We start from the raw sequence: 202,296 nt of genomic DNA, 5'->3' as shown, positions 1-202,296 counted from the left end.
TTGCCATTATATAACAACATGGGAACTGGACACACACAACACCCGTGAAACCTCTTCAGTCGTGCTTGTTCGGTCTCACTCGCTTATCCCTTCAGATATTATCATAAAACACGTCTTTCATTACGACAATGAGCATATACTTGCTAGTCTGATGCCTCGCAAAGCGTGTTCGTGGAGTGTCCATACTATTGTGGACTCATAGATTAATATCAATGGGATCGAAAATCAACTCAGTAAAACTCAGGACGGTCCCAGGACTCGATATAGCGTCTGCAATGTTTTGTACAAGAATTTGCTAATGAATCAGATTTAGAGCATAATGATTTGGTCAGTGTTTACACAAACCACAACCACAAAAGGAATCGAGGAGCGGGTACTACCGATGCCTGCTATAGGATATACGTTTTTACGGAAAACCTATCGAAGTTAGTGTACTGTGGCCAGCTTATTCGACAGAACGTTGCACGTTATACTGAACATAGAAGTAGTTTGAATGCTGGCGAAGACGCTGTGACATGGCCATTTCTGTTCGTATTAAATATTTACTTAATGGATAACGTTATTTGTAAAGACTTTTCATAAAAACGCTTTAGACTTTAGTGAGATATCTGATAGTTGACCAGCCGCACCGATAGTTACCCACGGTTGGTACGTATTGAAGAAGAGCAGATATGAAGTGGAATATCATGTAATCACCTTCGCGTCAGGTACCTGTGTCACACACGGTAGAAACACAAGACCAGATTTACGTGTGTGGAAAAGGGAATGGCGTACTTTTATTACTTGGTGGGGTACTGAGAAACAGCAGCAGTTCTACTGCAGAAAACGGCTCGTGGACAATGTCACCTATAAAAGGCGCGGGGGGGGGGGGGGGGGGGGAGTTACGGTATAATCTTCCGTCGACGTAGAGGGAACGAGGGGACAAGCTGTACTAAAACAAGAACAGGGATGTAAATCGGTCGTGTGCTTTTCAAAGGCATCGAGGCGGCTTTAGACTGTGTGGTCAACGGTGGTGGATGCTCAAACTCTCTTCCCGAATGCCTAGGTCAACGAATGCAATAAGATTCTAAAGTCATGGAAGAGTGGCGTGTCTGCGGATGATATTTACATGTCAGCTGTTGGTTAGTTTGTCATAGCAGACAACATTTCTTCTTCGAACTTCAAGTATAATTTCTTTTGTAAATATGTTTATGGTCACTGATTTATTCCTGTGTGAAGTCATTTTCGGATGTAACCTTTGGGATTCGTCTTCCTTGTATTTAACTCTTGTCGCAGCTCTATTGCCATAACCTGCACTATAATATTCACCCATAGGATTTCAGTTGACGCGATGATGAAAGCTGTGGCGACATGTGCACGGTGCCAATACCGAAAGCCACCATTAGCTGTAGCGTGAAGTTAGTTGCGTATGTGAACTCGGCTTAAAACAACAGCAACTGAAATTTAATGAACGACTGTTGTTCTATACAAAACCAGTTTTACTGGTAAGGTTCGATCGAAATTGATTACAGAGGAACAATTGTCAGCTTGTGTAGTTCGCTGTCTCCATAGATGATACGTGATACAAAGATGTTTATGTTTCCTTGAAGAATGGTGGTTTTATATGAAAGGATGATGCTATTGTGTATACACAAATTGATATAACACCAATAAATTTTTGGCGCGAAACCACGTGTTTTGTGACCAAGCTACTTAAATTCAGGTTATCACTCTTTTTAGAAGACATGTAGCCGTAGCGCATAAACATTTAATCTAGGTATGCATCTACGATCGGTTTAACGCGCTACACGTAGTCGGAGCTTTCTGATTTTTCTTGATTTTGTGTTAGCCTTTGTGTTTGTTTAATAAATGGCCGAAAACGTTACGGCCAATGAACTTTCATCGACAATGAAAGAAAACAACCCTGAAAATACCGATTGCCAGGCTAATAAGCCGACAAGCAGTTCAGATGTGACGGTATGTATAAAGAGAGTAACAAAATTTACAAGTCGTAAATTCGTAAATTTATGAGTTTATTCCATTCTATAGCCTCCAAATGGGGGTGCAGGAGAGGCATCAAATGCAGCGTCGCCCTCAGATTTGTCGACTAAAGCCCGTGAAGCAGATGACAAGGGACATGGTTCTGTTGTAGCAGCTCATTACAATACACTTGAAGACAAGGGGCTTGAGGCTCGCTGCAAGAGCCGTATTTTCTACCTGCGTAACTTTAACAACTGGATCAAGAGCATGCTTATAAGTACGTACTCAGAAAGAAAATAAATGTATTTATCTACAAATGATTTAATTGGATAGTACATAGTCCATGTAAGTGCATTTATTAAGCATCTTATGGAATGGTGCCTCCAGATTTTACTGTGTTCGCGTCGGCTTGCGTTTCGTTTATTCCCACTTGTAAGAAATTTGTTTTTTTTTCTGGTAACATATGGGAGAAATAACCCAGCAATATGCTGACCGCTATAGCACCTTGCGTTGTCATCTTTTTGTTGTTGTTGTTGTTGTTGTTGTTGTCTTCAGTCCTGAGACTGGTTTGATGCAGCTCTCCATGCTAATCTATCCTGTGCAAGCTCCTTCATCTCCCAGTACCTATTGCAACCTACATCCTTCTGAATCTGCTTAGTGTATTCATCTCTTGGCCTCCCTCTACGATTTTTACCCTCCACACTGCCCTCCAATGCTAAATTTGTGATCCCTTGATGCCTCAGGACATGTCCTACCAACCGATCCCTTCTTCTAGTCAAGTTGTGCCACAAACTTCTCTTCTCCCCAATCCTATTCAATACCTCCTCACTAGTTACGTGATCTACCCACCTAATCTTCAACGTTCTTCTGTAGCACCACATTTCGAAAGCTTCTATTCTCTTCTTGTCCAAACTATTTATTGTCCATGTTTCACTTCCATACATGGCTACACTCCATACAAATACTTTCAGAAATGACTTCCTGACACTTAAATCTGTACTCGATGTTAACAAATTTCTCTTCTTCAGAAATGCTTTCCTTGCCATTGCCAGTCTACATTTTATATCCTCTCTACTTCGACCATCATCAGTTATTTTGCTCCCCAAATAGCAAAACTCCTTTACTGCTTTAAGTGTCTCATTTCCTAATCTAATTCCCTCAGCATCACCCGACTTAATTCGACTACATTCCATTATCTTTGTTTTGCTTTTGTTGATGTTCATCTTATATCCTCCTTTCAAGACACTGTCCATTCCATTCAACTGCTCTTCCAAGTCCTTTGCTGTCTCTTACAGAATTACAATGTCATCGGCGAACCTCAAAGTTTATATTTCTTCTCCCTGGATTTTAATACCTACTCCAAATTTTTCTTTTGTTTCCTTTACTGCTTGCTCAATATACAGATTGAATAACATCGGGGAGAGGCTACAACCCTGTCTCACTCCCTTCCCAACCACTGCTTCCCTTTCATGTCCCTCGACTCTTTTAACTGCCATCTGGTTTCTTTACAAATTGAAAATAGCCTTTCGCTCCCTGTATTTTACCCCAGCCACGTTTAGAATTTGAAAGAGAGTATTCCAGTCAACATTGTCAAAAGCTTTCTCTAAGTCTACAAATGCTAGAAACGTAGGTTTGCCTTTCCTTAATCTTTCTTCTAAGATAAGCCATAAGGTCAGTATTGCCTCACGTGTTCCAACATTTCTACGGAATCCAATCTGATCTTCCCCGAGGTCGGCTTCTACCAGTTTTTCCATTCGTCTGTAAATAATTCGTGTTAGTATTTTGCAGCTGTGACTTATTAAACTGATATTTTGGTAATTTTCACATCTGTCAACACCTACTTTCTTTGGGATTGGAATTATATTCTTCTTGAAGTCTGAGGGTATTTCGCCTGTCTCGTACATCTTGCTCACCAGATGGTAGAGTTTTGTCAGGACTGGCTCTCCCAAGGCCGTCAGTAGTTCTAATGGAATGTTGTCTACTCACGGGGCCTTATTTCGACTTAGGTCTTTCAGTGCTCTGTCAAACTCTTCACGTTGTATCGTATCTCCCATTTCATCTTCATCTACATCCTCTTCCATTTCCATAATATTGTCCTCAAGTACATCGCCCTTGTATATACCCTCTATATACTCCTTCCACCTTTCTGCTTTCCCCTCTTTGCTTAGAACTGGGTTTCCATCTGAGCTCTTGATATTCATACAGGTGGCTCTCTTTTCTCCAAAGGTCTCTTTAATTTTCCTGTAGGCAGTATCTATCTTACCCCTAGTGAGATAAGCCTCCACATCCTTTTTACCTACTTGATCCTCTGCTGCCTTCACTACTTCATCCCTCAGAGCTACCCATTCGTCTTCTACTGTATTTCTTTCCCCCATTCCTGTCAATTGTTCCCTTATGCTCTCCCTGAAACTCTGTACAACCTCTGGTTTAGTCAGTTTATCCAGGTCCCATCTCCTTAAATTCCCACCTTTTTGCAATTTCTTCAGTTTTAATCTACAGTTCATAACCAATAGATTGTGGTCAGAGCCCACATCTGCCCCTGGAAATGTCCTACATTTTAACACCTGGTTCCTAAATCTCTGTCTTACCATTATATAATCTATGTGATACCTTTTAGTATCTCCAGGATTCTTCCATGTATACAACCTTCTTTTATGATTCTTGAACCAAGTGTTAGCTATGATTAAGTTATGCTCTGTGCAAAATTCTAACAGACGGCTTCCTCTTTCATTTCTTAGCCCCAATCCATATTCACCTACTATGTTTCCTTCTCTCCCTTTTCCTACTGTCGAATTCCAGTCACCCATGACTATTAAATTTTCGTCTCCCTTCATTACCTGAATAATTTCTTTTATTTTATCATACATTTCTTCAATTTCTTCGTTATCTGCAGAGCTAGTTGGCATATAAACTTATACTACTGTAGTAGACATGGGCTTCGTGTCTATCTTGGCCACTATAATACATTCACTATGGTGTTTGTAGTAGCTTACCCGCATTCCTATTTTCCTATTCATTATTAAACCTACTCCTGCATTACCCCTATTTGAGTTTGTGTTTATAACCCTGTAGTCAACTGACCAGAAGTCTTGTTCCTCCTGCCACCGAACTTCACTAATTCCCACTATATCTAACTTTAACCTATCCATTTCCCTTTTTAAATTTTCTAACCAACCTGCCCAATTAAGGGATCTGACATTCCACACTCCAATCCGTAGAATGCCAGTTTTCTTTCTCCTGATAACGACATCCTCTTGAGTAGTCCCTGCCTGGAGATCCGAATGGGGGACTATTTTACCTCCAGAATATTTTACCCAAGCGGACGCCATCATCATTTAATCATACAGTAAAGCTGCATGCCCTCGGGAAAAATTACTGCTGTAGTTTCCCCTTGCTTTCAGCCGTTCACAGTACCACAACAGCAAGACCGTTTTGGTTAATGTTACAAGGCCAGGTCAGTCAATCATCCAGACTGTTGCCCCTGCAACTACTGAAAAGGCTGCTGCCCCTCTTCAGGAACCACACGTTTGTCTGGCCTCTCAACAGATACCCCTCCGTTGTGGTTGCACCTACGGTACGGCTATCTGTATCGTTGAGGCACACAAGCCTCCCAACCAACGGCAAGGTCCATGGTTCATGGGGGAGGTTGAAGTGTATGTGAACATAATAATTAGATAGATTTTCTGCTATTGGTGCTATGTTAGAATAGAACATAGAAATGTATAGTCTACTGCACTTCTACCTGCTGTTAAATGTAAATTTTAATCACGAATGAATGATTTATATTTTGCTTTGTTGCTATTAGTATTTTTACTGGCATCTCAAAGAATGAGACATGTGATCCTGCAAGGAAATATTAATTTCACTGGTACAGCTAAAGGAAAACAGTCAAAAACAGTTATCTGGATGCATTCCATTTTATGTGTGTGTCACTAAATATACTGTTGTTCACTCTGCATTTGTTTTTTATGTCGTGTACACAACTTCCAGTATTCTGTGCTCATGTGTAAGATTTGAGATAAAGAGGAATATTAGATACTAGTCGTTGGCTTTGACCAGTGATGTGGGAAACATATGAAAAACTTCGTAAACAACGTGGCAGTTATAGTGACATATCAGCACCAATTTTTTTTCAAATGGGCTGAGCTAGGGGCCTACACTTCAGTCTGTCATGAGAACTAGGTTTGTTGCTTTCACACCTAGTGGCATTGCCAACTAACATCCAAATTGGAAAAATGTTCACCAAAGGAGGAGATTACAGCAGCCATTAACATTACATCACTGGTCAAAGCTACAACTGGTATCAAACATTCCCCTTGATGCATTTAATGTAACACACTTACATTTTAATGTGATTGTAAGATATTTAGTTATGTATTCAAGATATCAATTTCATGTATGATTGTTATAGTGGTTCAGAGGAATGCTTTCATTGTGACTTATGCAAATGGGTGACCATAGCCGTATAATAAGTATGTATTTAATATGGAGCTGTTTTGTGCATAAGCCACCATACTACAATAATCCATACACACTGTCATCACATTGTTTAGTTCTACCAGCAGTTAGAAAAGCTGCTTGTTTTAAACTTTTTTGGAAATGATCCTATAGAATCATTTTTACAAATTTCCTACCCCCTGCCCCTCTTGAAGCTATTGGTTCATTTGCATAGGACATTTATTAAATACACTAGCCACAGTCATTCATGAGCTTTTAAGTCTTTTAAGTGTTTTAAGCCAATATTCAATACCTTGCAGGAATACAGCTGTGTAAATTGGTGTAAAGGAGCAGGTATTTCAACAGGTAACCCTTCTCATTTTGAAAAAGCCCAAACCAGTGTGGAAGCAATGCATTTAGATAAACTATATATAATTGACACTAGAACCATTGTCTGCCAGAGGTAACTGCCACAAATAAGTGTTTATACTAAATCCTAGTGGATAGATGAAGGCATGGTGCTGACTTTCTCCCTTTGCTGTTTCAGTAGGGAAGGAGCAGGATCCCATGTAAAATTCACACAAAACACCATCCTTATTATTGAAATATAGCAGTTTTAGATGAATTTCCCCAGCCATTTTTGGATAAGTTATTCAAACATGTTGCATTGGTTGACAAGAAATTAATAAGGTGATGTTGGCAGTGATAAAGACTGTAACACTGGAAACAGTATCTGAGGGATTTTATTCTTTGGCTCACAACAGTTTGACATTATCTCCACTTGAAGCAGTAATGAATAAAGAATTTTGTGGGATGGTTTGAGGATTCTATTTCTCTGCAAACATTTTAGCTGCTTTCAAAAATAAGAAAGAAACACTCATTTTGTGCCCTTTTGTATCTTTTAACTTCTGTAGAACCATAGATTCGGTAATCCATTCCCCTCCCCCAGCTACATTTTCCCCCCAAAACAAACACTGTGAAGAATTATGATTGAGGAATAATCACATTTGAGACATAGTATTTCACTCATTCTGCACATTCTGTAGATTTCATCAAGATTTCAACCTTCTGGACAAAATAAGTGTGTATGTTAACAAAAGACAACAAACCCATAGAAATTTAATCTGTACACTATGTTAACGATAAACTACCACTGTACTGCTTAGTAACAATAATTGTGCATATGCCAGAAAATCTAACATATTAAATAAGAATGAAAGCTGCTACTTCAAGAAAAAAGAGCTTCGTGCTGTTTCTTTTGTATTGGTAAATTAAGATTTGATTGGGCATTTAGGTGTATTTCAAAGAAAGTAGTCACCTACATCTGAAAAACACAAAATTGTTAAGCAGGAATGGCTAGAAAAGAAATACAAGACTGTACAAACATCCATGGTCAAGGCAAATATAGACAACACGTATAGGAAAATTAGAGACCTTGGAAGAAAAGAAAAGCAACTGTATGAATATCAAGAGCTAAAACAGCGGGTTAATACTAAACAAAGAAGGTGGAAGGAATATATAGTGGGTCTGTCTATGGGAAGCAAACTTAAGGCCGTTATTATAGAAAGAGAAGAGTAAGTAGATGAGATGAGAGGTATGCCACTGAAAGAAGAATTTGACAGAGCATTGAAACACCTAAGCGGAAACAAGATTTGTGGAATAGATGACACTTCCTCAGAATTACTGAGTTCCTTGGGGGGAGCCAATTTTGGCAAAACTTTTCCACCTAGTGTGGAAGAGACAGGTGAAATACCCCAATATTGATGCCAGGAAGGGCACCAGGCCACCCTACCACTAACATTGTAAAATGCAGATTAATGTGCTAACCTTATTAATGTGCTAACCTCATGAAGACGTGGGACAAGGCCAGGAAACAAAACAAATACCGTCATACTCCTAGAAGAATGTAATAACTCCAATTTCAAAGAAGCTTATGATGTGTATACTATGTAACCATCACTTTAATAAGTCATGGTTGTGAGATATTGACAAATTATTTGTAGATGAAAGTATAAACTGGTAGAAGCCAACCTTGGAGCAGATCGGTTTGGATCCGGAGAAATGTAGGAACGTGGGGCAATACTGACGTAACGAAGTACCTTAGAAGATAGGTTGAAGAAAGGTAAACCTACATTTATAGCGTTTCCAGATTTATAGTAAGTTTTTCGCATTGTTGACTGAAATACAATCGTTGAAATTTTGAAGGTACCAGCAACAAAAGTACAGGGAGTGAAAGGTTATTTACAACTCGTACAGAAACCAGACTGCAGTTATAGGAGTCGAAACACATAAAAGGGAAGCCACAATTAGAAGGGAGTGAGACATGGCTGTGGCCTATCCCTAACGTTATTTAATCTGTACATTGAGCTAGCGTATAGGAAACTGAGGAGACATTTTGAAAGGAAATTAAAGTTCAGGGAGAAGAAATAAGAACTTTGAGGTTTGCTGATGCTATTGTAATGTGGAAGAACAAGTGAATGAAATGGGTATTGTCATGAAAGGAGATTATAAAATGAATAGTAACAAGATGCGTTTTGCTATTTATGATGGCCAAAGTAGATAGGAAATAAAAGAGAAGCATTGCTGGGAAACAAAAAAGACAAAAAATTGCTAACACCTACCTTATTGGCCCAATAATAGGCCACCACTACATATAAGCTGCACCTCTAAATTTGATGAAGAAATAGAAAAAAAATATTCTATGCAAAAATAGACCACACACTGATTTAGAGGTGAAAAATTACCAGAAATTTACTTTTAGTTACATATAAGACATAGGTATGTACTGCAAACATTTGTTCTGACATATAATACAACACATTGTCATCTAATGTACTGGTACCATAATCTGAGTTTGTCTTATTCACCTTCATTACTATCAGTACTGGTCTTCACTGCATATCTCTCTCTCTCTCTCTCTCTCTCTCTCTCTCTCTCTCTCTCTCTCTCTGCCTCTCTGCCCCCCCCCCCCTCCCCCCCCCCGCGCGCCCAGTAGATCATTCATGCTGCCCTCTAATGCATTCAATACAGAGCATTTCTTAAACCTCTTGATGATGGTCTCTGATAATATAGAGGCCCATGAAGCAAGAATCCACTCACACACAAGGGTGGCTGATGGTTTCTTAATTTTACCAAACATGTAAGAACATGGTCTACTTCCAGGAGCCGATCTGAATACAGTTTTAGGAGATTGTCCTCGAAAAGCTTGTTTTTTCCACATCTGGCACCCATAGTTTTAAAATCATTCATCTGGGTATTATGACAAGGTCTGTCTTTTGTGCAGCAAGTTTATCTTTTACTTCAGCAGTTAGATGTCCCTTAAAAGAATCCAAAATTAGCATGGCTCCATAGCAATTAGTGCCCCTGGTCTTCAATTCCAAACAGTAAACAGCCAGCCAACAACCAATTGCATTGTCATCCAGCTTTATTCTTATCCAGTTGCAATCCCATTGTTTTTTATTAGTCTTGCATATCCAGATTTCAGCTATAAATAGCCATCTTCAGTGCATTTGTAATCCAACAAATTCCCATATGATCTTACTGGTTTACAGGCAGAAGGAAACTGCCTTCCACTTAAACATCAGTAAAGTCATATAATGATATGTACTGCTGGGAGTTTGTTGGATTATAACTCACTCTAATGCACTGTAGATTTATAACTGAAATCTGGATAGGCAAAAATAATAAAAGCCTACTGGGATTGTGATTGATTGCTGTGTTCCTGTCCTTATTTCTAAATAAGTTAATCAGTTTTTCCTCGAAACCTGCTTGAGTTCTCTGTGATCTACTGGCATTCTCCATGTTAGTGTAGTACTTTGTCATAGAATAAGGCCCTTTCTCTGTGTAAACCAACAACACAAACCAATACTCACACAGAATTCTCCTTGTGAGCCTTTTTAAGACAGTTGCAATTTCCAAGGCCTTCAGTTTCATTATTTCTTGTGAGATAGGCAACCCATCTGTCATCTTTATCTTGCACATAGGAAGTAGCCTTTGCTTCAAGTTCAATACGTTTGCCTTTTCTCATTGAAACTGCCTAATTCCACTTTTTTTCTTGAAGCGACCCAACATCACACATTAGATGCATCTAGTCCGTACTTCTTTGCGGCCTTGTGGTCTTGTCGTCACACACAACCATAAGTTTTAGGAAGTATTTACCAAAGTTATTTGTTTGGAGTGTAGCTATGTATGAAAGTGAAATGTGGTGATAATCAGCTCAGACAAGAGGTGAATGGAAGTTTTTATAATGTGGTCTTGTAGTCGATTGCTGAAGATTAGATGGGTAGATTAACAAATGAGGAGGTACTGAATGAATGAAATTTGGCAAAATAAGAAATGTGTGGCACAACTTCACTAAAAGAAGGAATCAGGTGATAGGATGTGTCCTGAGGTATCAATGAATAGTCAGTTTGGTAATGGTAATGAAGGGAAGAGAGTGTGTGCGGGAGGGGGGGGGGGGGGATAAAATAAAAATTGTTGAGGGAGACCTTTGTTCGGCCATGAGAAGTTGAGGATTCATGCAGTGGCAGTCGGGAATGTTAGGAGCTGTCCCTTGCCCTGCGGCAGAAGTGCCGAAGGTGTATGTATTTAATTCTCTATTTTATAAAGATTTTTAATATTGCTCTAAATGCCATTATTGGGGCTAGAGTGTCTTCAGAAATTTGCAAATGTAGAGTGTCAGACTGGATTACTAAATATAAAGTTGTTGATGACTGGTCAGATATCCAATTCATCCAAAACATCTCGGTGGGTATGAAGAACAGCCAAGTTGTTCAATTGTTTCTGTTCCATTGTTGATCGGAGAAATGACTTAAGACATCTAAGGGCGCTAAATGACACTTCTGCTGTTGGTGTTGTGATTGGAGAAGCTTAATTCACTTCGCTACTTCATGTAACTTTTCTTCAACTGCAGGTTCTTGTGTAATGTACTTTCTTACAACACACATGGTGTTTAAGACTAGTTGTTTTTTATTAGTGATATCGTAACATATTCAAGTGTAAGCGCAGTCTCTCAATGTCTAGGTCATTTTTTAAAAAAAACTCTGTTGATTTTTCGAAATTTGTTTCACCTCTGTTTACTAAAAGCAAGCACTCTTGTTCAACTGCAATGACCTGTGTGAGTCCAGTTGAAATGAACCACTCAGTAATGTAAGATTTCACTGTTTCACAAACTTCAATGTAAATAGCTGTGTAGTAGTCCTTTAGAGTTTTGAAAGTGTGCGGTGAGCTGAGTTCATTGTTTTAATACTTTTTGGTATACTTAAATTCCAAGCAAGTGAAGGATCATCAGCTTGTGGTTTTTCTTTTAAACGCAATTCTCAAAAGTGTTCAAAACTATCGCTCCTTCCATTCGGTATACAAATCAAGCCCTCAAAAATTTTTTCCAGATCAGCAACACTTAGATGAGGACATTGAATTTTTTTCATTGACATCCTCTACTCGGTTCATTGCATGACAAAAAAGATGTAAAAAGAAATGTCTTGGATTGTAACATTGACTCAAGGTAGCCTGCAAATTTGTAACCTGTCTCGGTTTTGTCCTCTGCAGAAAATATTTCAAAAAACTCTAGGAGTTCTTCAAAGTTTTTCAATATTCTCAAGATACTAGAAGCTTGAATAGTCCATCGAGCTGGGCAAAGGGGTCGTAGACCAGCTCGGTTTTTGGCGCTCTCACAGCATGTGCTTCTGAAAAGTCCCATCCTTTTGTTGGATTCCCTTACAGTGTTCATTAAGTCCTTGGCTAAAGACATAATATCCCTCATAGATGTAAGATGGCGGAGACTGTCTGCAACTGCCAAGTCTAAACTGTGGGCAGAGCAGTGCAAATAACGTGCTTTTGGATGTATATCCAAAACTAACTTTTTTAGTCCTTTGAACTTACCTCTCATATTTGAGGCACCATCATAGATAGCACTGTTCTCTTAAGTTATCCATTGACAAATCAAGATGAGCAAAAACATCTTTTAAAATACTAAACAGAGTTTGTGATTAAGTGCTGGGGGTCTCGTATAAGCCAATAAAGTCTTCGTGATGATTAAGGCATCATCGACAGTACGAATACAAAATGACACTTGTTCAAGAATCGAAGAATCACTTGTTTCATCAGCCATAATAGAAAAATGTCCAGTCTTTTTGATTGAAGCCAATACCTTTCTCAACACAGACTTTCCTAGTAGATCAATGATCTTATTTTGAATATTGTGGGGTGTCCACTTGTACCCCGAACGCCCTAACCAATCTTTAAACTCGGGTATGTCATTCTTTAGGAGTTCCAACTGTTGAAAAATATTTCAGTTTACATCTTCATGCCTCTAATTGCTAGTCCTTGTCGGCATAGAAATTGCACTGTAGTAAAAATTGTCTCAAGAGCTAAACAGCCTTTCTTCATATCACTATGTAACTGTTCACTCAATTGGGAGGCCGCAATTTGGTTAGTGATAGAATTTAGTTTCAGAACACCTTCTTTATGCATAAATGTATTTTCATGAAGACAGAACTTTTCCAAAGCCTTTTTCCGGTTAGAAAACCCTACGAAGCAAATGCATCTTCTTTTTTTTTTTTTTTTTTTTTTTGAAGAAAATTGTAATAGAATTTTAACATCTGCCTCTTTGCAGGTTTTGCAAAAAACTTTTTCGGTAGACGCTTAATATTCTAGCCATGTATATTTGATCAACCAAGACTTCTGAAATGATCTTCCCTTACTGGATTGTCCAGGTTTCAAGTGAACATTGTGAACAGTTCTTGCCTGAAGACGAAGAAGCAATTGACGACACAATAATTGTTGGAGGTTGACTTACAGTATCATCAACTTACAAGTGTGCCTTTTTGGTAACAAATTTATCCATTGCAAACGTAATTCACAATACCCTAAGAGACTAAAGTAAATGAATAAAATATAGTCATATAAAATATTACACTAAACACGCCTGCAGCATGCCCTGAATGAAACTATTCACACTGAACGACTGCGACAGGAGGGTGGGCTATATATAGCCGCGGCTTCGTAATGTCTCGAAGCGTCAAGACAACGTGAGGTGGAGGGTTCCAGGTACTTCTGCTCCAGTCCTTTTGATGTCGCTGCGGCCGCAGCGCTGGCCTGCCGACACCAGACTTTAACTGAAGGTTCGCGCACTGGGACAAATTCTAAGTGTGCCTGCAGCACCATAACACAATCATGATTCGTACCACTCGTTTTCAGTTAACCTGCTTACTACCATAATAATTATTTGTTTTAACTCATTACTGAATGTATTTTAAAAGGTAGCATTCATCAAACAAGGAAAATTAAAAAAAAAATCCAACATAATTTTGTGATTTTACTAATCATAATGTAACGAATAATTTTCTTAAATTAATGGGGGGGGGGGGCTAAGCCCCGCAAACGAATTTTTGAGGGGGCTCGGGCCCCTTCAGGCCCCATGGAGTCGGCGCCTGTGTAGATTTAGCATACAACATTATCCTAACCCAATGCCATGCCACTCTCCTCCCTCCCACCCCCCATGGATCTGTTTACACTAGGCACATATAAATATAGGTAACAACCCACACCCATCATTGTATTTCCTTCTCCACCAGTATACTAAGTTGAAGCTACCATCCACATGAAGATGCTATAAGTGCTTTACTAGGCATGGCTGGATTGGAGTTGGTTTGCTGCTGCCTTCCTCTGATGTTTGAACTGAATTACCCAGCCAGTTATAGAGTGAAAGAAGTGATACGTGAGAGGTAAAATCCTAGGGCTGGACAGGTATTGAATGTGTTACCTTTTGGTCTATAATGTGGCTGTTTTATCACTGAGAGTGTCGAGCCACAGTATGGTAAAATGAAATTAATTCCATTCATGATTAAATCAGCCAGCACTTTCTTGAGGAAAAGTACACAGAAGAAGAGAGACTCATAATAGAAGAAATAATAATCATAATAAAGCGACATTTTAAATTCATGTTTAATTATTTTTTAAAAATCTGAAAAGGAAAAGTAGATGAGATCCAAAAAGTAAAAAAATCACAGATGCCTGCCTAGACTCATAACAGAAGAAATAATAATCATAATAAAGAAACATTTTAAATTTGTGTTTAATTATTTTAAAAAAATCAGAAAAGGAAAAGTAGATAAGATCCAAAAAGTAACAAATCACAGATGCTTCTCTCTCTCTCATGCATCAAGTAGGCCTGATCTCCTCATTGCCAGTAAAATAAACCACAAGAACTAAAAACAATGAAATATTAAGATTCCTCACAATAAATGTAACAGAAAACACATCATTCAAAAATAATTAAGAAAAACGTTCATTCACACATGCATTCCCCTCCCCTCCCCTCGCCCTCCCGTACACACACACACACACACACACACACATATATTTGCAGAGTAGCTTTTGATTTATACCACTGTTAACAGCTCCATTGGTATCAAATAACCCTCTTTTTGTATTGGTACATGCTCCAGTTGTAACATTTTTAAATTCCACATGGTTGTTAACATCAACGTGCTCATTATTTAAAGCGGTCCATCCATCAGAATAAGTAATACTTTCCTCCTCTATATTTTCTTTAGTAATATTGACTGGAGTTTGAGCAAAATAGCCAAGCCCCCCTAATTCTTACCGAAAACAACAGCTCCAAAAATTCAAACCACAGCTGTACGCTTACCTGGGTGATACCTTTCCAAAGCAAGCCCTTCTCTGCAGTTTTTCCCCTCACTGATTACAGCACTAGAAACTTCCCAAGAAAAAGAAAACCAGTCAGTCACAGACATCCCATTGGCGCTCACCTCATGACATGCAAATACATGGCCCTGTCACAATAACGTAGCCACCTGTCAAAACCCTGAATTACAGAGCACAGCAGCATAGAGTTAGTCAGATTCTGGACGATACCAACAGGTATGTGGAGACATGGCGACTCCAGTGTTGTGGCCAGCTGCGCCATGTTTCTCAGTAAAGACTCCATGGCATGAACAGCCCAATCGAGGTGGTCACACAGGTTCTCGATTGAATTTAAATCCGGGGAGTTTGGCAGTCAGGGGAGTATGGTAAACTCATTCTGCTGCTCTTTCGAACCATACACATACAAAGCAAGCTGTGTGACACATTGCATTAGCCTGCTGGTAGATGCTATTACGCCAAGGAAAAAACAAACTGCAGATAGGGAGGGACATGGTCCCCAAGGACAGATATATACTTATGTTGATCCATTGTGCCTTCCTGAATGACGAGATCACCCATGGAATGCCATAAAAACATTCCCCAGATCATAACACTCCCTCCTCCGGCCTGAATCCTCCGAATTCTTGCGGGGCCTTACACGCCAATGGCCAGCTGTCCGAGGGAGTATAAAGCGTGAGTCATCTGAAAAGGCCACCTTGTACTACTCACAGAATGTTTGGTTGCAGTAGAGGCATGCAAATTCTAGCCTTCGTCGCTGACAAAGAACAGTCTGAATGGGTGTATGAACCAGGCGCCTGCTGCAGTGGCCCATACGCAGCAACAGTCGCTTAACAGTCATTGAGGTGACACTGTTGGTAGCCCCTTGGCTCGTCTGGGCAATTAGTTGCTCAGCAGTTGCACATAAATTAGCCCGTACACATCACCATAGCCATTTTAGGCCTTATCATGTATGGCCCATGGTGCACCATTGTTGCCTCGGCGATGGTTTTGGATAGCACCATTTTGCCATGCACAGTATACTTCAGCCTCGGCAGCACACAAACAGTTCGTAAACTTAACCATTCCAGAAATACTTTCCACCTTGGCTCAAAAGTCAATGATATGCCCTTTTGGAAATCAAATAAATAGCTTCACTTCTGCCTTTTGACAATGACTGCACTGTTTTCCATGTCTCCCACCTCTCCTCCCCTGACACGCTTTACATATCGTCCATTGCTAGTGCTGCCACCTGCTGTCTGTGAATGGTTATTGCTTGTTGACATCGAACATAGGCAGTGATCACATTAATGTGATTGGATCATGTAATACTCAGCCTTAAAGAAGATAAACAGCATAAATGAAGAATTTTATCAAAACAAATTTTGGATCTTTCAAACAACATACATACCTTTCAGAGTTGACTCCCACATGATATCATGCCAGTAATGCATCATAAACATTTCCCTTGTCCTAGTGGTAGATACATATGTTAGGTCAATTGAATTACCACTTTTAACACATCTCATCTTTACCCGATGAGCCTGTGTTGTTAAAAAGAAAAAAATCTTTCTTGTCATTAAATGGACTCTTCAGGGAGACACTGTTTATTGAAATGTGGAAGTCAATAGGGAACCAGCATGAGGATCTCCACTAGTACTAGCAATAGGCACCATAACAATAGTAACTCCAACAAATTTTACATGCCACCATATATGAAACTAACACACATGACAAATCAAATATAAGCCAAACACACAAATCAAATGCACACAAATGTGGCTCACATGCAAGAATTAGACATATTGTAAATGAAACACACAAATGTTAATTATGATGTTTCACCTACTGTTCCAAATGGTGCCAAACATTTCCTGTGAGAATGATGTTGGTGAATGACCTGGCCAGTTGGGGTGTGATAGATGCTGAGTGATTTTTAAATCAGGGACATACATGTAAAGCCCTGTGGACATGTCTGTCATCATCATGTAAGGTGGGATTTTCCGAAGGATACTCACTATGCAAAGTAGAAGAAAGGAAAACACTTGGTCACTGAGAATATTAAAATAAACATTCCACCAAGGATGTTGAAATAAATGTCCTGATTCATGTTCAGAGTTACTAAATGAGTGGATCCAAGTCATGATACAAAAAACACGCCCCACCCCCCAAAAAAAACATCGCAGATCCAACTCCCTTCAGGCACTACAGGTGCCTCATTGAGCCATTGGCGGACTCTTACATGTTACATCATTTGAAAGGAGGAAAAACCGCAAGTACTCTTGCTACACTACTTGCTCCCAGTCAGCTGCTTCAGCCATGGCAGCGCACAAACAGTTTATAAACTTAACCATTTATTTCTGTGTTGTGTGGCTCACTGAAGATATGCCACCGTGGGCACATGCATAGTTGCAATCTCCAGCGCGATAGCAGCGTATTTACTATAAACAACAACTCTTGTACATCATAAACATCATTTTTGTAAGCTGTTATGTTGTGATGTAAAGAGAATGCGTGTTTGCTGCTTATGATTTACTCCAATTCTTGAATACTACTTTTTTTCCACAGCGTATACATACAGTCATTAAAGTATCTATGGGTTAACTACAAACATTTTAAGCATTTTAGTCTGAGTATTTTGCCTTTTCTGTGAATCCTATGGCATATTTGAACAGGAAAATATTTTTACTGTAGCCTCGTATATAGTGAGGATACAGTAAAAATATTTTTCTGTTCATTTACGCATTCCTTATTGTGTACAATTCGAAATAATCCTCCATATTATTGTGTAAGAAAGGCCTACTGGATGTTTAATCATTGTCTTTCTCAGTCTCTTGTACATCAATCCTCTGCCAGCTGAAACAGGACAATAATGTTTCTACAGAAACATGGCTGGGAACATTGACAGCAGTAGAAAGTGTACATAATATGCCTGAGAGAACAGCAGGTGAATTCAGAGCGAAACAGCTTGCCACCTAAATTTTTATACATATTATGACTATACTGTGTAATAAAATTCTGTTTACATTGATCATACAGGGCAGCATTTTACAGCCATTATTTACATCCTTGGTGATTTCTGGTTTATGGTTATTCAGACATTGTCTAATGACCATCCAAATGCTGGAGATATCCTCAGAAGATATAAAGATGTAGTTACTTGATTTTCAGACTTAAACAAGTTTAGCAACAGCAAACAGTTTACCTTTATGTGCCTTTTTTAATTTTGAAAATCAGCTAACTATGCATTTATAGCTTCTGAGGATGTCTCTAGCATTAGGAGATGAGACATTAGTTCCTGAAACATGCTTTAGACCATGGCCTAATGCCCACTAAATAGAAATCACCAATCCATCAATTTAAAATTGTGTTACATCAGGATGAAGGAATGATGTCTGAACCACCAACATTGAAGCCGATAACTATTTTGTGTTTCAGATGAGTATCTAAGCAAAATATGGCAAAAAAACCAACGCGGTTCACCATTGCGGGTGCTTGATATGTGCTGTGGGAAAGGTGGTGATCTGCTTAAATGGAGAAGAGGCAATATTACACATTTAATTTGTGCGGACATAGCTTCGACATCTGTTGAGCAATGCGAAAACCGATACAAGGAGCTACAGAACCGCAATCGCTCGGATCTAGGTTTTGGACCTGTATTCACTGCTGAATTTATTTCAGCAGATTGTACTAAGGTAATAGTTTGTCATTATCTCTTAAAGGAAATGAACACAGAAACAAAGAAATTTTTTATCTTACTTTCCCTGGTAGCCTCTGCTTCTTCCTGTTTCTCTCTCTCTCTCTCTCTCTCTCTCTCTCTCTCTCTCTCTCTCTCTGTCTCCCTCCTTCCCTCCCTCTCCCTCTTCTTTCTCGCCTCACTCTCTCCACCCACCTATTCTATCCCCTCTTCAGCCTCCCCCCAATCTATCCTTTTCAGAATTTATGATGCTAATTGCTTTCATTTTTCTGCATGTGTGCCTATTTTGATTTTGTACCTCATACCACAATTTACTTTGTCATTGTTTTTTAGTTCACTGTTGCTTTACAGAGGATGATAATTGTCACATCCTAGCATTAAAGGAAGCTACAGCTGCACTTGGATGGTGTCAGATGGTTAGCAACTAAGGAAGTTCAGTCAACGATAGTTGGGTTTGGAGTCATCAAACCTGGGGCTCCAATGTGGTACTTGATTTACCATCATCAGTCATCTTTTTACCTTAAGCTTTAGACCTAATTAGGGGGAATCATTGGGTGTGATTGTGGAATGTGTATTTCAGAAAGTAGGGATTTAGCCTAACTGTGTAGATCAGGAAGATGATAGAAATGTTAGGGAAAGAAAAAAAGATGTTGCTGCCTGCCATAATGTTTTTGGTCAACAAAACAATCTGTGACATGTAATCTTAGAGGCATCTGCTGCAGTAAATTTGTATTAGATTACGGATGTATGCTGTGTTGGGCAGTATAGTTCCCGCCGTTTGTGTATCATCTAAATTAATAATTTTGTCTTTAATTTCTTAAGATTCGTGAGTGCCAATGTATGTTTAGTTGGTCGAGTCGCCCTCTGTATTTTCTTTGGCGGATACCCATTTATTGTGGTCACAACTTTGAAAATAAGATCATCCAGCAAGGGGGATTGAGCTGGTAATGTTGGCATTCCAGTTTTTGACCACACTTCGATGAATCATGAATCCCTGTTTTAGAGTATGAGATAGTGATGGGAACAACCAAATGAAAGTGATCGATTTATTTGATTGTTGGAAGACAGTTGACTCATTCAGTTTTAGTTTCATGTGTGGTTGAATTCATTCTTTTGAGTGAAAACAATCATCTCAGTTGGTTGGTGGTTTTTTGTCATTTGGGTGTCAGGTCACTTTCCCGACTTGTGGCGCGAGGCAATTTTAATTCCTCTTTTAAAACCTTGGGGTGACCATACCTGCTTGAGTAGTTATTGTAATGTTGCCCTTAATAGCTGCTTGGGAAAGACATTGGAGCTCATGGTTAAGTGCCGCCTTGTCTGGATCTTAGAATCCAGGCAGCTCCTTAGTCGTTTTCAGTGTGGGTTCAGGTGGTGTCGCTCCACCTTTGATAAATTGGTCCTGTTAGAGGCAAATATACAGCAGGCTTTCCTGTGCTGGCATCACCTTCTATATTTTGACATCAAGAAGGCCTACAGTACTGCTTGGAGGCATCTTACTCTCGAGCAGCTTCATGAATGGGGCTTCCATGGTTGTCTTCCCATTTTTATTTGGTCCTTTCTCTCGCCATGGTATTTTCGATACCAAATCAGTGATATCCTGTCTGATCGCTTTGAGCTGGAGAACGGTTTCCTGCAGGATAGTGTTTTAAGTGTGCCTCACATCAGTCACATCAGTAGTGAAAAGCCCTGTCCAGTGTTCTTTGTTTGTGGATGACTTCTCTGTGTTTTGCTCTTCTTTAAGCCTCACAACAACATGTCAGTTGCAACTAACTCTTCAATGGATGCAGAAGAGTAGTTTTAAGTTTTCAACTGGGAAGTCTATGTGTGTTCTTTTTAACCATTCTCGTTCTTGTTTTAAACTTTCCTGAATTGAGGATGAATGACACTGTTCTTAATTTTAAAGACACAGTGAGGTTTCTGTGCCTCACATTTGACTGTAAACTTCCGTGGTTGCCGCATCTTAAGGAACTGGAAAGACAGTCCCATAAGGCTCTAAGATTTTAAAATGTCAGCCAGAGTACATGGGGAGCAGACAGGACTTGTCTGCTCCAGTTTTACAGGGCATTTGTGTAATCTCGGCTGGGGGAGCATGATGTATGGGTCTGTGAGACACTCGTATTTAAAGGTGTTGGATTTGGTGTAGCACGAAGGGATTCAGATTGGCACTGGTGCGTTCAGAACAAGCTCCATACCAAGCCTCTGTGCAGAGGCTGGCAAACTGTCACTTCCCATGAGGCGATGGCTACTTATGGTATACCAGGCATATAAAACACTGTCTATCATACACGCCCACATACCATACTGTTGCCTGGCCTCCAGTGGAAAAACTTTTCCGTAACCAGCAACGGACAATGAGTCCTATGGGATTCGTGCACAGGATTGCCCTTCAGGGATGGGTGTGACCAGTCTTAATGTTTTACATTGTTGTTGGCACAACTTTCCACCTTGGCTCCTCTGGAGGCCCAGATTTATTTTAGACTTGACCAGTTTTAAGAAAGATAGTATGCCAGATTTTACATTTCAGTCTCTGTTTTTTAACATTTTAGATGCGCATCGCGGTTTCACAGTAGTGTACAGTGATGGCTCCAAACAAGGGAATTCCATTGGCTGCTTGGTCATGTTCCCTGACCATGTCACCAGGGCTCACTTTCGAGGCAAGTGTACTGTTTTCTCAGAGAAGCTCCCCGCGATCCTGAAGGCACTGGAGCTGATGCGATGTATTCAGGTCAAACTGTTTCTCACGTGCAACAATTCCGTTAGTGCCTTACAATTGTTACAGAATGTGTACCCAGCTGAGAAGTTGACCCAGCCGATATATGACAACTATACTTGCTCCAGTGGCAGGGAAAGAAGGTGTCATTCTGCTAGGTGCCAGGTCATTTAGGGATATGGGGCAGTGAACAGGCTGATCGGGCTTCTGAGGCAGCTTGCGGATCGGGCTGCCAGGAAGGCAGGAGACAAGATGTTGCACAATGGCTTGGGCTTGGCTTGTAAAAGACCAATACTGGTCACCAAATTAAATAAAAAAACATTCTTGTGATCAAGATTGTTTTGTTGAAATAATTTTAATGTAAGTGTACTGATCACTGTTTTTCCGTAGGATAATGTCCCAAAAAATTTTTAAGGGTAGCACTCGGCCTATCATTTCTAAAAATCACACATACTCACACTTTGTGGTTCACAAATTATCCCTAATTTCCAACATTGTTTTTAGCAAAACAGGGCGCCACTGTGCTGGAATGCTGCATACTCACCATTTATTGTAGTTGTATTACATCAACCATCGCCGGAGATTGCGATTAAAGTTCTTGTCCATCTCGCACATTGCCAGTTTTAAAGGTCCTGCCACATTGCTTCATTTAGTTGCTAACTACCCATCTTTGTATTGATGACAGATTGTTTCATCGCTATTATTATTGAAAGATTGGATGAATGAAGTCCATTAATCACAGTGGATTGATCTGTCGCTATGAATTTATCATACTCTTTATTGAAAGTTGTTATTGAATCATAGTAATAAAAGCACTCCAAGAGATTCAATAAAACATCAACTTTCATGAATGACTCAATCTTGAACAGTATTCACTATATGCAAATTAATGTTCCGTAGTCTTACAACATGTGACAATGAAATATAGTGCACTACTTGGCTTTCTCCAAACAGGAATTTGCAACCAATTACTCCTGAAGACTCCTCATTAATGATTGCCATACCAACATGTACTAAAAAATGAGCTACTGTAAGACTCATTGATGAGCCCAGAGATGCTTAGTCTCATGTTGTCGTACTTCACAGAGGTTGCATTTGCTATTATATCAATCGAGATTTGACAGTGATATCCTCACAACAGTAAATCCTGCCAATGCTGAAATGATATCAGCAGCTGGACAGCTGATCACCTGATAAGTGGTTTGGTGTAGGACTGCAAACAAAAGAGTACATTTGGTATGCTTTGCAGTTACCCAATAAACTTTTTTTACACTTCTTGATTCTTCTTTAAAATGTTGACATATGTGAGCCACTTGGTACTGTTCAGAGTGTTTAAGTGGTTATCTTCATTCACCTTGGAACTAATTGTCTGCATCAAATCTATGGATCTTCCTTTGACAGTGCATTGTGATGGTTCCTACGGGTCGTTCCACGTCAAATCAACAAATGAAACCATCGTTTTCAACCTTAATGTCTTGGATTTAAATGAAATTAAGTATGCATATAGTACTCATAAATAGTACCACAAATTAATTTTTCACATTTTTCTGATAAAAAGTTACCGAGTAACGGGCTTTCAAAAATTGGAAAAATGACAAATTTTTGACTCACGGAACAATGTTGTTTTCTTTATAACCCGTGTTCTAATTAAGCTAGAACAATAAAATTTATTTCATTGGAAAGCTCTTTTAAAGAGCTTTTATATGATACCAAACATCATTATATATATATATATATATATATATATATATGGTTATAATAGAAGGAAAAATTCCACGAAGGAAAAATATACCTAAAAACAAAGATGATGTGACTTACCAAATGAAAGTGCTGGCAGGTCGACAGACACACAAACGAACACAAACATACACACAAAATTCAAGCTTTCGCAACAAACTGTTGCCTCATCAGGAAAGAGGGAAGGAGAGGGAAAGACGAAAGGATGTGGGTTTTAAGGGAGAGGGTAAGGAGTCATTCCAGTCCCGGGAGCGGAAAGACTTACCTTAGGGGGAAAAAAGGACGGGTATACACTCGCACACACACACATATCCATCCACACATATACAGACACAAGCAGACATATTTAAACACAAAGAGTTTGGGCAGAGATGTCAGTCGAGGCAGAAGTGCAGAGGCAAAGATGTTGATGAATGACAGGTGAGGTATGAGTGGCGGAAATTTGAAATTAGCGGAGATTGAGGCCTGGTGGATAACGGGAAGAGAGGATATATTGAAGAGCAAGTTCCCATCTCCGGAGTTCGGATAGGTTGGTGTTAGTAGGAAGTATCCAGATAACCCGGACGGTGTAACACTGCGCCAAGATGTGCTGGTCGTGCACCAAGGCATTTTTAGCCACAGGGTGATCCTCATTACCAACGAACACTGTCTGCCTGTGTCCATTCATGCGAATGGACAGTTTGTTGCTGGTCATTCCCACATAGAATGCATCACAGTGTAGGCAGGTCAGTTGGTAGATCTCGTGGGTGCTTTCACACGTGGCTCTGCCTTTGATTGTGTACACCTTCCGGGTTACAGGACTGGAGTAGGTGGTGGTGGGAGGGTGCATGGGACAGGTTTTACACCGGGGGCGGTTACAAGGGTAGGAGCCAGAGGGTAGGGAAGGTGGTTTGGGGATTTCATAGGGATGAACTAAGAGGTTACGAAGGTTAGGTGGTCGGCGGAAAGACACTCTTGGTGGAGTGGGGAGGATTTCATGAAGGATGGATCTCATTTCAGGGCAGGATTTGAGGAAGTCGTATCCCTGCTGGAGAGCCACATTCAGAATCTGATCCAGTCCCGGAAAGTATCCTGTCACAAGTGGGGCACTTTTGTGGTTCTTCTGTGAGAGGTTCTCGGTTTGAGAGGATGAGGAAGTGGCTCTGGTTATTTGCTTCTGTACCAGGTCGGGAGGATAGTTGCGGGATGCGAAAGCTGTTGTCAGGTTGTTGGTGTAATGCTTCAGGGATTCCGGACTGGAGCAGATTCGTTTGCCACGAAGACCTAGGCTATAGGGAAAAATCCGTTACCCCCAGAAACCATCCTTGTAACCATTGATGCCACTTCCTTATACACAAATATCCCGCACGTCCAGGGCCTCGCTGCGATGGAGCACTTCCTTTCACGCCGATCACCTGCCACCCTACCTAAAACATCTTTCCTCATGACCTTCATCCTGACCCACAACTTCTTCACTTTTGAAAACCAGACATACCAACAATTAAAGGGAACAGCCATGGGTACCAGGATGGCCCCCTCGTACGCCAACCTATTCATGGGTCGCTTAGAGGAAGCCTTCTTGGTTACCCAGGCCTGCCAACCCAAAGATTGGTACAGATTTATTGATGACATCTTCATGATCTGGACTCACAGTGAAGAAGAACTCCAGAATTTCCTCTCCAACCTCAACTCCTTTGGTTCCATCAGATTCACCTGGTCCTACTCCAAATCCCATGCCACTTTCCTTGATGTTGACCTTCACCTGTCCAATGGCCAGCTTCACACGTCCGTCCACATCAAACCCACCAACAAGCAACAGTACCTCCATTACGACAGCTGCCACCCATTCCACATCAAACGGTCCCTTCCCTACAGCCTAGGTCTTCGTGGCAAACGAATCTGCTCCAGTCTGGAATCCCTGAAGCATTACACCAACAACCTGACAACAGCTTTCGCATCCGGCAACTACCCTCCCGACCTGGTACAGAAGCAAATAACCAGAGCCACTTCCTCATCCTCTCAAACCCAGAACCTCTCACAGAAGAACCACAGAAGTGCCCCACTTGTGACAGGATACTTTCCGGGACTGGATCAGATTCTGAATGTGGCTCTCCAGCAGGGATACGACTTCCTCAAATCCTGCCCTGAAATGAGATCCATCCTTCATGAAATCCTCCCCACTCCACCAAGAGTGTCTTTCCGCCGTCCACCTAACCTTCGTAACCTCTTAGTTCATCCCTATGAAATCCCCAAACCACCTTCCCTACCCTCTGGCTCCTACCCTTGTAACCGCCCCCGGTGTAAAACCTGTCCCATGCACCCTCCCACCACCACCTACTCCAGTCCTGTAACCCGGAAGGTGTACACAATCAAAGGCAGAGCCACGTGTGAAAGCACCCACGTGATCTACCAACTGACCTGCCTACACTGTGATGCATTCTATGTGGAAATGACCTGCAACAAACTGTCCATTCGCATGAATGGACACAGGCAGACAGTGTTTGTTGGTAATGAGGATCACCCTGTGGCTAAACATGCCTTGGTGCACGGCCAGCACATCTTGGCGCGGTGTTACACCGTCCGGGTTATCTGGATACTTCCTACTAACACCAACCTATCCGAACTCCGGAGATGGGAACTTGCTCTTCAATATATCCTCTCTTCCCGTTATCCACCAGGCCTCAATCTCCGCTAATTTCAAATTTCCGCCACTCATACCTCACCTGTCATTCATCAACATCTTTGCCTCTGCACTTCTGCCTCGACTGACATCTCTGCCCAAACTCTTTGTCTTTAAATATGTCTGCTTGTGTCTGTATATGTGTGGATGGATATGTGTGTGTGTGCGAGTGTATACCCGTCCTTTTTTTCCCCCTAAGGTAAGTCTTTCCGCTCCCGGGACTGGAATGACTCCTTACCCTCTCCCTTAAAACCCACATCCTTTCGTCTTTCCCTCTCCTTCCCTCTTTCCTGATGAGGCAACAGTTTGTTGCGAAAGCTTGAATTTTGTGTGTATGTTTGTGTTCGTTTGTGTGTCTGTCGACCTGCCAGCACTTTCATTTGGTAAGTCACATCATCTTTGTTTTTAGGTATATTTTTCCATCGTGGAATGTTTCCTTCTATTATAACTATATATATATATATATATATATATATATATATATATATATATATATATATATATATATATATATATCCAACAAAAGCGCTGGCAGGTCGATAGACACACAAATAAACACAGACATACACACAAAACTCTAGCTTTCGCAACCAACGGTTGCCTCGTCAGGAAAGAGGGAAGGAGAAGGAAAGACAAAAGGATAAGGAAACATTCTACGTAGGAAAAATATATCTATAATAGAAGGAAACATTCTACGTAGGAAAAATATATCTAAAAACAAAGATGATGTGACTTACCAAATGAAAGTGCTGGCAGGTCGACAGACACACAAACGAACACAAACATACACACAAAATTCAAGCTTTCGCAACAAACTGTTGCCTCATCAGGAAAGAGGGAAGTAGAGGGAAAGACGAAAGGATGTGGGTTTTAAGGGAGAGGGTAAGGAGTCATTCCAGTCCCGGGAGCGGAAAGACTTACCTTAGGGGGAAAAAAGGACGGGTATACACTCGCACACACACACACATATCCATCCACACATATACAGACACAAGCAGACATATTTAAAGACAAAGAGTTTGGGCAGAGATGTCAGTCGAGGCAGAAGTGCAGAGGCAAAGATGTTGATGAATGACAGGTGAGGTATGAGTGGCGGAAATTTGAAATTAGCGGAGATTGAGGCCTGGTGGATAACGGGAAGAGAGGATATATTGAAGAGCAAGTTCGCATCTCCGGAGTTCGGATAGGTTGGTGTTAGTAGGAAGTATCCAGATAACCCGGACGGTGTAACACTGCGCCAAGATGTGCTGGTCGTGCACCAAGGCATGTTTAGCCACAGGGTGATCCTCATTACCAACGAACACTGTCTGCCTGTGTCCATTCATGCGAATGGACAGTTTGTTGCTGGTCATTCCCACATAGAATGCATCACAGTGTAGGCAGGTCAGTTGGTAGATCTCGTGGGTGCTTTCACACGTGGCTCTGCCTTTGATCGTGTACACCTTCCGGGTTACAGGACTGGAGTAGGTGTCCCATGCACCCTCCCACCACCACCTACTCCAGTCCTGTAACCCGGAAGGTGTACATGATCAAAGGCAGAGCCACGTGTGAAAGCACCCACGTGATCTACCAACTGACCTGCCTACACTGTGATGCATTCTATGTGGGAATGACCAGCAACAAATTGTCCATTCGCGTGAATGCACACAGGCAGATAGTGTTTGTTGGTAATGAGGATCACCCTGTGGCTAAACATGCCTTGGTGCACGGCCAGCACATCTTGGCGCAGTGTTACACCGTCCGGGTTATCTGGATACTTCCCACTAACACCAACCTATCCGAACTCCGGAGATGGGAACTTGCTCTTCAATATATCCTCTCTTCCCGTTATCCACCAGGCCTCAATCTCCGCTAATTTCAAGTTGCCGCCACTCGTACCTCACCTGTCATTCCTGTCATTCAACAACATCTTTGCCTCTGCACTTCTGCTTCGACTGACATCTCTGCCCAAACTCTTTGTGTTTAAATATGTCTGCTTGTGTCTGTATATGTGTGGATGGATATGTGTGTGTGTGCGCGAGTGTATGCCCGTCCTTTTTTCCCCCTAAGGTAAGTCTTTCTGCTCCGGGACTGGAATGACTCCTTACCCTCTCCCTTAAAACCCACATCCTTTCGTCTTTCCCTCTCCTTCCCTCTTTCCTGATGAGGCAACAGTTTGTTGCGAAAGCTTGAATTTCGTGTGTATGTTTGTGTTTGTTAGTGTGTCTATCAACCTGCCAGCGCTTTTGTTTGGTAAGTCTCATCATCTTTCTTTTTAAATATATTTTTCCTACGTGGAATGTTTCCCTCTATTATATATATATATATAAAGAAAGATGATGAGACTTACCAAACAAAAGTGCTGGCAGGTCGATAGACCTATCGACCTGCCAGCGCTTTTGTTTGGTAAGTCTCATCATCTTTCTTTTTAGATGTATTTTTTCCACGTGGAGTGTTTCCTAAAAACAAAGATGATGTGACTTACCAAATGAAAGTACTGGCAGGTCGACAGACACACAAACAAACACAAACATACACACAAAATTCAAGCTTTCGCAACAAACTGTTGCCTCATCAGGAAAGAGGGAAGGAGAGGGAAAGACGAAAGAATGTGGGTTTTAAGGGAGAGGGTAAGGAGCCATTCCAGTCCCGGGACCGGAAAGACTGGACTGGACTGGAGTGGACTGGAATGACTCCTTACCCTCTCCCTTAAAACCCACATCCTTTCGTCTTTCCCTCTCCTTCCCTCTTTCCTGATGAGGCAACAGTTTGTTGCGAAAGCTTGAATTTTGTGTGTATGTTTGTGTTTGTTTGTGTGTCTGTCGACCTGCCAGTACTTTCATTTGGTAAGTCACATCATCTTTGTTTTTAGGTATATTTTTCCTTCGTGGAATGTTTCCTTCTATTATAACCATATATATATATATATATATATGAGAGAGAGAGAGAGAGAGAGAGAGAGAGAGAGAGAGAGATTGTTTATAAAAACAACATTGTTGAATTTATCGAATTTTGAAAAACTGTATTTTTAAAATTCTCAAAAAAAGATATGTGAAAGGTACACTTTACATCTACATATTCTGAAAGTTTCAACTTGGGATGAGCATGGGATCACTATCAAAAGCAATTTTATGTTTACCATGATTCTCCAAAATCACATTCAGATAGGTGAATTTCTATTATTTTGCTACACATGAAAATATTACAGTGTTAAATTTTGTTACATGGTCCACAAATTGTACTTCAAACGAATAACTGCTTATTAAACTTTAGTGCTAACTATTTATTAATAGCTGTAGATCCACGGAAAGAAAGAAAAAAAGGAAGCTATCTCTCATTTTAAAGATTATATATAATATGATTCTTTGGTGTTACTATCTGCAATCTATTCAGTATTTTATCTCTGGTTAATATTGTCAGCAATTTTCACCTATTGTTGAAAGTGACCCACACATTCTTGTGTTGTGAAATTATGTGATTAACTCTGAAATGTGTTTTGAATTTAGCTTAAAGTGAAATGTGTTTTGAATTTAGCTTAAAGGTACTTCTGTACAAACCTCACAAGAGTCTGTAAGTTTGTATGCCTACAACCAGTTAATGTTTGCATACTATTAACATAATGAAATATTTTTTACAGGAAGTGAAAGAATAAAAAAGTAATATTGTGTAGTATTGAATATAGAAAGCTGGGGCATTGAACTTCAAAAACATTTTTTTTAAATTAGTTTGTTCACTTGAGTAATGTAAAATGCCTAAAATTTCAGCTTTGTGCTGTAATCCATTTAATGAAAAGGCCACAATAACCACAAGAAAAACTTGCGGCCTGTTTCACAATGGATGATAGCAAGAAAACCTTTCTTAACTTTAAATCAAAAAGTGTGTGACAACTGCCGTAAAAAAATTGCACGAGTTTAAATTTGTGATACGTCTAGCACAGAAAATGATGATGATCTACTGTATTCTGTGGTGAAACAAGAAAGTGAAAAGGTTTTATGTGATAGTGACGTAAAAGACATTGCAGCAAGTGAGGCCTTAGAAAGGTTGAATGCTTCTGGGCAGTCCATTGGTGAATAGCCAATTAAGAAGAAACGACTGTGTGAAGCAAAATATCCTAAGGAATATTATTGCTTCCTTCCGGAAAAGAAGAAGAGGTACATGATCATGCAGAATCTGAGAGGATCAGTCAGCTAAAAGATAAATTTCGTTCATGTACATCTTGAAGTAAACAGGTGGAAATTCTTACCATTTTACCTAAAAGCTGGAGTGTTAAGAAGCTTCAAGATGAATTTAACGTAACAAATTACATGGCTCAAAGAGTAAAAGATTTGGTAAAGGCCAGGGGAATTTTGTCTTCACCAAACCCAAAACCTGGCAAGACTCTTGATCAAACAACTGCTGATTTTTTAGAGACTTTTATTGTTCTAATGAGATAAGCAGGGCAATGCATAGGAAAAAAGATTTTGTGCTTGTGAGAGATAACGGAGAAAAATTGCAAGTACAAAAACGGCTAGTTTTAAGTAATTTGAAAGAATTTAAAGACAACCATCCAGAGCTCCACATTGGATTTTCGAAGTTTGCAGACCTACGTCCCAAAAATTGTGTTTAGCTGGAAGTAGTGGTACACATAGTGTCTGTGTGTGTACTACCCATCAAAACTTCAAACTCATGCTGACTGGATGTAACATTCCTCAGCTGACAAAGGATGAAGATAATCCAATAAAAACTTACTAAGACTGCATTGCAAGAGTTGTATGTAATCCGTCATTACCTGCTTGTCATTTTTGGTGAATGTAAATTCTGCCCGGCCCAGAAACATTTAAGACATATTTACAAGATTTGTTGAGTACTAATGATATTGATAATATAACTTATCAGTAATGGGTTTCCGTTGATCACACATCTCTAGAAACAACCATAAAATCATCTGACAACTTTATTGATTGTTTTTTTTGTTTTTGTTTTTATAAATTAAAATCGCTTACACGACATTCATTTGTTGCTAGTCAACAATCAACCTTCCAAAAGAGACTGAGAAATGAACTTAAAGAAGGCAAGGTCTTAGCGATCTGTGACTTTTCTGAGAATTACTCCTTTGTCACCCAGGACGAAGTTCAAGGCTGTCACTGGACAAACATGCAAGCAACGATTCATCCCATTGTTGCTTATTACAAGGATGGGAACAAACTTGAGCATACAAGTCTTGTAAACATATCAGAATGCCTAACACATGACACTTTTGCCGTGCATTTGATCCAATCATACTTGATGGACTTCCTGACTGTTAAATTCGGTAGGAAACCAAGAAAAATATATTATTTCTCTGATGGAGCAGCAGCTCAGTATAAAAATAGGAAGAACTTTATCAACCTGTGCCATCATGAAGAAGATTTCCAAACTGAAGCTGAATGGCATTTTTCAGCCACCTCGCATGGGAAGGGAGCTAGTGATGGTGTTGGTGGAACAGTTAAACGACTTGCAGCTCGAGCAAGTCTGCAATGGCCGTACAGTGATCAAATAATGACACCAAAACAACTTTTTATGTTTGCCAAGGATAACATAGAAGCAACGAACTTCAAGTATGCTATAAAGAAGATCACAAAAATGAAGAAATGAAACTTATGGAGAGATTTGAGAAATGCTGCAAAATTGTAGGGACACGAGAACTTCACACTTTTATTCCTTTTAGCAAGGACAAAATAATAACAAAAGTGTGTTCAAACTCTGATGGCGCTAAAAGTGAACTGGTGACAGTTTCTGACAGTGATACAATGCCATCCAAAGACATAAAAGGATATGTTGCTTGTGGGCTCATTCATCTTTCTGTGTTTTTTTATTTATTTATTTTTTTAAGTTTTCATTTTGTATTTATTAATTACAGAAGCATAAAACATATGTTCTTTTGTCAATTATAAGTTATATTTAATTTCCACATTTTACAACAACATACAGCTGGTGAGAAGTAGGCCTAATATCTAAAATAAATTAGTGTTTACGAATTTTTAAAGCATCACCCTTAACGTAAAATTGCTTTTGATAGTGATCCCATGCTCATACCAAGTTGAAACTTTCAGAATATGTAGATGTAAAGTGTATCTTTCACATATCATTTTTTGAGAATTTTAAAAATACAGTTTTTCAAAATTCGATAAATTCAACAATTTTTTAAACAATTTGTGTATATATGTATAGTACGACTCCAATCCTTCTAGAGGCTTTTCACTGCCCCTTACTACAGCAATTGTCAACCAGGAATTCCCTGTTACTACCTCATTTGTTGTACAAGAAAAATTCATCTTACAACCAACAAATGTAATTGGCCCAGTCAGTAGCTCCTGTTGAGACACTTAGTTAGGTGTAAAATTAAAGCTGTCAACAGTCTTGTACACTGGCATTCTCAAACGTTGATATACTCTTCTCCTCCTGCAACGCATGGCTGTGTGCTCCATGCGGCTGCTACGAGTCGAAGGAGCGTGCAGCTGCCTCTACGCACAGTTATCAAGCGATATGACATCACGACTTCCGGTCCCAGCGCCATCAGCGCACTTATCAGTGTTGCGCAACCGACCGGAAGCGACTTTTCCAGCAACACGGGCCTAGTAAAACTAGGGCCCGTGTTGCGCCCGGCAGCATATATATATATATATAAATAATAGAGGGAAACATTCCACGTTGGAAAAATATATCTAAAAAGAAAGATGATGAGACTTACCAAACAAAAGCGCTGGCAGGTCGATAGACACACAAACAAACACAAAATTCTAGCTTTCGCAACCAACGGTTGCCTCGTCAGGAAAGAGGGGAGGAGAGGGAAAGACAAAAGGATTTGGGTTTTAAGGGAGAGGGTAAGGAGTCATTCCAATCCCGGGAGCGGAATGACTTACCTTAGGGGGAAAAAAGGACAGGTATACACTCACACACACACACACACACACACACACACACACACACACACACACACACACACACATATCCATCCACACATATACAGACACAAGCAGACATATTTAAAGACAAAGAGTTTGGGCAGAGATGTCAGTCGAGGCAGAAGTGCAGAGGCAAAGATGTTGTTGAATGACAGGTGAGGTATGAGTGGCGGCTACTTGAAATTAGCGGAGATTGAGGCCTGGTGGATAACGGGAAGAGAGGATATATTGAAGAGCAAGTTCCCATCATTTCATGAAATGAGATCCATCCTTCATGAAATCCTCCCCACTCCACCAAGAGTGTCTTTCCGCCGTCCACCTAACCTTCGTAACCTCTTAGTTCATCCCTATGAAATCCCCAAACCACCTTCCCTACCCTCTGGCTCCTACCCTTGTAACCGCCCCTGGTGTAAAACCTGTCCCATGCACCCTCCCACCACCACCACCTACTCCAGTCCTGTAACCCGAAAGGTGTACACAATCAAAGGCAGAGCCACGTGTGAAAGCACCCATGTGATCTACCAACTGACCTGCCTACACTGTGATGCATTCTATGTGGGAATGACCAGCAACAAACTGTCCATTCGCATGAATGGACACAGGCAGACAGTGTTTGTTGGTAATGAGGATCACCCTGTGGCTAAACATGCCTTGGTGCATGACCAGCACATCTTGGCGCAGTGTTACACCGTCCGGGTTATCTGGATACTTCCTACTAACACCAACCTATCCGAACTCCGGAGATGGGAACTTGCTCTTCAATATATCCTCTCTTCCCATTATCCACCAGGCCTCAATCTCCGCTAATTTCAAGTTGCCGCCACTCATACCTCACCTGTCATTCAACAACATCTTTGCCTCTGCACTTCTGCCTCGACTGACATCTCTGCCCAAACTCTTTGTCTTTAAATATGTCTGCTTGTGTCTGTATATGTGTGTGTGTGCGAGTGTATACCCGTCCTTTTTTCCCCCTAAGGTAAGTCTTTCCGCTCCCGGGACTGGAATGACTCCTTACCCTCTCCCTTAAAACCCACATCCTTTCGTCTTTCCCTCTCCTTCCCTCTTTCCTGATGAGGCAACAGTTTGTTGCGAAAGCTTGAATTTTGTGTGTATGTTTGTGTTCGTTTGTGTGTCTGTCGACCTGCCAGCACTTTCATTCGGTAAGTCACATCATCTTTGTTTTTAGGTATATATATATATATAAAGAAAGATGATGAGACTTACCAAACAAAAGCGCTGGCAGGTCGATAGACACACAAACAAACACAAACATACACACAAAAATCTAGCTTTCGCAACCAACGGTTGCCTCGTCAGGAAAGAGGGAAGGAGAAGGAAAGACAAAAGGATCTTTCCTGACGAGGCAACCGTTGGTTGCGAAAGCTAGATTTTTGTGTGTATGTTTGTGTTTGTTTGTGTGTCTATCGACCTGCCAGCGCTTTTGTTTGGTAAGTCTCATCATCTTTCTTTTTAAATATATTTTTCCCACGTGGAATGTTTCCCTCTATTATATATATATATAATGATGTTTGATGTTTGGTATCATATAAAAGCTCTTTAAAAGAGCTTTCCAATTAAGTAAATTTTATTGTTCTAGCTTAATTAGAACACGAGCTGTAAAGAAAACAACATTGTTCCGCTAGTCAAAAATTTGTCATCTTTTTCAATTTTTGAAGGTCCATTACTCGGTAACTTTTCATCAGAAAAATGTGAATTGATTTATGAGTAATATATGCATACTTAATTTCAAAAAAAATTGAGAGCATCAGGTTGCAGCACTTGTTGATTTGACATGGAATTGCCCCTACTCTATATCTGCCTCAAGCTGTTGGACTTGCATATAAATTTTATTGTGACTTGAAGATGGCCCTGTACACAGATTATAAACTTGCCTCTGAATAAATGCAGCCGTATTCCTTTTCCCCCAAAACATCACTCCCTGAAATACAATCTACCCCAATCCAGGCACTAGAAGAAAAGCTTTTTCTACTGTAGTACTGCATATCCCTATATCTAAACAAACCTGAGCTTTTACAGGCTTCTTCCACACTCCAATTATGCCTACCACCTTTATACCGCATACCATACGTTAAAACTTTCTGATGTTTCTTGATTTTGCCACAGCCCCAGAGAAAAAGACACCAAGGTGTGTACCCATATCAGCTACTGCTTCCATTAAGATCCCTCCAACAAGAATAGAAACTGATGATCGATATACAACTGCTTCAGTTCCTCTTTAGGTTTGCAAACCAGTTGGTTGACAAGCTTGTCACCATGTTGGTAGTGCATTAATGGCACATATTCGCTATTGCATCTTGCCATGCCACCTACCAGCCATTTAGGATGCTTATTAGCCATCTTTAATTTTCCTAGTTCATTCTTACTCGGCCAGATCAGAGCCTGTTTCCATCCTCCATGTTCTGTCTATGTGTGTTTTCCAGTCCAGATCATTGTCATGTCTATCATCACTTGCAGCTCGATAGGTTGTGTCATAATGGTTATTCCACTTTTGCTGCCTGTGACTATATTGCGTTTGAACTTGGGCAGTATTATGTCTCCAGTTTATGGGACCACATTTCATCTTGGCTATGCAACTTGGTGTCCATCGTATGTGTGTTTTTTGGTTGCCGATCGATCATTTGTCTTCCTGTACAAAGTCCCGCTTGCTGATTGCAGCAAGAAACTCTTTGAAATCGTGGTCACATATAGTCAAAAGCTTTTCTCAGAATTCTATTGCTAGGTTATTCCACAGTGTGTTGCCAGTGTCTCTGTCTCAGTACTACGCTATGTTTAATCACTTTTCAGAGTACCAGCACATGCTAGTGATCCTGCAGAAATAAATATCTGAGTTGAAACCTTCATTACATTACTGCATCTGAATGTGAGTGACCATATTTTGTGAGGATGTTGCACTCCGAACTCACATAATCCATATACTTTCCAGCAGTGTATGCCACTCGTAATGTGGTGTTTGTGGGTAAGTGATCAGCAGTTTGGTGTCACTGGGTGGATTTCTCTGAGCACAATTGATAAATTTTGTACTTCACTTTTTCACCTTCCTGAACACGTAGTTTCGGAGTGTTAACTTCTATCTGAATAGCTTGAAGCTCACTCTATACCTTGGCTTGGGTCTTTGGAGCTTCAGATTTTTCTAGCTCTAAATTTACCAATGTGGCTGTCAACTTCCTTTCAGTCAAATTATGCATTTTGTCATGCTGTTCAAAGAATGTATCAAATGGCTTAAAAAATCTTGTTGATTTTTACATCAATTGTCAAATTTTCTACTCTTTTTCTCTATTCATTGGATTTTGTTTTTAAAATGTTTGCAGTATTTTTATCTCATTGCTCACTCCATTTAACAAGTTATTATACTGTCTTTTCCCTTATTCTTGAACTTTAAGTTTTAGTGGTTCTGCCTGATTAACAGATAAGGTTGTTCTTTGTGCTAATACTGTTTGCACAGCTGCGATAGTCTCTACAGCTGCCATCTTCTCCTCAGATGTAGAGATTTTTTTTACTTATGGCCCTTTGTGAAGCTATAATTTCATTTATTGTCATGATTTTTTCACTTATGCCGGAAATAATCTTGAGACAACCTCTAAAGCTCACTACCTTAGTACTGTGGTCTCATTGTCTTCAATTTCTTAGCTTGGTGGAAATGTACGTAAATAATTTTTTTATTATCTTACATTGTTGATGTTTTGTGTTTTGAGTAACATCTGCAGTCTGCCTTTGAGTAGATGAAGATGATCTTAAGAAGCTAAGATCCATAAAAGTGAAGATGTAATGGACATTTTTTCTCACTTTAGGTACGTTTAAGAGAACGGTACAAAGATCCATCAATTGAATTGGACGTGGTAAACTGCCAGTTTGCATTCCACTATTGCTTTGAAAGTTTACCACAAGCAGAGTGCATGATACGCAATGCTGCAGAGTGTTTAAGAATAGGTGGCTTCTTCATAGGTACTATACCAGATGCATATGAAGTCATGTGAGTACATTTTGTGTAATGATGTATGCAGGTAGTTGTAGTTTTGGACTTGAATTAAAAATGTATTATACTTAAAAATATTTTATAGTTTTAATATAGTACAATATTAAGTAAAAACACAGTAAAATACGACAAACAACTGTGGTCAGTGGAATCATTGGATATAGATGAACTATTTAAGAAAGCTGGTGCTGAAGAGGTTCCAATGGAAAGAATAACTCTCTAAATACCATGGGTGTAGGAAATAAAAGTGTAAGAGGAATGTTTCCAATTCTTTTCTTGATGATTGTGTAAAATTGAAAAGAGGTTGTAGGGAAGCTCATCTGGATTCTTACATTTGTTGCTTATGGCCACACTTTTTGATTGCGATCAGTACGCGTAGACACATTCAGAGTATCAGGTAGAGGGACTGGTGGCACGTGTAAACACGTTCAGACCACCCAGGGGCAGGTATAATGGCATGCGCGTTAATGGATCCAGAGCAGTTAAAGGGTTAATGAAGTGGATAAGTTGAAGGTAGCTCGCATATTATGTGTACTGAACACGTTGATGAGAGTGAACAAAAAATTAATTATGATGTACAGTGTTCTTTTGTGTGTGGGAGGGGAGGAGGGAATGTACCAAAATTAAAGCTAATGTAAGAAGCATTGGATGGGTCGCAGTAAACGGTTTATTTGATCTTGCTATGACTTTCTTTAATAAATAAAAACATTTCTGGGTAATTATGTTTCGATTGTAGGTTGTACAATTCAATTAACCCAAATAAGTTCTGACAGATGTTTCTCTGTGTCATTTCCATTATAAATTCAATAGTTGGTATTGTTGGTGTAGTTTGAAGAGAGGCGAGGCGCTATTAATAAAAACGTATTCATTCTGGATGTCAGTGAAACATCACGTAAAAGATTGAGAGATGGTGAAGTTTTCACGCTAGGCAGAATTTCTACAAAACACCACCTCGCCCATCTGCCAAAAAGTCTAAATATATTGCTAGCATTATGCAGCTATAAAGGGTAGTAGCATTTATCAACGGTCAAAACAAAATTTGTAATGGAATTTCTTATCAAAGGTCATATGGTGGATTCAGCATAGTGCTCAGAACTGAAAGAATAAGGAAAATAATAAATTATGAAAAGAATTGCTGGCCAATAAGTACCTTCGGGAAACAAAAAGTGTAGTACTACTGATACTGTTATAGAAGTAAAAGAGATGCCACTATTCCAGCTTCCACAATATTTAGCTTGTTTCTAAGGGAGGAAAGAGTAATGGGTTGGGGAGGGTTGGAAAGGAAGGGCATGTCATCCAGGCCTCAGGATGAGTAGAATTTGCCTGTCTTGAGAACATGGTTAAAATATTGTACTCTTTTTGTGACAACAACATTTATTCACCCTGGAGCAAATACAAATAAACAGAACAATGATATTTAGAAAGCAGTAAGCATTGCCATTTTGCCTCATTCGTGCATCTTGTCTCCTTTCTAATTGTCAAAAAACATAATTTCCATTAGTGGCCAAAACTGTATCGTTGTTGAGACAATTTTCATAATAAAAAGCTTTGTAGCACTTCTATTTATCTCATTTATGCTGAGTGTAAACTTTTTTGTTATCTGTGTATTGTTAAACATAAACAATTTTTCACTGTCAAGAGAAAGCAAACTTCAATGTATTAAGGGGGGTAGGACGTCAAACGGGCCACTTGGAGCAGGAGAGGCACCACAGGACATTTTATTTTCTACTGTCTATACTTTTACAAATAAATTCATAAAACTTTGTCAGCATGACCAGGAAGGATTCAGGATTCACACTCATTGCAGTGGAAGTGCAAAAACATAACAAAAAAATTTTTTTAGGTATGAAATTTCATCATTTTTTCACTTGCTGTTGGCTGCATTTGTCCCTATTGGTACATTTTTCTTCACAAGTAAGACAGACTGTTCGATGAATTTTGCACAGCATACAAACCATACTTATAAGTGTATGAAACTCTAGAATTTTCCAAATCTATTAAAAACTGTGGTAAAAATTGAGATAATTAACTACAAAATTTGATTTTTTTTTCTAAACATAAAGTTTAAAACGTAACAGCTCATTCATTTTTTCATAAATTAAATAGATTCTAGAGTTTCAGACACCTGTAAGAATGGTTTGTATGCTGTGCAAAATTCATCAATTCTTACTGATGAAGAAAAGTGTACCTATAGCGACAAATGCAGCCAATAGTAAGTGAAAAAATTATGAATTTCACATGTAAAAAAAATATTTTGTTATGTTTTTGAACTTCCGCTGCTATGAGTGTGAATTCTGAATCCTTCCTGGTCATGCTGACAAAGTTTTATGAATTTACTTGTAAAAGTATGTCCGCAGCTCGTGGTCGTGCGGTAGCGTTCTCGCTTCCCGCGCCCGGGTTCGATTCCCGGCGGGGTCAGGGATTTTCTCTGCCTCGTGATGACTGGGTGTTGTGTGGTGTCCTTAGGTTAGTTAGGTTTAAGTAGTTCTAAGTTCTAGGGGACTGATGACCATAGATGTTAAGTCCCATAGTGCTCAGAGCCATTTGAACCATTTTTTTTTTGTAAAAGTGTAGACAGTGGAAATTAAAATGTCCTGTTGTGCCTCTCCTGCTCCAAGTCGGCCCGTTTGACGTCCTACCCCCCTTAAGACCACAGATGGGTTATGTCAAAAAACAAAACATTATTATAAAATAGTAAATTTTCCAGTGTGTCAGGGTGGACTGAAGGACTGAGGATGGGTTGGAATAGCAGGAGGGAGAGGGGGCACCAAGGACAGGGTATGGGGCAGAAAAACAGATGTGAATTAGATTGGGGGGAGGGGGAGGAAGAGAGTAGGAAAATAGGCAGAGGATGGCAAATGTGTGGGGGGGGGGGGGGGAGAGCTGAGGAACTGGAAAGAAGAGAAGGCTGAAGGGAAGGAGGGGAACGAAGAAGGAAAGGGGGGGATTGATGTTATTTCAATGGTACGTTTTCACTAAATTTCATATAATAAACATAATGATATTTATTTATTTTTTCAGTAGATTAATCTCATTTAAAGTAGATCATTAAGCTGAAATCTCATGAATATGTTTGTAAAATGTAACAGTGTCACAGAGCATATTGCGGGAGGGGAAGGGGGGAGAAGAGGAAGGGAGAATGGAAAATGCAATATGTGACTATGAAATATTATTCAAATACATGTGATAGAAAGAGAAAACATTGTGTGCATAATCCACATATAATAGAAAAGAAATGTACGCCTCTTTCAGTTTGGAATAAAATTTAAAATTAATTACGAAGGTGAAACCTTTTGAGACCACAGACAGGCCTTGTCTAAAAGAGAAAACGTCTTGAATAAGAAATTTTCTTAACATCTTAGGGTGAACTGGGATAGACAGACATAGGAGGAGGGGAGGGCACTAAGGGCAGGAAATGGGGTAGATGAGATAGATGTTGAATTAGTTGATTGTGGGGGGGAGTAGGAAAGTAGGCAAGAGAGGGGTAAATGTGTAAATTTTGCCACAGGTATCTGATGACTATTACTCGAAACGTGTCGTATATGAAGTATTTAGCGACAAAGACGTTCCCATGGAATTAGTACATGCCAGCTCAACAATCATAGTTGCTGGTTAGCGGTGGCATGCCAATCTCTCAGCAACCCACAGGATGATGTTTTCAGTGTTTGAAAGATATGGAAAACATCCCAGTCAGGGCAATAGTTGGAACACCCTCCATATTGAGATAGGTCAGGACAGCACAGGCAATGTGTTTTCTTGTATTATCTCATTGAAAGATACTGTCATGGAGACTTTGAAGATACAGAACTGGCACTGGTCTTAAAACACTGGAAGTATAAAGATTGCTGTTGAAGTTACTGGCTACTAGAAACAGAGTGGATCATATTGTATATCAAATGGCATACTATTACTTTAGGTGCTGAGCCCATATGGTGATGAGAATTAAAATTGCTACACCAAGAAGGAATGCAGATGATAAACGGGCATTCATTGGACGAATATATTATACTAGAACTGACATGTGATTACATTTTCACGCAATTTGGGTGCATAGATTCTGAGAAATCAGTGCCCAGAACAACCATCTCTGGCCGTAATAACGGCGTTGATACGCCTGGGCATTGAGTCAAACAGAGCTTGGATGGTGTGTACAGGTACAGCTGCCCATGCAGCTTCAACACGATACCACAGTTCATCAAGAGTAGTGACTGGCGTATTGTGACGAGCCAGTTGCTCGCCCACCATTGACCAGACTTTTTAGTTGGTGAGAGATCTGGAGAATGTGCTGGCCAGGGCAGCAGTCGAACATTTTGTGTATTCAGAAAGGCTCGTACAGGACCTGCAACATGCGGTCATGCATTGTCCTGCTGAAATGTAGGGTTTCGCAGGGATCAACTGAAGGGTAGAGCCACGGGTTGTAACACATCTGAAATGTGACATCCACTGTTCAAATTGCCGTCAATGTGAACAAGAGGTGACTGAGACGTGTAACCAATGGCAACCAATACCATCACACCTGGTGATACGCCAGTATGGCGATGATGAATACACTCTTCCAATGTGCGTTCACCGCGTTGTCGCCAAACACAGATGCGACAGTCATGATGCTGTAAACAGAACCTGGATTCATCTGAAAAAATTACGTTTTGCCATTCATGCACCTAGGTTTGTCGTTCAGTACACCATCGCAAACACTCCTGTCTGTGATTCAGCGTCAAGGGTAACCGCAGCCATGGTCTCCGAGCTGATAGTCCATGCTGCTGCAAACGTCATCGAACTGTTCGTGCAAATGGTTGTTGTCTTGCAAACGTCCCCATCTGTTGACTCAGGGATTGAGACATGGCTGCACGATCCATTACAGCCATGCGGATAAGGTGCCTGTCATCTTGACTGCTAGTGATACGAAGGCGTTGGGATCCAGCATGGCGTTCCATACTACCCTCTTGAACCCACCGATTCCATGTTCTGCTAACAGTCATTGGATCTCGACCAACGCGAGCAGCAGTGTCGCGATACGATAAACCACAATCGCGATAGGCTACAATCCGACCTTTATCAAAGTCGGAAACGTGATGGTACGCATTTCTCCTCCTTACACGACGCATGACAACAACGTTTCACCAGGCAATGCCGGTCAACTGCTATTTGTGTATGAAAAATTGGTTGGAAACTTTCCTCATGTCAGCACATTGTAGGTGTTAGCACCGGCGCCAACCTTGTGTGAATGCTCTGAAAAGATAATCATTTGCATATCACAGCATCTTGTTCCTGTCGGTTAAATTTCACGTCTGTAGCATGTCATCTTCGTGGTGTAGCAATTTTAATGGCCAGTAGTGTACATTCTGACAAAGTTTGTTCTGCTTGGAGCCTCCTCACATGGATATGTTTATTGTGATGCTGCATGCAGAACCGGAACTGATGTTAAGGGAGACTTGGTACTACTATTATGTCTAGTGTTGTCGTTGCTCGTACCACTGTCATTGTGCCTATCTCTGCTGCCATGTCCAGGGAAGCCACAACAAAGTTAATTTTGTTGACAGTCTGTGGTACTCCAAACATCATCACACTCTCCGTGTGGATACTTGTCTTGCTGTAAACGAGCACATTTACTGACTCAAGGTATGTGACATCACTGTAGAATCCTACATGGCTGAACAAGCAACATGCCTGTCTTCTCTGACACTAAGTGTGTGAGTCTATTGAGTATAGTCTTCCTGAATCCATTGATTTCTTATTCACATGTCAGTTGTGGTATCCCAGCCGACAAATCGGCAGTATCGCTGAACGATAAAACTGCAGTCTTGGTAGACTAAGATACTGCTGATGTCGAATTACAACACTTGCTGGTAGACTTTTCTTCTTCTTGCAAAAAACCTTAATTCAAATGCAGTTTTTGAATGAAATTACCACTGTGCATGTATCCTTATATACAGAACGTACATGATGATACAACTACCCACTTTGTGCTTTTGTGCTGAAATGCTTCTCATTTGCATACACAAGCATCTTAAACACTTCACGCCAATTTGACATTTGTTGCCTGCTGCATTTATGATTTGGCAATTTTAACCATCAGCAGTATACATTATAGAATGTTCTTCTGTTGTGACATTTCATTTGAATTAAGCATAAGGCAGTTACTGAGGAGAATTATTGCAAAATGTTAATTCCAATGTGTTAGTGTGTTTAATGACGACTCTCACCATGTTCCTACTTACTCAACTTCTTAAGCATTCCTAATAGAGGAATGGTTCTATCATTTATTGTACAGCCTGAACATGTGTCAACTACCACCTTGTTCTGTTATAACAAGTTTTCTCAAGTTTAGTTGGATGGGTAGCTAAAACTAGTGTTTAAGAATAATTACAGTTTCAGATAGAGCTGTGCTCAGTGCCAGTTTCAGCCCACTCAGCATGTGTCTTGCAGATTGGCCTGCCACATCTTTGATCTCAGTGCAGCTTGCCACACCACAAATACCAGATATCCACTCCCCAGCACACTACACTGTCCACACTACTTGCACGTTCACCACTTCAGCCCACTGCCTGTGCTGTGGTGCACCTTATATCTGTTTGCTACCTTTTATAACTGATGGGGAAAAAATATTACTTTGACGGCGTGTATTGATTGAGTTCTGCTGTGTGCCCGCATCTCGTGGTCGTGCGGTAGCGTTCTCGCTTCCCACGCCCGGGTTCGATTCCCGGCGGGGTCAGGGATTTTCTCTGCCTCGTGATGGCTGGGTGTTGTGTGCTGTCCGTAGGTTAGTTAGGTTTAAGTAGTTCTAAGTTCTAGGGGACTGATGACCGTAGATGTTAAGTCCCATAGTGCTCAGAGCCAGTTCTGCTGTGTGTCAGTATACTATTACGTATTATTATCAGCAAAGCCACTGCAAGAGTGCAATGCCTTCAGTTCTGTTAGATATATGCTTGATTTACACTATTTGGAAATTAAGATTCGATCGAGAGGAAAGATATTCTGAAATTGTCATTGTTGTCACATAAACTTTTCCAGTAATAATAATTGAACACCTTTGTGCATTTTGTAACTGGATGGAGGTGAAAAATAAACTGGCACCACTGTGAAGTATGCATGGTCAAACTTTTGTTGAAACCACCGCTAATTTGCCCCTGAAAATGTAATTGAGAAAATAATAAATGAAAATTAGCAGAGGGCTTTGCTAATACCGTATTTACTCGAATCTAAGCCGCACCTGAAAAATGAGACTCGAAATAAAGGGGAAAAAAATTTCCCGAATCTAAGCCGCACCTGAAATTTGAGACTCGAAATTCAAGGGGAGAGAAAAGTTGTAGGCCGCACCTTCAAATCGAAACAAAGTTGGTCCATTGTAATATGAGACACAATTTAGGTCGAATGAATGACGATACAGCTACAGTAGTTTGGTTCGAGTCGTAAGCTTAGCAATTAGGCTTTACCACATAGCTATTGCTATGCGTCAGGCGCTCCGTCCGTATTTATACGGGTGCCCTTCCTTTTTCACGTGCTTCGTCTGGTTTGAATCGATTGCTTATTTTGCTTTGATCTGATAAGTGCAGTTTTCTTTGTTATAGGTGTTTGCGTCACTCTTAAGCTGAAAATGCATTACTGCACTGTGTCATGCATTGTTTGTCGCATTCTGATAGTGCGTGTTTACTTCCTGTCGCGGCTTGCGGCATGGCTTGCTTTTGTGTGCGCTACCGCCGCGTACAATTAAAAAAAGAGAGAGAAGAATCGTCTCATTAGCGAAACAATGGCAAGAGACTGCTATTTGTTGTTACTTACACTGCTGCTTTCTTTGATAATGATCAACATGAATCAAATAATAGACTGTGTATGATAGAACATGTTCTGAATGAGAGTTGGGCGAAAATTTTTCTCCGTTTGAAAAGCTTTGCGGCCGCTTCTTTATTACATCAAATTCTGCACAGAAATTAGAGTCATCTTAGATTTAAAAATCTAGTCACTTGCCGTGCTTCATTTCTGACTGTATCACTATTAGGCATAAGAATAATACGAATATAAACATGACACGATACGTATATTCTTCCACGTTTGCTGTTGTCTCACTCCAGTTTCGTAGTTTATTTGGCAGACAGGATTTAAATGAGATAGCAGCAAACACGAAAGAATACATGGCAAAATGTTTATATTCGTATTATTCTTATGGTGAAGAGAATACTGTATGTGATTCAAATTTCATCAGGTTCCTATTAGCAACCATCTCTTCTTACACATAGGAAAAAATTCAGAACGTAGAGTTGGCCATATTGACAAACATCCCAAACAGTCTTGCCAGTCAGATCTTCGTAGTACACTGAAGTTGTGCTACATTCGAAGATGAACAATACGGAATTTGTATTTACTTCGTTGGATAATGTATGAAAATGCAGTGGTCGAAACTCGCGGCGGAGGAAAAAAGCTCGTCTTCAACTTTTTTTTTTAATTTATTTACTGACGCAGAGGTTTTGGCGCCAGTATTTATCTTTGTGCCTACAGAGAGCATGCCTGCGTAGCGCTACATATATTCGACGGCAGAAGTTAGTTGTGGCGGCATGTACCAACATTTTTCATAACTTCCGCTTGCTTTGCACTCGATTCTAAGCCGCAGGCGGTTTTTTGGATTACGAAAACCGGAAAAAAAGTGCGGCTTAGATTCGAGTAAATACGGTAGATGCAGAACATAATGCAGCAGAGGCAACAGGCTGGTCTGGTGGGCAGCCTCACCGAGCAAAATGAGGACCGCCGAGGCTCGTCAGCACGGTCTGATTAGCTTTACAAGTCGTGTTTTGCTGCAGAGTCTCATGAGCCGGACGGGCTAGCCTGTGATCCATATAAGTTAGGCAATGAGACGCCCGTTAAGCGGCCTAAAACTGGTCTAGTCCTGGGTGCCACAACTTTCTGAAGGGACTTCAAGCATCTGTTTAGGCAGTATGATACACTACATAGTCTAACAGTATGCTCTCAGCATACAACTGTCTTATTCAGTTATCCAAGAAACTTAATAAGTTTTGTGTAAGTGTATCTGTTCATTGAATAAATGGGAAGTCAATAGGTTTCACTGGTTTTCTTGTGGTTTTTGCATTTGCTAGTTAGCTGCATCAGTCCAGAGGCTCAATGAAACACAACAAATCTTAATTTCTTTCTTTTTCATATTAGCATCTTTCTTTTAGTTTTAAAGTATTTTTGTCAGTAATTGAAGGTTCTTTTAACAATTCTGAGTAGAAAACAGGATTCTGTTTCAAGATTAATTATTAACATATCGATGACATTTGTTGTTGTAAAGGCAGAGATGGCTTTCATTCATTAATAATATACTTGAAAGTAGTCCATATCATTGAATAGTATTTCTGTTCAGTACATTAAATATTTTTCACTTAAATGTCAATCCAGTAATTTCAAGTTCAGTGGTGGAAGTTATTTAATGCACTTAATTGCCTGACATTTTTTGTCCAGTAAATGTTCTTGTTTCACTTTTTGTTGAATGCTTGATACATTAATAGACTTTACTTTGACTATATACAATATAAATAATATAATTATGAACAGATTGTGCCTGTCTTCAATCATATTCAAGAATAAACTGCCCATGTGCATATCATTAATTATGTGGTGTGATTGTATGTTTCTATATTTCATTTATTATTATTATTTATATTATTTATTAATATCATTTAGTGCAATGAGGCACTTAACAGGGCCTATCACTAGCAGTTGGCTAAAACGTTGCAGCAACCAACACTGACACTGCAAAATTTTGCATCAGTAGAGATGTATGATGCCACTTTGTCATGATCTTGTAAACTCCATACAACACAAAAAAGAAATTGAATTGCATAAGTATTTTTAAATAAAGCTTCTATGAATACATTGATTTATAAATGTTTACCTCACACTGCTCAGGCTAGAAAGATGTAAGTGCTTTCATCAATATCTGTGACTCTAAAAGTTAATGAATGACATGAATACAACTAAATAAAAATTTCAGTTACAAAGCTTGAATTGTTGATGGGAGAACAACACTTTCTTTGAAAATGGCAGCAAAAAGATTGCAGGGATATCAGTAATATGACAAGAAGTAAGTCTTTGGGATATGAGCTGGTGCTGTTCAGTTTGGGTGAGTAACAGGAAGTAACATTGGGTAGCCATGGTTGAGTTTTGGGGAACACTATTCATTCAGAAAGATACGGAGTGTGACATACAAAACACACAGTTTTGAAATATGCACAACTTAGTTTACTTAGTATACTACATACACAGAAAACAAGGTATGCCAATACAATTGAACTCGGGAATACTCAAAGTTGTGTATTGAAGACAGTATCCAGAGGGTGCTATCCATCAGTTTGGACACAAGTCCTTGACAAATTGCATCATTTAAGTCCTGTATTGTATGTTGTTTCTCTGCATACACCCTGGCTTCAGTTATTATAATAAGACAAAATCACAGTATGATAAACTGGTAATTCTTGGGGTAACACATCCTCACAGTTCTGTATATTCATTGCTCCAGTTGAACAGAAATATTATTTTTCACTCACCATTGCTAACGGTATTGGCATACTCGATGAAATTGATGGGAATTTCCTGCAGAGGGTTCCATATTGCATGAAATCTGTGCCTTTCAGCTTATGCAAAATCACATTTTATTTGTTCACTTTGATGTGAAGAATATATATTAGGGATTTGCTCAACACCATTTACATAGGATGTAGGTGCATAAGTAAGGCTTTGGACATGTAGTCATATTAAGAACTTGAAATAAGTGAGCACACATTTTCATCCCACCCCCACCCGTTCCTCGTCTCTCTCTCTCTCACATGGGGGCGCATGCGCGCGCGCGCACACACACGCTAAGGGATGTTTTAGAATAAAAAAAGTAGGAATAATTCTGCCATTAAATATTTCAGGGTCTCGTGACTGTATTGAATGTGCTGAGAGATGTTTTTGCAGTACTTGATTTCAGCATTCTTCTTATGTTGTGTAACTTACATTTACTTGTATGTTGCTTCAGAGGAATAGTTTTATATATCTGATCAAATTTATTTTCAGGTGTACCGTCTACAGAAATCGGGAAAGACGTCTTTTGGTAATGAAATATATTTTGTAGATTTTGAAGGACGTGTGCCCCCATACCCATTGTTTGGTACAAAATACAATTTTCACCTGGAAGGTGTAGTTGACTGTCCAGAATTTTTGGTTCATTTTCCAACATTTGTCAAGTAAGTATTATTTGGTGGTATTTTCTCTCCCTTTTTCTAGTGGAAGGGATGACTGATCTACTGATGACAAGAGTATGGTATACACTTCACTGTGGAACACAATATTAATGTGCAAAGGTTCACTTGCAGGGATAAATCTCAAACTGTTTTTATTTTAAAAGTTTTCCTGTTTTCAGATATTATATGCCATTGATTCCATCCTCTATCAAAATTTTTCATTATTGAAAATATTAAAGATCAAAAGGAAAATTCATAAGAGGAAACTACAAAATTACAAGGAGACGAATGCTGGGCCAATCCTCATCTTCAGGAAATGAAGTTTCAGTACTGCCAATGTTGTTGTTATTGTCATTGTTGTTGTTGGTGGCGGTGGCGGTAGATGTCGGCGTTGTCGTCTTCCGTCGGAAGATTCGTTTGATACAGCTTTCCATGCTAATCTATCTTATGCAAGACTCTTTATCTCAGCGTAACTATTGTAACCTACATACACTTGAACCTGCCTACAATAATCAAGCCTTTCTATCTCTACAATTTTAACCTCCATAGTTATCTCAATTACCTTGTTCCTTGAAGCCGCAGAATGTGCCTTATCAGTGATTCCTCCTTTTAGTGCCCCCACCACCACCACCACCACCACCACCACCACCACACCCCACCCCCCTTTTCCCCACCCTCAGGGGACTTGTGGCTCTTTCATAAGTTGGTGCATGGCGCACATAAGGCGCTGAGCTATTGTGGCCTTTGCTTCCTTCTTGGGCTGTGTTCCCTTACCCATGACCCTCCCTCCCTCCCTCCCTCCCTCCCTCCCTCCCTCCCTCCCTCCCTCCCTCCCTCCCTGTCCTCACTCCTTCCCTCTGCCCACGTTTCTTCCCCTCTTGGGTTTTAGCTCCCCTTTTAAATTTTGTCACCACAGTGCAAGTCAACTGGGGAAGTACACCTTACTTAGTCATTGGCGTGTGGCCTTACCATATCTTTCATTCTTTCCTTGTCATCATCCTTTTAACATTCTATAGCCAGCAGGGTAACCAGTTCTTGCAGTGGGGTCATTATGTACTCTTTTAGTTGAGCCCCCTGACAACCACTTCTGATACCTGAGCTGCTACCTGCCCATGTAATCCTAGGAGTGGTTACTTGTCATCCTGGAACAAAAGAACTACTTGCAATGGACACCATGCCAGATGGCCCTTCCTGTGATTGGCTGATGCCCATGAGGAGAGCCCCTGATAGAAGTGGAGGGTATCGGGGTGGACACTTTGCTTGTGAAACATATTGATCCCCCAAAAAAGAAACTAGCTGTTGTTCTACAGCCATCTCTTTAGTTGTTCATGGATCCTTTAATGCTCATTCTTATGTCTCTGCAGCCTTCCCTTCCCTCACTATCTGCTAGAAGGAGGGCCAAGCTCACCGGCTTGGGGTGGAAGCCTTTCCCTGCCGTCTGGTCTGCACCAGGTCTGACGGGGATACTTTCACCACCATCAAGCTGTTATTTTTTGTGGAAGCTATCAAAGACAAGTTTTGCGAAGTATGCTCTCTGAGTGAGATACGGTTAACTTTGCTGTGGGTCAGAACTACTTCTGTGGCCCTTTGTGCCCATGACCATCTTGGTCACAACCCAATGTCAGTTACTTCTCTCCAGTCTTTGAATATTGTTCAGGGTGTCATTTATCAAAGGGAAAGCATCCTTCAAACTGATAAGGAACTTCAGACTAATCTGGAACGGCAGGGCATTAATTTTGTTCAGAAAGGCCGTAAGGCCACTTGCAATGATGCCTGTGCCTTTGGCATTTGAGGTGGTTACCATACTGGAGAAGGTCAAGGTTGTGGTTTATCAGATGCTTACAGTGTTTGCAGACCTCTGTGTGGTGAATGTGGATGCCCACACCAGGAAGAGAGCTCCTGTGTTCTGCCACCTATGCATGTTAATTATCATGACCATAAATCTCCACACTCCCTGGATTGCTCGTTTTATAAGAAGAGAAATAAGATACAGGAGTGTAAGTCCTTGATCTTACACTAATGCTCATCAGAAATACGAACATTGTCACCATGTGTGTATGACAGCTAATTTTGCCTCTGTTGCATCTCTTGCCCCTCCTCCTTCCTTCTTATCCCAGTCTCACCCCATTTCCTCTCCTCCTCCCATCTCCCTCAGGTGTCGCTCCCCCACCCCAGCTGGAGAAGTGTGCCCCTTCTTCAGCATCTGCTGTTGATTGGGACTCCAGCATCTGCCCGGACTGGAGACTTACTGGCAAATGTCAGCTGCGCAACCCTCAGCTTGTGCGCTCCAAGGTCACCCGCTAACTCTCAGTTCCAGATCTCACTGGAGTCTGCTTGCTGTCTGCCCTGCTTTCCTTGACCTGCAAAAGAGAATAAGAAGAAACATAGGTCCCAGAACAAGTCCCCTCAGGTGCCTCCCGAGAGTGCTGACTGCCCCCTCGCAACCTGAGTTGGACTTCTCATTTTTTGTTTATTCGTGTCACCCCGTCCTTGTTTGTGGAGGATGGTGACCCAGTGGTGTGACCAGCTTTGGGCCATTTGCCTCCCAATTGGATTCCTGTTCCATGCTTATTCAAAGGATTTATACTGGATACTACCATCACCTTCCGGAATTGCAATCCCTTATTTCGTTCCACTCTGCAGCTTTTGTTACTCTCCAGGAATCTCATTTTACTGATGCTCACTCACCACCCTTCATGGATTCTGCGCATTCTTTTGAAATCAGGTAAGTCGATCGTGTTTGCAAGTTGGTCCATATGGACGTTGTTAGTATGTGGATCCCCGCTTTGTACCATAATGGAAGCAGTTGCTGTCTGAATCCACCTGGACTCTGCAGTGATGTCTCCCCCTCCTTACAGGCCACCTTCATCCGCTGTCCTAACTGCCCTCCCTCCCTCCCTTCCTCCTCATTGTGGATTTTAATGCTCATTACCCTTTGTGGGGCAGTGATTTTTCCTCTAGTCGGAGTCTCCTCATAGACCAGTTTCTTGCAGATCACAACCTGTGCCTTCTTAACAATAGTTTCACCTACTACCCAGTTTAGTAGTGCTTATTGCACTTTATCTGCCATTGATCTTTCACTCCCTTCTCCTTCCCTTCTTCCTTCATTACGCTAGTCCATGCGTGATTACCTCTGTGATACGGACCACTTCCCGTTGACACTCTTGTTCCCTTCCCGCCTTTCAGTGGCCAGTTTGCCCTGCTGGGCTTTCCATCGTCCTGATTGGCATGTGTATACTGTCCAGGTCATGTTTATCCCTCCTTTTATAAGGTTGTATCAAAGATGTCCCTGATATGATCATTCGCGCTACCAGCATTGCCATATCGCTTTGGATGGGCCCCTTTCACTGCCAGATGGTCCGGTGGAGGAGCACAGCATTGTCATTCACGATCACCATTGAGCTTTGCAATGCTTTAAACAGCATTTATTCTCCACCAGTCTTATTGCCTTTAAACACCTTCCTACCAAAACCTGACACTTATAACACAGAGCAAGCGGGTGAGTTGGGAATGCTTTGTCTCCTCCCACGTTTATCTTCCCTCTGTCACAGGTGTGGGCTATGCTCCTCACCCTCCAAGGTTGCCTTGTCCTCCTGGGTGGCCTTTGTACAGGTCCGTTGGTTCTCACGGAATGCCTTGTGACCCATTTTGCAGTGGCACTGGTGTCAGCCTCCTATCTGGACTCCTCCCTCCTCCAGAAACTGCGGGTTGAAGCTTCCCACTTACGTTTTACCACATTTGTGGTGGATTGATACAATGAACCTTTTATTAAATACTTTTGGCACTCTTCTCTTCCAACAATTCAGTCATTGGTTCCAATTCTGTTTACAACCAATTGGTTCAACACCTCAGTCCTCCACAATGACAATATCTTCTCTGGACTGTTGTCCACATTTGCCTTCAAGGTGTTTTCCACTCTCAATAGGAGATAGTATTGTGTCTCTGTCCTTAAGCACGGTAAGGATCCATCATACCTCGATAGTTATTAGATGATCAGTTTGACCATGCAAGTTACTTGAATGGATGGTAGCTTGTTGGCTCTGTTGGGTCTTTGAATCTCGGGACCCTTTGTCGTCTTAAGTGCAGCTTTCAGGAAGGAGAACCCCCAATCAATCATACGCTTTGGTTGGACACCAAAGTTCAGCAGACCTTTCCTCAGTGCTGCCATCTTTTTGCAGTTTTCTTCAATCTTCAGAAGGCCTGCTACGCAGCTTTGTGCTCTTTCATCTTATTTACACTCGATAAGTGGGGTTTTTGGGGACTCCTCCCAATCTTTATTCACCAGTTCCTGTACCAACAGTCGTTTAATTTCAGTTTGGCACCATTCTCAGCTATCATTGGATCCAGGAGAATCGTGTTCCACAGGGTTCTGTATTAAGTGTCCTTTTCCTGTCACTGTTAATGGTCTCATGGTCCCTGCATACCAACGGTCACCCCTGCACTGTATGTGGATGATTTTTGTACCTGGGCTTGTTCCTACTTGGTAGCTTCTGTGGAGGGACAGCTCCAGGGTGTCATCTGGTGCATTTCTGCTCTCTCACATTTGTCAGCTGTTCTCTCCCATTAGATCATGTTTGGTATACTTTCTGTTGCCATATGACAGTTCATCCTGACCCTGAGCTCTACTTCGATGCCCAACACCTGACAGTGGTCTCCAGTTCTGTTTCTTGGTCTTCTTCTTGATAGCAAGCTTTCTTGGTTGACCCATATCTGCCTTCTGAAGTCTGACTCTTTCTGTAACCTCACTCTCCTTGGCTTCCATGCACATAAGTCTTGGGGTGCGGATTATTCTCCTCTTGTCTGCCTTTATTGGGCTTTGGTTCTGCAACATCTGGACTATGGGTGTCAAGCCTATGACTCAGCTGCCCCCTTCCGTTCTGCACCTCTTGGACCCAGTCCATTTGGTCACCAGCGCCTTTCAAACTAGTCCTGTCGGTAGCCTTCTGGTTGATACTGGGATCCCATGGTTTGGTGGCCTCAGCTCCTGGTTTCCTATGTCATTGCTATCCACTCATTTCCTGCTCACCACTCCTATTCTGTTATTTATTACGTTTATAGCTTTAGGATGTCACCTGCTCGCTGCCCATTCTTGGGTGGGTTTCCAGTTGGGCTCCGCCTCGGTTCTCTCCACCACAGTTTCCATCTTCCATCTTTGTTTTTTCTGACACTTTAGTCTCTACCATCCACAATCTTCTCGCTTATCTTGACCGTGCAGCTAGTTCGGTTGATTTCCTTTGCGTCTCCGCCCATGTAGGTATCCCGGGTAGTGAACTTGCCGATCTTGGTCCTTGTGACCCTTCCAGGCACAGATTTGTGGCTTCATATTGAATTCATTTTTGCTCAGTCGTGGGCTGGTGATTAAGAGGCCCCCTGGGCATGTGTCGTTCTTTCTTGCACCTGTCCTAGTGGGAATCTAGCATTCTCTCCCAACTTCCTATCGGCCATGCCAAGTTGACCGATGGCTTTTTACTCTGTAATGAACCGTAACTCCCCCTCCCCTTTTGTAGTTGCGGGCCCCCATTATGGTGGTCTATATTTTACTGGGCAGCCTTGTCTTTCAGCCCTTTGCACTAAGTGCACTCTCCTTGCCACACGTGTTAGAGGATGGTTACATCCAATCTGTATTCTTGTCCTGTATTTAAGTACCTGAATTTCCTTCCAGAATTTGAGTCCCTTGGTTAGTGTTGGTTTTGGTTTGGGAGCGGTTCGGCTGTGCCTCCATGCTGGCAAGGTTTTCCTTTTCCCTATGTTTTCTCTGGTCTTTTGTGCTGTTTTGTTTCCTTCTTATCTTGTGTGTTCTTTCCCTGGAGTTGTCCCCATTGTCACGACCATGGTATGGTGTGGTGATCAGGATGAGTTGGTGGCAGTGCTGACACTACATTGCATGCAGTGTTCTGGGATGTCCCCTGCGTTCGCAGCTCTCTCTCTTCTATTCCTTACGCTTCCTCCCACCTCGACATTCCTTCTGCATCTTTATTTGCCCATTTTCAGTTCGCATTGACTGGATTGTGCTGTTCGTGTTTTTCCTCCTTCAGTTTCTGCTATCTTAGACCATGGGACTGATGACCTCGCTGTTTTGTCCCCCCACTCTGCCATCCCCTTCAGTCAACCAACCAATCAACTGAGTGAAGTGGCGCAATAAGTGCACTGGACTCACATTTGGGATGATGGCAGTTTATATGTGCTTTCAGCCATCCTGGTTTAGGTTTTTCGTGATTTTCCTAAATTGCTTCAGGCATGTGCCAGGATGGTTCCTTTGAAACGGCTTGGCCGACTTCCTTCGCTGTTGTTCCCTAATCTGATGTGACCGATGACCTCCTGTTTGAACCCCACCCACCAAATCAACCAACCAATCAACCGTCTTCTAGTCAAGTTGTGAAATAAACCTCTTTCCTCCCCATTTTGATTCTGTACCTTTTTATTAGTTATCTGCTCAGCCAATCTAATCTACAACATTCTCCTTAGAAATACATTTCAAAAGCTTACATTCTCTTCTTTTATTAACTGCTTGTCGTCACCGTTCACTTCTGTATCCAATACTTTCAGAGAAGACATCCTTACACTTAAATTTAACATCCACAGATTTTTTTTCCAGAAGAATTATTCAGTGTTTACAGTTCCCTCTCCCTCTCCCTCTCCCTCTCCCTCTCCCTCTCCCTCTCCCTCTCCCTCTCCCTCTCCCTCTCCCTCTCCCTCTCCCTCTCCCTCTCCCTCTCCCTCTCCCTCTCCCTCTCCCTCTCCCTCTCCCTCTCCCTCTCCCTCTCCCTCTCCCTCTCCCTCTCCCTCTCCCTCTCCCTCTCCCTCTCCCTCTCCCTCTCCCTCTCCCCCTCCCTCTCCCCCTCCCTCCCCCTCCCTCTCCCCCTCCCCCTCCCCCTCCCTCTCCCCCTCCCCCTCCCTCTCCCCCTCCCCCTCCCCCTCCCCCTCCCCTCTCTCTCTCTCTCTCTCTCTCTCTCTCTCTCTCTCTCTCTCTCTCTCTCTCTCCAGAAACACCTACTTAGATGTTGCAAGTATGCATTTTATTACTGTTTATTTCAATCATTGTCACTTGCTGCCCAAAAAAACAAATCTCATCTACTACTTCTAGTGTCTTATTTACTAATCTATGCTCCCTCAACATCGCCAGATTTAATCTGACTACATTCCATTACGCTTATTTTACTTTTGTTGATATTCGTCTTATTATTTATTTTCAAAACACTGTCCATTCCATTCAACTGCTTTTCCTAGTCCTTTGCGTCTGTGAGAGAATTATGTCATTGTCAGACGCTAACATTTTTATTTCTTCTCCCTGAACTTAAATTACCTTCCCTATTTTCTTCATGGTTCCCTTCCATGCTTGCTTAATTGTGCAAGTTGTAGATAACATTTTGCACTCTGTATTTTGTCCCTGCTACCTTCAGAATTTCAAACAGTGCATTCATCGGCATTCTCAAAAGCCTCCTACAAATGTCAGAAATATAGGCTTGCCCTTTTTCAGCCCATCTTCTGGGATAATTCAGAGGGTCAGTATTGCCTTACTTGTTCCTCCATTCCTCCTGGACCCAAAGTGATTACCCTGAGCTTGGCCTTCTGGTAGTTTCTCCATTTTTCCGTAAATAATTGATGACAGTCCAGTCACATTAATGTGAGCACCTGTCAGAAGCCTGAATAACCACCTTTTGCAGCACGAACATGCAGGAAGAGTGTCAGTGAGGTTCTGGAAGGTATTCAAGAGATGTAGAACCATGCCAACTGTGCTAAGTTTCTTGGTTGAGGCATGAACAGTCTGATGGAGGTAGTCATATAGATTCTCAGTTGGTTTTAAATCTGGGTGTTTGGTGGCCATAGGAGGAAACTCATCCTGTTGCTCTTCAGACATTGCAAGGACACTGTGAGCTGTGTGACGTGTTGCATTCTCCTGCTTGTAGATGCCGTTTTGCTGAGGAAAACATAAACTTCATGTAAGGGTAGACATAGTCCCCAAGGATAGATGCATACGTGAGTCGATCCTTTGTGCCTTACAGATGACGATATCACCCAGGGAATTCCACGAAAACATTCCCCAGGCTATAACCCTCCTTTCTCTGCCGTGGACCATTCCTAAGTTTGTGTTGCAGGGCCTTACACACGACCAGCCGTCTATTGGATGGAGCATAAAACGTGATTAATGTGAAAAGGTCACCTGATGCCACTCATTGGATGTGCAGGTGTGGTATTGGCATGCAGATTCCAGCCTTCGTCATCAATGAACAGCAGTCAGCAGGGTTGCATGAACCAGGTGCCTTCTGTGGAGACCAATACACAGCAACGTTCGCTGAACAGTTGTCGATGAGATACTGTTGGTAGTCCCTTGGGTCACCTGACTGGTCAGTTATTCCATAGTTGCAATTATATTTGCCCTTATACATCTCCATAGCAGTTGTTCACCTCTTTCATCTGTGGCCTGTGGTGCACCATAGTTGCATCAACAGCTGTTTTGGATTCTACCATTTTCCAACGCTCGGTATACTTTAATCATGGAGGCACACAAACAGTTTACAAACTAAGCCGTTTCAGAAATGCTTTCATCGTTGGCACTAAAGCCAGTGATTGTGCCCTTTTGGATGCGAGACAAATCGTTCTGCACATTACGATGAAAACTCCACTGTTTTCTGCACCCCACCCACCCATATGCCCTATACACCCCTATTGTTTTTAGTGCTGTCACTTGCTGTTTTTGAGGTGTTATTGCACGTTGATGTCAAACGTAAGCAGTGATCACAGTAATGTGATAGGACTACTAATCTATAATAGTTTTATTATAACTAGCTCTCCCGAGAATCTCAATAATTCCAAGGGTATGTTGGGTATTCCAGGTGCCTAATTTCAGCTTAGATCTTTCATTGATTTGTAAAATTTTTTTTTACTATCACAACTTCCATTTTGTTGTCTGCTGCCTATTCCTTTTCAAACATATTGTCCTGAAGTTCATTTCTCTTGTATAGCCCTTCTATATATTACTCCCACATCTCTGCTTTCCCTTGATTTGTTAGTGCTGGCTTGTCATCCAAGCTCTTGAAATAATCGTTCAATTGCTTTTCTTTTCTCCAAAGGTCTCTCTACTTTTCCTATAGATGGCACCTGTCTGTTTTCTAGCCGTGGTTGCTTCTACAGCTTGTATTGATGGTATAGACATCCCTATTTAGCCATTTTGCACTTTCTACCAATATCATTTTTTAGATGCATGTATTCAGTTTTGTCTACTACTTCCCCCCCCCCCCCCCCTCCCGGGGGGGGGGGGGGGCTTACGGGTATTTCGTGAGTTTGTGCGACGTGCCCATGAGGCCAGAGCCATTGCAACCCATTCTTCCTTCACAGGCTGCGTTTCCTACCCCGTGCTCATCTCCCCATCATCTCTCCTTCCCCGTTGCCTCCTTCTTCCCCTCTCTTTGTGTTCTTACTTGCGTCGACCTGGCTATCCACCTGATTTCCTGTATTCCTTAGGTTTGTTGTTGTCTTCAGGCCTGAGACTGGTTTGATGCAGCTCTCCATGCTACTCTATCCTGTGCAAGCTTCATCATCTCCCAGTACCTACTGCAACCTACATCCTTTTGAATTGGCTTGGTGTATTCATCTCTTGGTCTCCCTCTACGATTTTTACCCTCCACGCTGCCCTCCAATACTAAATTGGCGATCCCTTGATGCCTCAGAACATGTCCTACCAACCGGTCCCTTCTTCTTGCCAAGTTGTGCCACAAACTCCTCTTCTCCCCGATTCTGTTTAATACCTCTTCATTAGTTATGTGATCTACCCATCTAATCTTCAGCATTCTTCTGTAGCACCACATTTCGAAAGCTTCTATTCTCTTCTTGTCCAAACTATTTACCGTCCATGTTTCACTTCCATACATGGCCACACTCCATACAAATACTTTCAGAAGCGACTTCCTGACACTTAAATCTATACTCGATGTTAACAAATTCCTCTTCTTGAGAAACGCTTTCCTTGCCATTGCCAGTCTACATTTTATATCCTCTCTACTTCGACCATCATCAGTTATTTTGCTCCCCAAATAGCAAAACTCCTTTACTACTTTAATTGTCTCATTTCCTAATCTAATTTCCACAGCATCACCCGACTTAATTCGACTACATTCCATTATCCTCGTTTTGCGTTTGTTGATGTTCATCTTATATCCTCCTTTCAAGACACTATCCATTCCATTCAACTGCTCTTCCAAGTCCTTTGCTGTCTCTGACAGAATTACAATGTCATCGCGGAACCTCAAAGTTTTTATTTCTTCTCCATGGATTTTAATACGTATTCCGAATTTTTCTTTTGTTTCCTTTACTGCTTGCTCAATATACAGATTCAATAACATTGGGGAAAGGCTACAACCCTGTCTCACTCTCTTTCCAACCACTACTTCCCTTTCATGTCCCTCAACTCTTATAACTGCCATCTGGTTTCTGCACAAATTGTAAATAGCCTTTCGCTCCCTGTATTTTACCCCTGCCACCTTCAGAATTTGAAAAGAGTATTCCAGTCAACATTGTCAAAGGCGTTCTCTAAGTCTACAATTGCTAGAAACGTAGGTTTGCCTTTTCTTAATCTAGCTTCTAAGATAAGTCATAGGGTCAGTATTGCCTCACATGTTACAACATTTCTACGGAATCCAACCTGATCTTCCCAGAGGTCAGCTTCTACCAGTTTTTCCATTCGTCTGTAAAGAATTCGTGTTAGTATTTTGCAGCTGTGACTTATTAAACTGATAGTTCGGTAATTTTCACATCTGTCGACACCTACTTTCTTTGGGATTGGAATTATTATATTCTTCTTGAAGTCTGAGGGTATTACGCCTGTCTCGTACATTTTGCTCACCAGATGGTAGTGTTTTGTCAGGACTGGTTCTCCCAAGGCTGTCAGTAGTTCTAATGGAATGTTGTCTACTCACGGGGCCTTGTTTCGACTCAGGTCCTTCACTGCTCTGTCAAACTCGTAGCACTGTATCATATCTCCCAATTCATCTTCATCTACATCCTCTTCCATTACCATAATATTGCCCTCAAGTACATTGCCCTTGTATAGACCCTCTATATACTCCTTCCACCTTTCTGCTTTCCCTACTTTGTTTAAAACTGGGTTTCCATCTGAGCTCTTGATATTCATACAAGTGGTTCTCTTTTCTCCAAAGGTCTCTTTAATTTTCCTGTAGGCAGTATCTATGTTACCCCTAGTGATATGCGCCTCTACATCCTTACATTTGTCCTTTAGCCATTTTGCACTTCCTGTCAATCTCATTTTTGAGACGTTTGTATTCCTTTTTGCCTGCTTCATTTACTGCATTTTTATATTTTCTCCTTTCATCAATAAAATTCAATATTTCTTCTGTTACCCAAGGATTTCTACTAGCCCTCGTCTTTTTACCTACTTGATCCTCTGCTGCCTTCACTACTTCGTCCATCAGAGCTACCCATTCTTCTTCTACGGTATTTCTTTCCCCCATTCTTGTCAATTGTTCCCTTATGCTCTCCCTGAAACTCTGTACAACCTCTGGTTGATTCAGTTTATCCAGGTCCCATCTTCTCAAATTCCCACCTTTTTGCAGTTTCTTCAGTTTTAACCTACAGTTCATAACCAATAGATTGTGGTCAGAGTCCACATCTGCCCCTGGAAATGTCTTACAATTTAAAACCTGGTTTCTAAATCTCTGTCTTACCATTATATAATCTATCTGAAACCTGTCAGTATCTCCAGGGTTCTTCCATGTATACAATCTTCTTTTATGATTCTTGAACCAAGTGTTAGCTATGATTAATTTATGCTCTGTGCAAAATTCTACCAAGTGGCTTCCTCTTTCATTTTTTACCCCCAATCCACATTCAACTACTACATTTCCTTCTCTTCCTTTTCCTACTATCGAATTCCAGTCACCCATTACTATTGAATTTTCATCTCCCTTCACTATCTGAATAATTTCTTTTATCTCATCATACATTTCTTCAATTTCTTCGTCATCTGCAGAGCTAGTTGGCATATAAACTTGTACTACTGTAGTAGGTGTGGGCTTCGTGTCTGTCTTGGCCACAATAAGGCATTCACTATGCAGTTTGTAGTAGCTTACCCACACTCCTATTTTTTTATTGATTATTAAACCTTCTCCTGCTTTACCCCTATTTGATTTTGTATTTATAACCCTGTATTCACCTGACCAAATGTCTTGTTCCTCCTGCCCCCAAACTTCGCTAATTCCCACTATATCTAACTTTAACCTATCCATTTCCCTTTTTAAATTTTCTAACCTACCTGCCCGATTAAGGGATCTGACATTCCACGCTCCGATCCGTAGAATGCCAGTTTTTCTTTCTCCTTATAACGACGTTCTCTTGAGTAGTCCCCGCCCGGAGATCCGAATGGGGGACTATTTTACCTCCGGAATATTTTACCCAAGAGGACACCATTATCATTTAACCATACAGTAAAGCTGCATGCCCTCAGGAAAATTATGGCTGTAGTTTCCCCTTGCTTTCAGCCGTTTGCAGTATGAGCACAGCAAGGTCGTTTTGGTTAGTGTTACAAGGCCAGATCAGTCAATCATCCAGACTGTTTCCCCTGCAATTACTGAAAAGGCTGCTGCCCCTCTTCAGGAGCCACACGTTTGTCTGGCCTCTCAACAGATACCCCTCCGTTGTGGTTGCACCTATGGTACGGCCATCTGTATCGCTGAGGCACGCAAGCCTCCCCACCAATGGCAAGGTCTATGGTTCATGGGGGGGGGGGGGGGGGGGGGGGGGGGCTATAAAACCTATCAAGGTCCAAATCTCTGGCTGTTATTCTATGGCCATCTCTTTGAGTGGTAACAGATCACTGAATGCTACTTCTTATGATGCTGCAGCCTTCCTTTCTCTGCTACTTCCTGGGAGGAAGGTTAGGCTCACTGGCTTGTGGCGCAACACTTTCTGCACTACCAGGTCTGGACTAGGATGGACAGGGACACATTCACTGTCACAAAGCCATTATTTTCAGTGGAATATATCAAACATAAGTTTAGCGAAGTGGAATTTCTCAGTGAGATGTGGTCGGGTTCCCTACTGATTACAAAACTACTTCTGTCCCCCAGTCTGCAGATCTTCATGCATGTGATCATCTTGACAACATCCCAGCATCCATTGCATCTCACCAGTGTCAGATTATGGTCCTGGTAGTCATTTTTCATAGAGACCTCATCCTTCAAACTGATGAGGAACTCTCTGGGCCAATCTGGAATGATGGGGGATATATTTTGTTTGACGTGTGCCAATCACACTGATACCGGCGCCTTTATTCTGGCATTTGAGGCAGATACCCTCCCAGAGGTGGTTAAGGTTATTTGTTATCAATGTGACATGAAGCCGTACATTCCACCATCCATGAGGTGCTTGCAGAACTTACGTTTTGGGTACATCTTTTCACTGTATGGCAGACCCTCTGTGGTGACTGTGGACACCCTCTCCATGAGGAGAGGCCCTGTGTTCTGCCATCTGTGATTGTTAATTGTCACTACCATCACTCTGCGTGCTCACCAGATTTCCCAGCTTATAAGAAAGAAAAGAAGATACAAGAGTATAAGGCCCTGAATTGTTTGTCTCACACTGGGGATCGTCAGAAATTTGACTGACTTCATCCTGTGTCAGTGACTTCTGCTTTTGCCTCTGTTAAATCCATTTCCCCTCCTCCCCCTTCCTTACCCCAGTCCCAACCCCTCTCTCCTTTCCCCGTCCCCTGTGGTTCCCATGCCCTTCCCTCCAGGTGCCGCCCCTCCTTGACTGAACGGTGCCCCCATTCTTCGGCACCCGCCAGTGATGGAGCTCCCTTCCAGGGCTCCTCCTCTCGGCGTCTCTCTGGCCGGAAGCCTGCTACCACAACTTGACCATGGGACACACTGTCTGTGTGCCCCAAGGTGGGCCACCTTCTGGTTTCAGAACTTGTGGAAGCCTGCTCTTCCTCTGTACCCTGCCCTCCTCGATCTGTGAAAGAGGAGGAGGAGAAGGAGAAGAAGAAGAAGAAGAAGAAGAAGAAGAAACATGAGTCCTAGGAGAAGTGCCCCCAGCCTCCTACACCCTACCCCCATGCCTCCAGAGGTGCTATCTCCCCTCTTGCAGCAAGAGTCGGACTTTTTATTTAAGTACCCCGTTCTCTTTAGTGATGGATGGTGACCCAGCAGCGTGATTGGCCCCAGCTTGTTTGCCTCCAACTTGGATATCCACTCCGTGCTTGTTAAGTAGAACTGTAATGAATACTGCCATCACCTACCAGAGTTGCATTTTACTTGGCTGCTTTTGTTGTTCTCCAGAAATATTTTACTGACACTCACTCATCAACTCTTTGTTGATTCTGTGCTTGCTGTCGGAACCTGGCCAGTCCTTTGAGGGCTTCTGGTATTGTCTGCACGTTGGTCTGTTTGGATATTGTTAGTACATGGATCGAATCTTGTTCCTCATTGAAAGCAGTTGCCGTCTGTGTCCACTTCGACTCTGCAGTCACAGTTTGCTATATCTCCCTCCTGACAGGCCACCTACATCTGCTGCCCTAACTGCCCTCTTACAGCAACTGCCCCCCACCCTCCCTCCTCCTTCAGGATTTTAATGCCCATCACCCTTGGTGGGGCAATGCTTTTTCATCCAGTTGGGAGCTGTTCATTGACCAATTTCGTGTGGACCATGATCTGTGCCTTATTAATGATGGTTCTCCTACTCATTTTAGTGTCGCATATGACACTTTCTCTGCCATTGATCTTTTTGCTTTCTTTCTGTCCCCTTCTTCCTTCCATACACTGGTCGCCACACGATGACCTTTATGATAGTGACCATGTCCCATTGATGATCTCGTCAACATTTCTTTTGGGAATGGGCACTGATAACCTCGTTGTTGTGCGCCCTAAAACACTAATCAACAACACCATTGATGATCTCATTCCCTTCCCTCCTCCTGATGACAAGGTTATCTCACTGGGCTTACCATCATGCTGATTGGCCTCTATATACCTTCCAGGTTGTTTTTCCACCTTCTTTGTCAAGTTGTATTCAAGTCATTTGTGATCTGTCTGATTAGGTAATTCACACTGCTGGCGTTGCTGTTCCCCGCTTGACAGGTACCACTCGCTGTCAGCAATTTCCATGCTGGAGCACGGGCAGTTGCTGTTATCTGTGATTGTCTTCGCACTCTGCAACATTTTAAGCAGCACCTACCTGCTGCCTGTCTTGTTACCTTTAAACGTCTTGGTGCCAAAGCCCACTACTTAATCAAACAGAGCAAACGGATGTGTTGGAATGCTTTGTCTCCTCTCTAGGTTCTTGTGTCCCCATTGTCATGGGTGTGGGGTACACTCCGCATCCTCCAAGGTGGTCAGCAGCAGTCTTCCATTCCAGGACTTGCCTTTTCAGGTGGCCCTCGTACAGATCCATCAGTTCTTGCAGAACACCTCGCAACCGATTTTGCGATGGCAACAGCTTCAGCCTCATGTCCAGCTGCCTGTTGTCTGGAAACAATGAGCTGAAGCTTCCTGCTTATGTTTTACCCCTTGTCAGGCGGAATCCTACAATGAACCTGTTACTGAATAGGAGCTGCTTCTGGCCCTTTCTTCTTCCCACAATTTAGCTACGGGCCTTGATCACAACCATAACCAATTGCTTCAACACCTCATCCTTCACAATGACAATATCTCATCCAGGTGTTCAACCATATCACTTGTTTCAATTTGGTGGTCCCAGCATGTGGTTTCCTATGCCATTACCATCCTCTCTTTCCCTGCTGACCACTCCTATTCTCTTCTTTTTGCAACTTTGGGCCATCTCCCGCCCACTGCCCACCCTCGGTTGGGTCTACTGGTTTTGCTTTGCTTTGCTTTGCTTCTCTCTGCCATGACTTTCTCTCCCCTCCTTTTCTTCCCCATGTTCTTTCCTGACCACCCTCCCCATGGTTAGTTCGTCAGCCCCAGATTCAGATGGATCTCTTCGACAGGGTCCGAAAGCTTCGTCGCTTCAATGGTCTTGTGTTGTGTGTTCCAAATGCTCTTATGGGAGTTTCAGGATGCCATTGTTTTTGACACAGATGGCTCTAAATCTGCCAATCATGTGGGACATGCCTTCACGTCTTCTGTTGGCATGGAACACCATCTCTTGTGTGTCACATGTGGGGTGTTTACTGCAGAATTAATAGTCATGTGTCAGTGTCTCTGCTTCATTAAACAGTTCTCTGTCACCTGAGTTTTGTTATCTATGGACTCAGTGAGTGGCCTTCAGGCTATCACTCGAAGTTTTTCCCTGCCACTCCTGGGTCTCTGCCATTCAGGACTTTCTTACTGATCTTGGTGGTGCTACTGCTTGTTTGGTGGATTTAATTTGGGGTCCTGATCATGTAGGTATACCAGGTAATGAATTTACTGATCATCTGGCTGGGGTTCAGACCCCTCCAGGGGTGGATTCATGACTTTACATCAAATCCCTTTTTACTCAGTTGCATGCCAGCTGTTGAGAGGCTACTCCCCTGTCCTATAAACTCTGCACAGTCAAGACTTCCACTACATGACGTTCTTCCCTCTGCCTCTCTCAGCAGGACTCTTCAATCCTCAGCCGTCTTCATATTGGCCATACTAGGTTGACCTACTTTTTTACTGCGCAGTGAGCCGCCGCCCCCCCCCCCCCCCTCCTTCATAGTTGCTGGGCTCCCCTCACAGTGATCAGTGATCCTTATTTTGCTGGACTACCCCCACCTTGTGGTCCTTCATACTAAATATCCCCTTCCACCTTCCTTGTTTCGGCTATTATCAGACAGCCCCCGCATGGTTACGTCTGTCCTCAGTTTTCTTCATGAAAGTGCTTTGACATCTCAGGTGTAGCTCCTTGAATTTTCCTCTGGGATTTGAGTCCCTCAGTGTAGGCATTGGTTATGGAGGCCTTGACCTTACCTCCACACTGGCCAGATTCTCCCCGACGTTTTCCAACATTTTGTGTGATCTATTGTGCTGTTTTGTTTCCCCTTTTCTTTTCCTGGTGTTGTCATCTTTTATCATGATAATGGTATAGTGTTGGTGTCAGGATGTGTTGGTGGCGGACGTGGCGCCACACCACGTACATTATTTCTGGGGCACCCCTGCTCTCACCGTTTCCACCCACCCCCTCTTGTTCTTCCTTCTTCCTGCTGCCCTGTCATTCCTTTTTTCTTTTTGTTTGCGTTGTATCCGTTTTAACTTGACAGGTCTGTGCTGTTTGTGTTGTTCCTCCATTGATTAGACGATGGCAGCGATAACCTCGCTGTTTGTTCCCCTCCCCTCCCCTCCTCCCTCCCAAATTCAAAACAACCACCAACCAACCATCAAGTACCTCCTCGATTTGCCTCACAAGGGCTGAGTGTACTCTGCTTGCCAACAGCACTCGGCAGACTGGACGGTATGAAGGAAACCAGCATTACCACTGTGGCAGGGCCATTGGCTTCGTGTGCCATTACTTGGTTATAATTAAACTGACAGTGTTGATATTGCTGCAGTGTGGGCTGTATTCAAGACCGATTGCTGAAACATCGTAGGTATGTTCATTAATTGGTGCACATGCATTTCCTGACACCAGGTAAAAGTAAGTCACTGTAACCAGTCGGAATGTGGTGTGGATGCAAGAAAAGGGCAGGAACGATCAAACACACAATAATAATGGTTCTGGCCTGTTTATTAGGATATGGTCACAAGTTAAAACATGTTCAGTATGGTCTCCTGACTCAGCAACATTTTGCATCTGTAACACGGTATGAACGACAGTTGCTCACAGCATGTCCAGTGTAACCAGAGCTAAATGTTATCACATGCTGTCTGTGAGGTTAGGAAAAGTCTAGAGACATCCCTGATAGACACAACTTTTTAGATATTGGCACAACCAGAAGTCACTTGGATTTACATACTGGGATCTGAAAGGCACACGTCTTGAAATTATGTAGAGATGATGCGGTTGTTAACGCAGGTTTCTCGAAACAAAACTTTCACAAGGCAAGCAAAATGTGGTGTCATCCCATCTTGCATGAAACTAGTGGTGTGGACACAGTAACATTCCTGCAAAGCATGAACCACGTGCTGCACAAAGATGTGCTTATGATGTGCAGATGTAACTGTCCACTTAACAGACCTTCAAGGTGCCATCTCCTCGAAGAAAAACAGACTGTGAAGGAGCTTATGAAGCCACACCACACAGTCACATAAGCTGAGTGCAGTGGATGTGCCTGCACAATATTTGGTGGAGTAGAGCCTCATATGTGACAGTTCCGGCATCTATAGAGCGATACAGAGTAAGAAGTGTGTCATCCATCCAAAGAAGGTTCCCCAGCAGCATGTCATCATCCGTTTCCATGCGAACAAAAAACTGAAGAGCAAAACCATGGCATTGTAACATCTTGGGTTGTCAGGTGTTCTGCCGGATATCAGCGTCGTACTTGCACGATATTTCGGTCATGTAGCTCGTGACCTTCATCAGGTGCAACCTGAGACTGCTCCTCGAGTGGACCTGGTCCAGGAGTATTAAGATTTGGTTATGAAATCCCTGTCTTATTATATAATCAATCAGAAGCTTTTCAGAGTCGTGAGGTCTTTTTTACATAGGCAGTATTTCTGTTGTTCATACACCTCTAATGGTTTCTAATCATGCCTCCTTGTCCAGCTTTCCATTTCTCGTGTAGCTGTTTCTGCTTTGCCAATCGACACAGTAGAAGTACGAAACGCCTGTACTACCTTCCATTCACCAAAAAGCAGAAGTGTTGCATTGTCAATAGGCATACACAAAAGAAATAAAACTTGTTAGCACTCAAGAGTTATCCTTTGATGAGCTACAGTAAAACACACACACACACACACACACACACACACACACACACACACACACACACACACACACGCGCGTGTGCACATTATTGTCCCTACATGGTGCAGGCTGGACAGACGATACCATTTAGGGGCGTAAGTGTGTGCTTCTGCTTTTTGGTGAGTGGTCTCTAATCCAAAAGTATTTACATTATACAAGAATTGTATGGCATTTGGACTGCTTTTCAAAATGATATCTGCTTTCTCAGCGAGGATAGGTTGAGAAAAGTGGAAAGGAGGATCCGCCTGTTGTGGGGATGAGGGGAGACAACCCATGCATCTTTCATACCTGAGAAAAGAACTAACAGTTTTTAAAAAATAAAAAAAAATAAAAAATAAAAAAAAAAGGATAGTTGTCTACTTTTAGAGTGTCTGTCAGCAGTACTGCAATTTCACCTCCTGAAAATGAGTACTGACTATGTTTATAGAAATATATCTGGATTTTTTTCTTAATTTGATTTACAGTTACAGTTTATTGTGCATTTCAAGTTCGATTACATGTGAAAAAAAGTGTTAAATATAGACATTCAATTTTGATTCCTTGAACTTGTAGAAGGAGTACACTTCAAAGCATGTGTGTGAGACCAGTAGAAATATTGTTACAGCCAAGTAGAAACATACATACAGACATTTTAATTTTCCATCTTGATCCCTGAATGTTGTTAATGCCCATAAATAACAATTTAGCCATGTGTATGTAAAGTAAAGTATGCAATGGCTGTTTCACAAGGTCCTGCAAAAGTGATGCTGGTTGGTTTTTTCATGTCCTGTTGATTTTTCCCTGTACCTTTTCTTGTAAAAACAGTACAGCTATGAAATTTTGATAGTTGATGTTAATATGGGGGCTAAAATTACCTCTGTTTTTTTTCTGTTATCTGTGTTACAAGGTCCATTCAAGTTCTAAGGCCTCCGATTTTTTTTCTCCGGACTGGGAAGAGATAGAAACATGCGCATTGTTTTAAAATGAGGCCGCGTTCGTTGTCAATACGTCCCAGAGATGGCAGCACCGTACGGCAGCCAGCGGTGAGAATGAGAACTGTTTTAAATACTTAAAATTGCGATGTTTTCCTTACTTGAACAGCCTGCAATTATTCGTTTTCTGAATTTGCGTGGTGTGAAACCAATTGAAATTCATCGACAGTTGAAGGAGACATGTGGTGATGGAGTTATGGATGTGTCGAAAGTGCGTTCGTGGGTGCGACAGTTTAATGAAGGCAGAACATCGTGTGACAACAAACCGAAACAACCTCGGGCTCGCACAAGCCGGTCTGACGACATGATCGAGAAAGTGGAGAGAATTGTTTTGGGGGATCGCCGAATGACTGTTGAACAGATCGCCTCCAGAGTTGGCATTTCTGTGGGTTCTGTGCACACAATCCTGCATGATGACCTGAAAGTGCGAAAAGTGTCATCCAGGTGGGTGCCACGAATGCTGACGGACGACCCCATGGCTGCCCGTGTGGCATGTTGCCAAGCAATGTTGACCCGCAACGACAGCATGAATGGGACTTTCTTTTCGTCGGTTGTGACAATGGATGAGACGTGGATGCCATTTTTCAATCCAGAAACAAAGCGCCAGTCAGCTCAATGGAAGCACACAGATTCACCGCCACCAAAAAAATTTCAGGTAACCGCCAGTGCTGAAAAATTGATGGTGTCCATGTTCTGGGACAGCGAGGGCGTAATCCTTACCCATTGCGTTCCAAAGGGCACTACGGTAACAGGTGCATCCTACGAAAATGTTTTGAAGAAGAAATTCCTTCCTGCACTGCAACAAAAACGTCCGGGAAGGGCTGCGCAAGTGCTGTTTCACCAAGACAACACACCCGCACATCGAGCTAACGTTACGCAACAGTTTCTTTGTGATAACAACTTTGAAGTGATTCGTCATGCTTCCTATTCACCTGACCTGGCTCCTAGTGACTTTTGGCTTTTTCCAACAATGAAAGACACTCTCCGAGGCCGCACATTCACCAGCCGTGCTATTGCCTCAGCGATTTTCCAGTGGTCAAAACAGACTCCTAAAGAAGCCTTCGCCGCTGCCATGGAATCATGGCGTCAGCATTGTGAAAAATGTGTAGGCCTGCAGGGCAATTACTTCGTAAAGTAACGCCAGTTTCATCGATTTCGGGTGAGTAGTTAATTAGAAAAAAAAAATCAGAGGCCTTAGAACTTGAATGCACCTCGTACTTTGTAATTTAGTTATCACAGTGATATATTTGTTGCTGATAATTTGCATATTTTGACTAGGCTTGCTGAAAAATATGGTCTGCAGTTAGTAGCCAAGGAAAGGTTTGGTGAATTTTACAGCCGGCATAAACCAGAAGGGAAATCATTACTTCAAAAGATGCAAGCCCTTGAGGTAATCAAAAGTGTACAACTACTTCATAAAATGTTCTTATTTAGTACTTTTACAAACTGATAAAATTATTCATACTGAATGATGGACAGCTTCACCAACTGTGAATAGTGATCAATGCTGACAGGGTATAGGAAATCCATGCATTCTTTTCAATGTGTAGAGAACACACCTTCAGGTATGAGGAACAACTGAGGACATAAATTATCAAAGTGAAGCGGCTGTTAGAAACTGTAGTAATTAAGCTCTTGTGAAGTATTTGTACATTGCAAAGCTAAGTATTATGTAAGAAAATCAGCAGGGAAATTGTACTTCACTGAAAACAAAACAGATACAGTTTATCTCATGTCACTAGTTTATTATGCGCGTTACAACATTGATCTTTATCTTAGAATCATTGTTATCTTTGTGTATCATAGAAATAATAACATTGCTACTTACAATGCAGCCAACAGGAATCTTCAGTTCTTGAATATATGTAATCATATAATTTACAGAAGGAAAGAGCAGCAAGATACTTTTTTTAATTTATAGAAACTTTCAGTGTCTTGCTTTGTCAGATGGGAGCATGTTGAAAAACAGTTGGAGCAGTATACTGTGCCACACTGAACCATAGAGGAGGACATAAAATCGAAATGGAAATCATTTTTCGTATTGTGTTGTTACAAATCTCAATGCAATTGGAACTGATTTTTATTATTAGCAGTAAATACCAATAAGGAGTAAATATTCTGCAAAGTGTGGGTACGAATAACAGTAACATTCATAGGTCTCTGCTAGATGTACAGTAGTCTGTTTTGCTTAGTATCCGTACTTCTATCTATTGCTGAATCGAGCTTAGTTTCATTTCTCTGGAAGATAATTCCATAAGATAAAGCGTATTGAAAGTATGGAAAATAAGTTAGCATTTTATCTCAGTCATCACAGTGGGAGGAGCAACGCATGTTGAGCTGAGCTTCTTAATTAATTTATCTAGGTGTGTTGACAGCAATTGAGGTATCAAAAGTTTAAGAGATGTGACACTTTTTAAATTCTGAAAAAAATTAAAGTCAAAGTTTACAGGTTATAATGGGTTCTGGATAAATGTTTCGTTCTACAACTTTGTTTCTTTTATCACTAAGGTGGTTCAGCTCTTTGCAAAAATGTATCAGTATTCAACCAATAATATTGTTATTTTTGCCACATTTTTGATAAGGTGTTGCACTTACCTCCATTGGCCTCCAAGTAAAGAGTTGAATTGAAAAAGGAAATATTCAGCTCATAAATCTGTTTTAGAAAATTCTTACTATATTATTAAAATAATAATACAAGAACGGAAAGGCAATGCCACAGCAATATATTTTTAAAAATATCTAAAATTTTAGTATATCATAAACAAAAATGGTTATTTTGCTACTTATCAGAAAGTATTTTATTCGTGATCACAGTCCGTAAAATAAATTTGACCAAATTATGCATTAAATTTCAGAGAACCCTCAAAGTACAATATTAATTTCCTTTATTACTTGATGACTGGTTTCGAGCCTAAGTTAATTAACAAATCATGTAGTCCCCCCCCCATGAACCATGGACCTTGCGTTGGTGGGGAGGCTTGCGTGCCTCAGCGATACAGATAGCCGTACCGTAGGTACAACCACAATGGCGGGCTATCTGTTGAGAGACCAGACAAACGTGTGGTTCCTGAAGAGGGGCAGCAGCCTTTTCAGTAGTTGCAAGAGCAACAGTCTGGATGATTGACTGATCTGGCCTTGTAACAATAACCAAAATGGCCTTGCTGTGCTGGTACTAGCGAACGGCTGAAAGCAAGGGGAAACTACTGCCATAATTTTTCCCGAGGGGCACTGCAGCTTTACTGTATGATTAAATGATGATGGCGTCCTCTGGGTAAAATATTCCGAGGTAAAATAGTCCTCCATTCGGATCTCCGGGCGGGGACTACTCAAGAGGATGTCGTTATCAGCAGAAAGACAACTGGCGTTCTACGAATCGGAGCGTGGAATGTCAGATCCCTTAATCGGCAGGTAGGTTAGAAAATTTAAAAAAGGGAAATGGATAGGTTAAAGTTAGATATAGTGGGAATTAGTGAAGTTCGGTGGCAGGAGGAACAAGACATTTGGTCAGGTGAATACAGGGTTATAAATACAAAGTCAAATAGGGGTAATGCAGGAGTAGGTTTAATAATGAATAGGAAAATAGGAATGCGGGTAAGCTACTACAAACAGCATAGTGAACGCATTATTGTGGCCAAGATAGTACGAAGCCCACACCTACTACAGTAGTACAAGTTTATATAACTAGTTCTGCAGATGATGAAGAAATTGAAGAAATGTATGATGAAATAAAAGAAATTATTCAGACAGTGAAGAGAGACGAAAATTTAATAGTCATTGGTGACTGGAATTCGAGTGTAGGAAAAGGGAGAGAAGGAAACATAGTAGGTGAATATGGATTGGGGCTAAGAAATGAAAGAGGAAGCCGCCTGGTAGAATTTTGCACAGAGCACAACTTAATCATAGCTAACACTTGGTTTAAGAATCATGATAGAAGGTTGTATACATGGAAGAACCCTGGAGACACTAAAAGGTATCAGATAGATTATTAATGGTAAGACAGAGATTTAGGAACCAGGTTTTAAATTGTAAGACATTTCCAGGGGCAGATGTGGACTCTGACCACAATCTATTGGTTACGACCTGTAGATTAAAACTGAAGAAACTGCAAAAAGGTGGGAACTTAAGGAGATGGGATCTGGATAAACTGAAAGAACCAGAGGTTGTACAGAGTTTCAGGGAGAGGATAAGGGAACAATTGACAGGAATGGGGGAAAGAAATACAGTAGAAGAAGAATGGGTAGCTTTGAGGGATGAAGTAGTGAAGGCAGCAGAGGATCAAGTAGGTAAAAAGACGAGGGCTAGTAGAATCCTTGGGTAACAGAAGAAATATTGAATTTAATTGATGAAAGAGAAAATATAAAAATTCAGTAAATGAAGCAGGCAAAAAGGAATACAAACGTCTCAAAAATGAGATCGACAGGAAGTGCAGAATGCTAAGCAGGGATGGCTAGAGGACAAATGTAAGGATGTGAGGCGTATCTCACTAGGGCTAAGATAGATACTGCCTACAGGAAAATTAAAGAGACTTTTGGAGATAAGAGAACAACTTGTATGAACATCAAGAGCTCTGATGGAAACCCAGTTCTAAGCAAAGAAGGGAAAGCAGAAAGGTGGAAGGAGTATATAGAGGGTCTATACAAGGGCGATGCACTTGAGGACAATATTATGGAAATGGGAAGAGGATGTAGATGAAGATGAAATGGGAGATACGATACTGCGTGAAGAGTTTGACAGAGCACTGAAAGCCCTGAGTCGAAACAAAGCCCCCGGATTAGACAAACATTCCATTAGAACTACTGACGGCCTTGGGAGAACCAGTCCTGACAAAACTCTACCATCTGGTGAGCAAGATGTATGAAACAGGCGAAATACCCTCAGACTTCAAGAAGAATACTAATAATTCCAGTCCCAAAGAAGCAGGTGTTGACAGATGTGAAAATTATCGAACAATCAGTTTAATAAGCCACAGCTGCAAAATACTAACACGAATTCTTTACAGACGAATGGAAAAACTAGTAGAAGCCGACTTCGGGGAAGATCAGTTTGGATTCCGTAGAAATACTGGAAAACGTGAGGCAATACTGGACCCTACGACTTATCTTAGAAGCTAGATTAAGAAAAGGCAAACCTATGTTTCTAGCAATTGTAGACTTAGAGAAAGGCTTTTGACAATGTTGATTGGAATACTCTCTTTCAAATTCTAAAGGTGGCAGGGGTAAAATACAGGGAGTGAAAGGCTATTTACAATTTGTACAGAAACCAGATGGCAGTTATAAGAGTCGACGAGGGACATGATAGAGAAGCAGTGGTTGGGAAGGGAGTAAGACAGGGTTGTAGCCTCTCCCAGATGTTATTCAATCTGTATATTGAGTAAGCAGTAAAGGAAACAAAAGAAAAATTCGGGGTAGGTATTAAAATCCATGGAGAAGAAAATAAAAACTTTGAGGTTCGCCGATGACATTGTAATTCTGTCAGAGACAGCAAAGGACTTGGAAGAGCATTGAATGGATGGATGGTGTCTTGAAGGGAGGATATAAGATGAACATCAACAAAAACAAAATGAGAATAATGGAATGTAGTCGAATTAAGTCGGGTGATGTTGAGGGTATTAGATTAGGAAATGAGACACTTAAAGTAGTAAAGGAGTTTTGCTATTTGGGGAGCAAAATAACTGATGATGGTCGAAGTAGAGAGGATATAAAATGTAGGCTGGCAATGGCAAGGAAAGCGTTTCTGAAGAAGATAAATTTGTTAACATCGAGTATAGATTTAAGTGTCAGGAAGTCGTTTCTGAAAGTATTTGTATGGAGTGTAGCCATGTATGGAAGTGAAACATGGACGGTAAATAGTTTGGACAAGAAGAGAATAGAAGCTTTCGAAATGTGGTGCTACAGAAGAATGCTGAAGATTAGATGGGTAGATCACATAACTAATGAGGAAGTATTGAATAGGATTGGGGAGAAGAGAAGTTTGTGGCACAACTTGACCAGAAGAAGGGATCGGTTGGTAGGACATGTTCTGAGGCATCAAGGGATCACCAATTTAGTATTGGAGGGCAGCGTGGAGGGTAAAAATCGTAGGGGGAGACCAAGAGATGAATACACTAAGCAGATTCAGAAGGATGTAGGTTGCAGTAGGTACTGGGAGATGAAGAAGCTTGCACAGGATAGAGTAGCATGGAGAGCTGCATCAAACCAGTCTCAGGACTGAAGACCACAACTAGTAAGCTATGCAGTAGCATACATTATGACAGCCACATGAATTTTCATTGTAGTTACCCATATCTTTAGTATAACTACAATGAAAATTAATGAGGCTGCCGTAATGTATGTTACTGTATAGCTTATTGCATGAATTGGTAATGAACTTAGGCTCAAAACTAATCATCAAGTAACAAAGTAAATTAATATAGCAACTTCAATGGTTCACTGCAATTTTATTACATAATTTGGTTAACCAGAATAACTTACTGATGTCGTGCCTTTCATAATTCTGGAAATTAGTGAAAATAAATTTGATCTGGTTCTTCTTCATTACCATTGTCATGCTTTTCTTTCTCTTCTTTTCCTTTTTTCATGTGTCTGCTACATATTTAAGGTCATTGTAAAATTTGTTGTGAATGGGTGGGATGCAATCCATAATCTTTTGAAGATCACTGTATTCTGCTAATTTGGTAGAATTCAAAAGCCAAGGTTGCACAGAAAGTCTTTAAAAAGTAAAGTAAAAGGGTCTTTGTTTTCCAGTTGAAACCTTGTCATCTTTTTTATTCCTGGTACCTTTGATACAAGATACTTGTCTAAAGAGGGACAGCTCTTTGCCAGTGTTCTGGGACAAACACCTTCTTTTGACGTGTTTCTTTGCATTTTCAGTGACAGCAAAATCCTGAGCGCATTCCATAAACAAATGACATGGGGGGGGGGGGGGGGGGGGAACAACACTTATCATCTCACTCAATGTGGGCTTTGGCTACAACATAAGATGAAAACCTAATGATTATAACATTCTTATTGTGTCCTCCTCAGTATGCAATTTCATAGCTGCCTTGCCCCGTGTGACCTTCATGCCACATGAACATTGTGCCAGTAGAACTTTTTAAATCATGGATGCAAAAATTGTATGTCCACAACTGTCTGCAATAAAACGCTTGAGTGCTATAGTTGGGAGAGTCTTATATAAATCAAAACATATAACTGCAGTGGCCTCATAATCTCTAAAATGATCAACAACATTAGCTTTTGTCTGCTTTCCTCAGATGAGTCTCCTTTTGAGTGCATTAACATTTTCACTGCTACCCTTTTATCAGGTTTTCCAGTCTGTCAAAAGACATACATGTATCAGTGTGAGGTGGTTTTCGAACTTGAGGTTAAAATATTTTGCAAATATCTATAAGTTTTCTAATATTTACATTTGAAGAAAGAAACTTCGTGGTTGGATTCCTTGCTCTGGTATAGTGATCATATACTTAGGGAAACTGTTGATGTGTTCTTTTAGTAAATCATTTCTTTTGTTGGTTGGCTCTTTCTTCAATCTCTAATCTTTAGGTGAAACACTGGTTTATGTCTTTGACTTTTTTCAGTAAAACATTGTCAATTCTCTTGTTAGGTTCAGCAAAGTTAAGCAAAACAATTCCCTTCAAACTCTTGCACTACATAGGCTGTACTCTGAACTTAATTTTCTGTCTTTTACTTTGTCTCCTTTTTTAATGCTCTTTGGATCTTTCAGTGTGACTGAAGAATATATAAAAGAAGTTTGTAAATTATGATTGCCCAATTTTCGGTAATCACCAGAAATCTCTTGCTGGTTCATTTGAGGTACTTTTATGGTGCACGTGAATCTACATTCACGAGGATGACTTTTCGCTGTTTTGGCTGCATGAAACTTTCCTTTCCTGGCAGTATGCTCTTTCTAAAGTTTCTATTTACTTGTGCTTTTCTTCCTTCCACAAGTGTTCTCTTTTGAACTTTTCCCTGGAGTCTCTTATCCTGGAAAAGTGATCTATTTTGGATTTGGAAGAATAATTATAGTCTGACACTTACGTTTTCTCATTGATTATCTCTTCACCCGCAATAAAACAAACCAGATAGGCTAAGGTCACTCTTGTTACATTAAGTCACTATTACATTAGGTCCTAATAGCTAGTTTGGTACTTTAGACTAAAAGTTCTTATTGTCATCCAAAACAGTTGGAGCTGCCAACCAAAACCCAATTGTTTTTGTTTAATTCTTTATTCATTCAATACCTCATCACCAGGTACATGTGCTTTATCATTGTAAATGTCTGGATATAACAAAAATCTTAAGTAAAATAGCAAATTTTTGTATTTATTAAATGACATTAAATTTGTATGTCCGCTTAAAAAGACCATTATCACTTACAATCAAAGTACAGGTTACATTTACTGGAAAAATTATTCATTACTTCCATTTTAAACTTCTTGTTACTCATCCCAGTACCTTTTTTTTTTTCTAAAAAACAGCAATAAAAATGCTTTGTGTTCCCTTCTGTTCATTTGTAGTTCAGTGAGCTAAACAGACATGAAACTTTTTTTAAAGTGAATACCACAACATTGACGAAATATCACTACAACACTTCATGAAACAAGTGTTTTGTTAGAAGCCAATGGAATTAAATGGTGTACATATCCCTGTTTGCTTCCAAATGAAGCTTTGCACCTTTTGGCTTCCAAGGATATCATGCATCCCCCTCCCCAACACATCACCTTGCTGCCATTAGATATCAGCACCTGTCAAGCTCTCACTTATATTCCTTGGCCACAACATGTTTATGTACTTTAACTATAGTTTCTATGCCTAACTCACATTTTTAAAAAAGTGCGCTTATCCCACGTTGGCTACTCAGTACCTCAAATGTTACAGATGGTGTTTTATTTAGTGAACCACCGTTAATCTTTCTTTTCTGAAATCAGGAGGTAATCTTTATTTGAAATGAAATGACAGCAGTTTCACCAAAAGATTTAAGGGGTGTACTGTCCAAATTGAAAGTAACGTTTATTTCTTGAAAATTGCATAATATGAGTCTTTAAGATTAAAACTTTCTCTACTGAGAGTAGTGAATGAGGGTTGCCCAGAAAGCAATGCACAGTTAGTTCCCCCCCCCCCCCCCCCCTCCCCCCTCAACCAAAAACAATGCTACAAATGCAGAACATTACGTACTTGTTATTTGAAGTCTCCTTAGTGAGCACCCCAAGTTTCCATCACTTCAGTCAGATAGCGTAGCTGCAGGACAGTTTCAAAATGGCGTATGTAGGTGATGTACATTACAAGCAACGTGCCGTCATTGACTTTCTCACTGCAGAGAACAGCCCTTATCTAGCCCCCTTGGACTTTCACTTGTTTGGGCCATTAAAGGATGCCATTTGTGGAAGACATTTTGAGGATGATGAGGTGGTGGTTCACACAGTGAAGTACTGACTCCACCACCAGAACAAGGATTGACACAGACAGGACATACATGCCCTTGTTTTGCACTGGAGGAAGGCCGTAGAATGGGACGGAGATTATGTAGAAAAATAGGGTGTGTAGATAAAACACCATTATTTCGTATGTGTAATTCTCATTATGTTCAACAAAGAATTGTTGAAGAAATTGAAAATTGATTCATATAGGTTATGAATATAAGTAAACCAACTACAGGATCTTGTGGTACTCAGTATTTATGCTCCGCCATTTGACTTTATTTTTATTCCTGTAGTGTAACTTATCAGTGTGATGCATAACTTAAAATGTGTCTAAGGAAACCGTGCTATCCGTTGGTATAATGAATGAAAAACCCTGCCTAGATCGCTTCCTTATAATAACAATATTAATAATAATAATAATAATTGTTGTTGTTGTTGTTGTTGTTGTTGTTGTTGTTATTTTAATGTAATACATTTCAGTACAAGATAAAAGTAAAAATATAAATTTAGTAACCAACCTTCCATCAGGGGCTCAGCATTAATTGGCTTGGCAAGCCCAGGGTTCCTGAACTGGGGACTGGTAAGCACTGCCAGTCTTCTGTCACTATAAGCTCTGAGCATGCTTCAGTGGCTACCGTGTGGCGGTGGAATGTTGTGCCACAGGCAACGGATCATGAGGATGGTAAAAACCTCTTTTTTAAAAAAAAAAAAAAAACTCAATCTTAAGGTGTGCTGCGCGCCAAGATGCCTGGCTGTTGAGGTGGAATAGTCATTCGCGGTCAGCCTCTGTGGAACCTGCCGCACCTCAGTTATATAAGGTTTACCTAGGCGTGTGGGGCTCGTGTCTCGATGGACTTTCATTTCCCTAGCTACTTGTGGTACTGGTATGGAACCTTTGAAGTTCTCTCTGCCTTCTCCCAGTGGAAAGGTTGGATTGCTGGTAGGTAAAAACACCCACTCAAACAAGGGGATTTGTGTAGCCAGTCCTCCTGATTCTGGACTTATTCAGAGTGGTGGTGTTTATAGTAACAGAACACATACTGCTGGTTAGAACACGTTTTTCATCTTCAAGTGGAAAGAGGGTAGTTCTGAAAAGATTTTGCCTTTCTCCTTTCTATATCCAAAAGGGCTTAGAGAAAATCTGTGGTTCTTTAAAGTTGGTGAAGCACTTGTGAAATGGAGCATCATTAGTGGAAACTTCTAATTCCCAGTAAGCAGTTAACCTCCAAAAAGCAAAATGTCTTAGGGAGTAAGCAATAGAGACAGAACTGCACAACATGTTGAACTACAGAAAATGTGTTGTGACTTCTAGTCATCTCTTTGACATTCCCAAAGAAGAATTGAAAAATGAGTGTGCCCAAGAAGGCATTTTTGATGTACAAAATATAATGAAAAGGGTGTATGGCGATCTAGTGAAATCGGACCCTCAAGGCACATTTCCTTCACCTCAGTGTGTGACCTTGTTTCCCGAAGCCAATGTGCTGTTCTAAGTGCCAGTACTTCGGGCACACTGCTGTCAGATAAGGGAGAAGCCACTGGGGCATATGTGGGAAGGCTGTTCATGAAGGAGTCAGTTGCTCATCTGCTGTGTAGTGTGTCAACTGCTATGGTGATCACCCTGCCTGGAGTAGGGACTGCAGTGTCTTCCTTGAAGAAACAAAGAAACAGGAAATAAAACCAACAAAACATATATTGTATGGAGAAACCAAAAAGATCTATAAGGCCGTGCAGCCCCTGACATTTGCTACCTCCTTTGCATCTGTTCTTAAACAGCCAGTCCCTCATACTGATGCTGCTATACAAATGGAAGTTGCCATTGTCAGCACTAGTATCTGCATCTGCCAATGCACTTGTTCTGCTGCAGTTATTTTGATGTTGCAGCTATTTTGAAGCCCATACCTTCATCCAGGACTTCCGACAAGGCTGTGGTTGCTGCTGTTGGGGAGCTCCCTGCTCAGACTGGGGCATGCATCTTGCACCAGAGCTGAGCCTCTTCATACGGTGGCTCCTCTCCTAGGCTGAAAGACAGGGTCAAAGTGAAACCCCCTTGATAAATGGCTCATGTCCTCCAGTGGAATGTTAATGTGTTGAGGACACATAGGAGGAACTGAAGCTCCTAGCACAGTGTGCTTTTGTATGCAGGAAACACATTTTAAAGCGTCTGATGCCCCTGTCCTATGGGGCTATACAATCTATTGCAAGGATGACCTGTCTGGGGAAAGAGCCAAGGGAGATGATGTGCTGTATTTGTAAATAAAGTGCACACCTCCTCTGCTCTTCCCTTGGCTACTGACCCGCAAGCAGTTGCAGTTGAAATTCACACGTGTCAGAGAATCACAGTTGGCTCACTTTGTTTACCTCCTTCTGATGCATTAGACTGTGAGACTAATCTTGTGGAACAACTCCCCTGCCTGTTTCTCCTCTTGGGAGACTTCAGTGCTCATCATTTCTTGTGGGGCTCGGTCTCCACTTGCCCTAGGGGTCGGGTTTGGGAGGGCTTCATGACATTCCAAAAGCTGTGCATCCTAAACACTGGTACTCCCACTCATTTCTGTGCTGCTATCGGTTTATTCTAAGCCATCAAACTCTCTGTGTGCCCATTAACCTACTGGATGGAGGATTGCTTCAACAGAACCCACCAAAGTGGATGGTCAGCAGGGTTAACTGGATGCAGTTTAGAGAGCTGGCTGTGTTTAACAGCATCCAGAAATCGGTGGACCACATCACATGAGTGATCCATAATGTTGCTGACTTATCCATCCCAGAGTCCTCAGATCATCTTAGGAGATGACCTGTATCTTGGTGGACAGATGAGTGCAGTTCAGCAATCTGGGACAGGCATGCAGCTCTATGACGATTTAAATACTGACTGACAGCAGACAATCTCATCCTTCAGTCTCAAGACCCAAGGCTTGATGCATAATTAAGGAGAACAAGAAAAGGTCATGGCAAGCTTTCCTGGACTCTAAACCATTCCACTTGGTTTACGAAAATATGGAAGCCATCTGAAGGATTTCCAGTAAACACAGTTGTCTACCAATAACAGCAGTACTGAAAGGGGTTTCTCCAAACAATGTCGGTGATATTACTCAAATGCTGGCAGAGCATTTTGCAAAAACTACTGCCAATGCAAGCCAGGATCCAGCATTTCATCGCTACCATGCGACAGTAGAGGGGGCCAAGTTGGACTTCAAATCCAACAGTTCTGAGTCCTGGGAGCTGGAATTGGCACTATCAGAGGATCTTGATACTGCATCTGGTCATGACCAAGTCTGGTACAGCATGCTGTGACATTTGCCAGTGACGTCAAAGGAAATCCCTCTCGAATGTTTTAATCTTATATTGCAAACAGGCAACTTCCCAACTCATGATACTTCTCAAACCAGGGAAAGACCGCACGTCTCCCAGAAGTTACAAGAGTATTACCTTGACAAGCTGTATAGGAAAGGCCTTGGAGCGCATGGTTAACCATCATCTGGTCTGGTTGTTAGAGACCAGGCAACTCCTTGGCCATTCTGAGTGTGGATTCCGGAGATTTTGGTCCACTGTCAACAACCTGACCCTGCTACAGGTGGCTATTTAGCAGTCTGTCCTATGTAAACATCACTGTATGGGCATCTTCTTTGATATCAGTAAGACATATAACACTACTTGCAGGCACAGTATTCTCAAGCAACTGCATTAATGGAGCGTTTGTGGTCACCTCCTCATCTCCTTAAAGTATTTCCTGTCTCAGCAGTTGATTAAGACTCGATTTGGTGACACGCTGTCAGGTCAATTTGAGCAGGAGAATGGTGTTGCTCAGGGCAATGTTGTAAGTGTTACCCTCTTTGCCAAAGCCATAAATGGCATCGTGTCTATGGTAAAGAATTCTGTACAGCACTCCCTTTTTGTGCAGTGTTGCAACAGCGAGCTGTTTGTTGCAGCTTGCATTTCAGAAGTTAGAGGAGTGGGCTGCAAAGATGGGATTTCAGTTTTCTGCAGATAAGTTGTGTGTTTGTGTGTGTGTGTGTGTGTGTGTGTGTGTGTGTTCATTCATTCATTCATTCATTTTAATTGTCCTCGCCATATATTTAATTTACCTGACTTGTGTATGAGGCACACTATCCTATATTTTAGAGACTTGTTTGAGGTTTCTGAGTCTCATTTTTGACTCCAAATTGTCGTGGTTGCCACACCTGAGGGATCTGAAAGCCAGCCACATGGTTTCTTGCTGTGGCGAGAGAACCATCCAGCATGTGGTGCTTGTGGCATTTTCTGAAACATTTTGACATAGCAGATAAGGTAGTCAAGAATATCCAGGATGCCCTCCTCCAACTATGACGACTGGGGAAGGAGGTGTCTTTGTGGTGGTTTCCAGGGCACATGGGACTGGCAGGGAACGAAAGGGTGGATATCGTGCAAAGGAGGGGTGTCCTCAGGTATTTCAGTGTGCCATCCCTTACGTGCAATAACCTTGCTGTTGAGCTAAAGTGCCTTGCGTCGGTGGGAGGAAGAGCGGCTGGAAATGACAGACAATAAGCTTCATCTAGTAAAGCCATAATGTGGCTGTGGCATACCTCCTTCCAGTGATGTCGATGGGACGAGGTCCTCTGTACTTGTCTTCGCATAGGCCACAGCCCTATGACACGTGGTTTCTTGCTGCGGCAAGAGGACCCTCCAGTATGTGGTGCTTGTGGCATGCCAATCACTGTGAGCCACATTTTATTGGATTGTGTTGTATTGTCCAACCAGCAGGCCGCGTTGGATTTGCGGACGGACCTGCCCTCTCTTTTAAGTAAGTGTTAACAGGGTATGTGGCTCACCCATATTCCTTGTAAGTAGTCAGCCAGTGACATTTGCCTGTGCCTTTCTTTTACCTCCATTGTTGTTTTATTTGTGTTTTAATCACATACAGCTACTTTCACTCTTTCTCAGTTGTTTTAGAACATGTAAGAGAGAGTGATGGTGTGATTGATTAGAGTGCATGAGTGTATGAGTGTAAGGGCTCTGATGAAATTGCCATTGAGCCCCCACAAACTCCAAACATAATCATGAGCAGGTGCCAACCTCACTGTAAATTATACATTATACATTTTCATGTGTGTTTATAAATTTCCTAAGACAGAAAGTGTGAAATAAACACACACATCTCAATTCATTGTTTAACTCCTCCATCTGTTAATACACCATTATCAGTAATTTTTATAGTGTTACACGTAGGTAATAGTTACACTGTCTTGCCACGTTCTTCCTTTTTCTCAACTATGATGTGCTAGTCAGATCGAAATTGGTCATCATTAATAAAAAAAAATAATGACCCAGTTGGTGTTTTTCATTTATTATACCATGCTAGATGCAATTCAATTAAAATTCATTGCCAAAAATTATGGACCTATTATCTAGAAACACACTAACAGGTTGCATATATTCAATAACAGTACTTTCTCTATAACGCTATATTAAGACAAGTCATAGTTTAACACTGTTATGAGAAATTTTAAGACGTTAATGACCGATTTACTTCAGACTTTTACATAATTTTCTCATAAATGTTCTGATAGATGTAGTCTACACTTTTTAAATACAATGCTGGCAAAAAAATTGCGACACCAAGGAGGAGTTGTACAGTTTAAGCAAAAGTTGTTAGGTATGTTTCTACATGTGAAAGATAATGTCTATTTAAATTTCATACCTTTTGCATAAGAGTAGTTGCAGTAGCACCACTATGGGGATGCAAATCAGCTTTACTTTAATACTCGCTGTAATAGTTGTGAGCATTAGTTACCTTTGAGATCTGATGTGGCAAGCTGATGTTGGTCAAGAATGTCTAGAAGGTGACAAAGACGCCATTATCAGCACCTCACTGAGTTTCAGCGATGTCATGTAATAGGACTACAAGAAGCTGGCTGTTCCTTCTGCGATACTGAAGAAAGACTTGGCAGTAATGTAGACACTGTACACAATTGCTGGCAGCAGTGGTCACGAGAATGTCCAGTTGCAAGAAGACAGGGTTCCTGGCAGCCAGGTGGCTCTACTGAGAGGGGAGACCATGTTCGACATGTGGATCTGCCTATCATACTGCATCCTCAGCAGCAATTTTAGCACCAGTTGGCACCACACATGACAAACTGTTACAAATCGGTTACTTCAAGGACTGCTCTGAACCAGATGCCCTGTTGCGTGCATTCCACTGATCCTAAAGCACCGCCATTTGCGACTTCTGTGATGTCAAGAGAAAGTTCAGTGGAGGGTGGGGTGGAGATCTGTTGTGTTTTCTGATGAGAGCTGGTTCTGCATTGGTGCCAATAATGGCTATGTGTTGTTTAGGAGGCCAGTTCAGGGCCTGCAACCAACCTGTCTGTGTGCTAGACACGCTGGACCTGCACCTGGAGTTATGGTCTGGGGTGCAATTGCATATGACGGCAGGAGTGATCCATGGATATCCCATGCACCCAAACTGCAGATTTTAACATCATTCTGATGGTTCAGTCTCTTGTGCTGCCATTTGTGAATGGCATTCCAGGGGTGTTTTGCAACAGGATAGCACTCACCCTCGCGCTGTTGTTGTAACTCAATGATGTCCCAACATGTCTCCAATCAAGCACAAGGGACATAATTGGATGAGAACTTCAGAGTCATCCATAAACAGCTTTAACTGTCCCTGTATTGACCGACCAAGTGTAGCAGGGATGGAACTTAATTCTCACAAACTGACATCTGGCACCTGTACAAAATATTGCATGCACATTTGCGTGCTTATATTCAACATTCTTGCAATTGCACTGATCATTAAGATACCAGCATTTCACATTTACAACAGTTTATCTCGCACTCACTGTAAACTAATCTTGCAATATTAATCACTTATGTATGATACCTAGACAAATGTATTCCCAATGTTTTGGTATTCTACATTAATTATGTCTTGGTGTTGATTTTTTCCCCCATCAGTGTATTGTCGCTAGAGGGCAAATGGGCATGTCACGTGACTATACAGAGCTAGCAGAAGCATGCATCAATCGTCCAGTGCTGCCAGTCACATTGCAAACAGTGACATGGGAGTGTCAAAAGAAGAGCAAAGAGGTGGTGTTCATTTTCTGACAGTGGAAGAAGGAGGAGGAACAAACATTCATCAACGAATGTTCCCCAAGTGTATGGTGAACTCTGCATGTCCTTTGCAAGGGTCAAAGCATGGCACAAGCGCTTCAAGGAAGAACGGGAGTCGTTATCTGATGATGCACGGCCTGGAGCACCACACTGCATTACCGATGACATTGTCCAGCTGGTGGATGCACTCATTACCTAGGACCACTAAGTGACAGTGAAAGCCATAGCCGCCGCAGCCAGATTGAGCATCAGAAGTGTTCTCACTGTTATGAAGGAACGACTGCACATGTGCAAAGTGTGTGCCCAGTGGGTGCCCCACAGTCTTCAACCACACCAGGAAGCATGTTGAATGGCCCACTGTCTTGCTCATATGCAACGCTATACTCTGGAAGGGAATGCGTTCCTGGCCCGAGTGGTGTCATGACTTCAAACCAGAATCATAATGACAAAGTCTCCAGCAGAAGCATCCAGGGTCACCACCGCCAAAAAAAGCCAAGGCTATTCACATGAGTGCAGGAAAGGTTATGCTGACATTCTTCTTTGACCAAGATGGCCCCCTTCTGATTCACTTCCTTCAGCAGGGGACAACAGTGAATGCCCAGCGTTACTCGCAAACCATGACCACCCTTTGCCAAGCAATCAAATCAAAATGACCAGGCAATCTCACCAATGGGGTCATTCTGCTCTACGACAACACAAAGCCTCATACAGCCACCAAAGTCGCGGCACTCCTGCATAAATTCAAATGGGAGGTTCTTGGCCACCCTCCATACAGTCCGGACCTCTCTACCTGTGATTACACCATTTTTGGTCCCCTTAAAAAGGCACTGAAGGGCAAACGATTCACCTAGATGATGACGTCCAGCCGTATATGCGGAACTGGTTAACATCGCAGGCCCGGGAATTTTATGAGACAGCCGTTCACCACCCTGTGTCACAGAGGGACGAGTGTCTCAACAGCCAGGGTCGGTACTTCTAACATACAGGTACTGGTTTCTGTAATAATGCCTCTGGCTAGTTTATTTTCGAATGCCCCTTGTACTATACAAATGAGAAAGGTTGCTAGCAAAAATCTCAAAGTTCTTCACTGATTTATTTCATTTTTTATGTTTAGATGTAGCTAGGCTTCAATTTTGTAAATATATATACCATAAAAAGGGGAGAGATTTTTCCCAAAAGTCTCAGAAAGTTCTTGATCGATTTACTTCAAACTTTTGTCAGATACTCTCATAAATATTTGGACAGATAAAACATTGTTAGCAAAAGTCTCAAAAAGTTCTTGATTGATTTACTTCAGATTTTGTAACGATAGTCTAATAAACGTAGGGATGAGCATAGGTTACATACTTTCTAATATATATCTGCTTGATTTGTGACCGCACACACCAGTATGCCGTACTGGTACCTCTGGGGGGGGGGGGGGGGGGAATTATAACTGCAAATTCTGGGGTGTAGCACGATAAAACTTTTTCTGAAGTTAAAGTGATATAAAACAAATGTTGTATTCACTCTTTTAAAATGCTCAGAAAAGTGTCAAAACGACATTTTAACAAGTCTAATTTTCAAAAACATCCTCTGGAAGACCACAGCACTGGGACCTATTTTTTTTACAAATCAAGCACTTTGTGTGTGTGTGTGTGTGTGTGTGTGTGTGTGTGTGTGTGTTTTTTTTTTTTTTTTTTTTTTTTTTTGGCTGGCTTAGTTCAGTTTTTTGTACAACACTCTAGTAAACTTTCAGATGAAGCTACTATCTCAGGTCCAGCAGCAGAAGAGCTCTCTCTCATACCTTGTATATCAGTGATCCCAGCCAATTTACCTAGGAAGGTGAATGACCATAGAGGGGGGAAGCTGCAGATGGACAGAGAGAAGAGGGGGTGGAGAGAGAGAGAGAGATGGAGGAGGAGGGATAAACAAAGATAGGGGAGAGGAGGAGATGGACAGAGAGATCAGGAAGGAGTATTTTAGGATAGAGGGGGGGGGGGGTTTATGATAATAGCTACTATCTCTTTATATATATATATATAAAAGGAAATGTCCTGTCTGCTTCACTCATCAACGCTCAGTCCAAACTGTTAAGGATAGAAACTTGAAATTTGGTGAAGGTGTTGGCCTGATACTGTAAGCATCTTTTAAGAAGAGATTTTTCGGAATTCCATACCTAAGGAGGTGAAAGAGTGCATGAAAGATTTTTTTTCCCCTTCCTTCTTTTTTAATATATCGTTATTAAAGAACTACCAAAGCATTTTTAAAGCTGCTTGTATGAAAATTGGTGTTTGACTTCTCAGTTGGCAGGGAATATGTGTTTTAGCAAATTCAGCCAGTAAAGGGATGAAATAGGATGAAAATTTTATGAAAATATTTATTATGAAAATGTTGAGTCACAGGCAGGCATAACGAAAAGACTACTAAACAAGTAAGCTCATACACTCATCTACTGTCTCTGGCTGCAGAGGCCAGCCAGAGGTAGTGGTTATGTGATCAGTTGCGTTTGCTTGTGTGTTTAGACTGAAAGGTTACATGTTTAGCCATCTTTTTGTTGTGTCTATCTGCGACTCAATATCTCCACTATATGGTGAGTAGCAGTCTATCCTTTTCGTAATATTGTCATTATTCCATGCAGTATATTCTGTTGTTTTATTACGAAAGCATTTTTAGAGTTAAATCTATGAAAATTTTTATTTGGCTTCTCAGTTATAAATAAAAAGAAGTACCTGTTTCAGTGTTTTTGAAAATTCAGCCCCTGTGGGTGTGAAATTGGATGAAAATTTTCATGAAAATATTTCATTATATTATAATATTTTCAAGCTAAACCTATAAAAATTGGTGTTCATCTTCTTGGTTAGAAATAAAGAAATGTGTGTTAGGGTATGAAAGTTTCTATGAAATCACACCAAAAACTCAAAAGGCGGAATTAACAATAACCTACTCCTTCTTCAGCTACCAGAAATGTTCTTTGGTCCAAAGTAAATTTGGAAAAGATCATGGTTCTGTGGCCTTAATTTGCGTGAAAAGCTTAGAAGGTGTTGCAATTTGTGAATTAAACCAAAGAAAGCTATATAGCAGTCACAGCGACAAGTCCTTTGTCAGAATTGCTTAGAAAAAGAGACAGAACTTTAATTCATTAATTTTCCAGTAGGCCTAATATGTGGTTATAAAATAATTTTTGTTGTAATTACTACGCAAATTAATCATTACTGATGATGAAATACACTCCTGGAAATTGAAATAAGAACACCGTGAATTCATTGCCCCAGGAAGGGGAAACTTTATTGACACATTCCTGGGGTCAGATACATCACATGATCACACTGACAGAACCACAGGCACATAGACACAGGCAACAGAGCATGCACAATGTCGGCACTAGTACAGTGTATATCCACCTTTCGCAGCAATGCAGGCTGCTGTTCTCCCATGGAGACGATCGTAGAGATGCTGGATGTAGTCCTGTGGAACGGCTTGCCATGCCATTTCCACCTGGCGCCTCAGTTGGACCAGCGTTCGTGCTGGACGTGCAGACCGCGTGAGACGACGCTTCATCCAGTCCCAAACATGCTCAATGGGGGACAGATCCGGAGATCTTGCTGGCCAGGGTAGTTGACTTACACCTTCTAGAGCACGTTGGGTGGCACGGGATACATGCGGACGTGCATTGTCCTGTTGGAACAGCAAGTTCCCTTGCCGGTCTAGGAATGGTAGATCGATGGGTTCGATGACGGTTTGGATGTACCGTGCACTATTCAGTGTCCCCTCGACGATCACCAGTGGTGTACGGCCAGTGTAGGAGATCGCTCCCCACACCATGATGCCGGGTGTTGGCCCTGTGTGCCTCGGTCGTATGCAGTCCTGATTGTGGCGCTCACCTGCACGGCGCCAAACACGCATACGACCATCATTGGCACCAAGGCAGAAGCGACTCTCATCGCTGAAGACGACACGTCTCCATTCGTCCCTCCATTCACGCCTGTCGCGACACCACTGGAGGCGGGCTGCACGATGTTGGGGCTTGAGCGGAAGACGGCCTAACGGTGTGCGGGACCGTAGCCCAGCTTCATGGAGACGGTTGCGAATGGTCCTCGCCGATACCCCAGGAGCAACAGTGTCCCTAATTTGCTGGGAAGTGGCGGTGCGGTCCCCTACGGCACTGCGTAGGATCCTACGGTCTTGGCGTGCATCCGTGCGTCGCTGCGGTCCGGTCCCAGGTCGACGGGCACGTGCACCTTCCGCCGACCACTGGCGACAACATCGATGTACTGTGGAGACCTCACGCCCCACGTGTTGAGCAATTCGGCGGTACGTCCACCCGGCCTCCCGCATGCCCACTATACGCCCTCGCTCAAAGTCCGTCAACTGCACATACGGTTCACGTCCACGCTGTCGCGGCATGCTACCAGTGTTAAAGACTGCGATGGAGCTCCGTATGCCACGGCAAACTGGCTGACACTGACGGCGGCGGTGCACAAATGCTGCGCAGCTAGCGCCATTCGACGGCCTACACTGCGGTTCCTGGTGTGTCCGCTGTGCCGTGCGTGTGATCATTGCTTGTACAGCCCTCTCGCAGTGTCCGGAGCAAGTATGGTGGTCTGACACACCGGTGTCAATGTGTTCTTTTTTCCATTTCCAGGAGTGTAGATACAGTCATCAAATGGGATTCCGTGTACTGAAATATCCGCTTGAGATAGCCAGATACACTGTATCTAGATGGTCGGATTTGCACATGAACAATGTGTGTAAGAATATATAAATTCTGTTAAATTCATAAAAAGTTTGCAAATCATATATGAAGAATTAAACAATGGAAAATCCAGGATGGAATGTAACAATACCAGAGAAGGAAAGTTACTACTCACCATATAGTGGAGATGCTGAGTCACGATAGGCACAACAAAAAGATTCACACAATTGTAGCTTTCAGCCATAAAAGCCTTTGTCAGCAGTAGACACACACATAGTCATCACCTACTTTGCTCTTCAGAAACATAGACACTAGTCTGACGTTCAGGGTGTCCACTTGGTCTTCGAGAGTAAAAGTTGATGTGCAATTAAATTAACATGTAGCCCATAGGTTTCAGTCTTTTAAAATTGTTTTGCAAATGACAGTCTGTCTGCATTTCATCTCTGCCTTTGAATGGGGCAACTGAAAAGACATGTTGCGTGGAATCTTGCTCTCCACATCCACACATAGAGTGTTACACTATTGGAAATGGGCTGTACACATACCTTAAATGGCTGCTAGTGTTCCAATCACATTGTCATTTCTCTAATTTCCAAGCTCTAAGGTGCCTATAATTAAAAAATGTGAGATCTTGTGATCTATCAGTCACTGCCCTGTAATGTACATTGATAACTAGAAACCGGATTATATGCATCATAGAAACCTTAAAATATGCATGAAAAGTGTCGAAATATGCAACATCAAATAATAAAAAAAAACATGGCAGTTACTGCATGCATTATGTCTGTCGAACCTGTGGGTATCAATTACGAGGAAGAGCACCGGCCATGCGAAAAATTGGTACATTTAGAATGTTGATATCATTTTCGGAATACTTTCTGGAGAGGTTAGGAAGGGGGCCTTTCTGGGATTATTTTCTAAAAGTTTTCAAAATGGGGACACATACCGTGTTCAAGAATTGTTCCTTCTTTGCTATTGTTGTCGGTAACAAGCAGATTCAATGCGAGTGAGATCCAGCGATACAATCAATATATACAGGACCAACTTAAAGATATATTGCACACAGAGGCACGCTCAAAAAATCCATATTATTTTATTTAAAAAACAATGTACAATCATGAATTTTTTTGAACAGCATTAATTTTTATTATTACTATTGGACCAAAGCATCATTTACAATTTATTTTACATTTTTCTACTGTTGTAAACATAAACGACCAAGTGCTGTTTCAAATTTTCAGTAGTAAGATTCTGTCTTTGATCGCTCAAAACATTTTTGTAAGCAGAAAAGGACTGTTCTACAAGAACTGAGGTAACTGGACAGTATTTGAATTTGGATGCTATGTTGGCACGTATTGCTTCTGGTAAAAGTTCATGTGTCCCACTAATAAAACTATCAATTTGGCACAAGGGTTCAAAGCCTGGGTTATTGTTTAAAATGTTTTCAAACTTTTCATTAAGTTTTATTTGGAATACGTCCAGCAATGAGGAGTTCATTAGAATAATTTTATTCATTAACTGAATAGATTCATTCAACACAAAACCTTTAGTTTCAAGCTATTTAATACTTGCAGTTATATGGCAAAAATGAGTGCTAATCACAGCAATGTCTTTTTTATACTGGAATCATTGAAAGCGTCCTTGCAGCGGTAAACTGCCAAAGTCTCTACACTATCGAAGTCATTTACTACCCCACCAATCATTGTAAAACAACACAGCTTCAACCCACGTACCACAGTGAGTTACCACTGGTTCGGTTCATAAAGGCACATATGGTAGTTTTCTTTGTAGGTCTTGATGTGAGCAGGAGCCTTTAGAAACACTTCTTTTGTGGATGAAATCAGTTTATTTACATTCACAAACATGGAACATACTTCTTCAGCAAGGTGATGGACTCCATGAGCAAAGCATGTCACATGAATCAAATTGGAATAAACTACTCTGAGGGCTTTTCCTGCTTTGACTATATAGGGAGCAGCATCTGAAGTAAACACAATCACCCTTTCATCTGCAGAAGATTCTGGACATATTTTTCTAATACCCTCACTCACAAATCTGACGATTGCAGAATGATTTACTTGTTCCAGTTCTTTTCAGGATGCTAAATAGGAAGAAGTCTATTCTTTTAAAGCACCAACAATTAAATTTGCAATGTAACAGCCACAAGTGTCTGCAGTTTCATCAACTGAAATCCAGATAATGCTGTCCTTGAGTTCATTGCGTATTTCTTCCACAACATTTACGTGAACTATCGGTATGTAATTTTTACACGGTGTTGTTTCATCTGGTATATTTTGATTTAAGCAATATTTGCACAGGAAGCCTTTGAGGATAGGGTTTGTAAGTTTGTGAAGAGTAATGTTAAACCACCTTTTTTTGTCACATTTGGACAATCCCTGCTACTGGAACTTTCTGTTGTCAGAAGTTCTTGATGTGGTCGTGGTCCTTTCTTCTGCATTCCTGCGATATGAAGATTTCTCTTGACTTGCTGGTGCATTTGATTCCTGCGATATGAAGATTTCTCTTGACTTGCTGGTGCATTTGAAACTCAAACTCTCTCTCTCTCTCTCTCTCTCTCTCTCTCTCTCTCTCTCTCTCTCTCCTCTTCCACCCCCCCCCCCCCCCTCTTGCTGAAGATGGATGGCACCTGTGGGGAGGGCCCCTGGTTGGATTAGGTGGCATCAGAGCGAATGACACGCCATGAAGCGCACTACATCATCTCTTGCTGGTGGTCCAACACCAACAGTCTTGAAGCAGTCGAGGTCTAACTTTCATGCAAAGAAGTATGACCCCAAATCATTACCTTCCCTGGCCACACCATGGGAGGAACGCCAGGCTAAGGATAGCAGTGAACCTTATTTGACCAGGTACCTACCTCATATGTACAAGAGCTGATGGGGAATCTTTCATGTCAAGAAGCCTCAGTTTTTTGTGGAGTATTTAGAGGACAAGTTTGGGGAGATGGAGGGATTGTCCAAAATGCAATCTGGGTCACTCTCGATAAAAACAGCATCCTCTGCCCAGTCACGGGCATCACTCACCTGTGACAAGCTGGGGGAGGTTTCTGTTTCCATCACACCCCATAACAGCTTAAATATGGTCTAGGGTATTATATTCCACAGGGACCTTCTTTTGCAGTCTGATGATGATCTGCACACCAACATAGAGTGACAAAGTGTTCATTTTGTCCGGCGCATCCATCAGGGTCCGAGGGATAATCAGGTTGCCACCGGTGCCTTCACCTTGGCCTTCTAGGGTGACACATTACCTGAAAGGTGATGGTCTACTGCTGTGATGTAAAACTATATATCCCTCCCTGATGCGGTGTTTTAAGTGCTGGAAGTTCAGGCATATGTCTTTCTGCTGTACTTCCAGTGTCACCTGCTGAGATTGTGGATGTCCTTCACATTCCAGTACTCCATGTGCCCCGCCTTCCATCTGTGTCAACTACGGAGAGCACCATTCCCCTTGCTCACCAGACTGCAGGATTCTACAGAAAGAAAGGAAAATTATGAAATACAAGACCCTGGACTGACTAACTTACACTGAGGCTAAGAGGAAATTTGAACAGGCTACATCCTGTGCGTATGACATCCACAAATGCCACCGCTATGACAATGGTTCTAGCTCTTTCAGCTCAATCATTTACAGTTGGCTCTCAGAGCTGTAAGACTCCACCTGCCCTCTTGATGGAGGGAGGCACTTCTATCCCTGTTGCTCCTTCACCACCTACTTCGGGAGCAACGCCCCCCAACCATGGGGACATCATTCTCCACTTCTCAGGCTTGCTAGGAAGGGTTCCCTTGGGTCACTACCTTCCCAGGTTTCTAAGAGTGGCAAAGCAGACACCTGCCAGTGGCTGAAGCACCCACAGGTAGCTGCAAACCTAGGCTGAAGCTTTGTCTGGACCTTTCACATGGCTCTAAGGACTCGGTTAACCCTGCGGCTCTCCACTGTCACTTCCTCTTGATTCTTGACATGTCCCAGAACTCTGAAGTGGTATACACCAACGGCTCGATAGCTGATGGTCACATTGGCTTTGCCTGTGTTCACAGAGAACATATTGAACAGCACTCCTTGCCAGATGGCTGCAGTGTTTTCACTGCAGAGCTGGCGGTCATATCTTGTGCTCTTGAGCACATCCGCTCATGCCCTGGCAAGTCATTTCTTCTTTGTACTGACTCCTTGAGCAGCCTACAAGCTATCGACCAGTGCTACTTGCACATCCTTTGGTAGCGATGATCCAGGAGTCCATCTATGCCCTGGAACGGCCCAGTCATTCAGTGGTGTTTGTCCGGACCCCAGGACACATCAGCATTCCAGGCAGTGAACAGGCCGACCAAACAGGCTACATGGAAACCGCTAATGGAGATCAGCATCCCTGTAACTGTCCTGCGTTCATTATTACACTGCAAGGTTTTTCGAATTTGGGAGACGGAATGGCATAACCTCAGTACACACAGCAAACTGCGTGTCATTAAGGAGACTACGAATGTGTGGAAGTCTTCCATGTGGGTCTCTCACAGGGACTATGTGGTTCTCTGCTGGCTCCACATTGGCCACGCTTGGGTGACCCACGGCTATCTCCTGCGCCGTACAGACTCACCTCAGTGTCGATGCAGCGCCCGGTTGACAGCACCCATATTCTGTTGTGCTGTAGTGCTTCAACTGCCCTGCAACATCATCATCGGTTACCGGACTGGTTACTGTTAATTTTAGCAGACCACACCTCATTGGCTGATTTGGTTTTACATTTTAAATGTGAGTGTGGGTTTTATCATTCTATTTGAGTTTTAGCGCGTGTCCTTTGTCCCTCCGTGTCCTCCACCCTAGTGCTTTTAGGCTGGAGGTTTTAATGTGTTGCAGAGTGTCTGCCTTATCCTTTTTATTCTCGTGATCAGCCAGCTATGGTCATCTTATCTCTTGTTTTAATCCCTTCTCCTGTTTATGGCATGTCTCTGTGGTTTTCTTATCCTGTTTTTTCCATTATAGTGTTTGTTGCCCGTCTGTTACTCTTGTGGTTTTTTTCCTTTCTCCCTGTTTTGTGTTGTAAGTCTTGTGTGTTTTATTCTCACCCTTGTGGAATTATTTTAATAGGAACAAGGGACCGATGACCTAGCGTTTTGGTCCCTCCCTCCCTCTTTAAACCAAATAACCATCCAACCAACTAGAACATCACCTACATACGCAACACCACCTTCAACAGTATCTACCATGTCTGTCAGATGTAAGAGGGTTTTAGTACTAAGATCCCAGAGCTACAGGACATTTATGGAGCCTTGAGGACAGTCCTTGGTAATATTTTTGATTACCTTTTTCCACCTCCATGTCAATATACAACACATCCACTACAGTAATTGGCCAGTCTCTATTTCAGACATTTGGGGGTTCTGAGATCTCAGAAGTGTGAGAACATTGCAGGCTGCCATAACTTGTCGAGTCCACCTTTGATGCCAATCATGAGTGGAGTTGCATATTTAGAAGTCAAATTTTCTACATTTGGAAGACCTCTATTAACTGCATTATCTATAGCATCCCTGAATATGGAAGTTAATAGGAATATAAAAAAAGGGAGGAAGGTTTATCTGTTTAGCAAGAGTAATAGAAGGCAGATTTCAGACTACCTAACAGATCAAAACGAAAATTTCTATTCCGACACTGACAATGTTGAGTGTTTATGGAAAAAGTTCAAGGCAATCGTAAAATGCGTTTTAGACAGGTACGTGCCGAGTAAAACTGTGGGGGACGGGAAAAAACCACCGTGGTACAACAACAAAGTTAGGAAACTACTGCGAAAGCAAAGAGAGCTTCACTCCAAGTTTAAACACAGCCAAAACCTCTCAGACAAACAGAAGCTAAACGATGTCAAAGTTAGTGTAAGGAGGGCTATGCGTGAAGCGTTCAGTGAATTCGAAAGTAAAATACTAGGTACCGACTTGACAGAAAATCCTAGGAAGTTCTGGTCTTACGTTAAATCAGTAAGTGGCTCGAAACAGCATGTCCAGACACTCCGGGATGATGATGGCATTGAAACAGAGGATGACAAGCGTAAAGCTGAAATACTAAACACCTTTTTCCAAAGCTGTTTCACAGAGGAAGACCGCACTGCAGTTCCTTCTCTAAATCCTCGCACAAACGAAAAAATGCCTGACATTGAAATAAGTATCCAAGGAATAGAAAAGCAACTGGAATCACTCAACAGAGGAAAGTCCACTGGACCTGACGGGATACCAATTCGATTCTACACAGAGTACGCGAAAGAACTTGCCCCCCTTCTAACAGCCGTGTACCGCAAGTCTCTAGAGGAACGGAAGGTTCCAAATGATTGGAAAAGAGCACAGGTAGTCCCAGTCTTCAAGAAGGGTCGTCGAGCAGATGCGCAAAACTATAGACCTATATCTCTGACGTCGATCTGTTGTAGAATTTTATAACATGTTTGTTGCTCGAGTATCATGTCGTTTTTGGAAACTCAGAATCTACTATGTAAGAATCAACATGGATTCCGGAAACAGCGATCATGTGAGACCCAACTCGCTTTATTTGTTCATGAGACCCAGAAAATATTAGATACAGGCTCCCAGGTAGATGCTATTTTTCTTGACTTCCGGAAGGCGTTCGGTACAGTTCCACACTGTCGCCTGATAAACAAAGTAAGAGCCTACGAAATATCAGACCAGCTGTGTGGCTGGATTGAAGAGTTTTTAGCAAACAGAACACAGCATGTTGTTATCAATGGAGAGACGTCTACAGACGTTAAAGTAACCTCTGGCGTGCCACAGGGGAGTGTTATGGGACCATTGCTTTTCACAATATATATAAATGACCTAGTAGATAGGGGGAAGTTCCATGCGGCTTTTCGCGGATGATGCTGTAGTATACAGAGAAGTTGCAGCATTAGAAAATTGTAGCGAAATGCAGGAAGATCTGCAGCGGATAGGCACTTGGTGCAGGGAGTGGCAACTGACCCTTAACATAGACAAATGTAATGTATTGCGAATACATAGAAAGAAGGATCCTTTATTGTATGATTATATGATAGCGGAACAAACACTGGTAGCAGTTACTTCTGTAAAATATCTGGGAGTATGCGTGCGGAACGATTTGAAGTGGAATGATCATATAAAATTAATTGTTGGTAAGGCGGGTACCAGGTTGAGATTCATTGGGAGAGTCCTTAGAAAATGTAGTCCATCAACAAAGGAGGTGGCTTACAAAACACTCGTTCGACCTATACTTGAGTATTGCTCATCAGTGTGGGATCCGTACCAGATCGGGTTGACGGAGGAGATAGAGAAGATTCAAAGAAGAGCAGCGCGTTTCGTCACAGGGTTATTTGGTAACCGTGATAGCGTTACGGAGATGTTTAACAAACTCAAGTGGCAGACTCTGCAAGAGAGGCGCTCTGCATCGCGGTGTAGCTTGCTCACCAGGTTTCGAGAGGGTGCGTTTCTGGATGAGGTATCGAATATATTGCTTCCCCCTACTTATACCTCCCAAGGAGATCACGAATGTAAAATTAGAGAGATTAGAGCGCGCACAGAGGCTTTCAGACAGTCGTTCTTCCCGCGAACCATACGCGACTGGAACAGGAAAGGGAGGTAATGACAGTGGCACGTAAAGTGCCCTCTGCCACACACCGTTGGGTGGCTTCCGGAGTATAAATGTAGATGAAAATGTAGATGTAGATATAGACTCCTTTTTCTGAATCAATATTGGCGCTTATTTAAACCCAAGAGGCCCCTGTGCACTTGCGCTTGCAACTGGTTATGATGCATATGCTCCTGGACCATGTCGTGTCCCCCCACCCTTTTGTGGATACTTGCTTGGCCACTAGAGGGCCCCAGCCCTTGCATTGCTACTTCCCTTTGTGCCGCAAGTCTATTCTTGTACTATTCTTATTTCCTCTCTTCTATTCTATTGGTCGGTATTCTTGGTACCATTTGTCCTTGGACCTAGTCTGTGATTTTGGACACTCGTTTTCTTCCTTTCAGCATTCTACAACTTTTCATTCTTAACTATATGGCCCACTTGTTGGATTTTATGTGCTACTCTGTCTCCAAATTTTACGGAAGTGCATATCATGCAGGGAAGGTAACCCAGCGCGACATTTATTCCATCTCTTGTGCCTTCTTCTTGTGTACTGTTCCTTTCTTGCAAAGTTACTATGCCCAAAACACAATACGGTAGCCATTCTGTTGCGGAGGGCTCATCAAGTACCTGGATGCCAATATCCCTCCGTGTGCATACTGGGGGGAGTCATCCAAGGTGTGGAAAGGGTCCTTCTGGATATCATGAAGGGTACAGGGTGCAGCCAACTGCAGGTGGTGGCTCATGTCGGCACTAATGATGTGTGTCGCTAAAGATCGGAAGAGATTCTCTCTGGTTTCCGGCGGCTATCTGAGTTGGTGAAGACTGCCAGTCTTGCTAGTGAGATGAAGGCAGAGCTCTCCATCTGCAGCATCGTCGACAGGACCAATTTCAGACCTTCGGTACAAAGCCGAGTGGAGGGTCTGAATCAGAGGCTCAGATGGTTCTGCGACTGTGTAGGCTGCGGATTCCTTGACTTGACGCCATAGGGTGGTGGGGTTTCGGTTTCCACTAAATAGGTCAGGTGTCCACTACACACAGGAGGCAGCTACACGGGTAGCAGGAGTTGTGTGGCGTGGAGTGGGCGGTTTTTTAGGTTAGACAGTCTTGGGGGAGATCAAAAAGGGCTCTAGTCCCAAAGATTACAGGGTAAAGAAACGACGAGAATCGACCAAGCAACAATCAGTATTGTAGTTGTAAATTGTCGTAGCTGTGTTGGAAAAGTACCAGAGCTTCGAGTGCTGATAGAAAGCACTGAAGCTGAAATAATTATAGGAACAGAAAGCTGGCTAAAGCCGGAGATAAATTCTGCTGAAATTTTTACAGAGGCGCAAACTGTGTTCAGAAAGGATAGATTAAATAAAGTAGGTGGTGGTGTGTTTGTGTCTGTTGGTAGTAGTTTATCTTGTAGTGAAGTTGAAATAGATAGTTCCTGCGAATTACTATGGGTGGAGGTTATACTCAACAGATGTACCAAAATAATAATTGGCTCCTACTACCGACCCCCCGACTCAGATGATATAATAGCTGAACACTTCGAAGAAAACTTGAATCTCATTACAAATAAGTACCCCACTCATACAGTTATAATTGGGGGAGACTTCAATCTACCTCGATTTGTTGACGAAAATACCTGTTCAAAGCCGGTGGTAGATGGAAAACATCTTCCGAAATTGTACTGAATGCTTTCCCTGAGAATTAATTTGAACAATTGGTTCATGAGCCCACATGAATTGTAAATGGTTGTGAAAATACACTTGACCTCTTAGCCACAAATTATCCCGATCTAATAGAGCACATCATGACAGATACAGGGATTAGTGAACACAAGGTCATTGTAGCGAGGCTGAAAACCATATCAACCAAAACCACTAAAAATAAATGCAAAATATATCTATTTAAAATAGCAGATAAAAATTCGCTTGATGCCTTCCTAAGAGTGAGTCTCCATCCTTCCAAGCTAATTATGTAAGTGTAGACCAGATATGGCTTGAATTCAAAGATACAATATCGACAGCAATAGATAGATTCATTCCACATAAGTTAATAAGAGACGAGACTGATCCACCATGGTACACAAAACACGTCAGAACACTTGCAGAACAACGAAAAAAGCATGCCAAATTCAGAAGAACGCAAAATCCCCAAGACTGGCCAAGTTTCACAGAAGCTTGAAATTTAGTGTGGACGTCAATGCGAGATGCTTTTAATAGTTTCCACAATGAAATATTGTCTCAAAATATGGCAGAAAATCCAAAGAGATTCTGGTCGTATGTAAAGTACACCAATGGCAAAAAAAACAGTCAAATACTGTCACTGCGTGATATCGATGGAAATGTTACCGATGATGGTGCCACTAAAGCAGAGTTACTAAATACAGTTTTCCGTAATTCCTTCACGAAAGAAGACGAAGTAAATATTCCAGAATTCGAAACCAGAACAGCTGTTAGCATGAGTGACATAAAAGTAGATATCTTAGGTGTTGCGAAACAACTCAAATCACTTAAGAAAGGCAAGTCTTCTGATCCAGATGGTATACCAGTCAGGTTCCTCTCAGAGTATGCACACACAATAGCGCCTTTCTTAGCAATCATATACAACCACTCACTTGACGAAAGGTCTGTTCCTACAGACTGGAAAATAGCACAGGTTACACCAATATTCAAGAAAGGAAATAGGAGTAACACATTGAATTACAGGCCCCTATCACTGACCTCAATTTGCAGTGGGATTGTGGAGCATATACTGTACTTGAACATTATGAATCACCTTGAAGAAAATGACTTATTGATACATAACCAACACAGATTCAGAAAATATCGTTCTTGTGCAACACAGCCAGCTCTTTATTCTCATGAATTAATGAGTGTTGTCGACAAGGGATCTCAGATCGATTCCATATTCCTAGATTTCCAGAAGGCTTTTGATACCGTTCCTCACAAGCGACTATTAATCAAATTGAATATAATAGAGGGAAACATTCCACGTGGGAAAAATATATCTAAAAACAAAGATGATGTGACTTACCAAAAGAAAGCGCTGGAAGGCGATAGACACACAAACAAACACAAACATACCCACAAAATTCTAGCTTTCACAACCAACGGCTGCTTCATCAGGAAAGAGGGAAGGAGAGGGAAAGACGAAAGGATGTGGGTTTTAAGGGAGAGGGTAAGGAGTCATTCCAATCCCGGGAGCGGAAAGACTTACCTTAGGGGGAAAAAAGGACGGGTATACACTCGCGCGCGCACACACACACACACACACACACACATATCCATCCACACATATACAGACACAAGCAGACATATTCAAAGGACGATCAATTCCAGTTACAAAATGATCTAGAGAGAATTTCTGTATGGTGCAAAAAGTGGCAATTAGCACTAAACAAAGAAAAGTGCGAGGTCATCCACATGGGTACTAAAAGAAATCCGATAAATTTTGGGTATACAATAAATAGCACAAATCTAAGGGCTGTAAATTCAACTAAATACCTAGCAATTACAATTACAAGCAACTTAAATTGGAAAGACCACATAGATAACATTGTGGGGAAGGTGAAACAAAGACTGCGCTTTGTTGACAGAACACTTAGAAGATGTGACAAACCCCCTAAAGAGACAGCCTACATTACACTTGCCTGTCCTCTGCAGGAATAGTGCTGCACAGTATGGGATCTTTACCAAGTAGGATTGACAGAGGACGTAGAAAAAGTGCAAGGAAGGGCAGCTCGTTCCATGTTATCGCGCAATAGGGGTGAGAGTGTCACTGATATGACACGCGAGTTGCAGTGGCAGTCACTGAAACAAAGGCGGTTTTCTTTGCTGCAAGATCTGTTTATGAAATTTCAATCAATCTTTCTCTTCCGAATGCGTAAATATTTTGTTGACACCCACCTACATAGGGGGAAGTGATCATCATAATAAAATAAGAGAAATCAGAGTTCGAACAGAAAGATTTAGGTGTTCCTTTTTCCCCCACACGCCATTCGAGAGGGGAATGGTAGAGAAAGAGTATGAAAATGGTTCGATGAACCCTTAAGTGTGAATTGCAGAGTAACCATGTAGATGTAGATGATGGGAACCCCCTTACCATGCAGGGGTTGGTGCCTGAGCTGGAAACTCCCCACACAAGCCAAGAAGTATGTGCCCATCATGGCTGGGGCATAGTGATTCTAGGCAGTGCTGTACTGGCCAGATAACCATTGCTGTGGTTGGTTGGCTCCCTTGAGGAGAGCCGCTGTTCTGATTGGGTGGTGCTGTGGCAGAAGATTCGTATGTGAAGTGAATTAAACTTTCATCTACAGGTGTCTGCAATGCCCCAGCCGTCTCTTCAGGTGGGAAAGATTATAATAATGCAGAGAGATATGACCACACTGTTTCCTTCCATGGCTATACTGTGGGAAGAGGGACAAGCTAGGTGTCTGGAAGTGAAATACTTCACCCGCCACTTGTTCTGTAACCGAACTAATGGGGATACTTTTACTGCAACAAAATCATTATTTTTTGTCAAAATCGTTGAAGACCAATTTGGGAAAGTTGAGTCTCTGGGGAGAATGTGAAATGTTATTAATTAAAACTTCCTCTGCCCCCAGTCTATGGCTTTTTAGACACCCGATCGTCTAGGTGACATAGCTGTGACCATTGTCTCACACAAAACTTTCAACATGGTACAAGGAATCCTATTCCACAGGGATCTTATGCTGCAAACAGATGAGAAACTCTGGTTTGATCTTCAGTGATGAGGCATACATTTTATCACACGTGTACAAAAAGGGCCCAATGATAATCGTATGGATATAGGTGCCTTTGTCTTAGCCTTTGATGGAAGTGTCCTTCCAGATAAATTTATGGTCATGATATATAGGTCTGATGTCTAACTGTATGTCCCACTACCTATTATGAGGTGCTTCAGATATTTATGCTTTAGGTGTACATCATCCCGCTGCACGGCAGATCATAATGTGTAGGATCACCCCATGAAGGTAGTTCTTGTGAACATCACCTTTTTGTGTCAACTGTGGAGAACATCAGCCTCCACATTCACCAGTTTGGCCTTCAGGAAAGAACGGAATATCCAGCAATACAAATCTATTGACCGACTCTCATTTAGTGAGGCACAGAAGGAATGTGTACACTTACACCCTGACGATATGACGATCAATAAGTTACGCTAAGATCATGACCATCCTTCATAGCACCTTTTCAGCTGTTGATCTAGCAGTTTCTTCCCCTCATCATGTAGCTTCACTACATTAGTCGCTACACGATGACCTTTGTGACAGTGACTACTTTCCGGTGATCATGTTGTTTCCTTACCACTGCCAGACAGACTGACTACCACGTGGGGCACTTTTTATGCCTCTGTTGTTACATTTGCCATCCCTCTGTCAGATTTTATTGATGAGATTGTGCAAAGAATCCCAGGCGTGAACATCCACACTGCTGGAACTGCTATTCCCCTTTCCAAAGGTCCCTCCCACCCTCTCCCATGCCCTCTTGAAGCTTAATGTTCTCAGCTTCCTTGCCCATACACCTTGGAGTGTGGATCGTGCTACTATTTATCTGTATTTACCAGACCTTGGTTTTGTCCTGACTGCACTACGGTTGCCAGGCTTGTGGCTTGGCAGCTCCCTCCACTTTAAAGTCCCAGTCCACCATCATGGTGTGCATCTGGTCACTCGTGCCTTTTGGACTAGTCCCTTAGACACTATCCTTGCCAAAACAAGGCTCCTCCCCCCTTCAGATTCAGTGATACCAGCTCTTGGTCTCCTTCACAATTGCCATTTGACAATTACCTGTTCATCTCATGTATCCATTCTCTTTACACGTGGGGTGTCATCCTCCTGACACCTGCCCATGGGTGAACCTACCAGTTGGAATACACCTTTCTTCCCTCTGCCAAAGCTTTCATCTCCTCCCTGGATTTTGCTCCATGTGTTTTCTCCTACACTCCTCCTCGGATGGTTCCCTGACCACGGAGTAGGACTGATCTCTCCCAAGATCCTAAAATCTTGTTTGTCTCCATGATCTTGTGGCATCTGTCACACCCAGTTCTCCAAGAGTTCCAGGATGCTACCATCTTTTACACTGACGGCTCTAAAACTATTGATCAGACAGGATATGCTTTTACATTGTGCTGGTATGGAATGCCATTCCCTGACAGGAACGTATAGTGTGTTTATGGCAGAGATGACAGCCGTTAGCAGAGCCCTCCATTTTATTAAATGGCCTCCCTTGACTGGGTTTTAATATGTACTGACTCAGTGAGCAGTCACCAAGCTATTGTCTGATACTTTTCTTGCCACACTTTGATCTCCACTATTCATGACATTCTCACTGACCTTTGTTGTGCTGCCTGCTTAGTTGTCTTTCTTTGCATCCTAAGTCATGGGGGTATCTCGGGAAATAAGCTGGCCGACTGTTTGGTGAGAGAAGCATTTACTTGCTCCCTGTTCACATTGCCGACTGGAGGTGTGGATGTGAGGGTGTACACAAGATCTCTGCTTGGTCGGAAATGGAACATCATCTGGTGTCCTACTGCCCCATCTAGTCGAACTCCACATTATCAAGGAGACCACTCCAGTACAATATTCTTCCTTCTGCTTCTCCTAGAAGGAATCCATAGTCCTATGTTGTCTCCTCATCAGTCATATGAGATTAATCCAAAGTTTTCTTTTGTGTAGTGAGCCGCCCTCACTTTGTGGTTATAGAACCATACAGACTAGCTCATATCTTGGTGGAATGAACTCTCCTTTTCCCCTCCATGTTAAGTATGGACTTTTGGAAGCATTGTTTCTAATATTGGCAGATGATTCGTGATGGTTGAACTGGTTCTCTATTTTTTCCACAAAAGTTGTTTTTATTCTCAGTTATAAGGTTTTACTCTACCTCCAGAACAGGGTGGGGGTGGTTGGGGTTGGGGTTGGGGTGTCTCCCTCTGTTTGCTGGGTCTGGGGGATCCCCGGCCATACCTCCTTGATCAGGCTATTCTTTCATCCCTCTTTTACTCTGTTTTAATTGCTTTTAGTTTTGGTTTGCCGCCTTTCTTCTGTGCCCAGTTTTCTGTTTTGGGTATTGCTCTTTGTTGAATAGTGGGCGCTCTTGACCTTAATGGGTCAGGAGTGCAACAGCTATGGATGGGACATTTCCTGTTGGGTGCAGAGCTCCAAGGATACACACCTTCTTCTTGGTTTTATTGTTGATGATCAAAAAATATTCATTAATTTTTCAGCCTTCTCGCTTTTACTGTTATCAATCTCTCTGTTGAATAGTGGGTGCTCTTGACCTTAATGGGTCAGTGGTGCAACAGCTATGGGTGGGACATTTCCTGTTGGGTGCAGAGCTCCAAGGATACACACCTTCTTCTTGGTTTTATTATTGATAGTCAAAAAATATTCATTAATTTTTCAGCCTTCTCACTTTTACTGTTATCAATCTCCAGACTAGATCAGAAAACATTCTCGGTGGAAGTTATACTTCTGGATGCACCTCTCTTGTATCAGTGGACTGATTACTTTGTTGTTTGGTCCGTTACCCCCAACCTCCGCAATCACCAACCAGTCCTGGGCATTGGCCAAGGTACTTAATGGGCAAGTGAGTAAGAATTTGTCCGTGATGCCAGAACTTTATCCTTTCCTTTCATAATTATTACTGCCCAAGCTGTTTTCCAAATCACTGATATCCTACTTTAGCACACTCATTGCAGGGGGAGGGGGGGGGGGGGGGGGGAGCTGTGAGAAAGGATAGTATGAGTGGGTGGTGAAGGCCGAATGGGAGCCGAGGAGACTACAGAGAAAGGCAGTTGCAAAGGTAACAAGTTGTTCTTGCTATGTAGTATACTGGATCAATGGCTAGTGCCTGGTTGGGCTCTGAACTGTGCTGCTGGGTTGTTTGCTTGCTTGGCCTGCAGTGCTGTCACAGAGTCTCTGCTGTGCATCAGTGGCCTCATTATGTAAGCTGTAGTGCATGTGTGCATGGGGAACAATCACTGTCTGCTGGATAGGAGTTGACAGTGCTGCTTAAGTATACCTTGAATGGCCTGCTATGCTGTGACACTAAGTTTAGGAGGGACTTAATGCGTAGAGCTGTTGTCTTGCCATGGCCTTCAATAGTAATTTCTGCTGGCAGATCCATGTGACAACCTCATCCAGTACAACCTGTTTGTCCTGGTAGAGCTGCAGGCCAGAGAATCATTATTAAATCTGTTACAAAATGTCCAGTATAGTCAGCAGTGGCGTGCTTGTTGTGCATATAATGTAAAACACCACTGTTAATGTAGAAATTTGCCTCATATCTTGCTGCACGAATTTGTGTATTACCACTAAGCCCACTGTTGCAGCAAGATAGCCTGCCTCACAACGTTGCTTTGGCCTTATTGAATTATTTCAGTTACAACATCCTGCACACACCTACTGTCAGTGTTGCTGCAATACACTGCTCAGGCTCACACTGTTATGTCCATATGTGGTTGGTATGCTACACTACGTATTTGCAATCCCTTGTTTAGTAATTGTGTCTAATAAGGTACTACCAAAGGGCCAACCATCTTTCACATCCTGAGAGTAGACACCACATGCGCATGGTGTCTTTCTAGTTTTGAGCTTGGAAATTTTGATAAAACTTGTTCCTGAGCAAAAGTTAACACCAAAATCCAGTTGTCATACTTGTTATGTAGTTTGCTTCAAAAATGTGCATGTGTTTCAATATCTGTCTTCATGTTCTCATCAGGGAGAAGCGCTGTTAGTAGGTATTCTATTGACTCCCTCGTCTAACCATCATTGAGCCATCCTATCTACGAATTGCGGACAAGACAGTGGCCCCCTTAACCTTCACTGTCAATGAATTACATGGTCTTCCCCCATTCGTCAGATAACTTTTGCCTTGAAAGATATTACTGGAGTGTATTTGTTTGTTTTCCTGAAGTATGTTTTATAATAGAGGCATCACCTTAACCAGAAGACTCACCAGTTCTTTATGCTGTTATATTTTTTCTGCAGCTAATGTCTCACTAATGCCTTCAGTGTCAGCCAGACTATAAATCAATGCAGGGGTCCTCAGCATTATGCCACTGTATACCACAGTTTAAAACAAAAAGTTATTTGAGGAAGTTTAATCAAGAGTACACATCATCTAAGAGCATGAACACCGAGTTTCTCTGTGTTGACAGCACACGGCAGGACACACACATTGAGTAAGTAACTACCATACTTTATGGACTGTAAGATGCACTTTTATCTGTGGAAAATTACCTCCAGAATTCAGGTGCATCTTATACTTGAAATTAATGTAAAAATGTCCAGTATTTGATTTTAAATTCCCGCCAGTCTTAAAAATGGCCATATGTTCGATGCCATGGGATACCTATCTCTACCTGGCAACATTGGAGTCAGCTGACAGCAGCAATGCACCAATGTGACAAACATGAGTTGTGGGGATTCACAAGCTTGCTAACACTGCCCCCCCCCCCCCCCCCAAAAAAAAAAAAAAAAATAAAAAAAAAATAAATCCAGAATACTGTGTAGCCTATGACACGTCGTTGCAGTTTACAGTGCCAGTAACCTTTGATTGAAAGTGATTTGTGTTATTGGTAAAAGTACAGTATTTTTGTTAGTAGCTGGTTTTGTAATGGAAAAAAATAAAAGGTTTTGATGTGGGCTATAAATTGAAAGTAATAGCTGATGCAGAACAACATGGAAACAGAGCAGTTGAGTGGCATTTCGGCCCTCCACCAACAGGAAAAGCCATTCATGATTGGTGGGCTAGTAATGAAGAACTGAAAACACAATAAAGACTAAATGTGCAAATAGAGGACTTGAATGCAAAATGGCCCAAACTAGATGACGGTGTATTGAAATAGATTCAAGGACACTGTCAAAATGGCATTGGAATTAATACAAAAATGATTCAAATACACACTCTTAAGTTAGCGCTGTGGTGGAACTTAACAGACCTTAAGGGTGGAGTGGGTTGGTGCCGCAGGTTTATGAAGCATCATGGACTTAGCTTGTGAAGCAGAACCAAAACATCTCAGAAAATGCCACAAGAGTATGAAGAAAGAATATTATCTTTCCAACACTTTATTACTCTGCATCAAAAGAAAACCAGTGTGAAACTAAGCCAAATAGCGAATGTGGACAAAACTCCTCTGACATTTGGCATACTAAGTAACAGAACTGTTGCTATAATAGGTGCTAAAACTGTGACTACATGAAAAAATGAACTATGCTGTCGTGCCGACGGTACTAAACTTAATCCAATGATCATTTTCAAACACAAAACAATGCTAAAACCTTCTGAAATATTGCCAAGTGTTGTTGTTCACATACGTGACAAGGGTTGAATGGATGAGGCTGGTATGAAATTATGGATTAACAGAATGTGGGAGAGAATAAAAGGTGCTTTATTGAAGAAGCTATTCTGCTAGATCAGTTTAGTAGTCATTTGAAAAATTCTGTGAAAGAGAAATAGAAACATGGAAATACAAAGCTTGCTGTTATTCCGGGAAGACTTATTTCACAATTGCAACCTCTTTATGTCTCAATAAATAAAACATTTAAAGTGCATATGCGAGAGGAATGGAACAAATTGATGATGAATGGAACTCAACATGAATACATGCAGAAGGGTGCTTTAAAATGAGCTACAATCAAACAAGTGTGTCAGTGGATAAAACAGTTGTGGTCTAGAGTGAGAGAAGACATTATTGTTACTCCTTTCAAGAAGTGGGTCATAAGTAACACACTCAATGGCAGTGAAGACTATCTTATACATGAAGAGGAAAATGATGATGATGAAGAGGGAGAAGAAGAAGAAGAAGAAGAATGTTCAGATGACTATTTTCATCGATATTAAAGGTCAGTTGGTTTTATAAACTAACCATCTTTTTAGTCTGGCTTTGCAATTTAATAATAAAAATGTTATTTTTTTAAAAAATAACTTCAAAATTGGGGTGCATCTTATAGTCTGTAAAATATGGTACTGAAATTGATGGCAGATAATTAATTTCATTGTGTTATTTCTGGAATAGATATTATGTAGCACAACAATTTCATTTGCATAATGCTTTATGTGTTTAGGTGTAAAGGTAACAAATCACTGAATAGTAACTTTGTTTAGTTGTCTATAGACATATAAACAAGACTGAAACCTTCACTAACTTTCAGATGAATGTTTTTTGAGCAAAACTGCCTGCCCCTCTACACACACACACACACACACACACACACACACACACACACACACACAGTTTACTGTGCTGGCATGAATACACAGTGCTGGAACTTTGTGTGTTCAGTTGGCTCAATGTAGGTAGGCATGCATGCGTGTGTGGACTATCTCAAAAAAGGATTTGTCTGAAAGCTAGTGAAGGTTTCATACTCCGGTAACATTACATTGCGCTGCCCCATGTGTTCCTGACGTACAAGGGCCTTCGTACTGGCTTTCTGTACCAGCTTTCACATCTTGTAACGTCCTTGTGAAATTTTGCATTTCCATTCTTCCGACCTTAAATTTTATTTCAAGTGGTGATGGTGTTTTCCAGCCATTTACTGCTTCATATGGTGAAGGCTGTGTACTTTTGTGGATCTTAGAACTATAAGCTGGGACTGCACATGGCAACAGTGTATCCCAATCATTGTAATGGCTATTTGCATTTGTCCTATTGTCTGGTGCATCCTCTCTGTTCTTCCGTAAGCCTGCAGATGCAACACGTTCATCCTTAACTTATGAATATGCGATGGATGTCACAACTGTTTTGTTAATTATGACACCAAATTGATGCCCCGATCTATAAATAACGCCACAGTCTCACCCTACTGACTCATAGTGTGAACAATTAACTCTTATGGTCAGAATGTAGCAGTTCCTAACCTGCTTTTTCTAAAAAGGTCCTAAAATGTCCATCCCAGTCCTTTGAAAAGGTTTACCAGTTGCTGGTAATCTTTGCAGTGGAAAATGCTGATGGCTCAACTTGCTCTGTGTGTACATAGTTCACAGTTTTTCAAATATTGCTCCATATCCTTTTTATGTGTATGACAAGAGTAAGCTTCATGCCATTCTGTGGTTCTTTGACCCCCCCCCCCACAATCACCAGATAACACATATTTATGTGCTTCTTTTAATTGTTTAAATACTTGCTCCCATAACAATGAAACATTGTACCAATTTCATATCTTCTTTATTCTGAGCTCAACGCTTTTTGAGAATTTGTTGTCATTATCTAGTACAATATTCACATAAGTATTTTGTACGATGTTTGCATGTGTGTTGTTCTGCCTCTTTTGCAATGCTGTCGGAAAATAGGGCAATTTTTTTTTTTTTTAATTTTATGTATTTATTACGTGGTAATGTGAGAAACGGATTTTTTGAGTTTCTGCTTACAAAAATCTGCACAGAAATCCATGCACTTGCAAACCATCACTCAAATTGTTTGTTTTTGAAATCAAAATGTGTTAAAAAAAATATTATGACAGTATGGCCTCACAAAGTGTTTGGACACAGTGATAGGTTGTCACTTATAAATATTACCTTGGCATAACTGAATTTTAAATTATTGATTATCCTTTACATTCTATTTTGTTGCAGATATTGCTTAGAGTGTATGAAGAGGCGAAGATATTTATGGAATTTGCTATAGTTATTATTTATTGAAGAAATGTTTGAAAAAATTGACTTGATTCACTCTCTAATTTGGCATAAAGAATTTTTCCCCCATTGTTTTTTGTGATGATCAAAAATTTCCAGCTCCTCAATTAAATTCATCATATGTACATCATTTAGTGTCTTAAGATCTTCTTATATGTTTTAAATGTGTGTCCAGTGTTGGTTTGTTCGTGTGTGTATGTGTTAACACATCAATCGGTAATCTCCACAAAAATGCATCTGACTACCTTTGCTTCTTGTGAAGGACCCAACTTGTATCACCACTTTAGTACAGTATGTGCACAAATGTGATAACACTGCAGAATCATCCTGTTGGCACAAAAATAACTATACTAGCTGACATTGGGTGAGCTACAAGCTGGGAAGAGGAAACGAGCTGCATCCATCTCAGTGTCCACTGGTGGGGATATTAAAACAACTCTCCATTAATTTGACATTGAGTTTACTTATGCTGTCTATGAAACTTCTAATGAAATTGCCCTGTGTTTGTGACACCTTTTAATTGCTCCCAATAATACCCACAACTTTTTGCCTTCTATATCACTGCTCTAAGCCTTTCCTCAGAACTTGAAATGTTCGAGCCTCTTTCAGAGGCCTTTGCAAGTCTATATTATGTGCCCTCATCTGAACTACTTGGTCCAGCAAAGACTTAACCGTTTCCAAAATAGCAACCATGTGTTTCTCTGATTTACTCATTGTAAAGCCTGTATCTATACTAGTAGGACAAAATATAATAGCAAAACAATATGGAAATACTTAATATTATCAACATTACTTACTCTCTGCACCTGAGGACCATCCACATGCACTCATTGCATTCTCTGACATAATGCACAGATCTTCTATATTGGAAACAAATTACAGATGACAGTTGAGTGCAGGGCGCACTATGCACCCAGGAGGTAACATAGTATACACCTAACTGGGCACATGATGGCACAGGTCTCTGGTGTTCCCTCTGAATTTGCTGAGATCTGTACCTGAGTCAACTCAGGGAACCACACTTTAAAGTCAGCTCTCCAGTCTGTGTTTTCTGCCATTGAAACCCACATGGGTGGAAAGCAGGGGAAAAAAGGTCTTCACTCGTCATGCAGCAATGATGATGGTGTATGCTGAGCCTTGATGGTGCTGAATATCAGTGGCTACTTATGACACCAGTTTTTATGGCACCAGACTGTTCCATTAGCCATTGACACTGTTCAGTGCCAGGATGCTGACTCAGGATGATGAGCAGGGCATTGGGTGCAAATAACCAATTCCCTGGCAGCTGTGGAATCAGAAATATGTCGATATCAGCCTCATCTTTATTTAGGATGAACTCGTACAGTCTCCACAGGTGACATTCAGTGGCATGTAAGGACCCCAGGTGGCAGATACTGCCTCAGCAAAACTCAAGGCAGCGTGTTTGGCAGTTGGTGCAGGAACACAGGCAGTCATGTCGTTGCAGCATGTGGCTGTGTAAGATGTTCCTCCAGTAACAACACAGGACCCCTTGGAGATGCCCAGTGTCCAGTTGACAACTTGGTAGAGACCACAGCTAGTGCCTATTCAGACACTGGCAGAATCAGGTCTAGAAGCTGCCCATAAACCAGCAGCTATCTGTGGCAGAGGCTAGTTGTAGTGACACACATCGGGGTGACAGCTAGCGTGGAGTAGTTCTCGCCATAGGCAGCAGTCAAAGACTGATACTGCTAGGTCCAAGCAGTGAGCATTTATAGCAGATTTTCTCAGGTTTGTTGTGACTGTGACATGCCTCTGGACACACAGGGGGCTGAGAGGGTGCAGCGTGAGGCAACTAGCACTCGCCATTGCTATAGGTTGGTATCTTGCACCATGCCGCCTCAGCATTATTGCGGCCCTGACAACAGAATTTCACAGGCAGCATGCTGGCTTGCAAGGCAGCGGGGGTGTGGACTCGGCTAGGAAGACTGCTGGTGCAACAGTGTCTTTTAAAGACCCTAGACTGATGATCGGTATTAAAGAATTGAGTGAACGAGGGTTTTGTAAGTAGTGCCTCTTGCTGTTGCATTATACAAGGCGGTCCATTGATCGTGACCGGGCCAAATAGCTTACGAAATAAGCGTCAAACGAAAAAACTACAAAGAACGAAACCAGTCTAACTTGACGGGGGAAACCAGATGGCACTATGCTTGGCCCGCTAGATGGTGCTGCCATAGGTCAAATGGACATCAACTGTATTTTTTTTTTAAATAGGAACCCCCATTTTTTATTACATATTTGTGTAGTACATAAAGAAATATGAATGTTTTACGTAGACCACTTTTTTCGCTTTGTGATTGATGGCGCTGTAATAGTCACAAACATATGGCTCCCAATTTTAGACGAACAGTTGGTAACAGGTGGTTTTTTAAATTAAAATACAGAACGTAGGTACGTTTGAACATTTTATTTTAGTTGTTCCAATGTGATACTTGTACCTTTGTGAACTTATCATTTCTGAGAACGTATATGATTACCTGTAAATACCACATTATTGCAATAAATGCTCAAAATAATGTCCGTCAACCTCAATGCATTTGGCAATACGTGTAACGACATTCCTCTCAACAGCGAGTAGTTCGCCTTCCGTAATGTTCGCACATGCATTGACAATGCGCTGACGCATGTTGTCAGGCGTTGTCGGTGGATCACGATAGCAAATATCTTTCCACTTTCTCCGCAGAAAGAAGTCAGAGGACGTCAGATCTGGTGAACGTGCGAGCCATGGTATGGTGCTTTTGTTATGGTTGGCAGGAGAGCCAACACCGTGTTACTAGAGGAGGCCGAAATGCACACGTTTTAGCTAACGCAGGCTGGCGTGAGGTCTGGAACAGGACAAGGAAATTAGAATTTAGAAAAACGGACGTAGCTGGTGGAATACTTAACTTTAATCCATTAATGATGAACATCGGTCTTGACGGTGCATGATCCACAATATCAATAGTAACTGATAATGGCGCCTTGCTAGGTCGTAGCAAATGACGTAGCTGAAGGCTATGCTAAACTATCGTCTTGACAAATGAGAACGTAAGTAGTCAGTGAACCATCGCTAGCAAAGTCAGCTGTACAACTGGGGCGAGTGCTAGGAAGTCTCTCTAGACCTGACGTGTGGTGGCGCTCGGTCTGCAATCACTGATAGTGGCGACACGCAGGTCCGATGTATACTAACGGACCGCGGCCGATTTAAAGGCTACCACCTAGCAAGTGTGGTGTCTGGCGGTGACACCACAGCTTCAACAACCAATCCACCTGTCATGAAATATGCTATCAGTACCGCTTCAACCACACGTGAGCTATGTGCCGGACATCCATCATGTTGGAAGTACATCACCATTCTGCCATGCAGTGAAACATCTTGTAGTAACATTGATAGAACATTACGTAGGGAATCAGCATACATTGTACCATTTAGATTGCCATCGATAGAATGGGGGCCAATTATCCTACCTCCCATAATGCCGCACCATACATTACCCCGCCAAGGTCGCTGATGTTCCACTTGTCACAACCATCGTGGATTTTCCGTTTCCCAGTAGTGCATATTATGCCGGTTCATGTTACCGCTGTTGGTGAATGACGCTTCATCACTAAATAGAACACGTGCAAAAAAATCTGTCGTCGTCCCGTAATTTCTCTTTTCCCCAGTAGCAGAACTGTACATGACATTCAAAGTCATCGCCATGCAATTCCTGGTGCATAGAAGTATGGTATGGGTGCAATCGGTGTTCATGTAGCATTCTCAACACCGACGTTTTTGAGATTCCCGATTCTCGCGCAATTTGTCTGCTACTGGTGTGCAGATTAGCCGCGACAGCAACTAAAACACCTACTTGGGCATCATCATTTGTTGCAGGTCATGGTTGACATTTCACATGTGGCTGAACACTTCCTGTTTCCTTAAATGCTGTAACTATCTGGCGAACGGTCCGGACAGTTGGATGATGTCATCCAGGATACCGAGCAGCATACATAGCACACGCCTGTTGGGCATTTTGATCACAATAGCCATACGTCAACACGATATCGACTTTTCCGGCAATTGTTAAACGGTCCATTTTAACATGGGTAATGTATCACGAAGCAAATACCGTCCGCACTGGCGGAATGTTATGTGATACCACATACTGATACGTTTGTGACTATTACAGCGCCATCTATCACAAAGTGAAAAAAGTGGTCCAACTAAAACATTCATATGTCTTTACATACTACACGAATATGTAATAAAAATGGGGTTCATATTTAAAAAATGCAACTGATATCCTTTTGACCTATGGCAGCGCCATCTAGTGGTCCAACCATAGCACCATTTGGTTTCCCCCTTCAATCTAGAAGAGTTTTGTTCTTTGTAGTTTTTTTTTGTGCTTATCTCATGAGATATTTGGCCCGGTTTCTATCAATGGACCACCCTGTATATTCTTTCTTTGAATCTCTGTCTGGTGTGATTTCCTGCAACTAGTTTTCTTTAGGTGTTACATACTGCATGGACACTCCTAGGTATTTTATAACTGACTGTTTACAGTAACTGATTTTCAGTAATGTAAATTTACACTGTTAGGTCTTTCTACCTATTTATGAACAGCACCTTAAATTCCCTTTATATTGAGAATCAGCTGTCAGTCCCTGCACCAAGTATCAGTCACTGCAGATCTTCCACATATAGCTACAATTTTCTGTTATTTGCTTGCGTATTAACTGCCATGTCTATGCACAGTTGCCGAGTTTGCATTTGCAGATGGTGACGATGATGACCGTGCATTTTGCCTTGGTACATATCATCCTGGACCTATCTCTGATGGTGATTCTGAACTTTAGTCTGCTGCATATGATGCTTGTGGCCACCTCAGCAATATCCGTGACTTTCTTTATTGTAAGGCATCCTGATGGCCTTCCCTGTCCTGAGTGTAGTAGCTACCGACATTTTGTATGAGATTGTTTATGTATGACTTTTGGAAGATTGTTTATGTATGACTTTTGGAAATCAGGATTAGCGCATTTTAAATTTGCACTTTGGCTTCACCTTTGTAGATCAGTGACGTGAATTTCCTGGCTGCTTAAGTAAATGGCGTTTCTCACAATAATACAAAGTGAGTTACATATGAAATTTCATTGAAATGCGAGTCACCTGGGTCTGTACAGACATAACTTTGGGAGGAAGATTCTCCATGATTTTTTGGTTTAGAAGTACTATTTTCATGTGACATTTCTCTTACGCAAAGACTTTTTGTGATGATGTACACTGCCATGCTGAATCATGAGGAGAGTGTGAAATTTACGTATTATCAAAGTTAATTACTCAGCGGATCCGAGAGTACAATTGGTCGAACTCATTTATAAAGTCGGTACCAAGTGTTTGTACCCTTACAAGTTCAACAGCTAGTATGTTTTGAAGCCTATATACTACAGGAAAAAAATTGTGCACACCTAAATAATGCAGCACCCCGTGAAACGAGGACCTTGCGAATGTGGCGTGGCTTGCATTTATCAACTATACAGATAGCTGTACCAAAGGTGCAATCACAACAAAAGGTTATCATTGAAGATACCAGACTAACCTGTGGTTCCTGAAGAGATGCAGCAGCCTTATCAGTAATTGAAGGGTCAGCAGTCTGGATGATTGATTGTTCTTGCCTTGTAGCATTACGAACATCGCAGGTAAACAGTATTTTTGCAGAGAAAGTGGAAAATCTGTGTAGTTACTGTCTCACAGCAAGTTACACTACCAGAATACAGGTTTCAATCAAGAAAAGGAAACACTGTCTGATTTTATCTTTGGACATCCAATTATTTAGGAGAACTAACAAAACTTTAGGAGAAAACATTTACAAAAGACTCACACAGATAGACACATGCTCAAAACTCCAGGAATTGCAAGAAGGGAGAATCAGTGGCCTTCAGCCACAGTTGGAGCAACTGTAATTGATAGAGTGAACAGTTGGCAGAAATAATGTTACTTATGATCCATCTTGATTGCAAAATTTTTTTTATTCATATGACTGGTTTCGGTTCATTCAGAACCATCTTCAGATCTGTAACGATAATGATACTAATTTACGATTTCACGAAAGCAAATCTTTTTCATCCTATCTAATCAATATCAAATGTACCAGAACATACCTGATATTTCAGTTACAGGAGTAACCAGTCCAAATCCAGCAACTTTCACATGCTGCGTCACATAAAATTGGTTGGCAGAATGCAAGTCATTTATATTAATTATAACACTATCACCGACAGGTGGCGTCTGGTACATTGTTACATTCCATTTGCACATATTGTATTCAGTAGATTTTTTTTATTAACTTTTATCTCCAAAAATACTTAATTAAAATCTGTAGATGTCAAGGTTAAAATCTGTACTTATCAAAATTAAAAAAAAAAAAAAAAAAAAAAAAAAAAAAAAAAAAAAAAAAAAAAAAAAGTAAAATTATCGTTTTTATACGATCTAAAAAACATAGGGCGATTTCTATATTTATGGCGCTGGTGTAGACTTGTTTTCCTCTACAGTCTGCTTCCGTGGCTCCCACCATTTCGGTGTTGTGCCGCGATCCGCTCAGTTGTCTGATGTCCATTGCCGTGGGCAAAAGGGCCGTGCAGGAGGGCCCCGGCAATGACGCCAGACGCTGCACGCATCTTCCAGCTTCCCCATCACGCACCATCTCTCACCCCTCGGCCTGGACTTCCACATGCAACAGTTGTCATCTTAGTAAGTCGTCATAAATGCTAAAATAGGCGTTATGATTGAACTCGCTTTGCTCATTGAGGATTAAATCCGTATCTTTATTTTTGTGGGTGTATATTTCAATTTCTTCGAAAATGTTAAGAAACCATCCCTTATGAGCTCTATGCAGGATGTCTAAATTGTGTTCAGTCTTCGTGACTGAGTGCTTTGAGACAGCCATATGCGCCCCAAAAGCTGTTTTGTTTTGAGAGTAGGTGTGCTCCCTGAATCTGGTCTCTAAGTTCCTACCAGTCTGTCCTATATATTGTTTACAGCAGTCATATCATTTGATCTTATATACACCTGAATCCTGAAATTTATTCCTACTATTACATATTTTGTGCCGGAGCTTCAATTTTATCGTGTTATTTGTTTGGAACCCTATTTTAATGTCGGATTTACGAAATCATCTTTCAATTTTATCTATAATTCTTCCACTATAAGTGAGAGCCACATATTTTTTCTTGTTCCTCTTAACTGTGACTTGACTTCCTTCTATTTGTTTCATTTGCCTCTTCTTTATCTTCCTATAGATATTCATCACCTCCTTACACATATATCCATTCGCTAATGCCACTTGTTTTAAAATACTTAGCTCCTTTTCTATTTCCTGTTGGCTTAGTGGCAATCTTAGTAGCCTGAGGAAAAAGTTCATTACTTCCAGTTTAAACTTTTACCTCTGTGAATAGAAACACATTGTTATCTATTTGTTTCCTTATGTCTATTTGAAATTTCCTGGTTGGATCTTTCTTGACTTGTACTATTCCGTTCTCCATAAAGAACTTTTCAGTTTTCTCTATATAGTCTGTATCATGTATTAAAACTATAGTGCTGCCCTGAAAGTAATGAATTCGCGAATCCCCGAATTACGGTCACAAATAAAGCTCCATAAGGTTGAAAAATCGATTCTCGCAATCGTTAATAATACCAGTAGCCCAAGTTATAAATTAAATAAAGAGCTAAATAACAGATTGAAGGCGGCATATACATATCATCGGACTTCCAGCATTAGGAACAGCTACGAATTTGCCGAGCAAATTAAAGACGTACTTATACCTCAGAATGCTCACTAGTTTCATTGGATATCACCAATCTGTGCACAAACATTCCCGTAAAAGAAACTATTTAGATCATTGAAAACAATCTCCTCACTCATGGTAAATTGGCATGGGGGGGGGGAGTGATTGAACTAGTGGAAATGTTGGAACAAGTCTTGTCGTTCCATTACTTTACTTTCAGTGGTAAAATTTAACAACAGAAAGACGGGTTGGCAATGGGGAACAGTTTACCTGGGACGCTGGCTGACATTTTTGTAAATCACTTAGAAAACGAATTCTTTGATGAAAATCCTAATATTGCTGAGAAAATTGTATATTACAGGAGATATGTTGACGACTCTATCTTATTATACAAAGGAGATAAAAATGATATCGAAAACTTGGCACAAAAAATGAGCTCCCAACACTCGAAAATTAGATTCACCATGGAATTTGAAGAAGACAACTGTATAGATTACTTAGGTTTAACACTAATAAAGAAATATGGGAAGCATTAATTTAGCATATTCAGAAAACCTACATGTACAGATTTAGTTATCAATGAGCGCTAGTCACCCACCACGATACAAATGGGCATATTTTACTTCGATGGTATACAGGTTAACAAGATTGCCACTAAGCCAACAGGAAGCAGAAAAGGAGCTAAGTATTTTAAAACAAGTGGCATTAGCGAACGGATATATGTGTAAGCAGGTGATGAATATTTACAGGAAGATAAAGAAGAGGCAAATGAAATAAATAGAAGGAAGTCAAGTCACAGTTAAGAGGAACAAGAAAAAATATGTGGCTCTCACTTACAGTGGAAGAATTACAGATAAGATTGAAAGATGCTTTCGTAAATCCGATGTTAAAATAGGGTTCCAAACAAATAACACGCTAAAATTGAAGCTCCGGCACAAAATATGTAATAGCAGGAATAAATTTCAGGATTCAGGTGTATATAAGATCAAATGATATGACTGCTGTAAACAATATATAGGACAGACTGGTAGGAACTTAAAGACCAGATTCGGGGAGCACACCTACTCTCAAAACAAAACAGATTTTGGGGTGCATATGGCTGTCTCAAAGCACTCAGTCACGAACATTGAACACAATTTAGACATCCTACATAGAGCTCATAAGGGACGGTTTCTTAACATTTTCGAAGAAATTAAAATATACACTCACAAAAATAAAGATACGGATTTAATCCTCAACGAGCAAAGCGAGTTCAATCATAATGCCTATTTTAACATTTATGACGACTTACTAAGATGGCAACTGTTGCATGTGCATGTCCAGGCCGAAGGATGAAAGATGGTGCGTGATGGAGAAATTGGAAGATGCGTGCAGCGCCTGTCATCGTTCATGGGGCCCTCCTGCGCCGCCCTCTTGCCCACGGCGATGGACATCAGACAACTGAGTGGATCAGAGCACAACACCAAAATGGCGGGAACCACGGAAGCAGACTGTAGAGGAAAACAAGTCTACACTAGCGCCATAGATATAGAAATTGCCCTATGTTTTTTAGATCATATAAAAATGATAATTTTACTATTTTTTAATTTTGATAAGTACAGATTTTAACCTTGACATCTACAGATTTTAATTAAGTATTTTTGGAGATAAAAGTTAATAAAAAAAAAATCTACTGAATACAATATGTGCAAATGGAATGTAACAATGTACCAGACGCCACCTGTCGGTGATAGTGTTATAATTAATATAAATGACGTGCATTCTGCCAACCAATTTTATGTGACGCAGCATGTGAAAGTTGCTGGATTTGGACGGGTTACTCCTGTAACTGAAATATCAGGTATGTTCTGGTACATTTGATATTGATTAGATAGGATGAAAAAGATTTGCTTTTGTGAAATAGTAAATTATTATCATTATCGTTACAGATCTGAAGATGGTTGTGAATGAACCAAAACCGGTCATATGAATAAAAAAAAAATTTTGCAATCAAGACAGATCATAAGTAACATTATACAATCACTAATTGCTTCTATCCCATTTTTGCAAAATTGGCAGAAAGGCCACTAAGAAGATGCATACTCAAATAGTTTTATTTTGTGAATAATATGTTTAGTCAGTAGTGTGCTTCCAGGTGCTCTGCCAAGTTGTTTCCACATTATGCACAGTATTTCGTTGACTGATCCAGCCATCTTTTTTAGATGCTGAGAGTTTTGCTGTTTGTGTACTCACTGCCTGGAACCTAATAGACTATGAACTACTGTTGGTCTCACATCACTATTTGTAGCTGGTTTTCATTCTCGGCACCCACTATGTCCTTTGATGCTCTTGTTTTCAGAGCTCACACTGATATTCCGTGAAATGCAAATTCCCTATGCATTTCCCAACTTGAATAGATGTAATGGCTGGTGACATTTTAATCAGTTAAGTGCCGGATCTTCATTTCTCTTCATTAGGTTTCCTGACATTTTTATTTTGATAGGCTCCTTAAATATGATACACCAGAAACTTCACATTTGCACCACAATACTGGTCACATTGCATTTCATTTCAAGATTATATTTGAGGCAGTGCTTGGTGTCAGCTGGCTTGCTTGATTGTTTTAATCAGGTGAGTCACCGATGTTCGTCTCATCTCTCCTTGACGTTCTGATAGTCTGCCCCACATAATGCATGCCACATTTGTGTTGAAATGCAATACACACCGCCGGCCGCGGTGGTCTTGTGGTTCTAGGCATGCAGTCCGGAACCGCGCGACTGCTACGGTCGCAGGATCGAATCCTGCCTCAGGCATGGATGTGTGTGATGTCCTTAGGTTAGTTAGGTTTAAGTAGTTCTAAGTTCTAGGGGACTGATGACCACAGCTGTTAAGTCCCATAGTGCTCAGAGCCATTTGAACCATTTTTGAGCAATACACACCTGTCTTTGGAGACCTAGGTAGTCTTTAAAATCAAAAAGAATATTTCTTATCTTTGTTGAAGGATATTAAATATACTGGATGCCATGTTTCTGTAGGAGCCTACCTGTCTTTCCGGATACCAGATCAACCTAAGGTAGATAAGTGATTTTTTGCTTCTCTTCCTTGGTCTCTGTTTCAACCGTTCTCAGGCGTTTATGAACACTTCCGACCAAGGACAGCCTCACCAAGGAATTGCGAACCTACCAATAGTGTTCTGAAGAAATGGGTACGCAGATCATCAAATTAAATGGTCATTGCAGTCAAAATCAAGAACACCTGAGAAAGAGGGTGAGACAGACCTAGAAGGAAAAGCCAAAAATTGCTTATCTACCTTATGCTGGCCCAGTATCCAGAAAGGTCAGTAGACTCCTACGGAAATATCACATCCACTGTATTTCATTTCCTTCAACTAAGATAAAAAATATTCTTTGTAATGTTAAGGATGATCTAGGTCCCCGAAAGCCCAAATGTGGCATGTCTTACATTGAGAAGGCTATCAGAACAGTCAGGGAGAGATGATGGGAACGTCATCAACATATCTGACCATAACAACTAAGCAAATCAGCTGTTGCTGAACACTATCTGAAGTATAATCATGAAACGAAATAGGATGAGACTAGTATCATGGTGCAAATACAAAGTTTCTGGGTTAGTATAATTAAGGGGGTCTATCAAAATAAAGATATCAGAAAACCTAATAAATACTCGTGTCTGTTTCACTATAAATAATGTTGCGGGTCCAGCACTCCATTTATTAAAATCTCGTTGGTCACGACATCCACCTGAGTCGGAAGACGTTGAGAGAAATTATGTTTTATAAAATATCAGTGCGCACTACTTATTGATAACAGCACCATCTGATCACCCCCATATCCTTTCTGTGCATCCTTGATCTCCTGGAGTGTCTGGACTACATTTCCACTATTTGATTTACAGCTGTCATAGATAAAAAGTTTTATGTGCACCTTGTCTTACAGCCAACAGATGTGAAGCTGCCATTCGAAGTTGATGAAAAGCTTTCTTGGAAGTTATCACATTGAGGATGTTACTAAGAAACTGATTGTTGCCGTTTTCACTGTAAGGATTGTCTCCACTGTCAATGACACTGAATTTTGTTTTAAGCTGTGGTATTATATAGAAACTCTATGCATTAGTAAAGAATATTCCCAGCTCAGAGAAAAGTGGTTAAATCAGTATGTAATGTCAGTTCAAGAACTTTGTCAAGTCTTCCTCCACTCCCTTCCTCCAAGCATTTCAAAATTGCGGTTCTGCTACTCACATACATGTGGGATTTTTTATTAATAACATGTACTCATTCAAAGGAGCTGAAGCATACAGGCTGTTGTACAGAAAGGGGGTGACACCTAATCTGCAAGTTCTGTTTTTAATAGGCTACCATTAAGAACTGAAAAATTTGAGTGATAAACTCCAGATACTCAAATCCAAGGTGCAAGGCTTCCTTGTACAGCACCTTCCTTGTTACATAAGAGTTTCTAGTAGTAGTTTGGTGTCTTTCTCTGTTATGTAGTTCTTATTTGAATATGCTGTCACAGATATCTTCTTACAGTGGTTTTTTAAATTAGGTTTTGTAGGTTTTTTTAACCACAATTTTATGAATTATAAAGTAACGCATTTTCATGATCATTTCATTTTGGTTTACAAAGTTCCAAGTAATCTGAAAAAAAGTTTAAAAAAAGCTACATGACTGCTGATGGAAGTCCACAAAGATCTGCATTCTCCATTAGCCACAATAGCATGCAGAATGTTTCATACATACTACCTGCTGTAGATTGAAACATGAAAAACAGCGTTAATATGTGGCTTAGGGAACACAATCACAGAAGTTATTTAGGCAAGATAGGTAAATTCACAGTAAATAAATATTATTCTCTGACACTAGCTTTTACTGGTATCACTCTATAATCACATGAGAATTTACTGAGGACATAGAAATATTATAAAAATATGTAGAAAAAAATACAAAGATTAGAGTTCACTTTCAAAACAGGAAGTTGCAGGCTTGGTGCTAAATAAAGCAGGTAACACTGTTGCAACTATAAGAGGAGCTCCAGGGCCTACTTCTTCAAAACTTTCCTATATGTAACTGGAGCTGTATAATGTAGGAAGGGACCTCTTCTTGGAGCATTAATTGTTGAAGTTTGAGGTATATCTCTGTAGCATGTAGACCACTTCTGCAACAGGCCTAGAAAATGATGCATCTGCCTCAACCTAAATCTCTGAAAGTTGATGATCACACAAAAGCAGTAGTAGTTTTAGGGCAGCTTATGTTGGCAATACTGACACATTAAATGAGACTATTAACATTCTCGAAAACCCAAAAATCTTCAGAAATATGTGTAGCTCAGATGCCAGTGTTCAATGCAAAAATTATTTTGTGTTGTAGAAATCAATCAATAAGTATACTTTATATCTAAAAACAAAGATGCTGTGACTTACCAAACGAAATCGTTGGTACGTTGATAGAGACAATAACAAACACAAACACAAACACACACACAAATTTCAAGCTTTCGCAACCCACGGTTGCTTCATCAGGAAAGAGGGAAGGAGAGGGAAAGACGAAAGGATGTGGGTTTTAAGGGAGAGGGTACGGAGTCATTCCAATCCCGGGAGCGGAAAGACTTACCTTGGGGGGAATGTGTGTGTGTGTGTGTGTGTGTGTGTGTGTGTGTGTGTGTGTGTATGTGTGTGTGTGGGCGTGCGCGCACACACACACACACACACACACACACACACACACACACACACGCACGCACGCAAAAGCAGCGAGAGTGTATACCTCGAGGTAAGTCTTTCCGCTCCCGGGATTGGAATGACTCCTTACCCTCTCCCTTAAAACCCACATCATTTCGACTTTCCCTCTCCTTCCCTCCTTCCTGATGGAGCAACTGTGGGTTGCAAAAGCTTGAAATTTGTGTGTGTGTGTTTGTGTTTGTTATTGTCTCTATCAACGTACCAACGATTTCGTTTGGTAAGTTACAGCATCTTTGTTTTTAGATGTATTTTCCCCATGTGGAATGTTTCCCTCTATTATATTTGTAATAAGTGTACTTTCCATTTTTGCAATATTTCTTCTAATATTTCAGTACCTTTTATTACATTGTCTTGATTTATCAGTTATTTCGTATGCTGTGATGAACTTCCATTTTCTTGTTCCAGACATATCCACCCTTCCATGATGCACCTTTGTTAGGTAATGATCCAGATGATTATGAACATGTCCAGCAATATATGCAGAAATCAACAGGACACAGGAAAGTTGGTACACTTTCAAAGTCAGAATGGGAAGCTGCTTGTAAGTAATCAGTAAAATTTGGCTACTAATCCTGTGTTGCTTTTCGTTTTTGTGTGGGAGGAAAGGTGTGGGGAAGGTTGCACACATGTGGGTGGGTGCGTTCGAATCTCCATGGGGGAGCGAGGAGGGGAGCACGGGGGCCACTAAAGTTAGAATATATGTTGTATATTGTGAACTGATATTTTAATCAAAATACTGACTTTACTGTTAGTTGATATTGGAAGAAATCTGCTGGGAAATAACCATTTCTTCAATACAAGTTTTATTTGTCTTCATCACAAAGTATAGTACAGATTATCAGTTTCAGTTGTTACACAATCATCTTCAGCTCTAGAAAGGATAGGAGATGTGTACAATATATAAAAGAATTAAAAGTGAACATGTCATTAAAAAAACTTTGTTACTATAGACAACTCATCTTGTGCATTGTATGCACATGCTACGTCACAGCAGCAGCTTGCATACCTATCCTCTATCATTAAAAGAAGCCAGCTAGCCATCTTCTTGAGTATGCAAAGACTCTAGCAGAGTTACATCATGGAATTAATTGTGTAATAGAATTGTGTGTGTGTCACTTTGGAATAGAATGATGAAAAATTAGTTGAAGGCGATGAAAGGAATCAAATTCTTCTCATATAAGACAAGAGTTTCAAGGAAAGTAAGATAGAGTAAGACGTAATCTAAGTCACCAAGCGGACACATTTGTTTGATATGTTAACAGCATGCAATTGAAGATGGAAATCAGTAATAAGCAAAACAATATCAAAATAAGAGGTGTGTGATACAGGGTTACTATAAATGATTCATTCATTTTCAGAGCTCTATATTTTCAAGAGTACTACATTTACAAATATGAGTGATGGAGGAATAGAACCATAAATTCATAAAGTTTACATTTTGCACTATGCAAATGTTGTACAAGTACAACTCTGATCCCATGAGACACATCCAAGTGGTCATCAGGTTTGTTCCATACAGCATCCTGTCAGTGGTCATTGAGCATCATTGATGCATTCTCTGAGCTGTTCCAGTGTTTTTGGCATTGGGTGTACACAAACATGGCTCTTAATGTACTCCCAAGTGATGTGGAAGTGCATCATGTTGGTATTAATGAACATAGGGCCTCTACTAAAGGGGGGTGTCCTGTCTTCTTAGAAGATAAAATTCTCGAAAGCAGTAGTCGGTTGTGCAAACAACCACAGCTGCAGCATATCACAAGGTAAGAGGTAGCCATAACGGTCTTCTCACAGAAGGAAAACAGCTCATACAGCTTTGTCTGTGATACAGCACAGAAAACATTAACCTTTGGTGAATCTCATTGCACCACAGTTCCATGAAGGTTTTCAGTGTCCCACACTCTCACATTGCGGCTGAAATTTCCGATTTACGTCAAGTTAACAGTGTTTTTGTAGATGTTACAATTTGTTCGAAAGACTCATCTTCATTTTTGGCAAACTCCGACGCTGCAGTGGCTGTAAAAGAATTGTGAGTATCTGCTCCACCAAATCTGCTGCAACTTCCTGAGCTCTTAACGAGGTAGCTAATGATTTGTTATGCCAGGAGATATTTCAAGTAATCAGATTGGCACAGAGTTTCACTTTTAAAAATGCACATCTATTGCTTTGACTGGTGCAGGTTTTACACCAAAAAAACTGTCACAAAACTGGCTCTCTAATAACTTATTCACCGCTGCTTATATATCTTTTCAGTAATTACAGGTGATGTCATCCATTATTAAAGACTGAAAATTTGAGGATTTGCAATGAAAATCATGTTCGCATTCACATTTGAGTTTTGGTTGGTTCTTAGTACTGAAATTTGACAATATGTGTCTGCAAACAGTGCCTATTATATAACCACTTATATCATGAAAATTATTGGTTGGAAAATGTTCCTAACATGTGAATAAGTTCTTTATGTAAATACTAATTAAAAGCTAGTTTCACTTATTGTGAAAAGTATTCTAGGATTACAAAATGAATATTTTTTATGGTGTATTTTTAAGTATCAAATAGTAGCAGTCAAACCAGAGCAGAGATGTTTTTGCACTCGATAAAATTGAAATGAAATTAATGAAAATATGAAGCAGTATAATAAATTGAGTACAAGATATATGAAATACGAATATTCTAAAATTTATCTAAGCCTGTAAATGTTCATACTTATCCTAAAGATAGTATGTTGGTGTGCTTCGTGATTATTAATCTTTCCAGGTAAACTGAAGTTTGCTTCGGCACTGAATATTACCTTGAAGGCCAAATGTTCATACTCAAGTGCTTCCCGTATTGTGAAGCAAAATTGATGGTGCCAGCAATAATGTACTGGTTTCAATTGTTGCATGACCCGCAGACAGTTGGGTTTGAAACATATCTGCTATCACAAAATCTTCTATACAGTTTGCTGCGTTATCCCAAGTTAGTGGCTTGCACAGACTGTTGAGTTCTTTGGACTGCATACAAAACTTTCCCTCATTCTCTCCGTGGTTGTCTTTTACACACTTGGTCAGTGGGTTCTTTCCTGTTTACAGAGACAACCAGAGTCCATAAATTGTCAATACCAACACACACGGCAACTGTCTTCCATAATACCTTCTGAGTGCACGCTGCACTGTTGTAACAGGTACTCCATCACACAAAAATTCTTTTCCTTCTGTCGCCATTGTCTCAGGGCACTGCACTCGTAACGCAAACTTGTGAGCACAGTGCAAACTCGGTGAGTTTCACATATCAGTCATATTTGTACATGTAATACTTCGGAAAGTATTTTGTTGTTGTTGTTGTGGTCTTCAGTCCAGAGACTGGTTTGATGCAGCTCTCCACGTTACTCTATTCTGTGTAAGCTTCATCATCTCCCAGTACCTACTGCAACTTACATCCTTCTGAGTCTGCTTAGTGTAGTCATCTCTTGGTCTCCCTCTATGATTTTTACTCTCCACACTGCCCTCCAGTACTAAATTGGTGATCCCTTGATGCCTCAGAACATGTCCTACCAACCAATCCCTTCTTCTAGTCAAGTTGTGCAACAAATTTCTCTTCTCTCCAGTTCTATTCAGTACCTCCTCATTAGTTATGTGATCTACCCATATAATCTTCAGCATTCTTCTGTAGCACCACATTTGGAAAGCGTCTATTCTCTTCTTTTCTAAATCTGTACTCGATGTTAACAAATTTCTCTTCTTTAGAAACGCTTTCCTTGCCATTGCCAGTCTACATTTTATATCCTCTGTGCTTCAACCATCATCAGTTATTTTACTCCCCAAATAGCAAAACTCATCTCCTACTTTAAGTGTCTCGTTTCCTAATCTTAATTCCCTCAGCATCACCCGACTTAATTCGAGTACATTCCATTATCCTTGTTTTGCTTTTGTTGATGTTCATCTTGTTTCCTCCTTTCAAGACACTGTCCATTCCGTCCAACTGCTCTTCCAGGTCCTTTACTGTCTCTGACAGAATTACAATGTCATCGGCAAACCCAAAAGTTCATATTTCTTCTTCATGTATTTTAATTCCTATTCCGAATTTTTCTTTTGTTTCCTGTACTGCTTGCTCAATATACAGATTGAATAACATCGGGGATAGGCTACAAGCCTGTCTCACTCCCTTCCCAACCACTGCTTCCTTTTCATACTCCTCAACTCTTATAACTGCGATCTGGTTCGGAAAGTATAGACCGTGAAATTGAATAAATCATTTATAGTACCCCTGTATAACAGAAAACAATCTGTGGAATTGCAGCATACACCGAAAGGTTTGTTAGTCATCAGGAGTCACTTTGGTAAAGCATGCTCTAATTTCTTGTTGTCTTGTTCAGTTGATGCAGTCATTATTGAGTGTAAATGGGCCATGAGCAAACCGTCCCACTGTCTATTCCATGAGTGTGAGGAACTGCAATCATGTCTGAATCAGAAAGCAGTAGCATTGATGAAATAAAACACTTAGCACTGAAAATACTTTTATTACAGACACCAACATAGACAAATAGAACTGAATTCCTGGGCAGAGAATGCTGCTATTTCTATAAATGCAGAGATTTCAGAAAGGATAAATACTAAATGTGAGGTTTGAACTGGCAACCTGCAGCAAGTTGGCCAGCAATGCTGACCACTACGCCACACTACATGCAGCACATGTTGTGGCATTTCTCCCACTCGTGGAGAAACAGTGACCTACTGTTCAAGAGTTCTCATTGGAGCTGACTACAGCACCCTGGTTTAGATCTAGTTAGTGATCCTCTGTATGGCAGCGCTGGTAGATCCTCGCACATATCATCTTCACTTTGATGAACATTGGAGGTAGCCCCGGCCGTCAAGGCTCTGCTATCTTTGAGCGGGTCTAAAGTTTCTTTGAACAGGAATTCCCCAAATTCATCTGTATATCAGCACTGCAGTAGGGCTTCATAAGGAGGACATGGAGGCTATGTCTATGCTTTTGTCTTGTCGATGGAGGATCACAAAACTCTTGACTTCATATGTGACATCTGACAGTGAACAAATGATATAATGTAGCCCAAAGTAGTGCTTTAGTAATTTCTGCAGTAGTCCTACTTTCCACACCAGTGTAAAAATCTCCCAGATTGTATCTGATTGGCCAGTGCTTGGGATTATAGCGGTTCCACATCATCAGCCTGAGTATTGTCCAGTTGAAATGGGAACAATGTATCCATTGTCATTTAAGCCTTGCGCTCATGGAGCAGAACAAATGGTGTGAAGTCTTTAGTGTCTTACTTCGCTGTGTTATATACAGGGGTCACGACAGTCGGTATTGAATCTTAATCTCTCTGTTCGACATCAATATAGATAGAGAGCATATCTGCATTGCATTCAGTGAGGTCATTCATCTATGGTGATAGGCAGTTGTTATTGTAGTGTGTAATTGTCTACAATACTTGCCTTGGCTGGAAAACTTGTCTATGATAAGAGATCATTACTTGGGGTGCTCTGTCCTTCAAAATGATGTCTTCTTTAGCTGGCAACAATAATCATTCGACATTATAGAAAAGGGAGCCCCTGAGTTGACTAGTGGCCAGACATTTCCTGATATCTGGGTAATTGTTGTTCATGAAAGATTTTCATCGTGGCAGCTCACTTCTCCAGATAGTCACCTCGCTGAGTTTCCCAAATTCAGTGGCAAGTGCTTCTGTACAGCATCAGGTCATGCGATGGCATTTTGAGGAACAGCCATTGTCCAGGGCATGGTTCCAAGCTTTGAACCACAGGTGGACTATAGTCGTCTGTGGTTGTCTGCCATAAATAGAACTGCTGTGAAGATTGAAGTCTGGCATCATAACACTCATCTTCTTCTCTGCAGTGGCGTACTATGTGTCCAGGGCATCCACAGTGGAAACATGCCAGCGTTTTATCCCCTGTCCTCCTAATATCTGTCCTTCTGCAGAGCATTACACTTGGCAGGGGAGTTGTTTGTACCTGTTTTGGTCAGATGCTGGGTTATTGTTGGACAGCTGTGGAGTCCATTCCTTCTGGCATGTTTGACTGGTGATGGAGATTGGTGCTAAAGATACACACACCTCCTATTTAATGTTCCCTATTACTTCCTGATGTATGGGGTTGACATTTGTGGCCATCATCTACTAATTGCTTTGTCCATCAGTTCTGGGTGTCATAAACAGCTGTATCTCATTATATAGGGAGGCAGTACCGGATACAAAGCTACTTTCATTACAAGTAATGCGATTCGTATGGTGTTCAGGCTGTCACGGATTTGTTACTCACCTCTTTTTAATAATGTTTTGTACTTACTAGCAGTTCTCCACCTTTTGTTCCAATCTTAACATCTGGATAAAAAAATCTGGGGAAGCCTTAGCCAGGCAAAATGCGTTATTTGTAATAAAAATAAACTTGTAGCTGAGACTGTCTCTTTATATAATTATGAAAACCAGTTGCTGTACCAATCAGCCTATCATGGAATGGAATAAGCTCAGTAAGCTGTATCTCTTCTCTTACAACCTGAGAGGCAGGGTCATGATAGTCTTCTGTATCTGTCATAGTGGCCACATTCGGTAGCCAGTCGTACTTCTTTCATCCAACTTGTTTCTCTTGCATTTACCTGATGTGCTAGCATCACTTCATGAATTCTTTGGTTGTCCTTTACTAGAAGAATAGTAATGAATTAAGTATGGGTGCATCTTTTTTCAAGTACAGAACTTACTGTTTTCTTTTAACATCCACACATGGACTGAAGAGAGGAAGAAGAAACACAATGAATTAATGAGAGGTTTTGAAGAAGAAGGAGGTAGAAAAAAACACCGTGAAAATTTATTCAGACCCCTCCTTAAGGGGGAATTATTGGTGGTGGTGGTGGTGGTGGTGAGGATAATAATTAGGTGGTCAGATTTCACCTGGTGACCTGTAGCACGCAGGTCAGCAACACTAATTGGTGTGCCGCACTTCATCCAGCACAGGACATGGCAATATGCACTATAATCTCTTTTGTTTCTGTATATTAATGCACTAAATTTCATTAATTAGTAAAAACGTCCCAGCATGAAAGCAACTCTTGCAAACTCATTATTACTTTCATATTTCCAAACTTGTACTGTTCATTTAATGTCTGATTTGAAATACTTTATCAGAAAAATGTTCCATTTTTTGAAGCAAGTCAAGTAATCTTCCTCCAGGTGCTAGGTGTAACACTTTCATGTTCTATTGTAAGTTTGTCGCAAAATGTTTACTTTAACATCGAGCTTATCAAAGTCTGTTTTAATTTGATAATATGTATGCTCTTTAAATTGTGTTTCAAATGAACACACTATCTGACCTTTATAGTACTGAACACAGTTTTGTTTTGGAAACATAGATACACTTTCTTTTTATTCTATTTATGTAGATTTGTTTGTTTCCTCAGACAGAGTACTTCAAGTAATGTCTGGGTTGCAGACCCATTCTCATGCACTCATTCATGTATACAGCCAAGCTGTTGAGCTGGATTCAAAGAAAACTAGTTGGCAAACATGAAATATAAATGTATAATAGAGGCCATCGTGGATGCTTGGTTTTTCACCCCTTCTATTCTGGAAAGTTTTGCCTACTTTAGTGTGCTATAACTCATTTTGTTTTTAACTTTTTGTGTAAATGTTAATGACATTGGAAGCTGTTTGCTACAGCAGTTTGTTTCAGTTTATCAAGCTCTCTATTTATTTCATTTTGTTGCAATGGCAGGCGTATTAAAAGACTAGCTGACCCGGCGAACTTCGTAACGCCTAACAGTCAATGAATGTCGTGTTACCTTTTAGCTGAACTAATTTAGGCTTTGATGAACGTAATACAATGATACAAAATAATATTAATATACACTCCTGGAAATGGAAAAAAGAACACATTGACACCGGTGTGTCAGACCCACCATACTTGCTCCGGACACTGCGAGAGGGCTGTACAAGCAATGATCACGCGCACGGCACAGCGGACACACCAGGAACCGCGGTGTTGGCCGTCGAATGGCGCTAGCTGCGCAGCATTTGTGCACCGCCGCCGTCAGTGTCAGTTAGTTTGCCGTGGCATACGGAGCTCCATCGCAGTCTTTAACACTGGTAGCATGCCGCGACAGTGTAGACGTGAACCGTACGTGCAGTTGACGGACTTTGAGCGAGGGCGTATAGTGGGCATGCGGGAGGCCGGGTGGACGTACCGCCGAATTGCTCAACACGTGGGGCGTGAGGTCTCCACAGTACATCGATGTTGTCGCCAGTGGTCGGCGGAAGGTGCACGTGCCCGTCGACCTGGGACCGGACCGCAGCGACGCACGGATGCACGCCAAGACCGTAGGATCGTACGCAGTGCCGTAGGGGACCGCACCGCCACTTCCCAGCAAATTAGGGACACTGTTGCTCCTGGGGTATCGGCGAGGACCATTCGCAACCGTCTCCATGAAGCTGGGCTACGGTCCCGCACACCGTTAGGCCATCTTCCGCTCACGCCCCAACATCGTGCAGCCCGCCTCCAGTGGTGTGGCGACAGGCGTGAGTGGAGGGACGAATGGAGACGTGTCGTCTTCAGCGATGAGAGTCGCTTCTGCCTTGGTGCCAATGATGGTCGTATGCGTGTTTGGCACCGTGCAGGTGAGCGCCACAATCAGGACTGCATACGACCGAGGCACACAGGGCCAACACCCGGCATCATGGTGTGGGGAGCGATCTCCTACACTGGCCGTACACCACTGGTGATCGTCGAGGGGACACTGAATAGTGCACGGTACATCCAAACCGTCATCGAACCCATCGATCTACCATTCCTAGACCGGCAAGGGAACTTGCTGTTCCAACAGGACAATGCACGTCCGCATGTATCCCGTGCCACCCAACGTGCTCTAGAAGGTGTAAGTGAACTACCCTGGCCAGCAAGATCTCCGGATCTGCCCCCCATTGAGCATGTTTGGGACTGGATGAAGCGTCGTCTCACGCGGTCTGCACGTCCAGCACGAACGCTGGTCCAACTGAGGCGCCAGGTGGAAATGGCATGGCAAGCCGTTCTACAGGACTACATCCAGCATCTCTACGATCGTCTTCATGGGAGAATAGCAGCCTGCATTGCTGCGAAAGGTGGATATACACTGTACTAGTGCCGACATTGTGCATGCTCTGTTGCCTGTGTCTATGTGTCTGTGGTTCTGTCAGTGTGATCATGTGATGTATCTGACCCCAGGAATGTGTCAATAAAGTTTCCCCTTCCTGGGACAATGAATTCACGGTGTTCTTATTTCAATTTCCAGGAGTGTAGATAGAAATAGATAAGTATTTTATTTTGATGAATGATGATGAATACATACAGAATGAGAACAAAAATTAAAAAAATAATAATAATTAAGTATTTCAAACACATGTCAGAAAAAAATCATTGAAAACTATGTTGTGCAGGTTGGGATACACTCTGATTAATTCATTAATCGGATTTTCATTCAAGCACCTTGTGGTAAACGACATTCTTTGTTTTTTGGTCAGGCGCAAGAACAAATAATGCGGATGGTTTGCCGACACGTGAGCATGCCACGTACAATTGACCATGAGAAAAACACGCATTTTCTAGAATGAGGCCACAAATAGTCAAGGATTGTCCCTGTGATTTGTTGATCGTCATGGCGAAGGCAAGACGAATCGGGAATTGAATTCGTTTAAACTCAAAGGGCATATCTGTTGGGATCATCGGAATCCTTGGAATAAGAACTTCCTCATCTTTAAATTTTCCTTTAAGTATCGACGTGTGAATCACATTGCTCATCAGTTTTCTTATCACCAAACGCGTTCATTGCACAGTTTTGGTTTGTTTAAATTCCTAAGCATGATGACTACCGAGCCAACCTTCAGTTGTAAATTGGCGGTGGTAAACCAGGCACATCCAAGGAGTTCAAAAATTCAGTTGGATAATTAGTGGCTTCTTCTTCGTTTGTTAGACAGTCGATAGATTTTAATGAATACAGAGTACCTACGATTTGATTTTGAATTATAAAATTGAGGTCATCTACATCTTTATTTTTAGCCACCAAAATTGCTCGCTCACTTAACCATTTAGTATTTTTGTGGTTCTCGTCAGATAATTGACTCGCGATATTCCGTTGCCTAATTGCATTACGGCTCCGCTGGGAAAGATTAGATCTTCTAGGACGCGGCATTTTTATTAATAGTAATACTGAATATGCACTCGCACAAAACCACATAAAACAATCGAGACATAGACAATAGCTTATCAAGAAAAATCATAGACAACCTATGAAAAGACATTTACACTTTTGTTAACCTGTAGAATAAATCTTTAATTAATTTAATAAATAATTTACACAAATTAATGTCTAAAACAAACAAATATAACAGTACCTACCTGAACTTTCGAGACATTTTACACAAAATAAATTTCTGAACGCACACACAAATAGTTGTTACAGTATTTGACAGGATTGGACAACAGATGTTTGACATGTAATAAACAAATGAGCACTTATTGAAATGATTAAGTATTCATTACACATTTCTGAACGCACGCGTAATATTTTTCAATCTTTTTTTTAAAAAAATACACACAATAGTTTATTCATCCATTTTAAATAGTTTATGAACGCATGCATAAATGTCAATCATTACTTACAGATTTTGACAAAAAAATTTGACAGCTCCGAAACTAAAGAACTTTTAGGGAAAATAACGCATTTTTCAAGTATTCGTCAATTTTTCATTATTTTTAAGATGTATTCTGCTATTCGGGGCGGAGACAAATCCAACAAATCAAAAACCATGAAAATTTTTATTCGTCAATTTTTCATTATTTTTAAGATGTATTCTGCTATTTGGGGCGGAGACAAATCCAACAAATCAAAAACCATGAAAATTGGTTGAGCAGATCTCGAGTTATAAGTGTTGTAACAAACCCGACTTTGTTTTATATATATAGATAAACCATAGAGTAAAAAATAACTTCTCACTGCAGATGACATGAATGGGCATTTAATATCTGTGCATATCAGTTTTCTGTAAATTCTAAATACATACTTATTTTATTTTCCTGCAATCATTAAGTACATGTATTTTATATTTTAATTTTTTGAAAAGGGAAGTTGCTACTCACTATATAGCGGAGATGCTGAGTCACAGATAGGCACAACAAAAAGACTGTCTCTGCTATCTGATGAGTAGCAACTATCCTTTCCATAATATTGTTATATTCCATTCTTGATTTTCCATTGTTTTATATTTTAATGTTTAGCCTTTTTACAGATTTATGCCTGAAATGTATGTTTTACATGTCAAACAATTGTATGAGCTCAGTTCAAAACATTCTGAAACTTTAAATTTTTCTACTCTCACCTTTTGCATATTGTGCAGGATTTCTTTCAAAATACTCTCCTCCACAATTGATACACTACTCCCAACCTCATTTCCACTTGCGGAAGCAGTCTTAGTACACCTCTTGGTGGATTGTGCAAAGTGACGTGCAAATTTTTCTTTTATCTTGTCTATTGTTGCAAGTCTTTATCCTTCCAACGTGGTTTTCAACCTTATAAATGAAAAAATGTATGGAGAGTAAGGAGGACAAGGCAGCAAAGTGATTTCATTTTTTGTGCAATAGTCACACACCAACAGGGGTGACTGTGTGGGGGCGTTATCATGACGCAAGAGCCATGAATTGTCTCAACGCATTTCAGGACATTTTCTTCTCACATTTCTTGTAAGCATCTCATCACCAGTTATGATTCTCTTAACCCTTTGACTGCTGGAGACCCACCATCTGCTTGGTGCGCAGAGGTGCTGCGGTCTGCGGCGTAATCCAGCTACTTGCGCTAGGTGCCTGTTCCTCGAGCCACCTGAGGGGCCAGAGCGGCCCACAGTGCCTCACCTGCCCTGTTCTGAATATTTCTGGAGTGACTACAACTCCAGGCAAAGCACTGTGCCCTCTCACGGCTGATGCAGAATAAATGCTCTCACTACATAGCTTCTCTGCAGATGAATTACTGCAGAATCAAACTATTTTCCATCACTAAGAATTATATCTTGCTTGTAGTTTTTTTATAAGCTGAAAGTGATGTGATTCATTAGATTTACCTCAATAGTTTCCTGTTCTTTCTTGCATAGCCATCTACAACATCTGCATTTCTCTGTGGGTTCCCCACCGTGATAACTCGAGAACAAATGAAATAATAGATTACAGATAGTTATACGTTGTTTCTGTACTTCAAAATGTCATATTACATCGTTTCTAGGGGAAAGATCATCATTCACATTGCTCTATGACATCGGAATTTACTGTGAGCAATGATAAGAACAGTTTTACTTCACTTTGGTAAGTTCATTTTGTAATGTGTTTGGAAATTTCACATGGCCTGCTATTTGTTCCTGAGAGTACAACAGAGTGCTTTGACGTCCGCCGTCAGATTCCTTACCTGTGATAGGCACACTGTGTAAAGTGTTCCATCCAGGCACAGATGCAGCCGTCCTTTGCAGATGGTAATCAATGCTGTTATAATTTGAAATCGCCGGAAATGACTGATTGTCTGGTACAGATATTTTTTCTTGTGCTATACTTTTAATTGTTGCACATAAGTAATCAACAGATTTTCCAGTATTTGAAAGCTGTGAAAGTCATGAACTGTAAACTTAGGATTCCCTTTACACTTTGTGAATGTATATTCCATCCTTCTTTTTGATCCGAGCTTTGAACCAGCATATATATATATACAGGGAAACATTCCACGTGGGAAAAATATATCTAAAAACAAAGATGATGTGACTTACCAAACGAAAGTGCTGGCAGGTCGATAGACACACAAACACAAACATACACACAAAATTCAAGCTTTCGCAACCAACGGTTGCTTCGTCAGGAAAGAGGGAAGGAGAGGGAAAGACGAAAGGATGTGGGTCTTAATGGAGAGGGTAAGGAGTCATTCCAATCCCGGGAGCGGAAAGACTTACCTTAGGGGGAAAAAAGGACAGGTATACACTCGCGCGCGCGCACACACACACACACACACACACACACACACACACACACACACATCCATCCATCCGCACAGACACAAGCAGACATTTTCAAATGGAAAATAAGTCTGGGCTTGAGTACCAGTTATCAAGGCAGAGTGTATGTCCAGGTTCTAAATAGTGCTTTATTAGTGTAGCCCATACGTCACCACTTTTCCCCAAATTGCAAAACTTGATTACTGTTGATGTCCCTGTATAAACAATGAAATCTAAGACACAGCCATTCACAAAAATGGTTTTATTCTGAATTAATTCCATTTTGATGGAATTAATTGTCTGAAAGATAGCGTCCTTTGAATAATAACAAACTTTCATCAATGCAGAGTTTCTGATGTGGATTAAATGCACAACGTAAAGATGTACAAAGTTTATTGACAATATTCCTAATTTTGAATAATGTGTCTCCTCCAGTATTGGCAGAGCTGTCACTGAATGTAACATTCTCATAAGTAACAAAAAGCAGTATCTTGACATCAGTTCACTAAAAATTGGAGTATTTAGAACAACATCTTTGGTCCAGTATTCGGAAATGCGAATCTTCAGAAGACAAACAGCTATGAAACAACACATTTCTTCAAATTCAGTATCTTTCCACTTTGATATTTGAGAATGCACTGATTCTGTAGTATTCTCTTTCGTGAACAAATAAAACCGATTCGTTTTGTCAGTTCTATATTTCATCAGTTCTTCTGTAGAGAATAACATGAAAACTGACAGAATACTTGCCTCATTCTCTATTTGATATGCATGTCCTGATACTTATCATCAAATGCGTGATTGACTGGCCGAAAATCATTTTCTTTCCAGTCAAATTTATCACTAAGACGTGATTTCTTTGTAGGCGCTTCACTATCATTTTGAGTCTTCAGATTCAAAACAACTAACATCTCTTTTTGAAAGACAAGACTGCATTGACACCCCTGCTGATGTGGACAGTGTATGACTACAGCTTTCCGATTCTGTGGAAGAGCTATCACTTCCGTCAAGATCAAGCAATTCATCCTCACAGTTGCTCCTAGTAAGAATCTCCATGATTTCTTCCTCAATGCTACCACAACATCTTGCCATTTTCTTTGTAAAATGCAAGACGCGAAGAACACTGAAGTACATTCTGATCAACAGTGAACTGTAGTGTGAAGGCTAGGCACACAACAGACAGAGAATCAGACGACAAGCTTTCGGCAGAACTGCGAAATGCTACTGAGACATGGTGCGTGAATTCCGCTGTGCAAGTTATCTTGTCATCAGCACTCAGAGGGTGGCAACAGGTGCGACTTAACTCTTCAACAGCACTCAGTGGAAAACCAGCTGACATGACTATAATTGTCATCAGCACCCAGGGAGCAGCAACCAGCATGATGAGTAAACTCGTCAACAGCAGTAAAATGGTTAAGGAACATCTCGTTCTCATTTGATTGATCCAAAAGCTCTTCAAAGATTGTGAGGCGAAGGTCTTTGTGGTCTTGACTCATGAGCCATGGGATAAACTTGGTGGCAACAACATGCATTCCAAGATGCTGTGTCAGGATTTCATGACATGATCCATCTGAAATGTTACATTTTTCTGCAATCTCTCAGGCAGTCAGCATTTGATTACCACGCATGATTTCATTGACATTCCTGACAATCTTGTCGGTAGACGTTGAAGGGCGTCCTCAGTGAGGGTCCTCTTTAACTTATGCCCGGCCATTTTTAAACCATGTGAACCATTTGAAACACCGAGTACGGGTTGTGCACTTATCATCGTAGGCTTCCTGCATCATTTGGTGTGCCTCTGTAAAGGTTTCCTTGAGTTTCACACAAAATTTATTGTCAATGCATTGCTCCTCTAACTGCCATCTCAAAATTCACAAACTGTGTGACACAATGTTCTACTCAGTGCAGCACTGAACAGTAACTAATGGACATACAACAATGAAACTTGCAGCAGTTACACATTAAACACAGTGTGTGCAGGGATGCCAACTATATATCGCCCCAACACACCATTGGCGTGAAAGTAAGAATGTTCCTGAATTTTTTGAATGGGCGTCATATTAGTTTGGTTATTAGATTATCTTGTATCGTATCTACTTTCCCGGACACTCTTGTCTTATTTTTTAATTGTGTAGAATTTGATTAATTTAATCACCTGTATTTCGCTTTTTTACCATACTATTCGTAAGCCACACACACAACTTTACCTCAGATTTTATGCTATCTTATAGTTGGTTGGTTTCCTTCTTCTAAAGATAGTTTAGAGGCATGCACAGCAATTGTAATGACTTCATGTATTGATACACTGCTTAAGGTGTGTTATGTATTGCTAACAAATTTTTTCTGGTGTTTTGGAAGTTGCAGGAGATTAGCGGTTTTCTTTTTATAGTAGCCTTAATGGCTGTAGAAATATGAAGAAGTTACTAATGTAAAAACAGCAGTATTTACCTTTGAATTTGCTTGTCTACATTCACATACATTTGATGAATGTACTTATATTTTTATGTTTTTATCAAATATTTTCCAATCTAATTTTCTTCAGCATTCACATAGTCCACAAATTTTATTGAAAAATTATGTTTAAATGTACAAAGTTCTATAGCTGTAATTTATAAAATTCTGTTTGAATTAAGTAGGCAACAGATTTGAAGATTTCAGCAAAAAATTTAATGTTGTGCATCAATATTGACTAAGCTTCTGAATTAAAGTGAACTCGTGCAGTTACACAGAAGTAACTGTTCCAACCTATACTTGCTGGCATCCATAATGAAACTTTTAAGAATTACATTAGCTAATGAATTTTGACCATTATTAATTATTTGAAGTTATATGCATTTACTGTCTTCTGTTTCAGCTCTCTACCTGGTCTTCGCCTTTGAAAAGGTTAAGAAAATATAATAATATATCAAGTGCTTACAATCATTTTATGGAAAAAAGAATGGACCATGGACTCTGCTGTGTGTAAAATCACTGGGAATAGTGATTAACTAAATCACTAAAATGTCATATATGTTGTGTGTCACAAATTGTGAAAGGATCTCAGTAGATTCAGTTTTTAATTTCAGGACTAATGATTTTTATACCTTTTGTAATATATTTATATGTTTCCAGAACACACTAGGTTTTTTTCTAGTGACGCAAAAAATCTCAATATAAATAATATATATTAGTTGGCAAACTTTTGTGGTGAAATGCACTAAGAAGCAAATCGTGAAGTTTACAGGTATCTTATGATTTTACAAGTTAGACTTTAGCAATGATTAGTATGTTTTGAAACAGATGTGAAAGAATATGTCAGTATTATTCATTTTCACCAGAATTTGTTTTATTGTAAAAGTAAACTGAATTGAGTCAAATAATAATTCCATTAAATATCCTACAAAAGTTATTTTAAAGATACATTATATTTTTGATGATTCATGTACTCCATCTTATAGTTAGAATCTGATTGTAAGTTAATGTAAAGCAGCCAAGAAATTGTGGTATGAACTTTCCTGTACTATTGCATAAGAACATGATAAGTAGTTGTAATTTGATGGTGTATTGCATATTTGCCTCCATATAATCTTTCTTACTGCTAGCCATTGTTCTACTGAAGTACTGGATATTACATACAGTAAAAAGAGAAAAATGATGTATACATAATTGAGAGTAAGGTTTTTATTAAAAGGGAGCTTTTATATAACATTAGGTAAACACAGGAAGGTAAAATGGATATTCTATATGGCAGCTACTGTGCTACTGTTGATGAGAGGTAATTTCAGTCACAGTATTTTCTATGCAACACGATCACGGATACTGCAGCATCTGCATTTCTTCATGTAAAAGTGAAAACACAGCAAAAAATTGTACTCTGCTAATGGACTGGAATAAAATGTCTTTGAGGAAAGGAAGATTGTTTCTTTCCATTCTACAATAAACTACACAAAGTTTAGTGCATCTGGAAGGACAGACAGACACACAGTGAGTCTGCTTTAATCATCTACTGGTCACCCTGTAGAACTGTCTTCAGAGACAGCTGAAGACAAATATGTAAGCGACTTTAGAAAAGAAATGAAATGTGTACACAGTGTAGTAAGCATTCAGAATTAATAACACCAGCAATAATACAAATTGATGTACAGTGTGAAGTAAAGATCAACTTGCTTTTTATAATATCAATTAACTTCTTGTAAAATGGGACCACAGCACTGAATGAATTGTACAATGGGGCTTCAAGGAGTAAGTTAACATTATTATGACTTACCAAATAACTTTCATTGAATGCTTCACTGCTCTTCAAAGTGACACAGATAGGGCATTACTTTTTCAACAAACTTACTAAGTCTATGGAAACACCCGTCAGAACATTCTACCAATCTTTCAATTCCTCAATGACAGAAGTCCATTCGGTCACAGAGCTATTCGCAAACTGCTGTGTGAACATCCTTATTGCTGGAAAACCTGTAACTGCTACAAATCATTTCCTCGATTGCCCAGACTCTGTTGTTTGTGGTGGATGTCAGTGGCCTTCCTTCCCAATTAGCATCAACCACATCTGTGCGGCCTTGGTCAAATTGTTCACATCATCTCACTGTGTCTGAAAATGACACTATATTTGGTCCATCTACCAGCAGAATTGACAGCGAATCTGCGTGCAATTTAGACTTCCTGCCTGTCACTCATACTGCCCAACATACTCAACTGTAGAGTACATTTCCAGTTGCTGCACCATTTCATTCACTCTCTGTGCTGTACCTGTCAGCTGTACTGCAGCAGAACTGTGGCTGCAGGGAACTCAGAATATGAACTCTCTTTTGACAATGTGCTGCTCATGTTGCACAATTGTCTTATAGTGGGACAACCTGTACAACTTACTTTTTAAAGTCCTGTTTTGTAACAGGATTTGGCTGTAACCAAGGAAACAAGGAATTTGTCATTTTTAGTCTAGGTGTTAATATGTTGAAGAAAATGGTTGCATTAGATGTCTTTCAGCTCCATTCAAAGTACCCAGATATTCATGCCCTTTTTTCCATTTTTGACTTGGTGCATTTCTATTTGTGGGTACAAGAAAAAGGAATGTAATATTTCACAAGCTTTAGATATAGTATCTGTAACACATTTTTTCGTTCTGTTTGTCCAGTTTCACTACTGGTTCATGTTAATAATCAGTGGAAGTGTGCAGATAAAAATATTTAGGATGGATGCTAGAACACTACTACTCAGTAACTGAAACCCCTCCAGAAATTCTGTACAAGCTTGCTATGCATAATAGAGTTTCATGTGAGAAAAATACAAAGTTTCATTGAAACCTACATGCTCAGGTGGGCAATTGTGTAATATGTTTGAGTGAAAAATGTCAACGGTAAAAAGTTTAAGGAAATATGCGTGTTGTGAAGGTGTATTTTTTATGCCCTTACAAAGTAGAAATAACTACTGATCAAATATAGCTCACTTCATATATCCAGGTCGTATGTAGGTTTGAATGCTCTTTTGTAAATTTCACATCTTTCATAATTTCCTCCTATACCAATCTCTACCTTCAATTACATAAAATAAGTGAAAGACAACCACTTACTTACAGGGAGAGAGACATATTGATGATTAGTTTATCCCCACAAAGTAAGATTCTGGTTCAGTATGTAACTTGAGAGCTTGTGTTGCAGCAAAAAACTCTACTTTCTACATTAAGTGCTTTTTTCCTTCAGTAACTTCATGGATTATATACTGTTGTTCCGCAACTCCTCCAGGGAACCCCTCAGTTGTGTGTACTCCGTGATGCACCATAGAGTGCTGCAAACTCCAAGCAAAAAACTTGCATTGATGTCAGAAAGCTGAATGGAGGTACCCAACTGCCACACGACACCCCAGGAGGACCTCAAGCATCACAAAACCGAAAAATCTACAGAATTGATTAAATAACCTTAACATATAAATTAACAATTTTTTAAAATAGTTTATTGTTGAATCTTAACATGCTTGCTCATTTGTGCCCAATTTTGAGGGTACTCCTGTATCCTCACATATGCTGTCCCCATAAGTGAGGAAGCATGGGAACTATTTACCTTCTTAACTATTTGTCACCTGGTTTATACCAAGTTACAACATAACTTACTGAACACTAAATATACATAATACCTTGTCAGTCAGTGAACTGCAATAGTGATCTTAAAACAGCACAAATTCCCAAGCATTCTTGATTATCCGTACTATAACAGGAATCTATTTAAAAAGTACTTTGTAGTGTTTCTCTTCTTTGATATTTTAGGCATCCATAACATAATATAGTTGAAGAGCAGTTGTTCAGTCTCATTCAAACTGCAGTTTTTGGAATGCAACAAGGTTGGCACAGCTGCCAGAATAGATATAAAGAAGTGAGCATTACAATCATCCACTAGCATGAGAATAGCTCTTTACTTACTGATCAATGAAAATAATCAATTTTTGAAAATATACTGTAGTTGGATAGGTAAAAAAGCTACTCACCAAGTGGCAGCAGGAGAAAACACATACAAATGTATCGAAATTTGCAAACTTAGGAGCCAGTGGCTCCTCTTCCTGGTTGGGATTGAAAGGGGCGGGTGAAGGAAAAGGACTGATGAGGTGTAGGAAATGGAGAGAGTTTGGAAAAGTTGCCAAGAACCCCAGGTCAGGGGAGACTTACCAGATGGGATGAGAAGGTAAAGAAACTGATAAGGTTTTAAGAAGAGAGAAAAATTAAGCCTGGGTGGGGCCCCCAGGTGAAGGGAAACTTACTGTATATGGAATAACAGGGAATAATTAAATAGTAACCTTGTCTCATTTCGTTTAACCCTTTTTACTCTTCTACCAGCAGATGTCCCTGGTTTCCAAAAACTAGCAATTGTATGTCTTTCAACCTGCCACCATTCGGTGAGTTGATTTTCTCTATCCATATAACAGGTATTTTCTGTTAATTCATCACTGTCATAGCTTATAAACAATCCTACATAAAATTGCATACTGTAGGAGAAAACCGACATTTGGTTTGAAGTAGGTTCCCTGAACAATTAATGCTGTACACACAAAGAAACCTCTACAATACCTTTTTAGCCCATTTCAAATACTGTTCCTGTGAATAAGGTAAGTCAAAAGCAGTGACCATGAAATGAATAGTAATAAGAGAATAGAAATAATTCTATGAAGTAGATGGTATCAAACATATGTGATTTCAGTTTGTATTTGACATTAATATTATCTACTAGCCTTTCCCCTGCAGTATCCACATCCTACTCACCACTTCCTTCCTGCCCCTCCTGCCCCCTCTCTCGATACACATGCCTTCCTGCCCCTCTCTAGTCCATCTCAACCTTTGCCCAGCTGTGCCCAACCACACATTTAGCCCCTGAAAAACAGGTAAATAAAGCAGGCCGATACTACTCCCACAACATGTTTCTCTTGCTTGGTAGCCTAAATTTCAGGAGTCTGAAAACTATCTTTCCCCCTGACATATAGGTTGTCAATCAGAGCAGGCTGATTGAACTCAACACAGCACACCTGTCATGCAGAGCAACCTATATGTCAGATGCTGGAAAACCAATTCTTGCCGCTGATGTGAAGGCTGCCCTGCAAAGCAGTTTGATAAGATAGGCCAATAGTTCTCCAACAAATCACACCTGTCATGCAGGGGAGCCTTTTAATACAGCTTTGCTCATTTACACATTCAACATTTATATTGGTCACATCTCCTCCTCTCCCTCCTTCTGTCTGCATCCTCTCCCCATCCCTCTCTGTCCATTTTCTACTGCCCCTAACCCTCTTTCCAGTGCCTCTTCCCCCCCCCCCTCCCCAAATTCCCTCACTCTGTCCAGTCCACCTACTACTCCCCACCTCTCATTCATCTCCTCCTGCCCATTACCCAACCGTCTCCTCCTCCACCCCCTCTCAATTCCTCTTCTCCTTCCCCTCTGCCCTGCCCTTCCCTTCCCTTCCAATCCCCTCTAACCATCTCCTCTCCTCCCCTGTCTGTCCATATTCTTCTGCCCCATCTCTCACTGTCCGTCTGCTCCTCAGTATCCACCACATCCTTTCCCCTCTAATCTATTTGTTCATCTCCTACTCCCCCTCTCTCCCTATCCATTCTCTTGTGCCCCCTCTTTCACTGTCCATCCCATCCTCAATCCATCTCAACTTGTTCCCAGTCATGGCCATCAGCACACATAGCTCCAGCATAACTCAATAAAGCAGGCCAATGCTATCCAACACAACATGCCTATCAGTCAGGGCAGCCTACACCTCGGGAGTCGGAAAAACATTTCTCGCTCCTGATATGTAGACTGCCCTACAAAGCAGATTGATAAAGCAGGCTGATACTATTCCCACACAACACACCTGTTGTCCAGGGCAGCATATGTGGCAGGGGCTGGGGGGGGGGGGGGGAGGGGAACAAGGTTTGCCTTATTTGCTCCTACTGCAGATAGGAGGTTGTAAACCCCACAGTGCTGATGCTCATGAAATTTGCTGTTGGTCTACAAAATTTGACTGAAATCTATCCAGTGGTTTGTGAGGAGATCACACACACACACACACACACACACACACTCTTTAGCATTTTCTCCACGGCATCACCTGTGTGTGTGTTCCATACGTATACTGAACTCATCTCCTCCTCCCCTTCTCTGTGTCCACTTCATCCTCCGTTTCTCTCTATATTGTCCACCCCCCCAATCTCTGACCACATCCTCCTTCCCCTCTCTCTGTCAATCACCACCTCCCCCACTATCCCTCTCCACCTTCAACTTGTCTCTTGCATCTCCCCCTCCTCCCTCTCTCTGTCCATTCGCACCTCTATCCATCTCCAACTGTCTCCTGCCATGCTCATCAGCCTCTGCAATACAGTTCAATAAAGCAGGCTGATACTGCTCCCACGACATGCCTGTCATGCAGAGCAAGCTACACATTAGGGACTTGATAATCTTTTATTTGCCCATGACATACAGGCTGTCACAAAGGCAGGTTAATAAAGCAGACCAGTACTACAACAACAGATCATGCTTGTCAAGTGGGGTAGCCTATATGCCAGGGGTGGAAAAAACAGCTTTTTGCCTTTATCTCTGTTCCTATTGAAGTTAGGAGGCTATAGACCCCACAGTGCTGATACTCCTGAGGCCTGACGTTTCTTTGCCAAATTTGGATGAAATCGATCCAGATGCTTTCTCTCTCTCTCCCTCCCCCTCTCTCTCTCTCTCTCTCTCTCTCTCTCTCTCTCTCTCTCTCACGCTGATTACTCAGTGGTTCTCAGTTACTTCCTTTTTATGTCATCCTATTCCCTGCCAGTAGAAGTGAAACGTCGTCAGGATGTTACCAGTCATCCAAGAATGCTGAATACAGCACTAATATCAGTTATTTTCCATCCAATCACCTCAAACCTAGGCATGTATTACCCCAGTGTTTTTTTTCCAGATAATAAGTGATAGGTGTACCAAGTTTGCTTGAAATTGCTCCACACTCTGCCCTTAAGCTGACAATTCAGGTATTTCGCCATTTTCATGTCACATACTCATGGCTGAAACAAACCTGTGACCATTTGTGCTGCTGTTTGTTGCATGTGTTCAGTATCTCACATTAGTCCTATTTGGTATTGGTTCCACACACATCAGTGCCCCTTCACACCAAATTGAAAATTACAGTTTCAACACTAATATTGGACATTTTTGTTATTTTTGCATGCCACCTACTTCACATTTCTATCCCCCATCCTCAGCTTTACTGTATGGATAAATGATGATGGCGTCCTCTTGGGTAAAATATTCCGGAGGTAAAATAGTCCCCCCATTCGGATCTCCGGGCAGGGACTACTCAAGAGGACGTTGTTATCAGGAAAAAGAAAACTGGCTTCTACGGATCGGAGCGTGGAATGTCAGATCCCTTAACCGGGCAGGTAGATTAGAAAATTTAAAAAGGGAAATGGATAGGTTAAAGTTAGATACAGTGGGAATTAGTGAAGTTCGGTGGCAGGAGGAACAAGACTTTTGGTCAGGTGACTACAGGGTTATAAACACAAAGTCAAATAGGGGTAATGCAGGAGTAGGATTAATAATTAATAAAAAAATAGGTTTGCGGGTAAGCTACTACAAACAGCATAGTGAACGCATTATTGTGGCCAAGATAGACACGAAGCCCACGCCTACTACAGTAGTAGAAGTTTATATGCCAACTAGCACTGCAGATGATAAAGAAATTAAAGAAATGTACGATGAGATAAAAGAAATTATTCAGGTAGTGAAGGAAGACAAAAATTTAATAGTCATGGGTGACTGGAATTCGAGAGTAGGAAAAGGGAGAGAAGGAAACATAGTAGGTGAATATGGATTGGGGCTAAGAAATAAAAGAGGAAGCCGCCTGGTAGAGTTTTGCACAGAGCATAACTTAATCATAGCTAACACTTGGTTCAAGAATCATGAAAGAAGGTTGTATACATGGAAGAATCCTGGAGATACTAGAAGGTATCAGATAGATTATACAATGGTAAGACAGAGATTTAGGAACCAGGTTTTAAACTGTAAGACATTTCCAGGGGCAGATGTGGACTCTGTCCACAATCTATTGGTTATGAACTGTAGATTAAAACTGAAGAAACTGCAAAAAGGTGGGAATTTAAGGAGATGGGACCTGGATAAACGGAAAGGACCAGATGTTGTACAGAGTTTCAGGGAGAGCATAAGGGAACAATTAACAGGAATGGGGGAAAGAAGTACAGTAGAAAAAGAATGGGTAGCTTTGAGGGATGGAGAAGTGAAGGCAGCAGAGGATCAAGTAGGTAAAAAGACAAGGGCTAGTAGAACTCCTTGGGTAACAGAAGAAATATTGAACTTAATTGACGAAAGGAGAAAATATAAAAATGCAGTAAATGAAGCAGGCAAAAAGGAATACAGACGTCTCAAAAATGAGATCGACAGGAAGTGCAAAATGGCTAAGCAGGGATGGCTAGAGGACAAATGTAAGGATGTAGAGGCTTATCTCACTAGGGGTAAGATAGATACTGCCTGCAGGAAAATTAAAGAGACCTTTGGAGATAAGAGAGCCCCTTGTATGAATATCAAGAGCTCAGATGGAAACCCAGTTCTAAGCAAAGAATGGAAAGCAGAAAGGTGGAAGGAGTATATAGAGGGTCTATACAGGGGCAATGTTCTTGAGGACAATATTATGGAAATGGAAGAGGATGTAGATGAAGATGAAATGGGAGATACGATACTGCGTGAAGACTTTGACAGAGCACTGAAAGACCTGAGCCGAAACAAGGCCCCGGGAGTAGACAACATTCCATTAGAACTACTGACGGCCTTGGGAGAGCCAGTCCTGACAAAACTCTACCATCTGGTAAGCAAGATGTATGAGACAGGCGAAATACCCTCAGACTTCAAGAAGAATATAATAATTCCAATCCCAAAGAAAGCAGGTGTTGACAGATGTGAAAATTACCAAACTATCAGTTTAATAAGTCACAGCTGCAAAATTCTAACGCGAATTCTTTACAGAAGAATGGAAAAACTGGTAGAAGCTGACCGCGGGGAAGATCAGTTTGGATTCCGTAGAAATATTGGAACACGTGAGGCAATACTGACCCTACGACTTATCTTAGAGGAAAGATTAAGGAAAGGCAAACCTACGTTTCTAGCATTTGTGGACTTAGAGAAAGCTTTTGACAATGTTGACTGGAATACTCTTTCAAATTCTAAAGGTGGCAGGGGTAAAATACAGGGAGCGAAAGGCTATTTACAATTTGTACAGAAAGCAGATGGCAGTTATAAGAGTCGAGGGACATGAAAGGGAAGCAGAGGTTGGGAAGGGAGTGAGACAGGGTTGTAGCCTCTCCCCGATGTTATGCAATCTGTATATTGAGCAAGCAGTAAAGGAAACAAGAGAAAAATTCGGAGTAGGTATTAAAATCCATGGAGAAGAAATAAAAACTTTGAGGTTCGCCAATGACATTGTAATTCTATCAGAGACAGCAAAGGACTTGGAAGAGCAGTTGAACGGAATGGACAGTGTCTTGAAAGGAGAATATAAGATGAACATCAACAAAAGCAAAACAAGGATAATGGAATGTAGTCGAATTAAGTCGGGTGATGCTGAGGGAATTAGATTAGGAAATGAGACACTTAAAGTAGTAAAGGATTTTTGCTATTTGCGGAGCAAAATAACTGATGATGGTTGAAGTAGAGAAGATATAAAATGTAGACTGGCAAAGGCAAGGAAAGCGTTTCTGAAGAAGAGAAATTTGTTAACATCGAGTATAGATTTAAGTGTCAGGAAGTCATTTTTGAAAGTATTTGTATGGAGTGTACCCATGTATGGAAGTGAAACATGGACGATAAATAGTTTGGACAAGAAGAGAGCAGATGCTTTCGAAATGTGGTGCTACAGAAGAATGCTGAAGATTAGATGGGTAGATCACATAACTAATGAGGAGGTATTGAATAGAATTGGGGAGAAGAGGAGTTTGTGGCACAACTTGGCAAGAAGAAGGGACTGGTTGGTAGGACATGTTCTGAGGCATCAAGGGTTCACAAATTTAGCATTGGAGGGCAGTGTGGAGGGTAAAAATCATAGAGGGAGACCGAGTGACGAATACACTAAGCAGATCCAGAAGGATGTGGGTTGCAGTAAGTACTGGGAGATGAAGAAGCTTGGACAGGATAGGGTAGCATGGAGGGCTGCATCAAACCAGTCTCAGGACTGAAGACCACAACAACAACATCCTCAGTTGTTTTTTTCCCAGATAGTAAATCATATTCACACCAAGTCTGGTTTGTTGTTGACTCTTGCTGTGTCATTCTCACATACACTCCTGGAAATTGAAATAAGAACACCGTGAATTCATTGTCCCAGGAAGGGGAAACTTTATTGACACATTCCTGGGGTCAGATACATCACATGATCACACTGACAGAACCACAGGCACATAGACACAGGCAACAGAGCATGCACAATGTCGGCACTAGTACAGTGTATATCCACCTTTCGCAGCAATGCAGGCTGCTATTCTCCCATGGAGACGATCGTAGAGATGCTGGATGTAGTCCTGTGGAACGGCTTGCCATGCCATTTCCACCTGGCGCCTCAGTTGGACCAGCGTTCGTGCTGGACGTGCAGACCGCGTGAGACGACGCTTCATCCAGTCCCAAACATGCTCAATGGGGAACAGATCCGGAGATCTTGCTGGCCAGGGTAGTTGACTTACACCTTCTAGAGCACGTTGGGTGGCACGGGATACATGCGGACGTGCATTGTCCTGTTGGAACAGCAAGTTCCCTTGCCGGTCTAGGAATGGTAGATTGATGGGTTCGATGACGGTTTGGATGTACCGTGCACTATTCAGTGTCCCCTCGACGATCACCAGTGGTGTACGGCCAGTGTAGGAGATCGCTCCCCACACCATGATGCCGGGTGTTGGCCCTGTGTGCCTCGGTCGTATGCAGTCCTGTTTGTGGCGCTCGCCTGCATGGCGCCAAACACACATACGACCATCATTGGCACCAAGGCAGAAGCGACTCTCATCGCTGAAGACGACACGTCTCCATTCGTCCCTCCATTCACGCCTGTCGTGAAACCACTGGAGGCGGGCTGCACGATGTTGGGGTGTGAGCGGAAGACGGCCTAACGGTGTGCGGGACCGTAGCCCAGCTTCATGGAGACGGTTGCGAATGGTCCTCGCCGATACCCCAGGAGCAACAGTGTCCCTAATTTGCTGGGAAGTGGCGGTGCGGTCCCCTACGGCACTGCGTAGGATCCTACGGTCTTGGCGTGCATCCGTGCGTCGCTGCGGTCCGGTCCCAGGTCGACGGGCACGTGCACCTTCCGCCGACCACTGGCGACAACATCGATGTACTGTGGAGACCTCACGCCCCACGTGTTGAGCAATTCGGCGGTACGTCCACCCGGCCTCCCGCATGCCCACTATACGCCCTCCCTCAAAGTCCGTCAACTGCACATACGGTTCACGTCCACGCTGTCGCGGCATGCTACCAGTGTTTGCGATGGAGCTCCGTATGCCACGGCAAACTGGCTGACACTGACGGCGGCGGTGCACAAATGCTGCGCAGCTAGCGCCATTCGACGGCCAACACCGCGGTTCCTGGTGTGTCCGCTGTGCCGTGCGTGTGATCATTGCTTGTGCAGCCCTCTCGCAGTGTCCGGAGCAAGTATGGTGGGTCTGACACACCGGTGTCAATGTGTTCTTCTTTCCATTTCCAGGAGTGTATTTTCGTTTGTATATCCCATACCTTTCTTGTGCCACACAAACTGGTATTCTGTCGTACCAACCCCACCCCACCCCTTATTCCTTCGCCTCTCTGTTCCAGTTCACACCAATTAACTTTACCTAATCTAGTCACATCTGTCATCCCTCTTCTTCACACATATCCACCCACAGACATGCAACCCACATTACATTATTTAGTTTTTCTTTTGATCTCAGTGTCTTCAAGCCAATTTCAGTTAGTTTTCACCTTTCACTATCAGCCAATTCCCCAGATTTGATCTTGTTTCCCCTTATGTCACCCATTTCATTCTTTTTGTGAGATTTTCCCATGTTTGGGTGTATTTTTGCACATTGTTTTGGGTGTAATTATAAGTTATTTACATTTTTTACATGGTTTTATCCACCACCATGTATCCTTCTGTGTGCATCAAAAGGTTCCTTATCCCTAGCCAGAAACCAGTCCCACGTACTGTTCCTGTATTGTCGCTTGCCTCTCGGAAGCCCCCCAAATGGCCTTGCCATCAGATTACCAATCTCCTTCCACAATCTGTTCAGATTCTACCAGTGCTTAACCCTCACCAACATAATCCTGAAAAACCATATCAGTCAAGCCCAAACCACCTTGCAATACCTTATCTCCATTTGCAAAATTCTCCTGCTATACAATCCCAAATTTCTATACCCCATAACACACAGTGAAACTCTTGCCCTCCAGGCACTAGAGCAACATGTGCCACACTACATCAAAAAGCTCTCCACCCTGTTCACTTCTTACTCCAACCTTGGACTGCAATTATCCACCACAGCTACAACAACCTCCAAACCTCGCCCATATCCCCTCATAGCTGACAAACTCTGTCTTGCAAACCTACTGCATCAAAAACTCAGTCCCACCATCACACGGAATCCAGAATCTAAACAGACATGAAACACAGTCGTGAACCTTTCGTTCAAGGCAGAAATTGAGTCCTTTCCAAAGGCCTCACCGTTTGCCCCCACACCTAAATTAAATCATGGGGACTTGTTAAAGACCTTTTCTCCTTCTGCTGGTCCGTACAGTGTGAAGATTTTTGCACCACCAATTTACCAATCACTCTACCAAAGACCAATGGTGAACCCTGCCCGACTCAGTTCACTCCTCCATCCAACCTTGATCCACCGCTACTGCCCTCAAATCACTCCTGTTAACTTTCCAGAATTTCTTAACTGCGAACCTTGCCTCACCTTCATTCCCCAAATCCTTCAACATGCAAACTAACCTTACATCAGCAGAAAGGACTGCAATCCACCACCTAAAAACAGATCCCAACCTTATAATCGTACATGCTGACAAAGGCTCCGCAAAAGGTTATATGACAGAAGGACCCTGCCAGCTGTCAGATTCATACACCTATAAACCTTTCCACAGTGACCCCATTCCAGAAATTCAACAGGATCTCCAATCTCTCCTCATACTCCTACCTTCTACGTGCTTCTTAAAGTCCATAAACCCAACCATGCAAGATGCCTTATTATGGCTGGTTACTGTGCCCCCACAGTGAGAATCTCTGCTGTAATAGATCAACACCATAAAAGATACAAAAATTTCTTCCACTGACTCTCCACAGTCCATGTCCCTTTACCATATCCCCATGGTGCCTCACTCGTCACTATTGATGCCACCTCTCTCTACACTAATATCCCTAATGCCCATTACCTTACCGCAATGGAACACTACCTTTCCCAGCACTCAATGGATTCCAAACCAACCACCTCATTCCTAGTCACTTCAACCAACTACGTCCTCACCCGTAAGTTCCTCACATTTGAAGGCATTACGTACAAATTAATCTGGGGTATGGCTATGGGCACCCACATGGCACCATCCTATACCAACTTATTCACGTTCCATCTAGAGGAATCCTTCCTAAGCACCCAGAATCCTGAACCCCTCACTTAGTTCAGAATAATTGATGACATCTTCATGACCTGGATTGAGAATGAGGACAACCTACCCACAGTCCTCCAGAACCTCACGACCTTGTCCCCCATTTGCTTTACCTCGTGCTACTAAACACAACAAACCATCTTCCTCAATGTTGACCTCCACCTCAAAGATGGCTACATAAGTAGTTCTGCCCATATCAAATCTACCAACCACCAGCTATACTTCTACTTCGATAGTAGTTCTGCCCAAAGCAAATCTACCAACCACCAGAAATACTTCTACTTCGATAGCTGCCACCCATTCCATACCAAGAAGTTCCTTCAATACAGCCTAGCCATCTGTGGCCATCGCATCTACAGTGACGAGCACTCCCTCTTGAAATATACCGAGTGTCTCACTGAGGCCTTCACAGACCGTAATTACCCTGCCACCCTTGTACAAAAACAGATCTCCCGTGTCTTATATTTCGTCACCCACCGCTTCCCAAAGTCCCACCATCTGGCCACAGAGGAGCATTCGCCTCGTACTCAGTACCACCCAGGATTGGAGCAACTGAATCACATCTCCGCAAGGCTTCTGACTACCACTCGCCGTATTCTGAGATGAGAATTGTCCTGCCCACTATCCTTCCCACCTCTCCCACAGTGGTATTCCTCGGTACACCGAACCTACATGATAAACTCATCCATATCTACACAACCCCTGCTTGCAACCCCTTACCTCATGGCTCATATCCCTGTAATACACCTAGATGCAAGAAGTGTCCCATACATTCTCCCACCACCGCCTACTCCAGCCTGGTCACAAACATCATCTGCCCCATCAAAGGTGTGGCTACCTGTGAAACCAGTTGTGTGATCTACAAGCTAAGCTGCAAGATCTGTGCTGCATTCTACTTGGGCATGACAACCAATAAGCTGTCTGTCTGCGTGAATGGCCATCGACAAACTTTGGCCAAAAAACAGCTGGACCACCCCATTGCTGAGCATGTTGCCCAACACGATTTTCTTCATTTCAATGACTGCTTCACAGCCTGTGCCATATGGATCCTGCCTACCAACACCAGCCTTTCTGAAATGTGCAGGTGGGGACTCTCCCTGCAAAGTATCCTATATTCCCGTAACCCTCTTGGCCTCAATCTTTGTGAGTCATTGTCCTTACCCACCTAGTCATTTCTTTGCTCCCATTCCAGCCTTACACAGCCCTCTATTCCACCAAAGCTCCCTATCTCTCTTTATCTCTTTTCTGCTCCTCTACACCCCCCCCCCCCCCTCCATCTAACCTTCCAACTGCATCTAGCTGCCCTACCCACTCTCCATTTCATCGCTGTACTTTCCCACAAGCAGCCCTTTACTGTCCCTCACTCCTACCCTGCTATCCCTCCCCTTCCCGCCCCAGCCTGCTCTTTACTCCCACAACCCTTGGTTGTGTTTCCCATCATGCGCTGCTGCTCGCAATCTGGCTTCAGCTACCAGATACTTGGTTGTGTGTGCGTCTGGGTGGTGGGGGCTGTCTATTTTTTGATGAAGGCCTTGTTCACCGAAAGCTCACTGTCCAGCAGTCTTTTTGTTGTGCCTATCTGCAACTCAGCACCTCCGCTATATGTTGAGTAGCAACTATCCTTTTCATAATATTATTACAGTCCATTCTAGATTTTCCGTTGCGCTCATATTTAGTGTAAATTGCTCATAGATTCCAGATATATACTTAACACTTCAGGCCTTTTACCGCCATTCCCACCCAACCCTTTGGGGTTAAAAGTCTTTGGGACTGTCACCAGTCTGCCCAGCAACCACAAAAAAATTTGATCTGACACATGTAGTTCATTTTCTATTAATTTTACATGTCCTCCCTTTCACAACCCCACCCCACCCCACCCTTACAGGTGCCAGGCATGTTTCATCACATTATAGTGTATTTTTACGGGTAATAAGTCATATATGTTTAAGTTTGGTTGAAATCACTCCAGGCATTACAGAGTTATGTTTACCTGCCAACACTTTCTTCTCCCCCACATTAATGCTCTCTTTTTACAAGTCATATGTGGACCAGTTTTGACCCATGTGTTTCAGCACTGTTCTGAAATACACACACACACACACACACACACACACAGTTTGTATCTTCAGGTAATTTTACTCCTACTAGATCCCTTACATCAAAGGGGCTGATGACACCGTAGTATGGTCCGTTTACTCCTCAAACCAGCCAAACAACCTGGCTCAATATCTCTCTCCATTTCTGCCCCATACTAAAGCTGAGCGATGGTCAGTGTAAATCATTTCTCCTTCTGGTATTATATTTATGAATTTTACTGTTTTCAAACAGTGATCAGTTGCTAACAAACTTCATATGGGAGTAAATGTACTACGATGTTGTTCTCAATATGCATAATTCTTTAGTGTGTCTGCAGCTTGTGGTTAGAATTGTTGCCTCTATATTGCAGGATCCCAGGTACAATTCCCAACCAAGTCGGAGATTTTCTTCATTCAGGTACTAGGTGTTCGAATTGTCTGAATCATTTCATTTTATTTGTGTCACAAAGATGAAAGTTACTGAAGTGGGATCAAATACAAAGACTTAAACAAGCAGCAAAACAACCCCAGCCGAGGTCTCCTCGCCAATAATGTCATACGATAATTTCATTTCATTGGTTGAGGTTCTAGAGTAGGGACCACACGTTGTCATCGTTACACGCTTTGTGCAACAGTACTAACTTCCTTGATCACAAGTTCCACAAAATGTGATGCTCTAAGACTAGTGAGAGCAAAAAGAAAATGAAATTTTAACATTTTCATCTTCACAGTCTAATATTATCCGTAAAATAATAGTCACAGAGCTAAGACATTTACGATGATTTGTAAAATAATTCCCAATTCAGATTCTTATCAATGTAAATACCTAAGAATTTAGAATATTCTGTTCCATTAATTCCTACATTACTCTCTAAAAGATCTTTATCAAATATATATTTATAAATCTTTGAAGGTGTGCTTAGGTACATTAACCCTTTCGCAGGCCACTGGGGATATACTTCCCACTAAATATGTTTCTTTACAGCGTTTAAGGGAATGTGTAACAATCAGTTTCTGTTTGTCGTGGGATCGCTACTGTTATAGAACATATTGTTTTATTTCTGCAATACACATTATTGCAACCTGTATCAGCTCATACCTTTATTGTGTGAGAAAGTTTCAAGGGTTGTTTTAACATTGTGGTAAGTAAACTTTAATATTGAGAACAAATATTTTTTAAATGAAGTAAAAGAAAATGCAAAATAAAAATAGGAAACACTGTTCATTATTTTCTTACATGCAATGGCAACACACAACAGCTCACTGAAGGGAAGCAGGAAATCCATTTACCACAATAGTTTTAATACCTCACAAAGGAGCGAGGGTGATATACATATCTCCATAGTTTTTGGTCCTAAATCACAGAAATAAAATCATCAAAAAATAAATATAGTCAGTTGGTCACATTTCTAATAGGGTAGCAAAAAAATTATCACTGCTGAGTTGCTGCATAAAATGCGCCCGTGAAATGGTTAATCGTATCATTAGTAAAAGTTAGAGTGGGATCCTAGCTTCCATAAAAGATCTGCCAAAGACCAAGACAGTGTACTATGGACCTAATTGAGTTATCCTTGTGCATTATTTCTAATGGCCTGGTCAGGCCTTTAGCAGTACTGAGTTGCATGTATTTTGTTTGAGCTAAATTCAGTGACAGTCACTTTGCAAAGAACCAGTTATTAATTTTCAAAAAAATATTATTTACATTTTCAGGTGTTAAAGTTTCCTCTCCATTATGCTTGATTATAACATTTGCATCACCAGCAAATGGGCCGTCACTGAATTTAGTTAAAACACAATACATTAAATTCAGAACTGCACAAGGCATGACCAGACTGTTTGAAATAATGCCTTAAATCAATCTGTATTCAGACAATTGTTTGACACTTGTCACTTCCAATGTAGTCTCCTTCAGCTTCTACATGCCTCTCTCAACACTGGAGGGATCTCTGGAAAGCCTCTTTTGGTATGGTGTGCAATGGCTCCACCGAATTCTGCATAATGTCTTGCCTGTTTTGAAATGTGTTTGCTTACAGAGTCTCTCTCAGTTTAGGGAAAGGCCAGAAGTCTCTCAGTGCTAGGTCAGGGGAATAGGGAGCCTGACTAATCACAGCCATGTTGTGTTTGGCCAAAAAAATTCTGAATTAACTGAGATCAAAGAGCAGATGTGTTATCACGGTGAAGGTGCCCACTGACCACAAGTCCAGCTGTTTGCATCTAACTGCTTTATGAAGGTAATGCAGAACATCTTGGTAGTACTTCTTATTGACATTAGTAGCTTCTGGTGTGTACTTTTGATTAACTGTGCTATTAGCGTCCAAAAAGATGGTCAGCACAACTTTCACATTCTGCGTACCTGTCTCACTTTTCAGGGTAATAGGACTTTCTTCTGGGTCATATCGATAAACCCAGGACTCGTCACCAGTGATCACTGTGTTGAGAAAGTAGGGATTACTGTTCAGTGTCTGGCATGACCTGTGCAATCTCTGACTGAAGTTGCATGCACTCAGTTGTTAACATCCATGGCACAAATTTTGTGGAGATCCTTCTGAGGTCCAAAATTTCTGTTAAAATGGGATGAATAGATCCAACTCTTAATTTTAAGCCCATCTGCAATCTCTGATTGAAGCTGCTTCTGCTGAGTTGTTAACAACTTTGACACAGATTTTGCTGAGATCCTCCTGATGTCAGAATGTTCCTTTAAAAATGGAATGAATTGATCCAAGACTAATTTTAACCACATCTGCAAGTTCTCTGATCATCATTCTTCTATCCTGTATATCACAATGGTCCTTATCTGATCAGACTGTTCTAATTTGAAAATTGCCAAGCTTAAGAAAAAATCTGATGCATCAATGTTTCACCACTTTTTCTGTCATTTTGCCGACACCATAATATCCAGCAACTACTACTTATAAGTGTTCACTTGTCAATGGCTAGCCAGCAACTGGTTGCTTCCACAATCATGGAGAAAAAAAAAATCACGCATGCACACTATATGTGCCTACAAACATAGAGTGTGTGTGCCACCCAATGTCATTGTTGGTTTCAACAATAAAAAATAAACTGATACTTTTTCAACAGCCCTCAAATAACTGAAGCAGTCGCACACACGTGACTACTGTCACTGGAGTGCCCAGAGACATTAGCCATGTGTGTGTCAGTCATTCTGAGGAAGGACTTTGGCTGAAAATTTAAAATGTTTCTGGTATTCTTTTTCATTGTGCCTGTCTGCGACTCAGTGCCTCCTGTGTATGGTGAGAAGTGAGCTATCCTTACCATATTACTGTTATTCCACCCTGGAGTGTCCATTGTTTAAGTTTTTATTTTAAATATATGTGCTGCTGCTCCTTTTCCTTCTCCAATCATGTGGTAAGTTTTGCACATACATTGTGTTCCATAAAGCCCAAAAATGGAGAGCCCTCAGGGATGTGGAATAACTAAGTTACACAATAACAGCAGAAACAACCACTGCAGTCAATTTCTGTAAAGTAAACTAAAAGAAAATTATGGCTATACTCCATACGGTGAGAGAAGAGCTCCAACAGTTGATGTGGCCTCGTTGCACATGCTTCACACATCCATGACAGCCAATCAGATCGTGAGCTTTGTTTACATTACCGTGGCAATGCCCTAGTGTTGCCATAGTGCTGTACGACCACTGCTTTCAGTCAGTTGCACCACGTGCTATGCTGGCCCTCTTCCCATCCATGTCAAATACTGCCAACTGCGCTGCCAGCTGTCAGAGCTCTTCTCTCGACCTACGGAGTGTAGTGCTGATGTATTCACATTGACAATTAGAGGAATGATGTCTAGTTCACTTCATATAGACCTATGAGCTAACATTATGACCACTTGATTAATAATATGTTGGTTCACCTTTTGAACACAATACAGCAACATTTCTGTGTGGCACGGATTGGACTGGGTCTTTAGTAGGATTCCAGAGGTATATGGCACCAGATCTCTGTGCTGCACACAGATCACGTTGTAATATACATATACTCTATGGTGTATGTAAAGTTTTAACGTGACATGTACCTAATGTTCCAGTGTTAGTGGAAACAAAGCGTTGAATCCAAAAATCAATGCTTACTGATAGAATATACAGCATGAATAACCTAAAACTTGCACCACAAATGTTGTGCAAATGGAAAGTGCTATCGACGTACGGTTTTCGCGGAATGGATTGGTAGTCAGGGGCTCACATTTCTAGCCAATAAACAGATTTTAATAATACTTATAGTGTATTTCTTGTGCAAACGTACACTTCTTTAAATGGAGCAATGTCTGTTGATATTAACAAACTAAAAGTTGGGTAAATTAGAATGTCAGTCGTGTTTGTTGCAGGAGTCTAGTGTGAGTGGTTCACAAGATATCGTATTTTGAAAAGTGCCATTCAACCTGTGTAGTAGTCACGTACGATGTTACATTTGCTTACAGTGTACTTGTGTGGTCATCGAGTTCATTGTGACTTTCAAGGTTGTGTGTGACACTTGAAGCAGTAGGACATGAGTGAATGATGATATTTACCAATGCAGAAGAAGCCGGCATGCTCATGGTATTTGGAGAGTGTAGGGAGAATGCAGTTCATTCTTGTACAGTGTAAGCGGCAAAATATCCCAATAAAAGTCAACCATCTCAACAATTATTTACAGCCTCTTCAACCAGTTACATGGAAATGTTAGCGTAACACCTAGATAACATAACAGAAGGAAACAAATGACAACAGAAAAGAGGAAAATTAATGTTCTTGCTGCTGTTGCAGTTGATCCACACATTAGATCCAGAGCAATCGCACGAGGAAGTGGTACGAGCCGGGCAAGTGTGCTCTACGCGTTCTCCGTTGACATAGGTTCCGTCCCTACCACATCTCTTCCTACCGAGAGCTGCAAGGAAACAGTTATGAGAATTGTGGTAACTTCTGTACCTGCAGATTAAGACAGGATACTCCAGCAGTATCACAATTTTGTTTAGTGATGAGGCCACTGTTACCAGTCATGGGCAGGTAAGCAGCTGAAACATGCACTATTGGTCTGATGACAGTCCCTGTTGGCCTCATTGGGTGGAGCGTCAGCATCCGTGGAGTGTTAACGTGTAGTGTGATATAGTGAACCGTCAGTCATAGGTCCTTTTTTCATACCAGCAACACTGAACATGCACAAGTATGGCAGCCTCGTAACAGACCATCTTCCACAGATGCTAGAAGACATTTCTCTGCAGACTACAAGGAACCTGTGGTACCGACATGATGGCTGTCCAGCCCCGAGTGAAGTACTACAGCATGTCCTCATGAATTGTTTCCAAATTGTTGGACTGGATGCAAACGGCCTGTACCTTGGGCAGCCCATTCCCACAGTTGGAGCCTGTAGACTTTTTTCTGGGGGAGAAAACTAAAAGACACTCTACAAGGACATAACTGGCTGTTGTGGCCGAGCGGTTCTAGGCGCTTCAGTCTGGAACCGCGCAACCACTACAGTCGCAGGCTGAAATCCTGCCTTGGGCATGGATGTGTGTGATAACCTTAGGTTAGTTAGGTTTAAGTAGTTCTAAGTTCAGGGGACTGATGACCTCAGATGTTAAGTCCCATAGTGCTCAGAGCCATTTGAACCATTTCTACAAGGACATACCAACTACACCCAACAATATGTTACTGCTGGCTTGTTGGATGATTAAAGGAACCAAAATACTGGGCCATCAGTCCTTTTTTTTCCTCAAACAGACTGGTCCACATGACTTTAGAACAGAAAAAGCTTTCCACACAAAACCCAGGGTAAGAATACCTAAAGGTCAAGGAAGGTGAGATAAAGGACAAGAAGAAGAAGAAAGGGAGACAGAGGAAGAGAGGCAGGTACGGTGTCCCATCTAGGGAGCAGTCAGAAACTCCTGAAAGCAGAGTGCAATGATGGGACATACATCTCCCAGCCCTTACCATTTACCAAAGGTGCCCCGCCCAGAAGTCGCTGAGGAAAGACTAGCAACATGGACAGGGAAAGAGAAGCACAGAGAGACAAACAATAAAGAAGTTGCAAAGACCACATGAGAGGGAGGAAGAAGAGTAAAAGAGCAGGTAGGATGAGGATTGGGCTGGACCACTAAAAGCCCAGACAGCTGCAATCCAGTCTGGGCAGAGTTGCCAACAGTGTGTTCTGCCAATCCCTCAATGGGCTGATAAGGTTAAGTGGCCCTTCCTTAAAGAGAGTGATAAAAGCCCCCCCCCCCCTTCCTTGAATAAAACAAAACTGACCGTTTCGTGGTGAATGTCAAAAATAAGTTTGACCTGTTGCTTCAGTTAGAAACTGATGAGCCTCAAGCAGAGGTAGGTGTAGACAGGACACAACAAACTTTCAATAGGAAATTGAAAAAGAATGTAGGAAAGTCATCGAAAAGGAAGAAAGTTTTGTTGTTAGGCAGTTCTCATGCCAGAGGTGTAGGCCAATTTCTGCAGGAGGAATTAGGACCAGAATACCAGGTCACAAATTTTTTCAAACCAAGTGCTAGTCTGGATCAGGTGACAGAGGATTTAGGTTCACTCTGTAAAGGATTTACCAGAGAAGACACCGTGGTTATTGTGAGAGGGCCAGGGAACAGTATCGACAGAGATCCTGGGTACAGTATAGTGTGTGACCTGGTAAAGATTGCTTCGGCATCGAGACACACCAATGTTGAATTTGTATCTGTCCTGAGACGCCATGACCGGCCTCATTTGAACTCTTCTGTTGGGAGAGTTAATTTGGAGTTGGAATGGCTGCTTGGATCAGGTGCGGGGACTCATATTGCTGTGGTTCCTGTTGATTCTCTCAGTAGGTGGGACTATACCAGGCACGGCCTACATCTCAACAGGAAGGGGAAGGGTAAACTGGCTGGGGTAATAGCAGGAAATGTAAGGGGGGGGAGGCACTACCATGAATGGTAAAATACCAGTGGTTACAGGTGTTGGAGCAGTACCTTTTTTAGGATAGATAAGACAGAAAGATGTCAAGTTCTACGAGAGGTCAGGATTGAAACAAATCTTCAGTTTAGGAAAGAAATTAAACAGCACAATTCTAGCACATTGGATCACCAATCACAGCTGTCAATTATAAATTTTCACCAATCACCAGAAATTTTGTCTCCACCAAGTTGTATCTCAGTCCTAGGTAATTGCATTGATGAATTAAAGTCACCCAACCCAGTTGACATAATCTGCCTCTCTGAACACCATGTGACCACTGGTATAGGGATTAGGCCTAAGCACAATGAGAAACTCAGACAGTTGAGTACTGCAAATGTTAGAATAAGGAAAGGTTCTCATAAAAGTATAATTAAAAATAATGTAAGTATATTTCATCAAAATATTGGGAGTTTAAAGAATAAAATAGATGAGCTTCTGGTTTGTTTAGAAGATTAGAAGTTGAGGATGAAATAGATATACTATGCCTGTCTGAGCATCACATTGTTACTGATATGGATAAGGTAAATATAAGTGGATATAAGCTCTCTGCACATGTAATTAGAGAAAATATGGAGAAAGGAGGAGTTGCCATATATGTCAAAAGTTATCATTGTGCAAAAAGTATAGAAACAAAAAAGTTTTGTGTAGAGAAACATACAGAAGCATGTGCCTGTGAGTTTAAATTAAATAAAGGCACATTTATAATTGTAACTGTATACAGGTCCCCATCGTGAAATTTTCATCTATTTATGAAAAATTTGGACTCCTTGTTGTGCTATCTGTCAGACGGGGGAAAGCAAATTATTATTTGTGGGGACTTCAATGTAGATTCTCTGAAAGAGGGTAATAGGAAAAATGACCTTGAAGTATTACTCGGTTCTTTCAATTTGACACCCATTATCGATTTTCCTACTCGAGTGGTAAAGGATAGCAGCTCACTGATAGATAACTTCTTTATAGACAAAGATAAGTTTAACCAGATAAATGCTCAGCCTGTTGAGAATGGTCTTTCTGATCATGGTGCACAGTTAGTTACAATATATGACATAGCTCCATTCAGCAGTACTAAACAGTCCTCCAAAGTAGTACGTTCAGTCAACGATTTAACAATTGCAAATTTCAGGGAAAGCCTACAGCAGTTAGACTGGGATGAGGTGTACCGTGAACCTGATGCCAATTTAAAATATAATTTATTTCATGACACTTTTGTAAATGCATTTGAAAACTGCTTCCCCAAGAAAATAGTTAAATATACTCCAAGAAAATAGTTAAATATACTCATAAGAAACCATGTAACAAACCATGGCTTACTAAGGGTATAAAAATATCTTGTAACCGGAAAAGGGAAATGTATCTGACAGCAAGAAAGAGTAGTGACCCAGAAACTATCAAACATTATAAAAACTACTGTGCTATATTAAGAAAAGTTATTAAAAAATCCAGAAGTATGTGTATCATGTCTGAAATCAGCAACTCTGATAATAAAATTAAAACAATTTGGGATATTATTAAAAGAGAAACAGGTCAACCAAGAGCACAGGAAGACAGTATTACCATCAAATTGAATGAAAACTTTACGAACAAAAAGTCAGAACTTGAAAATATTTTTAATAATTATTTTCTAAATGTTGTGGATATAGTAGGATCCAGGTGTTCATTAGAAGATGCAAGGCTGTTAATGGAAAAGGCCATACCTATGCAATTTGATACAATTGAAATCTCACCCACTTCTCCCTCTGAAATTAGGAAAATAATAAACATGCTTAAAAGCAAAAACTCAATGGAATTTATGGCATTTCCAGCAAAATACTAAAAGCTTGTTCTCAACAGATAAGTAAGATTCTCAGCCACCTGTGTAATGGCTCTCTGGAACAGGGCATTTTCCCTGATAGACTGAAATATGCTATTGTTATACCTTTGCATAAAAAGGGGGATAGATCTGATGTCAACAATTACCATCCAATCTCCCTTCTAACAGCTTTATCCAAAATTTTTGAGAAAGTAATGTATTCAAGAGTAGCTTCACATATCTGTAACAATGAAGTACTAACAAAATGTCAGTTTGGTTTCCAGAAAGGTTTTTCAACAGAAAATGCCATATATGCTTTCACCAATCAAATTTTGAATGATCTGAATAACCGAACACCACCCATTGGGATTTTTTGTGATCTCTCAAAGGCTTTTGATTGTGTAAATCATGAAATTCTGCTAGACAAGCTCAAGTATTGTGGCATGAGTGGGACAGTGCACAAATGGTTTAATTCGTACCTAACTGGAAGAGTGCAGAAAGTTGAAACAAGCAGGTCTCATAATATGCAAAGATCAGCACATTCCTCAAACTGGGGAACTATCAAGAATGGGGTTCCACAAGGGTCGGTCTTGGGTCCTTTGTTGTTCTTAATATATATTAATGACTTGCCATTCTATATTCATGAAGAGGCAAAGTTAGTTCTCTTTGCTGATCATACAAGTATAGTAATCACACCTGACAAAGAAGAATTAACTGATGAAATTGTCAATAATGTCTTTCAGAAAATTACTAAGTGGTTCCTTGTAAACGGACTCTCACTGAATTTTGATAAGACATAGTACATACAGTTCCGTACAGTAAATGGTATGATGCCACTAATAAATATAGACCTTAATCAGAAGCATATAGCTAAGGTAGAATATTCAAAAATTTTAGGTGTGTTCATTGATGAGAGATTAAATTGGAAGAAACACATTGATGATATGCTGAAACGTTTGAGTTCAGCTACTTATGCAATAAGAGTTATTGCAAATTTTGGTGATAAACATCTTAGTAAATTAGCTTACTACGCCTATTTTCACTCATTGCTTGCATATGGCATCATATTTTGGTGTAATTCATCACTGAGGAATAAAGTATTTATTGCACAAAAGCGTGTAATCAGAACAATAGCTGGAGTCCACCCAAGATCATCCTGCAGACATTTATTTAAGGATCTAGGGATATTCACAGTAGCTTCTCAGTATATATACTCTCTTATGAAATTTGTTATTAACAACCAAACCCAATTCAAAAGTAATAGCAGTGTGCATAACTACAATACTAGGAGAAAGGATGATCTTCACTATTCAAGATTAAATCTAACTTTGGTACAGAAAGGGGTGAATTATACTGCCACTAAAGTCTTTGGTCACTTACCAAATAGTATCAAAAGTCTGAATAACCAACAAGTATTTAAGAAGAAATTAAAAGAATTTCTGAATGACAACTCCTTCTACTCCATACAGGAATTTTTAGATATAAATTAAGAAAAAAAAGAAAAAAAAACAAAAAATTATAAAAAAATAAAAAAGTTGTTATATTAACTTGATTATGTTGTTAAATTAACTTAATTATGTCATGTATTGGAAAATTTGACTCGTTCCACGTCATTACGAAATATCGTATTCATGATCCATGGAACTAGTATTAATCTAATCTAATCCAATCAGCCATTGAGGCATCACATCCTAACACCGGGGGTAGTCAGTCAAGGAAGAGTCCGCCACAGAGTGGCTAGGCTGGGACATTCCAGCAAAATGGGAACCATAACAGCAGGGGGTGGGTCCTCACGATGGAAGAAATGGCCATGAGTCAGCCAAGTATGGCCGATGTGGAGACAGGAAAGGACAGAAGAGTCCTTTTGAGAGGCTTGCATGGAGGACCTCCACAGATTTGTAGTCTCCTTTATCACCTATAGTTTGTTTGGTTAAGTCAGAGTGAGCTATTCCATATACCAGACCCTAAAACTCGACAGCATAATACCAATCTGAGGTCTGTTTCCAGAATACTGATCTCAAAAGTCAGTGTATTGGTAGTGAGTTCATTCCCCAGCATATCAACATGGCCCTGTGACCAGACGAAGGTCACTGAGCATCCACACTTTTCAAGGGCATACAGGAAATCCTGGATAAAAATTACCAAGGGATGGCAAAGGTAACAGTGATCAAGGGCTTGCAAATTGCTCAAGGAGTCACTGAAGATGACCCATTGCTGCAGGAACGGCCTCCACGAGTAAGCTGTTCAAAGGGCTAGTTCAAAAAGCTCCCATCGCAAGTTGAACCCCGCAGTGGTGTATTGGATCCAGTATCTCCAGTGCCGAGGGTGATGCTGAACTGTATGTCAGACTCTCGTAATCAAGACAGGGATTGTATCGGGGTTTTGTAAAGCTGCAGAAGGGTAGTGCGATCTGTACCCCAACTGGTGCAGCAAAGCTTATTTAGATGCAGCTAGTACCTTTACATCAGCTGACGAAATGGTCAGTCCACATCAACTGAGGAACAAAGACAAATTCTAAAAAGTTATAAGTCTTGACCAGATTGAGTACTTGGTGGCTGAGGTGAAGTTCTGGTTGTCAATAAATGCCACTACACCAACAGAAATGCAAGATGCGTGTCTTGGTGGCTGAAAACTGAAAGCCATGGTTGAGGACCCATGGCCGCACCTGTCATATGGTGCCTTGCAGTCAACGTTCAGCAACATCCACACTAGAGGAGCAATAGAAGAGGAAAAAGTCATCAGCATACAAGGAGGGTGATACTGAGGACCCCACAGCTGCTGCTAGACCACTGGTGGCTACTAGAAAGAGAGGGACAGTCAGTACAGAGCCCTGCAGGATCCCATTCTCTCGGATATGGGGAGTGGGTACTGTGGGAAGCGCAAACACGAATCTGGAATGTACAGTGTGACAGAAAGTTCTGGATAAAGATCAGGAGTGGTTCCTGGATTCCCCCACCCGTGTAAGGCAGCAAGGATGTGGAGCTGCCATTTGGTGTATATGCCATTTTCAGGTTGAGATGATAGCCATAAGATGTTGATGTTGGGCAGAAGCTGTTCGCATGGCAGATTCCAGGTCAACGAGATTATTGGTAGTGGAACAGCTTTGGTGGTAACCACCCTGGGGCAGAGCGAGAAGACCCTGAACTCTAAAGAGTCAACACAGCTGCTGGCTCACCATGCATTCAAACAACTCACACAAAATACTGATGAGACTTATTGGTTGATAACTGTCCATCTCTAGAGGGTGCTTATGTGGTTTCAGTACTGGGACAATGATGCTTTCTCGCCATTGTGAAGGCAACTCACCCTCGTTCCACATATGGTTAAAGAAGGCAAGGTTATGACACTAACCATCCACCAGGAAGTGCTTGATCATTTGGTTGTGGATGCAGTCTGGCCCTGTGGCTGCATCAGGGCAGTGGGCTAGGAAACTGACGAATTCCCATTCACTGAATGGAACATTTAATGGCTCCAGGTGATGTGTAGTAAAAGATGATTGCTTTTGCACCACCCAAAGTTTTAAAGACCAAAGGCAGGTTGATAATTCTCAGACACTGAGGCTTGAGCATAATGCAGAGAAAAATGTTTGGTGACAGCATCTGGGTCAGTGTAGATAGTACCATTCTAGGTAATACTATGTACACCTGAAGGGGTCTTGTATCCATAGAGGCGTCTGAGCTTAGGCCAAACCTGTGAAGGAGAGGTATGTGGTCCAATGGTTGAAACATACCGTTCCCAGAATTCTCGCTTCTGTCTTTTTATTAGGTGGCCCACCCGGACATGGAGCCTTTTAAAGGCAATGATGTGCTCAATTGGTGGGTGCCACTTATGGCATTGAAGAGCCCACTTATGATCTCTAATGGCCTCTGTGATTTCTGATGACCACCAAGGTACTGTCTTCCATCGGGACAGGCCCAAGGAACAGGATCGCTAAATCAGTTACTGAAATAATGGCTGTAGTTGTATTCTGGACTGCCTCATTGATATCTCCATGCAGCAGGGAGCCAAGGTTGACGGCAGAGGCGAAAGCGTCCCAGTCAGCACTGTAGAGAGCCCATTTGGCCAGCAGGCATCTGGGAGAGTGATGCTGAGGAAGGGACAGGAAGATCAGGAAGTGGTCACTACCACACAGGTCATTGTGGACTCTCCAGTGGATGGATGGGAGAAGACAAGGGCTGCAAATGGAAACATTAATGAAAGTGCCATGCGCCACGCTGAAGTGCGTGGGGGTACCAGTATTCAAGTGGCAAAGGTCAAGCTGTGCCAGTAAATTTTCAAGGTCTTTACCACAGTCAGTGACAGGGGTACACCCCACATAGGCTTACAGGCAATGAAATCACCCCAGATTAGGAAAGGTGGGCGGGGTGAGAGCTGAGAAACCCATGTTAATAATATGTTCTGAGACACGTTACCAGTGGGAGGGCGGTAACCACTACAAATGGTAATATCACAAAATGCCCTTACCTGAACAGCCATAGCCTCCAAAGGTGTACTAAGATACCCTAGTTAGCTGTATAGAGTGTCTATACCATATGTGCAAACTCCACCCAACTATTCTTATAAGATTGCCAGTATCCATAAAGGGCTGGGGTCCATGCTGCTGGAAACCAAGTCTCCTGAAGGGCAATGCAGAAGCCAGGGGAACTGTTTAAAACATGACGTACCTCAGCCAGTTGGTGGAAAAAAAAAAACTACAATTCCACTGGGTGATAATGTTGATGTACATTGAAGCCATGAGGGGACCAAGAAGGCAGTGTCACCTACCTTATGGTCACCTGCTGTCACTGGTTGAGGGGTTGTACCATCAATATACATAGGTTCCAGGTTGCATTGTGTGGTGCAAACTGGGTTCTCAGTGGTCATCAGAATCTCCACCTCAGCCACAGGACTGAAACAGGCAGGATCTGGGGACATGGGACACACCGAACTTCCTCCTCCTTGGAGTACTTTTTCTTGTCTTTGTTTTCCTTAGAAGATTTCAATAATTGTGAGGGCTTCTCTGAATCAGTTTCTGATAAAGATGATAATCACTAGCACTGCAACCAGCAATCTGTGGGTCCTTTAGCCACTGGGTGGTGTCCAGTTGTAGAACGATGGAAAGCTTGGAAGGAAGTGACCTGAGGGACCTATTCCTGGTGAGAGAAGCTGGAGGATGTCTCTGGCTGGGAGGTGGGGGACCAGTGCCCCTGCTGGTGGGAAGCCATTGATCCAAAAGGAAGTGTGGGAAGCACCAAGAGGGGAGCACTCAACCATCAGGGGTGCAAGCACGGTTGAGCAGCCCTAGGACCCATTGTAAGAGGTGTAACAGATGGAAGTACTGTCGCCAAAGGGGGCAGTGGCATCATAGCTGTAGCGTATGACATTGTTTGTCACGGTGGATGCAGCTGCTTGTACTTCTTCTTGGTAAGTGAGTTGGTCCAGGGCCTTGGTACTTTCTTCTCTCTCTGGAAAATAGAGTGCAATCTGGTAAGCAGGAAGAATTGTACTTTACACAGCTGACACAAGTGGGGGAGGGGGGGGGGGGAGATACAAGGAGCATTCACATGGAGCTCTCATCTACAGTCTCGGGAGATGGGACTAGCATTGCAATTCAAAGGCTTGCATGAATTTCTGACACTTGAAGGAGCGCATGTGGAGGAGGGAACATACAGTTTCACATCGCATCAGTATGCCATCACCTTGACCTTTCTAGGCAATGAATTGCCCTCAAAGACCAAGATGAAAGCACTGGAAGCAAATGTATTGTCCTATGTACACAACGGTCAAACTGTAAACTCCATCTCTCCAAGCTGGCACATAGCCCATTATCAGATTGTAAGAGCAGGTCTCTGTGGAAGATGATGGCCTAAACCAAATTTAGTCTGTTACAGGGAGTGACAGTCGCTGGTATGGCACACAGCTTGTTACAAGTGAGCAGTGCCCATGACTGGGCACGGGATGCTGTTTCAATCAAAACTGACAGACTTTTCATTTTAGAGATGGCACACACTTCCCCAAACTTGTCTTCCAAGTTCTCCACAAACAACAAAAAGCTTTGTGGCCAAGAAGGAATCACCACCAGTGCTTGCACAAACCAAGTATTGCAGGAAGTATTGCTCTGCTTTCTGCTTAGCCCTACACTTCTCCCATTGCACAGCCAGAGAAGGGAATATTTTAGGGTCGTATTGCTCTGCATTAAAAGAGGACTGTCCTTTCATAGAGACTGCTGGGATCATATTGGCCACTTCATCTGCTTCAAATGCAGCTCATCCATCATGGTGCCACCCACTCCGAACAGAAGTTCTCCTCATGTGCACCACTCAGCCTCAGCAATGGCCACCTGGCCAGCAATCTTTTGCTTGGAGTCCTTGTGCCCCAGTCACGATGCACATGTACTCCTTGGCATACATGGGAGTTTTTAGCTCAGGTACCAACAGTGCAATCCCCGCATAGCCACAGGGGCTAACACTGTGCAGGTACTTGATGACCCCCCCCCCCCCCCCCCCCCCCCACGCCCTCCCAGCAGGTTACGATGCTCGGTTTTGGGTGTATTACCTTATTAAAGACACAAAGATGAAGCACACACCACATGGGGTAACTTTCCCTGCATGATGCACACTTCTGGTGAGTTTTGAAAAGCAGTGCCAGGGCAAACCCAACAATGCTGACCATGTTTTTATTTAAATAAAGTTGTAGAATACACCAGAAGTGGAAACTCGAATCCCAGTCATAAACCAGGTCCAAGTAGGGTCTGCACCAAGAAAACCATCTGATGGAGAGGCAGAGGAAGAAGGGGATAGTGGAAGTATAAGCTTTCAGCACGGATATGAAGTAATGCTGCAAAGGCTGGATCCCCATGTAGCCAAGCACGTACTCACAAAAGAGTTGTGAGCCCCGTGGGGGGACAGACATGTTACTGCAGTCTGCTCGGACGTTTCACTGAAATGCTAGCAGGTGTGCAGCAGTCATTCCATAGCAGAGTGGAAGTGTGTATTTCCATTGCCAATGGTCATTTTAAACACAACCTGTGATGGTCAGTTGTCTAGTTACTGATTGAAATCCACATAACCAGTGTATGCACTTGCATTGTTCTTTATTGTGTGCTACTACAGGTACTGTACAAGTGTTGGTGTGGGAAATTTTCAAAATATGATATCTCATAAACGATTCCCACTAGAATCCTGCAACAAACATCACTGATGTTCTAATTTTCCCTATTTTTAGTTTCTTAAAGTCAATAGGCATGTTTCCATTTTGAAAAAAAAGAGTATATGTTTGCACAAAAAGTACACTTTTTAAGTATTATTACAATCTGTTTATTGGCTAACAATCCGTTCTGTGAAAATTGCACATTAATGACACCCTCCATTTCTGCAATATCTGCCCTTTTAAGCATTAGGTGATTCATCCTTTAGATTGTTACAATCCAATCGCCATCACACCGGTATTTACGAGGGCTGCCCACAAAAATACATTACGTTTTGGAATTAAAAATAAATAAAGTATTGGAAATTTTTTTTATTATATACAGATGAAAGCCACACTTAAATACTACTTTTCGACATAGTTGCCATTTAAATTAAGGCACTTATCATAGCGATGGACGAGCTTGGAAATTCCTTCGTCGTAAAATTTGGCCGCCTGCGCCTTCAACCACGTGGTTACCTCTTCTTGAAGCTGTGCGTTGTCATCAAAATGCTGCATAGCTAACCACTTCTTCATTGCTGGGAATAAGTGGAAGTCACTCAATGCCAGGTCGGGACTGTACGGCGGATGAGGAAACACCTCCCACTTAAAAGATTCGAGAACTTCACGAGTGGCATTTGCCGTGTGGGCCTGGGCTTTGTCGTGAATCAGCAAGATCTTTGAGCCCAACTTTCCCCTGCGCTTGTTTTGTATTGCTCTTCTGAGGTTGTGCAGAGTTTGGCAATACCTTTGAGAGTTTATTGTAGTACCTCTTTCCAGGAAATCCACAAAAATCACACCTTTTCTGTCCCAAAAGACAGTCGCCATCACCTTCCTTGCCGACATTGTCTGCATGCATTTCTTGGGTTTTTGGGGGGGAATCTGTGTTCTCCCACTGCATTGACTGCAATTTTGTCTCGCTGTTCACATGCTTAACCCATGTTTCATCACCAGTAATGATGCGATCGAGTAATGAGTCGCCATCTTTCTCGTAAGCGTCCAAAAACGTTAACGCTGCAGCCATTCACTGATTTTTGTGAATCTCTGTCAAGATTTTCGGTATCCATCTTGCACAAAACTTGTGGTAACCAAGCTTTTCGGTAATGATTTCATGCAACAAACTTCGTGAAATTTGTGGAAAACGCATAGAGATTTCCGTTATTGTGAAATTACGGTTTTCACAGACCGCGGCATCGACTTTTTCAACAAGTTCGGCAGTCACTATGCTGGGTCTTCCACTTCACTCTTTGTCGTGAACGTTAGTTCGGTCATTTTTAAATTTTATGACCCATTGACGCACTCCACCTTCAGTGATTATGTTGTCCCCATACACTTCACAAAGCTGCCAATAGATTTCTATCGGTGTACAGTTTTTTGCAGTCAGAAACCTTATTACAGCACGCACTTCACACTTCGCGGCATTTTCAATTAATACTGACATTTCAAACTGTCACAGTAACTCAACGGAGTACAGCAAGAACCTCTCACTAGCACGGCAGGATGCCGACTGAGCGGCGGAATGCCATGACACCAAGATGGCCGCGCTAGCCCCGCCCCTAACGGACACAAACAAAAACGTAATGTACTTTGTGGATAGCCCTCGTATTATTGCGTACAACAATGACAAAAATGTAAAAAATGGTAATAAATTAAGGTCTCACTGTAGTTGGCTGTAATTTTGAATGCCAGAATGTAGACTGCAGAAAAAAGACGGTCATGAGCTCCAAAATGAGCAAAAATTTAAATTTAGTAAATGACTGTAATGACTTTGAAATCATGAAAATATCATGAAAAAGACAAAGTAGCAATTCAACCAAATGCATATGTACACGTAAGAGACATGTCTGACACAAACATAAAGGACATTAATTTAAATTGAACATTGGTTACCATAATGATCACCAATCATAATCAACGACTTGCTACACTTTATTAAAACTGTACTGTGTTACATAACCCATGATAATGCTGTCTGAAAATGTGCTTTGTGACAAAAACTGTTTATCATTCTTTATTTATTACTTTGTAACTCATTACTTTTCAAACAGACGTAGTACAAACTTTCATTCATTGCAGCAACTGTTTTTCATTACTAATGTTACATAGACATACACACATATCATCAGTTATAAGATACAACAAGGATTTCTAAAACTACTTTGAATACTTGAGAGCTGGCATACTTTTGTCACAGAAATTGAATTTCAATTAAATCACTTTTAATTTAAGCTTGCTATTGCAGTAGTAGTGCAATACTAAAATGACATCTATAGTTACTACTGCCTTTTATTACAATAAACACTCAATTGAAAATGAGCTGTACATTTAAATACATTTTCTTTATTATAATTCCAGTCTTGGATCATAATGTTTATTTGTAATTGAGTGATCAATCTCAGTCAGTAATGGCCATCTTCAGAACTGAGTAGAAACGTGTTGCATTGTATATATTACACCACATGATGGTGCACTCTGCACAACTTATTAGTCAGATGTCTCTTCTTTTGACTATTTTTTTTGACTTGTGACTTTTTCACAACTTACGGTGAATTGATAGGAATCTACTGATGATTAACAAATCAGGACAATAAAGTTTCTCTCAACAAATTTGTCCTTTGACTAAACACACTGAAATGTTCCAAAAAGTTACTAAGATGGCAGCGTGCCTAATACACAGCTACAGAACACACTGGCAGGATCTTACTTTGCAATGTGTTGGTTGTGGTGCAAAGTAGTGCTTATTGTGAGATCCATTATTGGCAATGGGCTCTTCCTGATTAGCAAGCAGCTTGAATAAATTAGGGCCACAAAGTTATCTTCGTTACTTCTAAAATCTTCTTGCGGCCATATACTGTGCCAACGTACTTTCTCGCCCAGTTATAATTTGTCTGGCCACATATTACAACAACATTTTTGATGCAAGACATATGTCTGTCCCACACCACAACTGCTTCTCTGACATTTTCTGTGCTTTATATAATAAAAACTTACCTGACATGGCCAGCGTGTCACTACAACAATTTGCCATAAAAATTCCTATTTAACCTATCAACATACATTACATTTTCATAAACACCAGTTATTGATAAAACTCATTATTTACAAAAAATGGTTATAAATTCGAGAAATCAGGTAGCTGAAAAGTATATGACACACTGAGCTGTAGTGTTACAAAGTAATTCCCTCCAATTACAGGCTGGTGGTTTGTAGATGCAGAGATGATAATTAATAGTGTCCTAGGTGTGTTCCATCAGGTGCAGATCAGGTGAATTTGGTGGGCAACACATCAACATGAGTTCACTATCATGCTCATCAAGGTACGATTCTGGCCTTGTGACAGACACAGTGGTCCTGCTGAAAGATGCCACCACCATGAAGCATGAAGGAATGCAAGTAGTCCACAAAAATGTCCACAGCTGTCACAGCACCTTCAATTATTACCAAGTGACATGGAAGCACATATGGCTGTCACTCATAGTGAAATAGAGCCCCATCAGCCGGTGTTGTCAGTGCAGTACTCGTTTCGAGCGGCCGTTAGCCTGAATGTGTATTCGGCTGCGACCACTGACCTGGTGATTCATCTAATCATGTAATACATCTCCAATGATCCAATGTTGATGATCCTGTACCCACTGGAATTGTAATCAAAGATATGAACAAGAAATACCAATGTTAGCTGTATGAGAGCACTGAAATAATTCAATCGTGACAAGTTAAAATTTGTGTCGGACCAGACTTGAACCTAGATTTCCCACTTCACGTGAGTGGTCACCTTAACTACTTCAGCTATTAGAGCACATTTCATGTCTGACACAAATTCCCAACTTGTAGCACACTATTTCCATAGGGGGACCCTTCCAATTTTCATGATTGCTTGATGATTCTCAGAAGAGATTAGATCTAGGGTGCATCCACACTGAAGATATCATGAAATGGCATCATGGCTTAGATGTTGCCATTATATGTGCCGTGTCTGTGCTTTTGGACATGTACGAGAGGACAGGCACCACACTATCATGATTCTGCAGCTGTTTATGTACACGATGGAAGAGAAATACCAAGATGAGCCATATGAGGGCACTGAAATAATTTAATGGTGACAAGTGAAAATCTGTTCTGGCCGGCAGGGACTTGAACCCAATTTTCTGCTTTATGCGAGTGGTCACCTTAACCACTTCACCTATCCGAGCTAAGCAGGAAATTCCACCTCGAGTTTTTGTTGCTATTGAATTATTTCAGTGCCACCCTAAGGCTGATGATGGTGTTTCTATTTCATGATGTATATGTCTGCATGCAGAACATTACAATGTGGTGTCTTTTCTTCCAGACATGTCTGAAAAAATAGACAGCACACATTCTATAGTAACTGAAAATTTTGTTGGGTCAACATGGGAACACATACAGGTCGTCTGCTGCAAAGTCCCATATTCTACAATGTGCCATCAATGGTGTGCTCCAAAACACTTATGCCTGCACTATCACTGCACTCTGTCTTCATGTCCAGCACAGATTGCTGCCTATCGTGCTTTACAGTGTCGGTAAGCCTAAGACCTCCACACACTATAAGGGGCAGTCACATGAAAATCGAACACCTGCCGCAACAAGACTATGAAATGTTTCCATTCAAAAGTAGTCACCATGCACATTAAAAAATTTATTCTACTACAAGATGAGACAATCAATTCCCGTTCCACAGAATACAGTTGGCCGCTGATGGATCCACAACTGCACTTCCCCGTCCGACTTCAACCGATGTCCACGCGTGTCGTTCTTCAGGTTGCCAAAGAGTGAAAGATCTGGACTGTACGTAGGATGTTACAATGTTTCCCAATAAAATCACTGCAGCATAGGTGTCATCCAAATGGTAGTGTTAGGACAGGCATTATCATGCAACAGGTTGCTTCTGTTTGACAGCACTCCAGGGTATTGTGACTTTATGGCGCATCACAGTTTCTGCAAAGTGTCTTCACTGTGCAGCACACTGACTGTGTTTCTTGCAGTTGAGGAACGTGATGAGCAGAGGGCTCCTGCAGGCAAATAAGGTGGTTGTCATGACCTTACTGGAACTGTATGGTTGTTAGATGGATAAAGTGCATACATTATGTAAATACAAATCCATGAGACCAGTGAATAAACATCCTGTCCTAATGCACCAGAGGTTGGACATCGCCATTCAGTTTGCTTACAGACCTGAAGATAACACTAATGTAAATTCAAATCAGGTTGTGTAATTAATATATTTTATAACATTTTATAAACAGTACAGCTGTTGGTATTCCTTATTTCTACATGGCCACTGCATCAAAAGCTTTGGCTTTCTTTGGTGGGGGACTGTGGGTTGTTTCCACTGTTGTCTTTGCCATTTGTACAACCCGGATCTTTCGCCATGAGATTTTCGTATCCTGGCAGCCTGAAGAAAGCTATGCAAGGACTTTGGTTTCAGTCAGACAAGGAAGTACAGGACTCGATGTGATTGCAGATTCATCAGCAGCCAAACACATTCTACAACCAAAAAATATTTGTCTATCTGCAACCTACCCTTCAGCTCTCAATTATGTGAAGATTCACCAGGAGCAACATGTGGTTAAGATTCTAGGTTAAACTGCGGGCATCCTTTCACAAGTAGGAATACTGAGGTAGTTTTTAGACATTCAACTCACAGAAGTGGCATACAGTTGAAAGACTTGCACTGGGCCATTTACCCACATGGGGTTATTATTATTATTATTATTTCTTTCCTTTCTCAGACATCATGGCTGGTTAAAAATGGAAAGTGACGCAGAACTTGATCAAGCGTGACTTCCTTTTAACACGGTGTATGTTACATTGCATTTAGGAACTTTTGGGTAATTGAACATGTATCAATAATTACAGATTTCTGTAGTTGTATATATATGTTTGGATGTAGCTGTATTGCGTTGATGTACTGGTGGATATTGTGTGGTATGACTCCTGTAGTTGATAGTATAATTGGTATAATGTCAACTTTATCCTGATGCCACATGTCCTTTACTTCCTCAGCCAATTGGATGTATTTTCCAATTTTTTCACCTGTTTTCTTCTGTATATTTGTTGTATTGGGTATGGCTATTTCGATTAGTTGTGTAATTTCTTCTTTTTATTGGTGAATATGATGTCAGGTTTGTTATGTGGTGGTGTTTTATCTGTTTATAATGGTTCTGTTCCAGTATGATTTGTATTCATCATTCTCCAGTACATTTTGTGGTGCATACTTGTATGTGGGAACGTGTTGTTTTATTAGTTTATGTTGTATGGCAAGTTGTTGATGTATTATTTTTGCTACATTGTCATGTCTTCTGGTGTATTCTCTATTTGCTAGTATTGTACATCTGCTTGTGATGTGATCTACTGTTTCTATTTGTTGTTTGCAAAGTCTGCATTTATCTGTTGTGGTATTAGGATCTTTAATAATATGCTTGCTGTAATATCTGGTGTTTATTGTTTGATTCTGTATTGCAATCATGAATCCTTCCGTCTCACTGTATATATTACCTTTTCTTAGCCATGTGTTGGATGCGTCTTTATCGATGTGTGGCTGTGTTAGATGATACGGGTGCTTGCCGTGTAGTGTTTTCTTTTTCCAATTTACTTTCTTCATATCTGTTGATGTTATGTGATCTAAAGGGTTGTAGAAGTGGTTATGAAATTGCAATGGTGTGGCCCATGTATTTATATGAGTGATTGCTTTGTGTATTTTCTAGTTTCTGCTCGTTCAATAAAGGATTTTCTTAAGTTGTCTACCTGTCCATAACGAAGGTTTTTTATGTCAATAAATCCCCTTCCTCCTTCCTTTCTGCTTAATGTGAATCTTTCTGTTGCTGAATGTATGTGATGTATTCTATATTTGTGGCATTGTGATCGTGTAAGTGTATTGAGTGCTTCTAGTTCTGTGTTACTCCATTTCACTACTACAAATGAATAGGCCAATATTGGTATAGCATAAGTATTTGTAGCTTTTGTCTTGTTTCTTGCTGTCAATTCTGTTTTCAGTATTTTTGTTAGTCTTTGTCTATATATTTCTTTTAATTCTTCTTTAATATTTGTATTATCTATTCCTATTTTTTGTCTGTATCCTAGATATTTATAGGCGTCTTTTTTTTCCATCGCTTCTATGCAGTCGCTGTGGTTATCCAATAAGAATTCTTCTTGTTTAGTGTGTTTTCCCTTGACTATGCTATTTTTCTTACATTTGTCTGTTCTGAAAGCCATATTTATATCATTACTGAATACTTCTGTTATCTTTAGTAATTGGTTGAGTTGTTGATTTGTTGCTGCCAGTAGTTTTAGATCATCCATGTATAGCAAATGTGTGATTTTGTGTTGGTATGTTCCACTAATATTATATCCACAATTTGTATTATTTAGCATGTTGGACAGTGGGTTCAGAGCAAGGCAGAACCAGAAAGGACTTAATGAGTCTCCTTGGTATATTCCACACTTAATCTGTATTGGCTGTGATGCGATATTATTTGAATTTGTTTGGATATTAAGTGTGGTTTTCCAATTTTTCATTACTATGTTTAGGAACTGTATCAATTTAGGATCTACTTTGTATATTTCCAATATTTGTGGTAACCAAGAGGGGGTACACTATCAAAAGCTTTTTGGTAATCAGTGTATGTGTAGTGTAGTGACCTTTGTTTAGTTTTAGTTTGATATTCACCTCTGCATCTATTATCAGTTGCTCTTTACATCCTTGTGCTCCTTTGCAACACCCTTTTTGTTCTTCATTTATAATTTTGTTCTGTGTTGTATGTGTCATTAATTTCTGTGTAATGACTGAAGTTAATATTTTGTATATTGTTGGTAGGCATGTTATGGGCGATATTATGCTGGGTTTGCTGTGTCTGCTTGATCTTTAGGTTTCAGATAAGTTATTCCTTGTGTAAGAGTATCAGGAACTGTGTATGGGTTTGCAATGTAACTGTTAAATAATTTAGTTAGATGTGAGTGTGTTGAGGTGAACTTCTTTAGCCACAAATTTTCTGTTTTATCTTTTCCAGGGGGTTTCCAATTGTGCATAGAATTAATTGCTCGAGTAACTTCATGTTGCAAAATTATCACTTCAGGCATTTGTGGTATCATCTTGTATGTGTCTGTTTCTGCTTGTATCCACCATGGATGTCTGTTATGTTGTACTGGGTTTGACCATATGTTGCTCCAGAAGTGTTCCATGTCTGTTATGTTTGGTGGATTGTCTATTTTAATGTGTGTGTTATCTATTGTCTGATAAAATTTCTTTTGGTTTGTGTTGAATGTTTGGTTTTGTTTCCTTCTATTTTCACTTTTTTTGTATCTTCTAAGTCATTTGGACATTGCTTATAATTTCTGCTTCTTTTCATCTAATTGCTCTATCGCTTCTTGTTGCGAGATTTCACCTAACCTTTTTCGTTTTTTGTCTGATATTTAATTTCTTATAAATTGTGTTAGCTGTCCGATGTCTTTTCTCAGATTTTCTATTCTGATCTGCAGCCTGTGTTGCCATGCTGGTTTTGTGGGTTTCTTCTGTGTGTTGGTTGGTTCTTATCTCTGCCTAGTGTGTATATTTAGTGTAGTGAGTGCTCCTATATAAACCAGTAGTTGTAACTCTTCCATAATTGTATTGTCATTTATTTTGTTGAGTATGATTGTGTTGATAGTTGTTATTGTTGTTTCGACTTGTGGGTTATTTGGTGGTCTATGCAAGAATTGTCTAATGTCTGTATTTGTGTCTTTGTATTCTATATATGTCAGCTGAAATTTTTCTTCTATATCTAACATGTGTGTCACTTCGTGTTCTATTTGTGCTTGTTCTGGTGGCTGTCTTAAGATTTCGTTTTCCTCTGATTGTTTAATTGGTGCGTGTTGTTCTTTGTTTGTTTTCTCTGGGATGTTTGAGTCTATTACTGCATTTTCTTCTTCTTCTGATTGCACATTATTTTGTTCCAGTATTTGTTGTATTTGTTGTTTGTTGTTTTCTAATTCTAGAGTCCGAAGTGCTCCTAAAAAGCAGTGAATTGTATGTAATACTAAGTATAGAAGGCTGTTTGAAACCTGAAATTGATAGCAGTGAGATTTTGGGGGAAAATTTAAGTGTGTATTGAAAGGATAGACTAATGGGAAATAGATGGTGTGTTTGTCGCAGTAGACAAACTCAAATCCACTGATATAGAAATTGAAGCTGCATGTGAGACTCTTTGGGCAATATCAGGGATGCACATAAAATGATAACTGGATCCTTCTCTCACACAAGACCCCCTCACAGAGACACAATTTCAGGGAATGTGAAATGAATACAAACGGAAGTTTTGACATTTTTGTTTGATGATATGATGTTGTTTAAAAGAAACAACAGTATTCATTCAATAAACTCGGTACAGAGAAATAGTGTTTATGTAATGAGCACACACTTAACTATTAGTCAAAAAACTTTTAACTATATGTAAACATACAACAGCTATAGGCTTCCACATGAGTTGCAGGCTGTTCATATCAAACTGCACATTTTTAAACTCTGGTAAGTGGCTTTTCTGAACTTGTACTTCCTACAGGAATAATTTACATCCACTTAATTATATTTTGGTGATGCAATCATTGAAACAGATGGAACAGAAGATAGTGCTGTTCATGTAATGGTACATTATGCTTACTTAACTATGGAATTTATTAAAATACAGTGGGAAGTATGAGCTGTTTATAAAAAGCAGATACATGGTTGTTTATCTGATAAGTCATCCAGATTCTGGGCCTGCCAATCTATTCCAACCAAATGCAGGATGGTTACCAGTAATAGGTCATAGCTGACAGCACCTTACCTTATTAAGGCTTGTAAAAAGAAGTAAAATCTTATGCCACACTATTGTCATTTTCAGCATCTTTCTATTCTGTCCTCTGAAAATTTCTTATTTTATTGTTGTGTCTTATTTCCTTTCAGTAAGTTTTGTGAACATTATGTAGTATTCTGTGGCCTCAGTCCCTGACAAAATTTTGGCAGTCTAACATTTAAATACACAACCTATTATATTAAGTGTTACTTAACTGCTATATCCTAATAGTGCTCACACAGTTTAAAAATGGACATAATGAAATTAACACAAAACTCAGCTGCTATGTAGATACCACTGTTTACTTAATATTAGCACAACTACACTGATAACTGTTAAGAGAATAGCAGTTACCTACAGATCACACACTTTAACTTGGCCCCTGAGTGTAGGATGCTGGAAGTAGATGCTTAGGATCTGCTCATAGGTTACTGGCTGCTGAAACAAGCCCTGCCTGCTTCTCCCAGGGCAGACAGCTTACAGCTTATTAAAGAAACAAACATGTAAATGAATTAAGAAGTGACACAGAAGTAAATGGCAAGGTGATAGAAGGACCAGGTGTAGCCTCTTCACCCATTGTTGTAAATAATATTGACAATCATTATGCACTATACCGCACACGAATCAAAACTATATTTACAATGGCTATTTAGTCGTATGGCACACAATACTGTTACACTGGTAAGGTTGGCAACAGCATAAACATTCAGGATGGCATGAAGTCAGTCGATTTGTGCCGATAAGAGGGGAGGTCAAGATAAAGTGTGTGATCTGTACATGCTGTAAGAATAAGTTTACAATGGCCATGGATACTTGTAATGCAGCTAACAAGAATCTTATATCCTTATAAGTAACTAGAAAATATTGAGTGTAGAAAGAAAAGCCTGTATTTATTTCCTTTTTTTTTTTTTTTTTTTTTTTTAAGTTTTCCAAATTTCTTCATCTATGCCTGTTGACAGCTTGTTGAAGATAGTCATAACAGAATAGAGAATCCCATTTTGAATCTTTTAAAATGGGTAAGTTACATCAGAATGACAGCAAATCTTTCCCCAAAAGTGCGAAGCAATAAGCAATTTTAGCCTTTTCTTTGACTTAGTACCACAAAATTAATAGTTTCTTAACAACAGTGGTTTTTATTTATGAGGTTTTCTCATCTTCACTGATTGATAGTGTCACTAGGTTTCTAGTAATTTCAACTTGGGATGAAACCTGAAAAATACCTTCAGCTTCATTTTTATTGACAAGAGTGATACTCATCTGCGATTGACAATTAACTTACCAATTATCAAACATTTTTAGAATGAAAACAATATGAGTGGCAGAGTGTAGAGGAAGAAAGCTCTCCTGCCCCCCTTTTTTTCAGCACATGGATTGTGCCTTTCTCTCAGACAATGGTGGCACTATCATGTGCATTTTATTTCATACTGAGCATCAGTAGGAAAGTGGGAGTGGCACATGAGAAGTAATGAATGCCCTTCAAAGCAGCCACAAGAAGCCTCTGCAATGGGTTGGGAATTGTTCCATCAATAACTCTTATATAAACTGATACAACATGACAGTCACTTATGGAACAGTACATAATAATATTGTTAGTAGATTTGTGAGAGGGGCACAAAAAACTAGCCATCTGAAAGTCTTTTGCCATTCACAGATACAGAACTCGGGAACCTAGCCATCAAGAAAAGTTTGACCAGTAGTGGTAATCTAATATAGGTGAATCAATCTGTGCTATTATATGTCCAGACTGCCTGAATATCAACCAGACATATTTGTAGTCCAGGTAGAAAATACACATAAGAGCATTCCTTGAAGAAGATGAGAAGTTCACACAGTGACCACACATAATACTGCCATCTGGAGCAGCTGAGCAGGACAATTAATTAGTCAACAAAATATTGTGCACAAAAATGGAATCTGTGAATGCTGTTCTTGAACACAGGAAGAGTTGGCTGACACTTTTAAGCACCTGGAAATTGCCCTCACTGCTGTCCAATGATTGGCAGCTGCTCTGAATCGGTGTGTTGGAAGAGCTCCCAATAGTTGTGTACCCTTGTGATACAGGTACCAGAGGTATATCAAGCGCTATCCTCTCCTTTGGATCCTGTCTCCTCTGCAGAAAGTATTGGTTTTGTCATTAATCATCTTTTTGACTGCAAGTGGCGTTTCAATGGTAGATCTAGGTGCCCTTTACAAGGTGGATGAGGTCCAGGGAGGACTCAGGGTGTTGTACCGATCCCCCTAACCAACAAGTTTTAGGTACTGTGTTTCACTGAATCTGAAACTGAGTCAGTATTTGTCACAGTAGACAAGACATTTACCCATCAAAGTAGAAATTGAAGCTACATATGAGATTGTTTAGATACTACCAGGGGTGACATAAAATGATGATAATATCCTTCTATTGCCCACCAGACTCATCTCCTGATGTAACCAAGAACTTTAGAGAAAACCTCATTTCACATGTATTTAAATTCCCCAACCATACTGTAATCATTGGCGGAGACTTCAATCATCTAATAATTAATTAGGAAAATTACATGTTTGTTAGTGGTAGGCATGATAAGACAGCCTGTAAAATATTACTGAATGGCTTCTCTGAAAACTATCTAGAGCACATAGTTTGGAACACCACTCATGATGAAAATATATTGGATCTAATGGCTTTGAATAGAATGATCACATAGGCTCAGTTGTGGGTAAAGCTGGTGGTAGGCAGGTTCATTGATAGAAAATGGGGAAGTCTTTAGGAGATTGCTTACAAATCACTCATGCAAGCAGTTCTAGAATACTGCTCCAATATGTGGGACCCATACCAAATAGTACTGAACAGGGAACCTCTTTGAGGATGTCCACATCCAAACTGGTATCAGTGATTATGACATGGTTGTAGTAACAATAATTGCAAAAGTACAAATGGCAACTAAAAACAAGCAGAAATACATACAAAGGTTCAGTAAACCAGATAAAAAATCAGTAGTGCTGTATCTCAGTGAGGGACTTGTAACTTTCAGTACAGGGCAGGAGCATGCAGAGGAACTATGGCTCAAACTGAAATGAATAGTTGACTACTCTTCTGAACATGTAAAGCAGATTGTGACCCTTTGAGCTTCACTGCTTTTCGTGGGCACTTCAGACACTGGCACTTAGTTGCGACTGCTTTGGCAGTTTACCACTACGATTTGAATACTCTCACCTGTGTGAGGCATTTCTTAAAACCTTACACTGATACCTCTGGGTTTCCTACAGATATCATTATCTCGATTGGATGGAGAGTCACCTAATCTAAAAAACACTTGTTCACCCCACAAACAGTCTGCTACCTAAGTAGCTGTCTCTGACATGTTGAGCACACTTGACCCATTTAGGGGGACCCTACAGTTCTCAACACTATGGCGCAAGCCCATGAAGTCACAACTGGCTTGTCGCAGAAACTACAAAGTCTCTGGTTCAGTCCTTGCACGTGACTCAAAGGGTCGCAATCAGTTTTGGGGAAAGTACTGCAAAACCAGCTTTTCTGAGTTGGATAGGTGGGAACTTACCCTGCAATACATCAAACATTCCCATAACCCTCCTGGCCGCAACCTTCGTTAGCGTTGTCCTCACCCATTCAGCCCCTTCCCTGTTCCCATTCCGACACTACACAGCCATCATTCTACCATCACACCCAGTCTTTTTACTTCTCTCCTTTCCAGCTATTCCCCCCCCCCCCTCCCCACTTCCACCTCTCCCCTGCCACACTCCTCATGCACAGGTGCTCCCGCTCGCAGTGTGGTTTCAGCTGCCAGAGACTGGAGTTGCGCGCATATATCTGTGTGTGTGTGTGTGTGTGTGTGTGTGTGTGTGTGCGTGTGTGTTAGTGTGTGATCTATTATTGATGAAGCCCTATTGGCCAAAAGCTTTATTTGTGACAGTCTTTTTGTTATGCCTATCTGCAACTCAGCATCTCCACTATGCAGTGAGTACCGTATTTACTCAAATCTAAGCCGCACCTGAAAAATGAGACTCGAAATAAAGAAAAAAAAATTCCCGAATATAAGCCGCACCTGTAATTTTAGACTCGAAATTCAAGGGGAGAGAAAAGTTTTAGGCCGCACCTCCAAATCGAAACAAAGTTGGTCCATTGTAATATGAGACACAATTTAGGTCGAATGAATGACGATACAGCTACAGTAGTTTGGTTCGAGTCGTAAGCATAGCAGTTAAGCTTTACCAGGTAGCCATTGCTATGCGTCAGGCGCTCCGTCCGTATTTATTCGGGTACCCTTCCTTTTTCACATGCTTCGTCTGGTTTGAATCGATTGCTTAGTTTGCTTCGATCTGATAACTGCCGTTTTCTTTGTTATAGGTGTTACGTCACTCTTAAGCTGAAAATGCATTACTTATTCGGGTACCCTTCCTTTTTCACGTGCTTCGTCTGGTTTGAATCGATTGCTTAGTTTGCTTCGATCTGATAACTGCCGTTTTCTTTGTTATAGGTGTTACGTCACTCTTAAGCTGAAAATGCATTACTGTACTGTGTCATGCATTGTTTGTCGCATTCTGATAGTGCGTGTTTACGGCCTGTCGCGGCTCGCGGTATGGCTTGCTTTTGTGCGGTACCGCCGCTAAAAAAAAAAAAAAAAAAAAAAAAAAAAAAAAAAAAAAAAAAAATCCTCTTCTTGAAACTTTGTTAGCAGATTCTCTTGGGCTGGTTTACATCCATTTTGAAGTCTTTCAGTTCAATTCCTTCAGTATCTCTGTGATACTCTCCCACAGATCAAACAAACCTGGGACCATTTTTCCTGCCCTCCTCTGTGTACATTTAGTGTTCCATTTCATATCCTTACAAAGTTTTGGATCAGGTATTTGTATGAGTTGGCCGATTCCAACAGCCAACTCATTGAAATATAGGATACTACGTTTTTTCGCTGTGTGAAGTACGCAATTTTACACTGATCACTGGATGGATATATAGGACAGTTCATAATGGGAGGCTACTTCTAAAGGAACAGATATTACTGGATAATAGGTGTGAAACAATTCATATGGCTGTAGATAGAGAGATGCTGAATGAAACACTTTTGGCTCTCAAGAGAGCAAAATGTGATGCCTTTAGTGACTACTGTAGCAGAGTATTGTAATGACATTTCACAAAATCCAAAGAAATGCTGGTCATACGTAAACGCCACAGTTAGTGTCCAGTCTGTAGTGAATGAGACAGGAACTGAAATTGAACATAGCAAAGCAAGAGGTGAACTTCATTTCCAAATGTTCCTTTACAAAGGAAAACCCAGGAGAACTGCCCTAATTTAGTCCTCATTCCACTGAAAAGATGAGCAAAATAAGTATTAGTGTCAGTGGTGCTGAGAAACAACTGAAATCGTTAAAAATTGAACACAGCTTCAGGGCCCCATGAAATCCCTATCACATTCTATACTGAATTTGTGGCTGAGTCAGCTACTCTTCTAACTATAATCTATCATTAATTCCATGAACAAAAAACAGTGCCCAGTTCTTGGAAAGAAGAACAGATCACATCCATCTACAAGAAGGGTAGGAGAAGTGATTGACAAAACTAAGTGCAATATCCTTGACATTCATTTGTTGTAGAATATTAGAACATATTCTGAGTTCAAATATAATGAGACATCTGGAACAGAATGACCACCTCAATGCCAATCAGCATAGATTCCGAAAACATAGATCATGAGAAACCCAACTGGCGTTTTTCCCACACGACGTACTGAAAGCTTTGAATCAAGGTAGTCAGGTAGATGCAGTATTTCTTGATTTGAAAAGCATTTGACTCGATGCCACACCTACACTTACTGCCAAAAGTGTGATCATATGGGGTACCGAGTGAAATTTGTGAATGGAATGAGGACATTTTGGTAGGGAGAACGCAGCTTGTTATCTTGGAAGGAGAGTTTTAGTCAGATGTAGAAGTAACTTCAGGTGTGCCCCATAGAAGAGTGTTGATACTCTTGCTGTTCACATTGTATATCAGTAACCTTGAAGACAATATTAATAGTAACCTCAGACTTTTTGCAGATGATGCAGTTATCTATGACAAAGTACTGTCTGAATGAAGTTGCATAATTATTCAGTCATATCTTGATAAGATTTCAGAGTGGTGCAGAGACTGGTATCTTACTTTAAACGTTCAGAAGTGTAAAATTGCGTACTTCACACAGCGAAAAAACATAGTATCCTATATTTCAATGAGTTGCTGTTGGAATTGGCCAACTCATACAAATACCTGATGCAAAACTTTGTAAGGATATGAAATGGAATGATCACATAGGCTCAGTTGTGGGTAAAGCTGGTGGTAGGCAGCTTCATTGGTAGAAAATGGGGAAGTCTACAAAGGAGATTGCCTACAAATCACTCATGCAAGCAGTTCTAGAATACTGCTCCAATGCATGGGACCCATACCAAATAGTACTGAAGAGGGAACACTGAATGTACACAGAGGTGGGCAGCACAAACGGTCCCAGGTTTGTTTGATCTGTCGGAGAGTATCACAGAGATACGAAAGGAATTGAACTGAAAGACTTGAAGATGGATGTAAACCAGCCCAAGAGAATCTACTAACAAAGTTTCAAGAAGAGGATTTAAATGATGACTCTAGGAATAAACAACCACCCCCTATGGAATGTAACAATATTAAGAAAAGTTGCTACTCACCGCATAGTGGAGATGCTGAGTTGCAGATAGGCACAACAAAAAGACTGTCACAAATAAAGCTTTTGGCCAATAGGGCTTCATCAATAATAGATCTCACACACACACACACACACACACACACACACACACACACACACACACACACATATACATGAAACCTTAATCCTACTCCCAACATCACCGCTGCTGAAGCCCAGGCTATCCGTGAACTGAAGGCTGACCGGTCCATCGTCATTCTTCCGGCGGACAAGGGTTCAACGACCGTGGTACTTGATCGTCGGGAGTATGTGGCTGAGGGACTGCGTCAGCTTTCAGACAACACCACATACAATGTTTCCCAAGGTAATCCCATTCCTGATGTCCAGGCAGAGCTTCAAGGAATCCTCAGAACCTTAGGCCCCCTACAAAACCTTTCACCTGACTCCATCAACCTCCTGACCCCACCGACACCCCGCACCCCTACCTTCTACCTTCTTCCTAAAATTCACAAACCCAATCATCCCGGCCGCCCCATTGTAGCTGGTTACCAAGCCCCCACAGAACGTATCTCTGCCTACGTAGATCAACACCTTCAACCCATTACATGCAGTCTCCCATCCTTCATCAAAGACACCAAACACTTTCTCGAACGCCTGGAATCCTTACCCAGTCCGTTACCCCCAGAAACCATCCTTGTAACCATTGATGCCACTTCCTTGTACACAAATATCCCGCACGTCCAGGGCCTCGCTGCGATGGAGCACTTCCTTTCACGCCGATCACCTGCCACCCACCTAAAACCTCTTTCCTCATTACCTTAGCCAGCTTCATCCTGACCCACAACTTCTTCACTTTTGAAGACCAGACATACCAACAATTAAAGGGAACAGCCATGGGTGCCAGGATGGCCCCTTCGTATGCCAACCTATTCATGGGTCGCTTAGAGGAAGCCTTCTTGGTTACCCAGGCCTGCCAACCCAAAGTTTGGTACAGATTTATTGATGACATCTTCATGATCTGGACTCACAGTGAAGAAGAACTCCAGAATTTCCTCTCCAACCTAAACTCCTTTGGTTCCATCAGATTCACCTGGTCCTACTCCAAATCCCATGCCACTTTCCTTGATGTTGACCTTCACCTGTCCAATGGCCAGCTTCACACGTATGTCTACATCAAACCCACCAACAAGCAACAGTACCTCCATTATGACAGCTGCCACCCATTCCACATCAAACGGTCCCTTCCCTACAGCCTAGGTCTTCGTGGCAAACAAATCTGCTCCAGTCCGGAATCCCTGAAGCATTACACCAACAACCTGACAAAAGCTTTCGCATCCCGTAACTACCCTCCCGACCTGGCACAGAAGCAAATAACCAGAGCCACTTCCTCATCTCCTCAAATCCGGAGCCTCCCACAGAAGAACCCCAAAAGTGCCCCACTTGTGACAGGATACTTTTCGGGACTGGATCAGATTCTGAATGTGGCTCTCCAGCAGGGATACGACTTCCTCAAATCCTGCCCTGAAATGAGATCCATCCTTCATGAAATCCTCCCCACTCCACCTAGAGTGTCTTTCCGCCGTCCATCTAACCTTCGTAACCTCTTAGTTCATCCCTACGAAATCCCCAAACCACCTTCCCTACCCTCTGGCTCCTACCCTTGTAACCGCCCCCGGTGTAAAACCTGTCCCATGCACCCTCCCACCACCACCTACTCCAGTCCTGTAACCCGGAAGGTGTACACAATCAAAGGCAGAGCCACGTGTGAAAGCACCCACGTGATCTACCAACTGACCTGCCTACACTGTGATGCATTCTATGTGGGAATGACCAGCAACAAACTGTCCATTCGCATGAATGGACACAGGCAGACAGTGTTTGTTGGTAATGAGGATCACCCTGTGGCTAAACATGCCTTGGTGCACGGCCAGCACATCTTGGCGCGGTGTTACACCGTCCGGGTTATCTGGATACTTCCCACTAACACCAACCTATCCCAACTCCGGAGATGGGAACTTGCTCTTCAATATATCCGCTCTTCCTGTTATCCACCAGGCCTCAATCTCCGCTAATTTCAAGTTACCGCCACTCATACCTCACCTGTCATTCAACAACATCTTTGCCTCTGCACTTCTGCCTCGACTGACATCTCTGCCCAAACTCTTTGTCTTTAAATATGTCTGCTTGTGTCTGTATATGTGTGGATGGATATGTGTGTGTGTGCGAGTGTATACCCGTCCTTTTTTCCCCCTAAGGTAAGTCTTTCCGCTCCCGGGACTGGAATGACTCCTTACCCTCTCCCTTAAAACCCACATCCTTTCGTCTTTCCCTCTCCTTCCCTCTTTCCTGATGAGGCAACAGTTTGTTGCGAAAGCTTGCATTTTGTGTGTATGTTTGTGTTCGTTTATGTGTCTGTCGACCTGCCAGCACTTTCATTTGGTAAGTCACATCATCTTTGTTTTTAGGTGACTGCAGTCTCTGGCAACTGAAACCACACTGCAAGCGGCAGCATGTATGCATGAGGAGTGTGGCAGGGGAGAGGTGGGGGAGGGGAGGGGGGGGAATAGCTGAAAAGGAGAGAAGTATAAAGACTGGGTGTAATGGTAGAATGACGGCTGTGTAGTGCTGGAATGGGAACAGGGAAGGGGCTGGATGGGTGAGGACAATGACTAATGAAGGTTGCGGCCAGGAGGGTTATGGGAATGTTGGATGTTCCCACCTGTGCAATTCAGAAAAGCTGGTTTTGGTGGGAAGGATCCTTATGAAACAGGCTGTGAAGCAGTCATTGAAATGAAGGATGTCATGTTTGGCAGCGTGCTCAGCAACAGGGTGGTCCACTTGTTTCTTGACCACAGTTTGTCGGTGGCCATTTATGCGGACAGACAGATTGTTGGTTGTCATGGTTGATTGGTTGGTTGGTTTAAAAGAGGGGGGAAGGGACCATACTATGAGGTCATCACTGCGTTGTTACAAAGGAAACAATGCCACAAGTGTGAGAATAAGAGAATGAGACTTACAACATAAAACAGAATGAAAGGAAAAAACCACAACAAACACTGAAGGGCAACAAACACTTAAATGGACAAGAAAACTACAAAGATGCAAGAAAGAGAGAGAAGAGGTTAAAACAAGAAAGCAGTTACCATGGCTGGCTTACCATGTGCATAAAAAGGAAAAGCTAGCCACTCTGCAACACATTAAAACCTCCATCCTGAAAGCAGTAGGGTGTCGCCCAACACCGAAGATAGGGTGCTGGGAAAGTTAAAAGCCCGCCGCAGAGTGGCTAAAAGTGAGCAGTCCAGAAAGAGATGGACAACCATCATGCGTGAGCCACAGCAGCACTGAGGTGGGTCCTCACGACGGAGGAGGTAACCATGCATCAGCCACATATGGCCAATGCGGAGATGACAGAGAACCACAGAGTTCCTACGAGAGGCGCGCACAGTGGTCTTCCACACATTCATAGTTTCCTTAATGGCCCACAGCTCGTGCATACTGAGGTTATGCCGTTCCATCTCCCAAAGCTGCAAAACCTTGTGGTGTGATAGTGAAAAAAGGTCAGTTTCAGAGAAGCCAATCTCCATAAGCAGTTTCCGTGTAGCCTGTCGGCAAGTTCGTTGCCTGGGATTCCAACATGATCTGGGGTCCAGACAAACACCACTGAATGACTGGACTATTTCAAGGCATAGATGGACTCCTGGATGGTCGCTACCAAAGGATGATGAGGGTAGCACTGGTCGATAGCTTGTAGGCTGCTCAAGGAGTCAGTACACAGGAGAATGGCTCGCCTGAGCATGAGCGGATGTGCTCCAGAGCACGAGATATGGCCGCCAACTCTGCAGTGAAAACACTGCAGCCATCTGGTAAGGAGTACTGTTTTATATGTCCTCCATGAACATAGGCAATGCCAACGTGACCATCAGCCATCGAGTCATCGGTGTAAACCACTTCATGGCCTTGGTACATGTCGAGAATCAAGAGGAAGTGACAGCAGAGAGTCGCAGGGTTAACTGAGTCCTTAGGGCCATGTGAAAGGTGCTGACGAAGCCACAGCATGGGTGTACACCATGGAGGTGTTCGTGAATGAACCTCAAGTACAGGTGGTAAAGGCAAAGGCTCCAGTTCGGAGAGAGGGGATTGCACACGAACTGCAATTGTAAGCCCTGACCTGGGCCGCCAATGAGGGAGATGAACCGCCATGGATGGGAAAAGGAGATGGTAATTTGGATGTGCAGGAGAACTACAAACGTGTGCAACATAACTGGAAAGCAATTGTGCACGCCTAACCTGCAATGAAGGGACTCCGGCCTCCACCAGAACACCGGTCACCGGACTCGTCCTAAAAGCTACTGTCACTAGGTGAATGCCACGGTGATGCACTGGGTCAAGTAAATACAATGCTGAGGGTGCCGCCGAACCATAAACCACACTCCCATAGTCAAGGCGGGATTGAACAAGGGCTCTGTAGATCTGCAGCAGCGTAGAGCGATCTGCACCCCAGTTGGTGTTGCTCAGGCAGTGGAGGGCATTGAGGTGCTGACAGCACATCCACTTAAGTTTACGGAGGTGAGGAAGCCAAGTCAATTGGGCGTCAAAAACCAGTCCTATGAATCGCTGTGTCTCCACTACCATGAGTGGATCATCATTAAGGTAAAGTTCTGGTTCCGGATGAATGGTACAATGATGACAGACGTGCACAACACATGACTTTGTGGCCGAAAACTGGAAACTGTGGGCTAGAGCCCATGACTGCACATTGTGGATGTCTACCTGTAGGCACCGCTCAGCAACACCAGTACTGGTGGAGCAGTACAAAAAGGATAAGGCATCTGCATACAGAGAAGATGAGACAGACAGCCCTACAGCTGCTGCTAGACCATTAATGGGCACTAAAAATAGAGAGAGACACTCAATAAGGAGCCCTGTGGGTCCCCATTCTCCTGGATATAGGAGGAACTATGGGAGGCACCAACTTGGACACAGAAAGTATATAGCGACAGGAAATTGTGGTAAAAAATTGGGAGCATGCCTCGGAGACACCACTCATATAATGTGGCAAGGATATGATGTCGCCAGGTCATGTCATACGCTTTTTGTAAATCAAAAACGATGGTAAACAAGTGTTGGCATCTGGAAAAGGCTGTTCGGATGGCAGACTTGAGGAACACAAATTATCAGTGGTAGAGCGACCCTGACATGGAGCCAGTAGGCCACGTGACTCCAGGACCGAACCCAACTGCTGACACACCATATGTTCCAGCAGCTTACAAAGAATGTTGGTTAGGCTAATGGGCTGATAACTATCCACATCAAGTGGGATTTTACTGGGTTTAAGCACCGGAATGATGGAAAGATGCCATCGCACCAGATCCAGTTGAAGATGATGAAGAGATGTCACTTGTAGTCAGACGATAGATGTTTAATCATCTGGCTGTGGATCCGACCTGGCCCAGGAGCTATGTCAGGGCAATGTGCAAGGGTACTGAGGAGCTCCCACTCTGTAAATGGGACGTTATAGGATTCATTGTGGCATGTAGCGAATGATAGGACTTTCTCTTCCATTCGCTGTTTGAGGGTGCTAAAGGCTGGGGGGTAGTTCTCCGATGCAGGGGCTCGAGCTTAGTGCTCAGCAATTGTGTTTGCATTGGTAGACAACGTGCCATTGATGTTAATGCCAGGGCACCTGAAGTGGTCTGGTACCCAGAAAGACATCTGATCTTCGTCCAGAGTTGGGAAGGTGACGTATGGCATCCAATGGTCGAGACATATCTCTCCCAACACTCCTGCTTCCGTCTTTTGATAAGCTGGTGAATGCGGGCATGGAGCTGCTTAAAGGCTATGAGGCGCTCCAGGGAAGGATCCTGCTTATGCCGCTGTAGAGCTCGCCGACATTCTTTAATTGCCTCAGCGACCGCCAAGTGACCTGGGTGCACCTGAAAAAGCGAGGGATCTTGTTTTCTGCTGCATTAACGACTGTTGGAGTCACCTGCTCAACCATCACATAGATGTTACCGTGTGGGGGAGAGTCAATGGTGAACTCATACGTGAGCAAGTGTCTGTGGGCCTGACGCCAGGGCAGTGTTAGGAGGAGGAGGAGGAGGAGGAAGTGGTCACTACCACAAAAGTCGTCATGTGCTCTACAGTGGATTCTGCCTCGCCCAGTAAGCATGGTGCCAGCCCATAAGGTGCACTAAATAACCGCGCGTCAGCCAAGTGTGGCCAATGCATAGCTGGCAGAGTACAACGGAGTACCCGCGAGAAGCCTGCAAGGAGGAGTGCCACACACCGGAAGTCTCCTTGACGACCCGAAGTTTGTTGGATGAAGGCAGGGTGCTTCATTCATCACTCCAGGTACCAGGTAACTTCTGCCGTAAAACCAATGCACTGTTTGGCGAGTGTGTCAACCCGTTCATTACCTGGGATGCCGACATGACCCGGGGTCCACACAAAGACCACGAAGTGGCCGCAACGGGCAAGAGTATGAAGGGACTACTGGATAGCCATCACCAGACAAGAGCGAGGAAAACACTGGTTGATAGCTCGTAAACCACTCAGGGAGTCACTACAGATAACGAAGGACTCACCTGAGCTGGAGTGTTTATACTCTAGGGCGTGAGAGATGGCGACGACCTCTACAGTGAAAACACTGCAACCATCCAGCAATGAGCATTGTTCAGATTGTTCCCCAAGAGTAAAAGCATACCCAACTTGACCAGCAACCACTGAACCGTCAATATAGACTATGGAAGAGCCAGAAAACACAGCAAGGATGGAAAGAAAGCATCAGCGGAGGGCCTCAGGAGGGTTTGAGTCTTTCGGGCCTTGTATCAAATCCAGCTTAAGGCATGGGCAGGGCACACATCACGGTGGTAGACGTTGATGGGCCCAGAAAAAGAGGTGGGAGAGGGAAAAACTCAAGCCCAGAGAGAAGAGCCCGGATGCGAACTGCGATCGTACACCCTGACTGGGGCCAACATTCTGGAAGATGGACGACCGAGTTGGGGAACAGGAGACAGTAATTTGGATGACCAGGCAAGCTACAAAGATGTATTGCATAAGTGGCCAGTAGTTGTTGGCACCAGATCTGCAATGGAGGGACACCAGGCTCCACAAGGATGCTGTTTACAGGGCTTGTGCAAATAGCACCAGTTGCGAGTCAGATGGGGTTAAGCAACTGCAACGCGGAAGGCCATGCCGAACCGTAAGCCAGGCTCCCATAATCATGACGGGATTGAATCAACACCTTATAAAGTCGTAGAAGGACAGACCGATCAGCACCCCAACTGGTGTGACTCAAGCAACATAGAGAGTTAAGGTGCTGCCAGTGTGTTTGTTTGAGCTGCCGAATATGAGGGAGCCAAGCAACCAGGCATCAAAAAGCAATCCCAAAAACCGATGCGTCTCCACCACAGCGAGAGGTTCGCTATCAAGATAAAGTCATGGCTCAGGGTGAACAGTACGAAGCTGGCAGAAATGCATGGCACAAGTGCAGGAAAACAATGCCGGTGGTTATCATGTGAACCACCACATCAATGCTGTCATGAGAAAGAGGGGCAATAGCGGCAATGAAGGCAAACGAGTCCCAGTCAGCCTTATTCAACACCCACCTGGGGAGGCACCCAGAAGAGTGACACTGCAGCAGTGAAAGAAAAATAGGAAAGTGGTCACTACAGCACAAGTCGTCATCGTGCACACTCCAATGGACAGGTGGTAGAAGACCAGGGCTGCAGACCGAAAGGTCGATGGCTGAGTACATGCCATGCACTACACTGAAATGTATGGAGGCACCATCATTTAAGAGAGAGAGAGGTCGAGTTGTGCCAACACCTGTTCAACGACAGTGCCTTGGCCCATTGCCACCAATCCACCCCACAAAGGGTTATGGGCGTTAATATCTCCCAAAAGTAGGAAAGGTTTGGGGAGTTGATCAATCAAAGCAGCTAATACATTCAGGGGTAATGCACCATCTGGAGGAAGATATACATTGCAGACTGTTATTTGCTGTGTTGCCCTTATTCTGACAGTCACAGCTTCAAGAGGGGTTTGAAGGGGCACAGTTGCACTACAGACTGAGTTTAGGACATAAACGCAAACTCCACCTGACATTCGATTATAGTCGCCACGGTTCCTGTAATCTCCTTATAGCCATGGAGGGCAGGGGTCCGCATTACCAGGAACCAGGTTTCCTGGAGGGGAATGCAGAAAGCAGGTGTAAAGCTTAACAGTTGCCGTAGCTCAGCCAGGCGGTGGAAAAAACTGCCGCAATTCTACTGGAGGATGACATCGTGAGACTGAGAAGGCATGGAACATTCAATGAGGCATTTTACGCCTCAGGGTCACCTGCTGCCACCGACTTATTGCCTGAGCAGTCTATATCCATTGAGTCTGAGGGTCCAGCGAGATCTAGGTCCTCAGCGGATGCCAGACTCACCACATCATCACCAGACACAGAGCTTGTAAGTAGCAGTGGTGTGGGTGCCACCACAATTTCCTTGGTCTTAAGGATCTTCTCTTTGGACTTTTCTCACTGTTCCTTGGGTTTCTCTGGCTGGGAAGGCTTCACTGATTCAGTCTCCGGGACTGAGGAGGATCGTGAAGCGCTATGACCAGCTGCTTTTGGGCACTTCAGCCACTGGTGGGTGTATTCTTCCCCACTAGCAGAGACCTGGGAAGGGACTGACCCAAGGGATCCCTTCCTGGTGAAAGGAACTGAAGAAGACTTATGCTTCTCCAGCTAGGAAGTGGGGACTGGTGTCCCTGATGGTTGGGGGGGGGGGGGGGCAGTGCTCCTGAGGTAGGTGATGCGGGAGCTAGGGGGGGGGGATTGCCCCCCACCATCAAGGGGGCAGGTGTAGCCTTCTGGCTCTGAGAGCTGACCAGAATTCGTGGAATGGATGGTGCTACAACTGATCTCGTAGCGGTAGCATGAGAGGAGGTCATAGCCACAGGATGTAGATGCTCAAATTTCCTCTTAGCCTCAGTGTAGGTCAGTCAGTCCAGGGTCTTGTATTCCATGATTTTCCTTTCACGCTGTAAACTCCTGCAGTCTAGTGAGCAAGGGGAATGATGCTCTCCGCAGTTGACACAGATGGGAAGCGGGGCACATGGAGTATTGGGATGTGATGGACGTCCACAATCTTGACATGTGACGCTGAAAGTGCAGCGGGAAGACATATGCCGGAACTTCCAGCACTTACAGCACCGCATCGTGGGAGGGATATATGGCTTTACATTACAGCAGTAGACCATCACCTTGACCTTCTCGGGCAATGTGTCACCCTCGAAGGTCAAGATGAAGGCACTGGTTGGTTGGTTTGTGGGGGCTGAAGGGACCAGACTACAAAGGCCATTGTTCTCTTCTTTCACGGCCATGAAACACCCACAAGGAACAAAAACAAGCAACGGAGATGACAAGGGATGACGTTGGACAAGAAAGACACAGACAAAGACCAGACAAAAGGAATTAAAAGAACACAGAGTGTTACAGTGGTTGGCCGACCATGGAAACAAAAAAGGTAAAGCCAACCACCTAAAGACACACTAATAATCCCAATCTAAAACAGTACGCCAAAGGCCAGGCGCAATGCACAAAAGAGACAAACCCTCAGATCAAGTGATAAAAGTCCTCAGCTTGAATAAAAGTCAAAACTAAGCCTGGCATTGCAGCGTAATCTGTTAAAAGTGCAGGGAGCATACGAAGCAGCGCAAACATCTGCCTCAGCGCAGTTAAAAGCAGACAGTCCAACAAAATGTAGACCACCTTCAATGCTGAACCACAGCTACAGAGAGGTGGGTCCTCGCGGTGCACTAAATAACCGTGTGTCAGCCAAGTGTGGCCAATGCATAGCTGGCAGAGTACAACGGAGTACCCGCGAGAAGCCTGCAAGGAGGAGCGCCACACCGGAAGTCTCCTTGACTACCCGAAGTTTGTTGGATGAAGGCAGGGTGCGTCATTCATCACTCCAGGTACCAGGTACCTTCTGCCGTAAAACCAATGCACTGTTTGGCGAGTGTGTCAACCCGTTCATTACCTGGGATGCCGACATGACCCGGGGTCCACACAAAGACCACGAAGTGGCCGCAACGGGCAAGAGTATGAAGGGACTACTGGATAGCCATCACCAGACAAGAGCGAGGAAAACACTGGTCGATAGCTCGTAAACCGCTCAGGGAGTCACTACAGATAATGTAGGACTCACCTGAGCTGGAGTGTTTATACTCTAGGGCGTGAGAGATGGCGACGACCTCTGCAGTGAAAACACTGCAACCATCCAGCAATGAGCATTGTTCAGATTGTTCCCCAAGAGTAAAAGCATACCCAACTTGACCAGCAACCACTGAACCGTCAATATAGACTATGGAAGAGCCAGAAAACACAGCAAGGATGGAAAGAAAGCATTGGCGGAGGGCCTCAGGGGGGTTTGAGTCTTTCGGGCCTTGTATCAAATCCAGCTTAAGGCATGGGCAGGGCACACATCACGGGGGTAGACGCTGATGGGCCCAGAAAAAGAGGTGGGAGAGGGAAAAACTCAAGCCCAGAGAGAAGAGCCCGGATGCGAACTGCGATTGTACACTCTGACTGGGGCCAACATTCTGGAAGATGGACGACCGAGTTGGGGAACAGGAGACAGTAATTTGGATGCCCAGGCAAGCTACAAAGATGTACTGCATAAGTGTCCAGTAGTTGTTGGCGCCAGATCTGCAATGGAGGGACACCAGGCTCCACAAGGATGCTGTTTACAGGGCTTGTGCAAATAGCACCAGTTGCGAGTCAGATGGGGTTAAGCAACTGCAACGCGGAAGGCCATGCCGAACCGTAAGCCAGGCTCCCATAATCATGACGGGACTGAATCAACACCTTATAAAGTCGTAGAAGGACAGACCGATCAGCACCCCAACTGGTGTGACTCAAGCAACATAGAGCGTTAAGGTGCTGCCAGTGTGTTTGTTTGAGCTGCCGAATATGAGGGAGCCAAGTCAACCGGGCATCAAAAAGCAATCCCAAAAACCGATGCATCTTCACCACAGCAAGAGGTTCGCTATCAAGATAAAGTCATGGCTCAGGGTGAACAGTACGAAGCTGGCAGAAATGCATGGCACAAGTGCAGGAAAACAATGCCGGTGGTTATCATGTGAACCACCGCATCAATGCTGTCATGAGAAAGAGGGGCAATAGCGGCAATGGAGGCAAACGAGTCCCAGTCAGCCTTATTCAACGCCCACCTGGGGAGGCACCCAGAAGAGTGACACTGCAGCAGTGAAAGAAAAATAGGAAAGTGGTCACTACAGCACAAGTCGTCGTCATGCACACTCCAATGGACAGGTGGTAGAAGACCAGGGCTGCAGATCGAAAGGTCGATGGCTGAGTACATGCCATGCACCACACTGAAATGTATGGAGGCACCATCATTTAAGAGAGAGAGGTCGAGTTGTGCCAACACCTGTTCAATGACAGTGCCTTGGCCCGTTTCCACCAATCCACCCCACAAAGGGTTATGGGCGTTAAAGTTGCCCAGTAATAGAAAAGGTGGTGGCAGTTGGGCCACCAGCACAGCCAATACAGGCTGCGGGATATTACCATCTGGTGGAAGATAAAGGCTGCAGGCACTAACAGCCTGAGGCATCCACACCCTAACAGGCAACAGCCTCTAAAAGTGTTTGAAGAGGTACACACTCGCTGTAAAGAGAGTTAAGGACGTAGACGCAGACACTCATAAGCAGCCCAATTCTTACAATAACCCTGATACCCACAGAGGGCAGGTGGCTGCATCGCCGGACACCAAGTTTCCTGGAGAGCAATGCAGGAGAAAGGGTGAAGGCTGAGAAGTTGTTGAAACTCAGCAAGATGGTGGAAAAACCCTCTGCAATTCCACTGGAGGAATATAGGATCGTGAAGCTGGGGAAGCATTGAACATTCAATGAGGCGGTTTACACCTTAGGGTCACCTGCTGCCGCCAACTTATTGCCTGAGCAGTCTATATCTGTCACGTCTGAGGGTCCAGTAAGATCTAGATCCTCAGCACACGCCAGAATCTCCACCTCATCTGCAGACACAGAGCTTGTAGGTAGCAGTGGTGTGGGTGCCATCGCTGTGCCTTGGCTCTTCGGGGTCTTTTGCTTTTTTGGTTTCTCTCACTGCCCCTTAGGTTTGTCCCACTGGGAGGGCTTCACCGATTCAGTCTCAGGGACTGAGGAGGACTGCGAAGCCCTATGTCCAGCTACCTGTGGTTGCTTCAGCCACTGGCAGGTGTCAGCTGTACCACTGGTAAGAACCTGGGATGGAATTTCCCTATGGTTGGGGGGGAGGGAGTTTGCTTCCAAAGTAAGTGGTGCAGGAGCAACAGGGAGGGTAGTGCGCCCCCCCTCCCCCCCATGGTCAAGGGGGCAGGTGTAGTCTTACGGCTCAGAGACTGGATCTCAGTTAAGCGACTCGAAGTCGCAGATGGGAGGCTGGGCACAGGTAGTATTGGGATGTGATAGGTGTCCGCAATCTCGACATGTGAGGCTGGAAGTACAGCGGGAAGACATATGGTCGAACTTCCAGCACTTAAAGCACTGCATCGGGGGAGGGATATAGGGCTTGACATGACAGCAGTGGACCATCACCTTGACCTTCTCGGGCAATGTATCACCCTCAAAGGCCAAGATGAAGGCACCAGTAGCAACCTGATTATCCCTCAGACCCCGATGGACGTGCCGGACAAAATGAATGCCTCATCGCTCTTGGCGTGCAACTCATCGTCAGACTGCAAAAGAAGGTTCCTGTGGAACATAATACCCTTGACCATATCTAAGCTATGATGGGGCATGATGGTAACAGAAACATCCCCCAGCTGGTCACAAGTGAGTAATGCCCGCGACTGGGTAGAGGATGCTGTTTTTATCAAGACTGACACAGACCACATTTTGGACAAGCCCTCCACCTCCCCAAACTTGTCTTCTAAATGGTCTACAAAAAACTGTGGCTTCATCGAAACAAAGGAGTGCCCATCAGTTCTCGTACATACGAGGTACCAGAGTGAATAAGGTTCACTGCAATCCTTAGCCTGGTGTTCCTCTCATGGTGTGGCCATGGAGGAGAATGATTTAGGGCCGTACTTCCTTGCATTGTACAGAAACTTAGAACACTCAGAGACTGCTGGTGTTTGATCTCCAGCAAGTGATGACATGGTACGCTTCATCACACATCATCCAGCCTGATGCCTTCCACTCTTACCAGAGCCCTCCCCATGGGCACCACCCAGCCGCAGCAAAGGCCACCTGGCAAGATGGCCATTACCAGGAGTCCTGATGCCCCAGGGTGGCAGGCACCTACTCCTTGTCATACGTGGGGAGTCAGCGGTGCAGGCATCAGCACAGCAATCCCTGTTTTCTCAGGGGGCTACAACCAACAGGGTACATGGCGGCCCCAACACAACTGACTGGCTACCGTGCTGGATATCAGGTGCAAACAAGTCCATGGTCATCATCAGTGCAGAAAGAAAAACTGCATAGTGCATGGTGGAAAACACACCCAGGGAGGTGTCCTCACCCAAGAGATGGAGAATGAGCGGGACTGCAATGTGACGACAAGAAAGCGGGCTACAGATCTCAAGGCATGATTGTCACGATGCACCATGTTAGGCGCCCTTCCTCAACTGGCTCACTTTTCGAAAAAATTTTGAAGAATGAAGGTCAAACCCTACAGGGGATCATCAAATCAAGGCCGAAACATGTGATACTCCTTTTAGTCACCTCTGACGACAGGCAGGAATGTTTCGGGCCTATTCTAATTCCCGGACCCACAGGGGGGGGGGGGGGGGGGGAGGAAGAGGTGGAGTTGTTATGCCCACATAGAATGCAGCACAGTGGTTGCAGCTTAGCTTGTAGATCACATGACTGGTTTCACAGGTAGCCCCGCCTTTGACGCAATAGATGACGTTTGTGAGTAGGTGGTGGTGGGCTCATACCCCTGTAATAGACCTAGATGCAAGACCTGTCCCATACATCCTCCCACCACCACCAACTCCATGCAGGGCTACCTGTGAAACAAGTCATGTGATCTACAAGCTAAGCTGCAGCCACTGTGCTGCATTCTATGCGGGTATGACAACCAACAAGCTGTCTGTCAACATGAGTGACCACCGACAAACTGTGGCCAAGAAACAAGTGGACCACCCTGTTGCTGAGCATGCTGCCAAACATGGCATCCTTCATTTCAATGACTGCTTCACAGTCTGTGCCATATGGGTTCTTCCCAACAACACCAGCTTTTCTGAATTGTGCAGGTGCAAAAGTTTCCCTGCAATACATGCTACCTTCCCGTAACCCTCCTGGCCTCAATCGTCATTAGTCACTGTCCTCACCTATCCGGCCCATTCCCTGTTCCCATTCCAGCACTACACAGCCGTCATTCCACCATCACACCCAGTCGTTTTACTTCTCTCCTTTTCCGCTTTCCCGCCCCCCTCTTTACCTCTCCCCTGCCCTCCACCTAACCTGCAGCACTACACTGTCCACCAGCCCTACCATACTATCCCTCTCTCTCCCCGCCCCAGCCTCCTCCTTCCTCCCACCCAGTTACCACTCCCATCATGCACTGGTGCTGCTGCTCGTAGTGTGGTTTCAATTGCCTAAGACTGCAGTCATGTGTGTGAGTTCCATTTGTGTGTGTGTGTGTGTGTGTGTGTGTGTGTGTGTGTGTGTGTGTAAGCTTTATTTGTGACAGTCTTTTTGTTGTATGTTGTACCTATCTGCGACTCAGCATCTCTGCTATAAAGTGAGTAGCAACTTTTCTTTTCATAATATTGTTACATTCCATCCTGGATTTTCCATTGTTCAGCAACCCCCTATGTATCACTGACATAGGAACAGTACTGCTTGCACAGAGACATTCAATCATACTTCCCACACTCTACATGTGAATGGAACAGGAAGAAACCCTAATAACTGGTATGATGGGATGTACACACTGCCACGCACCTCATGTTGGTTTGCAGAGTATAGGTGTAAATGTAGATATAGAATCATTACCTTGAGAAAAAACCTGAAAAATACCATCAGCTGCATTTTTATTGATAAGTGTGATTCTCATCTGTGATTTGTGTCTGATTTAATAGAACGAAGATTAGGATCTAATCTCATGTTAATGATGCCATTAGAAATGGAGCACAAGCTTAAATAGGACAAGGCTGAGGAAAGGAAATTGGTGACTGCCCTTTCCTGAGAAATCATCAAAGCATTTATATTTATCAATTTAGGGATACCTTGGGAAACAAGCTGTATTGCTGGATGGATATTTGATTCCTCATTCAAAGAATTTCAGTGAGATTAGAGAAAATTGCAGATCGAATTGAATCGACGGTAACACGTGAAATTTGTGCTGGACTGGGGATTGAACCTTTCGAATAATATTTGTAAGACTGCTAGATAACATAAGGTTTCTGTTCTTTTGAACATCTCTGAAAGATCACAGTCCACCTATATATGTATTTGAGCCATTCTTCTTTTGTGTTCAATAAGAGCAGCTTTGCAAAGAAAAATAGTTGTATTTCATAAACCTATCAGGGTTATGCACTTCTATGTAAGGAAAAACAATAAGCAGTTGTGTAGAGTTGAGCTGGTGAAATGAATGAAGGAGAAATGAAGAGTAAGAGAGTGGTGAAGAGAAAGGAGATGAAAGGATTTGGAGAGTGAGGCATAACACACCAGAGAGAACTCACCCTGTTAGGGGAAGAGTAGTAGCAGTTTGTCAGAGAAATACGAGGTGAGATTTGGGGGGAAGAGGACACAATGGAGAAAATGAGAGATAATGTGGATGAAAAAGAGTGATAATTAGAATGGGATGGAGGTAAATGGGTGGAAACAAGAACAGAAGGAAATTGACTACCTCTGATGGGTGGGAGGAGAGGGAAAGATAAAAGATGTGTTGAACATGTGGTATTTTGACATACTGTTGTTAAGGGAATCTAGATGACATGAGATCGGAAGGAGCAATTGAAGCTGAACATGTTGTGCTCAGTTGCAGATGCAGGGGTGATCACGTTTGTATTTGGCTACAATTTGACAGTGGTCAAAAGTGTGGCAGAAGATTTGATTAATCT

At 41.8% G+C, this 202,296-nt stretch overlaps 1 protein-coding gene across 1 annotated transcript; it reads left to right on the top strand.

Annotated features, from left to right (window-relative positions):
- Window positions 1-1,563: 1,563 nt before the first annotated feature.
- LOC126190993 (mRNA cap guanine-N7 methyltransferase) lies at window positions 1,564-139,549 on the top strand. Its single transcript, XM_049931670.1, has 8 exons — window positions 1,564-1,956; window positions 2,029-2,236; window positions 18,478-18,734; window positions 36,554-36,737; window positions 47,789-47,954; window positions 69,038-69,149; window positions 123,072-123,207; window positions 138,515-139,549. The coding sequence occupies exons 1-8, from the start codon at window positions 1,849-1,851 to the stop codon at window positions 138,556-138,558; spliced, it is 1,215 nt and encodes a 404-aa protein (XP_049787627.1). The 5' UTR covers window positions 1,564-1,848; the 3' UTR covers window positions 138,559-139,549.
- Window positions 139,550-202,296: the final 62,747 nt, after the last annotated feature.

This window comes from Schistocerca cancellata, chromosome 6 (assembly GCF_023864275.1).
Source record: "Schistocerca cancellata isolate TAMUIC-IGC-003103 chromosome 6, iqSchCanc2.1, whole genome shotgun sequence".
Classification (NCBI taxonomy): domain Eukaryota; kingdom Metazoa; phylum Arthropoda; class Insecta; order Orthoptera; family Acrididae; genus Schistocerca; species Schistocerca cancellata.
This window is presented reverse-complemented; position numbering and strand designations above follow the sequence as displayed.

Bases quoted from the DNA above. Each gene is read 5' to 3' on its own strand.
- LOC126190993 (XM_049931670.1), top strand. From the start codon at position 1,849: ATGGCCGAAAACGTTACGGCCAATGAACTTTCATCGACAATGAAAGAA. The intron at 36,738-47,788 runs GAGTACATTTTG...ATTTTCAGGTGT, and splicing joins AGATGCATATGAAGTCATGT to ACCGTCTACAGAAATCGGGA. The intron at 47,955-69,037 runs GTAAGTATTATT...TATTTTGACTAG, and splicing joins CATTTTCCAACATTTGTCAA to GCTTGCTGAAAAATATGGTC.